Below are 288358 nucleotides of genomic sequence, written 5' to 3'. Positions count from 1 at the left end.
TAATTGCAATTTAAACCTATAGTAAATCCTTAACTAAAAAAAATGGAAGTCGTATTTAATTAGTCGAACTTGAAAACTCTTGAAAACTTAGTTATTAACCGCTTTCGCTTTCCGTTAAAATCGTTAATCGCAATCGGCTTTGGCAATTATGCAATTGCAGTTATTAGTGGTTAGCGGTTAATAACAGCCCAACTTATACTCTTTTAGCCCTTAGGAATTTAACTTAATGACGTAGGTCAAATATCGAACTACTTAATAAAAATTCGACCTTTTTGATTTATATTTAATTGTCAATTTAAATATGAATTTCTTCAAATTTAGAATGTATCAAATCATAAAAAAAATTCAAATCTAATCAAGATATGAAAAGCTTTCAATCAAATTTTAGTTTTAAAACCAAAGTTTCTCTTTATCGAAATTTATAAACCTTTTCCTTTGATTTTTATTTCATTAATCCTAATTAAATCATATAAACTAATAATCCAATGATCATGCATTTGTGTTTTTGAAAAAGGGCAAATTGCACCATTGGATCTTCTAACCGGCCTAAATAACAAATCGCTCAATATGGTATCAAAATGAATTTAGAGATCTCTATGGTTGGCCTAATTTACAAACTGCTCTATAGAGTCAAATTCCGTTAAAAAATTTCACAAATTCCGTTAAGTACTATATCAGCGCCACTTAAAAATTATTTAAAAATAAAAAATAAAAAAGGAAAGGGGTGGCCCACGAGCCACCTCCAGCTTGATCTAGTAGTGGCCTGCGAGCCACCCCCGGCCCATGGAATGGCAGCACGCTCCTAGAGGTCGCAGGGTGACTCGCAGCCACCCCCAAGTAAAATATTTACTAAACCCAAATAAACAATAAAAATAATTTATAAAAAAAAGCTATCTACCAATGAAATAACAATGCCAAATTCTATTTAATAACACCGTCCATTTAAATAAGTACTTACTATATATGCCTCTAGCCTGTGCAACGGATTGAAAAAAAAAAAAAATCGACTTTGAGCATATCCAGTAACAATACAAAATACCCAAAATTATTTTCAATTGTCACATCACAATCTAAAATCCATAAACAAATTGAGCCTCACGATCCTCAAATTTAAACACACATATATATAATTAATTTGAGGAGAAATCCTTAACTACGGATATGACATCAATTTTGCATTCAATGAACAAACCATCATTAATCAAGTAGCCCTTTGATGTATCTTGGAGATCTCTCTTTGACAAAAACTTGGGGAAACCGTAAGTCACGGAATCAGAGAACCAGTACTCAGCTGTAAGGTAAGAGTTGGTCATATTATTAGCTTTTCTTAGATTGGTTTTTCATTTAAATTTTTTGGCGATCGAATTAAGTCGACGAGAAGAGAAGGTTTATAGCATCCTTTTGTGAAAGTCAAGAGAACAGACCTGTCTTTTCGAGATGATTGTTATTGATTTGGTTCCTCATTCGTACCTTGTATTTTGCGTACAACTTTCTGTTGGGAGGACGACTTTCTAAATCATCTAAACAGTTAGAATAATGATTCAATGACATCTAAATATACAACTTTTTACCACCTTGCTACATAGGCAAGGTGGTCCCCCACTACTTTTTGAGTTTTTTTATTTTTTAAAAATAAATTAAAGTGGGGGACCATCTTGCCACATAGACAAGGTGGTGTAAAGTTGTATATTTAAGTGGTAGTGAATCATTACTCAAACAGATATAGATAGACAAGTATTTGTTGGCTCCTGCTCCACCTCCCTCCGGCTCGAGCCTCAACTGCCTATATTCAAAATATAATGATAAAGGTTGTAACCTATAGCAGAATAAGTAAAGCTGTAAGTGAGACTGATATAGAAGAGCAAAACGCCAATCCTGCATACCATCTTCGCCCTTCCACAATGAATTGCTCAGATAAATAAACTTCATCTTTCAAGGCCGAATAGTCGTCAATCCTCCAAGTGAAATAATTAGGCTGAGGTTGATTTACCATCGACAAAGTCTCCCCTCTACAAGTACCTTTAATGACAAAAACTTCCACCCCAAAGACACACGTGTCATCAACAAGATATCCATTTGATGATTCATTGAGAGTATTGTGAGAAAGTAACTGGGCGAATCCCCATTCAGTCATCAGTTTATGAAAGCATCTTAATCTCCCATTTGCATATGAGTTGTTGAGGTTAAAAAGCAAAGCTCGCATTAAACTTAAGCACAAGCCTAACATTCTCGCAGTAAAAACTATGTTTTTGGCGAATTAAGCTACGTACTTTGAATAGTGAGGTACTTGTCTCGGATTTGATCAAACACAAAGAATCTTATGTTCGCGTTAACCTCCCAGCCAAGTGGAAGATCATCCGTAGCTGCTATTGCCAAGTATAGAGAGATGTGACCGTTCCCATTGCTTTTCTTATTCCCATTTGGGTAGAGAACCAATCTCCTAGAGATGGAAACGAAAATTATCATATTTTATTATTAAAAAAAAAAAATGAAGAAAAAGAAACCAATAGCTGAAAGGAGAATTAGAGTCATGAAGATGCACCATTGATAACCCCCAACTTCAAACTGTCCTGAGTGACATTTTTCCTCCTTCATCCCTAACAGTAATGAGAAATTCTTGATTCGAAATGTATAATGATCATGAGCTGGTCGGACGTCTGTCTTGGAACGTACTATTCCTGAGATAAAAATGAATTAAAAGAAAAACATTATATTCAAGAGAAATGATACATTTACAAACTAAACTTACCATGGATCTCTTTTCCTATATATATATATATGGGATCAAGATATCCAATAATTATTTTTTTAAAAAAAGAAAGTTGTTGAAATTATATAGAAGCTGTACGTAAACCGATCATATCTCTATATTCAAGAGATATAACATAAAACAAGTCACCAAAAATCAGAAAGCGGGCAAAATAGAGAGAGAATACAACCAGCATCATTGTCAGCAGGGTGAGGATCTTCCATGTCTTTCTTTTGAACTCTTATTTCTCCAGTTCTCCTGGTTGTCCTATTTAACGTAAGGGAGAAGTACTGCTTCTGATATTTTGAGGAAGCTCAAAGGACTACATATGGCCCTGCATGCATTAAGTAAGGAGTTTCAATATATCTGAAATCCCTTGGATTCTCGCTACGACTAGCACTTGTAGAGGCCTTGCCACACTGACACCGCCTTTCACGCTGAACAGGACATGAACTCCCTCCTCAAATACACTTTAACAAGATTCGCAATTAATGGAGAGGAGAAATTAAACCGAGAATCTTTCTGATCGAGGTGGGTAGAGAATTAGGGAAAAATTTTGGATGATATGCCGAATTTCGTTCGAATTATTATTTTTTATTTATCGAATTTTTCGTTCTAATTTAACTTGTCCAAGAAATACAACAAGTTATATAACTTTTTCAAGACCTTTAACGCCCATGTTTTCTTAATGGTACATAAACTATTAAACACAACACGAAAAAAGCGAAAGAAGAAAATTACCTCAGCATTAACGGCGATGAAATTGGATGAAGTTAATCAGTACGGACGCGAAGCCTGGGGGTCCGATTCAGAGTCCCACCGCCGGTTAGATCTCCGATCCCAAAAATCTCAACCTCCACCTTCCTCAACTTTCATTCCTTTCCTGTAACGCCTCACAGAGTTGCTCGCTTCACTTCTGTTATGTTTGTAAAGGTATCAACTTCACCGGACTGATTGATACTTTTGCTTTTGAAGTGCGGTTGACTCAGTCCTAAAGAAAAAGTATCAGTCTATGGGGAGATCTGGTAATGGGCCTAATGGCTAATGATATTTGTAATTGTTGGGGGTGAATGCCAATAACAAAATGCACAGTAAAAATTATCTACCCCTCTTTGTGCAAATTAAATAGTCAATCTAGCTAGCATCATAATATCAACTCATCCAAAAACAATGCAGAAAAATAAATCCAGCAATCTCCACAAGCAAGACACCAAAATTTGTACGTGGAAAACCCTCTGGTGTGAAGGGAAAAACCACGGGACCTAGTCCAGTTTAAAACTTCCACTATCAACAATAATGGGCTTACAAATTGTCTTCTCTAGAACAATATCTAGAGGTTATCACCACATCAAGAATACACACATTTTTGGATTAAAACATAAATTCATCACTATAAAAGTGGATTCCAACAACAACAAAGAAAGGTCTCACCAAGTGGGGATGAACAACCGAGCAACTGGAGAGGAAGTCTAACGATCGACACCAGTCAATGCGTAGCCCTCGTCGTCAGGAACAACATATTGAAATTTCATCAAGATCGGACCATAAATGACCCTCTAATATCTGACGGAAATGAGTATGTGTAAAACACTATTTTTCTCTCCTCCCTCACACTGTTTGCTCGAGCTTCTGTTTCAAAAACTAAGTGCTTCCCTCTCTGTTTCAGGCTTGAAAAAAACTGCAAGCCTTTTTTTATTTTTTCTTCTTCTTTTTTTTTTCTTTGGTCGCAAGTCACGCATTGTGCGTGACTTGCTTGCTGTCAACTTGCTGCCAACAGAAACAGGGGCTGTCTCCCCTGTTTCTTTGGCCTGGGTTGGTCCCCCACGTAGGAGGGACCACCCAACAAATCTCCCCCTCCCGACTACGTGGGGGGCTCTACCAAGCCCGCTTTCCTTCTACAAGTTTCGAGCTTTTGCATAGGCAAAGTTTTTGTCATCATATCTGAACCATTATCATCAGTATGGATTTTCTCAATGTGCAACAATTTCTCATCCAACGCATCACGAATCCAATGATACCTAACATCAATATGTTTGGATCTTGAGTAAAAGGTTGAATTCTTACTGAGGTGTATGGCACTCTGACTGTCACAGTAAAGCAAATACTTCTCTTGCTGTAGACCCAATTCTTGTAAGAACTTCTTCATCCATAACAGTTCTTTAGCAGCTTCTGTGATAGCAATGTACTCAGCCTCTGTAGTAGACAAAGCAACACATTTCTGCAATCTGGATTGCCATGACACTGCTCCCCCTGAATAAGTAATCAGGTACCCTGAAGTAGACTTTCTGGAGTCAATATCACCGGCCATATCTGCATCTGTAAACCCATCAAGCACCTGTTTACCGTTACCGAAGCACAAGCATACCCTCGAAGTACCTTTGAGATACCTGAGAATCCATTTCACAGCTGCCCAATGTTCTTTGCCGGGATTAGAAAGGAACCGACTGACAATTCCAACAGCATGAGCGATATCAGGCCTCGTGCACACCATGGCATACATCAAGCTACCCACAGCTGAAGCATAAGGCACTTTCTTCATTTCTTCATTTTCTTTCTCACTTGTAGGACTTTGCTTTGAACTTAGCTTCAAATGACCTGCAAGTGGAGAGCTCACTGGTTTTGCCTTGCTCATGTTAAACCTGTCTAATACCTTCTCAATATAACTCTCTTGTGATAACCACAATCTTCCATTTTTCCTATCACGAGAGATCTTCATACCAAGAATCTGTCTTGCGGGTCCCAAGTCCTTCATAGCAAAGGACTTGCTCAACTCCTCCTTCAATCTGTCAATTTTGCTAGTGTCACGACCAACTATCAACATGTCGGCCACGTATAGCAAGAGAATAATAAATTCTCCATCTGAGAACTTCTTCACAAATACACAATGATCAGAAGTAGTTTTGTCATACCCGTGCTCAACCATGAAGGAGTCAAATTTCTTGTACCACTGCCTCGGTGCCTGCTTGAGTCCGTCCAAGCTCTTTTTCAACTGACACACTAGATGTTCCTTGCCTCTAGTTGTAAACCCCTCTGGTTGCTCCATATATATTTCCTCCTCCAAGTCACCATGAAGGAAAGCAGTCTTCACATCAAGCTGTTCAATCTCCAAATTCATATTGGCAGCCAGGCCTAGAACAACTCTGATAGAAGACATCTTCACCACGGGTGAAAAAATTTCTTCAAAATCAATACCCTTCTTCTGACTAAACCCCTTCACAACCAGCCGTGCCTTGTACCTTGGTTGTGATCTATTTGGTTCAATCTTGCATCTGAACACCCATTTATTCTTGAGTGCTCTCTTGCCCTTAGGCAGATCCACCAAATCATATGTGTGGTTCTCATGCAAGGATTTCATCTCTTCTTGCATGGCTTTTTGCCACTCATTTTTCTGGTCATGTAACATAGCTTCCTGATAACTTTCTGGCTCTCCCCCATCAGAAAATAACACATACTCATCAACTGAATATCTTTTGGAAGGTTGGCGCTCTCTGGTAGATCTCCTCAACTGAATCTCAGTGGATGGCTCTGAGGAAGCTGGCTCTGAGGAAGCTTGCTCTAGGTGCTCTTCTGACTCCACATTATCAACTGCGGATTCACCATCTCTACCAACTGTGTCAACATGTTCTTCTTGTACATCTCTCATGTGTTCATCATGTGTCACACAAGGAGGAACAACTGGACCCAAATCAACACGTTCTTCACAGAGAGACTCTGGCTTTTTACTTTGTTCCATGTCTTCAATGGTTTGATCTTCAAAGAAAACAACATCTCTGCTCCGTATGATTTTCTTAGAAACTGGATCCCAAAGTCTGTAACCAAACTCTTCATGTCCATAACCCAGGAAGATACACTGTTTAGCCTTGCTATCAAGCTTGGACCTCTCATCTCTAGGAACATGAACAAATGCCCTGCAACCAAACACTCTCAAGTGCTCAAAAGAAACATCTTTCCTTGTCCACACCCTTTGAGGAAAGTCACAATTCAAAGGAACTGATGGAGAAAGATTGATCAAGTCCACTGTGGTCTTCATTGCCTCACCCCAAAAGGATTTGGGCAATTTTGCATGAGAGAGCATACATCTGATTCTTTCACAGATAGTTCTGTTCATTCTCTCTGCTACGCCATTATGTTGCGGAGTCTTGGGCACAGTTTTCTCAAGCCTGATGCCATGGCTTCTGCAGTACTCTTCAAACAGACCTCTGTATTCACCACCATTATCTGCTCGAACACATTTCAGCTGCTTCCCAGTTTCTCTTTCAACCTTAATGTGAAAGGCTTTGAACACATCCAGCACCTGATCTTTAGTTTTCAAAGCAAAAACCCACACTTTTCTAGAGTGATCATCAATAAATGTCACATAATAAAGTGCACCACCAAGAGTTTTAGTGTTCATAGTGCAGACATCAATGTGAACTAAATCAAGAATATTAGTCTTTCTTGATTGTGGGAATTTATGAAATGAAACTCTTCTTTGTTTTCCAACAAGACAATGAGTACAGGGCATTAGTGACGTACCTTTGATATTAGGTAGGAGCTGCTTCTTGGCAAGAACTTGAAGTCCCTTCTCACTCATGTGACCAAGCCTCTTATGCCATAGCTCAGTGGAGGTTTCATTCTCAACAACATTCACATCTCCCTTGACTAATTTTGCTTCAGTCTTGTATAGAGTGTTAATCTTCTTCCCCCTGGCTAAAATAAGAGAACCCTTGCAAAGTTTCCATTGTCCACCTCCAAGGTAATTATGGTAGCCTTCCTCATCAAGCTTCCCAATGGAAATCAAGCTGAAGTGCATCTCAGGAACATATTTGACATTTTTTAGAAGCAATTTGCACCCGATGCTAGTTTCTAACTGTATATTTCCCATGCCTAAAATTTCACATTTTGCTTCGTTTCCCATCTTGACCCAACCAAAATTGCCATTGGTGTAAGAAGAGAAGAAATCTCTATGTGGCGTAATGTGAAAGGAGGCTACCGTATCAACTACCCACATAGACTCATGACATGCGAGATTAACATAAGCATCTTCACAAACAACTAAATCATCACCATCAGATGCAACTGCTGCAGTGTCTTTTTCTTCTTTCGGTTCTTCACCTTTTTCTTTCAACTGTTCCTTTTTAAATTTTCTGCACTGTCTCTTCATATGCCCAAGCTTGCCACAGTGAAAACATTTTATCTCTTTTCTTGTCTTGGACATTCCCCTTGACTTGTCACGACTGTCATCACCACGAGGTTTTCTGCTTTTACTTCTCCCCCGATTTTCTGTAACAAGTGCCTCTGTATGAGAAGAAATACCATGCTCTTTTCTTCTTGCCTCTTCATTGAACATGCTGTTTTTTACCATACCCATAGTCATCACACCGTTGGGAGCCGAATTGCTGAGTGACACTACCAAGGTTTTCCAACTGTCTGGCAAAGAACTCAACATAAGTAATGCTTGCACCTCATCATCTAGCACAAGTTTCATGGTAGACAACTCATTCAATAATCCTTGAAAATTACTCAGATGCTCCGTAACACTTTGCCCATCTTTGTACTTCAAATTCACAAGCCTTCTTATCATAAAGGCTTTGTTCTGAGCAGTCTTTCGCTCATAAAGACTCTCTAACTTCAACCAAAGTAAGTAAGCATCAACTTCTTTGGCTACATGATGGAAGGCACTTTGATCAACCCATTGCCTAATATGTCCGACGGCTTTCCTATTTAATTTCTTCCATTCATCATCGGTTTTGACATCCGGTTTAATCCCATTCAACTCAATAGGCTCAAACAATTCTTTACAATACAAAATATCTTCCATCCTGGTCTTCCAAATTGAATAATTAGAAACTGCGAGTTTAACCATGCTATTAGATGACTCCTCCATTTAATTTACACAGCAATTTCACAACCAAAGCTCTGATACCACTTTGTTGGGGTGATTGCCAATAACAAAATGCACAGCGGAAATTATCTACCCCTCTTTGTGCAAATTAAATAGTCAATCTAGCTAGCATCATAATATCAACTCATCCAAAAACAATGTAGAAAAATAAATCCAGCAATCTCCACAAGCAAGACACCAAAATTTGTACGTGGAAAACCCTCCGATGTGAAGGGAAAAACCACGGGACCTAGTCCAGTTTAAAACTTCCACTATCAACAATAATGGGCTTACAAATTGTCTTCTCTAGAACAATATCTAGAGGTTATCACCACATCAAGAATACACACATTCTTGGATTAAAACATAAATTCATCACTATAAAAGTGGATTCCAACAACAACAAAGAAAGGTCTCACCAAGTGGGGATGAACAACCGAGCAACTGGAGAGGAAGTCCAACGATTGACACCAGTCAATGCGTAGCCCTCGTCGTCAGGAACAACATATTGAAATTTCATCAAGATCGGACCATAAATGACCCTCTAATCTCTGACGGAAATGGGTATGTGTAAAACACTATTTTTCTCTCCTCCCTCACACTGTTTGCTCGAGCTTCTGTTTCAAAAACTAAGTGCTTCCCTCTCTGTTTCAAGCTTGAAAAAAACTGCAAGCCTTTTTTTTATTTTTTCTTCTTTTTTTATTTTTTTTCTTTGGTCGCAAGTCACGCATTGTGCGTGACTTGCTTGCTGTCAACTTGCTGCCAACAGAAACAGGGGCTGTCTCCCCTGTTTCTTTGGCCTGGGTTGGTCCCCCACGTAGGAGGGACCACCCAACAGTAATTACATTGTAGACACATTTACCATGGTGCGGGACTCACGTATCTTAGACTTATTTCAATTCAGGGGGTAATTGTAGTCTTCATCTTTAGAGTTTGCCTAAATTACGAATTATTTGTGATACAAAAAGTTTATGAAGAATTTTTGTGGTAAATTATAATTACAAATCTCTCTAAACCCGTTTTCCATCTACCAAGTTAACAGAGTCTGTAAGCTTATTACGTCATACTTAATAAGAAATTGACACATGTCTATTATAATAAAAAAATATAAATATATTAAATATATAAATAAATAAAGAGAAATATTAAATATGCTTAAACTTTTACAAATAGAGTTTTTCTAAGATAATGTAGAGCTTATTTATTGGTATTCGTAGCATTTCATGTTATTAATTGTTTTGATCATCTTCAATGAATAAGTTCTACATCAGTTAATAAGGCTCACTTTGTAAAAGTTTAAGTATATGTACTCATAGTAAAGGGGTGGCTGTTGGTTGGTCAGACACCCATTTGGCCCTTGGGGTTTTTTTTTTTAAAATTAAAAAATTAAAAATTAAGTCTTATTTATTTATTTGATATGGTATAAAAAGTGTAAAATGTTAGAATTTTTTGAAGTTGACTTTTTTTGAGGGGGAAAAAAAAAAAAAAAAAAAAAAAGAGAAAAAAAAGTAAATGATATTTGTACACGCTCACATTTGGTGTGAGACCCATGCATGTGGTACCCATCCCCACATGCATAGGTCTTACATTAAATGCGAGTGTGTACAAATAACACATCTAAAAAAAATGGGTTAAACACTTTTTTGTCTCATATGACTATGGTTTGCCTTATTTATTTTTTGTCCCTCATTCATTTTGTATCGCGGAATATATATGGCCCTGCATGCATTAAAGGAAGGACTTTCAATATATATTGATGTATATGTGTGTCGTGTATGATTTTAATTCAAGTCAGTGTTTGGGCCCCATTGCTGTTTTTGTGAAGCCACACATTTTTCTTTTCTTCTTGTTTACTTCTCGGTGAAGGCTTCTCACTTTACTTATTAGAGAGTCTTGCTTTGCTTCATGGTGAAGTATTGTGACTTGACCATTCGGTCATTTATAAAAGGAACAGTAGTGAGAGGCAGGAACGTGGGTGCAATCCAGCAATAGAGAGAAAAAGATAGTTAGCAGTAGCTTCAGTCGAGAGTCTCATACTTGTATTTTCTCTCACACTTTGTAGTGCTGTGCAAGGCTTAGAGAATTGGAGGAGGTTTTTTGTTTGACGAATTCTTATTATTATTATTATTTTTTTGTGTAAAAGTGAAATTTGAGTGTATTAAAGCTTTTGAGTTTGAGTTATTCTCTTTGTTCTGATCTCCATCATTTTATTAGTAAATTTTTCTTGTATTATCTCCACTAGTAAATGTAGACTTGTTAAATCGAACCACTTAAATTTTAATATTTTGTATGACTGTTTGTTATTTTCTATTCTATTAATTCTTTTGCTTCTTTAGTGATTCATAAAATTAATTTTGTCACAACAATATTGGCCGGGTCTACTCGATGGCTGGGAACTTGGTCTAATTTATTTCTCTCAATCGGATGAAATGAATCAACGATAACTTTTAAGCTTCCCAATACGTCGGGTGAAATGCCTTGGTTTCCATATTCTTTTTTTTTTTTTTGGTCAGATATGATTCATATGAACTGATCGAAGTTGAAAAAATATAAAATTACAACGTTAAAAAATTAAAAAAGTTCACATTAACCATTTTTATATAAAAAGGTAATTATTATAAAATGGAAACAAAACATTACATGTCCTTTATTATCATTTTTACAACTAACAGTAAGTATTGTTTTTTCAGTTTTGTTACCAATGACATTCAAAAAGCACTTAACACATGCAGTTCCCAAACAAGAAAACAGTTTTTTCCGTGATCGTGCTTTTGACAAAAGTTCATAGGCAAAAGTTTTATAAGCAAAAGCTGTATTTCTCAACAGATCCCAAACACTCTTTATATTCCTTTAAGAAAACCCATGCTTGGTTTGACTTGGATTGGTTTCTGTTGGATGGCCCTCCTACGTGAGGACTAACCCATAAGCCAACTCATCTAGCCATTTTCGTTAGAGATTGGAGTCATTTATGGTCCGATCTTGATAAAATTTTAGCATGTTGTTCTTGATGATGAAAGTTACGTATTGACTGATGTCGATCGTTGGATTTGCTCTCCAGTTACTTAGTTATTCATCCTCACTTGATGAAACCTTTATTTGTTCTTGTTGAAATTCACTTTTTGAAGTGATGAATTTATGTTTTAATTCAAGAATGTGTGTATTCTTGATGTGATGATAACCTTTAGATATTGTTCTAGAGAAGACATTTGTAAGCCCATTATTGTTGATAGTGGAAGTTTTAACTGGATTAGGTCACGTGGTTTTTCCCTTCACACCGGAGGGTTTTTCACATACAAATTTTGGTGTCATGCTTGTGGTGGTTGCTGAATTTATTTTTCTGCATTGTTTTTGGGTGGGTTAATATTTTTGCTGTTAGATTGATTATTTAATTTGCACAAAGAAGGGTAGATAATTTTTACTGTGTATTTTGTTATTGACATTCACCCCAACAATTTCATGCTTCATAATTTTACATTTATTTTTAACTCCAAGCAATCGGATCAAGTCAATAGGTCAATCTCTCAAATCAAGTCACTAAAGTTTGGTAGGATGATTATAAATTAGATGAGTATAACTTCAGTCAGGTCATGGCAAAAAATAAGGCTTTTCTGCCCACTAATAAAAAATTGACACATCATCTCAAAACAAAAAAAGTCAAATATTGCTTAAACACCGGATCATAGCAAATGTCCCAGCCATTTTTCGTGAAAACCTTGTTTTACCCCCATTTCCCTCTAAGACACGTTGAGATAAAATTGACCTCGCCCTTGCCCAAATCCGCACAGCCAAAGCTTAGAATTTGAATGCAAAATACCATCCGGTGATTTCTGTTTTGGAGAGCGACGAAGTGAGGGAAAGTGAAGGAAAATTAGAGAAAATTAGCAAACTGAACCGTAGGAGCAGCGTAAAATGAGTTTACAGAACTGAAATTTTCCAATATTCTTGATACCTCAAAAACTTCATTTTTTTCAATCGGCTGACCCTTTTTCTTTTTTTCTTTTTTCCAGCAAGACAAAAGCTACAGCCACGTAGAATGGGTCACAGAAATGAAATAATAATCCTCTGAACCCAAACCACCTACACCCACTTCAAACAAACAAAAAAAATAGCATGCCTTCTTTTGATAGGCAGAAAAGAAGAAGGAAAATGGGGGGATCGTTGCTAAATGTCTCTTGAAGCTACATAGAATCAGTCGTGATAGGCAGGGGAGAGAAAATTTGGTCATATACCATCCCGGCAATTTCTGTTTGGAGAGCGAGAAAGTGAGGGAAAATTTGAGAAAATTGGCAAAACAATTATGAGAGAGACTGAGACACTTATCGGTGGAGGAGCAACGGCTGAACTGTCGGAGCAGTGGCGTTGGGGTTAGGCCTGAGCGTTGAAGGCGTGGTCCGGCCCGGGCGGTGGCGGTAGTGTCCAGCCTGGGCGGTGGGGGAGTAGATTTGGGGCAGTGGGTTCCTAATTGGGGGGTTGGGTAACTTGGGTGGTCTCTTTTCTCTGAAAATATCTGATCGTGGGGAGAGGATCTAGTGTTTCAGCAATATTTGATGTTCTTGTTTTTAGCTGACGTGTTAACTTGTTATTGGTGGGCAGAAAAATCATGTTTTATGCCACGACCGGACAGAAGGTGCACTCAAATTAGATATAGTTCAAGGAGAGCCCCTTCTATCAGGCCAAGGCAGAAAACCCTTGTTTTCTGCCCACCAATTACATTTCGACCCGTCATCTCAACCAAAAAAACTCAGAAATTTCAATTGTTGTTGAAACATAGGATTCCGCCCCTGCTCCAGCCGACATTCCGCCACAGCCAGGCCGGACGCCGCCGCACCGCCCAGGCCAGACCACGCTGGCACCGCCCAGGCCAGACCACACCGCCAACGCCCGTAATGGACCCGCTGCCACCGACCGGGTCGGAAAACAAGCCAGGCCACCCCCAGGTTGCCGATCCGTTCGTTGCCGATCCGTTCGTTGCCGATCCGTTCGAGTTCCGACGCCGTGGAGTTGCCGATCCGGCCGTTGCCGCCGAGCTCGAGGTCGGAACACCGGGTCGGAACACCAGCCAGGCCACCCCCAGGTTGCCGATCCGTTCGAGTTCCGTTCGTTGCCGATCCGTTCGAGTTCCGACGCCATGGAGTTGCCGATCCAACCGTGGAGTTGCCGCCGAGCTCGAGGTCGGAACACCGGGTCGGAACACCAGCCAGGCCACCCCCAGGTTGCCGATCCATTCGTTGCCGATCCGTTCGAGTTCCGTTCGTTGCCGATCCGTTCGAGTTCCGACGCCGTGGAGTTGCCGATCCGGCCGTGGAGTTGCCGCCGAGCTCGAGGTCCAGCTTGGCCGTGTGGGGTAGTGGCTGGGAGGAGGATTTTTGGAAGGAAGGAGGATGATCCGGTGTTTTTGCCTACACTTACATTTTTGTGTTTTTTTTGTTTCATGCTGATTTGTCAGCTTGCTATTGGTGGGCAAAAAGGTGGTGGATTTTGCCACCACCGAATAGAAGTTATTTCCTAGTTCAAGGCGGTGGATGTAATTTTCTCTATTTTTTTATTTAAATATCTTGATGCTTTAAACTAAAGAAATGATTTGACCTTTCCTCAACAATGTCAAAGAATATGCAGAACAGATGGAATTAGATCTTCAATAATTCTAATTCTATCCATCATTTTTTTTTTTAAAAATAAGTATTGGCCCAAATATTCTCATACCATATCCTTGAGATTGATTTGGATCTTCAAACACTATAATTTATTTAGCTTAAGTTATCCCCAATAGGTTTCTATTTTCAGCCTCAATCAAAACACATCAAATCTGGAATTTGAAAAATTATAGTTATGTTTACTTGATTTTGGCCCGCTGTGATTTCTACATATTTCTGATCAACGAATTGTTAGCCCCATTGGAAAATAACTTGAAAATGAAGAATATAGAATTATATAGTGTTCTTGTCTTCATATTTAGTGCATATCGACTTTTTGATTCACATAGCCTTCTCATTAGGCCCAAAACCCGAAGGACACTTTCTATGGCCTTCTAGAAATTTTGAATTTCTTAACCTAAATCTAGCCCAACTAAGGGTTGGCCCAAAATTCTATATTCTTTTGCGATTTCGATTTCGTAAACAAAAAATGAGTTTTTAAACCAAATTGTAAAAAATGAATCATATGAAAATTGCGTTTTTAAGAAATTGCGATTTGAAAACATAAAAACTGCATTTTCAAATTGCAGGTAATAAGATGCTTTTTGAAAATTCAGAATTTTAAAGGTTAATCTGCGATTTTAAAGGCAAAACTGCGATTTTGCTAAATGCTTAACGGCGTTTTTACTAATCACTTTTTCAAATCGCTATTTTTAAATCGTACTTTTTGAAATCGCAAATCCAAATTGACCATTAATTCTTCCTACTTTTTAGATTAAATCTATATTAAGTTCATGTAAAGCTTATGTTTAAATTTAAATCTAGTTTATGAAAATCATTTTTATTTTGAAACAAAATCCTTCTTGGTCGAAAATTTCATGCATATATCCTATAAATATATATCCTTTTGAAGAAAAGAAAAAAGAGATGCCAGAATTTTGCAATCTTTGTTAATAAAATTCAAGGAGACATTTCTCCAATTTAAACATTTATAAAATTAACTTGAGCAGAAATCCTTAACTTCGGATATGACATAAATTTTGCATTCAATGAACAAATCATCACCCACCAAGTAGCCCTTTGATGCATAAACCGAAACCGCTGTTGAGATCACAGAATCAGTACTCAACTGTAAGGTAAGAATTTGTCATATTTTGATAAAAAAAAAAAAAAACATTGTCATATTATTAGATTTTTAGGAGAAATTGTCTTCTGTTCAGGTCAAGTGAACATGCCTGTCTTTTCAAGATGATTGCTATTGATTTGGTTCCTAATTCGCAGCTTGTATTTAGCGTACAATTTTGTGTTGGGAGGAAAACTTTCTGAATCATCATCTAATATGAAATGAAGAGACAAGTCGTGCTCCTGTTTCTCCTCTTCCCTTCGGATAGAGACTCAACATCCTATCTCCAAAATGTAAAGCTAATTAACAGAATAAGTAAACGTACTTGAGAGTGATATAGAAGAGCAAAACTCCATTAATCATACCATTTTCGCCCTTCAATAGTGACTTGTTCAGAGAAATAAATTTTTATTTTTATTTTTTTTAATGAATCAAAACTTTATAGAACAAGAACGACACTATTAGCCGACAGTAAGGACTGGACCACATCCAAAAAATAAAAAACAGGACACACAAAAACTGCAACTAAGCATAAGCCTAAAAACAAGAAACACCTGCTGCAACAAAAAAGCAACACCAAGACTACCTGCAGTAACTAGTAGCTACCAATACAACAGCACAGAACTAAAGAAAGCAACAAAGTTACAACAAGGAATGAAGATTCCACCTATACACAAGGTCTAAACAAGAAGACAAATTCTTTGAAGTGCCCTTTAGCTAAAATTCTGGTTTCTAACCTCCCACAAAATCTAAACCAAGATTGCTTCCTCTGATCTCGGTGTATTGCCATCAGGGCCGGCTCAATGTATTTTGGGGCCTTAGGCGAAACTTCAAAATGGAGCCTTAAAAAAAAATTTAAGTAAAAAAAAAATAAAAATTAATATTATTATTATATTAATTAAACACTAAGATTTCACGACTTTTAAGTTTAGCGCTAAGATTTTTCAAGTCATTAGTTCGTTCATTATCTAGTTGCATTCTATTAGGTTTTGAATTAAACAACTTGTAAACAAAAACAAAATATTCTATCTAAATCTTTTGAATAGACTAATCATTTTCTATTAAGTTTCTATTTGATAAGTTACCATGGGCTTATTATATTGGGGTCTTATTAAATTAAGTCCTTTTTTAAATTACTTATTTAGAGGTCTTAAGTTTTATGAATTTTTTTTTGGACCTTACTAAAAAAATTTTGGGCCTTAAATTAAAAAAAAAAAATTGGGCCTAGAATTTTTTTTTTGGGCCTTATCAAATCGGGGGCCCTAGGCGAGTGCCTAACTCGCCTAGGCTTTGAGCCGGCCCTGATTGCCATGCTGGAGATCATTGCGATGCTTCCATAGATGATAAACCACCGACCCAAAACAAAGACGGCCTAAACAAGCCTGTAGGCTCTTACCATGGAGTTTAGAAGTACCCCATTCCACAACATCATCCCAGCAAAAAGGCGGGTCAATAAAGCAGCAGGCCTCCATAGTAGCCCCCTAAATTCTACGGCTAAAATTGCATCTAAAGAAAATGTGCTCTTTGCACTCAATACAACCATAGCAGAAAAGGAAATATAATTTTCCACTAAAGCCCTAACAAGACATCTTCTCTTTTGTTGTAAGAGCATCTCGAAAAACAAGCCGGCCAGCTTAGAAATGGCCATAGAGAACCAGACTAGCTTCCACCAAGGGGCTTCCGGTTGCTTCTCTCTTAAGCTCTCCCAAGCTTCTGCAAAAGAGTAAGAACCCCTACAAGAATTCCAAACAGGCCTATCAGAGTCTCCAAGAGTAATCTTAGGAAGTTTACTTTGGATTTCCACCAAAGCATTTGACCTGGCACTCGGCCAGAACTAGTCCCCATTAAGGAGAATAGAAGAAAGCTTAGCTTTCTTTGAAAACCAGAATCATAGATCACATGGTTCCCATACTTCTCAAGTAAAAGTATACATATCCCCCTTAAAGTACCATTCAATTGTCATTGTCCATCCCAAACTACCAATTGTGTCAATGTCCCACCTTAAACTACCAAAAAATGTCAATGTTCATTTATTAATTTTCTTTTTCTTTTTCTTTCTTTCTTTTTTCTTTCTTTCTTTCTTTTTTTTTTTTTTTCTTTTTTTTTTTTTTTTTAGTTTTAGTTGTTTTTCAAATTTATATGGACGTTTTTGTTTTATTGAAAAAAAAAAAAATTATGGTCATTTTCGTCTTTTTGTTGGTCTTAAATGAGACATTGACATGTTTTGGTAGTTTGAGGGGGGATATTGACACAATTGGTAATTTGGGGGACATCGACACAATTGGTAGTTTGGATGAACATTGACAATTGAGTGGTAGTTTGAAGGGGATACATGGACTTTTTCCATAATTAAATGATGATGAGATGAGAAGTCTCCAACGTCCCACATCTTATTCAATTAAAACCCTCTCTTTATAACTCTTGATTTTTCTCTATTTCTCCCTTTTTAAACCTTATTTGAAAGATTGATCATATTATCAATAAAAATGAAATGTTAAAAGAATTTGAATATAAAAAATAATTAATAATTTTGATTCTAAAATGTGAGAAGAATATTTTTTTTTTTTTTAAAAAAAAAAATATATAACATGGAACTTAAAATAAATATTTAATTTTTAAATATAATTATAGACCTCACTTAAACCCATCGCCTCATGCCTCAAAATTTATTAAGCGGGAACTTTGAGATGTGTGTAATATATCACCCAAACAAATGTGGTTTTAACTATGAGTTCAATCGACAGCAACACTATAGGTTCCTCACTAGTAAACCAAAAAGTTTGGCTTATAGTGACGACACCAGTTTATGTCTAAAAGTCGTTGATAATATTACAGCTAGCCTGAAATATTCCCGTGTAATATAATAATATTACCCAATTAAATAATAAAAATAATTAAGAAAGTACACATAATCCCTTCAAACTACCATCTTATTGTCAATGTTCCCCCAAACTATCAATTGTGTCAATCTCTCCCTTAAACTATTGAAAAATGTCAATTCTCCCTAATGACAAAAATACCATTCGTAAAATTATTAATTTTTTTAAAAAAATATAAAATAATAAAAGTTATACAAAAAAAATAAAATAAAAAACCTGGTTTTTTTTTAATGTTTTTTTTTTATAATTTTCAGTTATTTTTTTTTTCAATTTTTCATTCTTTTTCTTTTTCCTTTTTTTTTTTGTTATTTCATTAATTTTTTAAATTTTATATTTCTAAATTTGTTTTTTTAAAAGTTATTTATTTTTAGTTTTAATTTTTTTTTCAAATTTTTCAGGACAATTTTGTCTTATTGAAAAAGAAATTAGGGTAATTTAATTGGTCGTAGGAGTGACATTGACATATTTTGGTACGTAGTTTGATGGGGTATATTGATACAATTGGTAATTTGAGAGGATAATGACAATTGAATAGTAATTTGAGGATAATATGTATACTTTTCCAAAAATAATTTATATATGTATATAAAGATATCTACAAAGAAAATAAGAATGCCACTTTCTTTCGAATAACACTGACCATTTAGAATAACATACATAAGATCTCCTATTTACCCTCCAACGGACCACTGGAGGGGAATCGAATCCAATGGCAAAATTCAATGGCAAATGATAAAAATATAAGAATGCCACATTGTATCGAATTCAGGATATGGGAAAAGTATTGATTTATTGTTGCATACTTAAGAGCTATAAAAATCCCAATACTCTCTCCAACGATGCAAAAAGATAAACAAAATCATATTCATATATAAGGAGGTCTACTAGAATAAGGGGCTCACATGCAATATTTATCGTAAAATCTATATATGCAGCAACTTAATTTCTTAATTTTACTTCTTTTTTTTTTTTTTTTTTTTTTTTTCTTTTTTTAAGCCTTGCATCACCAGTAGTACGTACTAAAATCAATGATCAAAGATCTCAGTGAAGAAAGATTGGTGCATGGCAGGTAAAATGTCAAATAAGAACGGAATATATATATATATAGATATAATTGAAGAAGCCAAAGGTACGTAACAAAGACGAGGAGACTGCTCGGATATTGTTAATGGTACTTAGTACGTACTTACTACTTTCTCAAAAGAAAAGTGGATAAACAATTGGAGCTCATAAGCACTTTTTGACCAATTTAAACATAATATTAATTTGAGGAGAAATCCTTAACTACGGATATGACATCAATTTTGCATTCAATGAACAAACCATCATCCACCAAGTAGCCCTTTGATGTATCTTGGAGATCACTCTTTGACAAAAACTTGGGGAAACCAAAACCGAGGCCGCGGGGTTTAAAGAACCAGTGCTCACCTGAAAGGTAAGAGTTGGTACGTAATATTATTAGTTTTTCTTAGGTTGGTTTTTCGTGTAAATTTTCAGGAGAATTTGCTCATGTTCAGGTACCGAAAAGAAATGAATTAGGTTAAGAGCATATTTTTGTGAAAGTCAAGAGAACACACCTGTCTTTTCAAGATGATTGCAATGGACTTGGTCCCTTATTCGTAGCTTGTATTTTGCGTACAATTTTCTGTTGGGAGGAAGACTTTTTAAATCATCATCTAATCTGAGAAAGATAGACAAGTATGTGTCCACTCCTGTTCTATTTCCCTCCGGATAGAGAGACAACTTCCTGTATCCAAAATATAAAGAAAAATGTTGTAAACTAACAGAACAAGTAAAGGTGTAAAGGAGAGTGATATAGAAGAGCAAAACACCAATCATCCATACCATCTTCGCCCTTCCACAGTGAATTGCTCAGAGTAATAAACATTATTTTTCCAGGTCGTATAGTAGTCAATCCTCCAAGTGAAATAATTAGGTTGAGGTTGATTTACCATCGACAAAATCTCCCCTCTACAAGTACCTTTAATGACAAAAACTTCCACCCCAAAGACACACGTGTCATCAACAAGATAACCATTTGATGAATCATTGAGAGTATCATGGGAAAGTAACCGGGCGAATCCACATTCAGTCATCAGCTTATGAAAGCGTCGTAATCTCCCATTTGCATCTGAGTTGTTGAGGTTCATAAGCAATTGTAAAAAGCAAAGCTCGCATTAAACTTAAGCACAATTAAGCCTAATATTCTCGCAGTAAAAACTAAGTTTTTGGCGAATTAAGCTGCGTACCTTGAATAGTGAGGTACTTGTCTCGGATTTGATCAAACACAAAGAATCTTATGTGCACGTTAACCACCCAGCCAAGTGGAAAAGCATCGGTAGCTGCTATTGCCAAGTACAGAGAGACGTGATCATTACCATTGCTATTCTTTTTCCCATTTGGGTAGAGTACCAATCTCCTAGACATGGAAACGAAAATGCTCGATCATATTTTTCTATTCTAAAAAATAAAAAAGAAAGCAACAAGTGAAAGGAGAAGCGGACTCCTAGTCCTGGAGATGCACCATTGATAGCCGCCAACTTCAAATTGGCCTGAGTGACATTTTTCCTCCTTTATCCGTAACAGTAATGAGAAATTCTTGATTTGAAATGTATAATGATCATGAGCTGGTGGGACATCTGTATTTGATCGTACGATTCCTGAGATAAAAATGAATAAAAAAAAATTAGATTAAAAAAGTATAAAGGTAATTAGTGTGAGACTTCTTTTTAATAGTTTTTAAGAAAAATTTACTTAAAACTCATAATTTTTTTTAATTTTTTAATTTATAATTATTCTAATCATAACTTTAAACTTTAAAAAATGTCAATTTAGGGTATCCATCTTTTAATTTTTTTTTTTTTAATTTCAACCCTTCGTTAGAATTTTTTTTTTTTAATCCTATCAAAATTTTCAAAAGGGATAATTGCACCACTGGTCCCTGAAGTTGGCCTAAATTACGAATCACTTCCTGTGGTTTAAAAAGTTTATGAGGGTTCTTGTGGTAAATTATAATTACAAATTACTCCGTAAACCCGTTTTTTGTCCACCAAATTAACAGAATCAGTTAGTTTGCCTCGTCATATAAATAGTGAGATAGCCTCTAAATATCATTTGTATTGTAATCCACTAACGGACTCGGTTAATTTGATGGACGGAAAACGGGTTCAATGAGTAATTTGTAATTATAGTTTACCACAAGGACTCTCCATGAACTTTTTAAATCACATGGAGTGATTTGTAATTATAGTTTACCACGAGGACTCTCCATGAACTTTTTAAACCACAGGAGTGATTTGTAATTTAGGCGAACCCCAGGGACCAATGGTGTAATTATCCCTTTTCAAAATACCCATTTTTTTTTTAGAATAGAAAAAAGAGAAAAAAAAATTGTAAGAATCTAGGTGTTGGTCAGAATTTAACAAAATTTGCAAAAATACCCATGCCTGAATCTTTGAAAATTGTTATAAATGTTTTTTTTTTTTTTAAAGTAGGGTATTTTAAAAGTTTTGACAGGATTTAATCAAAAAATTTTAACATATGGTCGAAATTTTAAAAATAAATTAAAGATAAATATCTTAAATTAACATTTTTTAAAATTTAAGATCATGATTGAAAAAATAGGAAAAGAAAAAAAATTGTACGCGAAGTTTTTTTAATTTTTATATTCAATAGGAGGCGGGAGGGTTGGGCAGTAGCGGAATTTCTCAAAGTTGGAAATGAGAGAGAGTATACCACTTTCATCATTGTCGACAGCAGGGTGAGGATGGTAACTTTCACCTTCCATGTCCTTCTTTTGAATTTTTCTTTCTCACGGTGGTCCTATATATATATGCTCTAAAGCAGAACGGCTACTTTTTTAGTGAGCCTTGAGGAAGATGAAATGACTCTATTTCTCTCAATCGATCGGATGAAACAATAACTTTTATGCTTCCTCGTAATTAACTTGGTCGAATTATTATTCTTATATATCGACGAAATATGAATATTTAATTATCTTTTCTCAAAGCACGCTTTGGATCAGTTATTGCGTGGCACACAAAAACAAGAATTAATTCCTTCTCATTAATGAACAAACTTCGGAAAAGAATGAAGTGATCATGCGATGGACGGAAAAGTTGAATGCCTTTTAAGTTTTAAGACTATATATTCCATGAAGGAAAGCAAAAGTTTTCATTTGATCATTTCAACGCTATAAATACCCAAATTGTACGTCTGTAAATATTTCAAGCCATCATATGACTATATATATTCGATTAGTTCCTCTGCAAAATTAAATGGAATTTAGGATGGCCATCTAATCAAAACTTATTATGATGTTAAAAGGGTTAAAAAAAAAAACAATTGAATCAAGCTAGAGCATTCTGATGTTACTTCAATTTCATTTGTTGGAAAAATTATAAAGATAATATATTAGAGAAAATATGAAGGCAAAAGGTATTTTACTCTCTTTCTAAATGTTAATATACCGTCTTTCCCCATACCACAAGTACCATCTATGTTAAAAAATTAAAACTCAGGTAGCAAAAAATAAAGTTTACAAACTACAGGGAGCAATTAGGTATTTAACTCGAAAACAACCACATGCACTGCTGCTAAGCCTCCACGCATCCCTTCCCCTACAAGAGGGGAACTATTTGAGGAAGCAACGTCATACAACTCCTTCGGAATCGTTGCTGTCAAAAGTGCCCCACTATCGCCATCCACCAAGGACGCAAGGATCACATCACTAGAATCCTGGGTCCCGGATGTGGCTCCCGATTGTACGATTTTGTCGCACTTAGGGTTTACATGGTTTCAGGACCTAGGTCATCACCCCAAGCCTACTGACCTAATTTTCCTCCCGCTCCATCGCTGCCCTCACCAGGGAAAGTGGTCGTCGTTGTCGCCTTATCGCCTGTCGGAGCATAGGACTTCAAGGCTAATAAAGGCGGCCCACCTGGCCTATAACATAGGTCATCTGCACACAGCCATATATTCCCCACTTTTTGTCGGCATCGTCTTCATTCAGGCAGTATTCGGATTTCCGGTCATAGGCATTCTTACCATGGTAAATCCTTCCAGACTGTACTGGGATTTCACCACACTGGAACAAAAAGGATTTTCACCAAGGACCGTGAAAGCATTCATCGCACATTGGTTTCCATTCCTGGATCTGGGTGGACTTCCAGGCAATTTTACACACAATATAAATTGCAACGAAAAAATAAACTCCAAAAACGAAAAACCACAACAAAGACAAAGACCTACTCCTCAATCCCAAAATAGGACGAGAAAACAACTACATTCTTCTCTAAGAGATGAAAAACACCCTAAGAGAGAGAGGAAAAAAAAAAAAAAAAAAAAAAAAAAAAAAAAAAAAAAAAACCACCCTACTAATTTTGAAATGTAAGTACCCAAAATACCATGGGAGGAGGGAAGCATTGTGTGCTTCCCTCCTTCTCAACACGAGGCTTTGATTCCTTCACTCTCTACTCTCGGGTTCGAGAGAGGTCCCTCACATCTTATTCAATTACAACCCACTCTTTATAACTCTCGATTTTTCTCTATTTCTCCCTTTTTAAGCCTTATTTGAAAGATTGGTCATATTATCAATTAAAAATAAAATGTTAAAAGAACCTGAATATAAAAAACTAATTAATTATTTTGCATCCTAAAAAGTGAGAAGAGTACTTTTAAAAAAAATATGTAGTATACAACTTTTTAAATAAATATTAAACTTTTAAATATAATTAAAAGCTTCACTTAAACTCGCCTCATGCCTCAAAATTTTTTAAGCGGACTGTGAGATCGATGCGTGAAATATATCACCAAAACAAAAATGTGGTTTTAACGATGAGTCCAATTGACGGCTAAAAAAACCCAAAAAGTCTGGCTTATAGTGACGACACTAGGTTCATGTCTAAAAGTCGTTGATAATATTACAGCCTGAAATATCCCCGCGTCATATAAAAATCTTTACTAATTAAACCCGATTAAACAATAAAAATAATATATATATATATATACAAAGAAAATAAGAATGCAACTTTCTTTCGAATAACACTGACCATTTAGAATAACGTACATAAGATCTCCTATTTACCCTCCAACGGACCACTGGAGGCGAGCCGAATCCGATGCCAAAATTCAATGTCAAACGATAAAATATAAGAATGCCACATTGTATCGAATTTGGGATCTGGGAAAAGTATTGATTTATTGTTTCATAATTATATAAGAGCTTTAAAAATCCCAATACTCTCTCCAACGATGCAAAAATATAAACAAAATCATATTCATATATAAGGAGGTCTACTAGAATAAGGGGCTCACATGCAATGTTTATCGTAAAATCTATGCAGAACTTAATTTCTTAGTTTTAGTTTTTTTTTTTTTTTTGAGCCTTGCATAAGAACGGAAACTTTATATATATATATATATATATAATTAAAGAAGCCAAAGGTACGTAAGAAAGACGAGGAGACTGCGGATGTTAATGGTACTTGGTACGTACTACTTTCTCAGCAGAAAAGTGGATAAACAATTGGGAGCTCATAAACACTTTCTGTTATTCATAAAATTCAAGGGGACATTATATTTTTGTCCAATTTAAACATAATATTACTTTTAGGAGAAATCCTTAACTACGGATATGACATCAATTTTGCATTCAATGAACAAACGATCACCCACTAAGTAGCCCTTTGATGCGTTCTGGAGATCTCTCTTTGACAAAAATTCGTGGACACCATAACCGACTTTGGGATCAGAGAACCAGTTCTCCTCTGTAAGGTAAGAATTTGTCATATTATTAGATTTTCTTAGATTGGTTTTTCATGTAAATTTTCAGGAGAATTTTCTTATGTTCTGCGTGGTCAAAAAGAAATGAAGGTTAAGAGCATATTTTTGTGAAAGTCAAGAGAACAGACCTGTCTTTTCAAGATGATTGCTATTGAGTTGGTCTCTTATTCGAATCTTGTATTTTGCGTACAATTTTCTGTTGGGAGGAAGAATTTCTGAATCACCTAACATGAGATAGAGAGACAAGTGTGTGCCCGCTCCTGTTCCGCTTCCCTCCGGATAGAGAAGCAACTTCCTATATTCAAAATATAATGATAAAGGTTGTTACCCATAGCAGAACAAGTAACGCTGTAAGTGAGACTGATATAGAAGAGCAAAACGCCAATCGTGCATACCATCTTCGCCCTTCCACAGTGAATTGCTCAGAGTAATAAACATTATTTTTCCAGGTCGTATAGTTGTCAATCCTCCAAGTGAAATAATTAGGTTGAGGTTGATTTACCATGGACAAAATCTCCCCTCTACAAGTACCTTTAATGACAAAAACTTCCACCCCAAAGATACACGTCTCATCAACAAGATAACCATTTGATGAATCATTGAGAGTATCATGGGAAAGTAACTGGGCGAATCCCCTTTCAGTCATCAGCTTATGAAAGCGACTTAATCTCCCATTTGCATCTGAGTTGTTGAGGTTCACAAGCAATTGTAAAAATCAAATTAAGCTCGCATTAAACTTAATTAAGCACAAGCTATCTAACATTCTCGCAGTAAAAACTAAGTTTTGAGCGAATTAAGCTACGTACCTTGAATAGTGAGGTACTTGTCTCGGATTTGATCAAACACAAAGAATCTTATGTGCACGTTAACCGCCCAGCCAAGTGGAAAAGCATCGGTAGCTGCTATTGCCAAGTATAGAGAGATGTGACCGTTCCCATTGTTATTCTTATTCCCATTTGGATAGAGTACCAATCTCCTAGACATGGAAACAAAAATGCTCGATCATATTTCTCTATTCTACAAAATAAAAAAGAAAGCAACAAGTGAAAGGAGAAGTGGAGTCCTGAAGATGCACGTACCATTGATAGCCGCCAACTGCAAACTGGCCAGAGTGACATTTTTCCTCCTTCATCCCTAACAGTAACGAGAAATTCTTGATTTGAAATGTATAATGATCAAGAGCTGGTGGAACATCTGTATTTGATCGTACGATTCCTGAGATAAAAATGTATAAAAGAAATTGGATTAAAGAAGTATAAAGTTAATCGGCGTGACATTTTTCTTAATAGTTTTTTGGAAAAACTTCACTTAAAACTAGCTTCATGGGAATGATTTTGTTACTGAATTTTTTTTTTCAAAGACTGAATTAAAGACCTAATTTCATGAAATTTCAAAAATGGAAACAAAAACAAAAAAAATAAGAGAGACACGTTGATGGAAGAGAACAGGAAAGATAACAAAACTTGAGTGTTTTCTTTTGAAATAATAACTTCAAACTTTAAAAAAGTGTCAATTTAGTGTATTTATCTTTCAATTTTTTTCAATTTCAACATTTGGTTAGAATTTTCCGTTAAATTTTGTCAAAATTCTCAAAATACCCCTCTATTTTTTTAGGAAAAAAATTGTAAGGATTTAGGTACTGGTCAAAATTTAACGGAATTTACAAAAATACACATGTCTGAATCTTTGAAAATTGGTATAAATATTTTTTTTTAAAAAAAAAAAAAAAAACATAGGTATTTTAGAAATTTTGATAGAATTTAACCGAAAATTCTAACGGATGGTTGAGATTTAAAAAAATTGAAAGATAGATATGACACTTTTTAAAGTTTGAAATTATGACTAAAAAACGTAATGGAAGATAAAAAATTGTAATTGAAGTTTTCCTAATTTGTATATTCAATCAAAGGCAAAGGGTTGGGCAGTAGATGAATTCTAAAAGTTGGAAATTAATGAGAGAGTATATACCACTTTCATCATTGTCGACAGCAGGGTGAGGATGGTAACTTTCACCTTCCATGTCCTTCTTTTGAATTCTTCTTTCTCACCGTAGTCCTATGCTCCTATGTAAAGCAGAACGGCTACTTTTTTTGTGAGCCTTGAGGAAGATGAATTAATGACTCTATTTCTCTCAATCGATCAGATGAAACAATAACTTTTAAGCTTCCTCCTCTAATTAACTTGGTCGAATTATTATTCTTATTTATCGACAAAATATGAATGTATTCAATTAGTTTCTTTACTTTGTAGGATATTTTTCTCAAAGCACGCTTTGGATCAGTTATTGCGTGGCACACAAAAACAAGAATTAATTCCTTCTCATTAATGAACAAACTTCGGAAAAGAATGAAGTGATCATGCGATGGACGGAAAAGTTGAATGCCTTTTAAGTTTTAAGACTATATATTCCATGAAGGAAAGCAAAAGTTTTCAGTTGATCATTTCAACGCTATAAATACCCAAATTGTACGTCTGTAAATATTTCAAGCCAACATATGACTATATATATTCAATTAGTTCCTCTGCAAAATTAAATGGAATTTAACGATGGCCATCTAATCAAAACTTATTATGATGTTAAAAGGGTTAAAAAAACAATTGAATCAAGCTAGAGCATTCTGATGTTACTTCAATTTCATTAATTTGTTGGAAAAATTATAAAGAAAGAAGCTATGAGATGTGTGTCTTTGCCTCTTACCAAAAGGTCATATTTATAGCGATTATAGACGCATCTAACCCCATTCAAGATTTGTTGATCCAATGGTCACGAATTGTAATCACCAAATCCAAAGTTTTTTTATCCAAATATTCTATTGTACGTATGTATTTGTATGTGTATCTGTATGTATGTGAATATACTATATACACACACAAATATACTACAAGAAGTGTGTGTATTTATATGGATGGATGGATGGATGTGTGTATTTATATGTATGGATGGATGGATGGATGTGATTTGGGGGGGGGAACAAATTAGGCGATTGCCCGAGGCCCATTCAATAACTATATAATAAATGTTCTTTACATAAAATAAAAATGTCTAAGACTCTAAATATGGTAAAAATATAGTAAATATTCTATAATTAAGCTCCAATTATAATAAAAATAATTATCAATTGAAAGATGGAAAAATGTTAATTTTCAAGATATAGATTTTGGAAAAGAAAGAAATATGAAAAATCAATTCAACCGTTATTCAATTCAATAGAGCATTATTTACCTTTTTTTTTTTTTATAAAAAAAATAAAAATAAAAATCCCAATATTCATATTCATGGAAAGTCTCCAATAACCATGAATTCTTCTCTAACATCATTTTGAAAGTTGCATTGTTCAAAAAAAGATATAAATAATTAAATGATGATGAGATGAAAAGTCTCCAACTTCTCACACCTTATTCAATTTTTTTCTTTTCTTTTCATTTTTTTTTTTTTTTAAGAAGATCAGATTTCTTTCATAATACCAAAAGAGCAAAAAACGCTATTCAAAAATAGAGTCTTAGACTTTGAAGATACAATTTCTCTGACACACGCCGGGAAACAAGCTAGCCATATACCTATAATCCCTCTGTAACATTCTTCATGCTAGAAGGTTACAATAACCGTTTTGGATAAAGTTAGCCCACTTCAACAGTTGGAGTCCGCTGAAAACAAGGGTTAAATACCTTATACACTCCTGTGGTTTGAAAACTTTATTTTTTGCCCCTTGAGTTTTAATTTTTATCATAGGTGGTACATATAGTATGAAAAAAGACGGAAATGGTACATCCGTCCATTTTTCAATCCAAAACTAACGTCCAGGCTCAAGCCATGTCATCTTACAGGTGTCGACGTACATGCATGACACATATTCCCGTGGCACACCTCAACGCTGACATGGCTAACTTATTTTTTTTATTTTAATGATTTCTTTTTAAAAAAAAAAAAAAAAAAAAAAAAATTATGGAGCCACCCCCATTTGGCTTGAGGGTGGCTCATTAGGCTTGGGGGTGGTTCGGCCACCCCCAAAGGCCAAAATGGGGGTGGCCGAACCACCCCCATGGCCCAAAAGAAATGGTTTCGGCCACACCCATGTACTATTTGTAGTTTTTTTTGATGCCTTAAAATTAAAAACCACAATTTTTTTTTTCAATATACACCCCTGTGGTTTTATACATTTCACGATGTGCCCCCTGTGGTTCTAATAAGTACCAGAAATGGTACTTTAGTTTTTTATTATACCACAAATGGTACTTTGTACACAAACAATATTTGGTATATTTAGTATGCCTGTTTTGAACCAAAAGTAACATGTATGCCTGTCGTGTATCAAAATAACATGTTGACAAGAATTGAACCCTTAATTAACAAAAAAAAAAAAAAAACAAAACAAAACACAATCGCTCATGTGTAACAATTGGAAACACAAAATAATATGCGTAGCCAATTGATATAACCCAAAAAATGACCAAATGTTTGTTACTTAAACGCACATTTTTTTTCCAATATATACCCCTGTGGTTTTATACATTTCACGATGTGCCTCATGTGATTCTCATAAGTACCAGAAATGGTACTTTAGTTTTGTAATTATATCACAAATGGTACACAATATTTGGTATATTTAGTATGCCAGTTTTGAATCAAAAGTAACATGTATGCATGTCGTGTATCAAAATAACATCCAAGAATTGAACCCTTCATAAAAATAAAATAAAAATAAATAAAAATAAAAAACGCAATCACTCCTTTGTAACAATTGGAAACACAAAATAATCTGCGTGGCCAATTGATATAACCCAAAAAATAACCAAATGTTTGTTACTTAAACACAGACTTTTTTCCAATATATACCCCTGTGGTTTTATACATTTCATGATGTGCCCCTTGTGGTTTGTATAAGTATCAGAAATGGTACCTTAGTTTTAATATATCACACATGGTACGTTGTAAACAATCAATATATTTTTGTGCCACCTCCAGACAGACCAGTCTGTGGGTGGTCGAACCACCCCCCTGGCCCATGGGGATGGTTCGGCCACCCCTAAGGGCTAAAACCTAAAAATAAAGTTTTCTCACTTTGGCCCTTGGGGGTGGCCAGCCACCCCTAGAATATATATATATATATATATATATATATATATATATATATATATATATATATATATAAAAGAAATCATTAAAATAAAAAAATATGGAAGCCACGTCAGCGCTGGGGTGTGCCATGGGTAGAGGTGAGCATGGGGCGGGGGGGGGGGGGGGGGGGGGGGGGGGTTTTCCCCCCCTCTTTGGCCCCACCCCGCACCCCTGCGGGTTCCTTAAAGTGGACTCGTAAACCGCACAGAAAATGGTTGTGAGGGGGAAGGGGGGGGGGTGCGGGTTTTCTCAGAAACAAACAAGCAACCAAACAAATCAACGATTTTCTCATGAACCAAACAAAACATAGAGAAATTTAAGCAACAGAGAAACACCAACATATGGTTCGGCGAGGAATGAAGGACTCAATCACAATCGACCAATTGGAATGGTGATGCCACGCCCGTCGTTCTCCATGGTCGCCATTCCACAAACTCTAGAAGAACTGAAGAACCAAAAGAAGAAGAAGAAGAATAAGTGGAGGAGCGAGTGAGAAAGATCAAGAGCTAGTGTCTGTAGAGAGATGGACGAAGAAGATGAGGAAAATGAAAGAAGATTCTAGAGAGAGACCAAGAGCTAGCCTAAACGCACCGTACGCGTGGCCCGTGGGAGTTGTTCTCAATTTGTTCTTTACTTATTTATTTCCACCATTTCCTAAACGGACCATATCAATATGCACCCTAATAATGTTCATGAAACTACCAAATGCACCGTTTGGAGTGGGTGAGTTGTTCACAGCTATAGCATGCCTGGAAAACACTTTGAAATGAATCTTAGCCTTCTTTTTTTTTTTTTTTTTTTTGAGAAAATGTATCTCAGCCTTTAGATTACCATGAGGCTTTGTCTCTTTCTTTTCCTTTCAAAGTTTCAGGTTTCAATGTGTTTCACTTTCATCATTTCAAACTTTCAGTTTTAGGTTTCATCTTCTTTTGATCTCTTTGCACATCTCAGCCATTGTCCAGGCTCGTCCTCCTCCAGTCATCGTTAGTCCTCAGAGCCAAAGAATCCAAAGCTAGTATTACCAATGAAGATGAAGAAAGGGTAACTCATGAGGGACAGCTAGAGTCGTTGGCAACACTAGATTCTTTTAAATATAATTAAAAGCCTCACTTAAACTCATCGCCTCACGCCTCAAAATTTATTAAGCGGACTCTGAGATCGATGTGTGAAATATATCACCAAAACAAAATGTGGTTTTAACGATGAGTCCAATCGACGGCAACACTAGATTCCTCACTAAAAAAAAATTACTATTTTGAACATGCAATGGTTTATATATATTAACGAGTAATGATAAACAAGGACGGTTAGCCGTCCCTGTCCGGCACTTTCCTTGTGGAAAGTGTATTTTATTAAAAATAAAAATAAAAATAAAAATGAAATAATACACTTGCACAGAACAGAATAGTGAGTTGTTAATTTTGAAATTAGAAAAAAGTGATGTGATATAAAGTAAAACTAATTTGTATAAAAAAGTGAAAAAGTTTTGTATTGTAGTGAATTTTTTTATTTGAATAATAATAAAAAATTATTGATGTGATATAAAAAATAGAAAAAGTTAGAATGTTTTTATGTTGATTGTTATTGAAAAATGTAAAAATAAAATAAAATAAATGTGAATAGTGACGGCCCACTATTATATTCCGGTCATGGCGTTTCTAAACAAGCACTACAAAAAAAACTTTGTTTTTAGTCACTTGTAGTTAGCCACATGTATGGGGTCATACACGTGGCTAACTGTTAGCCACGTGCAGTTAGCCACGTGGGTTACGCGTAGTAAATCCAGCTGTTGCTAAATGTACATTTAGCAACGTGTAATTTTATATATGTGGCTATTTAGCCACTTGACTTTTAGCCACGTGTCATTCTCAAGCGGCTAAATTTATTATTTTTTTTTAAATGGAAAATTATATATTTTTAGCCACCTATTCCTTACTCACGTTGCCAAAATCAGGATTTTTTTTTAAAAAAAAAAAAATACAAGAAAAGAACAGATATTGATTTGTTCTTTCATTCTTCATTTTTTTTTTCTTTCTAATATTGTATACGGTATACGGAGAAAGGGCCGGTGTACGTCGTCGAGATCCGGCGATCTGGCGAGATCTGGAGAAAGGGCCAGTGGGATCTGTCGAGATCCGGCGAGAATACCCACACCACCGATCGACGAAAATACCCACTTCAAAAATACTCATTTGGCCGAGAATGAGCAGAAAACACCAAAAGAAACCAACTACTCCGACGACTAACAAAAAGGACCAAAAAAATTAACAAAAAGACCAAAAATCACCATCAAAAGGACCCACAAACCACCGGCCTCTTCTCCATCACCGACGACGAAAACGAGCTTCCCCGGGAGTTGGCGATCGAGTCGTGCGTCCGGGTGGTCGTGAGTCGTCGTCTGCTGAGAAATAAATACAAAAAAAGTGAGCCATTTTTTTGATGAAAAATGGGGAGAGACGTATGTGGGAGCTGGGGAGAGACGAGAGAGAGTTGAAAAAAATAATAAGAAAATGAGGAAAGACGAGAGATAGAGAGATTTCTAAAAAAAAAGAAGAAAAAAAATTAAGAAGCCAGACAGATCTGGCTTTTAAAAAGAAATGAAAAAAAAAAAAAAAAAAAAAAAAAATTGAAATCAAAGACAAATTTAAAACCCTCCCCCCAAAACATGCAAATGGCAATGTGTTCATCAAGCACGTTGCTAAAATTTTAAATTTTAAATATATTTTATTTCTTGAAAAAAATTTTAAAAAAATATTTTAGCCACATGTATTATTTACACGTGGCCAACTCGCAACGTATATTAATTACACGTAGCCTGTTAGCCACGTGTAAATAATACACATGACCAATTGGCTACGTGTAATAAATACACATTGCGAGTTACACGTGGCTAACTGGCTTTTTCATATTTTCTGCTACATCTCGCCACGTGGTCATTATGACACGTACATGTCTTGTTTTTTTGTAGTGAAGGCCATTGAAATGGAAAATGCTTCTTGTACAACAACTATACACAATAATTACACAACTCTACTCACATGGAGTGGGACTCATGTGAATGAGACCTACTACATGAGTCACACCCCATGTGAATAGAGTTGTGTAATTGTTATGAATGGTTTGTGCAGGAGTTTTTTCTTTTTTCTTCTTCTTGTTTACTTTTCGGGGAAGGCTTCTCACTTTACTTCTTAGAGAAGTCTTGCTTTGCTTCATGGTGAAGAATCCATTCGGTCATTTATAAAAGGAACAATAGTGAGAGGCAGCTAGGAACGTGGATCCAGTCCAGCAATAGAGAGAAAAAGAGTTGCAGTAGCTTCATTCGAGAGTCTCACACTTGTATTTTCTCACACTTTGAAGTGCCGTTCAAGGCTTAGAGAATTAGAGGAGGTTTTTTTTTCTTCTTGTGTATTAATTCTTTTTTTCTTTTTTTTTTTTTTTTGTGAGAATGAGATTTGGGTGTATTGAAGCTTTTGAGTTTCAGTGATTCTTTTTGTTCTGCTCTTTGTACTTCATCATTTTGTTAGTAAAATTTTCTTGTATCTTCTCCGTCAGTGAATGTAGACTTGTCAAGCTGAACCACTTAAATCTTAATATCTTCTGTGAATGTTTATTACTTTTTATTCTGCTATTTTATGCTTATGTAGTGACCCATCAAGTTTTTTTTGTCAAAACAATATTAGGTGTACTCGATGGCCGTTTCTTTCTCTTGCCTGGGAAATTGGTCTTATTTATTTCTCTCAATCAGATGAAATGAATCAACGATAACTTTTAAGCATCCCAATACGTCGGATGAAATGCCTTGGTTTCCGTATTCTTTTTTTTTTTGGGGTCAGATATGATTCATATGAACCGAAGTTAAAAAAAAATATAAAATTAAACCGTTAAAAAATTAAAAAAGTTCACATTAACCATTTTTATATAAAAAGGTTTTATTATAAAATGGAAACAAAACATTACATGTCATTTATTGTCATTTTTACAACTAACAGCAAGTGTTTTTTTTTTTTTTTTTAGTTTTGTTACCAATGACATTCAAAAAGCACTTAACATATGCAATTACCAAACATGAAAACAGTTTTTCAGTGATCGCTTTTGACAAAAGTTCGTAGGCAAAAGTTTTATAAGCAAAAGCTTTATTTCTCAACTGATCCCAAACAGACTCTCTATATTCCTGCTTCATAATTTTACATTTATTTTTAACTCCAAGCAGTCGGGTCTAGTCATTTCGTCAATCCCTCAAATTAAGTCACTTGTCATTTTTTAAAGCTCGGTAGGATGATTGTAAATTAGATACTTGTTCGAAGGTAGTAAATGTAATTTTCTCTATTTTTTATTTAAATATCTTGATGCTTTAAACTAAAGAAATGGTTTGACCTTTCCTCAACAATGTCAAAGAATATGCAGAACAGATAGAATCTTTTAATAACTAATTCTAATTCTATCCACTTTTTTTTTTTTTATTTAATAAGTATTGGCCCAAATATTTTCATATCCTTGGGACTGATTTGGTTTTTCATATTCAAACATTATAATTTATTTAGCTTAAGCTATCCCCTATAGGTTTCGATTTTCAGCCTCAATCAAAATACATCAAATCTGGAATTTCAAAAATTATAGTTATGTTTCCTCGATTTTGGCCCGCTGTGATTTATACATAATTAGATCAACGAATGGTTGGCACCATTGGAAAATAACTTGAAAATGAAGAATATAGTGTTCTTGCCTTCCAATTTAGTGCATATGGACTTTTTGATTCAAATAGCCTTCTCATTACGGCCCAAAACACAATTACGGCCCAAAACCCGAAGGACACTTCCTATGGCCTTCTAGAGATTTTGAATTTCTTAACCCAAATTTAGCCCAACTAAGGGTTGGCCCAAAATTCTATATTCTTTTTTTATGTCTAAAGAAACATAAGTCTTCCTACTTTTTAGATTAAATCTATATTAAGTTCATGTAAAGCTTATGTTTAAATTTAAATCTAGTTTATGAAAATCATTTTTCTTTTGAAACAAAATCCTTCTTGGTCGAAAATTTAATGCATATTTAATGCATATATATCCTATCAAAACTTTACATATCCTTTTGAAGAAAAGAAAAAAGAGATGCCAGAATTTTGCAATCTTTATTCATAAAATTCAAGGGGACATTATATTTTGTCCAATTTAAACATATGCAATATTAATTTGAGGAGAAATCCTTAACTACGGATATGACATCAATTTTGCATTCAATGAACAAACAATCACCCACCAAGTAGCCCTTTGATGCGTCCTCGCTATCTCTGCTCGGCAAAAGCGTGCGACAAAAGCAACTGATGGGAGGGGGACGATAGAACCAGTTCTCAACTGTAAGGTAAAAGTGGGTTATTAGATTGGTCTTTCATGTAAATTTTTAGGAGGGAATTGTCTTCTGTTCAGGTGGAAAAGAAATTAATGAAGGTTTAGAGCATATTTTTGCGAAAGCCAAGAGAACAGACCTGTCTTTTCAAGATGATTGCTGTTGATTTGGTCTCTTATTCGCAGCTTGTATTTTGCGTACAACTTCCTGTTGGGAGGAAGACTTTCTGTATCAACTAATCTGAGATAGAGAGACCAGTATTTGTCGGCTTCTGTTCCTTCTCCCTCCGAAAAGAAAAGCAATTGCCTGTATCCAAATTATAAAGAAAAATGTTGGAAACTAACAGAATAAGTAAAGCTGCAACTGAGAGTGATATAGACCAGCGAAAAACCAGTCATCCTTACCATTCTAGCCCTTCCACAGTGAATTGCCCAGAGCGATTCCATCTATTTTTCAAGGTCGTATAGTTGTCAATCCTCCAAGTGAAATAATTAGGTTGAGGTTGATTTACCATGGACAAAATCTCCCCTCTACAAGTACCTTTAATGACAAAAACTTCCACCCCAAAGACACACGTGTCATCAACAAGATAACCATTTGATGAATCATTGAGAGTATCATGGGAAAGTAACCGGGCGAATCCACATTCAGTCATCAGCTTATGAAAGCGTCGTAATCTCCCATTTGCATCTGAGTTGTTGAGGTTCATAAGCAATTGTAAAAAGCAAAGCTCGCATTAAACTTAAGCACAATTAAGCTGCGTACCTTGAATAGTGAGGTACTTGTCTCGGATTTGATCAAACACAAAGAATCTTATGTGCACGTTAACCACCCAGCCAAGTGGAAAAGCATCGGTAGCTGCGATTGCCAAGTACAGAGAGACGTAATCGTTACCATTGCTATTCTTTTTCCCATTTGGGTAGAGTACCAATCTCCTAGACATGGAAACGAAAATGCTCGATCATATTTTTCTATTCTAAAAAATAAAAAAGAAAGCAACAAGTGAAAGGAGAAGCGGACTCCTGGAGATGCACCATTGATAGCCACCAACTTCAAATTGGCCTGAGTGACATTTTTCCTCCTTCATCCCTAACAGTAATGAGAAATTCTTGATTTGAAATGTATAATGATCATGAGCTGGTGGGACATCTGTATTTGATCGTACGATTCCTGAGATAAAAATGTATAAAAAAAATTAGATTAAAAAGTATAAAGGTAATTAGTGTGACACTTCTCGTTAATGGTTTTTAAGAAAAACTTAAATTAAAACTTATAATTTTTTTTTTTATTTATAACTATTGCAATCATAACTTCGAACTTTAAAAAATGTCAATTTATGGTATTCATTTTTTAATTTTTTTTCAATTTCAATTCTTCGTTAGAATTTTTCGTTAATTCTGTCAAAATTTCTAAAATACTCATATTTTTTTTTAGAAAAAAATTGTAAGGATTTAGGTGTTAGTTAGAATTTAACGAAATTTGCAAAAATACCCATGCCTGAATCTTTGAAAATTGTTATAAATGTTTTTTTAAAAAAAAAAACAAGGTATTTTGAAAATTTTGGCAGGATTTAACCAAAAAATTCTAACATATGGTTGAGATTTAAAAAAAAAAAAAAAAAATTAATGATAAATATCTTAAATTGACACTTTTTAAAATTTAAAGTCATGATTGAAAAAATTGAAGAAAAGATAAAAAAATTGATATGTGAAGTTTTCCTAATTTTTATATTCAATCAAAGGGAAGAGGGTTGGGCAGTAGAGGAAATTCTTAAAGTTGGAAAAGAGAGAGTATATACCACTTTCATCATTATCGGCAGCAGGGTGAGGATGGTAACTTTCACCTTCCATGTCCGTCTTTTGAATTCTTCTTTCTCACGGTGGTCCTATGCTCCTATGTAAAGCAGAACGGCTACTTTTTTTGTGAGCCTTGAGGAAGATGAATTAATGACTCTATTTCTCTCAATCGATCGGATGAAACAATAACTTTTAAGCTTCCTCCTCTAATTAACTTGGTCGAATTATTATTCTTATTTATCGACCAAATATGGATATATATATTCAATTCGTTTCTTTACTTTGTAGGATATTTTTCTCAAAGCACGCTTTGGATCAGTTATTGCGTGGCGCACAAAAACAAGAATTAATTCCTTCTCATTAATGAACAAACTTCGGAAAAGAATGAAGTGATCATGCGATGGACGGAAGAGTTGAATGCCTTTTAAGTTTTAAGACTATATATTCCATGAAGGAAAGCAAAAGTTTTCAGTTGATCATTTCAACGCTATAAATACCCAAATTGTACGTCTGTAAATATTTCAAGCCATCATATGACTATATATATTCAATTAGTTCCTCTGCAAAATTAAATGGAATTTAACGATGGCCATCTAATCAAAACTTATTATGATATTAAAAGGGTTAAAAAAACAATTGAATCAAGCTAGAGCATTCTGATGTTACTTCAATTTCATTAATTTGTTGGAAAAATTATAAAGATATATAATATAATAGAGAAAATATGAAGGCAAAAGGTATTTTATTCTCTTTCCAAATGTAAAGGTATTTGATAAAATAGAAATTTTTAGGAGAAAAGAAAGAAGCTATGAGATGTGTGTCTTTGCCTATGATCAAAAGGTCATATTTATAGTGATTATAGACTCATCTAACCATTCAAGATTTGTTGATCCAATGGTCACGAATTGTAATCACCAAATCCAAAGATTTTTTATACATATATTCTATTGTACGTGTGTATTTGTATGTGTATATACTATATACACACACAAATCTACTACAATAAGTGTGTGTATTTATATGTAGGTATGGATATTGTGATTGGAGGGGGGGGGGGAGTGCGGGGGGGCTCTTTTGTTAGACAAATTAGGCGATTGCCCAATGCCCATACAATAACTATATAATAAATGTTCTTTACATAAAATAAAAAATGTCTAAGACTCTAAATATGGTAAAAATATAGTAAATATTCTATAATTAAGCTCCAATTATAATAAAAATAATTATCAATTGAAAGATGGAAAAAAGTTAATTTTCAAGATATAGATTTTGGAAAAGAAAGAAATATGAAAAATCAATTCAACCGTTATTCAATTCAATAGAGCATTATTTACTTCTTCTTTTTTCTTTTCTTTTTTTTATAAAAAAAAAAATCCCAATGTTCATATTCATGGAAAGTCTCCAATATCCATGAATTCTTCTCTAACATCATTTTGAAAGTTGCATTGTTCAAAAAAAGATATAAATAATTAAATGACGATGAGATGAAAAGTCTCCAACTTCTCACACCTTATTCAATTTTTTTCTTTTCTTTTCTTTTTTTCTTTTTTTCTTTTTTTTAAGAAGATCAGATTTCTTTCATAATACCAAAAGAGCAAAAAACACTCTTCAAAAATAGAGTCCTAGACTTTGAGGATACAATTTCCCGGACACGCCAAGAAACAAGCTAGCCATATACCTATAATCCCTCCATAACATTCTTCATGCTGGAAGGTTACAATAACCGTTTTGGATAAAGCTAGCCCACTTCAACAGTTGGAGTCTGCTGAAAAACAAGGGTTAAATACCTTATACACTCCTGTGGTTTGAAAACTTTATTTTTTGCCCCCTTGAGTTTTAATTTTTATCATAGGTGGTACATATAGTATGGAAAAAGACGGAAATGGTACATCCGTCCATTTTTCAATCCAAAACTAACGTCCAGGCTCAAGCCATGTCATTTTACAGGTGTCGACGTACATGCATGACACATGTCCCCGTGGCACACCTCAACACTGACAGGGCTAACTTTTTTTTTTATTTTTTTTTTATTTTAATGATTTCCTTTTTAAAAAATAAAAATAAATAAATAAATTATGGAGCCACCCCCATTTGGCTTGGGGGTGGCTCATTAGGCTTGGGGGTGGTTCGGCCACCCCCAAAGGCCAAAATGGGGGTGGCCGAACCACCCCCATGGCCCAAAAGGAGTGGTTTCGGCCACACCCATGTACTATTTGTAGTTTTTTTTAATGCCTTAAAATTAAAAACCACAATTTTTTTTTCCAATATACACCCCTGTGGTTTTATACATTTCACGATGTGCCCCCTGTGGCTCTAATAAGTACCAAAAATGGTACTTTAGTTTTTTATTATAGCACAAATGGTACTTTGTACACAAACAATATTTGGTATATTTAATATGTCTGTTTTGAACCAAAAGTAACATGTATGCCTGTCGTGTATCAAAATAACATGTTGACAAGAATTGAACCCTTAATTAACAAAAAAACAAAAAAAAAACAAAAAACAAAACACAATCACTCCTGTGTAACAATTGGAAACACAAAATAATATGCGTAAGCAATTGATATAACCCAAAAAATGACCAAATGTTTGTTACTTAAACACAAATTTTTTTTTTCCAATATATACCCCTGTGGTTTTATACATTTCACGATGTGCCTCATGTGGTTCTAATAAGTACCAGAAATAGTACTTTAGTTTTGTAATTATATCACAAATGGTACACAATATTTGGTATATTTAGTATGCCAGTTTTGAATCAAAAGTAACCTGTATGCATGTCGTGTATCAAAATAACATACAAGAATTGAACACTTCATAAAAAAATAAAAAATAAAAAATAAAAAAAACGCAATCACTCATTTGTAACAATTGGAAACACAAAATAATCTGCGTGGCCAATTGATATAACCCAAAAAATGACCAAATGTTTGATACTTAAACACAATTTTTTTTTTCCAATATATACCCCTGTGGTTTTATACATTTCATGATGTGCCCCTTGTGGTTTGTATAAGTATCAGAAATGGTACCTTAGTTTTAATATATCACACATGGTACGTTGTAAACAATCAATATATTTTTGTGCCACCTCCAGACAGACCAGTCTGCAGGTGGTCGAACCACCCCTGTGGCCCATGGGGATGGTTCGGCCACCCCTAAGGGCCAAAACCTAAAAATAAAGTTTTCTCACTTTGGCCCTTGGGGGTGGCCAGCCACCCCTAGAATATATATATATATATATATATATATATATATAGAAGAAATCATTAAAATAAAAAAATATGGTAGCCACGTCAGCACTGGGGTGTACCATCGGTAGAGGTGAGCATGGGGCGGGGGGCGGTTTTCCCCCCCTTTTTGGCCCCACCCCGTACCCCTGCGGGTTCCTTAAAGTGGACTCGTAAACCGCACAGAAAATGAAGAATCTGTGCAGTGCGGTGCGGGGTGATGCGGGGGGAGGGGGGGGGGGATGTGCCGGTTGTGCGGGGGAAGGGGGGGATTGCGGGTTTTCTCAGAAACAAGCAAGCAACCAAACAAATCAACGATTTTCTCATGAACCAAACAAAACATAGAGAAATTTAAGCAACAGAGAAACACCAACCTATGGTTCGGCAAGGAACGAAGGACGCAATCACAATCGACCAATTGGAATGGTGATGCCACTCCCGTCGTTCTCCATGGTCGTCATTCCGTAAACCCTAGAAGAACTGAAGAACCAGAAGAAGAAGAAGAATAATAAGTGGAGAAGCGAGTGAGAAAGACCAAGAGCCAGTGTCTGTAGAGAGATGGACGAAGAAGATGAGGAAAATGAAAGAAGATTCTAGAGAGAGACCAAGACCCAGCCTAAACGCACCGTACGCGTGGCCCGTGGGAGTTGTTCTCAATTTGTTCTTTACTTATTTATTTCCACCATTTCCTAAACGCACCATATCAATATGCAGCCTAATAATGTAATTGAAACTACCAAATGCACCGTTTGGAGTGGGTGAATTGTTAACAGCTATAGCATGCCTGTAAAACACTTTGAAATGAATCTTAGCCTTCTTTTTTTTTTTTTTTTGAGAAAATGTATCTCAGTCTTTAGATTACCATGTGGCTTTGTTTCTTTCTTTTCCTTTCAAAGTTTTAGGTTTCAATGTGTTTCACTTTCATCATTTCAAACTTTTAGTTTTAGGTTTCATCTTCTTTTGATCTCTTTGCACATCTCAGCCACTGTCCAGGCTCGTCCTCCTCCAGTCCTCGTTAGTTCTCAGAGCCAAAGAATCCAAAGCTAGTATTACCAATGAAGATGAAGAAAGGGTGACTTGTGAGGGACAGCTAGAGTCGTTGGAGTTGCCGGACAGGTGAGTTAGGGTTTTTTATTTTTAGGTGTTTTAGGTTTATGCGGTGCGGTGCGGGGATCTGGTGATGAAATAATCCTAAACCTGAGCCCTGACCCTCCTCACACGGTTTGGCAAAAATCGAACCCGTGCCCGCAAATATCAACATAAAAACCGGTAGGGGTGGTGAGGGGCGGTGCGGTTCATGCGGGTCGGTGCGGTTTTTGCTCAGTCCTAGCCATAGGGACTGGTGTCGTACATGTATGCCGACACCTGTAGGATGGCATGGCTAGACGTTAATTTTGGATGGAAAAATGGACGGATGTACCATTTTCGTCTTTTCCCATACCACAGGTACCACCTATGATAAAAATGAAAACTCAGAGAGCAAAAAATAAAGTTTGCAAACCACATGGAGCAATTAGGTATTTTACCCGAAAAACAACCACATGCACTGTTGCTGAGCCTCCACGCGTCCTTTCCCTTACAAGAGGGGAACTATTTGAGGAAGCATCGTCATACAACTCCTTTGGAATCGTTGCCGTCAAAAGTTCCCCACTATCGCCATCCACCAAGGATGCAAGGATCACATCGCTAGAATCACGGGTCCCGAATGTAGTTCCCGATAGTGTCGTTTTGCTGCACTTAGGGTTTCCATGGTTTCAGGACCTAAGTCATCACCCCTAGCCTATTGACCTGATTTTCCTCCCGCTCAATCACTGCCCTCACAAGGGAAAGTGGTCGTCGCTACCGCCTTATCGCCTGCCGGAGCAGAGGACTTCAAGGCTAATAAAGGCGGCCCACCCAGCCTGTAACATAGGTCATCCGCACGCAGCCATATTCCCCACTTTTTGTCGGCATTGTCTTCATTTAGGCGGTATTCAAATTTCCGGTCACAGGCATTCTAACCATGATAAATCCTTCCAGGCTGTACTGGGATTTCACCACACTGGAACAAAAAGGATTTTCACCAAGGACCATGAAAGCATTCATCCCAGATTGATTTCCATTCTCAAATTTTGGTGGACTTTAAGGCAATCTTACACACAATACAAACTGCAACGAAAAAATAAACTCCAAAAACGAAAAACCACAATAAAGACAGAGGACTACTCCTCAATCCCAAAACAAGACAAGAAAGCAACTACATTCTCCTCTAAGAGATGAAAAACACCCTAAGAGAAAAAAAAAACACCCTACCGGTTTTGAAAAACAAGTACCCAAAACACCATGGGAGGAGGGAAGCATCGTGCTTCCCTTTTTCTCAACACGAGGCTCTGATTCCTTCGCTCTCTGCTCTCGGGTTCGAGAGAGGTCCCTCACATCTTATTCAATTACAACCCACTCTTTATAACTCTCGATTTTTCTCTTTTTCTCCCTTTTTAAGCCTTATTTGAAAGATTGGTCATATTATCAATTAAAAATAAAATGTTAAAAGAACCTAAATATAAAAAACTAATTAATTATTTTGCATCCTAAAAAGCGAGAAGAGTACTTTTTTAAAAAAATATGTAGTATACAACTTTAAATAAATATTTAACTTTTAAATATAATTAAAAGCCTCACTTAAACTCATCGCCTCATGCCTCAAAATTTATTAAACGGACTCTGAGATCGATGTGTGAAATATATCACCAAAACAAAATGTGGTTTTAACGATGAGTCCAATCAACGGCAACACTAGGTTCCTCACTAAAAGACAAGAAAGTCTGGCTTATAGTGACGACACTAGGTTCATGTCTAAAAGTTGTTGATAATATTACAGCCTGAAATATTCCCTCGTAATATAAAAATCTTTACTAATTAAACCCGATTAAACAATAAAAATAATTTATATATATATAAAGAAAATAAGAATGCAACTTTCTTTCGAATAACACTGACCACAAAAAATAACAGAAATTTATTTATTTAAAAAAAAAAATTAAAATAAAAAAAAAAACCAGTTTTTATTAAAATAAAAAAAAAAACGAAAAAGTACAATTTATTTTAAAAGAAAAAAAAAACTGAAAATTATTATTTTTCTTTTTTAAAAATATAAAAAATAGTTTTAAATTTTTTTTTTATTTTTTGGAATAAATTATTTTTTATTTTTTTAATAATTTTTTTTAGTTTTATTTTATTTTAATAATTTTATGAAGGACATTTTTGACATTAGGGGGAGATTGAAATTTTTTGATAATTTAGGGGGTACATTGACAATAAAGTGATAGTTTGAGTGGGTTATATATACTTTTCACACACACAGATATATATATATATATATATATATATATATATATATATAATGTATGATTAAAGAAGCCAAAGGTACGTAACAAAGACGAGGATACTGCTCGGATGTTAATGGTACTTAATTAGTACTTACTACTGTCTCAGCAGAAAAGTGGATAAACAATTGGGAGCTCATAAACACTATTTGTTATTCATAGAATTCAAGGGGACATTATATTTTGTCCAATTTAAACATAATATTAATTTCAGGAGAAATCCTTAACTATGGATATGACATCAATTTCGCATTCAATGAACAAAAACCATCACCCACCAAGTAGCCCTTTGATTCGTTCTGGAGATCTCTCTTTAACAAAAACTCGTGGAAACCACAACCGACATTTTGGGATCAGAGAACCAGTTCTCCTCTGTAAGGTAAGAATTTGTCATATTATTAGATTTTCTTAGATTGGTTTTTCATGTAAATTTTCAGGAGAATTTTCTTATGTTCTGCATGGTCGAAAAGAAATGAAGGTTAAGAGCATATTTTTGTGAAAGTCAAGATCGAGAACAGACCTGTCTTTTCAAGATGATTGCTATTGAGTTGGTCCCTTATTCGAACCTTGTATTTTGCGTACAATTTTCTGTTGGGAAGAAGAATTTCTGAACCATCTAACGTGAGATAGAGAGACAAGTATGTGCCCGCTCCTGTTTTATTTCCCTCCGGATAGAGAAACAAATTCCTGTATCCAAATTATAAAGAAAAATGTTGTAAACTAACAGAATAATTAAAGCTGTAATTGAGAGTGTTGTAGAAGAGCAAAACGCCAATCGTGCATACCATCCTCGCCCTTCCACAGTGAATTGATCAGAGAAATAAACTTCATCTTTCAAGGTCGTATAGTTGTCAATCCTCCAAGTGAAATAATTAGGTTGAGGTTGATTTACCATCGACAAAATCTCCCCTCTACAAGTACCTTTAATGACAAAAACTTCCACCCCAAAGATACACGTGTCATCAACAAGATAACCATTTGATGAATCATTGAGAGTATCATGGGAAAGTAACTGGGCGAATCCCCTTTCAGTCATCAGCTTATGAAAGCGTCTTGATCTCCCATTTGCATCTGAGTTGTTGAGGTTCACAAGCAATTTGTATATAAAAAGCCAAGCTCGCATTAAACTTAAGCACAAGCCTAGGTTTTGGGCGAATTAAGCTACGTACCTTGAATAGTGAGGTACTTGTCTCGGATTTGATCAAACACAAAGAATCTTATGTGCACGTTAACCACCCAGCCAAGTGGAAAAGCATCGGTAGCTGCTATTGCCAAGTATAGAGAGATGTGACCGTTCCCATTGTTATTCTTATTCCCATTTGGATAGAGTACCAATCTCCTAGACATGGAAACAAAAATGCTCGATCATATTTTTCTATTCTAAAAAATAAAAAAGAAAGCAACAAGTGAAAGGAGAAGCGGACTTCTAAAAAATACAAGTATGCAGACAACAGAGGACAAAACAAACTGATCCTCAAATCAAACGCCAACTACAAGCAAGATGTTTTTTCTAAATCTTTTGGAGTTTTATTCTTTTGGAGACTTGCTTGCAAAAGATTTAGAAAAAAAATCTTGCTTGCAGTTGGCGTTTGATTTGAGGATCAGTTTGTTTTGTCCTCTGTTGTCTGCAGACTTGTATTTTGTTTCTTTTGAGGCACAGCTTGTGCTGTCCTTTGTTGTCTGCAGACTTGATTTTTTGTTGCTTGTTTCTGTGTTGGTTCCTATTGCTGTTTGTAGTAGTGGGCTGGTGGCTGTTGTTTATTCTCTTGTTGAGAATTTTAGTTCCAGTTTTTTCATGAATGTTGTAAATTGATGAGTTTGGTTTTATGAAAGTTTTTATTCATCCAAAAAAAAAAAAAAAAAAGTTGAGAATTGTTTGCAGTACATGCAAGAAACAGTCATCTTTGATATGTGATAATAATAGCATCATCTGCTATTGGCCTCTCTGTTTTTTTTTTTTTTTCCTAAATCTTTTGGAGAGGGAGAGAGACTGACATGTAGCATGTTAGTTTATGGAAGATGAACATGAAGATAAACATGAAGATGAAGTAGGAAGATGAAAAGCATAGAGAGAGCTACGTGCGTTCGAGAAACCGAGAAAGAACAAATGCAGATAATTATTATTATTTTTTTAAAAAAAAAAAAAGAAAAAAAAAAGAGGAATGACCTGGGAGGTTTAAATGAGTTTTTCAATTAAAGAAATGTCACATCAGACTGCCACATCAGTTTGTAAGGTTCTCTTAGTAAAACTTTAAGTACCCCTAGCATTTCTCTTTTCTCGAAGCACGCTTTGGATCAGTTATTGTGTGGCACACAAAAACAAGAATTAATTCATTCTCATTGAACAAACTTCCAAGTGAGGAGGCTTCGGAAAAGAATGTAGTGATCATGCGATGGACAGAAAAGTTGAATGCCTTTTAAGACTATATATTCTTTTCCTATACCACAGGTACAACCTATTATAAAAATAAAAACTCAGAGAATAAAAAATAAATTTTACAAACCACATTGAGCAATTAGGTATTTAACCCGAAAAATAACCACATGCGCTGCTGAGCCTCCACGCATCCCTTCACCTATAAGAGGGGAACTATTTGAGGAAGCAACGTCATACAACTCCTTCGGAATTGTTGCCGTCAAAAGTACCCCACCATCGCCATCCACCAAGGACGCAAGGATCACATCGCTAGAATCCCAAGTCCCGGATGTGGATCCCAATTGTGAAGTTTTGCGGCACTTAGGTTTCCATGGTTTCAGGACCTAGGTCATCACCCCTAGCCTACTGACCTGATTTTCCTCCCACTCCATCGCTACGCTCACTAGGGAAAGTGGTCGTCGCTGTCGCCTTTTTGCCTGCCGGAGCAGAGGACTTCAAGGCTAATAAAGGCGGCCCACCCGGCCTGTAACATAGGTCATCTGCATGCAGCCATATTCTGGTCACAAGCATTCTGACTATGATAAATCCTTCCAGACTGTACTGGGATTTCACCACACTGGAACGAAAAGAATTTTCTCCAAGGACTGTGAAAGCATTCATCTCATATATATTTCCATTCCCATATTTGGGTGGACTTTAAAGCAATCTTACACACAAAACAAACTACAACGAAAAAATAAACTCCAAAAACGAAAAACCACAAGAAAGACAGAGAACTAGTCCTCAATCCCAAAACAGGACGAAAAAACAACTACATTCTCCTCTAAGAGATGAAAAACACCCTAAGAGAAAAGAAAAAAAACACCCTACCAATTTCGAAAAACAAGTACCCAAAACACCATGGGAGGAGGGAAGCAGTGCTTCCCTCCTTCTCAACACGAGGCTCTGATTCCTTCGCTCTCTGCTCTCGGGTTTGAGAGACGTCCCTCACATCTTATTCAATTACAACTCACTCTTTATAACTCTCAATTTTTTTCTATTTCTCCCTTTTAAGCCTTATTTGAAAGATTGGTAATATTATCAATTAAAAATAAAAAGTTAAAAGAACCTGAATATAAAAAACTAATTAATTATTTTCCATCCTAAAAAACGAGAAGAGTACTTTTTTAAAAAAATATGTAGTATACAACTTTAAATAAATATTTAACTTTTAAATATAATTAAAAGCCTCACTTAAACTCATCGCCTCACGCCTCACGCCTCAAAATTTATTAAGCGGACTCTGAGATCGATGTGTGAAATATATCACCAAAACAAAATGTGGTTTTAACGATGAGTCCAATCGACGGCAACACTAGATTCCTCACTAAAAAACCATGAAGTCTAGCTTATAGTGACGACACTAGGTTCATGTCTAAAAGTCGTTGATAATATTACAGTCTGAAATATTCCCGCGTAATATAAAAATATTTACTAATTAAACCCGATTAAACAATAAAAATAATATATATATACAAAGAAAATAAGAATGCCTCTTTCTTTCGAATAACACTGACAATTTAGAACAACGTACATAAAAGCGATCCTAGTGAAGTCGTCAAACAGACAAAATCACCAAAATCAGACGATTTTGCTCAAAATCTCGTCTCCAACGAGCTCGTCGCCTCTACAGTAAAATTGATGATTGTCAGAAACCCTCGTCTGATGAGACAAGGGCAAAGTCGATCGCATGTTGTTATTTTGCATTTGTTTATTCTATTTTCACGGGGAAGGTCATTGATGAGCAGATGATCAACACCAAAAATATCACAGGGGAGACACACAACCGGAAATCACAGGGGAGACACAGCCGAAATATCACAGCAAACACACAAGAAACACGATCGGCCGGAACAGGGACATCAATACCAAAAATACACACGGTTCATTAAAACCCATTAATCAATAATAATCCAAATAAAAAACACAAGAAATTACTTTAAGAATTTTCTGTTTAATCACAGAAAATTCACCAAAAAGTTATCTCTCAACTCACCGGAAAACACCCATCGGAAACCCACTGGAATTGCCATGATTTTCACCGGAAAATCACCTCACATCCACCGAAGATGGGTTTCTGGCCGACAACCCATGGACGTGGGTCTCTGGGTTCGTCGGATTGCTACGGGTCCTCCACGAATGGGCTGGGTCTCTCAAGTCCCAGGTCTCCTAGAAAATGGGCTTCGATTGGTCACAGGTTCCAAAGTGATTTCTCCGGAAATCACTCCACAGGCCACCGATCGTCGTACCTCCTGCTCCTCCAACGACAATCCATAGAACCCACCGGAAATCGGCGCCTCTGGACGGTCGGATCTTCTCCGGTTCTATCTCCCAATCTCTCGGGTCTGATCTCTCCCGGTGTGCTCTCTCCCTTGATCTCAATCTCTCTCTCTCTCTCTCTCACTATCTCACTGTCTCTCAGTGTGGAGAGCAAAGAAGGAAGAGGAATTAGATTAGAGAAAGAAGAAGAAAATAATAGAAGTGTGCGTGAGAGAAGGGAAGAGAAAAAAAAAAAAAAAAAATGGAAAGGGAGGTATGAATTCTAGAACAGCCCAGAAAAAGTGGTTAGTTGAAAAGTTAGTAAAAAACAGTATTTATTTTAAAGTAGAGAATATTTAGAAGTTTTGAAAATTAAATAGCTAAAATAACAAAAGTGATATTTTTAGTTAAAATTTGCTGAAATTTTGACAACTTCATTACAGCTGCTCTAAGATCTCCTATTTACCCATCAATGGACCACAAGAAGCAAGCCAAATCCGATGGCAAAATTCAATGTCAAATGATAAAATATAAGAATGCCACATTGTATCGAATTCAGGATCTGGAAAAATTAAGTATTGATTTATTGTTGCATAATTAAGAGCTATAAAAATCCCAATACTCTCTCCAACGATGCAAAAATATAAACAAAATCATATTCATATATAAGGAGGTCTACTAGAATAAAGGGCTCACATGCAATATTTATCGTAAAATCTATGCAGCAACTTAATTTCTTAATTTTACTTTTTTATTTTTTATTTTTATTTTTTGAGCCTTGCATCAAAAAATAAAAGTGATTCAAGACCCTTCTTGTCCTTGTTGCAGTTTAGCAGTTGAAACTGTTATTCACTCTTTGTGGTCTTGTCCGGCAGCAGAAGATGTTTGGGGAGATCATTTTTCTTGTTTTAAAAAATGCAGCTCTTTACAAATATGTTTTGTGCATCTATTGGATTATTGTTTTCGAAATTATGATAAGGAAAAGGTGGAGCTACTGCTTGTGGTTGCAAGGAATATTTGGTTAAGAAGAAATTCTCTTCTTTTTGAAGAGTGTTTTCTTCCTCCGAGAAGAATTTGGGAGGAGTTCATTTCTTTTTTGGAAGATTATAGATTGTGCATTCAGGGAGAGGAGAATGATGCTAGGGCTTCTAGTGATGTGGTTCCTTCTATTCCTGAGGTTTGGTGTCCCCCTCCTACTAACTATTTCAAAATAAATTGGGATGCATCCGTTGATTCAAGGAGAAATTATATTGGCCTTAGTTTAGTAGCGAGAGACAGTAGGGGAGAGTGCGTTGGTGCAAAATGTGCTTGCCTTTTTGTGAAACGTGATTCCAGAATTGCCTTTTTGCCGGCATCGTCTTCATTCCGGTGGTGTTCGGATTTTCGGTCATAGGCATTCTGACCATGATAAATCCTTCCAGACTGTATTGGGATTTCACCACACTGGAACAAAAAGGATTTTCACCAAGGACCGTGAAAGCATTCATCCCATATTAGTTTCCATTCCCAGATCTGGGTGGACTTTAAGGCATTCTTACACACAACAAACTGCAACGAAAAAATAAACTCCAAAAACGAAAAACCACAACAAAAACAGAGAACTACTCCTTAATCTCAAAACAGGACGAGAAAACAACTGCATTCTCCTCTAAGAGATGAAAAACACCCTAAGAGAAAAAAACACCCTACCAGTTTCGAAAAGTAAGTACCCAAAACACCATGGATTGTGCTTCCCTCCTTCTCAACATGAGGCTCTGATTCCTTCGCTCTCTGCTCTTGGGTTCGACAGGTCCCTCACATCTTATTCAATTACAACCCACTCTTTATAACTCTCGATTTTTCTCTATTTCTCCCTTTTTAAGCCTTATTTGAAAGATTGGTCATATTACCAATTAAAAATAAAATGTTAAAAGAACCCGAATATAAAAAACTAATTAATTATTTTGCATCCTAAAAAGCAAGAAGAGTACTTTTTTAAAAAAATATGTAGTATACAACTTTAAATAAATATTTAAATTTTAAATATAATTAAAAGCCTCACTTAAACTCATCGCCTCATGCCTCAAAATTTATTAAGTGGACTCTGAGATCGATGTGTGAAATATATCACCAAAACAAAATGTGGTTTTAACGATGAGTCCAATCGACAGCAACACTAAATTCCTCACTAAAAAACCATAAAGCCTAGCTTATAGTGACGACACTAGGTTCATGTCTAAAAGTCGTTGATAATATTACAGCTTGAAATATTCCGGCGTAATATAAAAATCTTTACTAATTAAACCCGATTAAACAATAAAAATAATTTATATATATATATATACAGACACAACAAAAAAATAAGAATGCCACTTTCTTTCGAATAACATTGACCATTTAGAATAACGTACATAAGATCTCCTATTTACCCTCCAACAAACCACTGGAGGGGAATCGAATCCGATGGCAAAATTCAATGTCAAATGATAAAAATATAAGAATGCCACATTGTATCGAATTCAGGATCTGGGAAAAGTATTGATTTATTGTTGCATACTTAAGAGCTATAAAAGTCCCAATACTCTCCCCAATGATGCAAAAATATAAACAAAATCATATTCATATATAAGAAGGTCTACTAGAATAAGGGGCTCACATGAAATATTTATCGTAAAATCTATGCAGTAACTTAATTTCTTAATTTTACTTTTTTAATTTTTTTTATTTTTTGACCCTTGCATCACCAGTAGTACTAAAATCAATGATCAAAGATCTCAGTGATCGAAGAAAGATTGGTGCATGGCAGGTAAAATGTCAAATAAGTACGGAAACTATGTATATATATAATGTATAATGTATAATTAAAGAAGCCAAAGGTACGTAAGAAAGACGAGGAGACTGCTCGGATGTTAATGGTACTTAGTACTTACTACTTTCTCAGCAGAAAAGTGAAACAATTGGGAGCCCATAAACACTTTTTGTTATTCATAAAATTCAAGGGGACATTATAGTTTGTCCAATTTAGACATAATATTACTTTCAGGAGAAATCCTTGACTACGGATATGACATCAATTTTGCATTCAATGAACAAACGATCACCCACCAAGTAGCCCTTTGATGCGTTCTGGAGATCTCTCTTTGACAAAAACTCGTGGAAACCATTACTGACTTTGGGATCAGAGAACCAGTGCTCCTCTGTAAGGTAAGAATTTGTCATATTATTAGATTTTCTTAGATTGGCTTTTCATGTAAATTTTCAGGAGGATTTTCTTATGTTCTGCATGGACGAAAAGAAATGAAGGTTAAGAGCATATTTTTGTGAAAGTCAAGAGAACAGACCTATCTTTTCAAGATCATTGCTATTGAGTTGGTCCCTCATTCGCAGCTTGTATTTTGCGTACAATTTTCTGTTGGGAGGAAGAATTTCTGAATCACCCAACATGAGATAGAGAGACAAGTATGTGCCCGCTCCTGTTTTATTTCCCTCCGGATAGAGAAGCAACTTCCTATATTCAAAATATAATGATAAAGGTTGTAACCTATAGCAGAACAAGTAAAGCTGTAAGTGAGAGTGATATAGATGAGCAAAACGCCAATCGTGCATACCATCTTCGCCCTTCCACAGTGAATTGCTCAGTGTAATAAACATTATTTTTCCAGGTCGTATAGTTGTCAATCCTCCAAGTGAAATAATTAGGTTGAGGTTGATTTACCATCGACAAAATCTCCCCTCTACAAGTACCTTTAATGACAAAAACTTCCACCCCAAAGATACACGTGTCATCAATAAGATAACCATTTGATGAATCATTGAGAGTATCATGGGAAAGTAACTGGGCGAATCCCCTTTCAGTCATCAGCTTATGAAAGCGTCTTGACCTCCCATTTGCATCTGAGTTGTTGAGGTTCACAAGCAATTGTATATAAAAAGCCAAGCTCGCATTAAACTTAAGCACAAGCCTAACATTCTCGCAGTAAAAACTAAGTTTTGGGTGAATTAAGCTACGTACCTTGAATAGTGAGGTACTTGTCTCGGATTTGATCAAACACAAAGAATCTCATGTGCACGTTAACCGCCCAGCCAAGTGGAAAAGCATCGGTAGCTGCTATTTCCAAGTATAGAGAGATGTGACCGGTCCCATTGTTATTCTTATTACCATTTGGGTAGAGTACCAATCTCCTAGACATGGAAACAAGAATGCTCATGATATTTGTCTATTCTAAAAAATACAAAAGAAAGCAACAAGTGAAAGGAAAAGCAGACTCCTGAAGATGCATGTACCATTGATAGCCGCCAACTGCAAACTGGCCTGAGTGACATTTTTCCTCCTTCATCCCTAACAGTAATGAGAAATTTTTGATTTGAAATGTATAATGATCATGAGCTGGTGGAACATCTGTATTTGATCGTACGATTCCTGAGATAAAAATGTATAAAAGAAATTGGATTAAAAAAGTATAAAGTTAATCAGTCTGACATTTTTCTTAATAGTTTTTAGGAAAAACTTCACTTAAAACTTCAACGGAATGATTTTGTTACTGATTTTTTTTTTTCAAAGACTGAATTAAAGACCTAATTTCATGATATTTCAAAAATGGAAACAAAAACAAAAAATAAATAAATAAATAAATAAGAGAGACACGTTGATGGAAGAGAACAGGAAAGATAACAAAACTTGAGTATTTTCTTTTAAAATAATAACTTCAAACTTTAAAAAGTGTCAATTTAGTGTATATATTTTTCAATTTTTTTTAATTTCAACCTTTCGTTAGAATTTTTTGTTAAATTTTGTCAAAATTCTTAAAGTGCTGGTCAAAATTTAACAGAATTTACAAAAATACACTTGCCTGAATCTTTGAAAATTGTTATAAATTTTTTTAAAAAAAAAAATACATAGGTATTTTAGAAATTTTGATAGAATTTAACAGATAATTTTAACGGATGATTGAGATTTAAAAAAAAATTAAAAGATATATGGATATGACACTTTTTAAAATTTGAAGTTATGATTGAAAAAAGTGATGAAAGATAAAAAATTGTAAGTGAAGTTTTCCTAATTTTTATGTTCAATCAAAGGCAAGAGGGTTGGGCAGTAGAGGAATTTCTCAAAGTTGGAAATGAGAGAGAGTATACCACTTTCATCATTGTCGACAGCAGGGTGAGGATGGTAACTTTCACCTTCCATGTCCTTCTTTTGAATTCTTCTTTCTCACGGTGGTCCTATGCTCCTATGTAAAGCAGAACGGCTACCTTTTTTGTGAGCCTTGAGGAAGATGAATTAATGACTCTATTTCTCTCAATCGATCGGATGAAACAATAACTTTTAAGCTTCCTCCTCTAATTAACTTGGTCGAATTATTATTCTTATATATCGACGAAATATGAATATATTCAATTAGTTTCTTTACTTTGTAGGATATTTTTCTCAAAGCACGCTTTGGATCAGTTATTGCGTGGCACACAAAAACAAGAATTAATTCTTTCTCATTAATGAACAAACTTCGAATTAAGTGAGGCTTCGGAAAAGAATGTAGTGATCATGCGATGGCCGGACGGAAAAGTTGAATGCCTTTTAAGACTATATATTCCATGAAGAAAAGCAAAAGTTTTCATTTGATCATTCCAACGCTATAAATACCCAAATTGTCTGTAAATATATTCAAGCCATCATATGACTATATATATTCAATTAGTTCTTCTGCAAAATTATATGGAATTTAACGATGGCCATCTAATCAAAACTTATTATGATGTTAAAGGGGTTAAAAAAAAATTGAATCAAGCTAGAGCATTCTGATGTTACTTCAATTTCATTTGTCGGAAAAATTATAAAGATAATATAGTAGAGAAAAAATGAAGGCAAAGGTATTTTATTCTCTTTCTAAATGTTAAGGTAGTTGATAAAATAGAAATTTGTAGGAGAAAATAAAGAAGCTATGGGATGTGTCTTTGCCTATGACCAAAATGTCGTATTTATAGTGATTATAGACGCATCTAACGGTTCAAGATTTGTTGATCCAATGGTCACGAATTGTAATCAACAAATCCAAAGTTTTTTTATTCACAATTCGACCATTATTCAATTCAATAGTATTATTTAAATTTTGAAAAGAAAAAAAAATCCCAATGTCCAGATTTTCCATGAATCTCTCTGATATCCACGAATTCTTCTCTCACATCATGTTGAAAGTTGCATTGTTAAAAAAAAAAATATTAATTGTTGGTACAGTTTCCGGTATGGCCGTGATAGTTCACTCCTTTCCAATGATCTTGTCCTCCTATTGTTGCAGAAACAAAGAAGATGAAGAGAACACGTCGAGGGTTGGCCGGCGTTTCTCCCTTCGATGCCTAAGTCAGTCCTTAAGTGTATAGCATGCGCAAGTGTAATAATAGCAGTTCCCTTCATACCTGAGGTTTTGGCCTATTTATAGGTTCAGTGACAAATACCTTCATCACCTTAAGGTTACGTCTCTTTCTTCTCCCTTAACCTAGGAGTGCTGCCAGAATCCAACCTCAACTAGGAGTCGTCCACCTTCCAAACCGGGATTCTTCCCTTAATAGTCTCAAGGCGAAATTCACGGAGGTAAATCCGAGATTAATGCCAATCTCGGATTTTTAGGGGCGGGGCACGATTCCAAAATATTCAGGATCGCATATAACGAACTCCCAATCAACTATATTAGTCCCGGGACAATACCTTCCCGGGATTCTTGGATACCTATCTTTGTTGGCTCATATCTAGTGGGCCTCAGGCCCATATTTCCACATGAGCTAATCTCGGCTAAAAGGCTTGTAGCTCCCGACGTGGGCTAGGTCAAGTGGGATTATTCCCAATAGTTACCCCCCAAATTCTCTTATCCGAGCTTGGGATTCGGATAATGGGAATTCTCGCAATTCTTATGATCTGGGTCTCGATTTTTCCTGGGGCTTCAAATAATTTGTACCAGGGCTGCAAGCAACTTGTCGCTTCTTCATACAACGTGACATGATGACACTCACATGTGAACACTTCAAATTCCAACCAGCTGCAACCCTTAGGACTCCACGTCTGTAACGTCAACAGGGACACACGTCCAATAGTTAGTGGTCCAGTCGTAGGTCATGATGAGCTGTCTCCATACTTCACGTGTTGCCCGACCCATCTGACATTCCAGTTGTTACGGTTCTCGTTGTACGACGTTCTGGGTTTTTACCCGACATATTCAATGATTACCCGCCGCCATCCATTGTATTGTTGCCACGTGTCCCGGGAGTTAAACGGACACCTCTCAATGAGCTGACCCTATACCTCAAATGTCGCCCGACTCTTGACATTCCGGCCATTGCGCCTATGAATGACGCCACGATCTGAGTCTCTGCCCTAGGTAATAAATTTCAACCATTGAGCCACTGCCACATGCCCCAGAGATTTCTAATATAAATACCCCTCTCCTACTTCTCGGAATCCTCTCCTTCATTTGCGCCTTTACTTTCAAAAAATTTCTCTCTCCTCCCTCAAGCTCCCCAACTCAACCTCAATTCATCAGCAACAATGTTTCCAAGTACTCAGTGGCAGACGAGGCCTTCCTCTGCTATAACTATGACATCCCGCTGTCCATGCTCCTCAACTTTCTCAGAAGTAACCAACACGTCTTCTCAGAGCCCGGCACTAGGGATATCTGTCTCCATAAGTGGATGCTCATGGCTGGCATCCACTTCCCCTTCTAGCCCATCGCCCAGGAGCTACTTTCCTATCTTCAATTGTCCCTGTTCCAGGTGTTGCCCAATGGGTGGAGGATATTCCTTGCCTCATACATGATATGGCCGAAGATCTACCCCGAGCATCTGATAAGGACTGAATGTTACACATTCAAGCCCCTTAATTCACATATGTTAATCTCTTAGTTTTGTTATAATTTAATGTTTTGTGTTTTTTTTTTTTTTTTTGTGTTTTATTGCATTTCATTGGTTTTGGAAGAAAAAGAACACAAAAATCCATCAAAAGTCAAAATCCAGCGCTTTGCAAATCATAGGCTCAAGCACACATCCATATGGACTCGAGCGCACACATTTTTAGCATAACAATGAAGTCGGCAGACCTGTTTTGGAAGGATTATAATCCTATTCAAACTCAATTTTGGTCTTATAGGCTGCACAAAATCATCTAGGGTTGTTCCTAAACTCTATAAATACGCCATTAAGTCTTTCAAAACAAACACACAAACTTTGAGAATGATCAAATGCTACTTCAAGAATGGTTTTCTCTAGTTTTTCTCTTTTTCCTTGATATTTTCTTATGAGGATAATTTTCATCCGAGTTATGTGTAGCTAATACTTTAGTTAGGGCTCAATTGAAGCCCTAATCATGTATATTTCAGGTTTTAATTTGCTCTGCTACAATTCATATATTGATGCTTAACTTGATTATTTTTGGTTTTATTGAATTCCTTATATGTATGTGCTTGAACATCATATGCATGTGATATGGATTTGTTATTTATGTCAATTTGGATGGCTAAGTCCTGGGCATAATAGAATAACGAAAGAACCCCACTACAGGTTCTTGGATTAATAAACATGAAAAACCGGATGTAGATGCCATGCTCTAGGCTTCATGTGTTTGTCAATCTTCATAGTTTTATGCTTTTTTTTTAAAGAATAACTTGGAAGATGCCATACTAAATCCTTTGAGAAAGAAAAGAATTAGAGTAGATGTCATGCCTAATTCGTTGCTTAGAGAGATCAATAGCCTAAGGATTAGATGCTACGCCCTTAGGTTGGCAAACATTAAGTATCATGTTATGATTGTAGCATTGTGTATATTATGATTCTTAATTGAGTTCGATTAGCGGTGAATATCGAAGCCCTACTTTCTTTTTATTATTTCAAATCAAAATTTTATCTCATCTCATTCAAGATATTTAATTAGAAAATTATCTTTAAGCATAATTTAAATCAATCCTCGTGGGAATGATCTCGTATTTACTTTTTATACTATTGTTTTAATCTTATGCACTTACGGGTAAAATGTACATTTATTTAACTATTTATTTATGTAGATATTTGCATAACAAGTTTTTGGCACCTTTGCTGGGGATGTCGTTTAATTATATTTAGAAGTTTTTCCTTTTATTTATCTATTTTTGCTTAATTTTTTTAAAAAAAATAATAATAATTAAAAAAAAATCTAATCTATTTTTCTAGAGTTTCTACAGAATTTTGATTCTGGTCTACAGTAGTGCGATCGAGTGCACATCTATATACGCTCATGCGGACCTCTTCCAGACAACAACACTAAAGCTGTTTTCCACAACTACAATATTTTTTGCCTATGAAAGGTTGTTGATCTCATAATTTCGACATCATTCCATACGATCCAGCGATTGAACACTTTATTCAACAACCTCGAAGACAAAGCGACAACTCCGAAACAAAAAAACATATTTGAAGTTGAGGAAAAGATGGCAGAAGCATGTGTAGAGAATCCGCCCGAGAGAAAGCCGATGAATAGTTCCTTCATACCCCAGAATCTAAACCAGCCATCGTGCATTGCTTTCCAACCAAATGTGCAAAGCAACTTTAATTTGTCTCCTCACCTTCTCAATATGGTTCCACACTATAGAGACACACCTACGGAGGATCCTTATCTACACATTTAGGACTTCTTTGACCTTTGCAAAACGCAAAACATTCATGGCTTAAACGCGGAAGGAGTCACGTTAATTCTCTTTCTTTTTTCCATGAAAGATAATCATAAGTTATAGTTAAATTCTTTAGCTGCAGAGTCTATTCACAATTAGGATGAGTTAGCCACAATGTTCTTGAAAAAGTTCTTCCCAGCCCAAAGAACTAGGCAATTGAGGAGAGAGATTAAAACCTTCCAACAAAAAGATGGAGACCTATTCTTTGAGGCGTGGGAGCACTTCAATGAGCTACTTCTAAAATGCTCACATCATAACCTATCTAAAGATGATCAGGTACAAGCATTTTATGAAGGTTTAAATGATTCTAACAAAAGTCTTATAGATTCAACTTGTGGAGGCATACTAAAGGAGAAGAATAGCTAGGAAGCCATAGAACTCTTTGAGACTTTAAGTAAGGACTCTCAACAATTCTCATCCCGAGTGAGGCAATGACTCAAAGGAAATGACATATATGAAGTGAATATAAATGGTGGAGTTCAAACTCAAATGGCTACTATGGAGAGAAAGCTGGATATGCTAGTAAAACACGACTACTCATAACATCGCTCCCATTCAACAGATTGCACAAATTGAGATATGTGTCATATGTTCTCATTTTGACCACACCACTGAGACTTGCCCCACGTCTTCATTTACAGATCAAGAGATTTGATGATCATTTCCTTAATTATATATATATATATATAATAAAAAAACCGGTTACCTGGTTATTAACCAGTTTTTTAAAATACTATAATCGATAACCGCAACCGAGTACCTGGTTATCTGGTTGTTCGGTTGCAGTTATTTTCGGTTTCCTAGTTTTCTCGGTTAGCGGTTATTGGTGTTTACCGGTTATTTATGGTTAATAACTGCCCCACTTGTACACCCCTAGTCGCACTATCGAAATCTGATAATTCAGTAGACGAAATTTGATTGTATAGAGTAAATTATTCTTTTGGCTTACTTCAGGAATCTCTGAATTCATTTTGATACTACACAGAGCAAATTGCAAATCAGATAAACCACTGAAACTAATTTTACATTTTCCCATCATTTAAAAGAACAATATTCCGGCGCTAATTAAATAGTTTTAAGAGACAACAACATGATTTGTTTGATATGAAGTATGAACTTATTAGGAAGGAGTTAGTGAATATAATAGTTTGTACTCTGCGTATTAATGAGGAGATTGTTTCGTCACTCATAGTCTCATACATACCAAATATATGTATATATATCAGCAACAAATCATGTTAATTATTGTTAAATCATCGCTAAAGTTTCTTAAGTTGCGCTTGAAGTTGCGATTTTGTAGAAAAAAAAAAAAAAAAAGTGTAATTTTAAACCAAATTACAGAAAATGAACCATTTGAAAATTGCGTTTTGGAAACGCAGGAAATTGATTTTTCAAATCCAATTGGGTGCTTTTTTGAAAACACAGAATTTTAAAAGACTAACCTGCGATTTTAAATGTCAAACTGCAATTTTGCCAAACACTTGACTGTATTTTTAAAAATCACTTTTTCAAATCGTACACTTTAAAATCGCTATTTTTAAATAGCACTTTTTGAAATCGTAAAACCAAACGGACCCTAATGATAATTTTCCAACACATTTTCGGATTTTTTTTTTTTGAATTGATGTTTGGGTACAATGGGCCAAGTTTTATTTTTTTGTTTTTTCCAACCCAACCAAACCCAACTCGTTACTCCATAATATCCAGATCCATTTGCAGTCCCGATTCCGGCCTACACCAAAACTGACGAAATTTGAGCCTTTTTTAACAAATATCAATTTATTGTGAAATCAAAAAAAAAAAAAAAATTACAAAACAAGATAAAGAAATTATGTGAAATTAGTTCTTCAAGAACTATGTATGATTATTGTATGTTATTGTGTGTTTTACATACTACTCAATACTCATTTTTATAGATATAGAATTATAATAAGAGGTTAAAGAATATGAAAAGGTAGGACATAAATCAAAATGTCACACATCAATATATTACATGAATTAATGTTACAGAAATTTTAAAAAAAAAATGACATTAGTGTGTAGAATTCTAAGAGATCGATGAAACTAAATGATCATTCCTTAAATGCATAAATGGATTCATACCACAATTGATATATTGCAAAAAGTAAGAAAATGAATCAAATTATTCATGTGAAAGGAACAAATATGAAAACTTAGTTCACACCAAAGTCAAACGATTGTGCATGTCTAACCAGAATGTTCCTTTTCTAAAAAGCGAGATTGACATTCGGAAAATATCTCAAAACATTGAAGTTAGTTTATTATAAAGACCGACTAATCGACCCCTTCATTAATTTATATTGTTCTTTATATATATATATATATATATATATAAAATCTATTAATTTAAATTGTTGAGGGTACTTAGGGGAACCCTAATAGAAGGAAAACAAATGTAGCACGTAAAATAGTTCCGAGCTTTTTATGGCATGTTTGGTTAACACAAATTTTTATTTTTATTTTTGAAATACATGTTTGGGTTGTTTTACTAAATTTGAATTCTACTAAAGTTTTATTCAACTTCTTTTAATTTTGTCTTTCTCTCAAAAAAAAAAAAAAAAAAAAAATCTTCATTGAAATCTAACTTACAAAATAATTAATGGCATATAATTGATATGTATGCTCGTAGCTTATGGCGCATGACCAAACTCTTGCCTAAAATAAAATGATGATAATAATCTATCCTATTGAATAATGACCCTAATTACCTTCCTTTTCCTTATCATATTTTTGACAAATATGAGATCCCAATGTCCAACGTTTTAGGCATGTGCACTCATGACTTACCTTTAGTATGAAAAGATATATAGATTCATCTAAATCTTGGTTGATTTGATAACTCAAAGATCCTCTAAATTATGAGTAATGCTATTCTCTTCATACTTATTTATTATAAATATTTTATATTGGTTGACGACTTGACGTCACGTATTTTTTTAAGTGGTTAAAATTAAAACGTCAAGTTAAATTGTTAATTAATATGAAATGAGCATGATTACTCACTCCTAAATTGCTATTGATTCCACATAATCATCTAAATCTTAATAGGAGTTTTTGGCATTTTAGTTCATATGTATCTAATTATCCAAAAAACAAATTCATGCAGTCAGGGCGAACCTAGCTTAACATGTGATCGAGAGGCCCTTGACAAGCCTACAAAATTTTAAATTCTTAATAAAAATACGATTTTCTATATTATGACCTCGGCAATAATGAGTACTTTTTCACACTCTTAGTTATAGCTTACTAAAGAAATTGCTAAAAATTTCATTACATATATGTTAATGAATGAATTGTATTATATGAAACACCGTCATTGAGCATAATTTGAAGGAGGTGCCAAATTTATTTATTTATTTCTTTTTTTAACATATCTATACCAAACTAGAAAACCAAATAATACCTTTTTGCTCTTGGATTATAGGTCTGCTATTAGGGGTTGGTGGGCACTTACCCACTTCCTTGTTCCTACTTCCCACCATCCACCAGTTTATGCCCAACCCTATGCACGACCGTATAAAGACAGATTAAGTTGGTCGTCGTAGTTGCAATTGTGTGGTTCTGGACCTAACAACATGCATCATCAAACACGTTTTTTTTTTTTTACTGCTTTTTGTTTAATTTTTTAATTAATTGTATAATTGTAATTTTATAATCACCGCATTTATTTATTGGATAAAAAATTAACGGAAGTCTCCACTTATAAATATTGATAACACAAGGTGTCAAATTCATCTAATCAATTTACAAAAAATAAAAAAAAAAAAAAAAAAAAAATATCTAATAAAAAAATTGAACTGTTAATACCAAAATAACACTGAAATACGGACACATTGTGACCCCTTTCTTTTTTCTTTTTTCTTTTTTCTTTTTTCTTTTTTCTTTTTTCTTTTTCTTTTTTTTTTTCTCTTTTTTTGAAAGACACGTTTCTCCAGCTGTGTCCCACCATTTGCCACGACTCCCAGCGCCAATTACCATGATTTTCCTCCTTTCACGTGTTTTTTTTTTTTTTTAGGTGCAATTAGCATGTCGGTTTGGATGTAGAAATTTTTGGAATCAGAATTTAATTTTAATTTATTGTGTGAATTTTGAAGTTTGATTTTGTAAAATAAAATTTGAAAAAATTGAATAAAATATTATTTATTTAAAAAAAAAGTAAAAAATAATCAATATTCTTTTTCATTGCCAAACGAAAATTATAAGAATCTTCGACAATTATTTGTTCGAAATTTAGAGAATTCGAACAGATGATTGTGAGATACTATTTATATAACTGACCTGATCAGATAAGTTGTTAGACAGCTCAATTTTTATTTGTTCAAGTAGATGAGGATCCCATAAGTGGTCTATCATAAACAACTGCCTGAATTTTTTTAAATTCGATCAAATAATTATAGAGGATCCAAGAATTCCGAATTTCACACTTTAAGGGTGCGTTTAAGATTGCGATTTCGTAGAGAAAAAGTGCAATTTTAAACCAAATCGCAAAAAATAAACTGTTTGGAAACTATTTTTAAAAAAAATTGCAATTTGAAAACGCAGAAAAGTGCTTATTCAAATCGCAGGTAATGGGGTGTTTTTTGAAAACGCAGTATTTTAAAAAGCTAACATGCGATTTTGTCAAACGCTTAACTGCGTTTTTAAAAATCACTTTTTTAAATTGAACATTTTAAAATCGCTATTTTTAAATCGCACTTGTTGAAATCGCAAATCCAAACGGACTCTAAATGCTTTAGGCGTGTATCCAATTCTAAAAACATCCAAAAACATAATAATCGAAGAATAAAAGAATGCCCAAAAATTAAAAATAAAACCCATGGCCCATATAATTTCCACAAGTAGCTTTCTAGTGAAGTAGCGACCTCACAAATTAAATTTCAAAATTTTTGGAGACATTAAGAAAATTACCACAAAAAAAAAAAAAAAAAAAAAAAAAAAAAAAAATGGGAAGGAGGGACATCAGACATGGGAGACTTGGAAACTAGTGAAGAAAAAACATCATATCATTTCATATTAAGACGTAAGAGGTTGCATTTACATTTTGAATCGCTTTCCTTCCTTCAATTCCTGTGTGGGAAAAAGAGAACATTATTTCACGCTTCAAAAGAAAATGCTCCGCAAAATACAACACAAAACATGTTGTTTAGAAAACAAACGTTGGACCCACAGGCGTAGGACCTACTTCTTTCGTTGCTTCTCTTGTTTTTCATTCAAAAGACGTGCTAAAATGCTACTACGGAAATGACGCCTCAATTATGCTCTTAATTAATAAGATGGAGAAAAAGTGGAAGGACATTCACATTGGGCTAAATAAATTTTATTTTTATTTTAGTTGAAATAATATTTTTTTATTATTATTATTTTAGTTATTCCCTTTTTCAAAGCAATTATAGTCGACTCTCTAGTTTTGTATTTTTCTTTATCTTATTTAAATATACTTTTTTAAGAATTTTTTTACTCTTTATTGAGAGCAGTGAAAATGTTAGAGATTCAAAAATACTTTATATATATTTGGTGAGCGAACAATTTTAACGACTCGCTAAATTTTTCTTCAAATAACTGAGCCGGATGCAATTCATTTTGTTCTTATTTTAACATTTCAACTAGCCAAAATAGCATTTGACTGAGCCGGATGCAATTCATTTTGTTCTTATTTTAACATTTCAACTAGCCAAAATAGCATTTGACTAACCGGATGAAAATGCTCTAAGAGGAGAGAGATACAAAAAGCAAATAATGATAAGTAGGGTGCAAAAAGAATCTATGGTTTCAAATACCATAGAAAATGATGTAAGAGCATCGATCTCCGGCAGAACTTTTAAATTGGTTATAATAGTTATATTTAACTATTATCGGATAATTTACCTCTCCAACAGAGCTTTCAAAATAAAAGTTTCTCAGTAGCAATTTAGACTAATATAATAATATTTAGAAAATGCGAAAGGTGAAAAATATAATTAAAAAAAACAATATTTAAATAAAGTAAATGGTGAAATAGATAGTATTGTTAGAATTTGTAATGAAAAATGAGTAACTAAAATAAAGAGAGGTTTTTTTAGCAGCTAAAATAACTCTTATTGATGAAGATGCTCTAAACAAAACGATTGATCAACTTTGATTAGTTGATAAAATATCATAAAACTGATTATAATTTAATTAAAATCAAAATATGATTGGGTTGAGTCATTTGTTGAAATGGTTACACTAGTATTTCAGCCTTAGATTCAAAATTGTAAATTGTATTTGAAGAAAAGACACTTTAAGAGCTCCTTATACACAATCCAAACGGCAAAATATTTATCTTCATTGATTTTGTTATGTTTTACAATTTTACATCATTGAAACAAAAGCTCTACGAATTGGGAATATTATAATTTTTTTTTTTTTAATTTGCTAATACTTAAACTCGGGTGTCATGAGTGCCTCACATGATCCTTTTTAATCCTTTCTTAGGGTAATTATTTTTTTTTAGGGTTAAATACATTTGACCTCCATGTAGTTTAACGTCTTTATTTTTTGTTTCATGTAGTTTATTTGGTATCACAGATAGTACATTGATTATGGCGAAAGGCGAAAATAGTACTTCCATTCAAAAATTGACGAAAGTCTATACCAACCCCTCTAAAAAAAAATTTATTTTATTTTTTTTGTGTTTATAGATATTTTCCAGGTTCATAGCCAGACTGCAGTGCAACGACGACACTTACTTTCACGGGCGCTTTCCCATAGACTTGTTTTAAACACCAAAAAGAGGCAGACAAAGAAAAGAAGAAAAGTAAGGGTACGTACAAAAGGATTTCTCATTTTTCACTTCATTATTGCCATAATTTTGGTACTTGGGGTTAATAACACTGCATTTTACATTTTATCTTACCAACTTAACTCTTTCACACACACAGCAGCAGCAACAACAAAAAAAAAAAAAAAAAAAAAATGGGATTTGCAAAACCTCACTTTGTACATAACCGACCAAACAAGTCCCTGATTTTTTATTTTATTTTATTTTTTTCCATGTAGGAGATTCCAATTCTTAAGTTAATTAACCAATAATTGCTCAGAAATTGGAAGGGGGCGGCCACCCATATGTTGTTCCAGCTGAAACAGATTCAAGTCTCTCGCCATTTCCAACTGGGCTTCCTTAGCCGCCAAGCCTTTCGGCCTCTTGGAGGAGCCGCCATCCCAGGCCGGCTCAGGCTCTCGGCGCTTGGCCGTGATCCTCACTGGATCGGGTTCGCCCGACCCAATCCGGTTTGGAAAATTAAGCAAAGCCTTGGAGCCGCGCATCCTATAAGCCGCTCGGTCATAAGCCACCGCAGCTTCCTCGCCTGTCTCGTACGTGCCAAGCCACACTCTCGCGCCGTTCTTAGCCGGGTCCCGTATCTCAGCCGCGAACTTTCCCCACGGCCTTCGCCTCACTCCTCTGTAATGCGTCGTGATCACTTTTTGGTCACCGTTCTGAAAGTGCTTCCTTGATTTCTCAGACACAGCATCTCGTTGAGCCAATCTCATCGGCTCGGCTCCCGTAATCGGAGCCAGCCCAAACAAGTCTCCTGGCTCCTCCTTAATGTTGGTCGCCGTTAAATCTAACGGAGACCAGCCGAAACTAACGGCATCACGTAGGTAATTGTAGACAATCATGTCCTCAGAGTCGTTAACTTGGAACGGCAAGTCTCCCCACTGCTCAGTTAAGCAAGGGAAGAGACCGCCCAAGCCTGAGCTTCGATGACTAAGATGAGGAAAACTAAACTCACCCAAGGTAGCTCCGTTCATGTTTGTGTGGTTTCAGGCCTAAAAAGGTTGAGTTTTGGTGTAATAAAAGAGGAAGAAACTATTTTGAAGCAAGAAGGTTTTGAAGGTTATTTAATATTTATAGCGGGTAAGATTTTTATTTTGTTTTTATTTTTTATTTTTTTTTATTTGAGTTTCTTTGTCATTTTCGTGGAGCAGAGCAAGTGGGCAAATGGGAGGAAGTGATGGTCAGTCACGTGACTGATTTCGTCGCAGGTGAGCAGCTGAAGTAATCTGCTTACGTCGGATATGCGCCACGTTCGTGCGAGACACGGTGCATAAAAAGTGAACTACTTGGAAATTGGAATTCAATCTGTGATGTACATTTGTCAACTAAACTTGGATATATATGGTTTGGGTTTTTTCAAATCATGATAATGTTTTGTTTTCATAGTCAGTAATTAAGAAAAGGAAAAATTTTGGCCAAATTTTTGGGATTTCATGCAATTTTAATTGGTTCCAATTCTATTTATTAAATTGATATCTATAAAAATAAATGCATATGATTCTTACTTCCTTTTTTTTTTTTCTTTTTTTTATTAGAGTATGTAATTCTTACATGCATTTTGAATAAATATTAGTCAACAATTTACAGTTTTATATATATATATATATATATTCTTTCGTTGAAAACAATGTGAAGCATTAACAGGATTATCGCATAATCAACTTGTCACATTATAGACATAATGTAAGTGTCACGTGTTAAAAAGTAAAAACTAAAAATAAGGTGGCCCGACCACCCAAAGTAAAGGTGGTTAGACCACTTTCAAAAATCCTTTTAAAAAGTGATTCAGCCACTTCTGAAATTTCAATTGATCGTGTGATATTAACCACATAATCATTTTTCAAGGAATAAGCCATTTGAAAAATGCGAATTACCCGCATCAAGTGGATTGCCAATTTTTGAAATATAAAAAGTAAATTGAAATCGCATGAAACCATAAATTAAATTTGAAATTTTCCGTAAAAGTTTATTGAAAATTATGAAATAATTTATTTGAGGTTTTCTCATTCATTAGGACGTTACTGAAAATGAATACTAACTGAATTTTTTCTTTTTCTTTTTCTTTTTTTCCAGAACTAAGATGTTTATTGATCAAGTTATGGCTCTAAAGTATTGAATTATCAAAGCATTGCAGGTGCAAAAAGAATATTTCTTACATAAAGAAAGAAAAAAAAAAAAAAAAGTGAGGACACTTGATAAATGGGCAGTTTACACACAAATATAATATTCTAGCAATAATAAATTGTAAATTAGATTTAGTATTTGTGACAAGTAGACCAAAATTGTTAAGGATAATAGTCCCAGTCGGGAGTAGTGACAGGGTACGTTATGTCCCCCCCACCACCTATTATTGAAGTTTTGAGGTCCGCCAGCAGGGAAGGAAGGAGACCCCAGAGGAACAATCCACTTGCATGCGCCTGTTTTATTGCTTGTCCAATCACGGTGGTAGTCCTCTTAACAACTTTTTTGGTTTTTTATTTATTTATTTATTTATAGATTCCTCGTAACAACTTTAAAATGCCAAGGTTTCTGATTGTTTATGGGTTAAATGCTATATACCACATCATTATTTTATCATTATCTTGTTAAGTTTGACATGTTATTGTCAATCTTTAAATCAATCAATTGTATATGGTGGTGTTCGATACGATAAGGTTTTTGCCCTTGGATGGGCAATCACTCTTCCATGCTGCACTGGTATGGTGTTTATGTCATAATAATATATGACTGATTGATAATGTTATATTAGCATAATGAGATAGTAGTGTAATATATAAATTTAGTTAATCTAATTTTGCAATTTTATTGGGATTATTTCCATAACGTGTGGGGTGGGAACTTTTTCTTCTTCACTCCTTTCTCTATTACTCATTGCCATGGAATCTACAATTTGAACACAAAAAATAAAATAAAAAGGTGAATGGAATCTACCCAGTGAAGGGAGAAAGTAGCTACAGTCTACAGAGAGATGATGTTTAAATAAAAGCCAGAATATTTCTTTTAAGATGGAGCTGGACAGCTCTACTATGCAAGATTGGTCAATATTATTTGTTAAATAATTAAATTTATTATTTCTTCTCAACTTAAATTTTTGAGATAAGTGCTGATTTAACATGGTATCAGAGTAAAAATTCTAAATTCGAACAAAGTCTTTATTATGAGAGAGTTTAAGCCCACACGTACGCGAGATGGGGCGTTAAAATATTAATTAAATGATTAAATTCATCAATCTCCCAAGCTTTTAGAATAAATAACGAATATTTAATACCATTGACACCAAAACTTTGGACTCATGAACTCTTATACACCTCATCGATCCTCTCCTTGAATTACTTAACAAAAAAAATAAGTAAATAAATAAAATTTATAATCTTCTACAATAATTTCTAAAACCTAATAACAATTGACACACTATATTTGACAATCGATCTAGCATGATCGATGATGACAAACTTTTAAAATGCTGAAAGTGTTGCTTTCTTCCTTATCTGCTTTGTCAAAATCTTGCTGTAATTTCCTGATTTCACCTCACTCTTCCATTGCCCTCCTGACTCACTGATGCAACAAAGACCGTCGCTCCTAGCTTGGGGCAGAGTGGAAAATTCAACTGCATGTGTCGGCAGAAGTGCTCAATATTTTAAAGACATGTAAAGCACAAATCACGACATACCTTGTGATTTGTACGATCAATTCATGTTTCCCTTTCGTTTGTACGCTCAATCCTATCTTGTTTTGAGAGCATCCATGAACCGTGTAAAAGACGGAAGGCATAGCAGGGACATCTTCCGATATGCAGAAGCACTGGCATGACTTCTTGTATCATTTTTTGTAATTTTAACAAACCAGGAGGGTCTACAATTCTCCTGTCGTATCGATATTGGGCAAAAGAAGGTGATCCGGGGTGGTCATGAGCAAGGCTTGCCACACGGCGAAAGCACCTTTCCAAGCACTATGCTCTGTTTTCTAACCCCTCCCAAAATCAATCATTGTACCCACCCCGTTAGGTAAACTTCACAGTCCGCATAAAGCATCCATTCTACACTGATTGAGAAAGACACCCTCTCTCAACTTTCTTGTATTTTTATCCCTTGTTTTGAAACCGAATAAAATTGAAATAAACATATCGGTGATAATCCCTTTAGGGTATTGATCACATGGGAGAAGCCGTTTAGGGTTCAAAAAGTGAAGGAAAACGTGCAAGCAACGCAACTCTTGAAAATTTTTGTCTTTTCTCCCTCCCTTATCCAGGGACACCTTCCATGAAAACGTATCACCCATAAAAGATAATTACATGGTTGAGGGTGCACATTATTAATTATGGTATGATCCACCCCAATGCAAGCTTTCATCTCTTACTTGAGCACACTATAATAGTGGTCGATAAGATTTTTAGTTGGACATGATTTCCCTTGGCACCAAAATTTTGCTTCATGCGAACTCTCATCTGTAACATCAACAGATCAGCGTTGGATCATGACATAGCCCTAAGTTGCCGCCCTTTTGTCACTTCCTTATCTGACCACACCATTTACCATATGCTCTCCCCGGCCGCGATAGTATATTAGGAGTACTAACTTTATTTCAAGTGAACGACATCAATTCTCTGAGGCTTAGAACATTAATTATGCTGCAATATTATAAGGTAATAGTAGTTGCATCACGTGGATAATGCTTAATAATGCATTTATTAATTCTAGGCGTTATAGGTGAGATACTTGTGGTTTCATTCGCTGGAGCTGGGCCATGATGATTAATTTGGTCCATGTTTTGAGTCATTTGTTGGAATAATTTCACAGTGGTGATGTGCAGGGGGTCTCTTCTACATTCCTTTTACTCCTCAACCTAGTAGGAGCCATGTGATATCGAGAAAGAAGAGGGGAACAAAGAGCACACAACTTTGATTCCCACAGACGTCGCTAGTTGATGATCGATGCCAAAATTTTCAGAGCTACTTCCTCAATTGAGTGTACCTGCAATAGCCAAAAAGAGAAGGTTTTAGAAGCTTGCCAAGGTCGGTCGGCAAGAGATACATCTGATGCCTAAGTCAACCATCCTTGAAAAGAGTTGTATTGGTTTTGTATAATCCAATTGAATAAGTGAGATGCTTTACCTTCCTCTCATAGACTCATACTCTTGCTCTTCCCCATTGAAGGTCATATCATCCTCGTACAGTTTTGCCACATGTCATCCTCTAATTGGGTGGCGTGTAACAATATCCCGTAGATATATAGCTCACTGAGTGTCTCTCCTGATCTCCTAGCTCCTGTGACATTTACTGTCCAACTATCCCTGCGATGAAGGAGATGAGTGAAGCATTTAATACTTAATTACCGCTCCTTGTGACGGAAGGTATGGTGCTACCATACCTTCCCGTCATGAGTTTTCTGAGAGCAGTCATAGCAGCTTATTTATAAGGGTTTTATACCTTAAATTTTAAGAAAAATTTCAAGAAAATCACAAAAAGCTACTCACAGTAACTTCCTTATATTTTTTTGTTCCCTGAGAATGCTATAGTGCTTTCCAATGCTTAGGGAAATAGTACTGTAGCATTCTCATTCATTTGTTTATTCACAAAATCTATTATCTCTTTCTTACTTTATCTTCTCTTTCCTACTTTTAATTAAAGGAAAGGTAAAAAAATATATTATCTCTCTCCTACTTTTATCTTCTCTTTCATACTTTTAACTAAAGTAAAAGTAAAATAAAACAATATTTTAATGATATAGAAAAAAATGAAAGGAAGTTGTTATGGAGTGTTTTTTTTTTTTGAAAAAAAAAATAAAATAAAAATGTAGTTTTGTTTCTTACGTATAGGAAAAATGGTTGGGAAGCCCACCTAGCTTGGGCTAGTCATCCTTTCAAATGGGCCTGCTGTCCAGACCAAATGGCCGAAACCCAGGTCCCTCAGATCTGGTAAAGAAATTCAACGCACGTGTCTAGAGAGGGCTTGAGATTATATATAGTATATCCTGTCCTTAAAATAAGAAAAGAAAAGCAGAAGTTTCAACCTGTTGAAACGGAACGTTTGACCCGAACAGCGGTGCCTTTTTTTTTTTCGATTATCTGCGGGCGGTCGCAGCATGCGTTTGCCCCCACCACGACTTTCAACTCTCAAGTCTCGAGGTCTTCTTCACCGGCAGAGTCAGCTGCTAAACGACACACAAGGTGGTGGAACCCACATGTTAAAGATTAAGCTGATCTGAGTTCACTTTTTTGCCCCCGCCTGACGTTGATCACTTTTCTGTTTTTTACTGAGTAATGTGATGTGGGTCAAACAAACAAACAAACAACCTTTTGGTAATTGCATAATGCATACGTAAAAATAACAAATATCATCCTTTCGATCACTTCACTATCCATTCAAATTCTCTCTTAAATATGTTCATACGATGTCGTGGACTATCCAGAATTTTCTACTTCTATAATCATCTTAAACTAAATTTTATGTGTCTACAACTTAGACTTGTAAAGAAAACTCCACTGGCATGCATATTGAAGCACGTACATTAAGAAATAATGAGATGAATAGTAAATAAATTTATTTGTTGGTCAGAATTTAATATAATTTACAAAAATACTTATGCATTAATAAAAAAAAAATTTAATTTTTTTTAGATAACTTCATAAAAGAGTATCGAATTATATGTCGTTTTGAGATAATGGTACGAAACTAGCAAACGTTTCAAACTGAGGTATCCAAGTTTCTAAACGTATCACTTAAGGGCATTCCATTAGGATTTACTGTTAAATCTTGCAAAAATTTCCAAAATACCCCTGCGTTTATTATTTTTAAAAAAAAATTATAAATTTTTTCAAAAATTCAGGCATGAGTATTTTTGTAAATTCCATTAAATTCTCACCAACACTTAAATTCAAGCATTTTTTTTCTTAAAAAAATAGGGGTATTTTGGGTACTCCGTTAGAATTTTACAGCAAATCCAAACGGAGTACCTTTAAGTGAGACATTTAAAAACTTGGATACCCCATTTTGAAACTTTAACTAATTCAATACTCTTATCTCAAAACGGCGTATAATTCGATACCCTTTTGTGAAATTATCTTTTAAAAAAAAAAGTATTTTAAAAATTTTGATAGGATTTAACGGAAAATTTTTAAGGAATGGTTGAAATTGAAAAATGGATACCCGAAATTATCACTTTTTAAAGTTTGAGTACTTAATTACAAAAGTGATAAAAGTTTTGGAGTTATTAGAAAACAATTTGTATGAAAAAGTGAAAATATTTTGTATTATAATGAATTTTTTTATTTGAATAGTTATAAAAAATTATTAATGTGATATAAAAAATAAAAAAGTTAAAATATTTTGAAGTTGATTATTGTTTAAAAAAATAAAAATAAACAAGAATGGTATGGTAGTTATCAAACACCCCCGTAAAATTAGATATTTAAAAATCTGAAATACAGATAAGAATTTCTTCCCGCCACCAAATCAGATCAGACGGCATCGTACAGCGTCGCTGGTTTAAATAAAAAATGAAAGTCGTTGTCGACACTTAAAAAAAAAAAAAAAAAAAAGAAAGTCGTTGTCGATAATTAAGAAGGGGATGGCGGTCCAAAGCAGCAAACGGCAACGACCCAAAATGTGGATGAATCGTTGCAAAGAGTGATTCCCAAGGGGTATGGTGCACGAAAAATGTGAATTACCGGAGGCCGACAGGTTCCAATGGGACAGTCCGGTTTAAAGCAAGTTGACAAATGCGGCTTGCGCAAGTGGGGATGAATCATGATGGTTGGCTCCGGTGTTCCACGCCACGCAACTTCGTCTCTGCATGGGGCAGAAAAGTCAAAATTCAACGTCACGTGGCTTTAGAATTCAACTTCTTCCTTGTTCTTCATTTCCTTCTTTTCTTTCCTTTTTTTTTTTTTTTTTTGGTGGGGGGAGCGAGTAGGACAGGATTCAACGGATTCATGCCCTATTCCAGTCCACCTCGCTTGCTAAAACCAAAATTAAAAATTAAAAATAAAAAATAAAAAATTAATTTCGACCTCCAAAAGTTATAATATTATTATATTACAGCCGCTCTAGTGAGCATGTGGTACATTTCACTGATAAAGCTTTGAAAAGAAATCATTATTATATTTGGAGAGGAGAGAAGGATGTGGATTGAACCAAACTTTTCGTTCAACCGACGGACCATACCAAGTTTAACAGCATGGGGATTTGCTTTGGAGTTACGTACGGATGTTAAAGTTACACGTGGCAAATTGACCTGTCAGCTCGGGGTTCAAATTTCAATCCCATCACCAATTAAGATCGTGCACGACTTTACCGTTCCAATAAATTTTGGACTGTTTCGGTCAATCGAGTTTTACATAAATTTCTTTTTGTCTAAATCACGACTAATTGTTATGAATTTTCATCTGACTTGAATATATATATATATTGTTAGTTTTTTATTGGCTAAATTCGATGATATCTGTTGGGAATAATTTCATTTAAAATTGGCTCAAGAAAAATTGGCGGTTGTAAAGCTAAGATAACAAGACTCTCGAATGGGATTTGATTCTTGTACAACACCAATACAACAACTGCACAACAACCCCTCACATGAGGCTGGGCCCCAGTATGTGGAACCCACCCTCATGTGAGGAATTGTTGTACAGTTGTTGTATTGGTGTTGTAAATCTAACATTTTCCCTCTTGAATAGTCCTATCCTGAAAAATAGGCACCAATTAGTCTCGTAAAAGCTATTCTCCAAAATACGCAACAGAAAATACATTCAGATTGAGTCCTGAGAATGTAGGCATCCCGAGATTGAGAGTCGACTCAACCAATCAAGGCCCGAGATAAACACGTCCCGAAAACTCAAACCCTAGGAAATTCGGATTAGAAATCACAATCCGTGTTCAATCAAGACTCTGCAAAGAATTCGGTCAACCGTCATACTCCAAGTTGAATTGAGATAAGACTCTCAATCCAATTCAAATTCCTGAAAATCCGGGATTAGAATCATATTAAAAAACAAATTATGAAAAAATCAAATTCTACGTTTGATAAGGAATTCAAGTTCAAATCAAACTCTGATAAGCTAGATCAAGTACGAGTATGAATCATAATTTGGGTTGAACTCTATCTCTTTGCCTATAAATAAGTTCATACCTTAAGTATAAACGACAGGCTGAATATTTTATGCATTGAGTATACTTTTTGTTTTGCAATATTTTTGGAAAACATTGAAGAACATGACATTCACACCGTACCAGAAATTGTCACAACAATCCCAATTATTTGTGCTTATAATTTGTCTTTGGAATTTGCTTCCAATATATTTGATGAATGTTTGTTTGGTTAATAAATTTTAAATTCTCCATTATGTTGTCATGTACCTATTCAATCCCCAATTTAGGCATAGTTTAAAGTTTGATATATGTGTACGTATTTTAAGTGACTTAAAATGTCAATTACTTTAAAAAACATATATATATAAGTCACTTAAAACACAAAATGCATGTCAACGAGTGTAACATAAATATAATAAATGAGTGTAATTATACTATTGCTTTTGCTTTCGTGTATTAATTATAGGAAGCTTTTGAAAAACAGTTAAAAAGAAAAAGAAACACAAACAAAAACTATGTTGGATTGTTGGTTCGTGATATTTAGCTCGGTAAAAACAAAACAAAAAAGTAATGACTAGTGAGCACGTGGTACATTTCCCACCTAAAACGTGCAGCTTTTGAAAAGAAAAATTCAAGAATATTTGGAGAGAAGAAGAGAAGGATCTGGATTGAACCAAACTTGGTTCAACATTTTCAACGGCATGAGATTACTTTGGAGCTCTACAGCCAATGACACAACAAATTACAAAAACGTGCGAATTCAAAAAATTTAATTAAATTTAATTAAATTTTGGATATTTTTATTTGTTTATTTCTTGAGCACAATTTTCTAGACACAGTTCGCATTTATCATTCATCGTCATGCGTAGTTATCTTATCTATATATAATATTAGTTTAAATTTAAAAATCAATAAAAATAACGAGAGATAGGCACAGCGAGTGTATAAACAATATTTTTCTTAAATTTAAATTACACCTTCCATTTTTTTTTTTTGTAGAAGAAAAGCTTCAAAATTTGGAGAAGAGAAAATACATTAGGACTCGTGGAGGGAAAATCAAACTTGTGAAGTTGAAATGTTTGAACGCTGGTACTTTTTATTATATAGAATCGAAGGATACCAAGTTACTTACATTACCGACTTCAATTTCTCTAGATTAATGAACAATTATTGAACAAAAATTAAAATAATAAATGATAGATACAAATTAGGTGTTCCCCAAGTAAAGAGAATAAGAAGATAGATACAAAGATATTAGGAATTAACGGTGGCAAATATCTTTGTCACAAATGTCATTTTGTCAAAAAAAAATAATAATAATAATTAATTAATTAAGAGGGCCATTGTGCTTCAAGGTTTGAGATAAACATTGATTCGATTCCTAATAGCGATGCTTGGACAAGTGTTGGCCAAATTCTGACGGTCGAGGTTCGGTAGACGGAATCCGATCATTGCCTCAAACCAACTACTCACTAGTCGGCGACGAATAAGTCCCATAAAAAAAAAAAAAAAAAATTGTTAAAAGTAAATACTTTTAGCGTAATAAAGTTATTATAATGCCCATTTCAAAAGAAATTCATCGCAATCTGGTCTTCTAGAATTAAATTCCTAGTTTCATCTTGATCCCTAGCTGGACAATTCGATAGGTCGACTGGAGTTTAAGGTTTTAGTTTTTAATTTAAAAGATATGATATTTTAGTTTGGGTTATTCCATTCTAAATTTGAGACTTTCACCAGCATTTTCATTAAATTAATAACAAAAATATTCGTGAAAGGAGAATGCTAGACATATCAAATTTTTTTCTCAAATATTGTCTTACAATTTCATGTGATCTATCATTTTGGAATGTCTAGCATTTCTCTTCGTGAAAAGATAATTATACTTCTCATGTATAAAAAAAATCAGAAATAAAAAATAAACAAAACTAATATCCTCTTTCCTTATCGCTTTAGTTGGAAGTATCCCGGAAACTGTTTGTTTGGGGGACGGGCATGGACCCTCCACAATACCGACAAAACACACATAGGTGAGAGCTCCCCTGTGGATATGCCATACGATGCTTCTTTCCTCTATCCGGGAACCCGTTGCGAAAGCCCACCCGTCTCCTTCCCCGCGCAACCAAACTCTTCCCCTTATATAATTCCCCCACACTCCATTCTTCCACTCAAATTCTTCTTCTTTCTCCTTCCAAACTTTGAATTCCTCTCACAAACCCGACCACTGCTACTCTCAAATGGCTTCTTTTGAGGAATCTTCAACCTTAGACCTCATCAGGCAACATCTCCTTAATGATTTTACCTCCATGGAGAGCTTCGTCTCCAATCTCAATCTCTGTTCCTCCGACATCCCCCAAAACCAGCCCACCCAGATTTCGGACCTCAAAAATGGTGAAATCTTTGATTACTTGCTACCAAAAGAAGAACCCATCACCAGTTCTTCCAATTCTTCCGAGCAAACCAAACCTACAACCACCCACTCAACGTCCCCGAGACCTTCCAACTTAAGCCACCGCCGACCGTCCATAAACGTTGCAATACCTTCAACAAAAACAACCTTTTGCACAAATTCACAGCCGGCGCCCATGTTGGCAGCAACTACAAATACTAGCCTTAACGTTTCGGACGATTCTGCCGAGAGTAAGCATTACAGGGGCGTCCGGAGAAGGCCGTGGGGGAAGTTCGCGGCGGAGATACGCGACCCCAACAAGAAAGGCACGCGGGTGTGGCTCGGAACCTTCGATACCGCCATAGAAGCAGCTAAAGCTTACGACCGAGCTGCGTTCAAGCTGCGTGGAAGCAAAGCCATACTGAATTTTCCTCTTGAGGCTGCTGGGAACTCTCTGGATTATGAAGCTCCTGCAGTGAGCACTGTTGGTAGGAAAAGAAGCAGAGAGATTGAGAATGAGAATGAAGAGAGGAAAACTGTGGAGCGTAAGGTGTTGAAGGAGGAGCCAGTGGAAGCAGATCAGATCCAGAAGGTTATGGCGTCGGAGACTGCTTTACCGCCGGCGGCGGCGGTTGTTCCGTTAACGCCGTCAAGTTGGAAAGGGGTATGGGATTGTGATGTTAATGGAATTTTCAGTGTGCCTCCCTTATCGCCGTTATCTCCGTTCGGGTATTCTCAGCTTATCGTTATATGAGAGACAGAGTATACCTCAGCAGCTCAGCCGTTAGGGGTATGACGGAGTTTACTAAATTCGGAAACCGAACCAGAAATCATTAAAAAAAAATATATATCTATATATAGTAGCGTGGTGTACTAAATGTAAATACTAGAGATCAAGGTTGCTTGGGATATTGTGATGTTGAATTTGTTTATTCATTAATCTCTTTTATTTATATAATGAAATGCTTAATTTTCCTCACCAAGCCGTATATTCTGTTGTGTGATTTCTCATCTCTCATTTTATTTCAAAAAATTTAAAAGATTTTCATTTTCTCTCAATCAAACCTTGTGCCCTTTATTGAGTGGATTACACGTCACGTTAATACAATAAACTCGAAAAAATTACATTTTTTTTCATCCTCTTTGGCCGCCGAGACAATTTTGAATCTCAAATTTCTCATTACACAGTCCTCCACTTAAACCACGAACATTCGTGAGGGGTACAAGATTCAAACTTTATTCTATTTTCCTGCGGCTTCTCAGCAGCCAAGCAAAGGGTGAGAATCAAGACACGCAAAATGACGAGAGAAACGGGTCAATCTGAGATGCGGCTTAGGTCACGACGATCGACAAGATCAAGGCCCCATTTGAAAACTCCATTGCCCTTTGGGTTTTTTTTCAATGATTAAAAATTAAAATTAATGTGATATAAAGTTGATATAATTTATATGAAAAAGTAAAGAAAAAAAATTGTATTGTAGTGAGTTTTTTATTTAAAAAGCAATAAGAAAGTGTTGATGTGATATAAAAAGTAAAAAAAGTTAAGAATGTTTTGAAGTTAATGTTTTTTGTGAGAAGTGAAAGGAAAGGAAGGGGAGGGGAGGGGAAAGTGGTTTTCAAACGGAGCCCAAGAAAGATTTGGAGTTTGGAAGAAACTTGGCGCTGCGCGCATCTTTGATCATGCAGAGGATCAAAAAAGATTTGGAGAGTTAGAGGAATAAAATATTTCGAAGAGTTGAATAAAAATCAAGTATTTTTAAGATTATTATATTTAGTGTTCCACGTTGATGTATTACTCTCTTATTAGAGGGCACAAAAAGCTTGATTTGTACAAATCTTTATAGGAAGTATTATATTTCCATTAACACAACATAATTTTTTATCCTAGTGACATAAACATCATTATGATTATTATTATTTTATTGATAACACGAGGAGGGGGCACTTGGTGCCATTAAGTATTAAACACTTGGTGCCATATTCACATGAGGCTAATGAGGTGGCAAAGACTGCCCTTCTTCAATCTTCGGAGCAAGTTTGAAAGGAAGAATGTCTTATTTTTATGAGAAGTGATTCATCTTGTTCGTTATCTTTTATTAAAAAGGTGACTACTGATATGACATGATCACCTTTTTATTAAAAAATATTATTTTAATAAAAAAATGACGGGTGGGGACGACAAACTGTCCCCCACCAATCATTTTCCTATTTTTATTAGCATTTTATTTGTTGCGCAAAATGTTTCGTCTTAATTTTATGAAAGAATGATATCCCACTTACAAAAAATAAAATAAATAAATAAAAAATAAAACAATATCATGTCAATAATTTTATTAGGCACGAACAATCAATTTTTTTTTTAATAAGAATTTATCTAATGGTTGATTGACACTACTACATCAATAAAATAGAATAAAATTGTGGCATATAACATTTAAATAAATAAAATAAAAATAAAAAACTCAACCATAATCAACAAATCCCCAAATTGTGAAAGAATTGAACCTTTTGTTTTTTTAGGACAAAGAATCAAACTTAATCCAATCAAATTAATTTGAAATCAAGGTCAAAACGAAACATTAGGCTTAATTTGGTAGCAGGCAATTTGATTGGGAGAATCAAGTGACTCAGCTCGGGTTTAGGGTTTAGCAGGGTAGATTTAATAGAAGAGAGCTTATTTGATAAGAATGGACTGTAAAACTCAATTTTTGCAGCCTTTAATGAGATATTGACACATCATCTTAACATTAGACATGAAAACACCAAATTTTAGACCAAAATACAAAATCAATGGACAAAAGAGTACTTTTTGAGTTTTCTTCTTTATAAGTTGCAAAGACCTCACCATTCCCACCAGATTTGCCCAAGAAAATTTAGGAAAAATAAGAGTTTACTATCTAGAAATCGTCGTCTTTTAATTTGTTTCAAAGAATTGTGTGTTTTCATGTTTATTGTATTTTTTGATTTTTAATGACTTGTTCACTTATAATTAATTACTGTAAAATTAAGGGTTTATGGCTCATCCTTATCGAAGGTATTCTCTTAGTTGAATTAAAGGCAATTTTTGCAAACTTTGAAATTAAACATATTTAAAACAAGGGAGTGATTAGACAGTAGACCCTCATTAAAAAACTAATATTTATTTGTTGATTTTTACTTAATAGTTTAAAGCTAGCTAGATGTTTCTTACATAAACCGATCTGTTCTAAATTAGAAATATTCAATATTGCATCAGGTTCACTGGCAGCCCTTGTATGAAATTGTGTGTCCAGGAAAGGTCCACGTCATTGTGCATATGACAAACTTTATTATTATTATTATATTTTTGGAAAATGCTAGTGTTTTCACCAGCATCCCACCCCCATCCCACCAATCCAAAGTGATTGGTTTTTTTTTTTATTTAATAAATTCATTTTCAAATTTTTACACTTAAAGTTGGTGGGATGAGGGTGGGATGCTGGTGGACACACTAGCATTTCCCTATATTTTTTTTTGCATGTGGCAAAAGCTTTCAGATGGCCCCATCATTTAATTTGCTTATATTCAACAGTAGATATGACAATCACTTGCCTACATTTTCTTGCACGCAAGAAGATTGAGTTTGTTATGATTGCCTACACTTACGGATCGATGAACTTCATTTAAGGGTATTAAATTATGGGAAACGTTAGATTTACTACATGGTCACGTTAGAGGCACAATACCCCTTTACATGAGAGTGGGCTCCACCCTCATGTGAACGGGTATTGTGCCCATGTAGTTCAACAATCAAATCTCTTAAATTATGGATCTATTTGATTTAAAAGTATTGGGTTTTAAAACGTTTTAAATTTGAGTATCTACTTTTTTAAACATCTCAATTACAAATACTCTTTTAAGATTTGCTGTTAAATTTTGTCAAAATTTTCAAAATTTCCTTATTTCTTTTTAAGAAAAAAATTTTTTTGATAGGATTTAGGTGTTGGTCAGAATTTAACGTAATTTACAAAAATACTAATACCTGAATCTTTGAAAAATTTTATAAATTTTTTTTAAAAAACTAAACACATGAGTATTTTGAGAATTTTGACAGGATTTAACGGCAAATTCTAACAGAATACCTGTTATTGCAATGTTTTTAAATTAAATACTCTTAAGTCAAATATGCCTATAATTCGATACCCTTAAGTGAAGTTATATATATATTGTAATTATTATGTTTAGTTAATTAATCTTAAAATACTTTGTATATTTATTGTTTGCATGTATGCTCCTATTTTATTTTCTTTCATTTTATATAAATTCATATGTATCCATTTCTACGTTTTATGCAATTTTTGTGATTTTGTTGTATTAAAACCTTACGGTGTGTTGATACCTTAGAGCATTTATAGCAATAATAGCTAAAGTAGTTATTGAAAAAGCATAATTCTCTATTTTAGTTATTGTTTTTTTATACTCTCTTCAACATATTATCTATTCTACTCTGATCTACTTACATTTAAATATTTTTTCTCATTCTTTTTTTATTATATTTTTGCCAACACTAAATGAAAGAAAAAATATTAAATTTTTACACATTCTTTGAGCTAAATCGTGTGTTACATAAGTTCAATATTCTAGCAAAATTCCACAATTTATGAAAGCAATGCAACTAAAAACAAAGTAATTAATCAATTTTTACTTTTTAAAAAACAAAACAAAAAAAGAAACGAAAAACAATAATGCAAAAAGGAAACAAAGCAACTACAAATAACAGTAAATAGTTACAATAATGCAATTTATAAAGCAACAAAAAAGCTCCAGAATGCAATAATGCAATTTAGTTACAATAATCCGATTTCTTTCGGAATGCAAAGAAGCACCAAAATGTGAATGGTAGTCGACTAACCGATTACGTGGATTTTAAATTTATAAGTTTATCACTCGCAATAGTACGTATCGATTGTACTATAGTAAGGGTGATCGAACCACAGAGATTATGGGTTATTTTGCGTAATAGGATATCTAAAGAGTGTATTTAACTTAACTTAAGAGTAAAAATAAAAGCAAAGGTTGTAGAATTGAAGCTACAACAAGTAAAGTAAAGAAAAGCGAAAATTGAAACCAAACTTAAAAGAAACTTAGGATATTGATCTCATCTATTCCTCAACCAATGAAATGCTTAAAATCTATATGGATCTTCCTAACATGCAATAGTACGTATCGATTGTACTATAGTAAGGGTGATCAAACCACATAGATTATGGGTTGTTTTGCGTAATAGGATATCTAACGAGTGTATTTAACTTAACTTAAGAGTAAAAATAAAAGTAAAGGTTGTAGAATTGAAGCTACAACAAGTAAAATAAAGAAAAGTGGAAATTAAAAACAAACTTAAAAGAAACTTAGGGTATTGATCTCATCTAATCCTCAACCAATGAAATGCTTAAAGTCTATATGGATCTTCCTAACATGCATGATATGAGCGCGTAATGGGCGTCAACCATTACGACGACCTCGACATGAAAATACTTTAGTTAAGACGTAATCATAAAGCACCTAGTTTTACATTAAACAACTCCACGTAAAGATTTAAACTACAATTGAAAAACGTTTACTCTACCAAAGGTGTGGAGTGATTAATGCTCTCTAGCTTATTACTCTATAACACATCCTAATAAGTATACATAATATATGAAAACCCTAATGGTTGGTTTGGATACAGAGAAGAAAACTTATTCTTCTCTGAATCCAATTCTACCTTCAATGATGACTGGGACCCACGTACAGTGCGTGGGACCCGCATTTACTTAATAAAATAATAACAACTTTTTTTTTTAAAAAAAATAATAATAAATTTTTTTTTTAATTTTTTTAAAAAAATAATAACTTTTTTTTTTTTTTTAAAAAAAAAAAAAAAAAAAAGGCAGGGTGGCTGCCGGTTGGCAGCCACCCCTCAAAGGGGGTGGCAGTGACACTTGGGGATGGCCGCGAAGCCATCCCCGACCACTGGGGGTGGCCGCGCAGCCTCCCTCGACAACTGGGGGTGGCCGCGCGGCCACCTTTGGGTGGCAGCGCGCCTTCCCCAACCACTTGGGGAAGGCCGCGTGGCCTCCCCGACCACTGGGGGTGGCTGCCGGTTTTTTTTTTTTTTAATTTTAATTTTAATTTTAATTTTGTTTTTTCTTTTAAAAAGAAAAATTATTTATTTTTTAATTAAATCATTATTATTTAAATCATTATTTCACATAACTTTTCACAATACCAATCATTATACACAACTTTTCAAATTTCCAATCATTTCTTACCATTAAAAATAATATTTTCTAATCTAAAAATTCAACACCTAAACACAACTTTTTGCCTCGAAATTCGCAATTAGAATAAGAATTCAATTCTAATTCTAAAAATTCAATACCCAAACGAACCATAATTAGGCCACAATGATAAGGTATCTAGTTTCACACCGATCACATCACGTAAAAGTTACACTATAATTGAAAAACGGTTTAAACTACCAAATGTGTGAAACGACCGGTATTCCTCAGTATACCCTATAAGGTGACTCTAATAGGTAAACATAAATCATGTCAAATTAGAACTATTGCAAAAGACATCGTTCTTATTTCCAAGAACGTTGGTTTTACTCAAGAAATCTAAGAAAACTCATAGACAAGTTCAACTATTTTTTATGAATAATTAGATTGGAATCTTGAAAACAAAACCTTTTAGCATGGGTTTTGAGATCCTCTAGCCCTTAACAATCATCAAACATCTCAAGAAAATCCTAAGAACCTCAAGAACACTTCATGGTTTTTGGATAGGATTTTGATCAAATCCTAAGAACTAAATTAGCTACGCATAATTGAATCTAATCTATGCATGAAATCTAAGAAAAACAGTAAAAGAACAAGAAGACAATGAACTAAAAACAACTAGATTAAAATCATAAAATTCGAATTACAAAAGAAAATAAAACCTAAGCTAGAACATGAAGAACAAGGAAGAAAAAGAAAGGAGACAAGCTCTTTGGAACTAAGGCCAGAAAACGTGCATTAAAGGAAATGAAAAACACTAAAAATTAAGTGATACACCTGAGCAAATCCGAAATTCCCAAAAGATGCATAAAAACTAACCTAAAACCCTAATCTCATATATATAGAGATTTAATTTACAAAAGAGGACATCAAAGAACAATTTTTGGCTGCACAAAATAGTGTCGACATCCTCTGTGAACCGCTCAAATTGGATTAATTTCATCCACACAAAGCATGTCAACATCCTAAGATTTTCTCGGAAAATATCCAGGTTCGATCAATCGACTTTGGATCGATCGATTTTCTTCGACCGATCGATTTCTTTACTGAAGAAATAATCGATCGATCGATTTGCCTTGGTCAATTTTTCATCTTTTCAGGACCAATCTCGAACTCTGGAAATGACAAAATTGCCATTGATGTATTTTCAGGTCTAATTCAAGTATTTTGAACTAGATTTCAACTAAGACCTGAAAATAAGACAAAACACATAACTACAACAAAACGTTATATATACAACACAAACTAGGTTTAACAAAATGCAAATTAGGGGGTCTTGAATAGAATATTTCAAGACTTATCACACCCCCAAACTTACATAATGCTAGTCTCTAGCATTACAACTAGAAATTAAAATACAAACAACTAATCTACATCCTCTTTCGTGGGAAACGCAATTGCATTTAGCACATGCAACAAGCCTTTTAAACCCCTAGGCTACCCTAGTGGACGAATGAATTCTCGTGAAGGTTTAGCAGAAATGCTACCTACAAACATTATTTTTATAAAATATACATGTTACCTAATAGAAAGAAGTATCATCAAAACAATGGTTCATAATTCTTGAACAACTTTAAACTAATAAATTTCATCTTCACACAATTTAAGAAAATCATAGTCTACTTGCTTACAAAAGGCCAGCTAAGATCTCACATGTTAAAATGATGCAGTTTGATATTAACATGCAGTTATGAGGCTTTCAAAAAATATAACTTACATACATGCTCCAGTGTCTCAAAATTCTTTATATCTCTCGCTAGATAGAATAACTAAGGCATATGCATACTTTAATATTATTTACATTATTATGGTTGTGCAATACTCAACTCTTTTAAGCTTCTAAATGACCTATGTACCAAATGTTAGGCCAGTGACTCCCAAACCAGATAGCTTTAGGGCACTAGATGTAGAACATCCCAAAGGGCTTAATAACTCAAGTAAAAAAGAACTACGAAGTCCAACTAACTATTTATTATTTACTTGCATATTTTGACGCGAACATTCAATGTTTAATGAGGCAAGAGGTCCGGTTACTCAATGAAGTTTTTTTTTTAAATGAACTATGCCCACGTCATCCATCTAACGAGTAATCTTGGTTTTCCGAGACACTAAAAACCTTATGCAAGGTATTATTTAAGCACATATCCCACAAATAATATGCCAATGTATGTTATGATTTTTCAAATTTCAACAAGTGAATCTCATAGCCAAAAGTAATTAAGCAGACTTAGACTCTCTAATTATGTGATCATGTGTCCAAAATTTTAAAATTGTCAATGAAAAATAAATCACAATTATAAATCAACTAATTTCTACAAAACAACATAGATATTCATAAAGAAATTTGAATTTTTTTTTTTTTACAAAACTCAGACTAAGTGTACTTCTATACTCCCAAACTTAAAACAACACATTGTCCCAAATGTGTACAAAACGAAAGCATAGTTAAGGGATAAAGAAAACCTGAATGGGGAGGTATGGCTCAAAGCATACTCCCAAACTTAGAGGTAGGAACACTTAACCTGAAAAAGAAAACTAAAAAGAAAGTGAAAGATTAAAAATAACAACAGAATGAAATATAAACGATGGAATAGAGTTACTTAGGGTGCCTCCCAAGAGCGCTAAGTTTAACGTCTTCAACCAGACCCATCAAAACTCACTGCTAATGAATGTATTTGTGTTTGGCAGTGGTTGAACAAAATTTATCGTTTCGTACCCATTCAGATCCTTGAGACTTAGGGGATATGGCACTTCGGGTTTATAATGGGTCTCAAGGAAGGGAGTGTTTGAATGTGGTGCATCAATTTGCACTCCCTTGCCCTTGGCAAGTTTTAACTTTTCTGATTGCCCTATTGGTTCAGTCTTTGTCTTTCCCACCTTTGGATCAATGACTACCCCTTCACTCATAGGACTTGCAACAGGTGGACTAAAACACTTCCTTATCTCTCTCTCATTAAAGGACTTAGCTAGTTGTCCAAGTTGGATTTATAGCTTTGCTATAGACTGAGAGTGAAAATTCAGAATTTGAATCTAAGACTCAAATTTACTGAGACTGGTCAACACATTTTCCTCAAATGTAGAATTTCTAGGAGGTGGAAGGGCTGATTGCTATTGTGGGTTGGGAGGACGACTATTAGGTGGCAGATGGTAAAATTGATTGTTGAACTACTGATATGCTTGGTTTTGCAGTCCATTGTACTGTGGAACATTAGGCCACCACATACTACTATTGTTTCTCAAGGCCGGGTTATAAGAATTATTAAACTGATCACTAACCGGTCTAGAGTAAACTGCGTTCATCTGCTCAAAAGGAGGTTCAGAAGATTGTCCAATAATAGGACAATTTCCGGCCTGATGTGATGGATCGGGACAAAATGAACATGCATCATGTGGTGTGTGTGTATACGAGATGCAGTCGCAGGAACAAAACCAGATGCTAACAATTGATCTAACTTTCTAGACAAAGCATCAACTTTGGCATTCAAGTCCAAAGGTTGGGATACCTCATAAAGAGTTTGACTCTGAGCGTTTGTCCTACGACCGGATGATGAATGGTGTAAAGAATTTTCAGACAGATTTTTAAAAAGTGTCCATGCATCATCCTCACTCTTCAACATAAAAGTACTCTCACATGAGGCATCTACCATCTGTCTATGAGGCTCAGTCAAGCCATCATAGTCGAATCGAGTTTCATGTTTATTATATTTTTTTTATTTTTAATGACTTGTTCACTTATAATTAGTTACTGTAAAATTAAAGGTTTATGGCTCATCCTTATTGAAGATATTCTCTTAGTTGAATTAAAGGCAATTTTTGCAAACTTTGAAATTAAACATATTTAAAACAAGGGAGTGATTAGACAGTAGACCCTCATTAAAAAACTAATATTTATTTGTTGATTTTTACTTAATAGTTTAAAGCTAGCTAGATGTTTCTTACATAAACCGATCTGTCCTAAATTAGAAATATTCAATATTGCATCAGGTTCACTGGCAGCCCTTGTATGAAATTGTGTGTCCAGGAAAGGTCCACGTCATTGTGTATATGACAAACTTTTTTATTATTTTTATTATAGTTTTTTGCATATGACATAAACTTTCAGATGTCCCCATCATTTAGTTTGCTTATATTCGACGGTAGATATGACAATCAATCTTTCATATTTCACGACCCACTCACATTGATGGGACCTACGTGGAGGGAGCCTTTCTCCTTGTCTACTTTTTCTTGCACGCAAGAAGATTGAGTTTGTTATGATTGCCTACACCTAGGGATCGATGAACTTCATTTAAGGTATTAAATTATGGACCTATTTAATTTAAAGGTGCTGAGTTTTAAAACGTTTTATATTTAAGTATTTAATTTTTTAAACGTCTTAATTACAAATGCTCTTTTAAGATTTGTTGTTAAATTTTGTCAAAATTTTGAAAATTTTCATCTTTTTTTTTTTTTAAGAAAAAAAAATTATTAAAATTTAAGTGTTGGTCAGAATTTGACATAATTTACAAAAATACCAATACTTGAATCTTTGAAAAATTTTATAAGATTTTTTTAAAAAACTAAACACATGAGTATTTTGAGAATTTTGGCAGGATTTAACGGCAAATTCTAACAAAATACCTGCTATTGATATGTTTTTAAATTCAGTACCGTTAAGTCAAATAGACCTATAATTCGGTACCGTTAAGTGAAGTTATATATATATATATATATATATATATATATTGTAATTATTATGTTTAGTTAATTAATCTTAAAATACTTTGTATATTTATTGTTTGCATGTATGCTGGTGTTTTATTTTCTTTCATTTTATATAAATTCATATGCATCCATTTCGACGTTTTATTCAATTTTTGTGATTTTGTTGTATTAAAACCTTACGTTGTGTTGATACATTAGAGCATTTCTAGCAATAATAGCTAAAGTAGTTATTGAAAAAGCACAACTCTCTATTTTAGTTATTGTTTTTTCTATACTCTCTCTAACATATTCTCTATTATACTCTGATCTACTTACATTTAAATATTATTTATCATTCTTTTTTTATTATATTTTTGCCAACATTCAATGAAAGATAAAATATTGAATTTCCACACATTCTTTGAGCTACATCATACGAGGGTTGCACAAATTCAATATTTTAGCAAAATTACAAAATTTATGAAAGCAATGCAACTAAAAACAAAGTACTTGATCAATTTTTTTTATTTTTTTTTAAAAATGTAACAAAAAACAATAATGTAAAAAGGAAAACAAAGCAACTAAAAATAACAGTAAATAGTTACAATAATGCAATTTATAAAGCAACAAAAAAGCTATAGAATGCAAAAATGCAATTTAGTTACAATAGTTAATAGGCTCTACAACGTATTTTGAGCATCTCCAGCAGAATAGGTAAAATAGAATTTTATTTTATTTTATTTTATTTTATTTATTTATTTTTTTTTCCTTCTAGTGTAAATAGTAAGAGCAACTCCAGCAATAATAACCAAAGTAACTATTGAAAAAATGCAACTCTCTGTTTTAACTAATACTTTTATTAAATTATCTCTAACAGATTTTTTATTTTATTTTCTACTTGCATTTAAATATTATTTTGTTTGAAAAAAAAAAAAGAAGAGAGAAAGAAAAAATAATAAAAATAATAAAATAATAAAAATTTCTTTGTGAAGTGAATAGTGTGAATAGTGAAAAACCTATTCACCATGTGAAGAGCCTATTCACCATGTGCGCACAAGTTGAACATTATATATCCTTTTCTTTGGGTAAACATTATGTGCGCACAAGTTGATGATGTCGGAGCTCCACAGTCAAGTGGGATGATGTCGGAGCTCCACAGTTGTAACGGACAGCTTTTCATAGCTCGCATCTGGTCTCTCTTCACTTCCCCGTAGCTTTACATAATCGTTTCATCAGTTTGTTACAACTTACATGGCCCCCCCTTACAACACAAGTTGCAGATTACTAGTACCCCAACAATCGCATCTGTTTGCCAGCTACATGCCCCAGACTTGGTCCAACAAAAGTTTCATGTCCCGATCTGCTCTAAATGCTGTCTTTTCTACTGTCGTATAGCCATAGCTTATGGTTGGTTTGGATGTTGAATTTTTTGAATAAGAATAATATCTTGTGTTTAAATGTTGAATAGAATTTAGAATTTTTTTTGAATTTGTGTTTGAGTGTTGAATTTTTGAGATTGGAAAAAAAAAAAAAAAAGTGTTTTTTAATGGTAGGAAGTGATTGAAAATAATTGGATTATATGAAAAGTTGTGTATAATGATTAGTGTTAAATTTTTTAGATTGAAAAAAAATGCTTTTTAATTGTAGTAAATGATTAGATTGTATGAAAAGTTGTGTATAATGATTGGTGTTATGAAAATTAATGTTGATAATGATTGAAATAATTATGGAATTTGAATATTGACATTTAAATATTTAAATTCGGGTTTTTGTTTGGGTTGGATGTGGGTTTTCGGGTTTTTGAATAAAACCCGATTAGAATATTGAAAAAGTTTCAAACCAACTTGAAAGCCGCTGCTTAGAAGCAAAATTAAAATGGGTCTCTTTTGTTTTGTTAATACTCAAAAAACTTCTATCATAGACCGCTACAATCAACTTCGCTAACGTCATTTTGGATTGTTGTTTCCTGCTTTTGAGGATCCCTTTAGAGAGAGGTGGCTGTGCTGCTTTCAATATTGAATTTTCTTTCTTACTTTGCATTTTGTACTTATTCTTACTCATTTATATCATAATAATAATACTAAGTAAGGCAGACAAATGACAAGTACCAACTTGTGATTACCTTTTTGTTGCAGTGTGGGGGTGCTTCGCTTTCATTTCAATTGTGAGAGAGAGAGAGAGAGAGAGAGACTGGAGTACATGTTTATTAATGGGAAAGGATAAGATTATGCCACACAACTTGTGAAAATCTCCTCCCAATTTGCTTGTACAGTGTTTGTGTGTAGGCTATGCTATTATACATAAATTATGGTGACCGGTGGAGTCCCACGTCAGAAAAGATGCGTTCCCTTTGACATATATATTTGATATTTCCAACTATTTGGATTTGTACAAGAAATCTAAAAAGGACCATATTAGCCCATTGCAATTTGCAAGCAGCAAAAAAGATTTATATAAACCCCAGTAGTATACCTTTTATCTTACAATATTCAAATATCTACCTTTTTGTTTTTCTCTACGATGGCAACGCCAGATGAATCCTCCGCCCTGGAGCTCATCCGAGAGCACCTTCTCGGAGACTTCACCTCCACGGATTCCTTTATCCACAACCTCTGTGTCGCTACCTCTAAACCCGTTAAACTTGAGCCTCGAAGTCCCCCGTCGGAATCTGAGTCCCACTCTCCCATTTCGGGCCCAAACCGGCATGACCCAGAATTCGAAGCCTCGAGTTTCGAAGAAACAGAACAGTTGCTGAAGAAAGCCAGCCGGTCCGAATCACCTGAGCCGGCTAAAGGGTCCGAGCAGAAGGTGTCGGATTATGGCGCTCAGGGCAGGCACTACAGGGGGGTTCGACGCCGGCCGTGGGGGAAGTTCGCGGCGGAGATCCGTGACCCGACCAGGAATGGAAGGCGGGTTTGGCTTGGAACCTTTGACACTGATGTTGATGCTGCCAAGGCCTATGACTGCGCTGCCTTCAAGATGAGGGGTCGTAAAGCCATACTGAACTTTCCTTTGGAGGCCGGCGAGCCTGCGCTGAACGGATTTGGGGGACGAAATAGGAGGAGAGAGAAGAGAGCAGTGGCGGTGCCGGAATCCGATGAAGTGACGGTGGAGAGTTGGATGGTTTGGGATCAAGCGGAAGAGGAAGGAGGAGGGTACTGTGCTTGATGATGCAGACCAACGGTCAGGGTTATCTCGAAAACCGGTGATCACCACGTGTTAATATGCTATTGGAGTATTTCGGTGTTTTTTTGTAAAACTTAGTTAAATATGTTAATTATGTTTAGGTTCATTTGAAGCTCCACGTGGTGGATTCCAACAACTGTATGTATTCATATTTCGACTAATAAAACAACAAATATAAGAGAGTTAATATAACGTCTATTTGCACAGACAAATAAATAAATAACTCAAAATTTTCTTAAGCAAATAAATTTTATATTAGTTTTTTTGAATTTATTGTCCGAACTATTAATAATTATGACAATAAAATTGTTGAAAATTTCTACCCCTAAAAAAGAGTTAGGTGACCCAAAGCTAGCTATGGCATATGAGCTATGGGTGCGAGGGTTCAAATATGGAACTCCATTCCCACTGGCTACGACTCTAGGGAATATAAGGGGTTGGTAATGGTCAAGCTAACTAGGATGGCTGGAAAAGTGATGGGAAGTAAAACTATGGCCCAGGGTTGTACTGTACTTGGTTAGAATTGTAGCACAATTCCTCCACTATCTGCAAATTATTTCAAATATTTCAGACTTTTTCACATAAGTGATTGAGAATGTTCATTATGATAATTTTGGGATGGCAATCAGATCAGATGTTATATATATATATATATATATATATATATATATTTTTTTTTTTTATTTTTTTCAATTTGGTGTATCAAGTTTTAAGATTAATTAGTAATATTACCCCTATCCTTACTTGCCGTCAAAGTTAATTACCGAACAAATCTTTCACTTGTATTATAAATTATTATAATTAATTGCAAGTCAAATTACTCGAATTCCTAGAACAATTTCATTGAAAACGCTCAACCATTTATACAGACATCATCAATAGCTTATGGACAAACAACGTCATACTTCAACACATGATTTAAGGACCACAATCAATCAAAAATTGTGGATGTCGGCTAAATATTTTGGTACGCGATTTTCTATGATTATTTGGTTGAAGATAATTCGAACAGATAATTATAAGAAATTACTTATAAAATTTATCTAATTAGATAAGTGGTCTCTCATAATTATTTGTTTAAATTCTCTCAAATTTAGACAAATAATCCTAATCCCAATAATTTCTCTTCTTTTACTCCTCCTTTTCGTTTCCAAGTCAATCTTTGATGATAAAATTATGTAGAAACAACAGTGACATAGACTTAAAAATCATTTTGTCCTACGTACCAAAAAACAGAAAAGATATCATTTTGTCCTACTGTTATTACACTATTGATTTGAAGAAGTTAACACGAATTTTTTAAGTTGCACTTTATTTCTAAGAATTTTGAAAAGAGAACCGTTATATATATATATATTTCATTTTTTTTTTGGGTTCAGAATAGAATTCTTTATTTTTCAATTGAAATAAATAATATCAATTTCATGATCAAGATTTAAAGTTGGTGCGTCTAATGATATATATAAAGTCAATATTAGCACGTCTTTTAAAAAAATTATATGTGAAAGCATGTACACCATTAGATGCACCAACTTTAAATCATATAGTAATGAAGATGATCCTATTATCTTTTGTCCATCTTTTTTACAAATCCACAATTGAATTTGTGGAACCACACGTTGGTCTCACATATTTAATGGTGAATTTGTTCATTTCTTGTACGGAGATGGACGAGAGATTGACAAAAAATGAAAATCAAACATTTCTCTTTCGAAAATAAATAAATAAAACGAAATAAAGGTGCTATCGGTAGGTATTAAAAAAAAGGCTAGGCCTAAATCTATAAATACGCTAAACTATTAAATAAAAATAATGGGCCAATAAGACAAAAAGAAAAAAAAAGAAAAAAGAAAAAAAAAAGAATAAAGAATTGTATGTATTCAGATTTCGACTAATTCCGATAGTACTCAAGCAATGAAAGGACGTCTCAAAATTTTCTTGGGCAATTGAATCTTATATCAATTCTTTTTGAATTTATTGCTCGAATTGTTAATAATTATGACAACAAAATTATTGAAAATATCTGTCGGTAGAGGCAAAGAGTTAGGTGACCTAGAGCTAGCTAAGGGTGGAGGGTACAAATATGGTACTCCATTCCCACTGGCTACGACTTTAGGGAATATAAGTGTTGGTGATGGACTGATGGTCGAGCTCATGAGGATGGCTGGAAAAGTGACAGCAAGTAAAACCTTGGCCCAGGGTTGTACTGTACATGGTTAGAATTGTAGCACAATTCCTCCACTATCTGCAAATTATTTTAAATATTTCAGACTTTTTCACAAAAGTGATTGAGAATGTTCATTATGATAATTTTGGGATGGCAATTAGATATATATATATATATATTTTCAATTTAGTCTATCAAGTTTTAAGATAATTAGTTCGATATTACCCTTATCCTTACTTGCCGTCTAAGTTAATTACCGAACAAATCTTTGACTTGTATTATAAATTATTAATAATTAATTACAAGTTAAATTACTCGAATTCCTATAACAGTGTCATTGAAAACACTCAACTATTTTTATATGGACATCATCAATATTTTATGGACAAATAACATTAGACTTCAACACATATTTTAAGGACCAAATCTTTGATTTAGGAAGTCCACAGAATATTTTGGTTAAAGAGTTTTTATAATTATTTATTTGAATTTTAAAAAAAAATTAGATAAATAATTGTAAGAGACTACTTATAAGACTCACATAACCGAATAAGTGGTTAGACAGCCCATTTTATATTTGGCCAAATAAATTTCATAAGTAGTCTTTCACAATTACCTATCCGAATTCTCTTTAAATTTGAACAAATAATTATATAAAATTCTAATCCCAATAATTTCTCTTCTTTTATTCCTCCTCTTCTTTCCCGAGCCAATCTTTGATGTTAAAATTGTGTTGAAACAACAGTGAAATAGATTTAAATATCATTTTGTCTTACTGTTATTACACTATTGATTTGAAGAAGTTAACACGAATTTTTTAATATGCACTTTATTTGTGAGAATTTTAACAAGAGAGTCGTTACACATCCATTCCTTCTCTATTTCTATTTCTTTTTCTTCTTTTTTTTTTTTTAATAAAATTCTTTCTATTTCATATGAAATAAATAATATCAATTTTATGATCAAGATTTAAAGTTGGTGCGTCTAACGATATATATAAAATCAATATTGGCATGTTTTTTTAAAAAAATTAAATAATGTGAAATTATATACACCACTAGATGCACAAACTTTAAATCCTATACTAATGGAGAGGATCTTATTATCTTTTGTCAATCTTTTTTACAAGTCCACCATTGAATCTGTAGAACCACACGTTGGTCTCACATATTCAATATTCAATGGTGAATTTGCTAATTTCTTATACGGAGATCGACAAAAAATGAAAACCAAACATTTCTCTTTAAAAAAAAAATAAATAAAGCCTAATAAAACAGAATAAAGGCTATAGGTAGGTATTAAAAAAAAGGCTAGGCCTAAATTTATAAATAGGCTGAACTATTAAATAAAAATAAGGGCCAATAAGACAAAAAAAGAAAAAAAAGAATAGTAAATAGATTATATTATATTTTCAAAATAATTGAGAGGAGCCATTATTCTCCAACAGATTCTGTTGGAGAACAGTTGAATACAATCATACATTGATATCCTTTTAATCTAAGAAATATTCCTATAAAATCATTTATAATCAAATTATCTTGGAATTCTTAACTTAAGATGTAGGCAATAATTGATATTTCATGACAACAGCTAAGTCACTATATCTCATACCTTGACTTTGAGCCACCTACATACTCTAGGACTTTCCATTAAGGAGAGCAACCAGAGAACCTCTCAGAATTGCAAGATCAGGAGCTCTCACCACAAATGCAAGAATCAAGAAATGGTGCCGACTGATTTCGTCATGAATTTATCCGTAATATCTAGATCGACGTAATCTTCGTGTTATTCATGACTTCAATAGTCTATTGATCAACTTTTTCTGGGATCACCTCATCACTGTTCAAGAAACTAGGTTGATTTGTTGAAGCCAGAAGTCTAGCCCACATTCTATCCGTCAGCTTCACTGTGTTTTGTGTCTCAGTCACACGCTGCAAAACCACGTTATTCCATTCATACCAAGATTTCTTACTTAACAATGTAGCAGAATGATTATCACAACAAAAATAGATTAAAAAAAAATTAAAAAAAAAAAAATTATGGAAGAACATACTGCATATACTATAGTGAAGTTGGAGGAGTATACAACAGGGGCGAAAATTTACTCAAATACACAGAAGAAAAGAAGCTACTAGCTCAAATTTATCGTTGTTGGTGCAGGCCTTCAAATCAGAACCATTACAATTAAAAGGTAAATAAAAATAAATAAAAAAAATTGGTCACCACTACGATTAAAAAAGAAGTATATTCAGATCTCAAGTCCTCGTACCATCAAGAATATCAGCTAATGACATTCTGGAGATGGATAGGAACAGTGAAGTACTCCACCATCTTCTAATTATATATTTATCATGGTCCAATATTTGAAAGTTCAATAACTGCCAACTTTGGCTCCTTACATAAATATAAAACCTAATGATTCAAACTGAACTGGTAGACAATTGACAGCAGAATGGCTGGTAACAATTCTCTTATGGCCACAGGCCATAACCAAAATATGACAAGAAGATACGGTTTCCAACTTGCAACAGAGTCTCAAACTAAGGAGGTAATGCGAAGAGTATTCCAAGGCGAGATTGTTTGAGCCAGCAGCAGCGAAAAAGTATTTTTTCCTGCAGTAGTTTCTTATACTTCATACTAAAATGAGATTGAATATTCTCTTAACCCATCTAGTCCAAATGTCCCTTCTCACACTCTTGTCCTCATATTCTCTCTTAAATCCCAATACCAGCAGGAAAGGAAAAAGGCCAGATTAACCAGCTGATTCTAGTACCACAAACTGGGAAGATAAAGATTTACGGATGCAATCCAAAAAGAGAAGGGAGAAGCACCTAATCAAACCCTACAATGAGAAATCAAGTGACACTTATACACAACTGCAGCAAAAATTCCAGTAAGCATTTAGCTAAAGGGTATGGGCAGATTGACACTGGCACCATCAAACAGATCTACTAGTCACCCGCAATACGGGTCAAGAGGCCTGAAAACACGATAGCCTTGATGCCACATTAAATACAAAATGTATTATAGTCAAACATGCATCCATCAAGCAGGCTGCACTGGGATTCTAGGAAAATCTCTATCGAAATCTTCCAAGCAAGAGACACATCACTGGGCTTAGTGATGTCCCAGCAGCCTCAAGAATAAAGGAACCAAACAAACACAGGGAATGTGCACAGTACATAAAGCCTAAGAACATATAGTGGATCATATTATCCACAAATGAAAATAAACAGATATAGAAGCTAAAAATAGATGTTACTCCTATCAGGGGGGTTACAAGGTTCAAGAGTGGAGGCCCCCTAGCCAAAAAAGAAAAAAAAAATTGAAAAATCTGTAAATCCCAAAGTTAAATAAAATTAAAATAAAACCTGCCCAAAAAGAAGAAAATTTAGATCTCTTAAATACAAATATACAAAGAGGTTCAGAGTTTTACGGAAGCAAAAATTATCTAAAAAATGTGAATACAGAACATATTACAAAGTCAATATAAATGTTCGATCAAATTCAACATTTTCACATAAAATTGGCTGAAATACACTTTTGGTCCTGAAATTTGACTGATGTTCGATTTTTGTCCCTAGAATTTATAGGTTTTTAATATCGTCCTTGAACGATTTAAAAGGTAGCAATGTCGTCCCTTCAGTCTATCGGTCCTGCATGCCACATTCGATAATAACTGTTTCACATTAACCTTCCTTCAGTTATGCGTGGAGTTCATTTCATGGCTACGAAGGAAGAAAGACTTTGCTACCTTTTAAATGAGTGAAGGACGAAAAATTGAACCTAGGCCATTCAAAGACCATAGGTGTATTTGTCCGGAATTTATAAATCTTTAAACTACTACAGCAATTATGGATTTAGTATTTATACAATCTTATATGAAAGGATGATATATAGTTAAAACTTACCATGTTAAAAGGTCCAAAAGAGAAATTGAATAGAAAGTCTGCCCCATGTTGGTAGTTTAGCCTTTTCACACACTTTTGAGTACAGTTTAGTTACATTTCTGAACTATAATACAGCCCACCATGCAAAATCTCCTGGTTCCACCCACGACTACATAATATTACCTATTAACTACACATAAGCATCCAAAGAAAGCTCAATATAACATAACTACCATGCATTTTATAGGATTGCAAAAGTTGGATGTTCTACAGCACTTAATTGAGCCCACATTACTTAATATGTGCCGAACAATCATGAAATCCCCCCAATATGGCTGATGATCCGAGTCAGGCGGGTTGGGTTGGGTCAAATCAAGATATCAAAACTATCCAACACCTGGTCCTTTTATAATGGCATTCAAATGCCAACACACACACATTCTAGCATCAGATATGAAAAAATGTTTATATTCATCGGTATTAACAAATATAAATCTGAAAAAATAGTTTAATTTTAGCAAATTCAAGAGATTAGCCTATCCAAGCTTGCTTGGAATCAAGCCAGACCTATGCTTACTTGAACGAAAACTCCAGATCTAGTAAAAAAATTTCCCATGTGCAGGCCTCCAAAGCTATTTACAGATTGTTTGTACTTGTAGCTAATACTGTGTTGTTAATAATTCCACCGCAAATCAAAATAATTGGACTGGATAATAATTTATTCAGCCTTAATCTCAAGAATTATTCCCATTGAAAACCCAAACACTTAAAAGAAAATATATTTATAGGCCAATGCATTCAGATACCATGCCAGAGAGGAAATATGAAAGCCACGAGCTCATTGATTTCAGCACCGTTGGAGCTAAGGTATGAGTATCTTATGGGTAAAAAGAAAAAGAAGCGAAAAAAAAAAAGAGCACAATGGCTGTGATGCAGTAGTCTACAGATTAATTTATGGGGAAAAATAAAATTAAAAATTAGAAAAGAATCAGATCCTGATGAAATATTTATAATTCCAGCGTCTCTTAATTGCAATAATCTCTCCCTCCCTCCCTCCCCTCCCCTCCCCTCCCCTCCCCAACCAATCGAAAAAATTCTCCCTCCCTCTGCAAGCCAAAAGCAAATCTTCCACTCTAATACAATGCAGCAAAGCAGGGGGGGATCTATTGATAACTGCTGGCACGAGTATATAGGACCATAACAAGGTTTGCCCAAAAAAATTGACATGCGATGCTATTTGGAAGCAAAATCAAAATCACAGAAACCTAATGGTCTAATCATAATGATAAAATACCAAATGATATTCATAACCTAATCTATCAGTGTCCTTAATGTAAATGATTGTATCAACACCCACCATTATATTAGTCCTAGTCCCACTGATCTTGTCTACACAATTTTACCATTACTGTTGAAACAATAGTGATTGTTGAGTCCAGACTTCTATAATATCGATTCAAAGAACATTACAAATAAAAATATGAAACTAGCCAGAATTTATGAGTCTCAAACTGATAATTCTAAAGTTCAATCACTGACTAGATTTATAAATACAAGGAGTAATATTTTCAAAGATAAACTCGAAGGCTGTGGGTTCGTTTTTAACTTACCCGAAAGAGAGGAGTAAAGAAAAGAAAAGGAAAACTCAGAATGAGGAGAGAAGTGCTTACAGAAATTGGAATATATGCATGTCTGCTGTTCACAGGTCCAACCGTGAAACCAGTGTATCCAGCCATGGCCCCATGAACAGCACTTTGAGCAAGAAGAGTACAGTAGATATTGTCTGATGCATTGCTTGGAATAGCTCGAATCATGTATGTTGGATCTGCAGAGAAAAGGCATACAAGTGAAAAATAAGACATATAGAACTTGAGAGTAATTACAATAACAGACTAGGACGGAGATATAAAACAGTTACTAAAGATATTTTGTAATAACCTTTTTCTAATTATTGAGAGAGGAAATATGTCTATAAATATAAGTGAAAAGATATAAACAGATGGAAACTCATATGGAAACTCATGCACGGCTAGTGAATGTTGTATATAAACCCAATGAAAAAAGAACAAAATAGATTAAGCCACATTTTGCCAAAAATAGATTATTATGAATTTAACAAGTCAAATTTCCAATATCTATTTTCAGACTGTGCTGAGTTTTCTTTAAATGATTTTTCCAGATGACCAGTTCGAATTTGTACAGCGCTATAGCTGTCCAAATTCTGAACTTTTCACAAAACTTAAACCCTTGCCTGGCAAGCATGTTTTTGTGACAGTCCAAAACCATTAATGTATAACCATAATGCAAATAGCACTAGGAGATGTGAAAGTCATTTAAGAGTCCAGTGCACTGCAGAGAGTAAGCAAAAAATCAAACACCACTTTGGAAGATACCTATATACTTCATATTTATCGCCATCTTCTTAACATTTGTAAAATGTTCCTGCAACATATGTATTAAATACACAGACAAAACAGAATTAATAGCATGAAAAAGATTGTTGGAAAAGAGAAATCATATTCATTAAAATAAAAAAGAGATGTTTGAAATCAAACAAAATAATGGATGAACTGACCACACTTACTCATCAGGTGAAAGAGACCATGCAATTTTGAGAGTCGGTGCATGAGGGGTCAACACAGTTCCATGACCATTTTTTTCCCAATATTTACATTTCATTCTTAGTAAAAAAAGAAAAAAAGAAAAGGTAACCACAGACCTTCCTTTAATAATTACCATGTTAGATGGGCTGAGATCACATTGGCTTGCAACAATCAGAAAAATAAGTAGAAATTGGTCACGACAGGCCTAGATCATCATTGGAAACCAGAAACTAGTGGTGTCAAAACATAAAAGAAAATGATCTTGGCCCTGACTCTGTATTAATATGATTATATTTTATATGGAAAACGGTACTGAATTTGAAATGCAATGATAAAAAAATTTAAGCTATGATGCCAAGTCATAATCAATTTCAAACATTGATGGAAGTGATCCCAACAAAATTGCTCTATAAACCTACAAAGTCTCCTCCCATTAAATCTGTTTTTGAAACTAAATGTACAAGTTCAAAAAAAGAACAAGAAAATATACAAGGTTGGGTGTCAAGAATAGATGTTCAAGAAAAGAATTCTGGACAATCGCTATCCACTGCAATGCCAACAATGTGGCCCAAAAGCCTCATGCATAAAGTCTCAAATGGAGATAAAAAAACATGACACAAACAATAACGTAACAATTTTACTGCACCTTGATCTTATGAGATAACCATAGACCAACATCTAGTAGAAGCCTGTTTCCTGATGCATCTTTCTCATCAACCGGATGCAAGTCCTGAGAAACATAATCCTGCCCTGCTCCTTCTGCTAACACAATAACCATATGTCCATTTTCTTTAAGTCTCTCTCCAACAAATTCATAAAGCCCACCTCGGCCTTCCAAATAGAATGGAGACTCTGGAATCAAACAACAATCCTGTTACATCCCAAAACTGATTATTCGATTTTGCAATAACATTTACACTTTGAAACCATCCAACCACCATTTCACTTGTTTACTTTCGAAGAAGCAGCAAAATTATAGTGGATAAACAGCAAAGCAATATTTATTAACAAGAGACAAAATGAAAGTAAACTATAACCAATGAAAAATACCAATACCTGGAATTTTGAAAAATGAGCACACAGCATCACTCACTGTACAATGAAAGGTTGTAGGAAAATGAGCTCACGACTATAGTTAATTATTTGTGAAAAGTACATTTATGGATTTACCCCCTCAAGCTACAAAGCAATTTGCAATGTTCCCCCGAACTTTCAATTGTTGCAATGTACCTCCCAAACTACCATTGAGGTTGCAATGTCCCCTTTTTGCGAAAAAAAAAATGATAAAAATACCCGATAACATTCCTTTTGTTTATTATTTCAAAGAAAATCATGATTTCCTCGACAACAAAAGATGATAAAATTTCAGCCTTAACAACTGTTATGGCAAAGAATTTTGAAGACTAAAATTGCTTTAGAACATAGGTTTTGACTGTATGATCTTACTTCCTATCAAGCAAAAGCTCGATTGTCTATCATAACTTACAAGTACTCCTGGTTCTCAGCAGGAAAAAAATTACAAAGAAAAACAAAAGTAAGAAAGCAATAAAAAAAATTAAAAGGTTATTCTATAAGATCCCATATGCCATAAGTGTCCACTATTTTTTTTTAATAAGTAATAAAGGTTTTATTAAAAAAGCGTAAGGCGCCCCAAAATATACAGGAATAACCGTCCACTAGTTCTAGTACAATTATTAGCTTCTAGGGATTTGTTAGGTTCAATGTCCACTAGTTCTAGTTCTTTTGATTGTGTTTCTTGTCAACTTAGGAAAAAACCCTTCATTGTCATTTAATAATAGAGAGTATGTTGCATCTGCTCATTTTGATTTAATTCATTCTAATATTTAGGGACCTTCCCCTGTTTCTAGTATGAGTGGCTCACATTATTTTATAATTTTTGTTGATGAATTTTCCCATTACACTTGGGTTTTCTTAATGAAATCACATTCTGAATTATTAGATATTTATCGCAATTTTGCCAAAGTGATTGAGATCCAATTTTTGAAAACCATCAAAGCTTTCGTTCTAATAATGCTTTAGAATAAACTCAACACATATTTCAGGACATGCTCAAACACTCTGGCATTGTTCCTAACTTGTCATGTTTGCGAATCTCACAGAAAAAAGGGGAGAGGTGAACGTAAACTTAGGCAGATTCTAAAGACCATTTGTGCTCTTCTCCTTTCACCCTTTTCCCCTACCCCATTTTGGGGTGAAGCCACTCTCACAATTGTCTACACTATCAACAAGTTGCCTACTCCTCTCCTTGATAATAACACTCCTTATGAGAGGTTGTTTGGCTCCATTCCCACTTATCACCACTTTCGTGTCTTTGGTTCTGCCTATTTTGTTTTACTCCAACCGTGTGAACGCACAAAAGTTAGCCTCGTTCTCAGTTGTTTTACATAATCCACTTGTTAGAATGCAGCTAACAACAAGTTCAAGCATTTTGAACTATGATAAAGAATTTCCAATAGAAGAAATTGAGATGATGAATAGAAAATAATTTGAAAAGGTTATTCCATAAGATCCCACATGCCATAAGTCATTTTGCTCAATAATTAAGTCAAAAACTCATTTCGTGATCAAATCAGAGCAATATCTAAAAATTTTGTTCTTAGCCAAGTTTATCATTAGTAGACGGTTATTATCTTCTCAATAATTTCTTCATATTTCTTCATCACATTGCAAGATGCATTTGAATAGCACTAAAATTTTATGGATCAACCCTTGAGATCAAAAGTAAATGGTTGTTTACTGTGAGATGGGACTGGGGTATTACCACGTCTCGACTTGCTAAAGTTGCAAATGTGGCAATGAAACCTGCAAAGAGAAATTTTATAAAGCTTTGTGGCAGCAACACAAAAGTAAGGAAATTTTTTTTTTTCTCTCTCTTTTAGGTCAGAAGATAGGAGGAAAAAAATCGATTGCTCAGAATCCTATAAAATGCCTTGTGCTATGTACAGTTCAACAACACTTACCACTGTATCTGCCCATGAGTTTAACAATTCCAACTCCATTTTCCACACTTTCAACCTCCACATGTGCAGCATTAATAGCCCTTTGAGCTTCTTCAACAGCAGTATCAAAGCCAAAAGATTTGTCTATGACCTAAAACAAATCATGCAAAATTGTGCCTCTAAGTTAAAATGAAGGAACCCATCTTTGTTTAATGTCATGTCCAAAATTGAACGGTAATTGTCGAAAAAGTAACATGAAAAGCAACATGAAAACATTGATTTGCCATATCAGCATAAAAAGGCAAAAGTATGTGATTTTAGATGGGATCAACATGATATCATCGGGATTGACTCAAGAAAAATATGAGATTCTGCGAAATAGAATACTTTCACAAAAGTAGAATGATAAATTATGAGCTACAATGATTACTACAAATGGTAAAAAAAATTGATAACAATGTCATTGTTAAACTCACAAAGAAATATGACAAACATAACCAGATTCGAAATGTTTCGTGCGTTTCAGATCCTGAAAATGTGTTTAGCTCCTAGTTCTAGAGACCCAAAAAAGGAATGCAGAAAAAGGGAGGACCAGAAACGGGGGGAAAAACATTTGGATTGGGAAAGAATGCTATTTTCCTAATAGAAAACTGCATGCAAATACCATTCAAATTCAAAAATAGTCGAGAGCGACTCATATGTGATTCACAGATGTAGTGGCTTGTGAACCACTTTCTTTCCAGGAAGATTTAGAGAATACCCAAGCTTGGATTCAAGTGAAGAAGATTTATCTAAATACGAGAAGGCTTTTTATTTAGAATGCAAAAGGAGGTTATCTAACGGCCATTGCAGGCTTCATTCTCTTCTTCCAATCCATCTTCTCATGAGTCAAAGGAACTCAATAATCAATTAACCATTAAGAGTAATAACCTTTAACAAACAATGACTATAAGACGAAGATAATTTAAACAAAATTCATATAACCCGTTCATTTAGTGGAACCATTAAAATTCGGTCACTAAATCTAATGCTTCAGCCACTCATTTGACATCATCATGAGTACATAGCAACATGCATAATTACCAAGATAAGGATTGGTTAATATAACTTACAGCAATATCATTATCAATTGTCTTGGGAATCCCAGCAACTGACACTTGAAGACCACGTTTCTCAACTTCCTTGACAAAAATATGCTCATGTTAGATCATATGCTGAACATATCTAGACTGACAAGCAGAAGAATAATAGAAGGAAATCGTGTTAGAGGAACCAATTACCTTGGAAATTAGAGCTGCTCCTTTTTGGGTACCATCACCTCCAATAATGTACACCTACAAACCCAAAAGAGTTCAAATTTTTCTTATCAAACTCATTTTTATTTTTTTTTTGGTTTCTCCAATCTATTTATAACTTAAAGCATCCCAGATAGTGAAAAAAAACAGATCATAGGTCCACCTGATTTATTCCCCGGTCCTGAATGTTATCAACTATCTTACTAGTATCATGGCCTCCTCGTGAAGTGCGAAGAAAGGTGCCACCACGTTTATGAATATCATTGACAACTTTAGGTGTCAATTGCATGGTATTCTTAGAGTAAAAGCCTCGATATCCTCCCTGTTTCAACAGTACCAAGGGATGCATATTGTTAAGTGCTAGTACAACAAATGCATAAGCACATAAAAACAATAATTAATTGTTTCAAAGCATACCAGAAAACTTTTATTGGAAAATTTGGATACCCTCAATGAAATCTTTGTTGGTAATTATCATAATTGAAATCCACAAACCAAATGCATCATTTTCTCCACTTTTAATTTCTCACTACCCATACGAATCAAACGATGTAAATTGCTTTCTTTCACAAAGTAGCATCCCTTACACCATCAAAATTACAAAGAGGAATACCCTTAAAGAGACGGTGTAATAAATGAAGAAACCGTGTGCAAGCACAGTCAATGATTGTTCTGGTCGAGAAGGTGCTCGAATAAGTGCCTCAGCAGTTGCCAAGGTAAATGAATATACAACATCTCATTCAGAGAATAAAGCTTTATTATTGTTCGAGCACTAATTGCACATTTCTAAGCAAGAGTTGCCAAGCAATAAAATTACAATGAGAAAACTACTTCTAATGGGATACTGAAATACGAAAACTACTAATATGAGACAACTACTTCTAACAAAAGATTGTGAAGCAAGGGTAAGTATAACCAGAGCAACATTATACTTAACATGCAAACTCTTGTTGAATTTTCAGATGAAAACAACTGTGGTTTTTCAAAACTCAATCCATAAGCCCTCAGAATTACCTTGAACATATACAAAAACAGTCCAACCAACAATAACACTGGTTGTCCAAATCTATAAGCCTATAAATGAACTCAACCATCAGAAGAGAATTACATCACTACATTGGTAAAATTCAATATTACAGCATCCCAAAAGAGAAATGAAGATTTTGAGAGCTCCTGTTCATCCAATAAGGATTGGATTGGATGATGAATTTGAGAGTTCCTGTGACAGTCCATAATTAGTGAAATAATTAAGCAAAAATCTAATGTATCAATTTCTCTTAATTATTTCACCAATTATGGATTGCCATATCAGTTTGTAAATGACTTTGTAGTAAAAATTATAGTACCCTGAGCATTTTTCAGCACACAAACCCACACAGGTACAAAACTGGCTAATCATCTAGAAATCTTACCTAAGCTACCAAAATTGGACTGAGCAAGGTCAACCCAAACTATCAGGGGAACCTTCTTGAAGCAATGAATGCTAAGAAAACATGGTATTATCATTTAAGAGTAACTGATCCCGACTCAACAGTCACTTTTTTTTTTCCTTGTTGAAAAATGTGTAACATTACCAAATAAATAAATACATTATCAAATTTCATTTCCCTGTTGACAAATGCTTAACATTACTCAAGTACATGATCCATCAAATGACCAGTTGATCAAGTAAAGCAACTAGCTTATTTCAAGGATTGGCTAGCCTATCCTAGGAAACCAAGGAGGCAATTCACTTGCTGCTCAGATCAAAAGCAGTAGCCACCAAGATTAGAAAAGGAATATCAACTGAAACCCAAATGAGTCAATTAGGTAGAGTTATGATGAACCAAACCAGGAGCAAAACAGATATTAAGAACATAAAAAGTTAAACCAAAGTTGATGACATTATATCATGGAAAGCGACTCTAGATCTAGAGCCTAGGTTTCAGTTTTGATAACAAAAATTGAAGCATCTACAAGAGGTATATAATATACAAAGGTAATTGGGTTACCCTGAATTTTGACATCAGCTATAGTCAATGGCGGAGAGAAGGGGGCTGGGGGGAATAGGTGTCACAGCCGCGACATGGCTGCATTGGCGGCAGCAAGTACAATGCCTTGCACCCTTGCTCACCACCAAGTCCAAGCATGAGGGAGGCATGCTTTGGGGCTAAAATCATATGCTTGGTAGAACTAGCTGGTGTTGGCCCAAGCACTGTCAAGGTGCTTGGCCTAGTGTGCATGGTTGCTGAATGGGCTGTGGCTTGGCCCAGACCCTTGGTTTCTTTGCCGATAGTTGATCCCTTTGGTTGCTGCAGGCAGTGGCCACAGGGTGGCACTACCCTGCCCTGCCCTTGTCTGAGCACAAATGATGAGCTTCATGCTGGTTGGGCGAGTTTAAAAAAAAAAAATGTTGTGGCTTGTGGCAGTAGCCCAAGTATAATGGTTAGGCGATTTCAAATATGTTGTGGCTTGTGGCAGTAGTCCAAGCATGTTGGCTTGGCGAAATTCAAAAGATGCCAGCTTGTGACAGAATCCTAAGCACATGGTTGGTCGATTTTAAATATGCTTGGGGGCTTGGCTCTCATGATGAACTGACTAGCTGATCATGAGGATGGCTGGGGGAAGCAAAGGAAGTTGTTGATGCATTTCAAATAGGCACAACTGCTGAGGACATGTGGCATGACTGCTGGGGCTGGTTGCTTGTAGGCTGACACTGTTGCTGCAATGGTAGGTTGCAGATGATTTGATGCTGCAACAGGGTGTGGGCGAATGTCAGGTGGCTGCCCATACTGCCAGAGCTGAAAATTGGTTGCTTGGCTATAAAAGGAGCTGCTGGGTGCTCCAGAATAGCAGAGAAGCAGTGTGAGTCTTGTATGAGCTGATGGTGAGGAAACACTGAGTGCTGAGAGTTGTATTTTGTGTGTTCCTTTGTAAGTCTTATTGGCTGACTTAGACTCGGGTGCCATTGTGCTGTAAGGGCCCTTGTTGTTCTTGTGTACATTCATAGTGTTGATAGTGTAAAGGGTTGGGAGGTGTTGCTCCCGTAAAAGATACTGTGTGCTGTGATTGCCTTGTTAGCTAACCTCGGTGAGGTGTTGTTTGGCTGCTTAGGCACTGCTTCGTGCTTTGTCTAAGGCCATCACATGGCTGGATTGAGCTTGTTCCAAAGCAAAAAATTTAGCAGGTGACAACTGGTATTAGAGCGGAGTTAAGATCATGGCTGGTGGCGGCTTACACTAGATTTACGAGAAAGGGTGGTGAAGTTGGAGGCATTGTTGGGCGTCTCGGTGGAGGGGTTGTCCTCTTCCTCTCTGTGCGAACAGATAGCCACGATGCAGGAGGCCATTGCATCCCTGCAAGCGACCCTTGACCAGCACACCGCTGAGTGCACATAGCGGCTGGTAGACAGAGCAAAAGACCATACTGCTCTTGCTGAAAGAATGGAAGGCATTTGTGAAGAAACGGAATCCCTGCGTGATGACGTGAAGGCATTCGCAAACCGCATGGATGCAGACCTAATGGCTCTGAAAAAGGCTATCAGTGGAATGTTGATGGGTGGGGAGGCACCCAGCAAGCTGAGGGTTCCTGAACCAAAATCTTTCACGGGTGCTAGGAGTGCCAAGGAGCTAGAGAACTTTCTTTGGGATATGAAGCAGTATTTTCGTGCTGCTCGTATTCCAAAGGAAAAAAGGGTTACTATCACCACCATGTACCTTACTGGTGATGCAAAGCTCTGGTGGCGGACCCACGATAAGGAAGATTCAGGAAGGCCAAAAGTGCTAACATAGGAAAATATGCGAAAGGAGTTGAAGGATCAATTCCTTCCATGCAACACTACATGGGTTGCTAGGGATTCTTTGAAGAAACTAAAGCACACCACTTCAATTCGTGAATATGTCAAACAATTTAGTTCCTTGATGTTGGATATCAAGGACATGTCCAAGGCAGACAAGCTATACAATTTTTTGTCTGGGCTGCAGGGATGGGCTCAGCTGGAACTTAGAAGGCAGGGAGTTCGTGATCTCCCTATTGCGATGGCTGCTGCGGATGCTTTGGTGGATTTCCGCCAAAGAAGAGAAGATGGGGAACTACGCACAGTGGCGGAGCCAAGATTTTAGGTTAGGGGGGTCAAGATTTTTTTTTTTAATGAATAAAAAAAATACTAAAGTTGAACAAAAAATAATTAAAAATGTTAACTAATAGTCTTTTTTTTGTAGATATGTTCTTTGAATGTTGTCTCTACCACTAGGATGGTAATTAATTTTTTTTTTCTTTAAGCAATGATCAGTTGGCAGGTTTGCTAAATTTACCTTAATACGAGCTCGTTTAGAATTTGATTGTAGCTTAATTGAATTATTGTTCTCCATAATCTCAGGCAACTACAATTATATATTTTATATAATTAAAATATGAAACAAAAACTATATATATTCATAAACACTTAAATATAAAAACAATTATAAAAAAAAAAAATCTAAATATAAAAGAATAATAAATTGAAAAGAACAATTCATATATAAAAGCTTAAATCTTAATCAATATAAAAGTTTATTACATACCTGAAACCGAAAGACTGAATTTTGTTTAGAAATTAATTTAAAGAGTTCAATTTTGAAAGCTTATTTGAATGGTTAAATTTTTTGAGTCGGAAGAAAATACCTAAGAACAAATCTAGATTCTTCTATTGTTCCACGTAGCTCTAAATAACAATAGAGCTGTACTTTGAATTTTGTTGGAGCTCTAAATAACAATACACCTATATACATTGTTGCCAAATGGTGGGGTTCTATAGGACAGTGACGTTTTCCTTTTCTTTTTCTACGGATTTAACCATTCACCACTTGCGATGCACACTGGTCATTGTGCTTCTCAAAGTCCAGCTGTCAGCGGCTCCTTCTCTTGCTTCTGCCAATGCCTTACACACGCAGGGACTCTTGACTTTTTATAAAATTTCTGAAGACTTCTACACGGTGCGTTTAGGAGATAAAAAAACAAAAAAAAGGTTGCCACTCAGCTTGTCTTCCACCTTCGGCTTCGTCCCTTCTTCAACCTCTCAAAACTCTGTATTTTTTTTTTTTTACCCATTTATAGGAATGACAAACGTTTATGAGAAAGAAAAAAAAAACCACCACAAAGGGTGGGCAAGTTTGCCCATTGATGAAATGCTGAGGGGGGCATTTCAGATTTTCAGGGGTATAAAAAAAAATTATACAGGAGTTATGAGATTTTTTAGGAGGTGAGGGGGGGGCATTTGACCCTCTCGACCCCCCCTCCCTCCACCCCTGACAACGCAAGCCTAAGTCCAAGGACAAAGGCAAAAGGAAGGAATGGGAAGGGAAGAAGTCTCAACCCAAGGGCAAACCAAACAACAAAGGTAAAAGCAATGTTGCGGAGAAGTAGCCTAACACGAGCAACAGTGGCTATTTTATTTGAAACGAACCTCACAAGGCGAAGGATTGCCCCAAGAAGGAGAAGTTGAATGTCATTTCCACTGTTAGGGTGGAACAGAAGAATGAGGATGGTGACACTCAAGTAAGGATGAACCCTCTCCAAGTTTGGTTGAATGCCCTTAAAAGCGAAGCGACGAGCGAGCTGTTGTATGTCCCCATAAAAGCAAACTCCCAGAGTGCTTCTGCCATGCTGGACACTGGGGCTACTCATAACTTTGTGGCTGCCCATATGGTGGAAATGTTGGGGTTAAAAGTGAGTAGTTGTCCCAATCAGTTGGAGGCAGTAAACTCAGAAGCAGAACCTGAGGTTGGGGTAGCTCATGCTGTCTCCTTGAGGGTCGAAGACTGGGCTGGAAAGGTAACATTTTTAGTTGTGCCTCTTGATGATTTTAATATCATACTTGGAAATGCGCTTTTTGTATTAGCAAAGGCAGTGCCTATGCCTTTTCTTGGTGGTTTGCTAATTATGGAAGAGGAGCAACCATGCTTTGTGAAAGCAATCAAGAAAGAAATTGGTGAATGTAGCAAGAAGAAGGGTATCATCTCAGCCATGCAGTTAAAAGAAAGCTTGAGAAGGGGGGAAGTCACATACTTGGCTGCCTTGAGGGAAGTTAAGGAGAAGGATGTTATGGATGTCCCAGTGAAGGTGGCAGAGTTGCTGGAAGAGTTTAAAGATGTTATGCCTGCGGAGTTGCCCAAAACTCTTCCGCCCAGGCGTGCTGTGGATCATAAGATTGAGCTACTGTCTGGTTCCACTCCCCCTGCCCGAGCTCCATGCCGTATGTCGCCAAAAGAGTTGGTGGAGCTGCAGCAGTAGCTCACAGAGTAACTGGAGGCAGGCTTCATTCAGCCTTCCAAAGCACCCTACGGTGCCCCTGTTTTGTTCCAAAGGAAGAATGATGAAGCTCTTCGCATGTGTGTAGACTACAGGGCCTTGAACAAGGTCACAGTGAAGAACAAGTATCATGTGCCCCTGATCCAAGACCTATTTGATCGACTCTGCAAGGCTGCCTACTTTTCCAAGCTGGACCTACGGTCGAGCTACAGGCAGGTGCGCATTGCGGAAGGGGATGAGCCTAAAACAACCTGCGTGACCCGGTATGGTTCCTTTGAATTTCTGGTAATGCCTTTTGGGCTCACCAATGCCCCTGCTACTTTATGCAATTTGATGAACGATGTCTTTCATGATTACATTGATAAATTTGTCGTAGTATACTTGGATGACATTATTGTTTATAGTGAGTCTTTTGATGACCACTCATGCCACCTGAGATTGGTATTGTCCCGGTTGAGAGAAAACTCCTTGTTTGTGAAAGAGGAGAAATGCGACTTTGCTCGCAAAGACATTTTGTTTCTTAGTCACAGGATCAGTTTGAGAAAAATTCTGATGGATGAAGGCAAGGTGAAGGCGATTCATGACTGGCCCGCGCCGAAGACTGTGTCGAAGTTGCAGTCTTTCCTTGGGCTGACCAACTACTACAGAAAGTTCATAGCCTCTTATGCCAAGAAGGCAGCTCCTCTTACTGACCTGCTGAAGAAAGAAGTGAATTGGTGCTGGAGCGACCAGTGCCAAGCAGCATTCGAGAAGCTCAAGCTGGCGGCCACAAGTGAGCCAGTTCTACACTTGCCCAACTTTGAGCTACCATTCGAAGTGCACACTGATGCATCAGACAAAGCCATTGGTGGAGTATTGGTGCAGGCAGGCCACCCTGTGGCTTATGAGAGCAGGAAACTGAAGGAGGCGGAGCAGAGGTATTCTGCCCATGAAAAAGAGATGCTGGTTGCGATCCATTGCCTACTGGTATGGAGAGTGTATTTGCTGGGGGCGCAGTTTACGGTCCGCACCGACAACGCTTCCAATACGTATTTTCATTCTCAGAAGAAACTATCTCCAAAGCAAGCTCGATGGCAAGAGTTTCTGCAAGAATATGATTTTGTGTGGGAGCACAAGCCAGGGAGGTATAATCAGGTGGCCGATGCACTTAGCCGCAAGCATGTTGATGCGGTAGTGGTTGCACTGTCTAGAGTGGAAACTGATTTCCTAGACAAAATCTGTGAATTGTCCAAGCATGATTCTGCTTACTTGAAGATGGCAGACCTTGTGAAGCAAGGTGTGGTGCGCTGATATTGGTTGGAAGATGGCGTGTTGTATGCTAAAGGTCATCGCTTGTATGTCCCTGCTGGTTCCATTCGGTGTGAATTATTGAGAGAGTCCCACGATTCTCAGTGGGTTGGGCATCCTGGTGGGGAAAGGATGCTTGCCCTTATGTCCCGATCTTATTACTGACCCCGTTTAAGGGATGATGTGGAGCTGTATGTGAAGACTTGCCTGGTGTGCCAGCAAGATAAAGTGAATCAAAGGAAGTAAGCAGGCTTGTTGCAACCCCTTCCTGTGCCCAATAGGCCATGGGCCTCAGTCTCCATGGATTTTCTTGGGGGATTCCCTCAAGTGAAGGGGATGGAAGCAGTGATGGTGGTGGTGGACCGCGAAATATGCTATATTCATGGCAGTGCCGAGCACTTGCTCAGCTGAACATGCTGCCAGAATGTTCTTTACTAATGTGGTGAAGATCTTTGGCCTACCCGAAGATATTGTGTGTGATCGAGATCCCAGATTTACTGGCCGGTTCTGGACAGCCTTGCTCAACACCATGGGGTCTAAATTGAAATTTTTCACAGGCTATCATCCACAAACAGATGGGCAAACGAAGAGGGTGAACGCATTATTGGAAGACTATTTGAAGCACTATGTCTCAACTAGCCAGAAGAATTGGCTAGATTTGCTTGATTTTGCCCAATTTGCATATAATATGCACAAGTCATCTGCAACAAGCATGAGTCCTCCATGAATTGGTGTTTGGACAGCAACCAATAGCCCCTCACGAGATTGCTGCCCAAAGGACTGGAGGGAAATGTCCTACTACCTACTGATTTGCAAGAGAAAGACAGGAGTTGTTGCAGCAAGCCAAGGACAGCTTGGCTAAGGCGCAACGACGGAAGAAGAAGTTTGCTGATGCAAAGAGGCGTCCCTTAGAATTTTCTGTGGGATGCAAAGTGATGCTAAAGTTGCCAACGAAAGTCCTCAAAAAATTTCGTAAAGGTGTTATTCACAAAGGGCTAATTCCCAAGTATGATGGGCCCTTTGAGATTGTAAAAAGAGTGGGCAAGGTAGCCTATCAATTGGAGCTGTCTGAGAGATTGAAGGTGCACCCTACCTTCCATGTGAGTTTCCTCAAACCTCACTATGAAGATGTTGAGAAGCCTGCCCGAAACAAACCCCAGAGAGCACCCCTAATGTTCAGAAGGAATTTGAGCTTAAGGTGGAAAAGATTCTGGACCACAAGAGGGAGGGCCAACACAAGAAGAATTGGAGAAATTACTTTCTGGTTCAGTGGAAAGGTCTCCCCGTCTCAGAGGCTACATGGGAAAGAGATACCACCCTGTGGCAATTTGAAGATGAAGTCCAGGGGTACTTGGCTACCCACTTGACGAGGACGTCGATTTCAAGCGGTGGGGGTGGTTTGTCATAGCCGTGACATGGCTGCATTGGTGGCAGCAAGTGGGATGCCTTGCACCCTTGCTGACCACCAAGTCCAAGCATGAGAGAGGCATGCTTTGGGGCTAAAATCGTATGCTTGACAGAACTGGCTGGTGTTGGCCCAAGCACTGTCAAGGTGCTTGGCCCAGTGTGCATGGTTGCTAAATGGGCTGTGGCTTGGCCCAGACCCTTGGTCCATTTGCTGATTGTTGATCCCTTTGGTTGCTACAGGCAGTTGCCACTGGTGGCACTGCCCTACCCATATCTGAACACAAATGATGAGCTTCATGCTGGTTGGGCAAGTTTAAAAAATAAAAAATAAATAAAATACTGTGGCTTGTGGCAGTAGCCCAAGCATGCTGGCCGAGCGAAATTCAAAAGGTGCCAGCTTGTGACAGAATCCTAAACACATGGTTGGTTGATTTTAAATATGCTTGGGGGCTTGGCTCTCATAATGGACTGACTGGCTAATCATGATGGATGGCTGGAGAAGCAAAGGAAGCTGTTTGTGCATTTCAAATAGGCACAACTGCTGAGGACATGTGGCATGATTGCTGGGGTTGGTTGCTTGTAGGCTGACACTGTTGCTGCAGTGGTAGGTTGCAGGTGATTTGATGCTGCAACAGGGTGTGGGCGAATGCCAGGTGGCTGCCCATACTGCCAGGACTGAAGACTGGTTGCTTGGCTATAAAAGGAGCTGATGGGTGCTCAAGAATAGTAGAGAAGTAGTGTGAGTCTTGTATGAGCTGCTGGTGAGAAAACACTGAGTGCTGAGAGTGTATTCTGTGTGTTCCTTTGGAAGCCTTGTTGGTTGACTCAGACTCAGGTGCCATTGTGCTGTAAGGGCCCTTGTCGTTCCTGTGTACATTTATAGTGTTGAGAGTGTAAAGGGTTGGGAGGTGTTGCTCCCGTAAAAGATACTGTGTGCTATGATTGCCTTGTTAGCTAACCTCGGTGAGGTGTTGTTTGGCTACTTAGGCATTGCTTCGTGCTTTGTCTAAGGCCATCACGTGGTTGGATTGAGCTTTTTCCAAAGCGAAAAATTTAGCCGGTGACAATAGGCCTAATGCCTTCCCCACAAGACAAGGAGGTACCTTCTTTCACCTATCATGTTGACACAATCAGACCTTCCTTCTTAGCTTTCCCTTTCTTTTCCATTCTCGTACCCCACTGATACAATGAGACTTTCAAAAGCTTTTTTCCTTCTCTTTTCCCAGCAAGCAGCAAAGCAATTAAGCAACAAAACTAAAAAAAAAAATCAGTCCCAAGCCCCCCCAACGTAAGGTCTATTGATCGGCCGCTCATCCTCCACAAAAACTAAAACAAGTCAACAACTTTCTTACCATTACTCAATACAACTATACAACATACATTATCACTTTTGGTTTATAAATTCGATATCTTTATTTATTAATTTAAATTTATACAGAGGCAACAACAAACGTGGTTGATCAAACTTTATTCTTTTTTATACATCATCGAGCCTCCCTGTGATAGAAAATTAGTGAATTCTTTTGTGTTCTTCTTTGCATATATGTATGTCGAAGTTGATCTATTGAGTTTGAAGGCAATATTAATATATCAAGATCTCATTTGAAACTTTTTCTTGAACTCTATTTCTAGTAATATTATTTAAAATAAAAAATAAAAAAATCATAACTCAGTTACTGGGCACAGTGAGAAAAATGAGTCACTAAATTAACTCACCTCGATTCCAAGTATGTCCTCGACGCCATACATGTAGTTCAAGCCGCATACAATCTCTCGAATCACCGTATTGATCCCCGGGCATAAACCCCCACATGTCACTATGCTGGCACGCACTTCATCCGACTTGAAATAAACCTGAACATTACAAAAACACCCATCTTACCAGCTTACTTTATGATCCCACAAGGACATGGCGGTTTCAGAGGAGAAAAACACACCTTTTCTCGAGGCCCTGCACGCCGAAAATGTATTCCTCTCGGACTCTCTTTTTGAACAACAATCTGGAGGCAGTTCAAGATAACTTAGTAATTTTTGTAGTTTTTGGTTGCAAGAGAAAAAGGGTCACTTACTTTTTCCGCAACCACGTCTTCAGGTCTCACAAAAGTTTCCCTACAAGAACAAGGAATTATAACACAAAACACCAAGCAACCATTAACAAATACAAATTAACGTAAATATATATACCTGACAATGGCATAGGCTTGGCTGCTTTGCAATGGATTCGGATACGACTGAAGAAAATGAAATAAACATAAGATGAATCAGAATTCAGAAACAACAACTTATGTCTTCGTTTTTGTTGAACCGTGAGAATTAGAGGGGAGGAGGGGTACCGGCAAGGCGGGGAGGAAATCTGTCAAGTGAGGGACGTCTTCGAGGACAAAACCATCATTGGGGGCGGTCCCGTTGGAGGTTTGAGCTCTGATTGGACGGTTTTGGCGCGAAGTCAGCGGCTTCCATAGGAAGTTTCTGGATTTGGAATTCAAGATGGGGAGATTCGGGTAGAGTGCGAAAGTGCGGGATTTGAAGGGGGTTGAGATTGGAATTGAAGACGGAGAGAGAGAGAGTTCCATCATCAACAGCCTCCTTAATTTTATATTTATATGAACAAAAAAAGAAAAGAGAGTAGGAGATCACTGGAAGGATGAGATCGGCCGGCGGTGGTGGGTTTCAGGAAGCGCTTTGGACCTTTGGTCAATTTGACTTCTTCTGTTTCTATATATGAATGATTATTGTTCGTTTTTAAAAAAACAAATTAATAGGGCTGTACATTTTGGGCACAGGCGTCGGTCCAATTGCCACGTAATCTTTTTTTTTTTTTTTTTTTCTTTTTCTTTTTTGGGTTCTTCCAAAGCTTTGGAGAGTCGTGAGATCAACGATGACATTGACAGGGATGAGTTTGATGTTAGTATTTCCACACGTGCGTTTGAAAAACACTAATTTATTCTAACGGTCAAAAGAAAAGGCAGAGAAAACTATACAACGTGATTTTTTAAAACAGCAATGGAGCCGAAATGGTTGTATTATCCTTTCCCTGTGCTCTCACTTTTAAAAAAATATCTAATTGTGCTTTTAAAAATTATATTTTTATTATTTGCATTTTAAAACCAATAAACCAAACGGACCTTATGCATTGCTGCAATTTCACTTGTAAATTATGTTAAATTGTTAATATTCTAATTGACATTCACTACTGTAGTTTCTAAATAGATTTTTATGAGCATGAATGAGTATTATCCAGTGGCCTTCCATGAATGAGTACACCCAGTCCTCTTGGTCTGGTTCTCTCTCTCAGCCTGACTGTGCGACGAAGATAGAGAATAGGGAGGTGAGTTCTGTGACTTCTGTCAAATGAAAGAGAATGTGACGTGTTTTCGGTAACAGGTTGACCTTGTTTCCTGTTTTCTTGTTTCTTTTTATTTTTGTTTTCCCTGATTTCGTTTTTAAAACAAGAAGCCAAACGCCTTGTTATAGTGGTAAAACATGTTTTGTTGTTTTGAAAACAGAATTAGCTTTCAAAACAGCAACCGAACAAGCAATCTCCATATTGATTTCGCTCGGTGATAATGCCTTAAAAATTTGGGAGTCGAGTTCTTTTGAATTTATTTATCAGGATGATAAGGCTTTAATCAACATCAAAACAACAACTAAATAGGCAATCTCCATTTTGATTTCGTTTGGTGAGACTTAAAAATTTGGGAGTCAAGTTCATTTTGAATTCATTTATCAGGACGATATGGCTTCAATCAACATCAAATTGCATCAGTCAATAGCCAACTCTTTTAGGTTGTTCATTTCCACACAAAACGCTTTGTTCTCTCTCTTCGTTTCTTCACCTGGTTTTCTTCTTCTTAATTCAACTGGATGAGGGAGGAGGGAAGGACCACATTTCTTTCCTCCTCTCCTCTCTTCTTTCCTTTATGTTTTTTATTGCTTTTGTTACTATTTAGACAGAGGTTTCTATAATCTTCTTCACATTTGACGAAATTTTATCTGTTGTCTTGTACGACTTATCCCACCTAGAATTTCACAACTTCATTGTTTTGGCTTCTCCACCGCGTCGTTCCTGTTTCCTGCCATCCTCCTTGTGTTGGTGGCCATTTTTGTCATAGTTCTTAGATTTAGTTTTTTAAAAGCTAAATCTACGTTCCTACGATGATTTTTGTCTCCCACGTGCCTCTCCACCGCACTCACTGGCGCCCTAGCTATTTGCCATCGTCGACCATTTCTTTATCCACCGTCCACCCGTTAGAGCTCTCCGCCCAGTCAATCTCTGTTGTTGTAGTTTTTTGGATTTTTTTGTTGCTTTTATGACTTTTTATCTTACTTAGGTTATTGTCTCTTTTTAGGAGAGACTCTTGTATATAAATTTATGTTGATGCTTTTCTTTTCAGTAGTTTCAGCTTCGAACTTTAACAATGTTTTTACCACTTCAGCCTCCTTCGGATGGTTGTTGTTGATCCCAAGTGTGGGTATAAATAGGCTTGTCTTATTATGTACTTTTTTATTTTAGAAAACCGCCTTATGCAGCCTCTTGAAAGGACTGTATCATTTATTTGTCCCATTTCCTACTATTTGTAAATATTTTAGCACTGTTTTGGTTTGCTCTGAGTCTATTGTTGAGGAGCCTAACCATTTTTCTTTTATAGAATCATCCACTTTTTCTTCCCTTTGGATAAGGGGCGGTAACGATCTCCATGTAACTTTTTTTCTTAAATCAATTAGAAAATAATAATAATAATAATAATAATAAATAAATAAATAAATAAAATCAATATTTACCGTGATAATTCGCATTGAAACCTTGCTCAAACTTGAATTGAGTTGCTTAACTCATTTTGATTTTTCTTTGATATAAAATCATACGCCAGTATTCATTCCCATAGTGTATGAAAACAAAAGTAAAATCAAAATATCATTTTAATAGAATTAATCGAGATATGAAATGCACAATTTATGTTTATTGATTGTGCCTCTACATATACATTACAAAAGGATAACAAATAAACAAAATTTCTTTAACTACTTGCATAGCACAATTTAAGTAGACTTTGCTGTGTAGTGAGAGAATTAATCGCCTTCAACCTACAACCAATAGAATTTCAGACACAAATCAAGGAGGCAAAAAATAGGGATTTTGGCAGCATATCTCTAACCGCTTACCTGAGAGAACCTCGAATCTCTGTCAGCCAAGCGTTTACTTCTAGGAGTCAGGCTTCTATAAGAGAAAATGATCAATCATATGCTGTATGACATCTGCACCTTCTATATGCATGCTTTGGTCTTTGACCTGTAAAATGCACAGAGAAGGAATTTACTACTTTATAATGATCAAAGTTTGTTTCAGTTTGAATTTTTAACGTGGTGTTAAGTGAAAGCTCAGTGCTTCAAAAACAGCTGATAAGCTGCTTAACCAGATACGAATAATTTTTAAAAAAAAATAAAAAGAGATACAAAAGACCAAAATTGTCAATTTGTCATCGCAAAATCATCCCTTCAGCAACATTACTAAAGAAATAGCAAGAAAATTTATTAGGAGCACAGAAAGAAAGAACGTAAAAGAGGGGGGAGCGAAAAAGAAATAAATACATATACCAAAAAACGTTAACTCAGGATTAAATTCAAAAAAGCTTCTAAAGAACTCACGTCACCGTTGCATTAGCAGCTAAGGAATTTTATAAATCCATCAAAATGGAAGATTAAAAAGGACAGTTTCCTTCTCATATAAAGTTATTTTATTATGTAGCTCAAAAAACAGATTGCATCTTAAGCAACTATATAGCCTCCTTTTCCATGTCATCATTTTCTGATAAAACAGATACAGCCTATGTGCGTGTGCGCGTGTGGTAGGTGGGTGGGGGTGTGTGTCAGAGAGAGACAGAGGACCTGAATGACACTATGAGCAGCAAACCTCTGCCTGCTGCTGTGAAAGCTAACATCTACTTTTTTCCATGACACGCGAGATAGGCCTGTCACAAGTTCCTCTGCACAATGTACCACCAATCACAAACTTGTAAGACAGAAAAAACTGAAAGAAATTATTAGAAACCAACATAGAAAAAAAAAAGCAAGCAAGCAAGCAAATGATTATATCATAGCTGGGAGCTGGTTCTGCAAGTATCTAAGTCAGTAACAGAAAATCACTTTATTGAAGCAACAATGATTGAGCTAGAAAAGAAGAAAGAAAACTTAGCCTTTAAAAAACCTAAAATGTTTTCAAGCATAAAATGATGTTGTCTCCTCCTCCTCCCCATTTCCTCCATTAAAGCAGGATCATAGTAGCAGCTTTTGTTAAATAAGAGGGTAATTCTAAATACTAACTTTCATCCCACTCCTATCCCACTAGGGCTTCAAACACATGCATTAAGATTTGGGTACTCCTGCCCATATATTGACAGAAGTACAAAATTTGATTTTTTAGTTCCTGAATGCATTTAATGAATACAAGGATATATGCACTGGAACATACTTAGAAAATCCATAAATTCTCTTAAGGAAATGAATCTCAAATATTTCAAGTACTGCAACAATTTTACAGCTTTGCCTTGCACAAAGTTGTAAAATGTAAGGATTTCTGGAATTCTCAGAATGGACAACAGAACAGATGTCAGTGTACACAGAGAAGGTGTACACTGTCTGATCCCTAGAGAGGATATAGTGTAAACATCCTTTGTAATTATTCCCTTTTATTCTAACAAAATTTCCAGTACTTCATTAAAAAAAACATATTTTCGGGTGAATCATAATTTATAGTGCCCTCATCAAAGATACCGTGCAATCCTTTCTTACCTTTCGTTTTTTTACTGACACTAACTCACATCCTTCAACATGACTAGTTGATTGTTTCTTTGAAGGTGTCCAAACTATCACAACAGGCACTCATTTATTGTTTCCTCGTCTGAGGACTATATAAGTGGTTCCAGGACTTTTTATGCTTCAATGGTGTCCCTCTTTCCTCTCCCTGTGGGTGTTGCAAACCATATTGAGAAGTATTGAAAAACAAAGACTTTCTCTTGTATACTAGGCGTCCCTTGTTCTTTTTCTCCTACTAGTTAAATATTTTCTCTTGTATACTTCATGCATACCAAGGGATGCCTTTATGGTTTTAATGATATTTTGATTACTTATATATATATATTGCAGTCACCCAATTCAACATTCCCAATCTTGGCGATGCCTCCATGAACATAGACCTTGGTTTTCCAACTATTAAATCAAATATGACCAACACCTATCACACCAATACTCCTATGAGAATTGTCACTGTTGCCACCACCACATTTTCTCATTAAAACACAAATGCAAAGTATACTAGACAAAGTAGTCTTATAGAATTTCAAAAATATAATTATCAAACCATTTAATTAGATTTAACACTCAGAGATCATCTCTACAATTTCAGCACTTGTTGTTCTAATACTAGCGATTCAGCATAAAATTTCATTGCTAAATTTTTTTTGGCTTTATGAAATAGACCTTAACTTCAAAGAAGCTATCTGCACTGCAAATAACTTGCTGAAAGTCTAAGATATAAGCAACTAAAAGTTGACATTCAACTAGATGGAAACAGATCAAAATAGTTATAAAGCCAATAGAGAATGGTTGATTGAAAAGCATGCTTATCGAGCATACTAGTGAACTAATTATTAAAAAAAGAAAAAAAAAAAAAAAAAAAAAAAAAAAGGAAAGAAAGAAACTAGCATAAACAACCAAAACAGAAATTTCTCTTACAGTGAAGTTACGAACCTTCTAGCTTGTCCGAGCCCTTGTTTTCAATTGAAGGAGGCTCACACTGCTCATCATCATTAGCCTTGCAGTGTTCTTCATATACAACATGCGGATATTTTTCATTAAGAGAATCTTCCCACTGATTAACCAAAAAGATGCTTTGTTTATTAAATTGCAATCAGAAGGTCCAGTACCTAACCACAAAAACAAAATTCAAGCAGATAACAATACCTTTGGCAGATCACTATTACGCCTAATACATGATGTTCTCCAGCCCACGATATCTTTATAATGTTTCATAATGGAAAACAATAAAGGTAAATTTAACAAAAATCTTCAAGTATAAATCAACAAGCGCCACATGTACTGTAAAAAGCAGGATACGGTCATAGCCCACATTTGAATATGCCACCCGACATTTGAATGTACGCAATGCAGACCTGCATAAATAACTTAGTTGTCATTCTATTAATTACATATTCAGATTGACTGATTAGGGCATCTCATGAAACTTGGTATCGTTCAAGATATCCACATAAGAAAAGGGGTGCAAGTGACATACATGAAATAACGGTCACCATCATCTTCTATCATACGTTTAAGCAATGGAGGCTTCCCTTCATCATCATCATTGAGAAAAAGATGCCGACCTGTTCTCCTAAATATCAAATGAATAACACAATTTGCAGCTTTCTCAAAAGCAGGTACACCAAAAAGAAATGGCACCTGCAAAAGACCAAGATTTTAAAGGAACATAAATCAGTCAACTCAAATTTAATAGAGAATAGCTGTTAATAAGGAATATCAACATAGAGCGGTACATACACCCAACAAAAAATGTTTCTCCTTATGACAAAAAAAAACTACTGGAAAATCTGGTAGGTATACCACCAAGTGGATCATAAATAGATTATGTTGACTGATGATGTAAATCCAGAATCAAATAAACAAGTATTTCATTTCTGCTTCATGTACCACACAAATGAACGTCATATGTAATGTTGATACAACCTAATATGCTTTCTTTTTCCTGCTAAGAACAAACCTAAAACCATTACTATCTCAAAAGGAAAAATATTCAGGGTAATGTCAAGGGTTGATTTATACCCAACCCCCCCCCCCCCCCCCCCCAACAATAAGTCCACAACTACAATGGTATTAACTGCATATTGCAATTGGGCCACCATTTAAACTTTTATCCAAAGACAGATGGGTTATCGACTTGCTTGCGTGTTGGTGGTCCTCTGGAAGGTCAAGGAGCGCTGCAGTTTGGAAAATGGCACCTATTTGCCTATGTTGGTGCTTATGGAGGAAAATAAACAATAGGAGCTTTGAGGACTTGGAAAGTACCTTGAAAGAGATTCTTTCCTCGTTTTACCATTCTTTGTATTTTTGGACTACGGCTTATGTCCACCCTTTGTCTTTTTCTTTTCCCGACTTTCTCACTCGCTTTTCTCTTTCTAACTATGTGTTTTCCTTGTATATTCCCAGTGTACTAAGGGGCGCCTTACGCTTTTTTTATAAGAATGGTTTCTTACTTATCAAAAAAACGAAAAACTATCATACTTCACTCCATGCCCAGCCAAAAAGGTAAGGACTTCTGAATTTCTAGACATTTCTCAGCATTTTCATTAATAAAATCAAGAGCCTGACCAAAAAAGATTCTCATCATCCAGTGATCCATCTTCTCTAAACTTTCCCGATGGAATCTAAGCCAAAACAAAACGAGCTATTCAACCTCAGCAAATGCTTTCTCAAGCAGATTAATGAAACTATAATTTCTCCATCCCACCCACAAGTCAAGGATTGCACTGCAATAACAACATTGTCTAGTTTACTCCTGATCAGATAAGCACAACGAAAACTTCAGAATTATTTTCAGCAAACATAAAGTTCATTTTAGCATTGGGTGTCGATACAATTTGAAACTCTCAGTTAACAAATTTCTGACATAAAAAGGATTTGTTACCTGCTTATTACCCCTTGAACCAAGATGAGGTGTAGCAACAGTGATGAAGTTCATAGCCTCCAAACCTCCTATTGTACCCCTTGAATCCTCTTCACATTTATTAGTAGAAGAATCCTCTATATTTTCTCTCTTAGGTGGTCTATACAATCTCCCAATTGCATATCTTGCGACTAGTCCTCCCACAGAATGTGAAACAAAGGAGATCTTTGATAGGTTTGGCTTTCTCTGAATCATTTCAAGGACCTAGAATTCAAAAGTTCTTTTAATTACAATATGATGTGCAGTCAAAGCTTCTTGTCAGCAAAGCAAACAGATTTAGTTAATTTCAAAATATCAGGTAGAACCGTAGCAAATCTGTGACTACCAACCTCCTTTTCTAATCGCTCTCCCATAACATCCACACCATCTAGAGTCAATTTAGACTCATTTCGTTCACTACCTGCAAAACAAATCCAACCAACTTAAATATAATTGGGCAAACATTTTTCAATGCTGCAAGACATCCCATGAACTTGATAACTTAAAATATCGATATTTTAAGTTATATGCAGTGCTAGGACACAAAACACCTAAAACCTCCAACTTTTGACCAGTCAAACAAAGCAAAGCACTATATTAACACTAGTTCCATATAGTAAGCAGTCAATAAAATTACAGCAACTAAAGTCAAATCTCAAGCTTCATCAAGGATAATCACAGGACAGGGAAATATCCACGTCTAAACACAACAATTTTTGGTATAAAATGGTCCATGTCATGAAGCTATAGCATTTAAGTGATATGCAGTGGCTAAAAAATTAAGATAGAAATTTAAACAAGATTAAAAAAAAAAAAAAAAATACTTTTCAGTAATTAGTAACAGAATACCAATGAAAGCATCACAATGAGAAAGAAGGGCTACTTACAATGAACAAACACTTTATCAGGGAGCACTCTGACAAACTGCTCCGCTGCAAACTTCCAATCCTTGGTGCTGCATAAGCAAATATAAAACCACCATCAGCAACAAACAAAACTTCGAGAGTTTCCAAATAAGAAGGGTTTTTTTTGGGGGGGTTGCTAATGAAAGATAAGAAGAAGAAGAAGAAGAAGAAGAAGAAAGTAAAAGAATTTCAATTCAAAGAAGTTACACTAAATGCAATAACAGATAACAGCAATATTAAGCATGATTGAGTAGACTAATGCAACCACATTAAGCATTATTGAGTAGAATTTTTTGTTACTCGGAAACAAAAACATTATGAAATAGGTTTCAAATTCTATCTTCATTTATTTCTTTCTTTGTTTTAAACATTTTCCTCTGATTTTTTACCAGCTACTAAACAAAGAGTAGAATAAATTCAGGGGTTTACCTTCTCTTAGTTTCCTCTTTCCATTTTCTGTTTTTGGCAAATGGACAAGTTTAAATTCGAAGTGCAACTCACTTTCTCCAGTATCACGTAGAAAAGTGGAGTGTACATTCAAACCATCAAGCCGACCGACCCAACCCAGACTCAAATTCAAGAGAGAAACAAAACGGAAAACCCAATAAGCCAAAAACTCAATTCCCCCACCATAACTTACCAAAATTTAGCAAAATTCTTTCAATTTTTAACGCATGTCCTGAATTCAAGTTAACTTCAAAAAATAAAAACATTTCGAGTTAATAATAGAAACGAGAATTCATCAATCGTAGAAGTCAAAATCGGCATCCCCTTCCAAAATGGATATAATCAAAGAATATATTTTCAAGTATGTAAAAATGACACGGTAAGTAACAGTCACTAAATATATATCTACAAAATCAAACACTGAATTTCAGAGTTATGATTCAGGAAAAAAAAAAAAAACAGACTTGTCGCAAATCTCTTAAAATTCAGAAATGACAGGTTTCAGAATAAACTTAAAAAATTTAAGGAAATATTTAACAAAAGTAACAAGGAAAAAAAATCAACTCATTAGGGGGGAAAAAAAAAACAGAAAAAACCCTTCAATTTCGAAAAATGAACACCTCAACCAAATGTCCAAACTAAAGAAAAATACAAAAACAACAGGAAAACATTAATCTATCATCGAGCAGAATAATAAAAATAAAATATAAAACTAGAATTCCATGAAATTCAAGATCCTAAAGCAATAAAAAAAAAAATGAGTCTGACCTGCCGAGGATTCCATGAACCATTACAACGAGATGATCAGCCGACGAAGAATCAGAGTCCTTACAGCTCCATATGTCGCGGCCTCCGTTAACCAATTCGGAGGAGCACACTCCATTCTCTACGTGGCCGTTTTCCATAGTTGAAATACACAGCTCAGCTAAGCTCAGGCAAAGTGCATTGATTGGGACGAATCGGGAATCGGAGGCGTGTCGGAGATCGAGTGAGGAGGAGAGGAGCAGCGTTTGGGGCGCGTCGAGATTCCCGGGAAAATTTGGGAGAGAAAGTGAGGGAACGCGAAAGATGGGTGTGAAAGGTGGGTGAGACTCTTGTGAGGAAATAAGAGAGATAGGAGCCTTTGAGCGAAGGAAAGAAACGGACCGAAAGCACCTATTTTTTGGAGTTCGGGGAAAGGCTCTGGTGCTTTGATTCTACACTACGGTGTGTTGTAATGGCTAATTACTTGTCACCACGTCACGAATTATGACTCCTTATATATATATATATATATATATATATATATATTGTAAGTTTATTTAAAATATATTAAAAGCGTTTGGGATATATTATTTAATTGTGGGTTTGTCAATGTGAATGTTATTACATCAAAAATGATTTTTATCAAATATAATTTAAATTAACCTCTATAAATAGAATTAAACGGATATAAATCATAAATCATAGAATTGCATGCTTTGAAATGAAGAATGGTTAGGTTTAAAGTTAGGCTAATGACTTTTGTACATCACCTAAGTATACATTAAATGTACCAAAACACATTTAATGTGGGATCATACATGTGGGTCCAATAGAGATGTGTTATTTGCACATCACTTTGGTGTACACACTTAAGGTAACGTACAGGAATTATTAGCCGGTCCGATATATTTGAGATCCACATGCATGAATCTCACATCCAATGTGTCTTGGTGTACATTTTTTATGTACACCAAGATAATGTGCAAATAACATATTTCTTAAAGTTAAGAGTTATAAATAAAAATACATTTCGTAGTTTTTAGGAAACCAATTACATATCTTCTATGACTTTTTTTCTAAGCATATATTTTTTTCAGAATGAGTACTTTTAGAAGGTATATGGGTGTAAAATTAATTTTTACTTTTTTTTTTTTTAGATGAATTAATGATAAAACCATATAATTTAAAGATATGTAATATTAGTTGTCAAAGTTTCACAAAATGTATGAAGGAATGAAGACCGCCTAACATCGGTTTATTATGCCAAAATTGGAAAGTACAATTTTATGTGCTGATTGGCAAGCAAGCCGGTCATTTTATAATAAGGAACAACATTGCACACAATCCTAACCCAAGGTAAAAGATCAGAAGCGCGTCGGGCATGAAAGACACGCGTCAAAAGGTCGGTACGCTGCTGATGGCAGTTTGGGTACTTTGAAAAGGACACCTCATTGCTCCAGATTTCCTGATAAAATGGGGTATGGTTCGCCTTATATATCTCGGGCAGCACATCTCCCTTTATTTTTAGGTCCGTTTAGATTTGCCATAGTATTAAGATGCGTGATTTAAAATTGTCTATTTCAAAATGTATGATTTTAAAAAATATAATTAAGTATTTGATAAAATTGTGATTTTACTTTTAACATCCTGTGTTTTTAAAAACACATATTTTTAAAATACATTTTCAATATATTTTTACGATTTTATTTAAATTTACATATTTTACTTGCAAAATCACAAAGCCAAACATAATCTTAATTTATGTACAAACAAGATTAAAAAGATTGTTGGGGGTGCCTTACGGGAATAGGGTTTGCCCTTTAGAGGTTGGTATACAAAGTAGTCATGCTTTGAGGAGTTTTCGTCAAAAAAAAAAAAAAAGGGGGGGGGGGGGGGGTTTTATGGTAGTTGTCATGATTTTTTTATTTATTGTTTTTTCGTTTGATCCAAACTTGCACCAAATTCAATTAAATATTTTCATAATTAAAATATAGTTAAAGGAAATAAGGTTTTCAAGTTGACCTACAGGTGTGCATCTATATATATATATATATAAGAAAAAAAAAAAAAAAAAAAAAAAAGACCTACAGGTGTGCTGATATACTTGATTGGTTCCCATCCATTTAATTTCCTCAACTCTCTTCGTTTCCCCTAGCCAAGCATGTTATCAAACAGCTAGCGATGCTGAGAGCTTCAACATCTCTCTCTCTCTCTCTCTCGCTTTTGGTGCCTAATTACGTGAATCTAAACCCTGTAATTAAACTCATCTTTGAAGCTACTTAACTTTGCCTTAATGACACATAAACACGTTTGAGTACTTGAAATGAATTCTTCCACGTTTTGTATGTAAGGTGATAATAAACATACATCACCTTTTTTTTCTTTTTTAATTTTTTTTTTATCAGGGGTTTTCCGGCCAATTTTATCTATATAGCCAAACAATAACTTGAACTATCCCACATGAAGTAGTAGTCACCAAGCGTAGAGGCTCAACCATGATCTATTAGACTAATCATCGACCCAATACCCCACGCTACTAAAGATATTAAGCCTTGAAACCCGGACTTCGCCAGGTAACGGACCCCAAAAATGAGGTAACACTTAAAAATTTTGAACTCGAGACTTCAAGAAATAATACCCCTAGCTAGAAGTCGCAAGCCTCAACCAGTAGGCTAACTATTACGTGTGTAGTCATTGTTAGGTAGTGGGTCTGTTAGAAAGTATTATCTGTTAGATTATTCAGTTCAGTAGTGTTTTATTCAACAGAGAAAATGATCAAATCTTGTATTTGTGAGTTGAGAGGACCTCCAATTACTTATAAGAAGTCTAAAATTTTTTAAAAAAATTTATCATATTTATCGTTATTTTTAAGTTCCCGTCATCCTATGTTACCTATGCACGTAACACCAAACCCTTAGAGTTAAAGATGATAGTTGACGGGGATGGATAAGATTGGTCGATATCCTCCAAAGAGTTATACGTTCACATGACACGTACGATATAATGGAGGCATAGTATGATGGTGAACCCACCCCCATTCTCGAATCTCGACCATATGGAATGTCGGCCAACATATTAGAGCAAAAAGTAATGGTTCCGTGAGGTCGATTTAAGATCTCTCACTTCAAAAGTTGTGTGAAAGGGCTATGAAAGAGTGTGCATATATCAATTTAGAAAATGAAAAATGCTAAAAAAAAAAAAAAAAAAACTTGTTTAATCTAAGATATGATCATATATAAGTTTAATGTTAAGGCTAATACTACTTTTCACACTCATTTTATTCAGGCTGACATGACATGTTTTAACTGGTTTTTTATGTCAGTTACTTTTTTTTTTAAAAAAAATAAATAAATAAATAAATTCCACTTAAAACACATCACTTAAGCCAGTATGAAATGAGTATGAAGAGTAGCATTACTTTATGTTATAATATTGTATGAGTAATGCTATATACTATATTTTTATCACATAACTATCCCACAATATTGAAATGGCAGTCCCAATTAATCCTTATTTTTTTATTTTTTAACAAAGACGGATCCAATGGTTAGTTGAGACTGTCACATCAATATTATAGAATAGTTGTGAAAAAAAAAAATGTAGTATGTAACATTACTCTTACTGTATTGAGTAATGCAAGAAATTAATCACATTTTTATCACATAATTATCTTACAATGTTTACGTCTCAGTCCCAACCAATCCTTATTTATTTTTATTTTTTTAACAATGCATGATTCAAGGGTTAGTTGTTACTGTCACATCAGCATTGTAGGGTAATTATAAGATAAAAATATAGTTTCTATCATTACTCTACTATACTTAATATGAAGAAGAAGCTAAAAAATTTCCAATGCATTAGACTAATAGAAAGATTGGATTTTGCTAGATTTGAAGTATAGCAATTGCTCTAATGGAAAACGATTTTTGGCTAACAAATATAGTAGAGTTGTTTAGAGGATGAAGTTCTAGTTGGTCCCTTCTTTCAATGGTAATGGATTAATGTTGAGTAATGGTTAGGTTGGGAAGGGGTGGAAAGTTTCTTGCGGTGGATTTCTCTCTTTTGTTTTTGGGTTTTTAGTGCTATTTTTCCATATCTAGTTTTTTTGTTTTTTTCTTAAATCTTAATCTTTTCGAGGCTGGCGACATATTGTATAAAATCCAAAATTTTCATTTAACCGTCTCATAAAGTTAAAGATGTTGGGCATGCATTCAATTGTAGGAAAATGACGTTCCAAGCATATTGAAAGAAAAATTAAAAAAAAAAAGAAAGAAAAGAAACTAAAAAACAAATATATATATATATATATCCATGTGCATCCAACTACTTCTGGGTTTCTTTCTGCAAGATATTTACTCATCATTCTATTAAACCATCTCTCGAAAAAAAAAAAAAATAGGGGAATTTACCAACAAGAAGTCTATGTGGCATAGGTAATTGGGAAATAAAATTAAAACAAACATTGTGATTGGAGTAACACGTACACTCATTTCACATTAGCTAACGTGACGAGTATGTTTTAAGATACGTACCGTCTACATCAACCACTTAAAAAAAAAAATAACCACTTAAATCATGACATGGATGTGAAGACCGAAGAGTAGCATTACTTTTCAGAAATCATTTTACGCCAAAACAAACTAACTTATTTTTTAATATGTTTTTTTTTTTTTTTTTTTTTTTAGAAGCAGTATAGGAACAACTTCCCTTTGATTTTTCTTAAATTTAAGGAACAAAATTACTTTTTACTTCCCTATCCTCTCATTATTTACAAAATTTCAACACAATTCTCAATGAAATGCAAAAAGATGAGAGAGGAGAGAGATATTTTATATTAAAATAATATATAAGGAAGCTAAAGTGCTACTCAATATATTGGGCAGAACTATAACATTCTCAATACTTAGGGAAACAACAAAGGAAAATTACATGCAATACTTAGGCTATTGCATGTAATTTTTTGTGACCAATTTTTAGATTTTTCTTGTATTTAAGGAAGAGTAATGCTACACATCATCCCCTTATCCTCCTTTTATCCCCCTAAAATTGATGTGGCTCCTAAAATCACCATTGAATTTTTAATATATCACTCTTGGATTTTGATCCAATGGTAATTTTAAGAGCCACATCAATTTTTGGGAGGAAAAAAAGAGGACAAGAGGATGATGTGTATCATTACTCTTTAAGGAAGGGAAGAGATTATAAGGAAGGTGTTGCTAGCAGGACCGATTTATGGGGGTGGATATAGGCCATCCCCCCCCCCCCCCCAATTCCTAAAAACAAAAAACTAATTAGGTAAAAAAATAAAATAAAATTGTGAGGTAAAAAAAAAAAAAAAATAGCCTACTCATGACCCCTACCAACAAAATTGTTTGACCCATGCCCCGGCTCTTGCTTATAAGAGTTTCTAACTCCGTTTCTAGTTGCCAGTGAGATCAATCTAAATAAAACTAAGTACAGGAAGGTGGGCAGCCTAGCAAGATGAAATATGACGATCACTCTTGCAAAAAAGTAGGAATTAATATATATATATATATATATACACAGAGACGAAACTGGGGGGTGGCAGGTAGGGGCCATGGCCCCCCAGTTTAGTTGAAAAAAAAAATGGTTCTTTGTTTTTGTATAACGTCCGTCCATAAATGGGCCAAACAAAAGATTATTTTTATATTCTTGAGTTTACTATGATGCTGGTATTATAGACGTATGGTGCAGTGAAAGAAAAGTTTATTTGGCCAATCATATCTCTTATTAAATTATATGTGGTTTTATTAAGAGAATTAAGGTTAATTTAATCTTTTGTGTCAAGTTAATTAGGGAGCAGATTTGGTATATGTTAGACCAGTGGTATATATAATCTTAATTTAACCTACCCGATAGAAATTTTGGCCAATTTTTGCTGGTAAAGTGTAGAGGAATAAATCTTTTAAAACTTATTTGTGTCAATTGGTTCTTTATGAAACGGTCTATAATTTGTGGAGAAATAGAAATCAATTAAAGTATGGGTGCAGACCTAAAACAGAGGAGCAAATTTCTTAGCATATTTTTTTGGAATTTCGTTCTTGAGTGCTGGGAACTTGAGAAGAGGAAAATTTTAAAAAAAAAAAAATCTTGAGAATATTGATCTTTGTAGGAGTTGGAACCTTGATGAATAAATTTTGGATTAATAGGTGATTCAGGCACGCAATGAAAATTACTACTCCACCATATTGTGACTTATATTACATGTTGAATTAAAGGAAATATTGGTTTATGTTGTAGATGATGTAGTGTAGAGTTGAAAAAGAGAGAGAGAGAGAGAGAGAGAGAAAAGAAAGGTACCGTAGAAAAAATGAGTTTTTTTTTTTCCAAACATAAAAGAGACTCAGAATGCGTTGAAAACTTGAAGATGAAGAGATACCAAATCCACCCAGTATATTTTGTATTTATACTTTGACTATATATTTAAATTATTTTTTATTTGGCCCCCTCTCAACCAAATGTCTGGCTCCGTCCCTATATATATATATATATATATAGAGATAGAGGGTGGCACATGAAATATGATGATCAAGTTTCCCTTTGACTGGAAATACAACTCCTTCATGAATCATGAAAGATTATATATTATTATTTATTGTAGATTTGGGATCAGAATTGAATATATGAATAATAATATTGCAGTTAAAAGACAACAAGTAGGAAAACGACAGCCGAGATTATGCACACAGATACAATCATGCATACAAATACAATATATTGGCCTCTCTTTCATAATTATTTACCTAATTTATTGTCGTTTATCTTTTGCAGTATATGACATATAGCATTATAGGAGGAGCTACGTACAACATATTATTATAAGATGGTGGCCGGGGGAGTACTTCTTCATGCATGTCCGCCTGTCGTTGCTGGCGGTCTCTGCTCGATCTTCTTAGTTGGAAAAGATTCCACCAATTCATTCAACCTCTACGTGACAAAATGTCTGCAAAAATATATTGCATCTTGTCTGTTGATAACAGATTCCGGTTATTGACGTGTTGATTGGGTAGTTGATAACAATACGAAAGTCCGAATGAAAATCTTCCGCCTTCTCTTCCAGCTGAGGACCTGAAAAACCAAGGAGCACTGGGGTGGTTCCAGCATGCCTCATTCGACGACTAAATTAGACAAATCTCCTTGAATAAAAAAAAAGAAAAGATCGTTCAGTATTTTCCAGAGAGAGAAGGTCTGTATTTTCCAGAAAGAGAGAGTAAACTCAGTTGAGATCCGTTTCGCCGGGGGGGAGGCTCCACGTCTCCTCCTCCTGGTGCTAGTGTTCCCCTGGCCGTTAGGGCATGGGGTTTTTGTCTCCTAGCCTTTAGGCTGTAGGAGTTTTTGTTCCTCCCGGTGTTTGTACCGGTGGAGGTTGTGGGTTTTTTCCTTTTTTCTGTTTCTGTTGTTCTCTTGTGGCAAACAGTGATTCTAGGTGCTGGCCCGTAAAGAACGGTGGGTGTTGGAGGATTTCCAGTGGAGTTTTGCTCAACGCCAGATCTATTAGCCTCGGCTGGTTCTTCTTCAGTAAAAGCTTTCCAAATGCGATGGCCGACTTCTTCTGGTCAGGATGGTCATTTTTCGAGGCTGTGCTGTTCGTCCATGGTCGGTCGTGACCCGCACGCGCCGACGTTTCAGTTCTTATGCTTTTGCGTGTGTGGGCTACAACTGTTCTTCCGGTCTCGGAAGATGCTGATCTCAGCTTGTGGAAGTCGTCTGTTGCCTGGAAGGATCCCGGCAAGGGGGCGTGTTTTACACGCGCCGTCTCTGGCAGTCGTTTCTGGCCGGTGTCTGCTGTCTGGGTTTCTGTTTGTGTTTGTTTCTGTTTGTGTTGATGTTTGTTTGTATATTCCAGCTTGTAATCATAGTCTACCGGGGGGTAGCTGCTTCAAACCAAGTTTTTCTGGTTTTGTGGGCAGAGATTCTTCATCTCTGCTCACTCCGACGGCCTTCCGGCCCTGTTTCTCGCCTTTGGGCATTTGATTTGTTATTGGTGCCTTCATTGTAATATGGTTTGTATCCCTTTCGGGGAATTGTTCTTTGGTTGAATAGAAGAAGAAGATGGCACTGTTAAAAAAAAAAAAAAAAAAGTGACCATCAGCTCCTTTATTACCTCATTAAATGTCTTCTTTTTATATCACACATCTTCCCGTACTTTTCATTTAGGACCTTTGGATCTTTAAAATCTTTTCTTTAAATAGTTCTTCGTACTAACCGCTCGGGAGGTGTCGATTCAATGTCATCTTAGTCTTCGGCTTCACCTTTTGGGGGCAGATTGAGGTTGCGAGTCATATCATATGCCTTCATTGTTCTTATTTTTGGAGGCGACGACAAATTGTAACAAATTGATTAGATCTTAATAAATGAAGTAATCTCTTGCAATTAATACACTCGTCCTTCTTTGTAACAATTGATGTCTCTCCTCGGACATCAGAGCTTCCGGCCAACCCCTGACTCGGATTAATCAAAGCCGATGTCTAATCTCATCTGATTTTATTTCTCTTTTTCTTCTTTTTCCCCCTTTCTTCTTCTTCTTCTTCTTCTTTTTAATGGGGGAAAGGGAATCTCCCCCACATTGTCAATTGCCAAACATGAGTTGTTATTAATGCAGAAACGCATCCTCGACTACATTATATATATATATATATATGATAAATTATCAAAGTAATATAATGGGACGGCAATTATTAAAGTGGGGGTCATAATTGGCTTCTTCTACATTACATTTTCATGCACGCGGTCGAGTTCAAATGAACTAGAGATGAATTGGTTTCTTAAAAATTGAATTGGTTCCACCCTTTTAAGTAACTGTGAAGTGGAAATATGATCACTCTTAATTTAACTAACGGCTCTTAATATTGCCAACTTGTTCGTTTAGTCCTTCCATCTTAAAGATTCTCTCTAAGATTGTAGAATGGATTGTTGCAATGGATTATGTTATTCTTTAGCCTTTATTTTGGTTATGTGCAATTCTCTTCCTTTGTTTGTTGGAAAAATGATAGGTAGTGGACAAACAACCGTCCCCCATCACCCTCTTTTGTTTTTTTTTTAATAAAAAAAAATATATAAATTTGTCCTTTGATGTCGACAAATTTTGATTTTTTTTTGCTTAAAAAATGAAAAAGGAGGTGATGAGGACGGTTGTTTGTCCCCCATGTATCACCTACTCATGTTTGTTGTTGTATTTTTATTTTCACTCCTCTATTAAAAAGAAATCTACCGGCTCTTAATATATGGGAAATGATTTGTGGGGAATAAACACCCCCTTTTGTATTTTTAAATTAAAAAAAAAATAAAAAAGTGTCATTTGATGTCACATTAGACGACACTTTTTAATTTTTTTTGATTTTATATTAAAAATGAGAGGTTGGTGGACGGTTTTTGGTCCCCCATGTATCAGCTCTCCTTAATATAATAGCAAGTTAATTCACTTAAAATACTCAACAAAACTCGTAAACAATTAAACTACTTTGGGAAAAGAGTTTCAAAAACTTTCGTATATGGTATTTGTGGACATCTTATATGTGAAATGAAATCTAATAGCATTCGTTCGACGACGAACAAGGTGGCTGGTAACCACCCATTTTTATTTGATGGTGGTTTTATTCATTTGATATTTTTTCCACACTGATCTGAAGTGCCACAGTAGCAAGGTCATAAGCCCCCGTAGTGGTCCTAAAGAAGTGCCTCCACTTATTTGGATCACCTACCCCATCACAGATAAGGGGTGCTCGTCCTCCAGAGGGGTTTGTTTCTGCAAGTCAAAATCAATGCATCGCCATTTCTTTCTTCTCCCAACTATGGTTGCGACAAATTGGGCAGAGCATGCGTGCCACTCAGGCCAGAAATCTAAGCCTGGGTTGGTCCCGTTTGAATATAAATATAATGGAAACAAGGTGGACCATTTTGACTATTGCCTAGACAGCTATGGACCCAATTCAAAAGACTTAAGGACAAAAAAATAAAAAATAAACAATGATAATGATAATGAGATTAAGATTTTTTTAACCAAAAAAAAAAAAAAAAGAAATCATTCATGAAAAGGAAAAGGGTTACAAGGAACAAATAGATAACGAGGGGTGGGTTCTTTAACAACAAATACAAACAAAAAAAACATTGTCAAATATGAAAAAGCAAACAGGAAATGGATGTGTTTTTTGAGAAATGATTGAAGGGGGACCTTTAATCATCCCCTCACCCCCTTTTTAATAAAAAATTCAATTTTATTTAAAAAGTGCATTTTTTTATTGTTTTGTTTTTTCTTTTTGAATAAAATTGAATTTTTTATTAAAAAGGAGGTGAGAGGGGACGGTTAAAGATTTCCTCTCAATCATTTCTTGTGTTTTTTACCCTAAAGATATCAAAAAAAAGTCTCAATGCTCTAAACCTTGGGCAAGAGCCAATGGGCCGTATAAGGCGGTATAGACACTAAAACAGAGGAAGACAGGGACATGACCATCACCAGACCCTTCAACCCTACCTGATCTCCTAGAAAGAGAATACGAGTAAGAACATGACCATCGAGAGACCCCTCAACCCTACACAAGCGGGCAGGGCAATAACTCTCACAAAACTCTTCAATGGTCCGAATTTGACTTCATACAAGACCCTATCAATAATATTGAATGCTTTTTTAAAAAAAATTAAAATATAATATAGATTTTATACTATCTGTGGATTATGTGGCGTGAAGGCATGTTCTAATTTCAATGTTGGGCATCTACAAGTTGGTTTGAACCGTATAAAGAACGATAGGAAACTCTAGTAACTAGTCTTTTAAGGCATCACACATACAGGTTTGAAGCAGAAGATTTAAGATAGAATATAGAGCAAGTGAGCGACAAAATCAAACTTGATAAATATCCAACAGAGAATGATATGATATAGAATAAAGGAAAGGTATCAATATTCAAATTAAAATCATAGCATATTCACTGTCACTGTGTTCCTAACTACAACAAATGGAAAACCTCTGAATTAGGGCATAACTACAATGTGTGAGAGAGAGAATTCAGAACAGCTCAATTGGATAGGTGGCTGGTTCATCTATTCTAGAGGAAGAAGTGAGCCTCAATCATCTGAACCATATTCGCTAGAATCTGGCGGTGCAGCCACAGCAGCACAGCAGAATGACTCCTTATCCTTGAGGAGAAGACAGCTACCATCTGAATTCCATTTCAGATCGGTTATGGTAAACTGCAGTAGCGGAATATTCACACAGTAAGCACCTGAAGGGGTCCACATATACAAGTGAGAGCTTCCGGTGCAAAGCACAAGACGCGTGCATAAAGGGTCCCAAGCTGCTGCTCTAATTGCCTCTTTCTGCACTAAGATTGCAGCAAGTTCGAGACGGCAAATGTCCCATATCCAGAGGGCAGTTGGCATGCTATCGTTACGAGTACAGATATACTGGCTATCATTGCTCCACGACATAAGACCTGCAACAAAAACTAGGGCTTGAGCCATATGGATCACACTATATGTCCCAACCAAATTAAAACTTCATATAGAGCCCAGAGGAATCATATTACTATTAAATGAAATCCAAGATTGAAATCCCTGGCAACCACTTTCATTTTGTGTTCTATATACAACTTATCGCTAAACAGAATGAATCCAATAATCAACAGAGAATACTGGTTATCAACATCCTTAATGGGCTATAATGGTAAGTATCACCTTGCCACCAGGAAAATAACATTCACTAATACCTTTACCTATTTGTATGTGTTCATAAAGAAATATAAATTTTTTTATGAACATCCATAAAGTTCCACCTTCAAAAAGTGCTTGTAATTAGGGGATCAACCCTAGATATGATGAGTCGAGTCTAAAATTAGCATTTAAACTAATGTAATTGAATAATGTAACTCTTTAAATCCTTCTTATACAGAAAGAAAGTATATCGTATGTGTACTTTGAGCACTTATGAGAATTTTTTTTTGAAATGAGTAAACTTTCTGTCAACATATTTGAAGTGAAATGCCGATATTAACTGATGGAGAAAGAGTTTGGACCTTTTGCCTTTGGTTGAGAGGAAAGGGAGCATCAAATTCTGGTTACCAAACAGTTATCACTGGAGACTATATAAAGGTAATATAACTCATTTAGTAAATAAAAAAATAAGGATCACAAATAAACTTTCAAAAAATCTGCAAATCAAATGGCTAATATGCAAGATCAAGAAGGGCAAGGAGGTCTTCATAGCAGTGTTCCAATTGTCAGATTATCCACAGCAAACAAATTTAACTTTAATTTTCATATCAAGCCTGGATATCTACAGTTAATCAGAACCCAATTATTCTTGTTATTGCCTTGCCAATGATGACCTCTATCAAGGTTTAGAAGAAGATCTTATATGATAGCTGAGCTAATGTATCATGAATAGTCCAGTCTACTGCATCTCTTCTAACTAATGCAAAGAAGCAAGTGCATGGCAAGCTTCTACCATAAATCAGATTCTCAGTTGCTTTCTCAGAAACCCTTGCATAGCAAGTGTACTGTGTGACAATTACACCTACACTTGCTATATATAAGGTTTGAAAACTTGGACTGGACTGGGCGGTCAGACTGGTTGAACCGCTGACAGACATAATTTTTCAAGAACCAGATTCGACTGTGGTCCAGCCAATGTCCCACTTAAATATCTGCTTACCCATCCGGTTCATTTTACTTCAGCTTTATAGAAAAATTTCGAAGTCGCATGTGGCGGGACTTCAACCCAACACATGGGAGTAGCATTTGAAGTCCTTTCCACCAGGCTATCAAGGTTGTTTCCCCCAAGTTTTGAACTAAAATAATATCCGTATGTCATGTAAAAACCTCATAATTGCATTCCAGCAACTGGAACTCCAAAACTCTTAAAAATTTATTGACACCTAAACCATCAGGCCAGAGATTATACCAATGTAAACTCTGATCCTAACATTTGATCCTAGATTTGATGCTACTGCTCTTTTCAGTAAGTAAGTACCAAACTTCATTAAATGGAAAACATGCATTTAATTTCATCATTGTAGTAAACGAAGAAGCAGGGGCTTACCAATTCCTTGTTTGGGGTTAGGTTTGTCCGTAGGAGGCTTCTGGAAAGGCAAACTGATAGGTAACTCCATAACCTCGTACCTGACTCTGAAGTGTCCTTCCGAAGCATCTTCTTTTAAACAAAAAAGAGGAAAAATAAAAAGGCCTGATCAAATCCATGAAAGACTCAATTTTTCGTATCAAGTAGTAACTAATGGATCTATCATGTCAAAGAAGGCTCATAATATACCAATGGCACTCAAAAAGTTGAATTTCTACTTAATTTGCAAAACAGGCAAGGGTGCATGACAAAGCTGTGTTGCACTGTTGGTTGCTTTACTTGCTTCACTAGCAGTTTAAAAGAGCTCAATAGAAAATTTCTATAACAACCATAGCCACAGAATGGTAGTGCACAAAATACGATAACTTTCTTTCTTTAAGATTCAGATACTTCGTAATTGTTAGGATATAATATAAATGATTAAGTTCACCATTTTATATTAGTTTAAGATTTTGGGATAACTAGTAATTTAAAATGATATCATAATAGTGGTCCTAACTTCGAACCCTAACTCAATATTATATTTCTCATTTCAATTAAATATTCCATGTGTTAAACCTCACTTACTGAGAAGTTTCAACCACATGTTAGAAGGAATGTTTGATAAAATTCACAATTTCCTAATTTAACTTCTGGGTAGTGATTTAATAACACTACAATCAACTTTAAGCAGCATTAGTAGCCCTCACAAGGAACATTTTATAATTATGAATTCAGAAACTAAGATAGCAAAATGATACTGCTAATGATATTTGAGCATTTTCAAGTCCTACAAACTCACCCATCAGGCAAAATACAAAGGACACTAGTGCAGCGTTATACTGCTGCTTTGCATGAAACACAAGAAATGCCATAGGACCTCTATGGAAACAGAATGAAGTACTGTTATCTAGTAGGTTGCTAAAAATGAACCGTAAGACTAGGATCTACTTCCATGAATATAGACTAAAACTAAGTTGCGACAACATTAAGGTTTTAGGATTGGTATAACTCCTATTCATACTACTTTGCAATTAAGAAATATGTTTAATTGAAATTGATTATCAACTATGTAACGGCAAGCGCATCCACTCAGTATAGGAAAGGCAAGTCTCACATGTTGTAGCGGGAAATGCTTCTTGAGGGCTCGGGTTTGAGGGTTTGTTGGGTTTTTCTTTTTCTTTTTTTTTTCCCTTTGTAGGCTGCTTTGGCTGTTCTTGTGTATACTTCCCGTGTATTTATGGGCGCCTTACACCTTTTTAATAAAACTTTATTGCTTATAAAAAATAAAAATAAAAAAAAGATTATCAACTATGTAACGAGGATAAATGGACATCACATGAGAAATGTATCAGTTTATAGTTGTAATAATTTTAAGAAATAACAATTTATTGTGTGAAATGGATATCTCAAGAATAAAGCAAAAAAAATAAAAAAAATAAAAAAAAAAAAAGGTTAAATGCTGATTTGGTACCAGTGGTAAAGCCCAAAATCAAACGGCTACCTTGGTTTCAAAAAATATCACAAGTGGTATATGTCTTCATCCTAAAAGCTAAGATGGTCCTTCCATCTACGTTCAATCCATTTTTTTAACCGCGATCCACGTCAAACCAATCAACAACTGACGCGAGTCTCATATGTCTTATTAATATTATTTAAAAATTAAATAAACAATTAAAACTTAAAAAAAATAAATAAATAAATAAATCTAGGGTGGCTCCCCCTATGGCTAGCCAGCCCCAGAGGTTGGTTCCATGTATCTCCTTTAACCCGTAATCTGCTCTAAGTTATGACTATCGTCAAGAGTTACCATTGGCAATGAAATTAGAAGCTCTTCTCTGGGCTGCCTCTGATAGAAAAAAATGGTTCTTGATGTTTTGTAGGAATGTCGAGGATAGTGAGCTAGTGTTGAAAGCACCCATGTTGGAAGCTGAAGCCAAGGGCGATTTCATGTATACAAAATGTTTGCTTTTTTATCCCATTAAAAACAACAAACTTTCTTAGAGTAGCAAACCAATCTCATCATCTGAAACTTTGTATAAGTAAGCTCCGAATCCAATCTATCTCGCCACTCACCATCTGAAATTCTCTCTAATATGCATTTCCTATTGAAATCACTCTCATTTTACCCAGAAAAGAAAAAGAAATCACTCTCCGCCCTCTCTCTCTCTCTTGTCAGAACCTGAGCACTTCACTCTTCTTTGCCTCTGTTTCTCTTTGCTCCTTTCCTCTGTTTACTCATGCGCGCACACACTCTCTAGCTTCAAATTACGGATACCCACTTTTCCAAATTGATAGTCACCAAATCGAAATCCAAGAACAAATATGAACAAAGCGTCCCCCCGAGGAGAGGCCAGATCAAAGGTAAAATATTCAAAGGCCCTGCGCTCACAATCAGGTCCTTGGTGCGTGGATGCGGACGAAAGTACACTGCAGGCTTGCTCTATTGCTCAGTTCAAATACCAAAACTGTTGCAACTCCAAGTGGGTATAGCTCAAATGCCCCATCGGCCATCTCATTCATGGTCACTTAGGTTGTTGCATACAAGAAGATGAACCTTTCGTAGCTGCTGAGGCCGTGATAACTGTGTCTAAAATGTTTTGACCCCATTGACATTCAGTAGCAAATTCAAAGACTGAATCGAAAACTGATTATTACTCTCTGAAATCTGATTCCCCATCAACCTGATACCCCCACCAGTCTGTTAAAACCAAATGCCCAAACCAGTATTGCCTAAGAACCCTCCAGTACTAGCACTACCACCACATCCCCAATTGGGTGTCCTCTCTCACAACCCAGCTCTGGGGGTAGCTCGCAGGCCGCCCCCAACCTTTGGTGTGGCTGGCCATAGGAGCAACCCCCTATTATTTATTTATAAGTTAATGTAAGGTTTTTGAAGTTTTTTTTTAAAAAAAACAAATAAATAATATTAATAAGATATATGAGATATGTGTCAGTTGTTGATTGGTTTGATGTAGATCACCATTAAAATATTGAACGGAAGGACCATCTTAGTTTTTAGGGTGAAGACAAGTACTACCTGTGATACTTTTTGAAATTGAGATAGTCATTTGATTTTGGATCTTACCACAGGTACCAGATCGACATTTAACCAAATAAAATAAAATAGAGGCAAAACCATTTATTGAACTTAGGAAGACCTTATTCTGAGTCAATCACTAAGAAAAGCATACTCGTCAGTTGTAGAAAAACTGAAAACTCTCTTCAATGCTACCGAACTAAAAGATACCACTCCGTTTCATATGGCATCCAAATGCTCCCACGACTCTCCCCAAAAACCATATGAAGGCCATAAAAAAATAATAATAAACTAAAATTTCATAGACAATCTTTACACAGACTTGATAAAATAAACAAGAAAGAGAAAACTTTCTGGTGAAGGCTGATCACAAAGTCCCTCAATCGACAAACCAAAACCATGCTGAAGATAATAGCTAATGTCCATGTATTAAATTTATTAATTGTTCTTATGACAGGTAAAAATTTAGTTTCACTTGATGCACATGCTAGGTGTTAGAATGATATGGCTAGAAGTTTCTAGGCTTGTAGGTGAAATGTCCCCACTAGCCATCAATTCAAAGTCGTTCTTGGTGATCAAAAAAAGTCTTCGGTGTGAGGAAAAAAAAAAAAGTCAAGTTTGTTGTTTTTGGTGGTGTCGTAGTGGTCGATTGATTTTGGTAGTGTAGTTTGGTGTTTTTGGTGCCTCTATGATGCTTCTTAGTGGTTTCTATGATTGGGGGTGTTCGCTGTGGTGCTCGGTTTTGGGGTATCAGAGGCTTTTGTGGTGGTCATTGTCATTGTCGTCACCAGAAACAGTGGTTGGCAGCATCTCCAAGAAGAAGATGACTCGTGTTTGGTTGCAAGTGTATCTTATCCCTATCCAAAATAGGGATAACCTCAGTTTGGATCAATTCCTTATCCGGAATAAGCTTATTCAAATTTTGTTCTTGGGTCAAGTCCAACCTAGTATACTTCCATTAAATCAAAACAAGCCCAATCCACTCGTTACAACGCAGCCTAACTCTCGTTCAGCCCGTATCATGCCCAATCTTCACCCGAGTCAAGCCCATGCCCACTTAGCCAATATATATCCGGACCGGATCAGAGTCGACCCGATCCAGTTTCATGACCCAACCCAGTCCATCCCAAGTGAAAAAAGGGTTCGATCAAGTTATCTCAGGCACAGCCCAATTCATTTAAAACAATCAATTAGCTCTGTTTATAACCTGGTCAACCCATATCCTGTCGACCCAGTGGTTTCCGGCACCGATTCAAAGGCTTCTGGCGTCGATATGTAATTTTCAGTGCAGGTGAAGTTATTCCCATCACCGGCAAGGCTTTCTGGCTACTTTTCAATGCTTTGTGCGGCTCATTCTCAGTGTTGTCCAACAATATTTTTTTATGAATAATAATAATTTTATTAAAAAACGAAAAATTCCTCGTACTCGAAGAGTATACAAGAGAACCAAATTTCTAGCTACTACTACAATCTATAAAACAAATCAGATCTATCAAATTCCCTAATAGAAAGTTAGGAATATGAATAATAGCCTGATCCAGAAGAGATCTCAGGAATGAGGATTTAAGAAAAAGCACATTGATCTCACTATCCTAAAAAAGCCGTCGATTCCTTTCTCACCAAATGCTCCACATTAAGAGGGCAAGATTCGACCGGCCTTGGTGTTTTGCGGCAAGATCCGATTGACCCTTTGTGTTTTCCGGTGAAATCCGACTGCCTTTGGTGTTTTGCAGTGAGATTCGACCATCCATTTGTGTTTTCTAGCAAGATCCAACTGGACTTGGTGTTTTGTGGTGAGATCCGACCGCTCGTTGAAGTTTTCCAGTGAGGTTTCGACCGGGATTGAAGTTATCAGTGAATTTTCAATCGGTGTTGGTGTTTTTGCAGAATTTTAACTTGTTTATGTTCAGTTTAATGCATATTCTTGTTAACCTTTTGTTATAAAGTCTGTCTTTGTGTTTGTGTGTTCCAAGTTGTTCCAGCTTAAGGGAGAATTTAGATTTTTTTTTTTTTTTTTTTTTTTTGGTTTATTCCAAGCTGAGCACATATTAGATATATGCTCCAGTTTGAAGGGGAGTGTTAATGATAGGACTAGAAGTTTCTAGGCTTGTAGGTGAGGTATCCCCATCAGTTGTCCTTTGATATGTCCCCACTAGCTGTTAATTCATGAGCTGTATTATGTAACCACATTCCCTATATATTTGGAAGAATGGAATGAATGCAGTAGGAGATTCACCCAATTTCTCTTACATTTGCATATTCTCATTTGCAGTATGAATGTGGTGTGGCCTTGCTGCCGATTAAGTATTTGGGCCTTCCGTTGGGTGCAAAATATAAAGATCCTAATATGTGGAACAATGTTATTGAGAAGATGGAAGCTAGACTAGCGGGGTGGAAGAAGGTGTGTTTATCTAAAGGGGGGAGGTTAACCTTGATTAATAGTACTCTTTCAAGCTTACCTACGTACTTTCTTTCTCTTTTCCCTATTCCTGTGGGAGTGGCTAATCGATTGGAGAAGCTTCAGAGAGATTTCCTTTGGGGTGGTGTTGGTGATGAATTTAAATTTCATTTGGTTAATTGGCGTACGATTTGCTCCTCTAAAGCGTCGGGGGGGCTTGGAGTGAGAAATCTGGTTATGTTCAACAAAGCCTTGATGGGTAAATGGTTATGGAGATATGCTATGGAGAGAAATGCTTTTTGGAGAAAGGTGGTGGATGTCAAATATGGTAGTTTGAGGGGTGGTTGGTGTTCTAAGGAGGTGGGGGGTTCTTATGGGTTTGGCGTGTGGAAATGTATTAGGAGGGGATGGGATACTTTTGCTGCGCATGTGAGATATGAGATCGGGAATGGTTCGAAAGTTCTGTTTTGGCATGATGTTTGGTGTGGGGAAACTCCCTTGAAGATCCTCTTTCCAGATTTGTTCCTGATTGCTCGAAATAAGGATGCTTGGGTGGAGGATATCATGCAGAGACAAAATGGCACCATCTTATGGAATATGGTCTTTTCTCGATCAGTTCATGATTGGGAGGTCGAAGTGGTTAGTAGGTTCTTTGGGATGTTGTATTCCCTCAAAGTTAGCAGCGAGGGCGAGGATAAGTTGTGTTGGGTGCCAGCGAGAAAGAAATCTTTTGAGGTTAAGTCATTCTATAAGTTGTTGTCTAGTCCTACTCAGTCTTCTTTTCCGTGGAAAAGTATTTGGAAAGTTAATGTTCCCTCGAGAGTGGCTTTCTTTGTTTGGACGGCTACTTTAGGGAAATCTTTAACTTTGGATAACCTTCGTAAGAGAAACATTATCGTCATGGATTGGTGTTCTATGTGTAAGACAGCTGGAGAATCTATTGATCATTTGTTTCTGCATTGTATGGTGGCTACAGATTTGTGGAGGGCTCTGCTGCAATTGTTTGGGGTGGAGTGGGTTATGCCGGGGTCGGTGATAGACATGTTGGGGAGTTGGAGGGGCCAGAAGGGTAATCAGACTGCGATTCAAATTTGGCGCATGGCTCCGTTGTGTTTGATGTGGTGCGTTTGGAGGGAACGGAATGCTCGCTGTTTTGAAGATAGTGAGACTTCTTTGGTGAATCTGAAGAGAAAGATGCTTCAAATGCTGTTTTTGTGGAAAGATAGATTTAAGTTATTGTATGATTGCTCCTATTTAGATTTCTTAGATAGATGTTCTCTATGTTCGTTTCATTAGGGGTTCCTTGTATACTTCCTGTGTACTTTGGGTTGCGCCCCTTTGCGCCTTTTTTATATATTTTACTTATCAAAAAAAGTTAACACCAGGAATGAGTGACAAACAGGAATATCCTCAATTATCAACCTTTTCTCTTTCCTTCATAACTATATCATTCATGTCATTAATATACATTATCTTCTTTGGGTGAGTAGACTATTTACAATCTGCTGCAAAGCATGTTGAAGAGGACTTTCAGTGAACAAACTTGAACATCCAAAGGAAGCCTAGTATTGGGTAAATCAGCTTGTGCGGATTAATACTAGTTTCTTTTCAGTTGTTGAGTTTAGATTTTTGCCAAAAAGAAATTGCTGATTTACTTGCAAAGAATATTATCCGAAAGAGCAAGTCCCCTTGGTCTTGTGCTGCCTTTTATGTTATGAAAAATGCTGAACTTGAAAGAGGTTCTCCTAGGTTGGTAATTAATTACAAACCTTTGAATGATGTACTAGAATGGATTAGGTACCCTATTCCTAATAGGAAAGACCTAGTCAACCGCATTAGTGAAGCCCTTGTCTTCTCTAAGTTTGATATGAAATCTGGATTTTGGCAAATTCAGATTGATGATAGGGATAGGTATAAGACTGCCTTTACCACACTCTTTGGACATTACGAATGGAATGTTATGCCCTTTAAGACTTGATGTGAATTCTGTTTCATTAGATAAATTTTTAATTAATAAGCCATATGACTACTCTAGACAGATTGAGACTTAAGGTTGTCAGCATGTCAGCTAGGGCAACACTCTTATCTAATAAATGAATTTCAGCTTTGTTTGTGGCTTTTTGTCTCCCTTTCTCTAAGGGATTTGAGTGTGCATATTCTTGTTACTGGGTTAACTTGATCCAGTTCTCTGACTTCCCTTCTTAAGTTCTTTTATCTCTTGAATCATATCTTAATTGCATCACAACCTCAAAAACATCTTCTTCTTCTTTTTGATAAGTAACAACCTCAAAACATATTAAAAGAGGAAAGGTTGTCAAGCCTACAAAAATGGTAGACAAAAGCATAAAAGAGGGATGTCACATGCAGAGAAATGATAAAACTTCAAATTGTTTTCAAAGTTTAAGCCAGGTACATGTTCAGAAATGAATAGGTATGTCACTTCTCAGAAACTTAACAAATATCATGCTTACCATTGTTGTTTTCTGTAAAATCATCACTTAAACACAATTCGGACATATCAAGTTGCAATGGTTCATCTACCTCCTGGAATTTAATGAGACAAGAGGTGAGATATTTACAACAAGTAGACCATGACTGTTTTCGGCAGCATAGAAAAGAATGAAAAAAAAAATACCTTGAATAGAGCAGCACAACAAGGACCACGAACAGAAGATAGGTGCATAAATTCAGCAAAAGTTTTCCAAGTCAGGTGATTTAAAACCCGCAACATCTGGTCATAACTACCGACAGCTAGAAACTGACCACAAGGAGACCATGAAACACTCTTTACACCCAGTCCACTTTCATATGCCTGATACTTAAATAGGCATCTTCCATCTGGAGAGTAAATTAGAACCTGTATCAAACCACACCGACTATAAGCTTAACTTTTCAGCCAGAATAGCTGCTAAATAAACCATAGAACAAGCAAATTAACAAAGATCCTAATTCATTAATTAGCAATAAATTAGGAGATAATCTCGTGGTGGTTAGCACAGCTAAAAGCAGTTTCAAATCTATTGATGCGTCCACAGGAATACAAGCAACAAACTTTCTTTGCTGAGTTATAATTACCAAACAGATATTCAAAGTATAATAATTTAGTAGCCTGACATTTGTATTTACATGGAACAACTAGTCCAAGCAGTATAAATTTGTAGATTCAAACATTAGTTACAGGAATCATACTATATAAAGTGGGAATAAAGTGGTTTTCATATATTTAAAAAAAAAAAAAAAAAAAAAAAAAAAAAAAAAAAAAGAAATTAAAAGAACAAACTTCATACCTTATATTCAAGAGGCGAATCCCAGATTACTATGGCACTATCATCTGGTGACCATTCAATATCAGCCAAGTCCAATGTGTCAACAGCAAAAACACCCATTATCTCCCATGAATTACAAGACAGCAGATGAATATAGTCCTTGCAATCACGACGTGTGCATATTGCAGCAAATTTACCATCTTGGGTGAAAGCAACCCCCTTGGATGGATGTTTTGGCCATTGCACATGCACGCATGCTGTATTCACTAGTGACCAAACAGTTAACCGCAATTGGAAATCTGATGTTGTAAGTATGTGACGGCTATCTGGGCTCCACCTAGCATAAGCGATACCGGCAGGACCTTCATCTATCTTGCATGTCCATTCAGGTTGGGTCAATGACCATGCCTGTATCATTGGTCTTTTGTAGAGACCACAAAGAATATATTCAGAATCAAGAGCCCATTCAATATAGCTTATCTTGTCCAAGCATGAATACAACTGCACAACCTGCAATAGAAATTTTTTTTTTTTTGGGTAAGTAATTAGTCAATCTCCTAGATAGAATGCAAATTTTGTTAGTTGCTCAATCAACAAGTATAGGGGAATTGCTGATGGCAATGACCAAAAAGTTTATAGCAAGCAAAAGATTCAGAAGTGTCGTGAGTGATGGTTTTGAGCGTTTACTATTAGTAGTCATGATCACTGTTGGAGGGCATATTTACTACCTCTACAAATTTGTTACACAAGGAATTAATTTGTTGCTTAAAGTGCTTAAGCCTTTTTTTCTTCTTCTTAGTTCTCACCATTCTCTATTATGCCCACAATAAAACCCAATACGTAATGTCTATTATATGTGTTCTAACAGTAAATACATCACTAGGGAAATACGGTATGGACTCCAAAAACACATATGAAGATTGATAATCCAATTAGAAAGCTCCAAAGAGAACCTTTTGTTCATGTGTGCAAAAGAAGAGACAGAAACTAGACTGTATTTGTTAGTATGTAACAACGGTATAGTAAATCAAAGTATTATGCTCTCGTCAAGTCTAGTATGTACTTTGTAAATGTCTGAGCTTTGAAAAAGATCAGTGATGCAATTCCGAATATGAATGAGAGAAAAGGGAGAGTTTAAGAAGGGAAATTAGAGAGCTAGTTCAAGCTATCAAATTAGCAAGAATACCCAAACTCAATCCCTAAGCGAAAGGGAGAGAAAGCCATAAACGTTGGCTAAAAGTTCATTCGATTCTCTGGAAAAAGCTGCTGCTACAGCTTCAAAAAATTCTTAAATAAGACAATAAGTTGCTGCCCTAGCTAAAACTTGATCACACCCACTAATTCAAATATAATCTAACAGTTCTAAATCTGTCTTGCAGTGGTCACATGGCTAATTAAAAAGTCACATGACTTATTAGTGGTCACATGAATTATTACATAAAAATTAAAAGACTTAACATAAGAAAATACTAAGTTCAAGATACAAAAGAACAACTACAATCAACCAAGATTGATCACATAATCAAACTTATAGACGTCTAGGATTCCTTTTAGTGTTCCTCTTCAGATGATCAAGTATTTGTAAAAAAGCCCTCTTCCATATGCTTTGCATCAGTCCCTCCAGGTGAGGGCGAACTCGCCCTAGAGTTAGCATCATCCTTTCTTGTAGAATCTCCATGGTATGGAATCAAGTGGCGTACATCGAAAACGTCGGAGGTTTTATTATGACTAGGAAGTTTCAACCTGTAGGCATTATCATTAATTCTAACACTTCACAAGGATCAATTTCGCACTCAGCTAATTGTATTCACTTGTTGGATACTTGTCTCGAGTTAAAACAGCCAACACATAGTCACTAGCTTCAAAAACTACGTGCCTCCGGCCCTTGTCCCCTAGTTCCTTGTACTTCTGGTTGTTGTCTTCTATACGTTTTCGGACGGTTTCATGAATGTGCTTAATGTGTTCCACCATTTCTTCAGCTTTACAGCTTACACGATCATTCAATGGCAAAGGAACCAGATTTAAAATGCTGTTAGGATTCTGCCCATTGACAATCTCAAATGGACTCATCTTCATTGACATGTTCCTTGATCGGTTATAAGCAAATTTGCATGAGAGAGAACCTGTTCCCATTGCTTATGATTATTGCCTACAGAGCTTCGAATCAGATTTCCAAGGCTTCTATAAGTAACTTCAATCTGCCAATAAGATTGCGGATGGAAGGTAGTACTAAAAGTCAATTCAAAGCCCAATAACTTTGATAAAGTCCTCCAAAAATGGCTTATAAACTTTTTGTCCCAATCAGAAGTAATTGATTTTGGTACACCATGCAAGCGAACAATCTCTTTGAAGTAAAATTTGGCAATGTGACTTTTTGATTAAAAAACTTATCAAAAAATAATAATTTGGCAATGTGAAAAGCATCCATAATCGTTTGACTTGGTATAAAATGTGTCATTTTATAAAATCTATCCACAACAACGAGAATAGAATCTGTAACACCTCAGTCCCACATTGGGGAGATGAATAACCCACATAAAATGGGTAGATTATAAAGGAACTCATAATGTTAAGTCTCACATTGATTCCTTACTAGGTGAGACTAGACTTTATAAGTGATTATAGAGAGTTCCAATTGCAACTTGACTAGTGATTTTAAAGTGATAGCACAAATATGGCTAGCGTTCTCTCTAAGTCATTACAGAATCCATACCCCTTTGTGTTCAAGTCAAACCGAGAATGAAATCCATGCTAACATCAGTCCACAAACTAGATGGAGTCGACAATGGTGCGTACATGAACATTGGTGGCTCCCACTTTGGACACTAGGCAGATGTGACAACGATTAGTAAGTCAATGAACATCCCTTGTTAACTTAGGCCAAAAATAATTTGCCAAAACCAATGCATAAGTCATATCCCTACCAAAGTGCCCTTCATTATGTAGCTGAAAAAGGATCTCTCTAAGAGAACAATTCGGAACATACAACCTTGTTCCCTTGAAAAAGAGGAAACCAGAGTGCAAACAAAAATCTTTAAGCCTACCTTTGCCATTGGAAACCTCCTCGTAAATCTCTTTGAAGTAGGGATCAGTTGAATACAGATCTTTGAAGCTATCAAACCCAACAACCTGAACCTACATAGTTGATTACAAAAGAGACCTTTTACTTAAAGCATCAGCCACCTTGTTTTGTGCTCCTGGTTTATGCTTTAATGTTAAAGAGTGCAAACAAAAATCTTTAAGCCTACCCTTGCCAATGGAAACCTCCTCATAAATCTGTCTGATGTAGGGATCAGTTGAATACAGATCTTTGAAGCTATCAAACCCAACAACCTGAACCTGCATAATTGATTACAAAAGAGACCTTCTACTTAAAGCATCAGCCACCTTGTTTAGTGCGCCTGGTTTATACTTTAATGTAAAAGAGAACTGATAAGTTGCCCATTTCCCATGCCTATGATTCAAATGTTGTTGCCATTAAAATACTTTAAAGCCTCATAATCTTATATTAAACGAAATCCTGTTGATATAAATACTATCTCCAATGGTAGATAGCAAGCACAACTGCATAGAGCTCCACGTCATAAGTTGAAAATCATAGCCTAGAACCACTTGGCTTCTCACTAAAAAATGCCACAGGCTTTCCTTCTTGACCTAGTACAGCTCTAATGCCATGCTTTGAAACATCGCAATGCAATTCAAAAACTGTAGCAAAATCTGGTAGAGAAAGAACCGATGCTTCTGTCAACCTCTCAATAGTGGACAACCAATCAATAAACCCTTCACCATTCAAATCACCGCAGAACTCAGGAATCTCCGCCTTCAATCCACCATACCAACCCCTATCATCAAAGGAAATAGGTGCTACTCTCCTTGGACTGTTCACATGAAAAGGATTTTCAAATCCCTCTTCATGTTGATAGTCCTCCCCCTCAGTTGCATTTCCATCTTGAGAAGGATTCTCTCTTTGCACAATGCGCTGGGGTAAAGCTTCAATCTACCTTCTTAAATCTTCAATCACACTGCCAACGAGCTGTTGATCAAATGCAACATTCTGATTTGGTGGAAGACCTGATCCGCGAGGCTGATTCCTTCTCCTTCGCGGCATCTTGCAAATGCTTAGAAAAAATACCCAAAATCTCGACTCAAATCCTCCGGACCAGAACTTGCTTTGGTACCTACTGAAGTATTTCCAAATATGAATGAGAGAAAAAGAATAGTTTAAGAAGGGAAATTGGAGAGCTAATTCAAACTATCAAATTAGCAAGAACACCCAAACTCAATCCCTAAGCGAAAGGGAGAGAGAGAAGCCACAAACGTTGGCTGAAAGTTAATTCAATTCTCTTGAAAAAGCTGTTGTTACATCTTCAGAAAACTCTTAAATTAAGACAACAAGTTGCTACCCCAGCTAAGACGCGATCACACCCAATAATTCAAATTCAATCTAACGGTTCTAAATCTGTCTTGCAGTGATCACATGCCTAATTAAATAGACACATGACTTAATACATAAAAATTAAAAGACTTAACATAAGAAAATATTTAAGTTCAAGACACTAAACAACAACTAAAATCAACCAAGATCGATCACATGAAACTTATGGATGTCTAGGCTTCCTTTTAGTGTTCCTCTTCGGATGATCAAGTGTTTGTAAAAAATCCTCTTTCATATGCTTTGCATCAATCAATAAAAAGAAACCATCAATTTGAATTAAAGGTGTCGGTCCTTAACACCACTTCAACCGCCATTCTCATAAAATAAAAAGGCTCTCTTGTTCAAGGCATCCTTAGCACCACTTGTTCATATTCTGAAGATCATCATGGTGTACTCTTGAATTTAAATTTTGATAATACCCAGCTAATCATTTCAAAAAACCTACTTAGTGTTCGTTTGGTTTAGCGGTTTCAAAAGAAATTTTAAATAATAACAATTTCAAAACATAGTTAATGAAAACGTGATTTTTTTTTTTTTAATCAATTAAGCGTTTGGATAACATTGGTATAAAAGTGCAGTTTCAAGTCGTAAGGTGCCCCTTAATATACGGGGAGTATACAAAGGAAACACCTAAATAGAAAGAGAAAAACGATCAAGAAAGACATCAAAGCTAAAAGACAAATGGTACACATAGGCCGTAGTCCAAAGGTACAACGTATGGTAGAAAGAGAATAAAATATCCTCTAAGGACCTTTCCAAATCATTAAAGCTTCTATTGTTCCTTTCTCTCCAAAGGCACCAAAAGAGGCAAATAGGCGTCATTTTCCACACCGCAGCACTCATCGGCCTTCCAGAGGACCACCAACAATCAAGCAAATTGATAACCCGTCTGGGCATAACTCAGGACAACCCGAAACGACTGAATAGATAACTCCACAAATCAGAAGCCACGTCGTAGTGGAGAAGAAGATGATCTGTCACCAGCCTTCTTACATATGTAGCATTTGTTTGTCACAATAACATGCCGCTTCCTAAGATTATCCAGGGTAAGAATCTTGCCAAGAGCCGCTGACCATGCAAAAAAAACGGCCCTTGAAGGGACTTGAGTGCGCCACACACTTTTCCAATGGAAGCAGCTACCTCCAGAACAGGCCAAGGAGCAAAAGAAAGATTTGACCTTGAACAAACTTTTTTGGATGGGACCCACCACAACTTGTCTTCTCCGTCTCTTCCCACTTTAACTGAATGCAACGCTTGAAGAAAATAAGCAAAAGCATCCACCTCCCAATCATGTGCCTCTCTAGAAAAGCCCGCGTTCCACTGGTTGGCACCGCCCAAAAATTCTAATTTGTCCGCAACAGAGGCGTCCTGCACTCGAGCAATACCAAAAAAGGTTGGGAAAGCTACCTTAAGGGCCATGTCTCCACACCACAAATCATGCCAAAAGTTGATCTTGAAGTCGTCCCCCACAACAAATCTAGTAAAGCTAGAGAAAGAATCCCAACCTTTTCTAATGAACTTCCACACCCCCACCCCAAAGGTTCCTACCAGCTTAGATTTGTTGTGGGGGACGAATAATAATATTGTTACGAACAAAAGGGACAAACTTGTTCGAAAAACTCTATTTGCCGTTTTCAATTCTGACATGCAAATGAAATATTAATTAATGATCATCCGACATCCAAACCACTTCCAATTAATTTAACATTTTGGATTCACAATCAATGATCATTAAAATATTAATCAAGGAAACAACCATAAAATAGATAAAGTCACATTGCAAGACAATGAGCTACAACAGACAATCCAATTACCATATCTAAATGCATATAATAATTAAATAAATTATGCAACTAGTAAAAAAGGTCTCCTGAAATCCATATGTATGTTTGTTCTTTGATAAGTAAATGAACTTTATTAAAAATGCAAAGGTCCATATGTATGTCATAGAACATAGATGGTAAAATGGTAAAATCAGTGTGAGGCCTCTCTACGACCATGTGTACCTTCTCTCTCAAAATCAATGTAAGCATGTAAGGCCTCTCTAATCTACTCTTCTTTTCTCTCCTTGATCCACGTAACAAAGTTCTACACATTCTCAATTACACAACCTTCTTCACATGACTTCCTATTTGCAAATCACATAACTCCTTGGATGTGAACTCTCCCCTCTTCTTTATTAATTCTTTACTTCCCCTTCTTCTCGTGCCTTCCTCCCTTCAAAATTTATATGAGTTGCTCTTGGATCACCTATTCTCTCCCAATTAATTGTTTTCTTCTCTCTCTCCCTCCCAGTAGTACTCCACCCAACATCCTAGTCACGAACCGGTTTGAGAGAACTTTAGTCCATGCATGCCATCCGGCTCTAGAAAAACTAATGTGAAGCCTCTTTTCAAAGAACAGATGATGGACCAACAACCAGCGCAGTCAATGTCTCCATTCTCCACCAATTCTTCCACCCCACTACACTCAAGCTACACCAACTAATTGCACAAACAAGGCTTAATGCTCCTTCTCAACGGCGAGACAATCACCCAGCTGTTCATCCATGATACCTTCTGGATGAATGGAAAGCATAGAGGCAGAGAGAGAGAAGAGACAATGAGGGTTTGGTCGTGTTTTGTTTAAAAACACGCATTTAGCCTGCAGAATTGCAGGGCCAAATGCACAACTCTTAAACCAAAGCATCCTGTTCATGTGATTAATGCGATTCATAGAATATCACACATGTTCAGAGTTCATGTGATCAACAAGTTCATCACTACATACGCACCAACTCACAAACTCCATTCACCAAGTAAATTGAGGAAAAATAATTTATTTTTCTTTTTGGAGATTTATAGGAGGTGAAAATAACATCTGGACAGATCCAAACAGTACTCTTAGCTTCAACTAAGCTGTTGAGTACCATATTATCCAAAACCCCAGATGAAAAAGATAACACTAAATCTCATCTATTTTCGCCTATATTTTCTCAGCAGCCAAACAACCATTATACGAATATATCGAAGTTCAGGAAATTTAAAAATAAAAAATAGAAAGAGAGAGAGAGAGAGAGAGAGAAATTCATACCTTAAAGGAGAGAGTGTCCCGAATGACGAGGCGATAATCGACGGCGACGGCGACGTAGCGCGCATTGGGCGAGAAACAACAGGGCCCGGTCTGCTTGTAAGCTTCGGTGAACTCCATCGCTTTTTTCAAAGTCGGAGGATCTTCAACTTCATGGATCTAATGCGTAGGACAGCTAAAACTACTGAATGTGTGCAATTTACATACGGTCGCTCATGATGGGTTGCTTCAGTGACGCACTGCGACACGAGCAGAGTTATTTTAGAGATTATCAGTAAGATCTGGTCCTTCAGGCCACCGCAACTGCCAAGGCAAGTGACTGCTTTTTGCTCGAGGTTTGAATTTGGTTGCTCGTACGGGGACGAGGGATGGTTAAATGGTATTATTATTATTTTTTTAGTTGTTTCTTTCTCTCTTTTTCTTTTTTTCTTTTTAGTGTTTTTAATTTATTTATTTTTTAGTGTTTTGTGTTTAAAGTTTTTTTTTTTTTTTTTAATGATTTGACTTACTTTAATAGAAATGAAGTAGGAAAGAAAAAGTGAGATTACCAAATATATCCAAAATGCTTGGGCATTTTTTAAAAAAAATTTAAAAAACAAAAATTCTCTTATAACCTTGATCTTCTATCACTTTTGTAATTAAATACTTAAATTTTAAAAAATGTCAATTTAAGGTATTTATATTTCAAATTTTTTTCAATTTCAACATTCCGTTAGAATTTGTTATTAAATTTTATCGAAATTCTCAAAATACCCTTGATTTTTTAAAAAAAATAAAAATTAAAGATTCAGGTATGAGTATTGTTATAAATTCTGTCAAATTCTGACCAACACCTAAATTCTTGTAATTTTTTTATTTTGTTTTTCCTAAAAAAAAATGATGAATATTTTGATAATTTTGACATAATTTAATAAAAAAATTTAACTGCTCATTTGATAAATCAGCCTAATTTTTTGTTCAAACTCTGTTGTTTTATAAATAAACTGATCCCGAACCAAGTTAACCCAATAAGAGCCCGAGCTTCTTCGTTACAGCCCTAGAATTAGGGCTGAGCATGGGGGGATGGGCTTTTTTTGGCCCCACACCTCGCCAAAAACCCCCTGCAACCGTGCGGGGTGGTTGGGGATGGGATGGGGATGAATGGGGCGGGGATCCGCGGGTATGGTTCTATAGCAAAAACAGGCCAAAAAAGCAAAAATAGCACCCACCCAGTGAGATTAAATTAAAGACCAAAACGAATAACAATAAACAAAATCACGAATTTAGGCAAAGAAGATGAAGGGACAAAAACAAAAAACAAAATCACGAATTTATTCAACATAGAATCAAAGACCAAGAACGATAAACAAAATCACAAATTTATTAAACACAAAATCAAAGACCAAGAACGAGATAATAGCATATATATTTGTTTACAGGAATCAAAAATATTGCCAATAAAAGATTACACAGGCGTACCTTAAGAATTGGGCAGATGAAATGGTTAGGATGTGAGGTTTGAAGTACTCTGGAAGCTGAATCTTGAGCCGAATAACCATGGTTGCCACTTGCCAGTCTTCCTTATAAATGAAAAAAGAAGAGAGGGACTTCCAGTCTTCCTCAAAAATGGAAGGAAGAAGACGAAGGGTGGAAGGGGGTGAAGGAGAACAGGAATAAGATGAAGGGTAGATGGTGGAAAGGTTTCGCATCTGTAAAAAAGAATGAAGAAGACAAAGGGCGACGACTAAGAAAATAGAAATGAAGAAGGGGTAGCCGGGTAGGGTTTTTAGGATTTTAGTTATTTAAAAGGGTCATCGGGGCAAGGCGGGTCCCCGGAGTTTTTTTAAACCCCAACCCGTAACTCACCCCGCACAGATTTAATAAAATCCAACTCGTAACCGCATAAAAACAAAAATAAAAAACGAGGCGGGTCTTGTGGGTAGGGGCAGGTTTTCGGGTTTTTGTTCAGCCCTACATAGAATAACAAGCTCAAATTGTTTGTTTAAATTATATTCATTTGATTAATAAACTAATTCCTAACTAAGCTAATAAGAGCTGAGTAACTTATTGGTTACGTCCACTAGGGGCAAAAATGCAAATGTGGATGTGATTATTATGTTAATAACTACATTTGCATAATGTGGTTATCATTTTTAAGTTTTCGCATCAACATCATACGATTATTATCTGCATCCGCGTGGTTTACTGTGGTTACTATCCGCATATGAGATAATGGGCGTTTTGGATTACTATTTAAATTTATATGCAAAATTAAATAATGTAATTATTACTATATGCAAGCATAAATGAATTAATATTTCACTTATTACACAATTTACGATTATCAAACATATATGATCATTGTCTCATAGAGTAATCGGGATTTAGATTACCTAAATAAAAGAAAAGAAAAAATAAATGTAGTGAGGTATGACTTTGAAATGATAGTGAAAAACGTCATTTTAGTAAATTTAATTAAATATATAATATACATTATATATAAAGGGAATGCAAATACAGTTAATTCACATACTTAAAATTGCTATCTACAAGTGCAAATGCGAATAATAATTTTTGTCATCCATATCTGTATTTATAAATGATGATTAAATATGAATAACGGATGTGAACGGTTAAATATAAAAATTAGACAGCCGACTTGGAATGATAAACATTCGCCGCATTTTCACTCCTATTCCGTGATGAGATTTGATTCTTATACAACACTATCACAATAATTGCACAACAACCCTTCACATGAGGGTAGGCCCCAGTGTATAGGACCTACATTCATGTGAGGAGTTATTGTGCAGTTGTTGTATTAGTGTTGTAAATATATCATTTTCCTTCCGTGATAAATGATTCTCAGCGCTCCTTACACGCCTATGCCTTCGTGGCTTTTTTTAAAAACAAAAAAGACAAGAACAAAACGTGAAACCTGTGTAGTCTCTCTCTCTCTCCGGCACCGTCTCCACCGATGTTCGTCTCCGCCGTTCTCTTTCTCTCTCTTTCTCTTTCTCTCACTTATGAAGCTTAGATTTTGGTACGTGGGTTCGGCCCCAGAGAAGAAGACCCAGATCTTTGTTGTTCAGGCTTGACAGAAAACCCAGAAGCAGAAGAAGATGTTATTATAGGTACTTGCATTTTAAAATTTTTGCTTGAATAAATGTGTTCATATTTTCGGGGTTTTTTCTTCGGTTTCAGTGAGAAAGATGTTGTTATTTGGTCATTATCGTGATGTTGTGTTTCTCATACTCAAAAGATTGTCACATTTAGAAGCTAGAAAACCCAGATCTTGTCTATGTTGGATCCAACTATCATAATGCCAAACGGATAGACTCTTTCAATTAGCAGCCCAGTGTTATGAGCACGAGAAGACTCTATCAATTCCGTCTTTGTCATGCTGTTTTGTGCTTTCTTTCTTGCTTTATTGGAATTGCTACAGTTTCGCCGCTTAACGAGAAAGAGATTTTGCTTCAATTCAAGGGAAACATTTCCAATGGTCCGTGCAATAGCTTAAGTTCGTGGGTTTCGGGTGGGGATCCTTGCCAATATTACAGGGGTGTGTTCTGTAACTCAGCTGGATTCGTTGGAAGGATTGTGTTGTGGAACACTAGTCTTGCTGGGTATTATCCCCAGCCTTATCGGGTTTGAAGTACTTGAGGGTTTTAAAATTGTTTGGAAATCAATTTTCTGGTAATATCCCACAAGAATATGCTGACATTCAGCATTGTGGAAGATCAGAATCATTTGGGAGTGATTGGTTTCAGAGGAGACGGCGCCGGTGACAGATAGGGGCTACTACGCGTCTACGCAGGTTTCACGTTTTGTTTGTTTTTTTTTGAAAAAAAAAAAAAAAAAAGCCACATAGGCGTGAAAGAAGTAATTATAGACGTTATATTCCTGTCCCCTATCCAAAATTGATGTAATATATATAAGTAATTGGTCTTATTAAAAGCGTAAAGCGTCCGTAAGTACTCCGAAAATATACAAGAGAAAGCTCATAGCTAGAAAGTGAAAAAGAAACTGCCAAAATAAAGAAAGAAACCCAAAAAACCCTCAAAACCATAAGCTTTCAAACCCGAACCCTCAAAAAGCACACCCTACCAGAGGACGCACTTGTATCACCAAATTCAAAATCTCCCTCCGAAGAAAGTCTTATTCAATGGCATCCATAATCACCAAGGACAAATCCTCGTTCACCGTGGAATCATCACCCTTTTCAACAAAAGGAGTGGCCGGAGTCAATGAAGACATAGCCGTCTCTAAAAGCGAGGTATGAGTAGTTGAAGCTTTCCCAGTCGGACTCGGGTTAAGAAACCCCCATCGAAGGAAGCCCTTCATCAAAGAAGATGGCTTAACAAAACCCTTCACGGAATCTGCCATTCTCGCAGGTTCCATCACTAGAAGCATTGCATCTGCTTCCTTGGCTGAAGGGGCAAAGATGGGCGGTGTCGGAGAAGGCCCCTCAAACCTGTGAGAAGCATCTAGCGATAATGAAGACAGAACCATCGATGTCTGCAGGGGGAAAACTCAAACCGGGAGACTTCCAGAATCTTGAGCTTGCGAGAAAACTGAACCACGACCTCCAACACAACCAACTTGACAAAAGGAGAATCGACTACTGGATTGGGAACACACCCACCGGCGAAGGGCCTCATCGAGGCAGAGGTAATTTTAAAAATCAAATTATTTTTTTTTAAAAATAAATAAATATGACGTTCAAAATTACTCGTGCGTGCAAGGGGCGTTGTAGAAGAGAAATGCTTGGCTATTCACTGGGATCCCACTGCAATCCCACCATTGCTTACGTGGACAAAAAAAAAATTCTAAAAAAATTGAGATCCCACTACTCTCTCTCTCACAAAATAAGCCAAAAAACTATTTCGAGAATCTTCTGCATAAACCAATCCTCTCTCTCTCTCTCTGTGGAAAAAGTCTCTATTTTTGCCTGAAAAAGTCTCCATTTTCGTCAGAAAATATATCCTTCACCGGAAACGCTCCTCTCTCGCCGGAAAATCTCTCCCTTGCCGAAAAAGCTCTCTCTCTCTCTCTCCGAAAAAGCTTCTCTCTCGCCAGTCAGGTGCCCATTCTCTTTCTTTATATGAATATTTATATTGATTTCTTTTCCAAATATAGTCTTAAAAATTGCCAACATGTTGACATTTGTTTTTAACAAATATCTCTATGTGTGTGTCTACGCATGTTTTTGTGTTTGCTGGAATTGAAAGTAAAATGAGAATATAAAGGGAGAGTTTGTTTTGCGTTTTGTCTTAGTGGAGTTGAAAGTAGAGAGCATTTGTTCTTCAAGTGTAGCTACAATGGGAGGATTTGGAAAGAAGGCATGAGTAGATGTAATATGCTTAATCTCTTTGTTGATTGGGATGAGATGGTGAAGCTTGGAATGTGAGAGTGGAATAAGAAGTCCCTGTATGCTAATAGTTTATAATTTCTGGCTGAATCGAAATGAGATTAAGCATGATAATCATCCCAAAACATAGGAGCAGATTTTGTAAAAAATCTTTTGGAAGGTCAAAACAATTTAAAAAGATTCTTGAGAATATAGTAATATCTCATAATTGGAGTATAAAAGCATAAGTGTTGGTTTAAGCTTCTAGTTGGTGATGCGTGTGTTTTTTGAGTAATGCAGTTTAGTTGATTTATGCAGAATTGTGCAGTTGATAACCGATTTCTGTTGATAATTGTTAGTTTTTGTTTGTTTATCAGTTTGTGTTGTTATTTTGTAATTTTGTTTGGGTGGTGTTCACAATTTTGGAGTTGTCTTGTTTTCAGTTTGCTTAGGAGCTTCTTTTATAAACATTAAATGTTTATGGTGAGGTTAGTTATTGGCTAAGGTCCTGATCCGTGTGAAGGGGATGCTTTACATGGCTCTGAGATTTACCTGACAGGGGAGAGTAGACGAAATGACCCTGCTTTTGAGGGGTTCCTCGTCATTAAAAAAAAAAAAAAGTTTTTGGCTAAGGTCTTGTAATCAAGACCAAATTCTGGTTTGTAGCCTCTTTGTCCCCTAATCAAGTGGCATTTGTCTAGTTTTCTGATGTTATATATATTATTTTCTCTTAACAAATTCTATTGTGTTTCTGAAACTTTGTTAATTGCAATGTTCTTCCTTTAATGGAATTATAGGCATATATGCATTATATTATCTTATTATTATTATTGCATTGGTAATTCTAGGCCACCTTCTGTTCTCTTAAATGGAATTTTCAAGCTCACGGTTGGAGAAAGAGGGCGAAGTTGAATCTCTGTGTACACAAATTCCAAATGACGACGATTCAACCGACGAAGTTGGACCTGAATTTGGTTAGGCTTTTAACTTTTGTATCATTTATCTGAATTCTGTATTATTGATTTGATTTTTTTTATTTTTTATATGTGACTTAGAATTGGCCGATAAGGAGGATAATGAGCCACAATACAAGATGGTAGATGCGAATGATAAAGTTGAAGAACCTAAGGAATTAATGTTGTTTGATTCGTTGGAAGAAGTGGAAGAGTATTATAAGAAGTATGGTCAGCAAGTTGGTTTTGGTGTGGTAAAAAGAACCGGAAAAAATGGGAAAGATGGAAGTCGCAGGTACATAACCCTTACATGTATTCACCAAGGCAAACCAAATAAAGGCAAAGGTGATTGTACAAAGGCAATTCCAAAAATAATTAGAACGCAGTGTAAAGCCAGGATTTGTGCGACATTGTGTGCTGATGGAAAGTGGTTTTTGAGTAATGTTGTAGTGGAGCATAATCATTGTTTAAGCCCAGGAAAAACAAGGTTTTTTAGATGCTATAAGAATAAAGATGCTGCGATGAAAAGTAGGCTTGAACTAAATGATAGAGCTGGAATACCTATGAATAAGAATTTTAATTCTTTAGTTGTTGAAAAAGGGGGGTATGAGCAGCTTACTTTTGGAGATAAAGATTGTAGGAATTATATTGAAAAGGCAAGAGAGCTTCATCTTGGCAAAGGAGGTGCTCAAGCACTTCGTGATTATTTCAGTAGAATGCAAAAGCAGAATGATGGGTTCTATTATGTGATGGATGTCGATGATGATTGTAGGCTGCGAAATGTGTTTTGGGCTGATGCGCGAAGTAGGGCAGCGTATGAATTCTTTGGGGATGTCATCACATTTGATACGACCTATTTGACCAATAGCTATGACATGCCATTTACTCCTTTCGTAGGTATGAATCATCATGGTCAGTCAATACTTTTGGGGGCAGGACTAATATCAAATGAGAATACTGAAACATATGTTTGGTTGTTTAGTACTTTGTTAGAATGCATGAATGGCAAAGCACCAAGTACAATTATAACAGATCAAGATAGGGCAATGAAAAATGCAATTGCTATAGTTTTCGCAGAGAGAACTCGACATAGATATTGTTTGTGGCACATTATGAGAAAACTGCCAGAAAAGTTTGCAGCACATGCTCAATTCAATGGTATTAAGAGTGCCCTCAATGTTTGTTTGTATGATTCTCAAAGTTGTGATGAATTCGAAGAAAGTTGGAAAAGTTTGCTTGAGACTTATAAACTTCAGGACAATGCATGGCTGAATGAATTATATAATGAGCGTACTTTTTGGGTGCCGGCATATATGAAAGATACATTTTGGGCTGGAATGAATATTATGCAACAGAGTGAAAGTATGAATGCTTTTTTTGATGGTTATGTGTACTCACAGACCACACTGAAGGAATTTGTTGATCATTTTGATAATGCTTTGAGGAGAATGGTTGAGAAAGAGAAAAAAGCTGATTTCGATTCTTTTAATCACATAATTCCATGTTTAACCCCCTATCCTTTAGAGGAGAAATTTCAAGATGTGTATACCAATGCGAAGTTCAAAGAAGTTCAGGGGGAGTTTATGAAAGTTGTGGGTTGTAATAACTCTCGTCTTACAGATGAAGGTGCAATTTCTACTTATCAGGTGATTGAAATTGGTGTCATTAATAGAAACATGAAAGACATATCACATTGTGTTTACTACAATGAAGAAGAGGTAGAAGTGAAGTGCACTTGTGCATTGTTTGAAACAAGGGGTATCTTGTGCAGGCATGCAATTTCTGTGCTATTGTCAAAAAAAGTTTCAACGTTGCCACCAAGATTCTTTCTTACGAGATGGAGGAAGGATTTGAAGCGAACATACACATTGTTGAAGAGTAGTTACGACAATTTTGGTGGTAACTCTGATGACGAAAGATATGACAGCTTGTCCAAGAATTTAAATGAATTATTGTCGCTCGGATCAAATGGCAAACACATTTACACTACGGTGATGAAAAGAGTTGATGTTTTAAAAGAGGAATGTCGTAAATTAAGTTGCATTTCAGTCGCATCTTCTAGCTGTAATGAAGTCATTCAAAGTAATGAAGCTTCGACATTGCAAAGTAATAATTTGCTTAGTCCTGTTAAGGTTAAACGTAAAGAGAGACCACCGATTGGAAGAATGGTGCCAATAGTTGAACAAGCAGCGAAAAAGAAGTCACAAGTGACAAATAAGCCATCAACTGACAACAATACCAAAACAAGTAGAAGCAAAAAACAGGTTCATTCATTTTTTTCCCTCATAATTTTAAAACACATACATGCCCTACCTAGGTTTATGTTGTGTTTTGTTTGAAACACATGAACCTAACCATTTTTTAGTTGTAGACCTCAAAAGCAAAGCAAGATCAAGCGAACAAAAGTCAAACTCCATTGCCTTCAATAATTGATGATCAACACGATCATTTAATTCGTACTCAGGTATTTTCATAAATATGTAGACAAATACGACGATTTACTTGATGCCATTTTTAAAATCTTTTAAAATCTTGGGTTGTCTCGTTTGTGTATTAGGTTGGGGTGCCCGTTGATCCAACAGGGGAGTTATCAAGATTGGTATATGAGCACAATTTTGAACGGGCTTTTCACATAGCCATTTCAAGATGTGATTTGTCCATTGTGTCCTGGCTATGTTCACAGGTGAATTTGTCTCATCTAACAATGCGTACAAACTCAACAATATGTTTATAATTTTTTTTTAAAAAAAATAAAAATAATTGATGTTTTTTTGTGAAAGAATAATAACAACTCTTTTTTTGACATTTGAAGTGTTCATTTAAGATACGCATGTGACTGATGTAATGAAAGCTTTATTTTTTAGGTTGATCTACGACGGATATTGTCTGTAGTTCCTCTCCCTCTGAGCCAAGGAGTTCTGCTTCAACTTCTGTGGCGATTAGCTTGTGATTTCAGTAACAACCCATCCCAAAAACTTGCTTGGATGACAGTCATGGTCAATGCAATAATTCCAACCGACCCAGCGATTGCAGTGCATGTACAACCCATCTTATTTCAAGTCTATAACATTCTCAACCATCAAAGTACCTTGCCCACACAAGCTGGTGTTGAGCGTTCAAATATTCATTTTTTGATCAATGTCATCAATTCCATGATCATGACCTCTAAATAGTTCCTTAGGTTATTATATTTGTATTTCTATCATGGTCAGGTTATGTAATTTTGTGATTGTGAAATATTCTTACTATCATGGTCATGTAATTTTTTGATTGTAAGATAGTTCTTAAGTTATTATCTAGATGACCGAATGTTTTGTCAGATTGTCTATAACTGAGCTGAGGTTATGCAAGTGTAAGTTGAAGTCATTTTACTGGGATATTAACTTACCCTCTTTGAAAAAGTTGGTTTTGAATATTAATGATGTGGAGAACCAAGTTGTCCAAACTTTAATTGATGGTTGTCGTGATATGGAAGAGATGGCATTAGAATGTTGTTATGGCCCTTATGGGTTGAAAAGTATACAGGTGTCAGGTCTTCATAAACTCATGTTCATTGAGCTGCTACGAAATCCTCAACTTGAGAGTGTTGAGATCAAACCATCAAATCTTGAATTTTTAGTTTTAAAGGGCTGTGTGAAAATCTAACAAGTTAGTATTATATTCTTACAACATTACTGACAAATGGTTGCATGATGTTCTTTCATTGTCATTTCACTCTGAAGCACGTTGTGGACTGTTGCCTTCACCAGATCAACACTGAAATGCTGTAGACATCTTGGCCCTGCAAGAAAGGGAAACTTGAAAATCTAAGAACATATTTTAACCCATTTCCAAATGCTCATTTTTCACATTAAATTAACCATTCAGTTGTAAGAACAAAAGGATCCAAACCAATGCAGTTTAGGGACTCGGTGTTGTCTACAAACTCTTTGACAAGAAAGACATCTCTTGAAGTCAAAAGTGATAACAACTGAGTATAAATGAATAAGATTTGTTCCACAAAGCCAGCAAAATAACCAGACCACTGACACACCAATAGTAAACAACCCCAAGAGAAATCTGGAAAATCCATCCAACTAACAGAATTCTTATTGAAAAACAGAAAATTTCAGGCAATCATGAGCGGGTTTCAATTCAAAATCCTCATTCTTGCATCACATGAAGACAAGGATGGGCTACTGAATCAGCAAGCATTACTCATATATACTTTAAATTGAGAACTTAACATTTTCCTCAAAAATATAGAGGACACACACGTCAAGCTTAACAATGGAACAAGCTCAAAATTTAGGTTCATGAATGTAGCGAACTTTGGGTTTATCATATTTTTTATTTTAGAAATGTAGTGTATATATATATGTACATTTTTTTTATTTTTTATTTTAATAAAAAAAGAAAAAGAAAATGCTGAAGAGGTGGCTGGAAGTGCCGCGCAATGAGGTGGCTACCCAATCGGCAGTCACCTCTTCAGTAATTTTTTTAAATATATATATATATATATATATATTATTGTGATGAACACGTGTCGGCTTCTTATTGGGTGTGACGTGGCTGACTAACGGGATCTGTTAACTTGATAAATATAAAACGTATTCAGAGACTGATTTGTAATTATAATTTACCACAAAGACCATCAATGAATTTTTTAAACAACATGGAGCCATTTGTAATTTAGGCTAACCCTAAGGATCAATGTTACAATTATCCATAGAAAAAAAAAAAAATCTTGTCATGAGAAGAAATGGGTCCCTTCCTGCGCAGGAAGGGATCTTGCGCTTGCACAAGCGCAAGAGGGGGATCCTTCATGCGCTCAAGTGTAGGAGCACAGATCCTCTTCATTTTAGACATATTTGTTTTTGTTCATTATTCTGCGTTTTCCTTGCAAGCAACTTCACTAACACCATCCAACAATTGGAACAAAAAAAAAAAATACCAACACCAACCAACAAAAAACCGATTTTTCTCCTCAAACCGAATAACAACCAAGCAAAATCACCTACCGCAGTATACCCATAAAAATTCTAGAGAGAGAGTACCATGCATTTGAATAAAGTTCGAGACACGAACACGTTGCCGGAGAAGGACACACTGTCGGGAACACGAACACGCTGCCAGAGAAGGACGGACGAGAGATACAGGCCGGTGGAGACGGCGCCAGTGAAGAAGGACGAACGACCGACTGGAGAAGAAAGAGAGATGTTGGGAGGGAAAATGAAAAAAAAAAAAAAAAAAAAAAAAATAAAACTATCTCCCAACATGTTTTATGGCCTGTTTGGATGCAAGAATTGAATTCTAATTTTATTTAACTTTTTGCTATAGTATTTGATTTTTTTCAAAAATAAATCATATTTTATTCTATCAAAGTTAAATCTCAAAATTCAACACCGAATAAAAATTGAATTCTGATTTAAAAATTCGTACACAAAAACAGACCATTGGGATTAAAAAAAAAATGCCATATAGGCTGGGTGGGATGGGAGGATGGGAGCGCATAGCCCATCATTTGTCGTTGACTCGTTGGAGAATCACCCCTAGGCCCTAACGGCCACTACCGAACGAGGAACTCCTGAACTCCACATAGTGGCTTAAATTTTAAAATGGTGCATACCGTTTAAAGTAGTCGTCAAAAATATTTTCGACTATGAGTGCGCACCGTTTCAGAGCCCTAACGAGGAACCCAACCCGGTTCTCTCTGCAACGGCTGGCCTCGTCGGCGGCGAGCCCTGGACGGTCACCGAAATTCTTCACCGACGATGTTGAGGTCGGCAGCGCAGTGTACCGGCACGCGCTGAAACTCCAGCGTCCCACCACCATAAAGTGGACGACGCAGTTGGTGAACTCCGTTAGCTTAATCGGGTTGGTGGACTATCCATTGAGGATCATCAAGTCGAAAACCGGTAGATTGGGTGCTTACACTCTTCTATCCGTCGAAGCCTCCCGTGATTCCAATGCCACATTTAGGTTTGGGCACTAATTCAATTTTTGTTTTTGGGTTATTTGTTGATTCTAGGGTTTGGTACTGTGCAAACTTACATTGTACAATTTGTGAACAGGATACTAATGGAGATGTGGGACGAGATGGCAGAAATGTGTCTAAAGCATTTAGAACCGAATGATTTTGTCTATGTTTCAGGTCGTTTATGGTCTTACAAAAAGGATCTCAAAACATGTTACAAGGTTCAGAAGCTAATTATTTTTTTGACCGCTTTTTTTGGTTGCTTACTGATATCGCTAAAATAATTATGTTTTGGTGCAGAATGGGTGATTACAATTGTTTATCACTTCGGTTGAACTGAATCTTTAGCCTTGTTTAGCGGTGACAAATAGATAGTGGTGTATCAATTTTATTTCAGGATTCAAGTTACACCTTATATCTAATAGCATTCAAGCTCTCAATTTATGGTTATGTGTTGCATTATTTTTCTTTTACTGATCATGTTACGTATTATTTTGACAATATGGAGGTGGTGAAAGAATTGATAGATTTCTCATTTCTCCCAAGTGGGAGGCTCAGTTTTCGTACGTTGTTGAGGGCATGTTCCCAAGATTCTTTCAGATCACTTTCCTGTTCTACTTGATTGTGTGAATTTTAGAGGGGGCAAAAGGTATTTTAAATTTGAAACACGTGGCTGAAAACAGATGGTTTTGTAAGGTGAGGCACTGGTAGAGTTCTTATTGATTCTAGGGTTTTCCTAGTTTTGTTTTGGCTCATAAACTAAAAGCTTTAGAAGCTGATTCAAAGATGTGAAATGAAATGAATTTTGGTAGTGTGGAGATGAAAAAAAAATGTCTCTTTTTGATGATATAAAAGGGCTGGATGTGCTTGAAGAACAAAGATCTCTTTCTAGTGAGGAGAAATTGAGGAAGGATGTGGCTATAGTTGAGTTGGAGAAGACTATTCTTTTGAAGGAGGTGGGTTGGAGGCAAAAGTCGAGGGTGCTGTGATAATAGAGGGTGATAAAAATACCAAGTCCTTCCATTAGGTTGCTAACTCCAATAGAAGATGTAATACGATAGGGAATTTGGTTATCAATGGTGATATTTCTTCTAATCCTACTGAAATTCAGGATCCTATAGTTCAATTTTACAAAACTTTCTCCTGAGAATGAAAATTGGAAACCATATTTGACAGTCTTCCTTTTCAATCAATTAGTGAGAAGGAGGCAGATTGGGTGGAGCAAGTTTTCGAGGAAAGGGAGGTTTTTTTTTTGTTTAGTAAGAGAAATATCATTAAAAAACGCAAAGCGCAGTCAAGTACACAAGGAGTATACAAGAGAAGCGTCTAAGACGGAGAAAAAAAAAGAATAAGAAAATCATGAAAGCTAATCACTAAGGAAGTTAGGAACGTAGCAGTCCAAGGGAACAAAGAATAAAAAAAGAAAGTTCTGAGTTTCTCAATTGTCATTTCTTTGTCCTCGAAGTTTCTATCATTTCGTTTCCTCCACAAGCACCACAAAAGGCAAGAAGGAACAATCTTCCACATGATAGCATTTTGAGAGCAACTACTCGTCCATCAGCAAGCGAATAAATCAACCACCCGAAGAGGCATAACTCAAGACAAACTGAAGCGGTTGAAGATGGCAATCCATAAGGCACGAGCAACCTCATAATGGAGAAGAAGGTGGTTCACAGACTCCCCATTCATTTTGCACATATAACACCTATCAATCACAATAACATGCCTCTTTTTAAGATTATCCAAGGTAAGGATCTTCCCTAATGCCGCCGACGAAGCAAAAAATGCCACTTCAAGGGAACCTTGGTCCGCTTAATAATTCTCCAGGGGAAAGGATCTTTCTCTTTGCAAGCAAGGACCTTATAGAAAGAACTAACATCAAACTTCCCTTTGTGTGAAGGAGTCCACCAAAGCTTGTTGTCCCCTCGATTTCTCACTCTAATGGAATACAACAAGGTGAAGAAGGAAGCTAAGACTTCCTCCTCCCAGTCGTGGGCCGCTTGAATAAAGTTGATGTCCCACTGAAGGGAACCACTCTTCGGAACCAAGTGAGCTACAACAAGTGCATCCTTGTCACGAGTAATGTCATATAAAACTGGGAATGCTTCCTTGAGAGTCATCTCTCCACACTACACATCATGCTAAAATCGATTTTATCATGGACCCATGTCCGAAAATAAATCCGGTATGACTTCAAAACAAACTCAACCCCTTCCTTATATTCTTCCAAAGCTCTACTCCATGAGACCCAAGGGGATCGAAGGAGCACCACCCATCCCACGCACCACCATAGTTAGCATCCACAATAAATTTTCACCAAGCCTCTCTCTCATGCACATAACGCCACGATCACTTCCCTAACAGAACCCTGTTGAAGATCCTCAAATTCCGAATGCCCAAGCCTTCTAAAGAAATAAGGGAACAAACCTTGGACCAACTAAATAGAGGAAAGGAAGGTTTTTGAGGTAGGGAAAGATATGAATGGGGTTAAGGCTTCAGGTCCAGATGTTTTTTCTATGAATTTTTTCCAAACTTGCTCGGATGTTATCAAAATCAATGTTATGAAAGTATTTCTGGATTTCCATTAGCATGGTAAGTTTGAAAGAAGTTTTAACGCTACTTTTATTACTCTTATTCCTAAGAAAGTAGGGATTGTTAAGGTTAAAGGCTTTCATCCTATTAGTCTAGTGTGTGGTGTCTATAAAATTTTTGCGAAAGTCTTGGCAAATAGTTTGAAAATTGTTCTGGATAATATCATTTCCAAGACTCATAATGCTTTATAATAGGTTGTCATATCCTAGATTATGTTCTTATCGCCAATGAATGTCTAGATAGTCGTCTGAAATCTAGTGAGTCAGGCGTGTTATGCAAATTGGACTTGGAGAAGGCTTACGACAACGTTGGTTGGAATTTTTGGTTATATATGTTAAGGAGATATGGCTTTGGGGAGAAATGACATAATTGGATTGCTCCACTACATATCCACGGTTCGATTCTATATTCTAATTAATGGTACTCCTAGCGGTTTTTTCTGTAGTTTGCTTTTCTCCTCTCTATGAAATGTGAGATGGTAGGGCGTAAGACAGGGTGATCCTTTTTCTATAGTTTGCTTTTACGAAGTTCTCCTTCCCAACGTTGACTCCTCCTTCCCATTGGAAAAGCATTTGGAGGACTAAGGCTTATCTAAGGATGGCTTTCTTCACTTAGACAACATCTTTAGGAAAAATTATCATTCTGGATAATCTTCGCAAACATCAAATCATAGTGATGGATTGGTGTTGTATATGTAAAAAGTGTGGGAAAATGAAGGGTTATGTTTTTCAGGTGTTTGGAGTAGTGTGGGTTATGGCTTGACAAGTGGTGTAGATCTATTGACTTGTTGGAAATGAAGGGTTAGTCAAAATGATGTTAAAATTGTTTGGAATGTAATCCCCTAATGTTCAATGTGGTGCATTTGGAGAGAAAAGAATTCTCCAAGTTTCGATGATTGTGAGAAGACGAATTCAGATCTACATCTATGTTTTCTTAAATCTCTGTTTGAGTGGATCTCGCCTCTCTTCCTTTCTCTCCACTCTAGCGGTGGCGCGTTTTGGCGTGTCACGCTAGGGCTTTGTTTCTTTCAGAGGTGCTTTCATCGAAGTTTTCATCAGTGCTTTTCTGGGGTCAGTTTTTGTTTTTGTTTTCATAATCGGGCTAGAGCTTTCATCGGATCTCTTTCGTCTTCTTCGACAGCAGTCTTGCGAGTATCTCGCCATGTTGTTTCTTTTTTAGGCTTCTCAGTTAAAGAAGAGATGGAGCGTCAATTCTCTGTGGAAGCCAAAGGGTTCTATTTTTCAGTGAAGGCTAATGTGTTTGAGATTCGCTTGGAGGAAAGGAGGAAGGGGTTTTCTAGTTTTATTTTTTTGGATCTCTAGTGTTCTGCATGGTGGTCGTTACCTTGAGGTGGCTACCTTCGCTGAGGATGGTCGTAAAGGGGTTATTTGGCTCTCTGAAGGCCGTGAAGGATGGGGCTGGTCTCGGGTTGTGGGCGAGTTGCGGAAGATGCTTACTTTTCTCGGGTCAGAGGCTCGGTCACTGGTTTCTAAGGCGTCTACATCGGAGGGGATACAGAAGGGGGGTGTTTCGTCTAGTCGTCTGGGTGGGGTTTCTCCATCTTTTGTGGAAGTGGTTTGGGGAGAAGCTGTTTTTCATGTCAAACATCTTGGGTAGCGGGTTTCGGAGTTAGAGCTGCGTGGGTTGGATATGCTTCCGGAGGCGTGGTGTAGGGTGGTCGAAGACGAGAGAATGGCGGTGAATTGCTATGCTTTGGAGGAGCAACTGCACGGGTCAACGGAGAAGAATGCGAATCCAGTCTACTTCCATGGTGGCGGCGAGGCTAGGAAGAAGAAGAAGCTAGGGCTTTCTCATTCGTTGAAGAAGCTTCTAGAGTGGCTTTGGGCTGCTTTGGACTAGGTTTGTACTTCCGGGTTCAAGTGTGTTGGGTTGGGTCTAAAGCCCAAATGTGGCAACCGGGCTAGGACTAAGGCCATGGTGAAGAAAATTTCTGCTGGCCTTGGGTCTTCTTCAGTGGACTCTAATCCTAGTTTTCTAGGTTTCTCTGCCGGTTCAGAACCCGGTTCCGTTCCTGCTCAGCCTGAGACGTCTTTGGTGGCTTTCCTGGCTGTCTCCAGGTACACTGCAATTCGACAATTGGGGTCTTCTCAGAAGTTCGTGAGTCTTATTGATTCTAGGTTCTCTCCCCCGCCCTCGCCCCCGCCCCCGCCCCCATGGTCACCAGAGGCGCCGTCTTTGATGCCTTTTGTAGCTTCTACCCGGTCTGAGGGGACCGCTCTGGCACCAGCAAGTAATGTTGTTGGGTCTTTTTCTTTGGGTGGCTCTTTTTCGGTTGTTGCTTGTTCAGTTCTTCAATCCTTCTCTGACATGCTGCCTTTGCAAGTATCCTCTTCTTCTCAGTCTTGCATCACCTCCTCTCAATCTTTTTCAGGGGTGGCTGGGTTGGGAAAGAGGTTGTGTTCCTCTTCTCCTGCGTTGTCGAACTTTAAGCCGTTCCAGAAGTATTATCGGAAGGCTAGGGAAGTCAGAGAAGTGCATATGGACAAGAATTTTTTTGCCGATTCTATGGAAGCTTTGAGGCCAGTTGCTCAAGTGCCGGGGTTTCTTTCTCTACTTCCGCCTATCAGTGATCCAGCCGAGAAAGTAGCTGTTGTGCTTCCAGTGCAGGATTCTGCTAGTGTGGTAGTTTTCGTGAAAGATATGGGTAAGTCTCCCTCTCCGGTGAGGGGTTTCTCAATCCGAGCTCTAGTTGTGCAAGTTAATCTCTCACATAAAGTGTTGGTCGTGTCTGCGTCGATTTCGGTTGTTAAGGAAGGTGTGTCAACTCCGAGTTCTCCTACCGGCATTAAGGGAGAGGATCTCAGGGTGAATGGTTTGACCAAATCTCAAAAGTGGCCAGTAGGTTTTGGTCCGTCCGAGGAGGTGGTTGTGTGGGAGCAGGGCGACGAGGTATGGGATGGGGAGGATGGCGACTCCCCTTACCCTTTGGGTGTTTTACCCTTTGCGTGGGAGCAGGGCAATGAGGTATGGGATGGGGAGGATGGCGACTCCCCTTACCCTTTGGATTTGGAGTTGGATAGTGATGAGGATATGGATCCGTCCTTGGCGATTTTGGAAGCCATTGAAGAGGACTTCCATCGGGGAGTTAAGGCAGCGCGTCCAAAGGTAGGATGGAAGTTTTGAATCTAGTAAGCTTCATCAACTACGGTGATTCTAGCGCGTCCTCCTGGCTTAGGAAAAGCAAGGCACACATGGTGTAGGGTTGGGGTCTTCCGAAGGTTTTGGGTTTGAGGGCTTGAGTTTTTTAGGGTTGTTGGGTTTTTTTTCTTGTTGTAGGCTGTTTTGGTAGTTTCTTTGTATACTTCGTGTACTTAAGGGCGCCTTACGCTTTTTTTATAAAATTTTTATTACTTATAAAAAAAAAAAAAAAAAAAAAATTGTAGAAGTTGTGCTCGCTTTTCTCTTTATTGACTTGCCGGGTGATTTCTCTTGTATATTCTCTATGTATTTGGGTTGCCTCCTTGTGCTTTTTAATGAATTTGTTTTACTTATAAAAATGAATAAAAAAATAATTAGTCATTTATTATTGCCAATAGAGTAAGATCATTCACTAATGTTGATACAATACCTTAGACCTTTACCCTCTTCCGATGATTTTGGGCTACTGATAAATATGCATAACCTCTATCTGTATAATCATTTTGTTTGTCGTTTGTAGGTCATCGCAAACGAGTTGAATTATATTGACCAAGGTTTCCAAGGCCCAAATCGCCACAAAGTTGAGGGGTCACAAGCAGGAGCAGGTACAACTTCTAATTCTATGGTTTTGTTGGATATGTTATGCTATTTCTGGGTTAGCGAAACCTTTTTCTGGAGTTCATTGGAAATTACTAGAAAACTAAAAAGGAAGTCACAAAAAACGAGGTATATTTTTAAATGGAGCGAGTTGTCCACACAGGATTTGTATAGCTGACCTAGAAACTGTTTGAACAATGCACTTGGGATGATGGTGATTATAGTAATGTAATTTGTGTGCTTATGTGCATATAATTAAATTAATGCTTAGCACAAGTGATGGTCGAAAGGTTTTTACATTTCAGTTTTGAAGTTTGAGAGTTGAATCTTTGAGGCTTTTGACTGATCCAACTTTTAGTTAGGTTGTCTTAAGCAGCACAACCTGTTGCATGGGTCCATGTGCTCATTTTGAGTCATTTGGAGTTTTGTTCTAGGGACAAAATAATAGCTTAGTTGAGCAGGGGATCAGCTTTTTGTTTAATTGGCCCCGGACCATTCAATTGCATGATTATTGATAGGGTTTTCTCTTCGCCATAATCTATACTATGTTTATTATGACACTCCTTAAAAGCTGTTCATTTTAGGTATTTTCCTTTTTTTCACATGCTTATCTATTTCTTTATCCCTTATCTTGTCACATTATAGGAGGAGCCGGCTTGGAAGTGGATAAAAACCGCCTCTACTTGTGGCAGGTGTTTTTCACCAATCCATATGAATGGTGGGATAACAGGAAACATAAGGTAAATTCTTGGCAGCCAGATTTCAGGCACAGGCATACTGGTGAGACTCTCTGGTTGAGTCCGAATGATCCTCCGTGGATTAAAAGACAACTGCAGTTACTTGATACACAGATGGCAACACAAAGCCAAGGAGATTGTGTAGGTTCCCGTTCCCGTTCCCGTGTCTCTATGTGGGTGTATGATGACTAGGGATGAGTCTGCAGGCTTGAAAGAACTATTTGCTGTTGCATACCAGTTATATTCAAGGTTTTACGATGTTACTCATGGCGTCTAACTTGATGGATGGACAATGAATAACATAAAGTAATACTGATACTAGACAGGAATTTAAGCGTGAACCTGGTTTTACTACCCCAAGCACACATATTAATCTCAGAGGTTGAAGCATATCAAGCACTGAAGATTACTCTGTATCCGGTTCTTTGTACAGCAGGCTACAGACTTACAGGTACCAGATACATGACAAAAATGAATACAAGGTTTTCTTGGCTTTGTTTTTCCTTGTACAGGCTAGCCACTTCAGGGGACGCTTCATTATAGCGTAACTGCAATGTCTTGAGCACATAATGCATCTATACAAAGTTGTTGCTTTCTTCAAAGTAAGTTTCAAGAAGCAAACTGTTCTCTGAAACTGTATGTGTAGATTTAATGAGAATTTCTGAAACTTTCTGTTTATTTACTGAGGATTTCTCTCCAAAGGATGTTGGTTGACTTTCTTAGGTTTTTGGGCTTTTTAGCTGGTTTGCATATGCCTTTGGATTAAGTTTCCCCACCTGTCTATATACTTGCAGCATCAACATACTCCCAGATTTTCAATTGAAATGAGAGAAAAAAAAAAATCAGAAGAATATATAGATTTTCTGTTTATTTATGGCACGGTTTTACAAGTGCTACAGTAGTTCCATAGAAACCGATTGAACTGTTTATTATTCTCGGTATACTTCTTTGTGTCGTTTTCTCTTTGTATGGTATAACACCCCATTGATTTTCTCTGTTCACTTCTCCGGTCTTTCCTCCAAGAGAAAAAGTGAGATATGAATGTATCTATGGAAACTGGCCTGCCACAGATATTTCATGGAAAGTTCATTATTTACGAACGTAAATTGTATACATAAAATAAGAAATGGAATGACTCCATGTCTAAAATCAATAAATTCTAAAAAATTTCATATTTATAGATTTTTAAGGCCCCAATATTATATAATTATTTATTTACCAGAATTGAGGGCCTTAATTAGAGATAATTTATTAATTTTTTACCATATTAGATTTTTAAAACTTTTTTTTAGAAATAACTTTTATGGTAAAATTAATAATTGAAAGTCTTAATTAGAGATTATTTATAAAAATAATTTATCATATTGGAACTTTAAATTTTTTATTGTAAAATTATTGAAGGCCACCTCTAGATCAAGTTAGGCCACCCCAGCCCATAGGGGTGGCCGGGAGCCATCCCCGATAACCTATGAGGGTGGATGCCCACTCCTTTCATTATTATTTTTTTTGTAAAAAATATACATATTCTTTTCAAACTACCATTTAATTGTCAATGTTCCCCTCAAATTACTAAAACATGCTAATGTCTCTTTTAAGACCAACAAAAAGATAAAAATGACTTTAATTTTTTTTAATAAGACAAAAATGTCTTTATAAATTCGAAAAAAAAATAATAACTAAAAAAACAACTTTTTTTTAAAGAGAATAAAATAAAAAATTAGAGAAAAAGTGAAAAAATAATAATAATAACAAAAATTAAAAAAAAATAACGAAAAACTAAAAAAATAACGAAAAAAAGAAAAGAAAAGGAAAACAAGAAACCGTTTTTATTTTTTATTTTGTTTTTTTTTTATAAGTTTTTTTTAAAGTATTTAATAATTTTATGAAGGGCATTTTTGTCATTAGGGGGGACATTGACATTTTTAGGTAGTTTAGAAAGGGAGATTGACACAATTGATAATTTGAGGGCACATTAACAATGAGATAGTAGTTTGAGGGAGTTATGTGTACTTTTCTCTATTTTTTTAAATAATTTTCATAGTTTTATAGATTTATATTTTTATTATTAAGAGCGACACGTACTGTTTAATTATTGGTATTGACATAGCACCTAATTGAATATGTTAAATTTTTCAATGAAATTTGACTTTAGGAATTAAATTATTTTTTTATCATACCCTAAATGAAACAATTTATAAATTAGACGAACCGCCTATACTGATTTTACAATTTTTTTCCTTTTTATATTTACTGGCAGTCATATTGGAAAGAATAATGATTCAATGCCACCCAAATATACAACTTTTCACCACCTTGCCTATGTAGTAAGGTGGTCCCCCACTATTTTTTGAATTTTTTTATTTTTTAAAAATAAATTAAGGTGGGGGACCACCTTACCACATAGACAAGATAGTAAAAAATTGTATATTTAGGTGGTAATGAATCATTACTCTATTGAAAAATGCATATACCACTCCATGGTCTACCCCCAAGGCCCCGACCCATTTCAAGTCTAGAAAATCCTCGATATCCCCACCAGGGCAGCCACCAGAAAGAAGAAAATCAAGAAATCCGATTCAATCCAACGGCCAAGATTCCCTCATCCCGAACGCAAGCACTAGATCATTCTGGAACCCTCCACGTGGCATCACACCTAACCCTCACTCATAAACCCTCTTTATCTCCAACTCCAACTCCAACCCCACATTTTCCATTTCTCCTTTAGGCTTTAGGGTTTATCTTCTCCATTTCTCTCTCTCTCAAAATTCCCCAATTTACAGCCGGCAATTTACCCAAATGGCGTCCTCCACCGCCCAAATCCATGGCCTCGGCACTAGTGCATCGTTCCGGAGCAATCCCTTTCACCGGAATCTCTCGTCGTCCTCGAGAGCGTTCTTCTTTGGGGAGAGATTCGGGAAAGCGGCGTCATATCCGAGGCTGAGAGCGAAGGCTAGGGTTGGGCCGGTGAGGGTAGTGAACGAGAAGGTGGTGGGGATCGATCTGGGGACGACAAACTCGGCGGTGGCGGCGATGGAGGGAGGGAAGCCGACGATCGTGACTAACGCGGAGGGGCAGCGAACGACGCCGTCGGTGGTGGCGTACACTAAGAACGGGGACAGGCTGGTGGGGCAAATCGCGAAGCGCCAGGCGGTGGTGAATCCGGAGAACACGTTCTTCTCCGTGAAGAGGTTCATAGGGAGGAAGATGTCAGAGGTGGACGAGGAGAGCAAGCAGGTATCGTACAGGGTCGTCAGGGACGAGAATGGGAATGTTAAGCTCGAATGCCCCGCTATTGGGAAACAATTTGCTGCCGAAGAAATCTCCGCTCAGGTAACGCGAAAATAGGAAGTTAATTTTTTTGTGCCATGACTTGCAAAAGGCATGTTTTCCACTTTTCCTGGAATCGGTGTGATGTGGGTGTACATGATAATATTTATGCTTTCATCTCTTGTATGGTGATTATTACTGGTTAAATATTTTTCAAGTTAGATTTTTTTTTTTTTTTTTTTTTTTTTGGGAAATACAATCAACAAGTTTGTGCAAGGTTTTCTTGTTACTCCAGTACTATATAAATAGTGGTGGTAGATGGTTGGAATGGTTTCTGAAGTTCATTCATTTATGTGTTTGTATTTAATTTAGGTTTTGAGAAAGCTTGTGGATGATGCTTCAAAGTTTTTGAATGATAAAGTTACTAAAGCTGTGGTAACGGTGCCTGCTTACTTCAATGACTCCCAAAGGACAGCGACAAAGGATGCTGGTCGGATTGCTGGTTTAGAAGTTCTTCGAATCATTAATGAACCTACTGCTGCTTCGTTAGCATATGGGTTTGAAAGGAAAAACAATGAGACCATCTTGGTATTTGACCTTGGTGGTGGTACTTTTGATGTCTCAGGTACTACCGTACGGCCGATTCTAAAACTTGTTTAAATCATTTTCCACGTATGTTAGTACATTGTCATTATTTTTTTTTTTTTCTTTTTGTCGGTATTTATATAAGACATTTTGTATCCTAGAAAGATGCTTTCTGGTGACAAACGCATTTCTGAAAATTAGTTATTCTCTCTTAATTGCAGTGCTTGAGGTTGGTGATGGAGTTTTTGAAGTTCTTTCTACCTCTGGAGATACGCACTTGGGCGGTGATGATTTCGACAAGGTCAGGGATCTTTTGGCTTCTTTCCCCATATCCTGGCCTGTTTAATTTTCTGCTCTTTTGTTTTCCTTTTCTTTTCTTTTTGTCCCAGTTATATAGAAGTACTAAATGTCACTCAATAAATGCAGAGAGTTGTTGATTGGCTTGCTGCAAGCTTCAAGAGAGATGAAGGAATAGATCTATTGAAGGACAAACAAGCTCTTCAGCGGCTAACAGAGACGGCTGAGAAAGCTAAGATGGAGTTGTCATCTTTAACGCAGACAAACATTAGGTATTTTATTTGTTCCTGTGAATTTTGTTGATTGCCTCTGTCTCTCTCTGTCAGTGATTGGGTTTGTTAATGAGAGGTTCTACTGACATTTAATTGGTTAAAATATTGTCTTTTTCCAGTTTGCCATTCATTACTGCCACTGCAGATGGTCCCAAACACATTGAAACTACCATCACTAGGGCCAAATTTGAGGAATTGTGTTCTGACCTTCTTGACAGGTTCGTACTATTCTTTCGAAAATCTAAATATGTTTTATCATTCTCATCATTACATGCTGTACTTCCCTGCACTCTAATTTTTGTATTGTCTTTAATTTTGTAGTATGTGGTTGGGATTGGATATTGGAAATGGTTTCTTAGCAGACTTCTTGTTGCTGTTTCTCTTCTGGCTCTTTAAAACAACTGATCATGTCTGTGATTATATTCCAGGCTTAAAACACCAGTTGAAAATTCCTTGAGGGATGCCAAACTCTCCTTTAAAGATCTTGATGAGGTGATCCTTGTTGGAGGATCAACACGTATCCCGGCTGTTCAGGAGCTTGTGAAGAAGTTGACTGGGAAGGATCCCAATGTGACAGTTAATCCTGATGAAGTTGTTGCCCTAGGGGCTGCAGTTCAGGTAAGTTTTACTGTATGCTTTCACCTCTAAGTGATATTTTTGGTCCATTGTCATATGATGATTTCACCGATAATTGTTGGGATTGTAGTATATTCTCACTCTACTTGATGTTGTGCAACCATCTTTATAAGTGTTGTGCTTGCAGTGACTGTCTTAACTTGTTGTTTGTTCGGTTCACTTGTGACAATTTGTTTCTAGGCTGGTGTTTTGGCTGGGGATGTCAGTGATATCGTGCTCTTGGATGTTTCACCGTTGTCACTAGGTCTAGAAACTCTAGGTGGTGTAATGACAAAGATCATCCCAAGAAATACTACTTTGCCGACCTCCAAGTCAGAGGTTTTCTCCACAGCTGCAGATGGGCAGACTAGTGTTGAGATTAATGTTCTTCAAGGCGAGCGGGAGTTTGTTAGGGACAATAAATCTCTTGGCAGTTTCCGTCTGGATGGTATCCCACCTGCACCTCGTGGGGTTCCTCAAATTGAAGTAAAATTTGACATTGATGCCAATGGTATCCTCTCGGTCACTGCTATTGACAAGGGCACAGGAAAGAAGCAAGACATTACCATTACTGGTGCTAGCACCTTGCCCAGTGATGAGGTATGTTTTTATATAATATGTAGGTAGAGAATTAAAAGTTAGGGTGAGCTTTATTTTAATTAGTACTGATGTAAAATGCTTCGAAATATGCAGGTGGAGAGGATGGTTAAGGAAGCAGATAAGTTTTCAAAGGAGGATAAGGAGAGGAGAGATGCCATTGACACAAAGAACCAAGCTGATTCTGTTGTCTACCAGACGGAGAAGCAACTCAAGGAGCTGGGAGACAAGGTTCCCGGGCCAGTGAAAGAAAAGGTGGAGGCAAAACTTGGAGAGCTCAAGGATGCAATTTCAGGGGGTTCAACCCAAACCATTAAGGATGCCATGGCAGCCCTTAACCAGGAAGTCATGCAGCTTGGTCAGTCCCTTTACAACCAACCGGGTGCTCCTGGTGCCGGTGCCGGTGCCGGTCCTGGTCCTGGTGCTGGTGCTGGGCCTGCACCTGGGAGTGAATCTGGGCCTTCAGAATCATCGGGCAAGGGGCCTGAAGGGGATGTTATTGATGCAGATTTCACCGATAGCAAGTGAGATAGCCAAAAATGCGATATTTTTTGCCGCACTTATGTTCTTCCCTGGCAATGTGTATAAGAATTGAATTTTGCAGGGATCGGATTTGGTTGGTACTGGGGTTACAGTTCCAGTCTTCATTTTGTTTTTCTAGTTTTATGGAGAAAGAAATGCTATTGGAAATATAGAGGTTAAGACTATTTTATTTGTTTCCCCTGATGCAAATCTTTGGGTGAGTAAAGCAGATGTACTTTGTTTAAAAACTATTACTTTCTTTCTTTTCTTTTTCTTTTTTTTTCTTTTTTTTTTTTTTTTAAATTCTTGTTTAAAACTGTTACTTGAATGCAATATGACGGATTTTAGAGAAATTGTCATGCATTTTGCCATTGAAAATCCTGTAGATAGACTAAAATGAGTTAAAGTTATACCAAGTGACCCGCTCTGCCCTCTGTGTGGCCGTGAAGTGGAAACAACAGAACACGTCCTGTGGACTTGTGATGCTGCTCGAGCAGTTTGGGCTGAAAGCTCACGTGCTATCCAAAAATGTGCTACTGAAGCCAAGGACTTTCTTTCCATCCTCAACGATCTAAGTGATAGCCTAGCTCAGGAGGAGCTGGAATTTGTAGCTTTGATAGCTCAAAAATTATGGACCCGAAGGAATCAATGGGTCTTTGAAGGCACCTTTGTGAACCCAAAGTGTCTGATTTCCAGTGTTAGTGACTCCTTGGATTTGTTCAGGAAGGTGCATGCCCCCGTGATGCCGACTGTTCCCAGGGAAGGCCCCTCCCAAACCATTTGGATCCCCCCCGCCTGTTAATAGTTTCAAGGTGAACTGGGATGCCTCTATTGACAGAAGTAATAATATAATGGGCGTGGGGATTGTCGTGCGTAACCATGCAGGTTGTGTTCTAGCGGCTCAATGCTTAGTGCAGAAGTTTATTGTAGACCCTTCCATGGCAGAAGCGATCGGCGCAAGGATGGGGGCTGAGCTCGACAGAAAATTAGGACTCCATTCAATTCTGTTAGAAGGTGATGCCAGCGTAGTGGTTGAGGCTCTGAGGCGGGAGGAAGAGGACCTTAGCAGATTTGGTAATGTCATTCTAGAGACCAAGGAGATGCTGAAGGATTTCCACTCTTGGAAAGTGAACCTTGTTAGGAGAGAGGGGAACAATGCAGCCCACCTTCTTGCTAGGTTTGCCACTAACCAGGAACTTAACCAAGTCTGGGTGGATTCTTTTCTATCGTGTATCTCAGGAACTATTTGTAATGAACTCCATTTGTCTAATATCTAATGAAATTACAAGTTCCTTTCAAAAAAGTGATACTCTTCAATTAATACCAATCCAAACATGTGTAAAAGCCAACACGCTTGAACGGGAATTTTGTGTGGGGATCCAAATCTATGTAAATAAAATAAGTACAAATACGTATAGTGTGGCGGAAAAAAAAAGTTGTTTGTGGCGGCGGAACTAGGATCTTGACCGTCACTATTTCATTTTTAAGTAATGAACAAATTAACACAAATAAAATACAACCAATGAAAAACAATTGTGTTTGGCATCATAAATACAACTAAACCAATGAACCAATCATACAACACAGATAAAATAATAGAAGAAACTAGAAGAACCTTTAAACATGTAGTATCCCAAAATATTCGATACAATTAAGTGAGTTTTAATTAGAAATTAAGACTTGTGTGACTTTTGACCTTTTGCTTTCTTCGAACGTTCGCCACGAACAACCGAACAATCAATCACCAATGATTGTTCTTCGTATCTCAAACGTTCGAATAACGCGGTGTACTGGGTGTCAAATGGTACATTCCACACCTTTGGTGTGTACGTCAGATTGTACGTCAAACAATCGAATTGTACACCTAACATTCGCGTAACCTTAAATAATACACGAACATTAGACCTTGAAGACCGAACATTCGACAAGTGGTAGTACTGCAGAATTTGCTCATCTTTATACTTTACGATTTCCTCCCCTATAAATACCCCACCCCATTCGTCCATTAGACCATTTCCTCCCTTTTGAGCCATCTTTGTTCTATAGTCAATGTGTGATAGTGCTTTGGTGGAGGGAAGATGTTTTTTTTCTCTAAGAAGGTAACCCTCATAGCTTAACTTGTTTCCTTTATAGTTGTTATGTTGTTGGTTTGTTTTTATGGCTTTAACTCATATGATTAGTTCTCTAGTTGTTATAATGGCCTTAATGTTAGTTTAGTATTAGGTTAACATTTTGATGTTATTAGACGTAGTTTTTCTTTCATGATGTGTTCTTGTGGTTTAGAACCGTATTAGAGGCCTTGATTAAGACCATATGATTTGCTTAGTTTGGTTTGATTATGGTTTGGAACTAAGTTTCTGCCATTAGCGAAGATTCGATTCTCCTTGATCAAACATTTGATTCTTGTGTTTTGAACGATCGTTCCTCATGCTTTGAACGATCGATCATCGTGTACTGAACGCTAGTGGGTTAGACATAATACATACTTTGAACTTATAACAAGACAATGAAAATGATAAGTTTATAAAAGCATGCATGTAAATGACGGTGAATATTAAATTGTATCATATGACATGGTACGCCGGTATATGTGAGATAACTAACACGAGCTTACTATTATAGAAGTTAACCTTATGGTTAAATCGAATTATGATTATGTTATAATGGACTTTAGATCTAATGGTTGCTTTTGTGACCGGCGCACTATGCTTGAATGTGGGTCACAGTTACAGCTTTGCTGGTAGCGTGGACCACCCGAGGTCGGACTCGGTCGGGCTATTAATATATGACGGTGTGCGTACATATCTAAGGTACTAGTGTTGTATTACAGGTCCATCGGAACAGCACTAACCATGCCAGGAATGGGTTAATATATTGGGTAAACCATATGATGTTGAATTATGACATGAGCGTTTGTTATATATGTGTATATATTGCATTTATTACTATCTTATAACATGATAAATTATAACTGTACACTGCTACATGTAATTAACATCTTGACATCTTAGTTCACCACATAATAATACGAACATCATGCATATTATCACTCACTAAATTGCAGACTTACGCTTGTTACTTTTTCACTTATGAAACATGTGTTGTTTTGTAGATAGTTTCATTGACGACGACCCCTGAGAGACATTTGGTTATTTTGGAGGGAGTGCTCAAGATAATATTTGAGGAGCTAGATCCCGTATAGTTAGCTGGGATGTGGATTGGTGATTGTGATATCCGTCGGGTTATGATCAAGATCATCTTTCTATTTTATCTTCTTAGATGTACGTAGGTCTTGATTTTGATGTTATGTCATGACTTTTAGATTTGATTCCAGAATTTTGTATTATATTTAATGACCGGTCTTTTGACCATACTTTTGGGAGATTTGGCTATTTTATGTTATGATGCTTTGGTTATTCTTATTGTAATTGTGGATTTTAAATTACTATATTTATATTATCAGTGAAAGTCTTTTGCTCCAAATTCTCTTCGGAGATGATGAGATTCCTATAGTTTTATTCGTCAAAAAATAAAACAGTTAAAACTAGTAGACGAACCATATAGTTAACTACAAATTCATTTCGTTTCGTCAATCACTTTGACTGAAGTCAAAATTTTGTTAGAGCACTAGCAGCAGATTCCTAACAATTTTCTCTAATTTAAAGAAAATTTAGGGAATCAAACAATTTTTATTTTTATTTTTTTCTATATAAAATACCACACAACAACTTCCCTTTATCTTTCTCTATAAATTAAAATATTATTTTTTTTTCTTTTTATTTATTTATTTTTGCTTTATCCCAGAACAATCTCAATCTCTCTCTCTCTCTCTCTCTCTCTCTCTCTCTCTCTCTCTCCATGTGTCTCTTTCCCCGACACTCATTACTAGGGCTGAGCATGGGGGCGGGGGATTGGGTTTTTTTGCCCCCGCACCCCGCAGATTACCCCCTGCACCCGCACGGGGCGGGTGGGGATGGGGCGGGGTTGCGGGGCGGGAATCCCCGCAGGTTATGATGGGTTATGGAATATAAAAAATTGGGAAAAAAAGATAGAACCAAATGTGCACCGGAACTAATAGAATCATTGAATTTTATAAAGTGTTAAAAGAGTTAAAAGGATTCATATTCTCTTAGTCTATATCAACTAATACAATGAATCCATAAAAATCTTTTAACAATTCACCATATCAACTAATATCAACTAATAGTAATATCCATAAAAAACTTAAAAAGAATAAAGAAAATATTTTTGCTTGCAATGTTTTCAATCACTTAGTGCATAAAAAATTAAAAAAAAAAAAAAACAAATTACAAATTACAAAGCAGGGTTTAACTGCTAATTACGAATATAAATTCAATCTCATAAATGAACAAATTACTGACAACGCAAAGAACATATTACAAGATGAAAAAAATCGAAATGTTAAATGTTCCAAAACATCAAGCACATCCCAAGTCCTAATCGGTCACCACAAGCATCAAGCACCTCCCAGTCAATCACCACAAGCATGAAGCATCAAACACCCAAGTTTCAACCAAAATTTTAAGTCTTCACTTCACTAATCCTCCTCAAGCAAAATATTGATGTTCTTCAAATTTATTTCTACAAAGACTGGAACCGATAATTAGAAATTTAGAATATTTAAATAGAAAAATAAATTAAGAAGTGAATAATAGAAAGCTAAAAGCTTACCTGACTCGAGCTTATAACTTTCAGGATCTTCAACCATCTCTGTGTTATAACCATTGATGGGTTTTGATCTTAACCAGTTTTGTGTACACACCAATGCTTCAACCGTTATTGGGGCCAATGAACATCGAAAAGGATCCAACACACGCCCTCCAGTGTTAAATGCCGACTCTGAAGCAACTGTAGTAATGGGAATGGCCAACACAATACGTGCTATGTGGGCTAGTACTGGGAATTTGGTTGAATTCACCTTCCACCAATTTAAAATATCGAAGTTCTCATTCGGTTTTTCAATCTCCTCCATCAAATACCAATCTAACTCCGATTTGTGTTGAACATCACTATTAGAAGTCATGAGCTTTGAGTACCTATTCATCAATTTATATGGATGTTTCCCAGTTTTTCCGAGGAACCTTGAGGAAGTGCACCACTATGTTCACCTTGAGAGTTTTCTCCAGTGTTGAAGTGATCAAACAATTGTTGAAGGCAGTTTTTCAATTTTAATATCATATCATTGCATTGCTCAACACCAATAATATCATTGAACCAACATTCCAATGTTCCCAACTTGATCTGTGGATCGAGTATAATAGCAACAAACAACAACACATTAACCTTACCAAGATCCCCCCAATACTTTTTATACTTTAACATCATTTTCTCCGCCATAGAACTCAATATATAATCATCACTGTCACAATATTCTTGTAAATGCAGTTGAATGGCATAAACTTCTTCAATGTACATATTACATGTCACATACAAAGACTCCGAAAGTCGCATTGTGGCTTCATAAAAAATTTCGAGGAACTTGAGAAAAACCCTAATACGAGCCCAATCATCACAAGTAGGAGGTCTAAACCATTTTTACTATCCCACAACGTAGGACCATAATATCCATCCAACTCTTCCATAAGTTCAAAAGCACTTTGACATTTTTCTGCACCTTCCAACATCTTAAATGTAGAGTTCCATCTAGTTGGAACATCCAAACACAACAACCCATTGAAATTAATGTTCTCTTTTCAGACAAGCCTTAAAACTCTCAAATCTTGCAGGAGAAGACTTTACATATTTAACCGCACTTCTAACCCTCATAATGGATTCATCAACTTCTTTCAACCCCTCAGTCACAATAAGATTTAAGATGTGTGCACAACACCTCACATGCATAAACCGATTTTCTAATATGGCATTAGGCTTATGAGCACTTCTCTTCCTCAAGTACTCCAAAGCAGCATCATTGGAAGAAGCATTATCAACCGTGATAGCGAAAATGCTACCAATGCCCCATTCATGCATACACGACTCAATCTTTCCCCCAATGGTCTCACCTTTGTGATTAGGAATTAAACAAAAGTTTAAAATTCTTTTGTGTAAGTTCCATTCATTATCAATAAAATGACCAATAATACACGTGTAATTAAGGTTCTGTATTGAAGTCCAACAATCAGTGGTAAGACAAACCCGAACACCAGATGTCAAGAACATTCCCCTCAACTTTTCTTTCTCAGACATAAATAACTTAAAACAACCTAGGTTCAACTGTTTTCTTAAAGTCCTTAAACCCTTTACCTTCCACAAACCTAAATGGCAACTCATCCACTATGATCATCCTAGAAAGTGCTGCCCTTATTTTTGAAGCATTAAACTTCGCAATACAAGGTTACCACTAGATCCTTCACCCATTGCCGCTTGCCCTTCCCTCTTAGCCTAAAGCTCAACTTTGATTGTGTCTCATCAAACCTACCAGGATATTTTTTACAGATTTTCCTGATATGTTATAGCATAGATGAAGTACCATGGCTTCTAGGGTGACAATTAAACTCCCTCTTACAATAATTGCATTGTGATTTATGATCATCGGGGTCACTCGATACTAACTTGGTAAAATGTTCCCAAACCGTTGATGTTTGCTCACTTTTTTTAGGTTTTGGTGGGAGAGATGCACTAGGATTTTGAGGGCCCATAGTTGAAGAACTATAACCCATATTAGTATCCAAAAGACTAGGCCTAGATGAAGCAGAACTAGAACCAATAGGTCCAATGGTAGTACTAGTTGAATCGTCCATGACTTGATTCTACAATTTAAGTGGAAAAAAAAAAAAACATAATCAACAGCAGATAGAGACCTAACATAATCATACATTGATAATCCTAACATATTCTATTAAGACCTCACATGCCCCTTGATTCCTTGAACCACAAATTCAAATTTAAATTAGATCTCACAGCAATGCATACTAAGTCAAACCCAGAAAATTTCCGATCCAACAGAAATAAATCCAAACAATTAACACTAATAACCAAGATTTCCCCAAAACTAGCAATGCAATTGAAAACTCTGATGGGCATATAGGAATGGTGTAGGCAAATTCAGTAGACAGTTATCAACATCTCAAAAATCTACTTCGCTCGAAGGTCATGTATGAAAATTAATGACAATGTTCCAACCTATAAAAGACATTAAACTGAAACAATCCCTCCACAATAATCTGAGAACAACTAACCGAAGAGATAGATTCTAATAAATTCTAAGAACAAAAAATAACGACAATCATGTAAATACATAGAGAAACTGAACACTGCCGCTGCAAACATCCTCAGCATGCAGTAATCAAGCACTTCATTGCTTTGTGGCCCGAAAGCTCACCGCTACTAACTAACCGAAGAGATGCATATGCATATCCAGGCTCGAGTAAATGTGCATATCCAGGACCACAGACATGCATTTAATCTAATTTATGCATTTGATAATTAATTTACAGAAATTATCAAGCAAAAATAAACTGTAATAACCAAGATTTCCCCAAAACCAGCAAAAACCCATGAAACAACAAAGGATTTAACAACAAAAACCCTAGAAAAATACCTGCCGAGTGCCGAATTAATTTGGGGAGGGCCGGTGACTGGCGACTGGTAAGGATCGTGAGGGCCATGCAGGGCTGCGGCGCTTAGGGCAGGGCTGGACCGGCTGGTGATGTGGGCTAGGGTGTCTGTGGCTGTGGCTGGGTGCCTGGGTCAGTGAGGGACTGAGGTCTGAGGGTGCATAGCCTGCGGCGCTCACTGAGTGTAGAACTTTAGAAGATAAGTGTAGCCGTGTTACGTGTAGGGTTTTGTTTTTCGCCTTTTTTTTTTTTCTTTTTTTTTTTTCAAAACCTGCGGGGCGGGGACCTGCGAAAATTTAAGGGTCCCCCCTGCACCGCGCGAGGGGGGGGGGGCAAAAAAAGCCCCGTGGCCTGCACCATGGGTGCGGGTTTTGGGCTCTGCGGGGAGGGTTGGGGCGGTTTATGCGAGGACTTGCTCACTGCTACTCATTACATCGACGCCGTCCAAATCTCTCGGACCTAGACCCACTAGCCCCTCATCGCAACCGGCACCGTCTCCGGCTTGCTCCACCTCCTATTTGCCAACGCCGTCGACGCCTTTATGGAGTTGGAGCTCTCATTGCTGGAGAAGGAGCTCCATGTCGGGCTAGTTTTGGGCGTGGATGTGAGGGATGATGCTCCATGCCGGACCAGTGGGTATGGTTTTAACCTTTAATGGTGGGAGGATTTGATGAAGGAGAGAGTCAGAGAAAGTGCGTAGTGCGTGAAGGAGAGAGTCGGAGAAAGATTTTTTTTTTTTTTTAATTATTAAAACAATATATTGGGTAGCATACATTGGGTAGCACTGTAGCTACCCAAGGAAGTTCATTAATAATAGGGCAACTGATGTGGTGTCATTTTTTGTAATTTTTGTAATTTTTCCTATTTTAGGAAAGGGAACCACTTATAGGGCATCTGCTACTAGTGCTCTTACAGGAGATGGAAGATGGAAGTCGGAAGCCGGATTCTAATTTAAAAGGGCCGGTAGTTTAGGGGTTGAATTATAAATCTTTAAAGTTTGGGAGGAAAATGTAATTTAGCCGATAGTTTAGGTGGGAGTGCAGTTAAAAAAAAACAAAAGAGAGAAAAGAAAAGAAAAATAAAAACCCTAGGGAAGTCGGCTGGGCAATTAGGGTTTAAGCCACGGACAGTCGGACACAACCGAGCGTGCTTCTTCTTCTCTCTTCTTGGTCCATAGTCTTGGAAAGCTCTTCTTCTACTGAAAATCAATGGCTACCTCCATAGCCGCACAGTTAGAAACAATCAAGTCGCTGGTACAGGGAGAGTCGCAGCCGCTCAAGAGGCCATTCACTCGCCCGTCCATTCTCTTCGATCCCAAGGAAGCCGCCGACATCGATGTCGATACCATACTGGCCATTGCGCTGCAAGGTCAGCTCATTTCACTCTATTTTTGTCAGTCTCGGAGAGAAGCTATTTTGGAAAAATTTCTTTGGGAAAGATTAAAGTTTTGGAAGCACTTCGTGTGGGGAAGTTTTTCCTTCGAGGAAGAAAATGAAAGTGAAGTTTTTCAATAGAGTTGGTTGAGGAATTGGGACGCATTTATCCCAAGACGCATTGTTTGTTTGCCTAGAAAACTGATGGGAAGAAATATGGAAAGTTTTATTGTTTGTTATGCTCGGCTGAATTATCTGAGCTACAAAATAAAATTATGTTTTTAAATATATCGGGTCTCAGATGATTATAAATCAGAGGATTTTTTTTAATCGTCGTGGTTTCAGATAAAGAATCTCATGATTGAACTTGGTTATTTATTATTTGGTTTTTCAGGTCTGGAGGTTCTTATAAGCACAGATGAGCGTTTTAGAAACTACAAGAATGATTTGTTTAGCCATAAAAGCAGAGAATTGGATAGAGAGTTGATGGGCATAGAGGAAAACAATAGTATTAACGCTTCAATCAGTTCGTACTTACGGTTATTATCAGGTCATTTTCAACTTACTTCGTCGCTAAAGACGCTTGAATATTTGATACGCAGATACAAGTAAGCACTTCTTGAATTATTACTGCTGCATCATGATTCTAGTTTTTCTTCTTACTTATATATTTAATTACTTCTTGGGTAGTAATGAGCCATATGTTGGAATTGCAGGGTTCATGTTTACAATTTTGAGGAATTGATTTTATGTGCTTTGCCGTACCATGACACACATACATTTGTCCGAATAGTGCAGTTAATTGACGCGAGGTTAGGAAGTTACAGTTGTTGCATGTTGTATGCTTCAGAATGATGGTTTAGTTAAGTTAATGGAATCTGATATTTTCACCTCATTGTGTTGTAGAAATAGCAAATGGAAGTTTCTCGATGGTGTGAAAACCTCAGGTGCACCACCACCTAGAAAGGTTTTGGTGCAGCAATGTATTCGGGATAAGGGGGTTTTGGAGGCTTTATGCAACTATGTGAGTCTTTACTTCAGATGTAATTGATTGTTTAATTATGGAGACATATTTTTGAACTGTTCTGCCACAGGCATCTCCAACTAAGAAGTATCTGCCTTCAAGGTTCGCGATCTGCTTTTGCACAGCAGTTGTTGTTGAGGCTTTGGGTTCTGTTACAACTCTTGATGATGATATTGTAAAGAGAATCCTTCCATTTGTAATTTCTGGACTTCAGCCTGGCTCAAAAGGAGGGTCGGATCACAAGGTGAGTTTCAAAGGCACTATCCTTAAATGGGAGTAGCACTTTCATATTAACTATCTTTCTGCTTAAAGTTTCTAAGGCAATGATTTGGAGCGTTGACATTCTGATTTATTATTCGTCCTCATCTTTGGTTTTTTAGCTGTATTACCATTATGGATGGGGGGTAATTTGCCACCAAAATATATGATCAGTCCTTTAAGGATTCACCGTACATTTAATTGTGTTATGCTTTCTGCTTTTGACCACATTCCCAAAATTTTGTGCTGGTTCCACTAAATGAAACACTTTTGATATTATTTCTATTTCCGGACTGGCTAAATGACAGAAAAATGAAAATTAAGTCATTGTCATGTATTCATTGATGAAAGTAATGTGGAGTTCTATCATTCTCATAGGGATATGTTCTTATTTTGTCAATATTATTGTTATTTCTTTGCTTTGTTCTGTATGTTGCAAACATATTCCTCTTCTTCAAGTCAACTGTCACATTTGACTGCATAATTATCGAAGGCAATAACAACAAGCGATCACTTTTGATTACTTTTTAATGTTTAGACTGAAAAATATTCTTTTATATGTAGGCCGGTGCTTTAATGATTGTTGGTTTGCTGGCAAATAAAGTTGCTTTGTCCCCTAAACTAGTCAAGAGTTTGATTCGTTCAATTGCTGAGATCGCTCGGGAGGATGCTAAAGATTTGACTGATTTGCATTGGCTTCGGTTGTCACTTATGGCTTTAATCAACCTTGTTCAGGTATCATTGTTTTTAGGAAAATGCTTGGGTAATACAGATTTTGCTATAAACCCTTTACAAACTTACATGCCAATTCACATTTTATGGAAATGAGAGTTACGTAGACTGCCATGTGACAATCCACATTTTAGTGGCTGACGTGGTAAATACTATGTGAACTGTCACGTCAGTTTGTAAGAGGCTTGTATTAAATGTTTTAAAGGGTATGTTTATTAATGTGTTTTGGGGGTTTTTTTTGTTAATGGTTTAATAAGTGTTTTGATGTGACATAAAATTGATTTTTTTTAATATATATATGTTTTTTTTAAAAAAAAATTGTTAGGAGTGTTTTGGGTTGTTTGTTAATTCTTTTCTTTTGAGAACAAAAAACAAAAGACAGTAAACAATTTTTTTAACAAACATAGCCATAGGTTTAACAAACAAATTATTATACATTTGCAACTGTTTTGTTATAAGTGATGTATAATTTGATAATTGCTCAAAATATCCTCCCTTGTATGCCCTATTTCTATATATGAATTAGCTAGCAATTTGATGCCTCACACATAATCATCAAGATGACTTTTGCTGACTTTCTCCCTCGCTTTTCTCTTTCTAATTAGGTGTTTCTTTTGTATACTCCAGTGTATTAAGGGGTGCCTTATGCTTTTTTAATGAGATTGGTTTCTTACTTGTAAAAAAAAAAAGTTTCTAAGGTTAATTGGGCTCGGGAGTGTGGTCGGCCAAGAGAGGGGATTAAGGCTCGGTTTTTTTGACCGAAAGTGAGGGAAACACTTATATGGGTCACTGAGTCTATGGGCTAATGGTTAATTAATGCTAAGGCCAGGTTAATAGAAGAGGAGGGCTCGAGTAATGTTAAATCAGGAGGACATAAGAGAGGCCTAGTGATGAAGGGGGAGTTCCAAATGATAGATCTACTCTTTAAATGTAGAGGCCAAACAATCTAAGATAAGAGTGGAGGCCCATTCTTCTAAGGTGAGCGTTCATGCGTCAGGCCTGAGCAATGTCGCTGTATATCATTCTCGGGTTCAACCCAAATCAGCTATCCAGTGGAGAGTTAAAGGAGCGGCGGGCACCATGGTGAGGTCATGTAATCAACAATTTTGCAGCCATTTCCTATGAGAGCTTGTCTCGAAGAGGTTTCTATATACCCGCTAGACAATGTTGTTAGAGATGCTTCATGGGAGTCCCTTTCGACTTCAAACTCGTAGACGACAAATGTTGTTGTCACTTCTAGGTATTATATAGACAGTGCCAAAGGGAAGAATGTGAATAGAATATAGGTTGTTAGTTAGCGAGAAGACTAGCGATTGGGACTGATTATGTCCTTGGGTTCGCGAGAGTCCCTTAGTTTCAAATCCAAAGACATTAGTCGTTGCCAGAATTTTAGGGTGTTATGCAGAAAATGCCAAAGGGAACACAAAGATTGTAATGGAGGGTATTAGATAATAGGAAGTTAAGTTTTCTAGATTGGATATTTATTTGGGCTTGTCTGCTAATATCGGTATGGGAGTGGGGGCGAGTATTGTTGTAGAGAAGGCCATCCATCGCCCCAAGGTGATAGATAAGGAGGGTAATCCGAAGGTTCTGAAATGGGCTTTTGGAAATTGGAGAAGAGGCTAGGTTGAATTCTCTAGGGTGTTCCTTTGGGTCCTCTGATGTTTGGGATAATAGTGTGGGGTAGCAAGCAAAGAAGTTCAAGAGATTTAGGGGATACGGTTAACATCGTTGGAAGGAGCTGAGGTTGGTACAAGGGTGGTTTCTTCTGGTGGGAGTGGGAAAGTTACTTCTCTGGCAGTGGTGTCTTACTTGGGAGAAATAAGTGTAGGAGATTGAGCCTTCGTCCATCCCCTTGCTGTATTTGAATATCATGGGTTGCCTGAATCAGTATCTTCAAATTGGGTGGTTCAGAGAGTAAAGAATTTCTGTAAGGTGGTGGGGTTGTCTTGTGAAGGGTTTGAGGATTAGTTGATGGCCCTATTTTCTGCGATTGAAGCAAGTCGTAACCATAATGGTTTGACTAGCTCTTCAAAATTTTGTTCTAAGTTAGCTAACAAAGGAAACCGGGAGCTCAAGAGATTGGTTGTTCCATTAATTATGATCTAAAGGGAGGTCAATTTAATAAGGGTAAAGGAAAGGGGAGGGGTCCCATTGGTTCTAAATGAAGCCAAAGATTCTATCCCGGAATGTAAGAGGGCTGAATGAGAGGGATAAAAGATTGAGGATTTGGGGTTTTTAAGGGATTGGAAGGTGGATATAGTGTTTCTACAAGAGGCTAAGATGGAGTTTACTTCTAGGGATGTCTTTTGCAGTTTGTGGGGTTGTCAACATGTGGACTTGTGTTATTTAGGGTTGAGAGGGGCTTCAAGAGGGATATTGTTAATGTGGGATAGGAGGATGGTGGAAAAGATTGAGGACTGTGTGGGGACCTTTTTGGTTGCGTGCTCCTTTAGAAATGTTAGTGAACACTTTGAGTGGGCTTTTGCAGAAGCTTATGGTCCAAATGACAATGATAGGAAAATGCTTTGGGAAGAATTGGTTGGGCTTATGAGCTGGTGAGTGTTGCCACGGTGTATTGGGGTGATTTTAATGTTATTTGATATCTGAGTGAGAAATGGGTGACACCCGACAATCTACAACTATGATGGAATTTTCAGAATTCATTTTTGATTAGGGTCTTATGGACACCCCTCATGTAGGGGGGAACTTCACATGGTCCAATAATTGTAAGTCTCAGTGTTCCTACTTTCTCCTAATGGGAAGAATAATTTCCGAATATCTCTCAAAGGAGATTCCCTAGAATTTTGTCGGGTCACTTTCCTTTGATGCTTGGTTGTGGTGTTTTGGGAAGTAGTAAGTTTTTTAAGTTTGAGAACATGTGGTTAAAGTCAGAGGGCTTTATGTATCAGGTGAGGACATGGTGGGTGTCCTATAGAGTTCAGGGATCCCTCAGTTTTGTGCTGGTTTGCAAGTTGAAAGCATTGAAAATAGATTTGAAAAAATGGAACGAAGAGGTTTTTTACAATGTTTACAATGTTTGCAAACAGGAAAGGGATCATGTGGATGGCATCCGTGAGTTAGATGTTATTGCAGAAGGTAGACCCTTATTTGAGGAGGAAAGGTTGTGAAAGGGAGAAATTTTAAGGGACTTGGAGAGGCTTATTCTTCTCAAATAAATGAGTTGGAGGCAGAAATCAAAGGCTCTTTAGTTGAGAGAGGGAGATAAGAACACTAAAATTTTCCGTTGGGTGGTAAATTCGAATAGAAGAAACAACACATGGATTCTTTTATTAATTGGTCTTTATCTTCAGATCATATGGAAATAAGGCAGGATATTGTGCAGTTTTACAATAAGCTTTATTCAGAACAATTCAGTTGGAGGCCAAAATCGGATGGCTTTTCTTTCAATTCCATCGGGGCAGATGAAAGTGCTTAGTTGGGAAAAGATTTTGAGGATGGAGGTGTATGAGATGGTATGAGCCCTGTATGGTATAAGGCCCCAAGTCCTGATGGTTTCTCGATGGCATTTTTTCATAATTGTTGAGAGGTCCTTAAAGCAGATATCATGGTCGTTTTCAAGTTGTTTCATTCCAGAGGGAAGTTTGAAAAGAGCATCAATGCAACTTTTATCTCTCTCATCCCCAAGAAGGCCAGACTAGTGGATATCAAGGGCTTTCGTCCTATTAGTTTAGTGGGTGGTGTGTATAATATCATCACTAAGGCACTAGCGAATAGGTTGAAGATGGTGTTGGAGAAGATTATTTCTAGTTCTCAGAATGCATTCATTAGGGGGAGACATATTTTGGATTCGGTTTTGGTAGCTGATGAAGGTCTTGATAATAGGATGTGGAAAATATTAATTAGTAGGAGCCTCAGTGTTTCAGTAATGTACACTTGAATGATTGCTGGATGATTGAATAAGACAGTTTTTATAAGACTTGGATTAATAGACAATTGGCCAAAACTTGATTTAAACTTTCTAGTTTCCATTTTGTCCTTAGAACTTCTAATTAAGCGATGTTGAGCCTGGTCGCATGGCTTCTCAGGAATATCTGGACTTTTAATTATAAGCTTAATAGGCTTAACAATAGAAACTACCTGGAAGTTGGAGGAAGAAAACATGTAGTTTTGTCTATGCTTTGCTTTGTAATTTACCCTTCTCTTCTAATTTTAAATGGGTGTTCTCATCAAATATAAAAAAGGTACGTTTATCCTTTTCTTAAACTTTTCTATAGATGGGTTAATATCATTTGAGTATTTGTTCACTTTGAGAGCAGTACATTAGTCAAAGTTATTGGACTTTTGTTCATCTTTTTCTCTCTATTAGGGGTCTCTCTTGTATACTTCATTATCTACCCGGGTTGTGCCCCTTTGAGCTATTAATGAGATTGAACAATTAAATTAAAAAAAAAGTTATTGCACTGCATATCTTCACGTTGATAACTGGTTGCTTTTTGCCATAGGGGGTCAATGTGCCTTTTATGGAGGAATCTGCCAATTTTGATGTCTCTATTCCAGTCCTTTTCTTTTATTACTCAAAAATCTGTTGAAGCAGTCTTTTTTGTTGTTGTTGTTGTTGTTGTTGTTTTTTTTTTTTTTTTTTTTGGTTTTTGCCTCACTTTAATTTGCATAAAATTTGTCAGATGCAAACTGTCCATATGTTCCCAAAGAAGGCTTTGGAGGCTTTGAAGGATATTAGGTAGTCCTTACTGCCTTGAAAATGTTTGAGGATATGAAATTACTTTATGTATTTACTGTTTTTTGTTTTGTTTATATTTTCTAAGAATCCTTCGTGTTCTCATTTTTGTAGGGATTTGGCTTTGATGCTTATGGAACTGTCTAAGGAGTTCAATATTGATAGATTCCTTTCCATGCTTTTGGAAGCCCTGGTTGACTGCAGGTGGAAAGTTGATCATCATTTCATGTAGTCCTTGTAGACAGCACTTCTCTTACTCAGCATTTATAACTGATGATCATTTCATTTGCAGTTCCTCTGATGAATTGTGCCATCTTGCTTTGGTTTCAATAATAGAGACAGTTCCTGTGAAGGATTTTGTTTTCCATGTGGTTAGTAAGGTGCTAAAATCCTGCATGAAATTGTCGCAAATAATTGGTGATTCAGCGGCATCTGAATCTGGTATAATATTAACATATGACCTCATTTGTTGTTTTGCTTTTACATCACAAGTTTAATATTGTTCTTTTTGTTTTTGTTTGCTCTCATATTTTCTACAATAAATATAATAGAATGTCCTTTTGGTGAGTACATCCTCAGATGTGTAGCTTCAATTTTTTTTTTCAAGTGAGATTAGAGCCAGTTCTCTGAATATTTTTCATTTTCTTCAATTATCTTTTGGCAGTTAGCTCCTGTTTCTGAGCATGATTTTTTTTCTTCTTTCTAATTAGGAAGGTGGGCAAAGAAAATTTTGGTGGTTGTTAATAAGCATTATCCATCTGAACTACCTGGAGCGGTTCGCAAGTTCCTTGAGGTTTTTTGGCCAACTCTCTCTCTCTCTCTCTCTCTCTCTCTCTCTCTGATTGTAGTTCCAACTCTTTGATCTTTGACCTTTTTTAATAGGATAATAAAGCGCCATCTAAGGGGAAATCGACATTTGAGATACTGGGAAAGGTGCTGGATACAAATTTGGATATGTCACTTGGTATATCAGATTCAAGCATTTGGTTTGCATTACATCATCCAAAGGTATCATTTAATTTGCAGTCTATTTTGCTATTGGTTATTTTTCCTACTTGCTTATGCTTATGCTTTATTTTTGTTGGAACTTTCCTTTATACTGACAATATTTGTTCAAGCCTTATATTCCCTTTGTAATGTCGTATAGGCTGTTGTCCGATGTGCTACACTTTCGGGTTTAAACTCTGGCATTTTGAAAGCCAAGGCTGTTGATTCACAGGTAGTATTCAGTGTAATAGCATGTATATACATGTTCCTCTGTGTGTGTAGTGTCCATTGTTATAGAGTGAAGGACATGCAGCAAATGAGATGGTTTTTCTAATGTATTATACACACACACATGAGAAATCATGTCCATATTTCAAAGTATTATTTCTTCTAGATAACTAGAGCCCAGATTCAAGATCTTCTGATTCTGACTCATAATTTTCTTTTCTCCTGTGGACTAGAGTCTTGTAACTATTCAGGATGCCATATTACGGCAGCTTCACGATGATGATCTAACTGTGGTTCGGGCAGTTCTATCTGTAGATGGATTGTCTGATATGATAAGTTGTTCTGATCTTCTTAAAGAATTGCATCATGTGCTTAAGAGATGCATTGGCATTCTAATTTCAAGTGAGTATGATATATAGTAAATGCTTTGGCTTGAATTCTTTTGTTCGATATATTTCACTATCTCAGCCGATGCACTAATGTGCTTCTCTTATTCTGTTAGAATGGAGGCCACGTGGTTCATTTAACAATGTTTTGCATTATAATTTAAGGTTTCAGTGCCATGGTAGTTAATTGGCACCCACTTACATTTATCTAAACTGATGTTTCAAAAAGGGGTAAAGCATATTCTCATGCTAGTTTAGTTGGATTTCCTGGATGGCTTATTATATTCTGGACTCAAGTTGGTTTAAATGGGTGGCTCTGATTTCTTTTCTTATTTGTGTCAGGGTTTAGTGTTATCCCTAGTATGCCCTGTTACACGTGGTTCAAAATTTGAATTAAAGGCGGCCTTATATTCTTCTTTAGAAGGCTGTCTAATATCAAGACTGTAATTTTCCATTAGTGTTGCTTCATCGCGTATTAGGGAGCCGGCAAATCATTTGTTGTTTCACAATGGGATATTGTTGGTTGTTATGACCAAAGTTGTTTTTCCTTTAGACTTTCATATTGGAGGAAGAAGAAAAGTGATTAAGGAACCATAGAAGAATAGAGGGATAAAGGAACAACAATGTGTAGGACTGTGGATAAAAAATGTATTGGGAGTCAACTCATGTTGTAGTTGTGCCATGTGAAGAAAGAAATTAGTGGATTTTTGGGCCAGAAAGTTTGTCCTAATGAGACATGTTTTGGGCCTAATGAATCTATTATGCTTTAATTTTTTTCCTTTATATATATATATATATTTATCAAATTATATAATTTAATTCTGTGGCATCCGCACTACTAAGCACAAATTTCTGTGAGCAATGGGGCTATACAGTAAGGATATGCAGCATTGACATTAGGAGATTCTCAAATTAGAAGTCCTTTAGTCAGAGAAGTTTCGCATTGATAGTCTTTAAGGAGTTTACAATCTTGATTTGTATTGGATTCACTTATTAGTGAAATTCCTTAAGGATGTGTCTAGTAGACTGTGGAACTTAAAAGAAAATAATAGAAACCAAATTAAATTTCTTAGTCTTTGCCTAGCTCCTCATAAAGCTACATATTCATTTCTCATTCCATTTCCACTTGTAGGTTCATCAGATAAAACTAGTCTAGCTGCTGATGTTGCGATCGCATGCCTAAAGAATGCCAACTCAAACTTACATGATGATGATGATGATTATCTGAGGACATTTTCTGCCATGCTGTTTCCTTTGCTCTTAATTCTACCAAAGGTTTCTTGTTCTTTTGTCTTGACCTATGTTTGATTTTCCAATGTTTCCATTGATGGCTTCAATCAAGCATCTCATAATTGATTGGTATTTGCTTTTTTGATCTTATATTGCTACCTTCAGACACAGAGGTTAAATTTGAAGGCTTTGCAATTAGCCAAGGAAGTAAAGTGGCCACTTTACCAGAATCTTGTTGGTACCTCCTGCACAGAAACGGTAAATTATCTCCTTGTGATATTCTGTTCGCTCCGTTATATTAATTTGGTTCTTATTTTTGCCGAAACTCCAGTGCGAAGCTGTTGATAGGTAATCTTGATCTCCTGATTACTCTTGGATTTCCATAAATAAGGGAAAATATGACTTAACTTTCTTTGTGTGCGAGTGTTTACAACAGTCAAAGGGTGATGGGTAAAAGACAAGAGGGGGTTTCTGTACATGCGTGTGCCTGTGTGTCTCTATCATATATTATTTGTGTTATTCTGTGTCTGCATGAAAGAATATAAGCGTGAAATAACGAGCCAATTTGAGTGTATGTTGATGTTGAATTTATAAAGTGTGTGTGAATGAACGACATAGAGTAATATACCAAGCTGCTGTTTTACAATTTCCACAAGGATACATAACAAATTTGGCTTTGTTTAGAAGTTCTATATAAATAAAGATTGACACCATTTTCAGAAGCGTAACAGGTATTGGATTCAATGGTTATGTCTAAAGTGTTTGACTTGCCAATTTCCAATCAGGAGAAGAGTCCGGCATAACCTTCTACTAATTCTTTTGTCACCTGCTTCATTACCTTTCCAATACTAAATTGTCGGCGATGCTATTTAATTTCTGTAGATGATTATAACTATGATATCGCAATGTTTCATTGACCTATTGAACAAAGAACTCTTGCCTTCCAATCTTGTTTCCTTATAGGTTTTTAAACACAGGCTTGGTGTTTCTAATTCTTGAATGGTGACTAACACTACCAGATATCGCATTCAGACTAAATGTTTTTGCTGGAAATGGACTAAATTATTATGGATAGAGCTACAGAAAAGCTACTAGCAAGGAGCAGCAATATATTGTGACAATGTTCAACTTTGTTGGAGGATGTTGATTAGTAATCAATCTAATGAAAAATTAAATGTTTTCAGGAAGTCTATGTAAGACGTTGGCCTTTATATCGTTGGGGGAGATTAAAAATTGCCAATGCCTTTATGAATTAATGTCAGTTAGTTTAATTTCAGTGTTTTTTACGGTGAACCTTGATGAGATGGCTAGTTTGACCCATAAAATATGATTATATGGCAGCGTCAGATGATTTAGCAGTCATTTGTTATAATAATGTTACTTTAAATTCTGACAAGGAATGCATAACAACATTCCTTATCTACATGCATTCAATTTGAATTTTTTATTTCTTCACTTTGCTTGGACCACATCTCCAATAAACTTTCCTAGCCCTGGTTAGGCAGATATCAAGGAACACGTATTGGTCACTATTTTACTTTGACATATTTGCTATCTCTGCTTTTCAATTATGTTTGCTCTCCTAATGATAATTTCTTATTTGTGGACCAAAGGCTGGGACTTATTCAGGGCTAATATAATTTTGGATCCCTGAGACATCCTCATGGAATCTATTTGACTTCCCAGATATATAATTTTTCTGATCCATGTCGATCTGACATTTTTATGTTGGTTTACTACTTTCTTGTCTTGCCTTCTAATTTATTTCTTCTCCCATAGTTAGGAAAGTGTAATAGTTAGCTCTTACGAATTTGCTTTTGAAGTGCAGACATTCCAACCTGGAAATCTTTCTTCAATTAACATGAAGACAGTTACTAGTTTGGTAGACACTTTTTTGATGCACCCAGAAGAATATATGGCTTGGCTCCTCGAGGGTTGTGATGATTTTGAGTTGTCGAAGACACACTTCTTTTTTATGCTGTTGCAGTCATTTATGATGCAAAATAGTATGTTCTGCCTACGCTTTTAATTAAGATTTTAGTAATGTATATTTTTCTGTCTGAATGCCTATTGCCATATTTCCTTTTGAACATTTAGTGGATGTTCTGAACGTGCTGTATTTAGAAGGTTTTTTTGTTAGTCAGCATGATATGTCAGCTCTTTTATACTCCTTCTGTCTTTCTATGACTCTCATTTCTCCTTTTAACTCCTACAACCTCAGGTTTAGAATTTGGGTCTCCGCTTGCATATTTGCATTAGAGCCAGTTAAATTGCAAAATTATGCACCATATTACTAAAGCCATCCCTAGAGTCATTTATATATGCCTGTATTTTTGACATTCCTATTTTTTCCCTCTTGCAAAGATTAGTTTGGGTCTAGCATATAAAATTTTAAGGGAGATAATCTTCTTCAAGGTGGTGGGTTGATGTGTTTCTTCTCTAGTTTAAATAAATTTGGTGAATGATGATTTTCTCTTATTTTTTTATTTTTTTTTTCAAAATTGTAATTGTTTCATTTTTTACGAAGTTTTGAATATTATTTATAAAAGCACAAGAATGCACTATCCTAGTTGGAAGAAACTGTATATGCCTAAAGGTAGTAGCATTGCTGGATTAAGAGTATATTGTCTAGCTTACCTACTTATTTCATTTTTCTGTTTACCATTCCTGTTCCGGAGGCTATTTTTTTTTTAATAAGTAGAGAATTTTATAAAAAGCGTAAAGGCACCCTAAGCATACATGAAGTATACAAAAGGACACCAAAACAGGAAAGAGAGGGGAAGGGGAAAAACACCCGAAAAACCCAAACAGAAGGAAACCCAAAAAACACCTACAAAACCAGCCCACAAAACCCAAAGACTAATACGGAGGCTATTTATTGGGATAATTGTGAAGGGATTCTGTGGGAGGGTTGGGATATGAATTTAAATACCGTTGTTTGATTGGCATATGTTGTGCCCCTGTTCAGTCTAGAGATGTAGGTGTTTGAAAACTGGCCACTTCTAGTCAAGTTTTCTAGGGAAAGTTGATGTGGTGTTTTGGTGACGAACAAATCACTTGCGGAGGTGTGCTATTGCTATGAAATATGGTGAGGACTGGGGCCCTTGAAAATCTTGTCTGTTGAGAGGGGTCCATGGATTGAGGTTGTGGAAGAGCATTAAGTTAAGGTTCTTATAAAAAAAGAGAGTATTAAGTTGACTTTAGGATCCATGCTCAAGGTTTGTTAATTTTGTGGTTGGGAATGGTAAGAAAATTTCAATTTTGGCGTGATGATAAGAAGGCAATGACGCTAGTGAATCAGGGCCTTTTTAGGAAGGGGTTTCTTAATCTTCCCCCGATTTCAGTCCCTACCGTGGCGCTTCAGGAGGTCAACAATGGCGGGGTGGTAGGTCCTTCTTCCCCTTCGAGTGGTTGCTTGAATGGTTTCTCCCAAACTCGGAATTGACCAGTTGGCTTTGATCATAACGGGGAGATTGTGGTGTGGGAGGAGGATGAAGATGATTATTGGGATGGTTTGCCATTAGATTGGGCGATGGATGGGGATTTTGGAGAGGAGGCTTTGGCTATTCGGGATGCCATGGAGGAGGAGTTCCAGTTTTTTGCGCGCCAAAAATCTAAAGGGAAAAGGGAGCTTCTAAATTTGCATAGTTCCATTAACTATGGTGACGCGAATTACCCCTCTGGCGTAGGAAAGGCAAGGCACATATGTTGTAGGTCTGTTGTGCCTTGACGGGTAGTGGGTTTTATTGTTCTTAGTTGGGTTCTTTTGTATCTTGTTTGGTTCTTTTGTGTTCTGGGCCCTTGGTGTTGTGGGTTTTTTTGGGTTAGCTTTGGTTGTTTCTGTGTATACATCCTGTGTACCTAAGGGCGCCTTACGCTTTTTTATAAAAGTTTTTCTTACTTATCAAAAAAAAAATTTTGGCATGATTTTTGGTGCTGTGACACAGCTCTGAAGGACCAGTTCCCTAACTTATTTCTCCAGCTGAGAGGTGATGCAGCTTCTTTGATGGGTGTGTTGGAGAGGGAATATGACATTTGAGTGTCAGCTATGCACATGTACTTCAAGATTGGAAAGTAGAGTCAGTTTGTTCTGTTTGATTTATGATGCTTAGGGGCGCCTTACTCTTTTTTTTCTTAATCAATTTTAATTACCTATCAAAAAAAAAAAATGATGCTTTAGTTTCCATTAGTGTAGGGAAGGGGGATTTGATCTAGTTCATAATGACGAAGAATGGCAGATTTTATGTTTGGTCTTATTATGAGCCAAGGTGAGGGATGTTCTTGGAAGAGCATTTGGAGTGTATAGGTTCCTCAGAACATATCCGTTGTGGAATGTCTAAATGTGGATGTTATAGCAAGAACATAATAATAGGATGTTTAATGGTTTGGCTCCAACCCACCTCCTCCATGAGAGTAGATCTCTAACTCACTCACAATATCTGCCTTCTTCATTATCTCCTCAACGCCTAAGGCCTTGTCTTCTTTAAGGATATAAAGAACATGTAGCTCTTTTAGCAAGAGCTTCCATTTCTCCTATAGTGATTAGTTATCATTATTTTCTTGTTCATTTTGCTCCTACAACTTAGGTGGCTTCTCTTGTATACTTCCTTTGTATATGGGGGCGCCTTACACTTTTAATGATATCTCGATTAATTATCACAAAAATAAAAAAAAGGTTTGGAGCTTAACTTATACTTGTGCTTGTTTTTTAGATATAAACTTCTAGGAGGAGTTGTATATACTTTCAGTTCCAGTATGCTTGACTTATTCTTGTGCTTTTTTTTTTTTTTTAAAAAAAAAAATATAAGTAATGCATGTCATTAATAAGGTAGAAGGGTGCAACCCTAGTACACATAATATGTAAAAGAGATGACCCCCATTAATGATTAAAAGAAGATAAAAAAATCCACAAATTCAAAAAAGTTAGAAAAATGTGAGATATTATATGCCCTTGTCCATATATAAAGTGAATTGACCTAGATGTCTTGAGCTTATCCATCGACCTCTCACGATCTTCAAAATTTTTCCATTTCGCTCTCTCCGTATGCTCCACATTAAACACAAATCGGACATCCGCCAAGCGCTTAAAACTGAACGACTTTTCAGTTGACCTTGCTAACAATCTAACAACTCTATCACCCTTTTTTACACGACACATTCTACCCCGAAAAGGCTAAAACTCACATTCCATACTTCTCTTGCCACTTTACAATGGAGAAGAAGATGATCTATGGATTTCTGCTCCTTTTGCACATGCAATACTAGTCCACCACTATTATATTTCTCTTCCTCAGGTTATCCAAAGTCAGAATCTTTCCAAAGCCGCCGTCCACATAAAGAAACTAACTCTCAAAGGAACATTGACTCTTGAAATACTCTTCCAAGGAAAAGATGAACCCCTGAAGTAGATAACTTGTGAAAAAACGACTTTACCTCAAACTTCCTCCTCTTTGAAGGGATTCACCAAATACGAGCTTCACCACTTGTATCAATCTGAGGGAATACAACAAATCTTGTGCTTGTTATAAATCTTTGTTACTTATTAAAGGAAGAAAAAGTACTATCCTAGACATGGGCACAATACGGTCATGCACTGTCCAAAAACATTCAAAAAAGAGAGATTACAAGAAGTTTCAACGTAGACATTTGAAGTTCAATGCCATCACTGATTGACATTTTCTTGCTTTAAAAATGCACTCCCTGAGGCATAAGGACTACATTTTTCAAGTCATATCACTCTTAATGCCTACAAAATTTCCCTTCCCAACAAGCCAGAAGATGCAACATCATGGCTTACCTTGATCTAATGATTAAAAAGAATAATAATTGCAATGGCTACCTCTTTTTTGTTAAGTACTCAACTGTTACTTGTTTCCATGTTGCTATGGTGTTTCACATCATTATATCTGGTTTTTTTGGTTGCTAAACTATCAAGCAACGGATGCATGACTGTCTCATTCAGCTTTTTCTATGGCCATGATCCTTATCTTCTTTTTTACCTGTACTGCTATTGGTCTTTTTACTTATGGTACTGGATGCTGAGTGTTATTTTTCTTGCTTATTAGAAAGTGGTCAATTTCCAGTACTCTTTGAAGTTGGGTATCCAGTTCTGAGAAAAGAGTGGGAAGCACTGGAGTCTGCTGGAGATGTTTCTGTGGAAGAGGTATGGAGGAAAAATTAATTGTAGATGGAACACTGTTATTAGATTTCTTTTTTCACCTTGATCATTCGGAGTCCTTTTTTCCTCAAATTCGTGATGTATGCCTTTGCTATTTGGTTGACAGTTCAATTCTGAAATGCTAAATTGGGATTGCAAAAGATTCTTAGAACAGCTGTTTGATGCGAATCATAGAGCATTAAATACAAATATCCTGATTTGCATATTTTGGAGGTTACTGGAGGCATTGATATCAGCAGTGCCTGGAGATGTCAAGTTGGTTAGTGATACTTCTTTCTTTGGTTACTTATTTATCTTGTTGTCTAAGAACTGCTCTGGTGCCTTTTCATTGATATTGTAGCTGGATTTTCATGTTGTCGCTACTAAATATGAGGAACTTTGATAATTGCAGGATGGTAATGACAAATGGGTTAGCAGGCTTCAAGATTTGTTCATTTTTTTCGCCACTTCTCAGTTTAAGCATGTTTTCAAACAACACATTCATCACCTCGTCACAAGGTGCAAGGCACTTCCTGTCCGTTTTCTGTCCAGATTTTTTACAGAAGAAGGTGCTTACCTGGCTTCCCCTTTCTCTACTCGCTTTCTTATTCTTCTATTTACCTTGCAACATATTCTTTGTCATTGTTGCTTTTTCTATAATTCCTTACCATGGCTTCCTCCTTTGCTACTGCCTTTTCATTCTTCCATTTAGCTTTCAACATGTGCTGATTCATGTTTTTTTTTTTTTTTACTTCAATAAATAGTAGAATTTAAAAAAGTGTAGTCCAACCTAGCACGAGGGAAGTACAAAAGATGACCACTAAAGAAGACAAAAAAATAGTCTGATGTCTAAAACTTTCAAAGATACAAAAATCCAAAAGGTAAAGAATGGAATCTTTTGATGTTGTAGTCCAATCAATGGACATCAAACAATGACTTTAACATGTTGATTCATGAGTTGAGCCCTTGAGTTGGCCTAAACTGGGTTACTTTTGCAATCTTCTTGGGCATATGAATAAAACATGTTTCATTTTCTTTTTTATTTTTGGTTGAGTTCATCAAGTTTCTCTCCTTTTAATTCCTCTTGCTGTTACTGCTAGAAAAAAAATAAAGAGGTGAAAAGCATGCGCTATCCCAAATGTAGCACCTTTGTAATCATAATTTATAGTAGGAAACAAATTGAAAAACCAGTGGGGCTTACATAGAGCACTTGGATTGTTATTGATAACAGGGAGATATGCAGGAGATGCTAATAATTAATGGCGATTCCTTATTGGTTTGGACTGAAATAAGAGGAAAAAATGTATTTGTGCAATGGTGGTAGGGTTACCCATATTAAGAGCACCCTTGCCAATTTACCTAGGTTTTTCATGTCCCTTTTTCCTCTCCCGGCGAGTGTTGCTAACCGTATTGAGAAGCTCCAACGTGATTTTTTATTTGGTGGGCTAGGTGAAGAGTTCAAATATCATTTGGTTAGCTTGTCCAAGGTTTGTTCACCACTCTCCGATGGAGGGTTGGGAGTTCAGAACTTGCTGGTGTTCAATTGTGCCCTCTTAGGTAAATGGTTGTGACACTATGGGCTTGAAAGAGAGGCTTAGTGGATAGTTGCGGTAGACTCTAAATTTGGCGGTTCATGGGGCTGGTTGTGTTCTTTGGAGCCTTCTGGAGTGTTTGGAGTAGGGTTATGGAAGAATATTAGGAAAGGATGAGAGAAATTTTTGTGTCATACCAAATTTGAGGTGGGAGATGGCTCCAAAATTTGATTTTGGCATGATCAGTAGTGTGGGGATGGGTTGTAGTGAAGGCTCCTTTGAGGACGATTTTTTTTCGCGTGGTCGGCGGCTCTAGGTAAGATAATTTTTCGTGTGGTTTTTTTTGCGTGCCTTTTATGGTGTTTATGGAGGAAAAATAATATATATATTTTTTTTGATAAGTAAGGTTGCAATTTATTAAAAAAGCGTAAGGCTCCCCTATGTACACATGCAGTATATAATAGAACTCTTACAAACCCAGAGCCCTAAAAACAACAAAATAACCTGTCAAGCCCTCCCAGCTAGAAAGCACCCATAACACCCAAAACCCACATGAAGCTCAAATCCCAAAAAACAGTTGAAGCCCCCCCGTCAAAACCCTCCCCGAAAACACCCAAATCTACCCCTAAAGCACCCCAACCCAACAAACCCCCGAAACGCAATACAAACCCCGAAAAACCTTCCCTAAAAACACTCGCAACACCCAAAACCCACATGAGACACCAAAAACCCGAGTTGACAGAAGCCAAAATACAAAGCAAACCCAAAATACAAAGGAAAAGCCAGAGCTACAGGGAAAAAAAGAAAAAAGAAAAAAAGAAAAACTGCAACGGCAGTTGCGCATGGAGGAAAAGGAATAACAGAAGTTTTGAGGTCTAATAGAGGTCTTTGGAGGAGATTAAATCCTTATTCTTCAAAACTTTGTATCTGTGTACATTTGCTTATGCGTCTCTTTTGACAATTAGTTATAATGATTTCCTTGTTCTTTTTGCTACTTCTAGTTAGGTGTTTCCTTTTTTATACTTCCTATATACTTAGGAGCTCCTTACGCTTTTAATGATATGTTGATTATTTATAAATTTTTTTTGGCACAAAATAAAATTTGATTTCAGGAAATTTTTTCATTGAAATCAAAGTCCACATTGAGGGATATTTTGGTCCTTTTGTTGCTGTTTTGGAATGAATAATAATAAGGGAAGGAATTGTTGATTGATGAACGTATTTTGTTTTTTAGGAGTTTGAACTTGGTGAGGCATATTTTAGATTTCTAGAACATATTAATCTGATTTGTCATAGTTATTTAGAATCAGTTTGCATACACATGATCTTATGTTGGTCATTACTTCTTGTAGGTGTTCCTGTTGGAGTCACTATTGAGAGTCTCCAGTGTTTTGCGTTTCTTTGTTTCCATTCAGAAGATAGATTGTCAATTCAACTTCTAGCTGAATTTTCTTCAGTTCTCATCCCATTGACTAGTGGTAACCAGGTATGGATGTATTCATTATTATATTTGGTGTTGCCATCAATGCTCTTTGTGGCCTCTTCGAATCACCGGATTCTAGGAAAGGGGTTGCTTAATATTTTATTATTATTATTATTATGATTTCTTAGGATCTATCGTCTTTCCTTTCAGGATATTAAGATTGCTGCGATGAACTGCATTGAAGGACTATATGCACTGTGGGCTCATGTTGACTTTTCCAGCAAGAAAAATGGTACTATCACTTTCATAATTGTCATGTCCCCACTATGGTCATGTCTAATTCTCATGCCAGTATGGGTGTATTCTGAAACTGTTAAACAACAGGGAACACTGCAATTTGGAGCCATTTTCTTGGTGAACTGTTGGGCTTGATCGTTCAACAAAAGAGGCTTATATTATCAGACAAACAATTTTTGCCTTCATTGTTGGAATCCTTGCTCAGCTCATCTTGCAGTAGCCTTCTAGTGCCACAAAATATTCAACAGAGGTATTGTTGTAATGTTGTTATTATGAAGTCTTTGTACCACCATCTTCATCTTCCCAAGTCATCCTTCTCATTCACTTGGATGATTTATGCTATATATACATTAATCCTTCCCTCTCTCTCTCTCTCTCTCTCTCTCTCTGAGGAAAAGTCTTTTCATTGTTCATGTTTTATGATTTTTCAAACCTAGAAAAGCTCCATGTTCCTCTTGAAGTTGTTATTTTGATAAATGATCATTATCATCTTCTTAAGTGGGTCATTCATGTTCCTATCAAAAAAAAAAAAGTGGGTCATTTGTGAAAATTTTCCGAGTTGGATTTTTCTTATGTTCATTATCAAGCATAGTAGTATTGCTTTTTTATTCACCTACATACTTTTCCAGGTTTGATCAATCTACAAAGGAAAAGATTCTTGCCTTTATTTTGGGTTTTGCTCTAAAGCTTTCTGATTATGGGAAGGTATGCTCTCTATCTGTTATCTTATATTTTTTTTTTTGATAAGTAAAAATTCATTAAAAAGCGCAGAGGGGCGCAACCCTAGTACACAAGAAGTATACAAAGGAGCCCCTAATTAGAGGACCGAAACGAACAAGAAAGTAAAAAATCAGCGTACGGCATACTACCCAAGCTATGCGCCGACACCCAAAGATATAACATATTAAGCGCATTTCTACAAAGAGCCCTAACCTGAACCTCCACATCCTCAAAAAACCTAGAATTTTTCTCACGCCACAAGCCCCACAAAACATAAAGAGGAACCTGCTTCCAAATACGGTGAACAGGACCACGACCCAGCAAAGTGCCCAAGCACTCAATAAATCCAAGACACTACTAGGCATAACCCACTCCACCCCAAACAAACTATAAAAGAAACTCCAAACAACCCGAGCCACGTCACAATGGAGAAGAAGATGATCAACGGATTCTCCATGCGTTTTACACATAACACACCACTCAACCACCACAATACCACGCCTTCGTAGGTTGTCATGAGTTAAAATCTTTCCTAAAGCTGCTGTCCATACAAAGAACGCAACTCGCTTCGGAGCTTTAACACGCCATATACCCTTCTAAGGAAAAGAAGCCGCCTCGTGACAAACTAAAGCTTTATAGAAAGTCTTCACTTCAAAATTCCTCCTCTTGGAAAGAATCCACACCGCCCTATCAACCTCCCCATGCTGAACCCGAGTAGAGTATAACTGTTCGAAGAAGGACATCACCATCTCCAACTCCCAATCTTGAGCATTGCGCGTAAAGAGAACATTCCAATGAGCCACACCTCCTACTATGGACAAATTATCCACCACCCAAGCATTAGGAGAACGCGCAATAGTATACAAAGTTGGAAAACAGAGCTTGAGAGGCCTGTCCCCACACCATAAATCATGCCAGAAGCGAATATGGGACCCATCACCCACCTCAAAACGCAAAAACTTGGCAACATTGTCCCACCCCCTTTGAATAAACTTCCAAACACTGACACCATAAGGCCCCGTCACCGGTAAAGAACACCAACCTCCCCTCACACTCCCATACTTCACCTCAATCACTGATCTCCACAAAGCATCGCGCTCCTGAGAAAACCTCCAGATGCACTTCCCCAATAAGGCTTGATTAAAATTAATAACATTACAAACTCCCAGTCCACCAGCCTTGATTGGAGAACAAATACGATGCCAATTGACTAAATGAAATTTAGTCTCATCACCCATACCGTTCCAGAGAAAATTCCTTTGAAGCCGCTCCAGTTTTTTAGCTACACACAGGAATAGGGAACAGAGATAAATAATAAGAAGGAATGCTGGAAAGAGTACTGTGAATCAATGTCGCCCTACCACCCTTGGATAAATAAAATTTCTTCCAACTAGCCAACCTTCGTTTCACCTTATCAATAACCCCAAATAGAAATAGATTTGAAAGACGCCCCCAACGACATACCCAAATAAGTCATCAGCAGAGACCTAATTCTACACCCCAGAATATGTGCCAAAGACTCCACATCTTCCACCTCGCCAATAGGGACCAATTCGGATTTGCCTAAATTGATCCTCAACCCTGACACCGCTTCAAAACATAAGAAGGTACACCTCAAATTTCGAACGTGTTCGGCCTGTGCTCCACAAAAAATTAAGGTATCATCCGCAAACAATAAGTGATTCACCACTAAAGCTTCATTACCCCTAATGCCCACTGAGAAGCCTGACAGCAAGCCTTGACGCATAGACTCATACAACATCCTGCTAAGCGCTTCCATAACTACCACAAACAACAAAGGAGAAAGAGGATCACCTTGCCTAATCCCCCGTGAGCTCTGAAAGAAACCAGAAGGGGTACCATTAACCAAAATGGAAAATTTCACTGTGGAAATGCAACGTTTAATCCATTCCCTCCACCTCTCCCCAAACCCACATCTCTGAAGCATGTAAAGAAGGAAATCCCAATTCACGTGATCATAAGCTTTCTCCAAATCCATTTTGCACAATAACCCGGCCTCCCCTGACCGCATTTGGCTATCCAAACATTCATTGGCTATAAGAACTGAATCCAAGATTTGCCTTCCACCAATAGAAGCATTCTGAGAGCTCGAGATAATTTTCCCCAACACTGATTTGAGCCTGTTAGCAAGGACCTTAGAAATAATTTTATAGACCCCTCCCACCAAACTAATAGGCCTAAAATCCTTAACCTCCAATGCATCTGCCTTCTTGGGAATTAAGGAAATAAAAGTTGCATTCAAGCTCCTCTCAAACTGGCGACTATTATGAAATTCCGAAAAAACCGCCATAATATCTTTTTTGAGAACCCCCCAACATTGCTGAAAGAACGCCATTGAAAAACCATTTAGACCCGGAGCCTTATCCCCGTTCATCTCCCTCACCACCTCTCACACCTCTTGCTCCTCAAAACCTCGTTCGAACTAGAGACACTCATCCGCATCAATGGAGGAGAAAGAAATCCCATCCACCCTAGGCCGCCACGAAGTCTGCTCGGTGTATAGAGAGTCATAATAATTCACAATATGATCCTTAATTTCCACCGGATCAGAAGACAGAGCCCCATTGATCCTCAAGACTCCCACATGATTGTGCCTCCGATGGGAATTAGCCACCTTGTGAAAGAATTTAGTATTATTATCCCCTTCTTTTAGCCACAAAGCCTGAGATTTTTGCCTCCAATTAACCTCCTCACACAGGAGTGTTTTTTCCAGCTCCCTGATCATGTCTGACTTCTGAACCCGCTCCTCCTCCACTAGCCCCCGAGCTTCTTCAAAACACTCCAGCTCTTTAATACCTTCCAAATTCCTTCTTTTTCTTCCCCACATCTCCAAAAACCTTTGCATTCCATTTCTTCAAGTCCATCTTTAAAGCTTTCAACTTTTTAGTCAGCACATAACTTGGCCGTCCTTGAAAATCATAAGACTCCCACCAACGTTGCAAAAGTTCTACAAAGCCATCGGATTTGAGCCACATGTTTTCAAATTTTTGAAGTATCCTTTCCTTTCTCTTTGCACTCCACAATCCAACATCAAAGGAAAATGGTTCGATAAAAGTCTAGGCAAACGACTTTGTGACACATCAGGGAAATGTTCTTCCTACTCCGGAGATAACAGAAACCTATCAATTTTAGACCATACCTGATTATTGGACCAAGTGAACTGCCCTCCTTGGAGAGGAATATCCACCAAACTCTGCCCATGAATGAACTCCAAGAACTCTTCCATAGCAGCAGAAAAAGCACCAACTCCGGAATGCTCACTTGGAAACCGCACCACATTGAAATCTCCCCCAAAACATCACGGCCTATCCCACCAACTCCTCAATCCAGCCATCTCATTCCACAACACCCTCCTCTCCCCATCATCATTAGGCCCATACACACCCCCAAACGCCCACAAAAAATTGTCATCAACGTTACGCAATGAAACAGCTAAAGTATACCGTCCCATGCAATCATCCACCTTCTCCACAGCCCTCCTATCCCACATAATTAGAATCCCACCTGACGCCCCACTAACCCCTATAAAACACCAATCCACATGTTGGCAACCTCATAAGCTTCGAACCACCTTTCTAGTAATGACTTCTATTTTTGTCTCCATCAAACATACCAAATCAACCTTCCAATCTCTAATGAGCCCTTTAATACGCAATCTCTTGTCTAACTCATTAATTCCCCTAACATTTCACGATAGAATTTTAAGCTTCATTAACACAAAACAAGCCCCTACCTTTTCCTCTCCTTCTATAAGATTGAATCCCCTTCTTGTCATAGTTAATGGAGCAATCCAGCCGCTTAATCTCCCTCTGACCTTTCACTCCTGACACAGAAGGAACCATAGCCAAAGATTGGACCCGCCTGGCTTCAATTAGTTCAAACAAAGCCAACAATTTATCTTCAAATTGGTCACATGTTATCTTATATTTCATGCATGAAGAACTTCTCTGAAGAAGTTTTGTGGGGAAAGAAGTAAATGGGTGTTAATATCTTTTGCAGCTAATGATTCTATCTTTGCTCAAAGGAATGGGTAGAGCCATTTTGCATGTTAAGGATGTTGAGTCGTTTTTATCTTTACTTTTGGAAAGACGCTCTCAATATTACTTTGAACTGGACAAGTCATGCCAGAAATTGTCGAAAATCGAAATTGAGATTCTATGCCTTCTGCTGGAGGTATGTTAATAGATGGTTCTGAACGTTTGTGACTTTCTATCTTTCTTCATATTGTATTTGTGTTTAATTTGAACTTGATCTGCTGTATTAGAGCTGTGCTACACCCTCTTTATTTGATGGACATGCTTTCGGAGGTCATTTATTGAAGGCTTTACAAGTAAGAAGTTATTTGCAACTTGTCTGGATTTTATTTCAATTTTCTGGTATTTGCTGTTACCTTGTATTGACATCTTGTTTTTGAACACTTCAGATGGACAGTATGGCTTCAGAAGACCCAGCTGTTATACAGCCCTGTATCACTGTTTTAAAAATGCTCAGTGGACATCTTTATAGTGAGTTGAAGAATGATTTACAGGTGACCTTTATTCATTAACCGGGAATTCATTCATGATGTTTTACTTCGAAATCATGTGTTTCAGCCTTTTGTAGATTGTTTGATCATGGAACAAAAACAAATTTGTTCTTTTGCTCTTACTAGTTATGTGGCTTCTTTTGGATACTCCTTGTGTAAATGGGGGCACCTCAATTGATTTCATTATGTTTATTTATTTATTTATTTTTGTTCTGAGCTGGAGCTTCTATTTTATCGACTTGTGTTTTTTTTTTTTGTTATGAAACACAATAAATATAATTATTCCTGTTGTGGTTAAGATTTCATTATTATTATTTTTTAACTTTTTTGTTCTGAGCAGGAGCTTCTATTTTATCAACTTGTGTTCTTATTTCGAAATGCTAATGGTGATGTACAACATGCAACCAGAGAGGCCTTGCTGCGCTTAAATGTTTGTCCCTTACTCTCCCAAGTTCAGTTTCTTTTTGTTGTTGGAGTACCTTCAGCATTTTTTTTTTAATTTTTTTTTTATTTTGCTTGGGAGTATTTGAAATCTGTTGGTTGATCATTTTTGCTTTGTTGGTGAGCTCTTACTCTCATTTTGGATATGTTATTTGATGCTCTGAGGGAGAGAAAGTGAATCATGTTTATATGACCATGATGGTAATTTTTTATTATGAGAACTGTGTGCCTGAATGAGCTGAATCAGGCTTCTTATTTGATGAGAAAAAGAGACAAGACAATCTGGACACTTTTGGTTTCCCTTGTACTGCCATTTCATTGGTGAAAATGTCCTCAAAAATTGGAAGCATAACCAACTAAGCTATATTCACTTTTATTAGATGAATCAATTCTGATATCAGTTTCTGGTGAGTTGATTCATCCTTAAGAGCTGGACAAAGCAAAGGGGTAATAAGGAGCCTTCTGTCACTGGATCTTCAGGCCGGTGGGTTATGCTGGCTGAACTGTGTAGCCCAGTAGAATTCTAGATTAATTTAGCTTGTACAAGGTTTGTTTCTTATGCTTTTAAAATGAAAATAGAGGCCCTCGCATGAGGAATTTTTCAGATAAAAGGATTGTCTGAGGGGCATCTTTATGCAAATCCATTAATATCTATTTTTATTTTCTGACAAGAATAGAATGTATTGAGATTGCTGAACCGCCCAGTTTCTTCTATGTCCATAGTTCTTATCCCCGTACAGTTGTTTGTGTTATTGCATTTCACTTTTTTTCCTTTAAAAACGAACAAAATAATGAAGATATGAAGCTTCGTATTAGTCACTCTATTGGCATTTTGCTGAATATTGATCGGTGTTACAATCTTAAGTTAGTGTTGGTTTCTTCATGGTTTTTGGAGCTCGAAGAATGACATCTTGTATGAACACATGCACATTCCAAAAAGAAATAATGTTGTTTGTGTTTCAAAATAATTTCATATGGCTTGCTGATCTAACCTTTCAGTGTCATAAAATTTTCTAAAATAGCAACCTAATCTTCTTGAATGCTATATACAGTGTGAATTATGCCAGATGTAGCTTTGTTTCTTTTACTCTTTTTTTTGTTTATTACTTTTTATCTTATATCATGCTGAATGTCTATGCCATAAAGAAATAAAAAAAAAATCTAATTAATGTCACAAGCACAGTTGATTTACTTCAAGTTTTTTTAAGCAATATGAAGATAAACTATGCGTTTTGGATGTTGCAGATATCTTGCTCCACCGTTGGCTGGATGCTTGATATTATACTCGACCAGGAAAGTCTTATAATTAGTTCGGCGTATGGCAAGAAGAAAAAGAAACTAAACGTGCATTGTAGATCAAACCTGCCTCATAATGTGATATGTAAAGGAGAAGATGCACTCTCTTTGCTTAGCTCTGTCTTTGATATTTTGCTACTGAAGAAAGACATAGCAAACAGGTCTGCTTTTTTGATCTGGATTTCGTATAATTATGCTGGTTGAGTCGGCAGAGCACTTGCCACTTCTAATGCCAATGCTTTGTACTTTCTCAGGCTAACCAGATTTAGTTTGTTGGTTGCAGGGATTCTCTTTTAGCACCCTTATTTAATCTTCTTGGCAAAGTTTTCTCAGATGAGTGGATACATGGCATTCTTGCACAGGATCAAAAGTTGATCCAAGTATCACCAAGCATTTCTCAGACCATGTCTAGCACCATATGTTATATTCAGCAGACACTTTTAATAATCCTGGAAGATATTTGTACTTCACTCGTTAATACTGTTCTTAAGGTATGCCGCCCATTTTTCTGGGTTGGGAAACATCAATTATGCTAATAGTTACTGTTTGTCTGGTTTCAGTATTTGTTCCTGTTTTTGTAATTACATGGTACTCATCTTCATGGCAGGATGACATAATAAATGAAATCAACATCAAATTGTTGGTCGAGTGTGCCCATTCTGTAAAGGATGCAGCCACCCGTAACCATGTATTTTCATTAATTTCCTCTATTGCGAAGGTCATCCCTGAAAAGGTGTTGGACCATATACTAGATATTCTTACTATCATTGGAGAATCAGCGGTCTCACAGGTTTGTCAGTTTATTCGTTTTCCTTGCATTGGTTACATTGGAGCATATTTTATTTTATTTTTTGTACAGAATAATGGTATTTCTGTTGAATCAATGTTCTGAAACCCAATCCAAGGTGAAAAAAAAAATTTAATTTTTTTTGAAAGCCTAGAGTCCATTGACAAGTTCTTAAATATTATGCACAAATTTTGAACTTCAACCTTGGGTTAGAGTTTCAGTTGGCTGATGTTTAATCTAGAATAAAAATTAGGTTCTTAAAATTCAGTTGCATTCTTGTTTTGGATTGATTGGTATACATAACTTACATACCCGTATGGGATTGAGCCCATGACCTGACCTCCACCCCTTGTTTTCAGCAAAGGATGCCATTTAGTCCAACGGCAATCGGCAACAATTCAATTCTATGTCTTATTTCTGTGCTAATAGCTTTAATCTTTCTAATCTGTCTACAGACTGACAGTCATTCGCAGCATGTATTTGAGGATCTTATATCTGTAGTTGTTCCCTTTTGGCTGTCTAAGACACACAATGTGGACAAATTACTTCAAGTAAACTGTCTATCTTTGTCTTATCAGTCACCATCTCTTCTGCTCCATTAGTCGTGTTGTTTGTAATCTAGTATTTTAACTTGGTTGAGTTTGTCCTATAGGTTTTTATGAACGTGTTGCCTGAAATTGCTGAGCACAGAAGGCTGTCAATTGTTGTATACTTATTAAGGTACTATCAAGTTATCTTTTATTTCTTTTCTTGTCTTGTTGATTCTTCAGCTCCAGTCTAAGTTGAAATGCTTCTCTACAGGTCTCTGGGAGAACATTGTAGCTTGGCACCATTGATTGTCCTTCTATTCCGTTCTTTGGTTTCAAGGAAAGGATTATCTTGCCTTCAAATTTTGTGCGATTCAGATAGTTTCGTATCATCGATGCATAGAGAGTGGGAGTATGTATTTGCGGTGCAAATTTGTGAGCAATATTCATGCCTGATTTGGCTTCCTGCTCTTGTTATGCTGCTTCAACGAATAAGGAAAGGTAATTTGTGCCAAGAGCTATTTATGGAATTGCTGTTGGCATTGCAGTTCACTTTACACAAAATGCAAGATCCAGAATTTGCATTCAAGCTTCAATCAGGGGAAGATTCAGATGACATTCAGGTTCAAATCTTTGTACTTTTTTTTTTCCCTCTAACTTTGTATATTAATAATTATTTGTTTTTTCAAGAACCAGTTGGCTACAATATGTCCTGTCATCTGCTACCCTGTTGACCTTAGATTATTGTATTCTGCTACCCAGTTGAATGATACCACCGTAGCATGCCTTAAGGCTCAGAGAGTAATTGAAATCCTGACTTGCCTAAAGGGTGGAGATGGTAATTCCTCTCAAATCTATTCTAGCAACAGAGGCTTTATTGCCAGTCTGATATGAATATGGTATAAAGGGGATCATCTAGTGGATTGGATTGTGATTTGTTCTTGACAGAAGGGGTTGATGACTATAAGGCATCAAGATACGTAGTTAAATTGGATGTGGCTGGTCTTTTGCCATTATATTCTTAGTCCGTACTTATTCATGTCACTATAAGTGAGTTGAAAAGAATGCATATTTGAGATACAATTCATGTTTCAATTTATAAGGAATTAAAAGAAATTGTCCATATCTATCTCTATCTAATGACACCAACTTTTTAGAGTTGCAGGATCTTAGGAAATTCATAGCTAGATTAGATTTCTTAATAAGTTCTTGAAGGCTTCTAGGATTGCTATTGATTTTTAAGGACTTAGTTGGTTAGTTTATGAAAAGGAAAGAATCTTTAAGGAATTTGATGGTAATCCATACCACTCAAATTTCCTCTCCAGATAAGCAAGCCACTCTAAAAACACTTAGGGATCAATCTTTCCAGCAAAGTCTGGTACTTCTGAATTGGTCGTTATATGTTCAACCACCTTATGATAATCATGTCTCTCATAGTGATTTGTTCAAAAGAGTAGCTTGTGGTATTTCAAAAGTATATGTTGCTCTAGAATTAACCTGACAGGATCTTCCTCTAGAACAACATCTTTATCCTTGGAGCCACTGCTTAAATGGTTAGGATTGTTGACTGAAGATTCATTCTTGTGAAGAAAACCAGTCTGTTACTCTTCAAATTTGGCTTCAAAGGCATCAAGTTTTTCTGCATTTGTACAGATATAGTCTTGCCTTTGCTGGTTCGTCATTTTTCCTATAAGGCCAACTTATTCTAGTTGTCAAAGTGTTAATTAGGCTCTGATACCAATTTGATGCAGGATATTTAGAAAATGGGGTACTACATTAGGCTCTTCATAAGTTTTGAAGGCTTCTAGGACGAGGTTTGTTCTTAAAGGACTTAGGGATGGCTAGGTTAACTAAAAAAAAATCTTGAGGGAATTTAATGTCAATTTAGTAATAAAGCAGTGAATTCAAAAAGAATTGAAAATAAAAAACCCTAGGCAATCAACACTTAGATTTCATAAGAAATCACATGTAGGAAGGAGAAGACAATAACACCTTCAAAATTTTAAGACAAATGCTGGAATTTTGTTAGACTCAAATTTCTGAATTACATAAAAGCCTTCCTAATCTTTTCCTACAAGTACTAGGATTCCTAAACGAAAAAGAAACGAAAAGAAAAACTACTAAACCAAGTACGGAATGACTAAATCAAAACCGAAAAGGAGTCCAAGACATAAACTACGACTCGTGGGCCTCTCATACAATCCATTTCAATAAATCTAGTAATAACCAGAGTGGCATTAGAAAATTTAAGAAAACTGAATCAAAACTAAACCAATAGGATCCTCAAGCCTGCCTTATGATGCTGCTTCTGTGGCAAGTATAATTTGGAATGCTATCCACTTTGTCCCATGTTAATTATTTGGAGGTAGAAGAATCGATGGCTGGGGGTCATCAGTAATTAGATTGAACTCTACTTTAATGAGGTCTCCCTACATTTGGATGAAATCACATGGTGGATTCCATTCATTCTCCTTTTTAGATCTTTGTAATTGTTGACTTTGATCTTGGAAATATTTTGTATACTTTCGGAGTGTTTAAACTGTGTATTTTTTTTTTTTTTTTTTTTATTTGTTAAGTAAATTGATTTCATTAAAAACCAATGGGCGCACCCAAGTACACAAGAAGTATACAAGAGAAACACCTAAACAAAAAAAGAAAAGAGAAAAAAAAAGTCATGAAAAGTAGGAATGTGAAAACAATCATAAGTAACTATCCACTGAAATGTAGTTTTAATAAGAAGCTCTGATTATTTATGAAAAAATATATTTCACACCAATTAAATTTTTCATATCCTAGGTATCCATGTTTGAGCTAAAATGAGAGTAACCTGCTGAGATTAGAGTTAGTCGAGGCTTGGGAATTGTGGCTCGTGTGATTTTGACTGCTGGTGTTGTTTCCTAAACTTGGCTTCCTTTTTCCATGTGAATTGCGATTATCTTGTTTTGGTCTTAAGCAGCTAATCTAACCTAAAGAAACTCAGTACTAAGATTCAATAGTGATAAATTTGTGTGTGAAGGGTACCTTTTTGAGCCCCCCCCCCCCCCCCCCCCCCCCCCCCCCCCCCGCATTGATGTTGGACCATAATTTTGAATATTTGATCTTGCATTCCCAAGCGCTTTTGCTGGCTGCATCATTTAGTAAGACATATATATTAATTTTACATTCATTATACTATCAAGATCTTAATATATATATTTTTTGATAACTAATAAACCAATCTCAATGCAAGCGTAAGGCGCCCCCTAAGTGCACAAGAAGTATACAAAAGAAACCGCCTAACTAGAAAGAGCGAAACGAACAAGGAAGTCACTATAATTAATCGACAAAGGAGACACATACATCGTCGTCCATAAATACAATGTTTCGTAGAACAAAGATAAAATTTCCCCCAACATCCTTTCCCTGTTCTCAAAGTTTCTATCATTCATTTTCCTCCACAAACATCAAAAGAGGCACATAGACACCATTTTCCACACTGCAACACTCCTTGGCCTGCCAGAGGACCACCAACAGTCATACAGATCAACAACACGTCTAGGTATAACCCAGGAAATCCCAAAACTACTGAAAAAGCACTCCAAATGGCGGAAGCCATATCGCAATGAAGACAGGTGGTCTACAGACTCCCAATTCCTCTTGCATATGCAACATTTGTCCATCACTATAACGTGCTGCCTCCTGAGATTATCCAAGGTGAGGATCTTGCCTAGAGCCGCCGACCACACAGAAAAGACCGCCCTCGAAGGAGCTCGAGTCTGATCTTAAATTTTTTTAATCTTCATAAACTTAATATCATCCTAGAATGGAGTGGAACTTTTTTAATTTATGGCTCCCTATGTACTGGGGTTGCGCCCCTGTGCGCTTTATTTAGATTGAATTACTGATTAAAAAAATTATGGCGGTTATGGAATGTTAAGATAGACATACCTAGTGTAGGCTATGATATTTAAAGTTTTTCATTTTTGAAGAGTAATAATTAGTTGAAAGTCTTATCAAAAAAATAATTAGTTGAAAGTCACATGTGAGTGCCCATGTAGTAATAATGCTTTCATGGCTTCTAGAATTCAAAAAGGACCTTTGTGGGATGGTGGATGAGTTCTTATCTAGTGAAGTAGAATGTGGTTTGTCTCTTGAGTGTGGAAATCTGTCTTTAAGAAGGATGAGCATTTTTTATCAAGCTTTCTCAGAGAAGTGGTTGTAGCGCTAGGCAGAGAGCAGAACCAAACTTTGAGCAGGTGTTTTTTTGTATGAAATATGCGAAATTTGGGTTGAGCATACATTTTTAGATGGTGAGGCTTTGAGGTGCAAAGGCATAAAGGGTGTTCAGATGATGTTTCTAGGGTTTATTGAACTTGTCCTTGGGGACAGTATGAGGTTTTGCTTTTTGTTTGATTTGTTGTTGGAAAAGGTAGTTTTGATGGATTTGTTGTTTGATTTGGTCAGCCATGACCGATAAGAAGTCAGACTATTAAAAAGAGCAGTACGCACCCACATTATAATACCTTCCAGCAGAAAAGCCCAACTAACTACAACAATACATTGAGAGAATACCATACCAACAGACTAAACGAAGACCCCCCTCCACAAGGAAAGGAGTCCTCTTTCTATACGCAATACCCAATTTCGTAATAGGATAGCCTAGTGGCCAAGACTGGAATTCTTAAACCTTTCTTTGCCTTCCTGCTGTCTTACAGCTTATTAGAGTCCTCAAGGTAGCTTGCTTTCTAGTGAGTTCTTTCTTTCTTTTTAGTTCTTCCAAGGGTTCATAAGGGAGAGTAAAGCGAAGGACTTGACCTTGAAGAATTGAAGAGAGTGCTACTTATCAAAAAAAAAGAATTGAAGAGAGTGCTAGTAGATTGAGCTGTAGGTGCATGGACTTGGCTAGTGAAGCACAACCACTCTTCTTTTGTTTTAGCTACTTATAAGGAATCTTCTAGCGTTCATGGACGTCGCTCCGGCTCCGATTAGGTCTAAAGTGGATTCTGTTCACGCCCCTCTACCAAACTCTTCAGTCGGGCTGGTGCTGGGTTGGCCGCTTTTCCTTCTCCATCAGGGGCGGCTGTGTTGGGAGAGAAGATCCGTTGTTCTCTTCCTGTGTTGCAGTCTTCTAAGCCCTTCCAGAGATACTACAGAATGGCTAGAGAACTCAGGGTAGGCCATTCTGTGAAATGGAACGAGGTGTTGTTAGCTGATTCACTGGTAGCTTCGAAGACGCCTGTCTGTAATGGTTCAGTTATAGCGCCTCCAGTGAAGAAGTCTGCGGGTTCGACGAAGAAAAGCTTCCTTCAGAAGGGGTTCCTCAACCCTCCGCCTCGGGAGGTTAAGGATGTTGGAGTGGAAAGTCTTCCCTCCCCCCCAAGTTGTCCTCCACCCGTAGAGGGCAATGGCTCTTCCCAATCTCGGAATTGGCCTGTTGGGTTTGATCAAAATGGGGAGATTGTTGTTTGGGAGAAGGACAATGATTTTTGGGAGGGGTTGCCCTTGGACTGAGAGATGGATGGTTTCCAAGATGAGGAGTCTTTGGCTATCTTGGATGCCTTGGAAGAAGATATCCATCGGGACAAGATGATTGCTCGCCAGAAGACAAAAGGCAAGAGGGAGCTATTGAATTTGAAGAGCTCCATCAATTATGGCGATGCTAGCACTTCCTCTAAGCGTTGGAAAGGAAAAGCTCTTATGTTGTATGGGGTTTTAGTTTGGGGGCTTTCGGGGCAGGTTTGAGTGCTTGGTAGGGGTTGTGTTTGTATTTGGGGAGCTTCCTTTGTTTCTTGGGTGTCTGTTGGGGGCTTACCTTTTTTGTGAGTTCTTTTGGGTTTCTTGTAGTTTTGGGGTGCTTCTTTTGCTTCTTGGGTGTTTGTTGGGGGCTTACCTTTGTTTTTTGGGTTTTTGGGGCTTTTCTTTGTCTTTTGGCTTTTCTTTGTTTTTGTGGGCTAGCTGGGTAATTCTTCTGTATACTTCCTATGTACTTAGGGTGCTTTACGCTTTTTTTAATAAAATCTTCTTACTTATCAAAAAAAAAAAAGGAATCTTCTAGGCTTTGTCCTTTGCTATGTACGGAGGCAGTGCTTAACACTTGAGCCTCGTTTTTTGCGAGCAATTCTAAAGTTGTAATTAGATTCAGCTAATTCTTTCTTGGAGTAATTCTACTCGTATTGCTCTTTTGGTGATGAAAGGATAGAGCACATTGGGGGCTAACAAGGAGTAGAGATTCTTTTTATGAGGCTCTGAGACAGTCTACTGGTATAGGGTTCCCTTGGAAGAGTGTGTGGTATACAAGTTTCCATAAAAATTGCATTATATTTTCTTTTTTGGGACAGCTACTTCGGGTAAGATATTGACGGTTGAAAACCTCAGAAAGCGGTGCAAAATACTTACAGATTAGTGCTGCATATGTAGAACCAGTGGTGAGACAGCCGAGTACCTTTTGCTATACCGCATTGTGGCATGAGATTGTGGTTGCTAGTGTTTCTCTTCTTTAGAGTCATTAGGTGGTGTGCAAGAGGCTATAAAGGTGCTTGCGTGTTGGAAAGAAAAGTTTGGTCATGGTGATAGTTATAAAATTTGGTGGGCTTTTCTAATGTTTACACTTAACATGAAAGTAATAGTCAGACTCGAAATGGATCGAGTTCAGTTGGACTATGCATAGGTCTATGTTTTCCAAATCCTTGTACAATTCAGTGACTGTTTTAGGCAGTATCGACCTTCTCCTCTTTTTTTTTTGATGATAAATAATCGAAATTCATTGAAACCAAAGGGCGCATCAAAGTACACAAGAAATATGCAAGAGAAATACCTAACCAAAAAAAGAAAAAAGAGCAAAAAAGTCATGAAAACTAGAACAATCATGAGCAGCCATCCAATGGATAAGGGCATTAAAGAAAAAGGCCTTTAACTCTGCTACCGTCCTCACTATCATTGAAGCTTTCATCATTTATTTCTCTCTAAATACATCACATCAAGCAAAACTTTCATCCTCCAATCGCTTCGCTTTGAGGACTACCAAATTGCCCTCTCGAACGAGTGAAGAGATCTCTCACTCGATGAGGCATGGCCCATGCTAAACCAACAAGCTGAGGATGGAGTTGCATAAGGCACTTGCTATTTCACAATGGAGTAACAGATAGTCCATAGATTCCCCACTCTTCTTATACAAGCAACACCAATTTACCATAATCATATGCTGCTTCCTCAAGTTATCCGAAGTAAGGATCTACCTAAAGCAGCCGACCAAACAAAGAAAGCCACTTCCAAAGAGCTCGTACACTGCCAAATACTCCTCCAACGTAAAGGAGAGCTGTCATGGGGATTAAGACATTATAGAACGATCTTACATCAAATATCCCTTTCTTGGAGGGGTTCCGACAAATGTAACCTTTATGCGGATATTTTGTACACCCCCTTTGTATCTGTTTGAATTCCTTGTTCTTTAATAAATTTGTTACTTATTGAGGAAAAGGAAATTATGCTTCTGGAATAATAGAATGTTTGACGCAAAACTAAAATTTGAATTTGGAAAACTTTACTTTACCAATGAGCTGTAGCTAAAGCAAATTCATTGATCAACCGTGATTGTTTACTGTTTAGTTGCCTCTGGAACTCCATGAACACAGCAAAATGATTTCTTCACATGCAACTTGGTGCATCTACATGCAGAGTCTTGTTCTACAAAATGTGTATGACAACATTTCTTAAATAGTTATCTTTATTATTCTAGATGCCATATCAATTGCTGTAAATGTACTGGATGTTGAAGGTGATCATGTAAGAGATTTTGAGTCATTTGTTGGATTCTCATTGCATTGTTCTCGCTGCATTGGCTTCATTGCTATGAGAGTTTTTGTAAAATATAGATAATATAATTTTTCACAATGCATCTGTTGTATAGTTTCCTTCTTTCTTTTTGAATGACCATCATTTTGGATTTTGGGTGATCAAAACAATAAGCATTTTTTTTTTGTCTGAATATGTTTGAATGACAAGGGAAGACACTGACATCTGACTCAACCATATCTGCTGCTATATATAGTTTTTTCTTTCTTTCTTTTTGTGGGTGCCTATGGTAGCGAGCAATTTTTAGTTAAAATGATGGTGATGGATTCTTTAATTTCACAGAGAACACTTGAAGAACTCATGGAACAGGTTGTTTCTGTCTTACAACTAGTGGATGCAAGTAGGAAGCAAAAAAGTATTCCTGTTGTTGTCAGGAAAGAATTGAAGGAGTGTATGCATGCTGTCTTGAGGCATATTACCATGCATATGATTCCTTCAGCATACTTCAAAGGCATCATCAAATTACTTGGCCAGGCAGATGGAAATGTGAAAAAGAAGGTACTTATGATGGAATCTTTGTTCATAAGATGAGTAGGTTCTGCGTTTGTTCATAAGTAGAGTTGACATATAAGTTGAAATAGAATACCCATGGGTAAACAATTTAAGTTGGTTGTAATTTGAAGTAATTTTTGTGAAGATGATATGGGAAAAGGAACATGGGTGACAGTATAAGATGTTCTTACTTTTTCTCATGAAATGAATGCTTCCAAACATATATTAAAACAAAATGCAAATGTCCCTGGTAGCATACAGGCTATTGTGTTTCACACCTATACTGCTATTTCATTTGGATAGAAGCATTATGGACTAGAAGTCGTCGCACTATCCTTTATGTTTGTCTATTAGTACATTTGACTTTGATCATTCAAATGCACAAAATTGTCATGTCACTTCATATAATTAGTTATACTTTCATGCAGGCTCTTGGGCTTCTATGTGAAACAATTAGGGATCATGACACAGTTAAATCTAAGCGTAAGAGTAGAAGGGGTTTCAATCCAGACTTGCGTAGTAATTGGCTTCATATGGATGAAACTGCTCTTGGATTGTTTGAGAAGATGTCTTTGGAAATTATTTCTTTGGTGGATGAATCAGTTGATGATTCAAATACTTCCTTGAAACTGGCAGCAGTTTCGGCACTAGAAGTTTTGGCCAGCAGGTTTCCTTCTAACTATTCCATCTTTTGCAAGTCCCTTGCATCTGTCTCCGAAGGTATTACTTCGCACAACTTCGCCATATCTTCTGGTTGCCTTCGTACAACTGGTAGTTTGATCAATGTGCTTGGGCCAAGGTCACTAGCTGAGCTTCCTCGCATAATGGACAATGTGATAAAGATTTCTGTCAAAGTCTCTTCATGTTCAGATCTAAAGACAAAATATGGTGATGAGAAACCTCCTGCTGCAGTAACGACTTCCAAGGAATCTCTTTTTATGTCTATTCTTGTCACATTGGAGGCAGTTGTACACATGCTGGGTGGCTTTTTAAACCCATATCTTGGAGATATTATAGAAATTTTGGTGCTTCATCCTGAATATGTATCAGGTACAGATCTAAAGTTGAAATTGAAAGCTGATGTAGTTCGAAAACTCCTTACCGAGAAAATCCCCGTAAGCCTTCCTGTTAGAAATCTGATATTTGTCTTTTTTCTGAAACCCATTATGTTGAGGTAATTTTGTTTATTTATCTGTATTGTTTCACTTTCAGGTGCGACTTTCTCTTCCGCCTTTGCTCGAAATATACTCTAGTGCTGTTCAGTGTGGAGATTCAAGCTTGGCAATTGCTTTTGAAATGCTTGCAAACGTAGTTGGTTCAATGGATAGATCATCTGTTTATGGTTACCATACAAACATTTTTGACCTTTGCTTGCGTGCTCTTGATCTCCGCTTTCAACACCCGGTTTCGGTTCAAAATATTGATGTTGTAGAAGAAAGTGTCATCAGTGCAATGATTGCTCTGACTATGAAACTCACTGAGACCATGTTCAAGCCTCTTTTTATTAGGAGTATCGAGTGGGCAGACTCAGATCTGGAAGAATCTGGAAGCACAAAAAGCTCCAATATAGATAGGGCTATATCTTTTTATAGCCTGGTGAACAAACTTTTAGAAAACCATCGGTGAGTGTACATCTTATATATTGTCTTTGTATTACTCTATTTATGGTTTTCTAGTTTTCTTTAAGTGATCTAATTTTTTTGTTGAGAAATGCGAGAGGTACTAAATTTTTTACCAAGAGATGGGGGTACTAAGATGATGTGGATCTTATTCATTGGTACCTGTAACATTTCTTTTTATTAATTGTTTTGATCATCTCTAATGAATAAGCTCCACATCATTTTAGTACCCATCTCTTAGTAAAAAGTTTGGTACTCCTAGCATTTCTCTTTTTTTGTTTGGCATTTACGCTCTCTCTATTTATAGTTGGTAATGTGTAGTTTGCTTATGTCAGCGTCATTTCTTTTTTCATTTTCTCAGTCTGAGAGGCATGGAGTTGTTATTTTGAATTACTTAATATGTATGTGGCTTTATTACTTTAATATATTCAGTGACCTCATTCCAATTTTTCTATGCTGCAGGTCCTTATTTGTTCCTTACTTTAAATATTTGCTCGAGGGTTGTGTACATCATCTTACTGATGCTGGAGATGCAAAAACTTCTGGTTTGACGCAAAAGAAAAAGAAGGCCAAGATTCAGGAGGCAAACAACATGAAAGAGGATTACAGTGTTTTATCACTACGAAGTTGGCATCTCCGGGCATTAGTTATATCATCGTTACATAAATGCTTTCTCTATGATACTGGGAGCCTGAAGTTTCTTGATTCCTCAAATTTTCAGGCTAGTCAATCTCTATCGTTTCTCCCTCAATTTTCTAGAACATTGTATATATTTTTAACAAATAAATTGCAGCTCTTTACATTATTTCTCCCAATATAGATCTTAGTTTGGGAATTTTGTGTTACATCTTGAGTGCACTTACAGCAGCTGCTGCAGCATTGCATTTAATTGCCTGTACATTAGGATTTTGACATTAAATATGGCTTGTGTAGTTTATGATCGACTTATTGGATTGTCTCATCACTTGTTTTTTTTTTTAGGAAAAGTACACATACCCCCCTCAACCTCATTGTCAATATTTAATAGGAAAAGTTAATTCTTATTTTCTTCTTGATTGTTGTTGTACCTTAAGCAAGCGTAGTAGTCATGATTTGAGACATGACTTATCCTGACTCCCATCTTTTGAAATTTTGAACCAAAAATGGAAACTACCAAAATTATTGGAATTTTCATTCTTAAGCTATTGTAATTACTGTTTTGATTTTTTGTTTTTTCCTTCCACTGATTTAAGCTTGGCATGCCTTTCACAGGTTCTGTTGAAACCCATTGTTTCACAGCTTGTCATACAGCCACCAACTTCTCTCGAAGAGAATCCAAACATACCATCCATGAAGGAGGTTGATGACTTGCTGGTTGTTTGCATTGGCCAGATGGCTGTTACTGCAGGAACTGACCTTTTGTGGAAACCCTTGAACCATGAGGTGAGTTTAAAAGCTATTACACAATCTATCAATGCAAGAAGGCCTTTTAAACTAAACTTCTTGGGCTTCAAATGATAAATGTTCTTTAAACACTAAATGCAAGACGTCTTGGGCCTTAATTTCAGAATTGGGTAATGACGTGCTCAAATATGCATGTGATCTTATATTTTCAGTGACTAGTAAGATATAATTGCTATGCTTTTCCATTAGTTGTCATGATTGTTCTCGCATATGTTATTCTTTTGTCCGGAGAAAGACCAATTGCTGCTGATTTTTCTGAAATTTTGCCAAAAGTTGTTTGAATAGAAAAAAAGAAAGAAAGAAAGAAAAGAAAGTATTCAAATGATCTTAATCTCATCTTCATCCATTTTCCAATATTGTCTGGAACAATAGTTTGCAAACTCTCATTTGTGTGCTTTCTTTGAATTGATGTTGCAGGTTTTGATGCAAACTCGTTCTGACAAGGTGCGGGCTCGAATTTTGGGCCTGAGAATTGTTAAATATCTTGTGGAGAATTTGAAAGAAGAGTATCTAGTATTCTTGGCTGAAACCATTCCCTTCCTTGGTGAATTGCTGGAGGATGTGGAGATATCTGTTAAATCTCTTGCACAAGATATTCTAAAGGAAATGGAGTCCATGAGTGGTGAAAGCCTTCGGCAATATCTTTGATGTTGTGAACTAGCCGACCATGATGCCCTTTATCCTTTTCCAGGGGCGACATCTGGTGCAGCAGATTTGGGCTTTCGCCGGCTTTGTTTTTGGTATATCTTTTCTAGGGAAGCTGTAAATTATAGGGTTTTCAATTTATGGGCGGCTGTGGACAACCAACAAGCTTGCTTTGAGCAAGGTGAGATTTTTTTTCCGGAGAGAGAGGTCATGGCTTTAAGGCCCTGTAATGGAATTAGTGTGTAAGCAATTATCTCATGTTCTATAAATGCAGTTTGTTCTTGCGCTAAAGAATCCCTCTATTGTTACTTCAGCAACACATTTTACGTTAATTTATAGGGAGAAATATAATTTATTATATTGAGTTTTTCCTTGTTTTTTTTTTTTTTAAAAAAAAAAAAAAAAAAAACTCCTTCAGTTTCTAATTTTTTTTTCAATAATCTCTCGTCAGCCAGCAAAACTTCCCGATTGCAGAAACAAAGTACTCCAAACAATTGAAGTGATGTGAAATGATAATTGTTAACTATACCTTTAAAATATTAGCATTTTTTTTTTAAAGATTTTAATTAGTATCTCAAATTTAAAATATTATTATGGGGAAAATACACATAACCTCCTCAAACTACCACCTCATTGTCAATGTACCCCCCAAACTACCAATTGTATTAATGTCCCCCCCTAAACTACCAAAAAATGTCAATGTCCCCCTAATGACAAAAATGCCCTTCATAAAATTATTAAAACAAAATAAAACTTTAAAAAAAAATTATTAAAAAAATATAAAATAACAAAAATTTATTCCAAAAAATAAAAAAAAATTAGAACTGTTATTTATTTATTTTTTTTTAAAAAAATAATTTTCAGTTTTTTTTTTCGTTTTTTTTTTTTTTAAAAATGTTCTTTTTCGTTTTTTTTTTTTTTAATAAAAACTAGTTTTTTTTTTTTTAATTTGTTTTATTCTTTTAAACAAATAAATTTCAGTTATTTTTTCTTTTTCTTTAAAAAAAATTGTTCTTTTTCGTTTTTTAATTTAATAAAAACTGGTTTTTTTTTGTTTTTTTTTTTAAAAATAAAATAAAATAAATTTCAGTTATTTTTTGTTTACTTTTTTTTAAGAAAAAAAAATTGTTCTTTTTTTGTTTCTTTTTTTAATTTTTTTAAAATAATTTTTTTTTAAGTTTTTTTTTTAATTTTTAATTTTTTAGTTTTAGTTTTAATTTTTTGAATTTATGAGGACATTTTTGTCTTATTCAAAAAAAATTAAGGTCATTTTTGTCGTTTTGTTGGTCTTAGAGGGGACATTGACATTTTTTAGTAGTTTAAGGGGGGACATTGACACAATTGGTAGTTTGAGGGGTGCATTGACAATTGAGTGGTAGTTTGAGGGGGTTATGTGCACTTTTTCCTATTATTATTTAAGGTGATTTGGCGAAAATCCAGTGGATGGAAAACTTATGGAGGGATTTATTTTGAATTTGTGAACTTAAGCAGCAAAAATTAAAAATTAAAAAGTGAGAGATTTTAAATTGCAAGTTTAGTAGGAGATTTATTATATATTTACCCATATTTTTATGTAGTTTTTGTTAAGAATTTCTTGAAAGCTTTTACGAAAGAATTGTTGAAAAATGATTAAAATTAGAGTTTTTTTTTTTTTTTTTTTTTTTTTTTTTTTTTTTTATAAAAAGAAAAAAGAAAAAAGAAAGTAATGCGGCATTTTGAAATTGGAAGGATAGGCGGTTGTTGTGGGTGTTTTTAATTAGAAACTATTTGGTATACTGTTAGGAGTCTAGTAGACTAGTAGTAGAGGTATTTTAAGATTAGAATAGTAAATATTGTTGATATCAGGATTAAGATTAGAATTTAAATATTAGAGATAATTATTATCATTAGAATAGTTTTCTCTAATTAGTCTTTTATTTCCATTATGCATTGTAAGTGTCTATTTAAAGACACCATTAAGTTTATGAACAACAAGAGAAAATAAATATTATTCAGCTTTAATAGTTGATTTGATAGATTTTAAGGTTTCTCGAATTACCTTAATCTATTATTTACGTGCTTAAGAAATTAAGCCCGTAACATATACATTCTTAAGTTATTTCGCTACTTATTAAGGAACTTGACAACTTTTAATATATCGTCAATTCTGCTTAATTTTTTTCTTTTTTGATAAGTTCTGCTTAATTTTTTTTTTTGCATTATATTGTACAATAAATGCATTATGTCATACAATAATTGTATGTATGTATTTTTAAAAAGCCCTGTTGAACATAAAACACCCAAATATTTTCAAGAAATTATATTTTGTCACCTAAAGGCACAATTATTGACATTTTATTTTATTTTATTTAAAAAAAAAATAAAAAACACAAAATCAGACTCCAACCTATTTATATGATTTTGTGATTTTTTGTTTAATAAAAAAAAAAGTATGGCAAAAAAATGATTCATATAAAAAAAAAAAAATGAAATTAGTTAGTATTAATTATTTAAAATTAATGAAGTATGGCGTCAAATATGAGCCTCATGGTAATCACAAAATGGATTTTGGTGAGACGGCGTGGAGCCTCATCCATCGCTCGGCAATTAGATTCGGTAGGGTTTAAGAATTAAGAGTAGGAAAAAAAGGGTGTCTCCAACACAAAAAAACACTTTGGAAAATCAATTATTAAGAAGAAGAACAGTCCAAGCATAAGCAGAGAAGTTGGGTCCCTCTTATTTCTGATTCCAGGTGAAGTAATATTTCATTTCTTCCCCTGTTTTCTCTTACAATATTTTTGTTTTCAGAAACGAAAGTAGCTGCTTCCGAAACCACTTTTAACTGTTTCTTCTTTATACAAAGGGATAAATTTGTTTATCTTCTGTTTCATTTTCATCAAGTTTTTGTTATGTTCCTGGGAATATGAACAAAATAGTTTTTTACCCCCCCACTTTTTTTTTTTTTTCCGCACATTTTGACAGATGGTATAAACCAGCTTTTTTTTTTTTTTTTTTCCTTTTTTCTTGGGGGGGATGTGTTTGAGGCAATTATCTTTTGTAAGCGAAAAATTGATTCTATTTTGCTGTGTTGACAACTTGACATGTATGTGTTTGAAGCAATGTTTGTTTGAATCTTTGTAGGGAAACACATAATGTTGCCAAAATGGGGCAGAACTATCACCAATCTCTCGAGAGTTGGGTTGCAAAGCAACTTGAAATTGGGCAATGTGGTTTCACGCCGAAGCTATGCCAAGGTTGCTGCAGCTGCCACTGATTCTGTGGAAAAAGGTCTCCCGAGTGCACCCGCGGTATGAATTAAGAATTGCCCATTTTGAAGTTTTGTGAATATATCCACTGGGTATTGGGTTTAGGTAGCAGCAGTAATCATTAATTGTAATTTGGAATGGGTTTAAGGAATTTTTTCCTGGGCTTAAGGAATATACTTTTTAAATAGATTATTTCAAATTGGATTTTACTGTAAATCTGTCTCTTATGTTTTTTTTTTGTGACTGCATGTAAAGGTGCATCGTTCTGGTTTTCTTTTTACGTGTTATTAGTTTTTAGTTTAGTTTTACTTGTCCTGGGTTTGGAAGATGAGCTCCTAATGATCATGGTTTTTGGGCGATCTATGTCGGCTATGGAACTCATGGATGTTTGAGACCTATTTGGTGTTGTACGTAGTTTACTACTTTTGGCGGCTGTATAATTTTCTGATTTTGTGAGGAGCTTTGCATGGCCTTCATTTTTCTAGCCTCTAGTTTGTTCTTTCATGAGGTGTACAGTGATCACAAAAGCAACCTTGACGCAAAGCCAACTTTGGCTTTATGCTTTGGCTGTTTGAAACATCAGTGCTGAAGTGTGCCTTGATCCTTGAATAACACTGGAACTGATGTAATCACTATAAACTTTTTTATTATTTATTTATTTATTTATTTTTATAATTATTAAATCATATGTTTGTTTTCTATTCATTTGATGAACCAACAGTGATGCAATAAGTACTATCGTTGCCTTTTGTTTGTCGTAACTCATTTATCTTTTCCTACTTTTTTTTTTTTATTTATTTTTTATTTTTTTATTATTATTATTGAAAATCATACGATTTGATAAACCTATGCAGACAGGTTCCTTCCATAAAGATGTCATTTTGTATCAAGTATCATGTACTAACACGTACTGCTGCTAGCCATATCTATTCATATTTGTAATGTCATTGTACCTGCTTAGCTTGATACTGAAAGTCAAATTATCTCTATTAAACAGATTAACTTGAATAAAATGTTTTGGTCTAAGCCCTCCTCATTGGCTTTGGCCTCGGATTCTCCTCTGAGAGTTGAAGAACCAAACTATGAGGGCATTAAGCGTATTATCCTCAAGCTGATGCTGTTTTATAGTAAACAAAGCAAGTCTATTCGAGGGGCGAATGTGGTATACCGGCGAATCATTTCACAAGTTGATAAACCTCTCATTTATGAAGGTGATTCCTTCCTCAGTTTATTGTTCATGATAAGAATGATGTCAGATTTTATTTTTATTTCATTCTTTTTTTCTTTCCCTGTTATTTTTTTGGTTGCAACACAGGGAGAGGGGGGGGGGGGGGGGGGGGGGGGGGGGTGGTTGTTCAATGTTAAGTCCTCTCATTATTTGTGAAGTTGTTCAAGGTGGTTTGAATATTGGGATCTGCCAGTATCGTTCAATTTACTTCATTCGGCTTAATTACTGAAGTCCTATTGAAAAACATTAAAGTCGTAAGGTCATCGAGGAAATGAAAACAAATTAAGCTCTTGCACAAAGTGGTTTGGTGGTTTGTCTCTTCTACAGTCATTTAAGACAAATGTTGGCCAGATTACACTAGATCTGCCAATACTCATCTACTGATAGTTTAGTTCCCATTGTCATTTCTAGGAAAATGTTACCTAAATGTATGTGTATATGCATGTGTGATTTGCCTCCCTCACAAATGCTATCAAAATGTTCACAAATATATTGGACAATCTACTCTCACTATACTTTTGTCAAGGTGATTACCCTTTAAAGAACACATTAATCTTCTTTTTCCTTTTTTTTTTCTTCGGGAAAATTACATTTAGCCCCCTCTAACTTACCGCGATTTGTAAAGATGCCACCAAAAGCGACACTTGACCCTCCCAAACTATTAACACCTTATACATATTGAAGTCACTTGAGCCTTACTCATTCCCAAAAGGCACCTCAAGGGAAGAGGTTTGCTCAAGGCTTATAAAGCCCATAACCCAGGTATACTTTGGCAATGTGGGACTCTTAACACGCTCCCTCACGTGTGGCATCTTCTTGGCCAAACACGTGTTCAATATCGGGAGGGAAGGCCCAACATTGTCCAAGGGCTTGTGGCTCTGATACCATATTGAAGTCACTTGAGCCTTACTCATTCCCAAAAGGCACCTCAAGGGAAGAGGTTTGCTCAAGGCTTATAAAGCCCATAACCCAGGTATACCTTGGCAATGTGGGACTCTTAACAATACATGGCTCCCTTCGTTAAATTTCAGGATTAAAATAGACAAAAATAAACACGTAATGTGCAAGAGTTTTTACGCCTCAAACTGCCGAAAATACTCCTGTATCTGACATTATCACCTCACAGTCCCCCACACACAGACAGAGTGAGAGAGAGAGAAAGACACACACACACACACATACACGGAGTTGTGAAGCTTGTTTGGTCCCCAAAAACTGCGTCAGACGCTTACGTAGACACTGTTAAATCTGTGAGTAAACACTAAAACTGGCAATGCACAACCTCATTTTTTCCATTTCCCCAAAAAATATTTTTCAGCTCTCAATGGGAAAGATGGTAGGAAAATCCTCACCTTAGTAGTCTTTGGCAGTGGTATTAAGGAATTTCCCAAAGCACAGACCAAGTAACACTACTAAGAAACTAAATGTTATATAGTAAAGAAAGAAGGAAATAAGTTATTCAAACACATTCTTTCAATTTAGAGCAAGAAGTTCTTGGTGGTGTTTGTTTTTGCCGGCAAATTGAGAATTTTGGAGTGGCTTCTGTCTTTTTGTTCATTTTCTTTGTTCTCTCACTTCTCTTGCTGCTTCACTCGGCTGAAGAAGAAATTAGATACACCCAAAAATGTCCACCCTCTCCCTGTGAACATCTGCACACGTTTGGCTTTCCATTCGCCAAGATGGCAACCCCAAAATACAAGGTTGTCACAGTAGATTGTCAGGATCAGTATTCGCCAAAATATAACAGGGGGATGGAACCACCCCCAAAATACAAAAGGGGGTGGCTGCAGCCTCCCCTTGGTTTTTTATTTTTTATTTACTTTTTTTTAAAAAAAATAATAATTTTAAGAGCATTTTGGGAAGTTAAAATGGAAAAAAGTCACTTGTGGCGCAGCCGCGCATGTGAGGGCTTTTCCATTCATTTTAACGCCAAATGCTAATGGAGAGTATTTTTTGTAATGGGGTATGAGGGAGTTATTAGACTTTATCTTTGATCAGGGACTCATAGATATTCCTCTTGTGGGTGGTAAGTACACTTGGTCCAACAGTAATCAATGTTGGTCAATAATTGATGGATTTTTATTCTCTCCTGATTGAGAGGAACATTTTCTTGATGTAGTTCAAAGGAGACTCCCTCGTGTTTTGTCAGATCATTTTCCTTATTATTGGATTGTGGGGTATCGAGTAGAAGTGGAGGATATTTCAAATTCGAAAACATGTGGCTGAAATATGAGGGATTTGTAGATCAAGTGAAATTATGGTGGCAGAATTATCGGTTTGAGGGATGTCCTAGTTATGTGTTGGCATGCAAACTGAAAGCTTTGAAAGGTGATTTGAGAAAATGGAATGATGAAATCTTTGGTGATGTAGGGAAGCGGAAAAGGCTTTATTGGAGGGTATTCGAGAACTAGATGTCTATGGGGAAGGGAGAGTGTTGGTTGAGGAGGAGAAGGTGAGGAAGGAGTTTGCTAGGGAGTTGGAGAGGTTGCTTCTCTGTGAAGAAGTAAGCTGGAGACAGAAATCTCGAGCTCTTTGGTTGAGAGAGGGAGATAAGAACACATTTTTTTCATTGGGTGGCTAACTCAAATATAAGAAATAATATTGTCGATACTTGTTAATGTGTCCTTATCGTTAGATTCTACAGAGATAAGGGAGCATGTAGTACAACTTTATATGCAACTGTATTCAGAACAGTATAGTTAGAGACAAAAGATGAATGGACTCTCTTTTCAAGCCATTGGTGAAGAGGAGGGTTCTTGGTTGGAAAGAGACTTTGAGGAGAGAGGTTTTTGAGGTGGTTAAAAATCTGAACAGAGACAAAGCCCCGGGACCTGATATAGGTTTTCTGTGGGTTTTTTTTCAAAAATGCTGGGAGATTTTGAAAGATGATAGAATGGCAGTTTTTAGAAAATTTCATAGTCAAGGGTGGTTTGAGAAAAGTATTAACGCTACTTTTATATCTCTCATTCCAAAGAAAGTTGGTACGGTGGATATTAAGAACTTTTGTCCTATCAACCTAGTGGGTACTGTATACAAAATAATCTCTAAGGTGCTAGCGAACTGATTGAAACTTGTTGGAGAAGATCATATAAAATTCACAAAATACATTTCTTAAGGGGAGACAAATTCTGGATTCGGTTATGATTGTAGATGAGTGTATTGACAGTCAATTCAGATCAGGTGTACCAGGTTTATTATGCAAATCAAATCTCGGAAAGACATATGATCATGTGAATTGGGAGTGGTCCTTGTTTTGGTCTTCGATAGGGTCCGGGGACAAGGGAGAAGAGGATAAAACTGTGGTTTTCCTATCTGCCCTTGATGAGGAACATAGGAGGTGGGATAAGATTGAGGGGTGTGTGCTTTAGGAGCTTAGGGTTGAGTTGTTTTGTGGGCTGTTTTTGTAGGGTCGGTGGTGAGGCTATTGCTTCATGTATACTCCGTGTGTACTAGGGGCGCCTTACGCAGTTTTTTTAATAAATTTGCTCTTATCAAAAAAATAAAATAAAATTGGGAGTTCTTGTTATACTTGTTGGAAAGGTGCGGGTTTGGGGAGAAATGGGGAGAATGGATAGATTTTTGTATTTCTGCGGTTCGCTATTCAGTTGATGGTCTCATTATGGAATTATTCACTATTGCTTGTGGTAAGGATGCGTGGGTGGCGGATAATATGCAGCTCTTGGGAAGATTTTGACGTTGGATAATTTGAGAAAGAGAAGAGTAATAGGGTTGGAATGGTGTTGCATGTGTATGGAGTGCGATCTTTACCCTATTCGGAGTTCGTTGGGTTATGTCTGCAAGGGTGATATAGTTGTTAGCTTGTTGGCGAGGTTAGGTGGGTAGTCGCTCAATTCTAGATGTGTGGAGGATAGCCCCGTTGTGCTTAATGTGGAGTATACGGAGAGGGAGAAATGTTAGATGTTTTGAAGATCGTGAGAAGACGAAGGAAGAGCTCAAGAACATCCTAGTAAAATCGCTTTTTATCTATGTATTTGTATATATTAACATCCGTCTATAGATTTCTCAGTTTTGTAGTAGTCATTAATGTTGATTTGGTGGTATGACTGTCAGACTATGCCAACTTCTTATGGTTGAGGTAACTTTTTAGCACCTCGATACGGGTTATTTTCAGCATTTTTGAGGCGTAAAAACTCATGCATGTCATGTGTTGGTCTTTCTGTCTATTTAAACCTGAAATCAGGGGTGAAACTAGATTTTTTTTTTTTTTTGGGGGGGGGGGGGGGGGTGGTTAAAAGTTAATTTTGAAAAAATTTATATAGATTTTTTTAAAAAAATTATGGGACCAATTGGAGCTTGGGGGGGTTATTGCCCACCACACTCCAACGTGGTTCTCTGCCCCTGCCCGAAATCTAATGGAGGGGCCCATGTATAAGGCGATAGTTTGATAGGGTCAAGTATCACTTTTTAAAGTCTGGTGGTGTCTTTGCAAATTGTGTGTAAGTTTGAGGGGGTTAAGTGTAATTTTGCCTTCTTTTTTTTTTTCTTTTTTCTTTTTTTTCACCTTCATTGTAGGACTGGAACCTAAGGCCTAGTATATCCCTCTCACCTGTTCACCATGCGTTCCAAGGCCCCAGTATGTACAATCATTGTCTTCCTTCAATAGAATCCCACAAGTTATATGGGTAGGTTTTGCAGTGTTTGGCCATCCTAGATTCACAATTTTGGAAAGCAACACCGTGTCTGCTTGTTAATGGTCCAACAGATGGGATTTAGCCATTTAAACTTTTTGTGTTTAGAAAATATCTTCTTTTCCCCAAGTAATTAAGGCGGTGAAGAAGGTTTTTGTTTCTAATGTCTTTTTTTTTTTAAAAAAAAAAAAAAAAAATTATTTATTATATTATATTTTATTTTATTTTTATGATTGTTACACATGCATGTACACGTGCACTTAACATACTTAACCCTCCCATGCTCACACCGCCACATAAGCATACATCTACTACAGACTTACATACGCAAACACAAATATACACATACACATTTGTGAACAGCCAATCTATTTTTTAAAGTTGATTTATGGCTATATATACTGTCAATCTGCTGCAGTAAAATTGCGATTTAGGAAATTATACTTATTATTACTTTTGCTTATAGGTCTGTATGGGAAAGAAAGTCAGTTATACAAGGACAAAAACGTCAAGGGATTAGAACTGTGAAACTAAGATATTTGGTCAGAGATGGCATTATGATTCGACTTAACCATGAAACTTGTTATATTATATTCAAATGAGATTTCTGTCTATGCATGCTTTGCTGTGGAAATCTGACAAAACAAAAACAGAAACAGAAGAAAAGCAATGCCATTGCAAACCCAGATTTTAATGTATGGAGAGCTTTGTTGCCATATTTGATTGAGAATAATCCACACTTACAATTTGTTAATTTTTTTTAGCGCCTGCTAACTATGTTGACATTTCTGTCGTAGTCTAATTTAAACTATGCTCTTTTATGTGCAGTATTTAACTTGGAGAAAACATTCAAAACGACATTTTCTTTACTTGTACTACATATGTGGCTTTGCTTACGTCGCTTGAAAGAAGAGGGAAAGGAAGGTGTTGAATTTGGGCAGTACTTGTACGAGATTTACAATCATGATGTGGAGCTGAGAGTTTCAAAGGCTGGGGTATGTGATAGTACTTTAATGTTCATCTTTGATCTTCTTTTGAAATTTAATATTGTTTGCACTTTATTGCTTCTGTGGATTTTATTATCTTAATTGTTAAAATACTCTTTTCATAACGAATGTCTTTTGAAAATTGGAAGGTAATTTATTATTTTCAAACGGCGACAAAAAATTACTTAAAATTCTGTGTTCAACCTGTGTATGCTTCAAAAACCCTAAGGAATTGTTTAGAAAGAATCTGTTCCGTAGGTTATAAGCTTTGCGGTTTTTGGCATGTAAGGTTTGACAGATGAAAACAATGCATGATATCAGCATATATTTTCCTTCGTGAGAGTGCTGTTGAGTTCAATTTTTTAGTCTTGAGGCTAATGGTGTTTGAACCTGCATGGGTAGAAAGCTTTGGACCAGGGGCGGCTTTTATATCCATATATATACACACATACACATATATATGTATATATAATCAAGCCTTTTATTACGTTGTGTATAACAATATAAATGCACTTTCTTGTTAAACGGGCTTTACATTTGTGATTTGGCATATTGATTATTTATCTTTTAAATGGCAGGTTAACTTATTGTTGATTAGATGGATGAAGGATTTGGAGAAAATTTTCTACGGAAATGTGGTTGCCTATGATTCTGCAATGCTTCCGGAGGCTAGATCGGATGAGCTGTCAAATGTGATATGGAGGTTACACTTAAATTATGACTTGGTTCTGACATAGCTTATAAATCGTTATTTTATAACAGTGTTTATTGGAATCTTCTACACTTGTTTTGGAGTTGAATTGACTCTGATGACATGTGTCCCTTAGCATGTGAGGAACACATGTTTTTTAATAGCAAGCGCTTCTCACATGCTTTTTAATAGCTTAAAGGACATATGCTGCTTTTATAGACTGATTTGTAGGAGGGCTAATGATTTTTTTACATCACTTTGATGTACACCAAGACACATTGGGTATGGGACCCATGCATACACTTGATGTACACCAAGGTGATGTACATATAACACACCTCTTGTGGGTGTTTTCTACAAAGCAGTTTGTAGGAAATTTGTGTCCGCTTGTTTGTATATTTCTTTTCTTGTTAATATATTATCATTCATAAAAAAAAAAAAAAGAAACGAAGAAATGATTCTGATGGTATCTTTATTGTTTGATTAACATTTGTAATTCAGTTCTCAAAAACCTTTTGAAACATATATTGGAGCGCTAATACTTTTCTTCGAGTCCTAATTGAGTTTTAATTTACCCTAGTTTCTTTCCTTAACTTTTAATGCAATTTTTTTATTTTTTATTTTTTAAAATTATAGAGTATTTCTAATTTTTTTATGCACCTCCTGCCCTAGGGTGATTCATCTTCTTATGACTCTTCTTTGCGGCTGTCGAAAAAAAATCCAGATTATACCATAGCTAAAAATAGATTTGATTTCTGCTCTTCGATCCTTTCCTGAGCTCGCCTCAATGTCTCCCTCTTATGCGTTTTCTGCCCTTGGGAAGAGGGTTAATCTATTTTTTTTAGCATAAAACCTCCTTCTAATACCATGTAATCCCGTTCTTCTTACAAACCATATTGGTTCCTGTCAAAAAAATAGAAAACATTTCCAGCTATACCATGTAATTCTTCCTTTTAAAGCTAGTTTTTGTGATAGTAAAAGCTCGCATGAATATCTTAGATATACATGAATTGTAACTTGGAGTTGGATATGAGATTCTTAAACACATGATAATTTATTTAATAACATATACATACAGCAACCTCATTTTGCAATGTGGCACAGAGAAATGTTTGTTTGTTTCATTGCTTGGTGTGTGGAAAAGTTTTTTCTTTTTTAACGAGTAGTCTCAGATTCATTAAAAAGTGCAAAGGCGCAACCCAAGTACATAATAAGTATACAAGAGAAAAGCCTAGCAAGTAGTAAAGAAGTGATCTAAAAAAGCATGAAGATTCGAAAAACAACAATCTGAGGCAGCAGCCCAAAGAAAGAGAGCCTTAAAGAATAAATCATTTAGTTCCGCTAAGGTTCTCTTGTGGTCCTCAAAGCTATGGCCGTTTCTTTCCCTCCATAGACTCCACATTAGGGTAGGTGGAATCGTCTTCCAAACTACATCAAGCTGAACCTATCCCTTGTCACTCTCCAACAAATAGAGATCTACCACCCTTCCAGGCATAACTCGAATCAGCCCTACATTGCTGAGGATAGAATTCTAAAGAGAACTTGCGATCTCACAATGGAGTAGAAGATGGTCTACTAACTCCCAATCCTTCTTACACATGCAATACCACTCAACCACAATAATATGTCATTTTCTTAGGCTGTCCATGGTGAGAATTTTCCCCAAGGCAGTTGACAATGCAAAGAAAGCCACTCTCAAAGGAATCTTATTTGCCAAATACTCTTCCAAGGGTAAGGGTTGATATCATGGGGAACAAGAACCTTGTAGTAAGATCTAACATCCAGCAACCTTTTCTTGGAAGGAATTCAACAGAGTTTGTCCTCATTGCCCCGTCTCACTCTAACGGAATACAACAAATTGAAGAGTGAGGTAAAGTTACCCATCTCCCAATCATGAGCTGCTCTGAGAAAGTTAATATTCCACTGATGGAGGGCGCGCACTAGAAAGCTCCAAATAGTCTACCACATTAGCTTCCTTAAAACGGGAAATGCTAAACAAGTCCGGAAAAGATGCCTTGAGAGTTTGAGCCCCCCAACAAACATTATGCCAGAAACGAATTTTGGATCCATCCTCCATCTCAAATCTAATGTGGAAAAGTCTTATGGATTTGTGTTCAATTTTCTTGATCAAAGAGATTGATGAAGACGATTGAGAGTTCGTTAGGGAATATCATTATGGGAATTTAATATACTTCCATTTATGGACATTTCCATTTATATATAATTAAAATATTTGTTACTTGTCATAAAAAGTGTACCAATTCTTTTTGACAAGTATTAGCTAGAAATTGTTTTCATTAATATACTGCTGAATATTGGAATAACAAAAACTGTTTTATCAGAGATTTGTTGTAGGATATACAATTTTAATAACTAAGCTGTGCAGTAGCTATTGAAAGCTAATGCTGTTGAAGTGACACCGTTTCTCATGTTGGATGCTTTATTTGCTATTCCTAACAGTTGGAACTGGTGTTGTTTTTTGTTGCAGGAATATATTTTCTGTTGACGGTTCATCACAGCACAGTGATGCTGCATCACAAGCAGTCCAGGCATGTTTTCATTTTTACTTTCATTACTGTGGTTGACAGTCAATGCAAGAGGGGTAATCTTGGTCCATTGTACTTATTGGGAGATACACCAAAGAAAATGTGTGGCTCTCCAAGTTTAAGTTGGTTAGAAGTGTCCCCTATTGAAGGCATAACACCACTAAATCTTTGAACACATCTGCAGGCAATGGCAAGGTATGCTCGCCGAGAAGTTAGCTGCCTCTCCTCAACAGGTTGGTTACCCTATCTTTTATTTTTTTATTTTTTCTAACGTCTTCCTTATGTGTACCATTTTAATCTCTTGGGGATAAATAGTTGATTGTATATAGAATCAGAAGTACAGGAATATGTTGAGCCGGCTAAATTAATAGATACACAGGGTAGGAAGTTTCTTTTTAATCCCTTTCTTATAAACGGAAAAGAAAAAAGTGGTGGGGGATGGTTTGGATGCCAGAAGTAGATTGCAGCTTACTCAATTATCTTGTGTTGCTTAATCATTTACTAAGATGAGATAGCTAAACTAGTTCAGCAACCAACTTGGCCTGATAGCAGTATCCTTTCTTAAGCTTGTTTGGTGACAAGACAGAGCGCACACAGACAAACACACTTACCTGTTGAAGTATACATCGTATCACTCGTCAGTCACCGCAGGAAATGGTCATATGCGACAGCATTAATTTATTTTGTTTTAATTTATTATTAGTTTTGTTTTAAAAAATGGACTAATGCTCTTGGTTAACTTGTGATAAATTTGTTTCCTATTAGCTAGGTACTTGGTATTTCAGAAATTTGAGTATATTTTATTTAAAGATTGCACAAACATTTTGGATCTTTACATCAGTTTCCTAGTATTTTAGCTAGCTTGACAAAACCATGGAATTTGAATATGCAGACAAAGAAGCTATTCTTTCTGGGAACTTCATGTTTACCTCGTTAGAGACCGAGACGTTGCATTCAAAGGGGCATAGGTGAGAATCAATTGAAATCATAATGAAAATTTTCGATTGTAAAAGTTTATTTCTTCTGGAAAATCCTATATTTTTGTATTAAATTAACAGTTGTAAAGCCCTTGTCAAAAGGGATTATTGTTCTTTCATTGTTTCATCTATCTTTTCACCAAGTGATTGATTAAATAGATGGCGTCGATGGATTCATTTGTCGGTGCGGAATGTTAACTCTGTAATGATGGGATTATCAATGATGATTAAGTGTTTGAAAATGTTTGTTTAAATTCCACAGGAAAAATCGTCTGTTTGTTGTTCATCTTCTAAGGCTCTGTTTGTTTTGCCGTAAAATAATTCCTGAAAATATTTTTTGATGTTTGGTGCGATGAAAAATAATAGTCAAACAGAAAACATTTTTGGTTTGATCTGAAAAACTTTTTTAATGTTTGTAAAATACTTTTTTCTTTTTTAAAACCGTACACCATTTTCTGAGTTTGAACTTTTTCTTTTCAAATTGTCAGACCACTGCTGTTTTCGTCCTCGTTCATTTTTTGTAGGCAAACCCTGAAAATTCAAGGGATCATTTTATTTGATAGAAAATATTTTACATCGAAACAAACAGGGGTCCAAATTTTATTAATTTTAATAGCCTCTCTTCTCATCTACATTTTGCAGTGGCGTGTTCATGAGATATTTTCAATTTGTATGGATCCTGACCGTGTCAGATAGTTTCCGCCCAACTACCGCTAATATATTGGGTGGTTTGGGATTTCGATTTCGTAAACAAAAAGTGCGATTTTAAACCAAATCGCAAAAAATGAATCGTTTGGGAATTGTGTTTTTAAAAAATTGCGATTTGAAAACATAGAAAATTGATTTTTCAAATTGCAACTAACATGGTGCTTTTTTGAAAACGTAAAATTTTAAAGACTAATATGTGATTTTATAGGCCAAACTGCGATTTTGTCAAACGATTAATTGCGTTTCTAAAAATCGTTTTTTTAAATCGCACATTTTTAAAATTGTTATTTTAAATCGCAAATTCAAACGGACTCATTATCTCTCACCAACATTTGGCTTCTTTATTGAAAGGAAAATGCTACGAATAATTCTGTTGTCCATCCGTTGTATATAGACTTAGTAGTGAAGAGAAATTAATAAAATGTAGAAAACAGAAAAGCCAAAATTTTATCTATAAAAAAAATAAATAAATAAAAGAAGGGAAAAAGAAAAGCCAAATTCCCCCCGCCCCCACACGCACGCACGCACGCACACACAAAGTAAATCAAGAAGAATTACAACCAAGAATGGCCAAAAAAGGTTGGGCAAGCCAACAATACTCCCAAAAAATAACCAGAGTAAACATAAATAAAATGGGAATGTATCGAATGAATGACGCAATTCTATGAATTTTTGGCACAAACACAATAAAAGTGGCAAGCATTAAAGGCGATTAGACAAATCGTGGGCAAGGGCATGACCGTCGTAAGACCCTTCAATCCTACCCCGAACTCTTAGTGTAAGGGATGCAGATAGAAGCATGACTCTTGAAAGACTATTCAACCCTACCCTAACATCTGTTAGGTAACAAGAAAAACATTGAAAAAAGCATAAATAAATCACTAAACCCAAAAATTAGTAGCATTAACAACAGAGATGGCGAGGATGCACATGATGGTAAGGTGGAGGCATGTGAGGCGGCAACGGGAGCGAGGAAGGCAACAACTGATCATTAGAGATGAAGGAGATGAGGAAAAGCAGGAGGAATTAACCAAATAGATTCTTCCCTTCTCCACATAAAAGTTGCATGCGAAGGAATGAGTTTTTCTTTCAAGAAAAAAATTGTTTTTCTGAGTTAAAAAGAAAATCGCTTTTTCGCAGTCATCTCCTCCCCCAAATGCACTTCGCCATCGTCATCAATGGGCTCTCCGCTACCCGTCGTTGCCTCCCACGCTTCCGTGGCCACCTCACGTGCCTCCACCTTGCCATCACACGCATCCTCGACATCTCTGCTGCTAGTGTTGCTGATTTTTGGGTTTGATAATTTATTTATGTTTTTTTCTATGTTTTTCTGTTTTTGTTGTTGTTACCCAACATGTGTTAATGTATGATTGAAGGGTATTTTGAGGGTCATGTGTAACGTTTCAGTGAAATTAACTAATTGGTAGTTAATTTTATGGTTCGTCTCTCAGTCTCATTCTAAGAAGAATAAGACCACACGAATCTCATCATATTCGAAGAAAGTCTGCAGTGGAAGGCTTTCACTTATAACATAAAGATAGCAATTAAAAATTACAATGACATTGTGAACAACAAGAGCAGTACTGAAGTATCATCACATTGATACGTCACTACATGTCAGGGTCAAAAGACCAATTTCTAACATTACTAAAATTTTACATTCCAACACTAATAATCATGAATAATATCAAAAGAGTTGATGCCTAGTCTTAATAAGATAAGAGCATGTGGAATATATATATCAAAACCCCCCATAAAACTACTTTTCAACTAATTTGTTATCCAAAAAAAAAAAAAAAAAGATTCTCGCTACAATTAAAAAATTTGAATGAACATGATTTCACAAATCGTAAAGGTTAGTTTAAATAGAAATCAAAAGGAAAACAAATGAGAATAACTTTCAGGGTGTGGATTTGGGTCGGAATGCTGGACATTTCTTTAGAATGAGTAAAAGAAAATTTTGGGTGTACTTTTTTCGGAAAGTAAAAATTTTATTTACTAGACTCTGGAGTCTGGTATAGCCGGATAACAAATGAGATTGCAACAATTGCTTAGTTGGGGCTTTTCAAAATGAGAAATGATATTTTCACAATTTTTACACAACACACTTACATGAGGCGAGACCCATGTGAGTGGGACCCACCACATGGGTCCCATCCCATATGAGTGTGCTGTGTAAAAGTTGTGTAAATCTTATTGTGTAAAATCTTTCAAAATATTCTACTTTGTTGTGATGGTAAGGTACGTACGCGTGGGAGAGCCACTAGACCCAGCTATATATAATACTAGGTTTTGGATACGCCAGTCCTATATTGACCCTACAACTGCTGTGTCATCCAAAAGATCAACCCATATTACAGATCAAAAAATAAATAAAAAAAAGCCACGTGGCTTATTTTTGGGCTTAGATCTCTTTAAAGAGATCTAAGCCGTGAATTGGCTCCTCTCCAATTCTAATGAACTAGAGAGGATTCGGATCCCACAAAAACAAGCCTTCACGCGGAATGCTTTCACAAAGGCCATTAAATGACACGTGCTACACGAGGCATCAAACTGACGCAAATACACGCCTACTTTCAAGAAATGTTGACGTCTTTTTTTATTTAAACAGCGTTGAAAAATGAAGACTCCTAAGTTAATGTGTGTGTGTGATAAATTGTGTAATAAAATATCTAAATGTGAAATTAAAAGAAGACATATATTTTGTTAACGAAGTGGAAACTCAATTAAGAAAAAAACCACTCCGGAGCAGCCAAACTCGGGAAATCCACTATTCAGAAAACAAAGCTAGTTACAAAGCACTCGTACTCACATACCTCATATGCAGTAGTCATTCTTTTAATTATGACACGTACCTATACGTGAACGCTTTCTAATCAGGTCTTTTACTTGAAGGGGTCTTCAATAGACTCCTTTAGCTTAGGACTCCTCCCCAAGCTAGACTTCAATGGGCTGATCAAATCACACAATAAACACCCTAAGAGAGTTAGCAAATATCTATGTTTCTACCTAAACACCTATTCTTAGTACAATGGAATTCAGCACCGAATTCTCTAAATAATACATGCCTAGAGACCTGATTCGGAGTTCTCTGGGTGGTGTTCGGACGGCAAGCTGCAACCGACTTCTTTTCACGTGGTTTCATGCGTTTCTTCAATAATCTTCAGTCATCGAGTCCGGACGGCATAGCCTTAATGTCCGGACGGTTACATGCTGTCTTCACTGTTCACAGCCTTCAGTTTGCTGTTTGAACACCTGTGCAAACAGATACTCTCGATAGTTGATGTTCGCTGGGCTATCCGGACATCTATGCGAACATGAGTTCCCTGTGGTTGGTGTCTGCTGAGGTGTTCAGACACTTCTTCGAACACAGATGGGCGTCTGGACGCTTCCTCTGGGCTATCCGAATGGTAACAAGAGAACCACCTTTGCTGAGCTGTACCATGAGCATAATCTTCTGACAACTGGAAAGTTTCCTTTCTGAAGCTGATGACACTGATAATGCCATAATAAGGACCTTGAATAATTACGGCCATTCCTGTTATATCAGCATACTAATATGGTAGTGATTTTATCAACAGAATGTAACCAATAAACTAGCGGGCACGTGTTTTAATGATAATGAGTTATTGTCATTTCCTTATATAACGACGTGCTTGACTTTTTTTGGTGTCCATTTGTCTAAACGAAAAGTCATTAATCCATGCCGTTTGTCTAAACGACGTGGATTAATGACTTTTAAAATTTTCATTCTCCTCGTTTAGACAAATGGACAAAAAAAAGTCAGGCTCGTCATAATATAAGGAAAGAGCTGTGATTCACGGGGGATGTTTTGCCGTCCCCCAACTATCGTTTTTTAATAAAAAAATAATTTTTAATAAAAAATAATCTTTGATGTCACATCAGAGATTACTTTTTTATTAAAGATCAATTTTTTTTATTAAAAAGTGACTTTAACGTCCCCCAACCCATCATTTTCCGGATCCGGATCCCTTCAGATTTTAAGCCTTTGAATGTAATGAACGGCCACGATTTTAAAATACGAGGAATTCAGATTTTTTAAAATATGAGGGGATCCGGATTCGTATATTATGGTTATTACCCCCTTGACCGCATGCACCGACAAAAAAAGGCGTACTACTGATCAATCGCCGTGGCACACGTACTGGCACGTGGTCCATTTACTTTTTACGCGTGACAAACGCGCATTTCTATACTTTACATTCGCCAATCGCGCCATGGATAAAAAGATTAACGTACGTACTCTTCATTCAAGGCTTAAACCTTATAAACGCTGGCATTTTAATTACGGAACACAAGGCAATGGTTTCCTCAACATTAGTTTTCTTCCTATCTGCCATTTTCATTCTCACTGCCCAAGCCGTTGCACGGCCAGACTTTCTCTATCGTTTTTGTACACTCGAAAGGGGTAACTACACCGCTAGTAGTACCTATGGGGCAAACTTGAATGACCTCCTCGTCTCCCTCTCCTCCACCACCAAAATTGACCATGGGTTCTACCATTCCGCTTTCCGCCAAAACTCTGACCAAGTATATGGAATTGAACTTTGTAGAGGAGATGTTAACGCGGATGTTTTCCGTGGTTGTCTCAATAACGCTGCTTCTCTTCTCACTCAGCGCTGTCACCAGCAAAAGAAGGCAATTGGGTGGTACGACAAATGCATGTTACGCTACTCAAATCGCTCCCTTCTTGGCGTCATGGAAACTCTTCCTGGTATGATCACAATGGGGAACCCGAACAACGTATCGGCCAAGTACGTGGATCAATTCATCGGTGATCTTAGCACCTTGTTGGAAAGCCTAAGAAGTCGAGCTGCCGCAGGTGGTCCTGATCTTAAGTTTGCAGCAGGAAACGCAATCGCACTAAACTTCCAAGCATTACATGCACTTGTACAGTGTACACGTTATTTGTCTGAGCTATTCTGCAACAATTGCTTAGTTGGGGCTTTTAAAAATATTTCACTCTGTTGTGATGGTAAGGTATTTATGTACTCGTCGGGGGACGCAATATCAGGAACGAAGTTAGAAGATTTTATGGATTTGGGCCAATGGTCAAAAAACCCTTTTAGGTAGGGACCAAATAACTTAAATTTTTATTTTTACCTTATATTTTTTAATTTTTTTCTTTTGAGGAGATTGTGGGTGGTCATGGCCTCTGCCAGCCCTCTCATCCCTACGTCGCTAGGTAGTACATTCAGTACATTCAACGGTGATGGTAAGGTACATACACGTCGGAGAGCCATTGGATTCAGCTATATTAACCCTACAACTGCCCCTACAACTGCTGCGTCATTAAGAAGATCAACCCATATTACAGATCATGAGAGAGAAGGTACCAGTTCATAATAACACAACAAATTATGTGGCCCTAAGAATCTGATCGACGATCTGATGTATGTATGTGGTGCAATATTAGTCTTTGTTGTGCTAATTAAACGTTATAAGTTATCTATGCTTTTAAGGTTATTTATTCATAACAGATGCAATAATACTGATTCCAAAACTCAACCCTCAGATTGTTATAACGAGACAAGATTAATATAGTTGATTTTTGCAGCGGACGATAGGAAGAGATCTTCAATATTCGTCATCAATATTATATTTGTGCTAATAGCTTCCATGGTACTAAGCATCTCCTTGGGCGTCTATTTCAGTGTGAAGAGGCTAATAAGGAATAATGACGGACGTAAGTTAATTTATTACATTTCTAGACATATGTGTCATTAAAAAGTCAATTTATTTCAGTCTCTAGGATTAATTGTAGAGTCCAGTAGCACTGCTGTTGTATGCATATATTTTAAAATATATAACTCTTCTTATATTTAGTTAAATTGGTTAATTAATTCATTAATTAGAGTTAACTTGTTTCTCATGTGAAGCTACGAATGAAAGTACAAGAATAGAATTGGAATCCTTGCACGTAGACCCTGGTTCTGAAGCAAATAAGCTTGGGCAAGGTGGATATAGTTGGGTTTATGAGGTAATTGAATATAATTTTTATCTAGAATGGTACTAATTTGCTTCAACAGACATGGCACTTAGTGACGATTTTTAAACAATTTCAAGCTTAAACGGAATAATTTCTGAATTATAAAATATAAAAGATCAATTATTCTCTTCGAATCAGGATAATTTATTTCGGTTTTGGTCTGAGAATTTATGAGAGAATTGATGATGACGAGGGCTTGAAATTGCTCATTTTTCTTCAATGTTTTGAGTAGAATTAACGTTCTAATTTGTTGGGTTACAATGATGATGATACATTAGGGTTCTAATTTTGTTAGTTGGTGGCGGTGATGATGATAATGGTTTGGCCGGGCCTATGGCTGGTCCTGCCAAGCCAGGCCTAAAATTATAGCTTTTCAATAGCATTAATAGAGTTGAAAAAAATTCTATTAAAAAAGTATGTGCTAAAGAATACGTGACAATTTTTTATAGACTGACCGGTTTGGAAAAAGTTATTACAACTAAGTTTGGAGGAAAAAAGTTCTATCAATTTATCAATAAAAATTTATATCAAATACTTATAATAATTATAAAATAAATATACATTCACTATAATCATTTCAATAAATATTCAATATTACAATAATAAACAATAGATTAACAAAATCATGTTATTTTTGCATTGTTTTCCTTGGTGAAGTAGTAACAGTGTAATATTCTTGATTAACCGAAATTCTGCAAATAAGGACAAGGGGAACTAAATTTATCTCCCTAGCTCTAACCACCAACAAATTTGTAATATCTCCTAATGTTTTAATTTTTGTATTGTTCTTCTTAATCTACCATTGAGGTTTCAGTGTTCCTCTTTTGGAACCCAAAATAACAAAAATACCCCTGATAAACATTTTTTTTTTTTTAAAAAAAAATATATAGAAAAAAAACCAAAAAAAAAAAAAATGAAAAAGATAAAAAAGATAAAAATTCAGAAAGACCTAGAAGACAAAAATAATTAGTAAGAAATGATTTTTTTTTTTTTTCATTTTTTTTAGACTTTTTTATCAGCGTTATTTTATTTTATTTTTCTTGTATTTTTGACGTGGATGTGGGATATTGGCATATTGCAACCTCAATGATATATTGGAGGAGACATAGCAAAAATTAAAAATTTGGAGAGGACATTACAAATTTGTTGGTACATGTATAGTTAGAGGGGAATAAATGTGCTTTCCAACAAAATAATATGTAGTGATGTATATAAGTTCCTATTTTCTTAACTATTTCATTATATATAGCATGTGATGTTTTTTAATTGCGTTTAAAATGATATAGAGGTACACTCAGACTAGGAAGAAGCTAAGTAGCATGCGGAAGAAGAAAGATGGATCTAATTTTGTCACTCCCAATATTAAAGAAGAAAATGAGGTAGGCAATTTATTCAATTTCTACACAATAATAACTTGTTAAATCTTTATTTACTTTTTGAATTTAACTAAACAAATTAGGCAACAAATTTTCACTTTGTTTGTGCAATATTTGAAGATCCAAGAGCTTACATCTGATCTCCCTATGCCCGATGGATTCTCGGAAAGCAATGATAATTCTGTCAGTCAACTCTTGAGAAAGAGGTTAAGGTCCTTGAGAGGGTTGCGGCACTCTATGATGTCTTCTTTGTCCTCTTCATCACGCTCATTCCAGCACATGAGTCAGCTCATTAGCGAGTTGGATGAGTATAAGCGGAGGTGTGAAAAGGCAGAGAGAAAAGTCAACCAACAACGAGAGAAAATAAGCTCTGTGCGTAAAGAGATGCAAGAGGAAGTGAACTCCATGAAAAGACAACAAGCACAGCAGCTGCAAGAAATGGAAGCCAAGCAGAGAGAGATGGAGCAGAAAATTGAGTTCCTCCTATCACGTACAACTCCAACTCCCTAGAGACCCTCCTACATGGATTATATACTTCATCGTCAATATATAATCCAACTCTCTCAGCGAGAAAATAGCAACTCCTCCTAGCTATTAGTGTAGTGTTAACAATCTGAACAAGTTGTTGCTAATAATGTACTCTTAGTGACCAACTACATGAGACTTCAATTTCGTGCCAAGAATCAAGAAGATCTTTTGACACTTGCATTATTTCACACGGAAAACTTTAAACTTGAAAGGAGGTGCCTTTTACTGAAGTCTTTGGTATATATGTATCATGCACCGGCCTACACATAGACCTTGCTAGCTAGTCAAACGGAAGAAAGTAAGAGGTTAAAAAATTAGAAGAATTACCATAATTTAATCCTATTCTCTTTTCCCATCACCTTGAGTAATTCTAGGGCCTAGGAACCAGTGTTTATCCTCACAAATTTGATGTAATTTTTAAAATTATTTTGTCTTGCAAGTTGCGGGGTCGGGAGAGCGTCTTTAGGAAAAATATGTCATCAAACCGAAAACTGTACCAACACCCATTAAATAAATTTAATGATAATTTTTTCAAGAAAAAAGAAAAAAAAAGATGAACGAGTAAGGAAGGAGTATATAGCAAGTCTCTGTTTCTACTCATACACCATCTCCAAAACTAAAACACTGAAAATAATGGCATTGGACTTCAATAAGAAGAGTACTGTCCAACTATCCATGAATCGTATACTCTAGAGTCTAGAGCCATTTATTGTTTCGTTTCTTATTTTATAATAGAGCTTTTGACAATTAATTATTTTGCAAATTCTCTTAATTTCATCTCAACAATGAAAAAAAAAAAAAAAAAAAAAAACTCTCAGGGGTCTTTCAGCAATCTGAATATTGATTAGCAAGAAAAAAAAAAATGAAAGAAGAATATTAATTAGTGTTTCCAAACCAAAACCAGAGTGCAGACTGTACGCATGTACGTTCTAGCATTTGGAAGATACTAAAAATCGCCGAAGTGCTGCATGTTAGTTGTGATTTGGGAGTGTTATATTAGTATTGTTGAATGAATGTTGAATAGAATTATGATATATAGTATTTTTTTTAAAAAAAAATAATTAACTATAAAGCTTTATCAATATATTTATTTGTTTTGTTTTTTTTTTTTTGTTTGTAAATTTCAATTTTCAATCCTAAAATATAACACAGTTGCAATGTGACAATGTCCCTATAAAATTTAATTATAAATAATCAACCATTAATAATATTACGTCGTTGTAATATTCTCTATAATTAAATTTTCTCAATATATATGTTATGCTTTAGTTTTTCTAAGATCACATGATAAGTATGTGCAATTAAAATTAAAAATGACGAAAATTAGAAAAATATTAAAGGTGGGGGTTAGCGCAATTAATTCCTCAAATATGGACTTGATTATTCAAATTTAAATTATTAATGATCCTATAATTTAATTAAGGTGCCAAGGTACGTATAATTTACTTCTTTTTTGTGTTTTTGTGTTTTTTTTTTTTTTTTTTTGTGTTTTTTTTTTTTTTTTTTTAACTCTTTAACTTCAACGAAGATGCAATTTATAATTCTACATTAATTGTGAGAGTATCTCCAATTGCTTATTTATATTTCTATGCAAAATGCAACTAAAACTCAAGTTTTCTAGTTTAGCTAAACACTTTACAAAATGTTTGTCCAATAGTTTATCTATATTTCCTCTCTATTCATTAAAATCATCGTTTCTAAAAAAATTTATTCAGATAAAAATTAAACTATTTTCACCATCACCAACGTAACATTACAGGAAAATCAGACAATTTCCTGAATGAGATGAGTCACCGAAAATTTGAACAATTTAATCATAAGAAAATCCCATCGCAAGTCGAGAGTGAATTGAGCATGTTATGTCAGCCGGATATGAGGCAATAAAAATGCCGAGAAATACAAAATGATTATTCCTCAACTAACTGAGTATGTTGCAAAAATATTAAAAGAATGCAAAATAACATTTACCTATTCTTATATTTTTATTTTTCGTTCAGGTTTTTATTTTTCGTCTTTCAGGAATCAGGAAATTACCTTTTGAGACATCGATCACCGGCTATCGCCTTGATGGCGGGCAGTTTAGCAAGGACGCTAGCTACGTACCTTCATATATTCTTATTAAGGGTTTGATTCATACACAACACCATCACAACAACCTCTCACATGAGGGTGGGCTCCAGTGTGTGGGGCCCACCCTCATGTGAGGGGTTGTTGTGTGGTTGTTGTGTTGGTGTTGTAAATTTAACATTTTTCTTCTTATTATGTTCAATAATGACAGTTGGCTGGTTTGACCCTCTAGAACCACTCAAATATTCAAAACTATTTGTTCTTTTTTTTTCAAACTAAAATAAAACACATCCATCATACAACAACAAAACTTACTTTCCCATTCAAAAAAAAAAAAAAAAAACTTACTTTCCTTGTATAAGAAAGTGAAATACCATTGAATTTGAGTATTAGCCACGGCTTTCTTAAATTTCATTTTATTTTTTAAATGTTGGAAATTTTTTTTTTTTTTTTAAAAAAAACCTATATGCAATTGACTCTCTTGTTATTTCTTAAATTAAGATAACCAAAAGTGCTACTTACCCTAAATCTAAGCACTTTTGCTTCTCTTAAACATTACTTTAGTGAAAAAAAATGGCTTTCTCTCTTATCTTTTTCCTCTCTTCACTTTAGTTTTTATTTGAAATAATATTTAAATGACTTTCTCTTTCTTAATTTACTTGGAATAATATTTAAATGGTATAGATAAAACATATGAGAAGCTATTGTTAAGTTTATTTAAGTAGGCAAACCAAAAATAGTTTGATTCCCCTAAATTTAAGAAAAATTTAGGAGAAGCTTGGCAGCGATTGATAACCCTCTCTTTCATCTCATTCAATTATTTCAAAATAAACACCATAAACTGTAGCTTCTCCAAAGCACTGGCACGAGCAGAGCTCAATAATTGAAACTTCATTTGTTGAGGCTCGGACAAAGTTGCCTTTAGATCTCTCAGCTTACTCTTTAACCCGTGTGCTTTGCTATCATCGGGATGGTCTCTCGGAGTCAATGTTGTTTTGCATAAAAAATGCAGGCTATGAGGGTATTGGAAGAGTGATGGAGTAACTATTAATTAAGCATGAGAACCTCTGAAGCCATGGTTGGTCTGTCAGCTACATTTTCTTGAACACATTGTAACCCCAACGTACGTGGATGCACGCATCTTATAATTTCAGTTGCCAAGCTTGGCCTTATTGTTGCATCTACAATATAAAGCAGTCCCCGCTCTCCAGTTTATCCACGCCTACAATATATGATTTAGATGGGTAAACACAATATAAGACATAAATTTCTTTTATTATGATAATGTACCCAAGTATGATTGTACTTACATAGCATAAAAGATCCTCCTCATTCTCTCTATTTTGGAAGCAATTGTTCTTACCACTCACTATTTTCAATATTAATACACCAAAACAAAATACATCAGACTTTACAGAGAATTTTCTATGCATTGCATGTTCTGGAGTAATATATTTGCTGCATGTCAACATCAATAATATTAGTTTAATTTGGATATGATAATAGAGCTTTCCATACTTATCTTCAAATTTGATAGTTTCCATTGATTTTCGAAACAAGTTTACTCTTAATTAGAACTTTGATGTTGTTTCCACTACACAAAATCAAGAACCCGAAAAACCAAAACGAACCTGGAGCAGAATCGAGCCCCTTGGAGTCCACCTTTCTCCCCCTTTCCTGTCAAACATCGTAGACCACAAAAACCACACAAGTACTGAAGACCCATAAATTGAAAAATTCTTGAGACCCAGGACGTGGGTCTTGAGACCCATGGCTGGGTCTCTTGAGCACCAAAGATCGGGCGGTGTTTGAGAGAGAGAGAGAGAGAGAGAGAGTAAAGAAAGAGAGAGAGATCGGATCGATTTTATGGGTAAGAATTTGAGTTGCTTATCAAAAACAACTCAAATTAGAGTCGTTTTAACAAAACGGTTCGAAATGGAGTTGTTTTGATCAAAATGGCTCTAATTGCAGCCGTTTAAAAAAAAAAAAAAAAAAGGTCTCACATTGATCGTACCACGATCAACCTTTTCATTTAAGGAAATAAAGAGCTTAATTTCCATTTGAAAAATTAAAGCACATATGCTTCCGACAACTACAAGTTACATAAAATGTTCCCATTTGGTTTTTTATTTATGTAACTTCCTTCACCTCCTTCCCAACACCACCCGCAAAATGCCCGTGAATTCGGCTTAAGAGCAGTATTTTTTCAACGGCTCAAATTTAATTTTAAATTTTTTTTATAAAAAAAATTAAATCTAAGCCGTTGAAAGAATACACAATAAGCCAACATAATGCGAAATACAAGCAAGGGGGCAAGCTATATCCCTCCTCTTTCCTTCCTTGTATTTGCCTTCACTGGCAGTATCCGAATTCTCTTTGACACGCACAAAATCCTTGTTCATACGTACAAATGGTACAATACACAAACATAGAGAAAATAAAAATATATTTTTTAAAATAACAAAAAGTTATAGAAAAAAAGTAAATAAATAAAAACTGGTTTTAATTTTTTTTTTTTTGAATCAGTGTTAAGTAGTTAGTATATATGTTAACTAATTATACACACTTATAAATATTAAGTAATATATGTAGCATATATTAATAAATTGAGGGTTTGGTTTATGGGTTTCAATTGTTTTGTGAAATAAGGTTTTTATTTGATGTGGCCGGGGCTGTTGAATTTGGCTTTTGTTTTGATCAGGGACGCCATCGAATGATCCGTCTGGGGTTCCATTGCCTGATAAGAAGACGCTGGAGTTGATCTTCTTTGAGTTTGGTTTGTGACCTTTGTTGATGGCTGCTCTGATTTGGGATTATTTTTGATCGGATGTATATGGTGTACTGAAAAGGTCAAAAGGGGTTTTGATATATATATATATATATATTTTTTAATTTCCTTTTATTTAAAGTCGTTTTAGAGTTCCTAAAACGACTCTAAAAAAATATATATATATTTTTTTTGTAAAATTTTTTATTTAGAGTCGTTTTAGAGATCCTAAAACGGCTCTAAAAAAATTAATGGTTTTTTTTAAAAAAAAAAAAAAAAAATTAGAACCGTTTTATGGTCCTTAAAACGGCTCTAATTAGTTAGAGTCTTTTTGGTAAAAAACGGCTCAAACCGGTTTGAGCCCTTTTTGCCAAAACGACTCTAACCTATTTGAGGCGTTTTAAAAAGCGGTTGAAATCGGCTTGAGTCGTTTTTATCAAAACGGCTCAATTTAGAGCCGTTTTAGGTAAAAACGGCTCAATTTGAGTCTTTAATACTTGATGTGTTGACCCGTTCTAAAAAAGGTTAAAAAAAAAAAAGACACAAATTATTTAGAGGCATTTTAATTATTCAATGGCTGGTTTTAACCGTCATCCAGTTATATAACATTACTCATTTCTCCTAATGCATGTGCTTCTAGAAATATCACAAGAAACTCAAGAAAAAACTAATCAGCCAACTAAAAGAATCAAAAGTAAATGTCGATCACCTCATGTAAGTTATATATATATATATATGAATCTCGTCACAACTTTGAAGCAACAACAAAAACAGAAAATTAAAGTTTAATTTTGAAAATCGTGTTTTGCATATATATATATATATATCAATCTTATTTCCACTATGGATATAGGCTCCAATCTCAGTATCCCCAAAAAATGCCGTTTTTGGGATGTACAGAAGCAGCTGTTGCCGCTGATTTGGTTGTTGGACTGGAGAAATTGAATGCCGATGGGAGGACGGTGTAAACGACAAGTGGGGTTCTCACCGCATGAACACCATCATTCCAAGTAATAGAACCTGATATAATTGGCACCTGACTTACTTCTGCTCCACTAACCTCCACAACGAACCTTTTCTTTTCTCCTACAGCTGAGAATGGAAGAACGGATGGTTTCACCGTCACGTTGAGGGACTCCGGTACATCGACGGTGGCGTAGTAGGTTGAGTTTGGGGAGCCAACGTTTGTTACTGTTCTTCTGAAAATGCCGTTGATCTTGTTCCCGTCTTCAATGGGTAGGGAGAAGGAAGGATAGTTGAGATCCCATCCCCTGCCGGGTTTGGTTCTGCGACAAGCACTCCGGTCACCGCTGATAAGTCTTAGTGTTGTCGTGTTGTAGCCTTGCTTGCAGAGGAAATCCATGTAATCCCAGGCGGATGCATTGAAGACCAGCCCAGGATCCACAGCCTTCGCCGGGTTGAGGAGACCAGATCCGTAAGCAAATTCTCTCTCGTTTTCGTACTTGTTTGGGTCAATGACGTACGCTGCATGCATGTATATATATATATACATATATATTGAAAATACATCAGGGTCGTTAAAAGATTGTCAAAACAATTTTCAAAAATAATTATTTTAATTTGTGGTTAATTTCAGAATGTTTTAAACACAAGGTTTTAAAAAGTATTGGAAGAAAGTATAGGTTGGCATTTAATTCGAGCAATGTTTAGTTGTATACACTTGTGTGTATGCTCTAACGGTCTACAGAGCACCAAATGCGCGCTTGTGCATGTTAATGGGCTATATGGCACATTTATATTTAGCTCGAAGCGATCAGATCATGGCTATAAGGTTTGATCAATCATGTCTATTAGTGAGTAGTAGACTTAAAACTACTAATCGATCTAACACTATAAAGAGTCGATTGCTCACCACTTTTAGTACATAGAAAATTTTCTCTTCGAGCTTCTGTCTCTCTTAAAACTTTCTATGCTTTTCAATTTCAACTCTCTCTTGTTAAAATAGAAACTTCAAGAGTATTCTGACAACCAAATCCAAACCATATAAGATTTTTGGGCTCCAATGTATCATGTACAAATATTTGTTGTAATTCAATGCATATCAAATTTGTCAAAATTAATAGAGACAAATAATTTCCGAAAGAAAAAAGGAAAAAAAAAGAGGATGAATCTGCAACGCACCTTAAGTAGAGCATTTAATTTTTGTGTTCTTCCAGTTTGATCTCAAAGTAAAAAAGAAAGGTTACAAAAGAGTGTTTAATTAATAACCTGTGGTCATGATTGCGGATTTGATTGCAGCAGGAGACCAAGTTGGGTGAGTAGCCTTCACGTAAGCTGCAGCTCCACTTGCATGAGGGCAAGACATTGATGTTCCAGAGTTTACATAGTACTCGGTACTCCTCGTGTCGTCTCTGTAAACTGAAGCGGGTGCAGTGGGAGACCAAGCAGCAAGGATATTAACACCCGGTGCAGTCAGATCAGGCTGATCATTTTTAATCCAGCAGCTCAATTTCAGATATCTATATATATCTTCAAAGCAGTTCATTCATATGGCAAAAAAATAAACAAACAAGAATATATACCTACTCTTTTATTTTGTTGTACACTATTTCTATTTTTAAGAATAGCTATTTTCATGGGATAATTAGTCCCCTTCTAAGAGGAATATCTATTCCACTAAAAAAAATGAAAAAAAAAAAAAAATAGCTATTTTTTGAAGAATAGAACGAGTACTTTTTCAAAAGAATCCATTAATTTTAATTTTTTTCATCAAACTTAAAATTTGCTTTCTTTGACAAATAAATAATAATAATAAAAAATCATAAAAATACAAAACCTTCGCCAGGTGGCCAACCACATCATGAGGATGGTGTGACCACTCCTGGTGCTATTTGGAGTGGCCGGCGCCGTAATATATCGAATGATCGATGCTCATTAATATTAGAGGTAGCTAGTCACACCACCCGGCCCCAAAACTTGATCATCAGGGGTCAACCATGAGGGTTCTGGAGGTGGTCTGACTGGCCACCCCTGTGGTTTTGCTAGGGTGGCCAGTCACCTCAATCTGGTTTTTCCAGTTTTTTTATTTTTTTGAAAAATATTATTATTATTTTAATAAATTTTAGGTATTTTAACAGTTTTAATTCAATTTTAGTGAGAAAATATATGTTTAATACCCAACTAAAGAATTGGAATGGTAATTCTATTCCAACTCCTTATATTTTCAAATTTTCTTAAATAATCATTCTTATTTCTAATAAAATGACAATTCCGTGTACCGAACGTGACCCTAATAAATTTTGTTTACCTTGAGAATGTCAGGAGCAATCGGACTGGGACCTCTAGATGAAAAAGAGGCAGCATAGGGAGCTGAGTCATCCTTTACTGCCTCACTTACCAAGATAGTAGCTTCTGGATATCTGAGAAGGTGATCATCAATTCATCATCATTATCAGTTATGATTTGTCGAATGTGAAAATACAAGACTAATATTGTGTTAATTGAGAAACAGATTTAATGACAGATTACTTGGAAGATCTTATGTACTCCATCACTCTAGAAATGTCTTCTCTGCTGATGAGTGTGGTTGGCAGAGAGAAAGGAGCAGCTATATTGTCCTTAGGTTGACTAGGCATTATGATACCCACTCCATTTCCCATGATAACACCATAACCATCCGACGGATCTTCACACAAAACAATTTTACCCATGACTTTGTAGGAGTCCAGTGTTCCAGGATAGCAGTAACTTGAAGTTTGAGGGATGAAGTTGGCAGAATAGTTTGCAGCATCTCCACCCCATATCAAAGGAAACAAGGTTCCCTTGTGCTCAAAGCTATTTATTGAATATCCCTTCAATGTATTGATCATTCAGAATAAGTCAAATTAAAAAGGAACAACTTGTCAGCTAAAGGTTGCCACCATTTAAAAAGAAAAACACTTGACCCCAGTTAGTTAATTTGTTTAGACATAACATATTATTTGAAAAAAGATTTCTATTTCTCATACATTTTCTTCTTCCGCATGCAGCTTCTCTTCGTTGCATGTCTTTCTCTTTCTCGCAGCTCCTCAAATTATATATATGAAAATATAAAAAATCTTTAATGATTTTTTGTATGTGCCAAATAGTGCCGAAAAATGTTTTTCAAATCATTTCCACCTTTTAAAGAAAGTTTTCAACTGAAAATATTTGATTTTTGCTGAAACAAACTGTGCCTAAGTTTTATTATATATCGAACTATCCCTTACCGTAAATATCTGTCCATTTCCAAGGACCAAGTAGGACACAAATTTCCTGTCAATGGTGCTGGCTCCCACAGTCAGTAGCCATGGTGCGTAATTTTGGACAGCTGCTCGATCTGGTCCAAAATTTCCAGCAGAAGCTGAAGTGAATATCCCACGTTTCATTGCATGGAAAGATCCGATCGCTGCTGGGTCTTCCCAATAATGGACTACAAATGATTGTCCAATAGAAATTGATATGATGTCCACCCCATCAGCAATCGCATCATCAAAAGCAGCAAGAACGTCTGCAGCATAGCATCCAATAGACCAGCAAACTTTGTACACTGCGATTCTTGCGTCAGGGGCTCCACCCCTTGCAACCCCCTTGGCCAAGCCATAGTAACTTGCTCCTTCTACCTCTCTACCACCTGCAATCGAAGCAGTATGACTGCCATGCCCCAACGAATCCCTTGGAGATTCTATGTCATCCTCAAAATATGCCTTTTGCCCGTTGTAGTATCGGGCTCCGATGATTTTGCTGCAAATATATATTTTAGCCATTTCATGAGCTTTTCTACCCGCATTAAGAGTGCGCTCTTGACGTTACTACTTCGCATACTAAAAGTGCGATTTTAAACTAAATTACAGAAAATGTATTGTTTGAGTACGCTTTTGAAAAATATAAAAAAATATGCGTTTTCGAAACGTAAGTAAGGAGATTCATTTTTCAAAAGGAAAAACTTTAACTAACCCCACCCCCTGAATTTTCACCACTTTTGCAATCTCCTCCACCAAAATTAAAAAAACTTTAAATTCAGTGTATTGAACTTTCAATTTTTTGCAATTTTACCTGTCCTGCTGGTTTTGAGTTAAATCAAACGATCAAATAATGAAATGACCCTTATACCCATGTAAATTTATAAAATTACAAAAATATTCTTAAATTGCATTTTTTTTCATTTTTTTTTTATTTCTAAAAAAAAGGTATTTTGAGAATTTCTCACCCCTCCGCGTGGATTTAACGGAAAATCCTAATGCATGGGTTAGATTGCAAATTTTTTTAAATTTAATCCACTAAATTGAGAGTTTTAGAACTTTGAGAGGAGATTGCAAAAGTGATGAAAGTTCAGAGGGGGTTAAACGAAAGTTTAGAGAGATGTGCAAAAGTGATGAAATTTTATTTTAAAGGCTAAAATGCAATTTTAAACCCCAAATTGCGACTTTACTGTACACTTTATTAAGTACTAGTGCATTTCTAAGTAGCATGTTTTGAAATCGCAAATCCAAAACGGACTCAAAGAAAGGTGAAATTAATCAAGAGATTTGCTCACTTGTTACAGGTGAAGTTGTTATTAGTTTGGCAAGTCCCATTCCATTTTGCAGGTGGAGGGCCAAATCCTTCATCATTAAAGCTAGCTGATTCTGGCCAGATTCCTGAAGAGTAACATTAATCAGACCAAATTACTTTTACTTGAAGATCGTTTGAAATTGATGAGCCTAAAAATATTAATTCCGTGCATTAATTAATATTAATGGATCGAGTTTCACATTTCTTAATTAATTACCTGTATCTATGATTCCAATAATTACATCTCCTCCTTTAGAATCTCCAACATGGTGGGATTGATGATCAGTAAATCCCAAGAAGTCCCATGATCTTGTTGTATGAAGTTGAAACATGGTGTTAGGAAGAACTGAGACCACTCCTTCCATCCCTGCAGTGGAAAATCAATTTAATTCATGCAGATCGATTAACAAAAGAAATTAAACATTCATGCATGACATATATTAATTAATAATCTCGATCGATCGATCACCTGAAAATCTTGCAACTTCTTGATCCGATAGTTTAGCTGCAAATCCATTAAAACTCCGTCCATAACTGTAAATTAGGGACTCCTTTGCAGCTTCGGTACTGCAAGTCAAAATGTTTAAATATATACCAAAAAGTAAGCCAATTTCTGTTATTAAATTTAATTTATATTGTAACACTCTCGTTTACACGTGGGTTTAAGTCATTTAATTTTGATATCATGTTAAATCACCACTTATTCTAAAAGGATAACTTGATAGGAAGTGAAGAATTTTAATTAATTAGAACTTATCTCAAAAGCTTAAGCCGATAGAAATGAATGAATTTAATCATTTAATTTAGGAAGAACTTCACTTATAACCCTTGAACTTTCACTCATTTTGAAATAAGTTACCAAAACTTTAAAACGTCTCAATTTAAAGTATTAATTTTTTAGAAAGTTTCAATTTCAGTCCTCCGTTAGAATTTTTCGTTAAATCCGGTCAAAAATTTCAAAATACCCCTCCTTTTTTTAAGGAAAAAAAAATGGTAGGATTTAGGTATTGGTTAGAATTTAACGGAATTTGCAAAAATATCAATGTCAGAATCTTTGAAAAAAAATTTTAATTTTTTTATTTAAAAAATAAACACATGTATTTTGAAAATTTTGATAGGATTTTACAGAAAAATCTAACGGAAAACTGAGGTTGAAACTTTCTAAAAAATAGATATGTACCTTATATTGAGACGTTTTAAAATTTAGATACGTACCTTCTTTCCAAATGCATGGGTAAGTTCAGGAGTTATAATTAATTAGTGAAGTTCATCCTAATTTAAATGATTAAATTATGAACACTTTTGGTAAACTAAATATGCATGTATATATATATCATAATAATTCTGTGATATGTGCAGTCCTACCTTCCAAGAACTCTTTCCAAGCATTGCATGTAGTAAGGCGTCGGTTCCATGACATTGTCGCCCGTTGGTTTTTCTCCCATGTATACAACATGGACCTGCATTTGAAATAAAACACTCAAAAGTTAATTCCAAGACTACAATTCTTAATTTGTATCCAAATCCATTTTTATTCTTTGTGCCATGCATAATTAATGAATAAAACAACTGAAAACTTCATGACTTATCCCCGGAAGCATCACGGATTATTTTACAATCATAATCTCGAATTATCAATTTTTTCAATATAATGTCAATATCCCATGTTTCCTTTTTAATTTTATCCATACCATTAGGGTTTAGAATTAAATCAAACGACATATAAACAGGTGAATTATCTCTTAAAAAAAAAAAAAAAAAACCCGATTAACCCACATGACCCAATGCCGGTCAACTAGGGAATTTTTTAGGCTTCTTTTGGGCATTTCCGCATCCTTCGTTAGAATTTAGCAAAAAATTCTAACTAAACATGAGATACGGTCGAGATTATGATTGCAAAATCGTTGATAGTTCAAAGAGAGAGGGTAAGTGAAGTTTTTCCATAAAACAACTAAACGGCCAGAAATTAATCATCAAATCATTATATATGCATCCCTTTTAAAAGCATATGAATTAGTAGTGGTATATATTTATGGAAAATGTAATGTAATAAAATCCTAATTAATTGTATTACTCAATGTTGCAAGCATATATATATGTATCGAACGATCGCACTTAAATTAAAGAAAAGGTTCAAGTTTACCTTCCGCTCTTGGGAAGAATGGCAGTGCATCACAAAAGCTATAAGAAAGTATAGAAGAGTGATCAGTTGTCGTGGCTTCGCCATTTCGGAATGGTGAAGATGATCAACTGGTGTCTCATGGAGATCAGACTGCTGCTTATTTATAGGGAATTAATTAAGCATGATTATATTCCATGAGAGATGTTGCCTTTTGGTAATTGCTTTTTAGTTTTTCACGTAAAAAAATTGTTCTATTCTGGCCTTTAAGAGAGATAAGCAATTCATTTCCAATAGAGAAGTGTAGTAGCTAGATCGTAGCTCTGATTTATATATATATATATATATGAATAGGCTTTTACAATAATAAATAAATAAAGTAAAAGGAAAACAATATATATAGGGAGAACTTCACTTATAACTCTTGATCTATCATCACTTTTGAAAAAAAAAAAAAATACTCAAAATTTAAAAAGTGTCAATTTAGGATATTCATTTTGCAGTTTTTTTCAATTTCAACCCTCCGCTAGAATTTTTCGTTAAATTCTATCAAAATTTCTAAAATACCCTTCTTTTTTCAGGGGAAAAAAAAAAGAAATTTTTTTGAGAGGATTTAGGTATTGGTCAGAATTTAATGTAATTTGCAAAAATATCCATGCCTGAATCTTTGAAATTTTTTATAATTTTTTTTTTCAAAAAAAAAAAAAAACACACAAGAGTATTTTAGAAATTTTGATAGGATTTAACAGAAAATTTTAGCGGAGGGTTAAAATTAATAAAAAAATTGAAATATGAATATCCTAAATTAACACTTTTTAAAATTTGTATACATTTTTTTTCAAAAGTAATAAAAAATAAAAAATTATATTTGAAGTTTTTTCTTTATAAGTTTGGTTCTCTGTGAACGTACGTACAGCAGCTTCCGTGCACTACGTACATACAATAAAAAAAAATAAATAAATTATAATAATAATAATAATAAAAGAAGGTAAAATGAAATTTACCACAAGAATTAAGTGAGATCTAACTCTAGACAATATGATCATCATAAACATGAAATATAAAATAAATCAGCAAGGTTTAAGTGATAAAAATACAAATTCGGCCTACTAATCGAACGGTCAGCTCTTAATTAATTTACCCTTTCAAATATTTCAAGAGTACTTTCAAAATTCTTTGTGTAATTCTAAGTACTTTGATACTTTCCCTCGCATAATAAGGCATTTCAAATTTTAATAATTCAAGATTTTCGATTACAAAACCTTTGACAATTTGGAGGGGTGAGTATAGTTTTCTTAAAATTAATTAAAGTAATGGTTAAATTCTTTAATCTCTTCATCTGCTAGCTATCATGTTCAAGCTAGATTAGTGGTTGGGTAACTTAATTTTTATTCGGTCATGTAAATTTTATAAGTGGTATTTCACAATTACCTGTCCAAATTTGAGAAAATTCGGACAAAAATTTTAAGAGGATCCTAATCTATTTATTAAATACTTCATTATTCTTCTAAGCCTACTTTAAGCAATCAAATGGGCCACTCAATTCTTCTAAGCCGGCCGATAAATTGACATCAGTCGCCAGTTTAACAATAAGCAATATCAACACTGTATAAATAACAACATTTATGCTCTATTTGTTTTGGCGTAAAATAGTTTATGAAAAATTATTTTAGCATTTTTCGGTGTTTGGTGGGAGGGAAAATAATAGTCAATGGGAAAATGATTTCCGTTTGACAAAAAATGCTTAGTAAATTTCGGAAAATGATTTAAACTTTTTAAAAGCGTAAATCATTTTTCCCAGGCAGTAGACACATTTGACCCTTTTTTAAACGACGCAATCAACCTTCACGTTCAAGCAGTCGACCACCACCGAAATCTGACAACATCCGGTCACTGTTGTCGGATTCCTGCCACCTTTATCGAAATCCGGTCAGCCCAGATTCTGGCTACCAGAATGGTTGGATTCCAATACAAATGGAATCCGGCCAACCCAGATTCTAATGAAACTATTCGGATTTCGACCTTTATTCTGGAATCCTGCCGGTGAGTGACGAAATCTCATCATCGGATTTTTATATTATTTTACATTAATATTTTTTATGTTGTGAATAAAAATTGATTTTTAAAAGTTAATATGATTGAATAAAAATATAAAAAATATTTGTGATTTTCTGTAAGCATCAAACACCGAAAAATGTTTTCGGCGAAAACCTTTTCTTGAAAAATGACTTTTCTGAAACCATTTTACAACGAAAATTATTTTCATCGAAACAAACGGAGTATTAATTAAAACAGTGCATTTTTAATAGTGGTTGTACTTAGAGTAAAAAGAATAAGGAAAAAGAAAAGCTCCCCATTAAACCAATGCCTGTTATGTTGCCACCAATAGTCTCATTATAGCCCTAGCTAGCAGCAGATTTTATTAAACTTTTTTTTCAATTTAGGAACTGAATCGCTTTTTGATTCTCTATTTAAATGTATTATACAATAACTTATTTTATCATTTTCAAAGAGAGAAGAAAGAGAAATTATTTAAATATTGTTTCAAATAAATAATAGAGGAATGAGAGAAGGAAGATATTTCAAAAAAAAAAAGGAGGAAGATAAATTTTTGTATATAGTAAAATAATGTTAAAGAACTACTTAAATTTCTTTCGATTTGAGGTACAACTTTTGGATCTTTTCGTGTTTCTTTAGTTTATGAAACAACAAAAAAAAATCTTTTAATTTCAAGAGATTTTTTTAGAATTTTTTTAAAATTTAATTAGGAAAGAAAATAAAATTTAAGAAAGCTTTTGCTAATAATCTTAGTAGTTAATAAGCCAAATACCGTTCAAAATGAGTGATATTTTCCTATATTTGTCCACGAAAGAACCCTAAATAATGAGAACTAAAGAGTCACGAAATAATTAATCCCTCCACAGTCTTGTATTTTAGACCAACCGTCTCATGAAATAAGCACTTGATGAGACACAAATTAATTAATGTCAACTCTTTCTTTACTCACTCACTACACCTTTTTTAGAATCGAATGAGTGTGTTTGGTTATGAATATGGAATTATGGGCGGTTCGATCTTTAGACGATTAAAGTGATCGTTTAAGGCTTTCAATTGAATAAGGCTATCAACTAATAATTATATAATAAATATATGTTAAAAATACATTGTAAGGCTTTAATATGGTAAAAAATTAATAAAATACTCTTTAATTAAGGCCACCACTTAATAATTGTACAATAAAGATTATTTTCAAAATAAATTTTAAGACTCTAATATGGTAAAAATTTAATAAATAGTTTATAATTTAGGCCCTCAATTATGCAAAAGTAATTACAAATTGAAAGTCTAAAAAAATCTATAAATTCTTTGAAAGTCCCACTTATTTGTTCTTTTTAAAGGCCCCTTTTTTACATTTATGATATTAGTCCAACATCCATAAATTCTCATTATTTGTGTAGTGTATAATAAATAGAATTAAATGATCCGTGTATAACAAAAAAAAAAAAAAAAAAACATCCGTGAGTCTTTAATGTCCAACAATTCTTCTCGCACTATATTCTATTACAAATCAATCGTCATATAACTTATTTTTATTTAACTCTTATTATTTTATGTCTTTGAATAAAATAATAAGTCATTCTATATCTAATAAGTTATTAAAAAAAGTTTTAAAATACATTTTATGAATAAAAAAAAGTACTCAAATTGACATATTAAACAAAAAATATAATATAAATATTCAAAATAAATTTAATTTAATTAATATTTAAATATAAGAAAATGACTTCACTTAAACTTGTCGTCTTCATCCTCGAAATTTATCGAGAATGGGTCTTATATGAAACTAAGAACTAAGATCATTTTCACTGTTTTTTGGTTTCTTCGTGTAATTGCATTGTGATTGGTTGATTTGCTGTCAGAGAATTGAATGTATTTGTTGGGAATGTAATTTATCTTGAATCAAGTGTCTTTTTCTTTTATGCAGGCCAGTTTTTGAGCAAGCCTGTCATAATAATTAGAATGTCATATCTTGATATTTAATATCAGATTAAGACAATTTTAGCAGCGTTGAAAAGCTGATTCAATGGGCTATAAAGTTATATTTTATGAAGATTTTCTAACTCTAATGTTTATCGGGTCAAAATAGACCGTCAAGAGAAATAAAAAAAAAAAAAGTAACTTGAGAGCCTCAATCGAAAATTGGTCGATATCCATTTGATCGAGGGGATGTATCTTACAACAACCCGAGACACAGTCATAAATCGGAGTGACTAATGAATCACCAAAGCATGAATTCACTGCAATATATCTACAGTAACATAATCATTTAGGTATCCTTATGACAAATCTTAGTACATGTCGCGGGGTCATCCAAAGTCAACCTCTTAGGCGGGTTCGACTTCACCATCATCTAGAAATTAACCGGCCATAAAATAAGGATTTTTTATAGGTGAGAAGATAAAGCGTAAGTTCACGAATTAATAAATTAAGTACATGTAAAATGTTTAAATATGCAGTGAACTCAATCTTTACATAAATATGACAAATTTAGATAGTTTTTTTTTGGGTTTTTGTGGCAAAAAAACAGGTTCAATGACTATTATTTCGTTGCAACTTGCACCTTTCATTCAATTTTGGGGTTGAAATGAACGAAAATTTGCATATGTGATGCACACGTGCTAAATTTTTACTCGAGATATCCAAGTTATGCTTCTATCAATTTTTTTTACTGATTTTGTTCGATTCTTTTTTTTTTTTTTCTTAAAGCTGCCACGTACATGGACATCTCTTAAGATGACACATCTATTAAGTTCTTCACAACCCCTAAAGAATTATTAAAAACATAAAACATAAAACATAAAATTTCTTTTAAAAAAAATACAGTTTAAAATTAAAAGAATAAGAGGAGTTGAGGGGTGACTGAACAACCCCCTTAAGATTAAGATTAAAGGAATGGCTCAGTCACAGCTAAAAACCATTGCAGGATGGTCAGCTACTAGCTCCCTCTAAAAGATAGTTGAACAATCCCTTAATGATTTTGAGCTGGCCGAACCACTTTTTAACTTTGAGATGGTGATTTCACCAGACAAAAATTAACTACAAACTAGTTTGTAACTAATTTTTACAAACCAGTCTAATAAAGTGACATGTGGTCTGTAATGCCCCCAAACTGCTAGGTTAGGTTCGTCCATTTTCTTACACCAGGCTGCAAAGATTCATAAGATCTGTCAGATAACTTAACTAATATGCTGAATTAAATAAATTACCAGAAAAATAATTTTAAACTTAGAACTTTAATAAATGCGGAAACGAATATTTCGAAAATAATAATTATGTTTGATACAATAAATGAAATCCAAAGTAAAACTAAATTTATTGTGCCGGTGCACTTGTTAAGGTAAATGAAATGAAATATCCTAACGCTAGCTTAGATCCCATTCCTGCCGCCTAGGTCAATTTGCTCATAACTTGAAAATAAAACAAAATAAGGGTGAGCGAGAAATGCTCAGTAAGGTAACTCTCAACCATAAAACGGTTGAGTTAAATTCATTTTCTTCAAAACGATTATTAAAACACACTTGAGATCTAAAATTTACATAATACAAAATATAAGTTCGGCATTTTGCGTAAAGCATAGAATTACTGGTTGACAAATAAAACTTCTCATATTTAGGGCCCATGTACACTATTACGTCATGTGTATTAGGTTTGCGCGGTCAATGCGACCCAAGTAGATAAACTGTGGTCATATGCCTGCCCCATTAGCTAATTAATCAAAGTGTACTTAGCACGACCTATGGATGAATTACCGCATTCTCAAAGTCCTTCAGCGGTTACGCTTCCATCCAAGCAACAGTACAGAGCTTAAGCCTCTGTGAATCTCTGTGAATGTCTCTGGGGCCAAATAATAGTCTCCTCTACAAACGCTCCTCATTTATAAAAATCTTTCTTCTTCTCATAAATTATTCTTATTCCTTTCACTATGCTTGGTAACTCTTGAAGCAACATGTGAGAGGGTTTTTACACTCCTCTTTTCATTAATTTCAAAAAGTAGTAACTTTCCATCTCGGGAACCAAATAAGCAATTTACTATAATTGGAAAGTCCTTTATAACTAAAGCTTTTCTTAAAACCATTGATTTCAAGAATATCATTTATACCAACAACTTTCATCTCAAAAATATTTTAAAACAATCTTTCATGCATCAATGTAAATTTGAAATACATAATGAGAACAACTATTCGTAAATATGCTAGAATCAATGGATAAAATAATATGACATAAAATAATTTTAGAAGGAGTAGAGGTTCCCTTACCTCTCCGAATGCAGCTAAGGCAAATTTCCTTAACATCTAGCTAGTATAGTAGCATCTTGCTAGCTTATTGAGAATGGATTTCTGAGGTATGTTTAATGACATTGACCGTATAATAATTAAACTATTAAATAGGAAATAACATATTTTTGTTATTAGAAATAGGATTCAATAAAGACAAATATCATAAGAAATATTTTTTATTGGAGTCGTATAATTTGATAAAGTTTCATGTTGTTAATATAATAAGGAAGAAGGCGACATGTGCTAAGAAGACAGACCTTATTATATATATATACATAACTTACTGAAATATTACTAGTTGTTAAAGTAACTTCATAAAATGTATAATATGGCTGATCAATACCTGCCCTTTTACACTTTGTAACAACTGTAATTTTGATAAACTTAGATATCACAAAATTATACATATACTCAAAATAAAGTATTAGAAGCATACTGAAATATTATTAGTAGTTAAATTAGTTCCATAAAAGACAATACGAAATTATCAATTACCCATGAAAGAACAAAAAGGAAGAAAAGCGGAATAGGATAGAAAAGGAAAGAGCACAAAATTTCATCACATGACCTACTGCATTAAGTACAAGGAAAAATAATGGAAGCCAATTAATCGCATATATTTGTTACGGATGGTTTTGGGTTTAGAAGGGAAAAAGGGAAAGAGCAGCAAAATAAGAGAGAAAATTATGAACAGATAATCAACAAAAGAAAGCAATAACCACAAGGCCTGTAGTAAATCTGTAAAATGAAAGGCAAAAAGATGAAGAAAACAACAAAAGTACAACATTTAATAAAATAATAATAAGCAAGTTCTCAATTTTTTGGAAGGAAGAGAAAATGACAAAAGATCTAGACATGTCTTGCTCTCAAAAAGAAGGAACAAAAGAAAGGGGAGAAGAAACAAATGCAGGACGTGGACGTGGGACCATGCTATCCACAAGAAAAGAAGAAGAAAAATGAGGGCTACTCCTCCTATCCTCACGGCTAGGGGAGAAGAAGAAAATGATAAGGTTGTGGGGCTGCTACATATGTGAAATGATTGAGGGAGGACTTTTAACCGCTCCCTCACCTCCTTTTCGATAAAAAATTTATTTTTATTAATAAAAATTTAAAAAAAAAAAATTTTTAAAAAAAACAAGAAAAAAAAATACACTTCATTGAATAGAAATGATTTTTTTTTTTTTTTTTGAACTGGACCATTAATCAATTATTCATAAAAATCCTCCCAAACAAAGTTAGGATCTAAGGATTGATTCCTTAGTTACAATATGAGCAATACTCCTTGGAGTATCCTCTATCCATGTCTCATTTACATTACTAAAAGCTGCCTCACATGCTAGAACATGGGCAGCTCCATTGTTACTTCTATGGACATAAACGAAACTGAAATTTTTGCACTGTTGCCTTACAAAAGCAATACTTTCTATAAAATGCCCAATTCTGGATAGGTGTGGAGGTTGTGAGTCAATTTCCTTGATTATCGTCTGTGCATCACCCTAAAAAACCACATCAAAGAAACCCACTTCGAGGCTAAATTGCACTACAAACAACGCTGCCATTGCCTCAGCAGTAAGTGGATCAGTACGTAAATATCTAGATACACAACGGGCCCCCAACACTGTCCCAAAAGCATCCCGAACTACCAAACCCACCCCAATACGACCATCTCTCTCATTGATGGATGCATCCTAGTTGATTTTCATAGTACCTGTCAAAGGAGGTTGCCAAGTTGGAGCAACAGAAACTTGGACACCACTAGTTCCACTAACTTCCAGATCAGCCGTTACAAGTGGATTATTATTACAATTCCGAAAGCCCTCCAAAAGACACCACTGTCGATTTAAATACTTCATTTGGGCGAATAAAGGTAGCCTCAAACAGCCATTTGTTCCTGCGAAACCACATTCCCCGAGCAACCATAGCAAAAAGCTCCACCTTATTCTTCTCAAATTTTGATAGGACATGCCTTAGCAAATTTTGGAAGCTGTTTCCATCCCAATCACATTTCTGAAAAGTTGAAGCATCTCCCCCCCAAACGTCTTGAATAGAAATGAATTTTTTTATTAAAAAGGGAGTAAGGGGGGACGGTTAAAAGTCCCCTCTCAATCATTTCTCGCTACAGATTAGATCCAACATGAAAAGAAAAGGAGAAATAAAAACAGTACACTCTAGTATTTTTTTTTTTTTTGTAAGTACGAATTCTCATTCAACCGGAAAGGACACAAACATTAAAGCAGAGAGGTGGGTTCTCCAACAATAAACCTAAATCTGAAAAAAATTAGTATCAAAGCAAAGAGTAACATGGTAACCAAGGATGGAATGGTGAGTTTTCAATTCCCAGAGGAACTGAAAATGTTTCGGCCCTATTTACCTTGAACAAAGCCAAGGCTTGGTCCGCACAAGGCGGATTAAAGACCAAATCAATGGTGAATAGTACACTCTAGTTAACAAAAAAGGAAACAAACAAAAGAAAGCAATGAAAATGGACAACACATATGTTCTACGGCTAAATCAAGAAAATGGAAGAAAGAAGAACAAAGGGATAAGAGAGTATATCTGCAGACTGCAGTGGTTCACGAAATGGAAGAGGCGACCATGAAAGTTTTGAGGGAAGAAGAGAGGCTGGCAGCTAAGGGGTATATTTCTAGGGTTAGGGTTTTCTCGGTTAGGGTTTTTACAAGTAAGATTAAAATTGTGTATAAAATATTAAGTGTAAGGAGACATTCAATATTAATATAAAATTATTAAATGTCAAAGCATATATTTAATAAAATTTGAAAGCGAGTATTTAATATAAAAGCAGGTATTCAATAAAATATAGAAGCAGATACTTAATATAAAGACGGGTATTCAATAAAATAATAAGATTTAAATATAATCATTTTTAAAAAAAAAATCCACTCTCATAAATAGCAATTGATCATTCTACCCTCAAAAGAGGATCAACGTCATTATATGGTCTTAAACTTAAAGTATATAAGAAGAACATGTTTTCTTATTAATGCTATTAGAAAAATGTAAGAAGCATGTGGTTAATGGACATTTTTTATGTCCGATTCGACCATTCCAAAATATATGTAACTTATGGTGGGTTGGCCGCCGGAAAACCTATGTGGGGGTGGTCAGACCACCCCATCAACCTATGGGGTTAGAATTGCCCCCCCTCCCCCCATCTTCTTAATTTTTATTTATTTACGTTTTTTGTTTTTTTTTTTCATTATTGCGAATTGCTTTTTAAGGGTTGTAAAAAAACCCAGTTGATTATTTGTGGTTAATAAACGTGTCGTCTGAAGGGATGCCATATGGTAGCAATATTTTATTTAATTTTTTAATTTCTTTTTTGACATGTCCACACAAGAGGAGAGGAGAGATATTCGAACTAGTGACCTCCGCTTCATGAGGCGTGGTCTCCAACCGATTGAACTACCCCTTGGGGACACAAAAAAGGTAATTAATTGGTAAAAGGGTTATAGAAGGGGAATTTGAAAATTCGAAGTTAAACATTTGCACATGTGGACCATGTGTGTAATATTTTGTCCATTTTAATGCTAAAATCTAGCAGAGAATAAAGATTGTAATAAAATAATAGTCTGAAGGGATTATTAAATTTCTAAAATTAAAATTTGGAGGTGTCTTTACAAAATGTGTATCAATTTGGTAGGTTAATTGTAATTTCCTAATAAAATATAGATCAGATCATGGGTTGGAAAACTGGTTTTTTGATCTTTCAATGCTTATTGGATCAATTTTGTTCAATAAAAGTGGAGCAAAATAGCCCGACTACCGGTTGTAGGCAGATAATTAGGATGAATTTCGTAAAGTAAAAGTCATTTATCATTTTATGTCTTTTCACGTATGGTCCACTTATCAGAAGATAAAGCATATTCATTTTTCAACAAATATAGTGATAATATATACAGTGATTACGCACATTCAGCCCACGACGTAAGAATCGTTCAAGTTAACGAAGGATTAGAGTGGCGCGTTGTTAGCGCGACGCCACCACCTCCGATGCTATAGTTGGAAATAAAACGAGGAGAAAATGAAATTAAGAGAGTCATAGAAATATTTTTCTTAGTGTACCTATGTCTTGTTCTCTACCGGCCTTGTATAGGTTGTGTCTAATCATATGTTACGAGGTTACATAGTCATAGATACAAACAAAATTCTTATAATAAAATACTATCTATTACTTTCATTTTCCGCTAATCCATGTACAAAAATAGTTAAAGAGCATATCTGCTCCAAGCAGACTAGATTTAAGATAAGGGTAGCCAAATATCTTAACAAATTTATTTAAACCGGTCGTGAGAGATAACCCGGCTATCACACCTGATTGACTTTCATCTCATAAATCGCTCATAAGGACAGATCTAAAGAGAAGAAAACTCTTATTCAAAATAAAATTCAACTAGCAAACAGTAGCAACGATAGCTAAGGAGGAGATGAATGGCATAACACCGAGATAGATGAACGCAGGGACGGAGCTGGGGGGTGGCCAGTAGGGGCCATGGCCCCCCCCCACCAGCTCATTTGAAAAAAAAAAAAAACGATGTTTATATGGTGATTATGAAGGATACAATATTAGGAATAACAGGTACTTAGGCGATGATACTTCAGAAGAATATGGAACTAGAGGGAATTAATTAGCTGCAGCCTATATCTTGCGTGAAGCCACTAGATTACTCTTTGCTGCCGTTGAATTTTAATCCGGTAAAGGTGAATGATGATCAGGATTATTGTGCTAACTTTGGAGTCATGTATAGTAGTGATATGGTACAGAAATTTTGGCCTATTTTTGTTGTTAAAGTGTGAAGGAATAAATCTTTTAGAACTTCTTTTTGTCTATTGGTTCTTTGTGAAACGGTTTATAATTTATGGAGAAATAGAAATGAATTAAAGTATGGGTGCAGGCCGAAAACAGAGGAGCAAATTTCTCAACATATTTTTTTGGAGGTTCGTTCTTGACTGCTGAGAATTAACTTGGGAAGATGAAGATTAAAAAAAAAAAAAAACTTGAGAATATTAATCTTTGCAAGAGTTGGAATCTTATGAAGAAATTTTGAAATAATAGGCGGTTCGGCCACGCCATGAAAAGCATCACTCCACCATATTGTGACTGATATTACCTGTTGAATGAACAGAAATATTGTTTTGTGTCGTAGATGATGTAGTGTATAGTTGAGACCAAAAAAAAAAAAAAAAGGAAATATGTTGAAGATTTTTTTTTTCAAGCACATAAGAGACTCAATAAGGCGTTGAAAAAACTTGAAGATGAAGAGATACCAAACCTACCCAGAATATTTTATATTTATACTTTAACTACATATTTTAATTTATTTTTTGTTTGGCCCCCTCCCAACTAAATGTCTAGCTCCGTCCCTGGATGAACGGATGCATAGCGAAAATATCAAAATTATTGATCTGGTCAGAAAACATCTAAAAACAAAAGAAAAAATTAGAATGAGAGGGGGAAGAGTAGGAGTGGCTCCCTCCTCTTCTCATATCTATTTTATAAGAAGTGAAGTCTAGAGTCGGATTCTCCCCTGAGAAATAAAAGTTTGGTAGCTGTTGATTTAGTCTTTGCCAGTATAGGGGATTTTTTCTTTATATAATATAAAATTCTATAAAAATTTAAATCTAATCTAAAATTTATATTTCGAAAATTCTTAATTGAAATATTTTGTGGAAGCCGTACAATTCCGGGTCAAGTCAACACGCAGAGTGTCCTTGCTGAATTAATACAGAAGTTTGAATATTCTACGATAACTCATGTCACGAGATGTATTTTACAATACCGCGTGCATAAAATGAGAAGAAAAAAAAAATGGATGAGAAAAATTTAAAATGTGGTTGCTCTTGTAATGAATAATAATAACCATTGCTAGAATTATTAATTAACATTTTTGTAAAACTTTCATACATAATAGTTTTTTTTTTTTTTTTTTTTTTTTTTTTTTTTTTTTTTTTCAAATAAAAAAAAGGAAATCTGCAAACCTGTAGTAAATGGGAACATTCTTTGCTATTAGTGGCGGTGGTTTTAGAAATTTTCAAAGTAGTTGAACATGTGTTAAGGTGAGAGTTCGACTATCGAAATAAAAATTTTCAATTCTATTAGTATTAACTGCTTGAGTCCCACTGATGCTCTGATAGAATGGATCAGGTTATGGCTCAATTAGATTTGAGAAAGCGTTGGCGATTTTCACTGTCTAGAGCCTTCTTTTGCGGCTCTTAGCAGGTAGAATAGTTGCAATTGCCCACTCCAGTTACTTTTTTTTAGGGAAAAGTACACATAACCCCCTCAAACTACCACTCAATTGTCAATGTACCCCCTAAACTACCAATTGTGTCAATCTCCCCCCTTAAACTACCAAAAAATGTCAATGTCCCTCCTAAGACCAACAAAAAGACAAAAATGACCCTAATTTTTTTTGAATAAGACAAAAATGTCCTCATAAATTCAAAAAAATTAAAATTAAAACTAAAACTAAAAAACTTAAAAAAATTAAAAATTACAAATTAAATTAAATTAAATAAAAAACGAAAAAAAAAATATTTTAAAAAAAAAAGAACAATTTTTTTAATTTTTTTTTTAAAAAAAGTAAACAAAAAATAACTGATTTTTTTTTTTTTTAAAAAAAAAACAAATGAAAAAAATAAAAAAGAAAAACCAGTTTTTATTAAATTAAAAAACGAAAAATAACAAATTATTTTAAACAAAAAAAACAAAAAATAACTGAAATTTATTTATTTTTAAAAAAAAAATAAAACAAATGAAAAAAAAAACCAATTTTTATTAAATTAAAAAACGAAAAAGAACAATTTTTTTTAATGAAAAAAAAAAATGAAAAAACAAAAAATAACTGAAATCTATTTATTTATTTTAAAAAAATAAAACAAATGAAAAAAAAAACCAGTTTTTATTTAATTAAAAAAACGAAAAAGAACAATTTTTTTAAAAAAAGAAAAAAAAGAAAAAAAAACTGAAAATTATTATTTAAAAAAAAATAATAAAAAACAGTTTTAATTTTTAATTTCTTTGTTGGAATAATTTTTTTTTTTTAATATTTTTTTAATAATTTTTTTTAGTTTTTATTTTATTTTAATAATTTTATGAAGGGCATTTTTGTCATTAGGGGGACATTGATATTTTCTGGTAGTTTAAGGGGAGAGATTGACACAATTGGTAGTTTGGGGGGTACATTGACAATGATGTGGTAGTTTGAGGGGGTTATGTGTACTTTTTCCTTTTTTTTAAAAAAGAAAAAGAAAAAGAAAAAAGAAACAGAGAACTTCATTTATAACCCTTGATCTTTCATCACTTTTGAAAAAAGATACCTAAACTTTAAAAAATGTCAATTTAGAGTATTCATTTTTTAATTTCAACAATTCGTTAGAATTTTGCGTTAAATCATATTAAAATTTTCAAAATAATTCTATTTTTTTTTTTGAAAAAATAAAGAAAGAAAAATTGTTAGGATTTAGGTGTTAGTTAGAATTTAAAGAAATTTGAAAAAAAAAAATATCATGCCTAAATCTTTGAAATTTTTTATAATTTTTTTTTTTTTAAAAAAATAAACATATGTATATTTTGGTTATTTTGATAGGATTTAACGAAAAATTCTAACGAAGTGTTAAAATTGAAAAATAAATATCTAAATTGACATTTTTTAAAATTTAGGTATTTTTTTTTTAAAATAAAATAATGAAACATCATAAGTTATAAATTAAGAAAAAGAAAAGAAAAGAAACTTTCTTTTCTTATTGGGATACCCCATTTTTTATGGGACCTGACAAATCCTACTGAAAAAGCTTCAACTATGTCCTATTTTTGTAATGGCGAAACATATGCGCGAAAAAATGTCAACAGGCCAAAACCTTGTCGTCTCAATCATCACTCTACAGCACAAATCCTCTTAACATTCTATCAATCCAAGCAGATTACCCTTCGTTTCTTTCCCTTCGCTAAGAATGCCGCTATATCCCTAATAACCAGTTGGAATTCTTTGTAAAGATCTTTCTGACGGGTGCTGTCGAGAGTGCATAATACATGTTTGTTAAAACCTGCAAGTGACCAAGCTATCAAAACGAGATGAATTCCAAAGGACTTGGAACTTGGTTCTAAAGCTCTTTGATCTCCTACTCATCACTGTCGGGAAGGAGTTTGAATTTCATTTTGACCGGCTACAAGACTGAATCAGCTGAAGCAAGAGCAAAAGAAAGGCAAGAAGGAGCAGCAAAGAAAAAAGCTGGACAGCATGCTGCGTAGTGGGTGTTTCTGAAAGCAAGCGACAGGTTTTGTCAAATTGGGCTCTCTCTTATATCGATCAATTCTTTATCTTCAACTTAAAATGATGTGATTGTTAAAGAAGATGCCAATTTTACCCAATAAAAAACTTAAAAATGAAAACTTTCACTTCTAAAAATTCAATGTTAATATATTTTAAGACATTACGGAAAGTAAAATAAGATATAAGATTGTAAAAATATCATTCACTCATAATAATTTTCTTCTGAAGAGGGGGAGAAAGCAGAGGGAGATATGGAGATCGAACATTTCAGTCATGAGCACCCGTTGACCCTCATACAAAGTGAGAAAAAAATCAGAAGAAAGTACAGAAACAACATTAGATGCAAAGGGTGCGAGAAATCGTGCAACTTTCCACTCTATGCTTGCACCGAATGCTCTTTCTATCTTCACAAGTCATGCGCAGAGTTGCCGGAAGAGTTCCGAAATCCCTTTCACCCACATCCTCTCACGCTAGTCTTTGATGCGGATATATCATATGCCTGCCAGGCTTGTTTCAAAGGCTGCAATGGGATCCATTTCCGCTGTGAGGAATGCGATATTGATCTGGATGTCGATTGTGCTCTTCTAAGGCCCGCTGTAGAAGAAGGGTCTAAGCAACTACAACACTTCACCCACTTGCATCCGCTGGCACTCATTGAGAAGAAGGATATCGAAGTTACTCGTCGTGTCAAGTGCCTTGTATGTGGGGAACATTGCTCGGGTCCTTGCTATGGCTGTGACCCTTGCGGCGTCTTTCTTCACCAGCCATGTGCTGAATTCGAGTACCCACCAAAGATCCAGCACTATATTCATCCATGCCCTCTCGCCCTGCACACTCGAGTACATTCCTTTCGCTGCCGAGCCTGTGACACTTGTATGCTGGGCATTTGTTACCGTTGTGAGTTGTGTACATTCTACATTGATGTTGAATGTGCTCTATTGAGCAGCATAGAGTCTGAAGACCAAACGCAGATTAAACATTTTACCCATCGGCATCCCCTTTTCTCTGAGGAATTAGATGACGGTGAGCAAGTTAAATGCTTTGCATGTGGAACAGACTGCTCAGGACCAACCTATGTTTGCAGCCGGGAATTTTCACTCCATAAATCCTGTGCTTCGGTTAGTCCGAAGATCTATGACCTCCTTCACCCACAACACCCTCTAACCCTGGTGGTTAGAACAGCTGAGGAACATACAACCCAAGAAGCATTTCAATGCAATGTGTGCTGTAACGACTGCAATGACTTAACCTACCGATGTGGCCTGTGTAATTTTAACTTGCATGAACAATGCGCTGGAAAACTTCCCACAATAAAATATGAAGGTCACAGACACCTTCTCTTATATGTGGAGAAGATAGGCCTTGAAGCTAAGTGCAATGCCTGCGATGACCACTGTGATTCTACGCTACTCCGTTGCCCTCAGTGCAATTTCAATCTCCATCTTCGTTGTTCTCCATTACCACATCGTATCAAAAACAATTGTCATATAGATTGTCTCAACCTCAAAGACTCCCCCGCTGAAGATGAATTAGATGAGGAATTCTACTGCAATGCTTGTGAGGAGGAAAGAGAGCCACGATATCCCATTTATTGTTGCGCAGTTTGTCCATTTGTAGCTGAGGTCAAATGTGTGATCCCTGAGGTATGCTCATCTTTAGCCCCTTTACTGAAGCATTCAAAAACTATAAGCATCTTGCATCCTTATGTCATTCCACAGATACTATTGTAAATTTGTAATGATTAGATATGCATACATATGCAACATCAAGTACATTAAAAAAAAAAAAAAGTCAATATAACTTAATGCACCAATGTTTCTTAACAAATTTTGGACATGAGCTAATTTTGAGTTTTTATTTTTTATTTTTAAATAATTGATTTTTCTAATTCATATATAATTAGCTAATTATAATTCATGTACTTACCATATAATACTAAAATAGTAGTAAATCTGGTATAAGACAATTAACTGAATGTAGGTTTGATCTTGTTTGGGAAAAAAAATGTTAAAAGTAGGTCTTAGTAGTCTTGTAAGAATATTGGAGACCTGATTTGTCCTTATTTTCCAGAAAAAGTATCCTTGCTTTTTCCAAGTGTATGCAGTAGAGCCAATATCATTAACTAGATTCTGATCATGTGGTGAGGGACGTACCAAGTGTGGTTACTGCATTTAAGGGAGGGGACTTGATCATCTAGCTGCCTATAGTTCACTGTTCCCAATAACTTGTTTTGCTGTTTATTTATCGCAAATTTTAAAGATAAGAACCTGCTGATTTAATGGTAAAACTTAAAGACAGCCAATGTTGCCAACACTCTATCAGATGACATTCTGTTTTGTCCACCAGAAAGGACACACTGGGTATCGGACCGTTCACTTATTTAAAAATTTGATGGAATAAAACCGGTTACAAAACGAAATTTCATCATGCCATAACCATCAATTAGAGTTCTGAGTTTGAAATTTTCAAATAAGGAAAATATACCCTACACCTCCTCTGCCTAGGATTGATTCTATCAATACTTCCTCAGTTTTCAGTTCTACCTTCAATACTTCCTATGGTAGACCTAATTCTGAATAAACCCCTTCTGTCCTACTTTCATTTATTTCACTAATAGTTTCTTTTTCTATTCCAGTTATGCCCACGCCCAATTTAACCCAATATTTCCTCTCTTCATTTGTAGGAATTCTCCCTTCCTTTCAACTCCACCCATCTTTCCTCCCTCATCAATCCCAAAAACCTCCATTCCATCACCACCCAAAATATGGACCAACCAAAATTTGTCGTAGGCTCAAAATTCAGATTCCATGTCCTAAGAATCCAAGCTTACGATCCTCTTGCTCATACCATCCCTCATCAAATCCTCCCAACGCCTAATCCCCCCCCTCCCCTCTTACTACCACGTTGGTGTTGTTCGGCTCAACTCCTTCAGCTACGTCTTCCTCAACATCAACCTTGAGTTCCCCAATCTCCCCTCCACCACTCCTAGCTATTCCTCTAAACCAATGTCTCCCTCAATGCCAAACATATTAACCTTCCAATCACCTCCTCACCGAACTGAATCCAACAAATTGACACCATTATCCAACTCCTATCCCACTCATTCACTACATGAGTGTATCATAAATATGAGTAATTAAGCTGAATTGGCGATGAGGTTTAGTTGATTTTGTGGATTTGTGGTCTTGAATATCCCAAGGGTTTTCTTCATGGCATCAACACTGATTAAAGGTGGGTACACATTTGGCAGTGATGAGTGTTTTGATGTTGGGGGTGTTTTTTTGGTAGAGGTTTGGTTTTCTGACCATGTGGGTCAGAGCTCTTATGTAATGATTTAAGGAAAGTATTAGCTATATTTATGCTATCACTAAAAAATGATTAGTCAAATTGCAATTGGAGCTCCCTAGAATTACTTATAAAACTCACTGTCACCTAATAAAGAACCAATGTGGGACTTAGCACCATGAGCTTCTTTATAATTCACCCACTCCTTGTGAGCTTCCCAATGTGGGACTAATTTTCTAGGGTGTCATAATTATCCCGTCTCAAATTCCCAACGTCCTTTTTATGGCCCACTTCATCCAGTGCTTTTAGCGCTATATGGTGTTACTAGGTTGCTTTGATACTATTTGTAACGACCAAAGAAAATTGCTAACCACATCTACGCTATCACTCCAAAAGGACTAGTCAAGTTGCAATAGTAGATCTTTAGAATTACTTATAAAGTTCAATTTCATATAGTAAGGAAACAATGTGGGACTTAACACTAATGAGCTCCTTTATAATTCACCTACTCGATATGGACAATTCATCTTCCCAATGTGGGACTAACTTTCTAGGGTGACACATCTTATTCCCTCCAAGTACTACTCTCCACCTAAGAAACACAGTATTTTCTTATCTACGAACCCAATATTTCCTCTCGTTATTTCTAGGAATTTTCCGTTGCTTTTAACTCCACTCCACTTTCCTCCCTCCCTCTTCCTTAACAATTCCCAAAGCCTCCATTTCCTTTTCTCCCTGTCATCGCCCAAAAAATGGTCCAACCAAGATTTGTTTTTAGCCTCAAAATTCAAATTCCATGGGCTAAGAATCCAAGCTTACCATCCTCTAGTCCGTCCCTTCCCTCATAAAATCTGCGCAATGCCTAACACCCCCCCCCCCCCCCCCCCCCCCCCCCCCCCTCCTCCCTACCACCACGCCGGCATTCTTCTGCTTAACTCCTTCAACTATGTCATTCTTGGCATCAACCTTGAGTTTTGCAACCTCCTTGATGACAATCAACAAAAGTCTAGAAGAGATGAGAAAGGGAAGAGGAAGAGGGGAAAGAGGGAGAAGAAGAAGAAACAGAAGCGGGAAGAGACGAAAAAACTTAAGACGAGGAAGAAGACAAGGGAGTAAAACATAGGTTCATTATTTTATTCATCAAAAGCTCCTAATACAATAGAAAATTAGGTTTAAATAGGCTAGGGATTAAATCCTAACCTTAACCCTAATCGTACTTGGGCTAATGCCTTGCTAAAATAACATAAAGTCCAAAATAAAAATCATACAACCAGTCTGAAAACTAAACAATAAAACAAATAAAATGCAAACTAGTAAACTAATAAAAAGCCCAATAATAATCCTGCTCTCAATCACCCAACCACAAGGTCATGGGCTGGGCCATCCTCTAATGTTGACGTCCATACACACGTGGTCTGTGGTTCGTGTCTGGTGTCCCCATCACTCTCCCTCCACTCCGAGCTATTTCTCTTCACCAATCTCCCCCACAATGTGAAAGATATCAACCTCCTGATCACCTCCTCACCGAACTGGAATCCAATCAATTGACACCATTATCCAACTTCCTATCCCACTCATTCAATTCACGAGTGTACTATAAATACAAAAAACTTTCAAGGAAACAATATTGCAGGATGGGTAATTAGCTGAATTGCTGATGAGGTTTTGTTGATTTTGTGGATTTGTGGTCTTGAATATCCTGATGGTTTTCTTCATGGCATCAACACCAATTATAGGCGTTTATACATTTGGCTGTGACGGGTGCTTTGGTGTTGGGGTGTTCTTTTGATAGAAGTTTAGTTTTCTGACCATGTGGGCCATGGCTATGGTGGGTTGAGGCTGCGGAGGCCAAGGGACTGCGTTCGGGTCTTTCGATTTGTGAAGGGGGTGGGGTTTTGAGGGTCTTGGTGGTTGATGGCATGGGCATTTGGTTTTCGATGTTTCAATTGCCGTGGGAGTTTGGTGTGGCCTTGTGGTGGTTTGACATGAGTTTTGACAGCCGACCATGGGGCAGGTCGTGTGCGTGGGGTAGATGATTTTTGGTCATGGACAAAAGTTGTTGGACTTTTGGTGTGTTGGTGCTTTTTGGCTGTGGAAAGAAGAGTTGGTTTTGGTGGTGTTACCCACAACTCTAGGCTATGATGGTGGTGAAGGCAACAATTTATGGGTTTTAATAGTAAAGGAGAGGACTGGAGTGGCTGGGGCAGCAGACAATGGCAGTTTTCAGGCTGGGATGTTCTTGGGGCTGTGGGTAACAGCAAATGAGGGGCACAGTGAGTTTTGGGGTTGGGGGGTCGTGGGTGTGAACAGCAGAAATATTAGGTTTGGGTGTAGGCATAAATGATTTAGAAAAAAAAAATTCCATTAGTAAAATAAATGGGAGTAGGAGAGGAGTTCATTGAGAATTAAGTTCACTAAGGAAATGCTTTGTTAAAGGGATGTGTAACAGTTACCTCCTAGCTTGTCTTATATATCCTTCCTTTGTTACATCTGAACAATTTGTTGGACTAAAAATGAAACTAGCAGTTATGCAAGTTACATTTTCCATGGTCATGTGTGTGTGTGTGTGTGTATAATTGTTGGTTGAAAAGATGTGCATCAAACCATTCTTCATATATAGTTTTGGTAATTTTTGATCCAACGTAAAATGATAATGTAGCGGAGTACTCGTCAGGTTATACCTGGGAATATGTTGGCAGCAAATAACATATTTAATCATAAAAAGTTCAACCAAAATCACATTCCCTGGGCATTGTGGCATCTTCAGAATCTACCTTTTACCCTTGCTTCATGTTCTTTGCTTGATATGGAAAATATTGTGGCTGTGATCAGGTTATACGGTTGCTAAAGGGAGAAGATGGCGATGTGGAGTTGAGGACGCCTGAAGGAAAAATTGCTGGAAAAGTTATTAGCAAAAGGCCGGAGGTGGAGAAGATATGTAAAACAGAAGCAGCACAAGCAATCCCAATATGGAGGGAGTCAGAAGTAGAAAAAGTGAAGGCTAAGCATCAATATTTACCATTCTTAGATCATCTACTAAATTTTTTCAGTAAAATATGCGAAGAGGAAGAGGCACAAGCAATCAGAGTACGCGGTGACCTGGGTGTAGAGGAAGCAGTGGTAATGCCTGCCGTAACCTCGGGTCATAGATCAAAGTTTTTCAGTAAAGATGAGGAAATGGAATTGAGGCATATTTTATTGGATAAAGAAATGGAAATGAGTAGCGCTGGAGAGAGGTCGAATGATGAGCAGGATAGCTCAGATATTTCCTATTGGGACAAGGAATATAAAGAGCTTAAGCAAAAGCTTGATTCCATCGCGGCTGTGGATTCCATCCCAGCTGAGGATTATCTGGAATTTTGGGAAGAAAAGGAGCAGTTTGATAGTGTTGGGGATTACTTGGTTCCTAAGAGCTTGGCCCCTATCCTAAAAAGCTTAGTTGACAAAAATGTGGATGTCAGTGTCGATACCATATCTCTCAGGGTAAAGATGTTTCTCTTCGTCATATTATGTCGGACTATAGACAGCATGTGCGAAACCAGGGTTTTGGACATCAAAGAAGGCCGGTTAATCAGTTGGTGGAGGTACTTGAAAGCCTTGCAATCTAAGGGGTTCGAAATTAAGTTTGCTTTGGATCATTTGGAGAGAGTCGTGCGTGCTTACCTTGGACTCCAGCTTACAGAACGAGTACAAAAAAGCCTTTTCAATATTGAAGAAGAATTTAGGAAGAAATCTGAAGAAGTCAAGAAACTTGGGAAAGAGTTGGAGGATCTTACGGTCATACAAAATAACATATCCGATGAACCTTGGAGAAAGTCGGGCTTAATTGCGGAGTGCTTGAAAGAGGCCACCGAATTGAGGTGGATGAAAGCTGGTAAGGGCCTGCAGCTAAATATCTACAGCAAGAAAAATCTGTAGAATATTTTCTTCTTCTTCTTCTTCTTTTTCTCTTTTCTTTTTAAGATGTTAAGCTTTAAGCTTTCGCAGGGGTCACATTCTATGGAAGTAATTGTGTTGGTGTTCAGTGAACCACGACTTTGACAATGCCCAAGATTGCTTCTCAATGACCACTAAAATCTGTATCTTGTAAAAGTGAACACTTTTTGTAAGAAGCTGCTGCTTTTTCCATTGTACATCCCTAGAACATGTTCATTATTAGGCAAAGGAAATGGCTTAGTTATAGCTTAGAGCACTCACAATGGTTTATGTAAATTTTTATGGAAAATGGCAAACCAAAACTTACTTTTGTTAGACCTTACTCCAACAGCTTATCTAAACTCTTTCTCTATTTTATTAAAATAATAAATTTTAGAATATTTTATTCATTTTTATTAAAAACTCATCTTTACCAAAAAAACTACTAAATAAAACTCTTAATTCTAGCAACATAATCACCACCCCTATTCCCCATCATCATCAACACAGTATTATCGAAAAACCATCATAAGAAACCAAATAACGATCATGAATCACAGAATTTAAGAAACATGAGTATTTTTAAGATTAAATCATTAAAGTTCACTACTATTCCGTACCTTGCTATAGAAAGAATTGCAATCCTTGAACTATTTATATTGTAGTGACCAAGTTCGATTAAAACTAATGTCATCAATGAAATTGAAAAAAGTTGTAAATGTCGATACGAGTTTTTTTTTTTTTTTTTTTTTTGCGAAGAAGTAAAAAATAACTACTAATTAATTATAATTACAAGCAACCGTGAAAAAAAGAAGGAAAAGAAAAGAAAAATATATATTAAAAAAAAGAGATGAGTTTCTGAATAGTGTAAGTTACACTATTGGCAAATCCAAGACAAATCTATTTTGCATTTTTAGTAGATAATGGGATGGAATGCCTTTTTATGATTTTGCTTAGTTATTATAACTAAAAGTGAGAGATAGATAATCCATTAGGAATGTTCTTACTAGTTTATTGAATTTGCATACAAAAGACTAAAGTAGGGTTTGAATAATAATAAGAAATGATTGATGTGATATAAAATAAAAAGAATTTATATGAAAAAGTGAAAATTTTTATTTTGTAGTGGATATTTTGTTTGAATAATAATAAAAAATTATTAATGTGATATAAAAAGTGAAAAAAGTTTGAATGTTTTGAAGTTGACTTATTTAAGGAAAAGTAAAGTTGGGGGTAAAACATTTGCCAAACAAGCCCAATTTGTCTTGAGAAATGAGAATATCTTGGCCTCCTTGGATCAAATTGCCAACTGCATCAAGGATTGAGAGTGTAAGATATAGAGGACTCTACCTCTAATTTTATAGCCATATGCCCCCCATAAGCTTCCAATTAATAGATGAAAAGGAACATATAAAAATAGGAATGAATTCCCTGCCGTCGCTACCATGGCAAGCATGCATTAAACGTGGATGCGAATCCATGTGTAATGGATAATTGTGATGGCATTGGTCATTTTCAGTCAATTGAGAGACCTCAAACCCAAAAGGAAAATGTGATGACTTTTCTTCTCAATATAATTGCCAGAATTTTGGGATTTAGGGCTTATTTTGTTTCATATACGAAGAATTTATTTCTTTGATTGCTAGCAATCAGGATTAGGGGTGGGCAAATTAACCATTGATCACTTACCGCCAAATCGTAATAAATTTCCGACAGCCGGTAGGAGGAATAATACTACTATTTTGACATAGGTTCGGTTTGGTAGGCGATAGAAATTTTTTATAAGCAATTAACTTAACTGAACCGTATTTTTTTAACAGATTCAACCGAATCATATTTTATTTATTTTGAAATCAAAATGACGTCGTTTCATTTGAAATGGGGTAGCCTAATCTATTGTCAAATCCAATGTAAAAAATTATGTCCAATTCTAGCCAAAAAAGAAAAAGAAAAAAAAGCATTTTGTCCCATAAAAAACAACTTTGGCCCAATATAAAAAGCTCACAAATAACCAATTAACCGACCGACATGTAATTGACTTAACCGAAATAGTCAAAAATTCTTACCGTCAACATGAAGTCGGTTAATTAATCGACTTAACCGATTGTAACGGTTCGGTAGGACAAAACACCTCTATCATCACCGATTTAACCGATACTCAACTCTAACTGAAAGAATAAATTTGTGAGAGTTAATATGAGATTCACTTATCCAAACAAACATTACTGACAAATAGGTTTCAATAATATTCTTATATTTGTTATCAAAATTGGTAGCAATCCCAACAATAAAGTCAATAATCCAGCAATTTCTTCTCTATATCAAGGGTGCCAACAAATAAATGTGCTTAGAATTCTTCGTCTCCTTCGTTCCTGTTTTTTATTTTTATTTTTATTTTAATCTTTTCATATTTTTTCGTTGGTTGATTACACACGGCTGTTATTACGTCCAGGCACCAGAACCCAAATTTCTCGTCCCGTCGTCTGCAGACCTAAAACCAAACCCTCACACCTTCCTCTTTCCTTCGCTCTCAAGTCACCCTCTCTTCCTCTCTTCTCTTCCTCTCTTCCCACAGATTGGAGAGAAGAGATTGCTGCTTAAACAGGTTTCCTTTCCTCTCTTCTCTCCGCCTTCGAAACCCGTAGTATTTTCTTATCTATAAACATTGAATTCCCACTTTTTGTTTTCACAACTCGCATTCGTCGATTTCTCCAATACCCAGATTTTTTTTTTTTTTGTTGGAAATTGTAATAATCACGTAGTTTCCTTCATCCCCAGCAATCAGCATGGCTTTCTTGAGAATTTTCCTTCTTTTTTCTCTACTTTCCCTCGCTTTTTCTCACGAAACTTTCAACTCCCACGCTCTTCCGAGGCCTTTGATCCTTGAATACCCCGAGAACGTCGAGATCCAGTTCAAGGAATTCGCTGACGAGCTCAGATTACAGTGTACCAGTTGGAGATTCGCGGCTGAGACCAACAATCTCAGCCCCTGGAAAACAGTTCCGCAGGAATGTGTGGACTATGTGAAGGATTACATGATGGGCCGGGGGTATAGTATCGATGTTGAGATGGTGTCGAAGGAGGCCGGATTTTTCGCCAAGAGTGTGGAATTGAGTGGCGATGGAAAGGATATTTGGGTTTTCGATGTAGACGAAACCTTGCTTTCGAATCTTCCGTATTACGCTGAACATGGTTATGGGTATCATTCTGATTCTTCAAGCTTTTTCTTTTTTGTTATTCAATTGCATATCCTATGGCGCTGTTTGTTTGCTTTGAAAATGTAGGAAATAAAAGAATGTAGAATATTGAGGGAACTAGATTTTTTTTCTTACCCTTATTTGCGACCTGGGAGAAAATGGGTGTTACCTGTCTTTTGGATGTTGCGTAATGAATATTTTTTTTTGATAAGTAATGTTGCGTAATGAATATTGTTAAATGTTGTTTGATTGGAGAGAACGTATTGGGAAAGAAAAACGTAAATAGAATATCGGAACTTTGTTTTGTTATTCTTTGTGGATTTGGCTTAGGTGCTTTAAAAAAACTACAGTAGTGTTTTGTCCAGATTTAATTTCACTTTCTTTCTTTCTCATGGAAAACTTGTAATTAAATTTGAACCGTTGAAAAATTGAAAAGATTTGAGTTTATTTGACCGATGGGTGTTAATTGAATTTGATTATGATTGTTGTTGATGGGTTTTTGTGAGATATAATTGAATTTGCAGCTTGCAGATTTTTGATCCTGTGGAGTTCGATAAGTGGGT

The 288358-nt window shown here is 35.9% G+C and overlaps 19 protein-coding genes, 1 long non-coding RNA gene and 1 other non-coding gene across 30 annotated transcripts in view; 10 read left to right on the top strand and 11 right to left on the bottom strand.

Annotated features, from left to right (window-relative positions):
* Window positions 1–3717, bottom strand: part of LOC133871623 (uncharacterized) — a 9468-nt gene extending 5751 nt beyond the window's left edge. The window contains exons 1-8 of the mRNA XM_062309049.1: window positions 3491–3717; window positions 2940–3083; window positions 2543–2678; window positions 2271–2440; window positions 1884–2169; window positions 1713–1783; window positions 1425–1520; window positions 1158–1291 (exon numbers count right to left, since the gene is read on the bottom strand). Coding sequence (XP_062165033.1) covers window positions 1158–1291; window positions 1425–1520; window positions 1713–1783; window positions 1884–2169; window positions 2271–2440; window positions 2543–2678; window positions 2940–2973 — 927 coding nt within the window. The 5' untranslated portion in view covers window positions 2974–3083; window positions 3491–3717. The remainder of the gene's footprint in view (window positions 1–1157; window positions 1292–1424; window positions 1521–1712; window positions 1784–1883; window positions 2170–2270; window positions 2441–2542; window positions 2679–2939; window positions 3084–3490) is intronic.
* A 31577-nt stretch (window positions 3718–35294) lies between these two features.
* LOC133870128 (uncharacterized) lies at window positions 35295–37473 on the bottom strand. Its single transcript, XM_062307184.1, has 6 exons — window positions 37285–37473; window positions 36521–36656; window positions 36252–36421; window positions 35891–36176; window positions 35626–35792; window positions 35295–35494 (listed from the first exon to the last, which is right to left on the bottom strand). The coding sequence occupies exons 1-6, from the start codon at window positions 37334–37336 to the stop codon at window positions 35328–35330; spliced, it is 978 nt and encodes a 325-aa protein (XP_062163168.1). The 5' UTR covers window positions 37337–37473; the 3' UTR covers window positions 35295–35327.
* Window positions 37474–44190: 6717 nt separating this feature from the next.
* On the bottom strand, window positions 44191–45224 carry LOC133871622 (uncharacterized). The gene is made up of 4 exons (XM_062309047.1): window positions 45047–45224; window positions 44663–44948; window positions 44398–44564; window positions 44191–44249 (listed from the first exon to the last, which is right to left on the bottom strand). Exons 1-4 carry the CDS (start codon window positions 45222–45224, stop codon window positions 44191–44193), a joined length of 690 nt encoding a protein of 229 aa, XP_062165031.1.
* A 6269-nt stretch (window positions 45225–51493) lies between these two features.
* On the bottom strand, window positions 51494–53874 carry LOC133871941 (uncharacterized). Its single transcript, XM_062309415.1, has 6 exons — window positions 53668–53874; window positions 52816–52951; window positions 52544–52713; window positions 52140–52425; window positions 51873–52039; window positions 51494–51728 (listed from the first exon to the last, which is right to left on the bottom strand). The coding sequence occupies exons 1-6, from the start codon at window positions 53717–53719 to the stop codon at window positions 51571–51573; spliced, it is 969 nt and encodes a 322-aa protein (XP_062165399.1). The 5' UTR covers window positions 53720–53874; the 3' UTR covers window positions 51494–51570.
* Window positions 53875–58367: 4493 nt separating this feature from the next.
* On the bottom strand, window positions 58368–58474 carry LOC133872097 (small nucleolar RNA R71). Its single transcript, XR_009900946.1, has one exon. It is a non-coding gene; the product is annotated as a small nucleolar RNA R71 (small nucleolar RNA).
* Window positions 58475–65189: 6715 nt separating this feature from the next.
* LOC133871035 (ethylene-responsive transcription factor 2-like) lies at window positions 65190–66061 on the bottom strand. Its single transcript, XM_062308377.1, has one exon. It carries the CDS (start codon window positions 66003–66005, stop codon window positions 65271–65273), a length of 735 nt encoding a protein of 244 aa, XP_062164361.1. The 5' UTR covers window positions 66006–66061; the 3' UTR covers window positions 65190–65270.
* Window positions 66062–76228: 10167 nt separating this feature from the next.
* Window positions 76229–77478, top strand: LOC133870713 (ethylene-responsive transcription factor 5-like). The gene has a single exon (XM_062307911.1). The coding sequence runs from the start codon at window positions 76348–76350 to the stop codon at window positions 77251–77253; it is 906 nt and encodes a 301-aa protein (XP_062163895.1). The 5' UTR covers window positions 76229–76347; the 3' UTR covers window positions 77254–77478.
* A 12447-nt stretch (window positions 77479–89925) lies between these two features.
* Window positions 89926–90731, top strand: LOC133872007 (ethylene-responsive transcription factor ERF107-like). Its single transcript, XM_062309511.1, has one exon. It carries the CDS (start codon window positions 89981–89983, stop codon window positions 90626–90628), a length of 648 nt encoding a protein of 215 aa, XP_062165495.1. The 5' UTR covers window positions 89926–89980; the 3' UTR covers window positions 90629–90731.
* Window positions 90732–94294: 3563 nt separating this feature from the next.
* LOC133870787 (ATP-dependent 6-phosphofructokinase 4, chloroplastic) lies at window positions 94295–115230 on the bottom strand. The gene is made up of 14 exons (XM_062308007.1): window positions 114856–115230; window positions 114707–114753; window positions 114592–114631; window positions 114460–114522; window positions 114239–114376; window positions 103725–103883; window positions 103547–103600; window positions 103379–103447; window positions 102288–102417; window positions 102089–102129; window positions 99953–100177; window positions 99097–99145; window positions 98374–98528; window positions 94295–94744 (listed from the first exon to the last, which is right to left on the bottom strand). The coding sequence occupies exons 1-14, from the start codon at window positions 115096–115098 to the stop codon at window positions 94619–94621; spliced, it is 1539 nt and encodes a 512-aa protein (XP_062163991.1). The 5' UTR covers window positions 115099–115230; the 3' UTR covers window positions 94295–94618.
* A 2180-nt stretch (window positions 115231–117410) lies between these two features.
* LOC133870060 (lipid droplet phospholipase 1) lies at window positions 117411–124737 on the bottom strand. The gene is made up of 11 exons (XM_062307100.1): window positions 124358–124737; window positions 123125–123192; window positions 122588–122658; window positions 122220–122462; window positions 120813–120976; window positions 120635–120690; window positions 120482–120534; window positions 120269–120389; window positions 118409–118506; window positions 117686–117812; window positions 117411–117607 (listed from the first exon to the last, which is right to left on the bottom strand). Exons 1-10 carry the CDS (start codon window positions 124492–124494, stop codon window positions 117741–117743), a joined length of 1083 nt encoding a protein of 360 aa, XP_062163084.1. The 5' UTR covers window positions 124495–124737; the 3' UTR covers window positions 117411–117607; window positions 117686–117740.
* A 10442-nt stretch (window positions 124738–135179) lies between these two features.
* Window positions 135180–153968, bottom strand: LOC133870408 (uncharacterized). Of its 2 annotated transcripts, none has more exons than XM_062307523.1 (6): window positions 153617–153968; window positions 146131–146619; window positions 145479–145700; window positions 145315–145387; window positions 137388–137498; window positions 135180–135783 (listed from the first exon to the last, which is right to left on the bottom strand). In XM_062307523.1, exons 1-6 carry the CDS (start codon window positions 153731–153733, stop codon window positions 135416–135418), a joined length of 1380 nt encoding a protein of 459 aa, XP_062163507.1. In that variant the 5' UTR covers window positions 153734–153968; the 3' UTR covers window positions 135180–135415. The 2 variants fall into 2 exon arrangements, with proteins under 2 accessions (XP_062163507.1, XP_062163508.1); XM_062307524.1 differs by having other exon boundaries at window positions 137388–137495.
* A 2533-nt stretch (window positions 153969–156501) lies between these two features.
* Window positions 156502–163346, top strand: LOC133870406 (protein FAR1-RELATED SEQUENCE 5-like). Of its 4 annotated transcripts, none has more exons than XM_062307522.1 (7): window positions 156502–156726; window positions 158569–158675; window positions 159791–159916; window positions 159998–162159; window positions 162267–162359; window positions 162453–162578; window positions 162760–163346. In XM_062307522.1, the coding sequence occupies exons 3-7, from the start codon at window positions 159811–159813 to the stop codon at window positions 163066–163068; spliced, it is 2796 nt and encodes a 931-aa protein (XP_062163506.1). In that variant the 5' UTR covers window positions 156502–156726; window positions 158569–158675; window positions 159791–159810; the 3' UTR covers window positions 163069–163346. The 4 variants fall into 4 exon arrangements, 3 of the variants coding, with proteins under 3 accessions (XP_062163506.1, XP_062163503.1, XP_062163504.1); XM_062307520.1 differs by lacking the exon at window positions 156502–156726 and adding an exon at window positions 157485–158263; XM_062307519.1 differs by lacking the exon at window positions 158569–158675.
* A 2067-nt stretch (window positions 163347–165413) lies between these two features.
* LOC133871226 (protein OSB1, mitochondrial-like) lies at window positions 165414–173614 on the top strand. Its single transcript, XM_062308625.1, has 4 exons — window positions 165414–165856; window positions 165949–166072; window positions 172123–172207; window positions 172845–173614. The coding sequence occupies exons 1-4, from the start codon at window positions 165537–165539 to the stop codon at window positions 173126–173128; spliced, it is 813 nt and encodes a 270-aa protein (XP_062164609.1). The 5' UTR covers window positions 165414–165536; the 3' UTR covers window positions 173129–173614.
* A 1998-nt stretch (window positions 173615–175612) lies between these two features.
* LOC133870416 (stromal 70 kDa heat shock-related protein, chloroplastic) lies at window positions 175613–179359 on the top strand. The gene is made up of 8 exons (XM_062307539.1): window positions 175613–176266; window positions 176576–176828; window positions 177010–177089; window positions 177215–177357; window positions 177477–177575; window positions 177786–177975; window positions 178174–178572; window positions 178666–179359. The coding sequence occupies exons 1-8, from the start codon at window positions 175733–175735 to the stop codon at window positions 179095–179097; spliced, it is 2130 nt and encodes a 709-aa protein (XP_062163523.1). The 5' UTR covers window positions 175613–175732; the 3' UTR covers window positions 179098–179359.
* Window positions 179360–187742: 8383 nt separating this feature from the next.
* Window positions 187743–227634, top strand: LOC133870364 (uncharacterized protein At3g06530). 2 transcript variants are annotated; one of them, XM_062307468.1, is made up of 39 exons: window positions 187743–188036; window positions 188436–188649; window positions 188758–188853; window positions 188948–189065; window positions 189136–189309; window positions 189888–190058; window positions 194702–194757; window positions 194869–194958; window positions 195047–195195; window positions 195465–195547; window positions 195637–195762; window positions 195902–195973; window positions 196203–196371; window positions 197488–197630; window positions 197751–197843; window positions 199414–199591; window positions 203669–203748; window positions 203870–204022; window positions 204155–204311; window positions 206627–206760; window positions 206908–206989; window positions 207082–207244; window positions 207624–207699; window positions 211735–211908; window positions 212000–212065; window positions 212159–212263; window positions 212601–212690; window positions 213947–214158; window positions 214281–214488; window positions 214605–214787; window positions 215240–215335; window positions 215437–215504; window positions 215586–215934; window positions 223424–223639; window positions 224062–224748; window positions 224846–225255; window positions 225715–225973; window positions 226504–226674; window positions 227113–227634. In XM_062307468.1, the coding sequence occupies exons 1-39, from the start codon at window positions 187877–187879 to the stop codon at window positions 227341–227343; spliced, it is 6462 nt and encodes a 2153-aa protein (XP_062163452.1). In that variant the 5' UTR covers window positions 187743–187876; the 3' UTR covers window positions 227344–227634. The 2 variants fall into 2 exon arrangements, with proteins under 2 accessions (XP_062163452.1, XP_062163451.1); XM_062307467.1 differs by having other exon boundaries at window positions 187744–188036; window positions 203651–203748.
* A 2239-nt stretch (window positions 227635–229873) lies between these two features.
* Window positions 229874–241904, top strand: LOC133870982 (uncharacterized). The gene is made up of 8 exons (XM_062308302.1): window positions 229874–230071; window positions 230461–230627; window positions 231583–231796; window positions 237291–237457; window positions 238027–238151; window positions 240628–240688; window positions 240870–240918; window positions 241578–241904. The coding sequence occupies exons 2-8, from the start codon at window positions 230472–230474 to the stop codon at window positions 241655–241657; spliced, it is 852 nt and encodes a 283-aa protein (XP_062164286.1). The 5' UTR covers window positions 229874–230071; window positions 230461–230471; the 3' UTR covers window positions 241658–241904.
* A 3192-nt stretch (window positions 241905–245096) lies between these two features.
* On the bottom strand, window positions 245097–245961 carry LOC133870155 (uncharacterized). Its single transcript, XR_009900647.1, has 2 exons — window positions 245447–245961; window positions 245097–245322 (listed from the first exon to the last, which is right to left on the bottom strand). It is a non-coding gene; the product is annotated as an uncharacterized LOC133870155 (long non-coding RNA).
* A 679-nt stretch (window positions 245962–246640) lies between these two features.
* On the top strand, window positions 246641–250458 carry LOC133870119 (cysteine-rich receptor-like protein kinase 29). 4 transcript variants are annotated; one of them, XM_062307174.1, is made up of 7 exons: window positions 246641–247281; window positions 247372–247460; window positions 247554–247723; window positions 247949–248077; window positions 248271–248371; window positions 249667–249759; window positions 249877–250458. In XM_062307174.1, exons 1-7 carry the CDS (start codon window positions 246694–246696, stop codon window positions 250264–250266), a joined length of 1560 nt encoding a protein of 519 aa, XP_062163158.1. In that variant the 5' UTR covers window positions 246641–246693; the 3' UTR covers window positions 250267–250458. The 4 variants fall into 4 exon arrangements, with proteins under 4 accessions (XP_062163158.1, XP_062163157.1, XP_062163156.1 ...); XM_062307173.1 differs by having other exon boundaries at window positions 247527–247723; XM_062307172.1 differs by having other exon boundaries at window positions 246641–247460.
* Window positions 250459–255808: 5350 nt separating this feature from the next.
* LOC133871389 (subtilisin-like protease SBT4.3) lies at window positions 255809–262944 on the bottom strand. Its single transcript, XM_062308837.1, has 10 exons — window positions 262794–262944; window positions 262016–262110; window positions 261120–261217; window positions 260868–261017; window positions 260634–260736; window positions 259327–259840; window positions 258608–258930; window positions 258387–258498; window positions 257348–257561; window positions 255809–256603 (listed from the first exon to the last, which is right to left on the bottom strand). The coding sequence occupies exons 1-10, from the start codon at window positions 262875–262877 to the stop codon at window positions 255981–255983; spliced, it is 2316 nt and encodes a 771-aa protein (XP_062164821.1). The 5' UTR covers window positions 262878–262944; the 3' UTR covers window positions 255809–255980.
* Window positions 262945–276927: 13983 nt separating this feature from the next.
* On the top strand, window positions 276928–284816 carry LOC133871484 (uncharacterized). 2 transcript variants are annotated; one of them, XM_062308927.1, is made up of 4 exons: window positions 276928–277402; window positions 277627–279041; window positions 283516–284557; window positions 284671–284816. In XM_062308927.1, the coding sequence occupies exons 2-4, from the start codon at window positions 277650–277652 to the stop codon at window positions 284709–284711; spliced, it is 2475 nt and encodes an 824-aa protein (XP_062164911.1). In that variant the 5' UTR covers window positions 276928–277402; window positions 277627–277649; the 3' UTR covers window positions 284712–284816. The 2 variants fall into 2 exon arrangements, with proteins under 2 accessions (XP_062164911.1, XP_062164910.1); XM_062308926.1 differs by having other exon boundaries at window positions 283516–284816.
* Window positions 284817–287026: 2210 nt separating this feature from the next.
* Window positions 287027–288358, top strand: part of LOC133871291 (acid phosphatase 1) — a 5050-nt gene continuing 3718 nt past the window's right edge. The window contains exons 1-2 of the mRNA XM_062308701.1: window positions 287027–287797; window positions 288320–288358. The exon at window positions 288320–288358 is cut by the window's right edge and continues 171 nt beyond it. Of these exons, the coding sequence (XP_062164685.1) occupies window positions 287385–287797; window positions 288320–288358 (452 nt within the window). The 5' untranslated portion in view covers window positions 287027–287384. The remainder of the gene's footprint in view (window positions 287798–288319) is intronic.

This window comes from Alnus glutinosa, chromosome 6, assembly GCF_958979055.1.
Source record: "Alnus glutinosa chromosome 6, dhAlnGlut1.1, whole genome shotgun sequence".
Lineage (NCBI taxonomy): Eukaryota > Viridiplantae > Streptophyta > Magnoliopsida > Fagales > Betulaceae > Alnus > Alnus glutinosa.
Note: the sequence above shows the minus strand (reverse complement) of the source record. Positions and strands in the feature narration are given on the sequence as shown.

Coding starts and splice junctions, on each gene's coding strand:
- LOC133870128 (XM_062307184.1), bottom strand. CDS start 37,336: ATGGAAGGTGAAAGTTACCATCCTCACCCTGCTGCCGATAATGATGAA. Junction 35,793..35,890: donor ACTGTGGAAGGGCTAGAATG/GTAAGGATGACT, acceptor ATTTGGATACAG/GCAATTGCTTTTCTTTTCGG. Junction 35,495..35,625: donor CAATCATCTTGAAAAGACAG/GTCTGTTCTCTT, acceptor TTTACCTTACAG/TTGAGAACTGGTTCTATCGT.
- LOC133871622 (XM_062309047.1), bottom strand. CDS start 45,224: ATGTCTAGGAGATTGGTACTCTATCCAAATGGGAATAAGAATAACAAT. Junction 44,949..45,046: donor CAAGTACCTCACTATTCAAG/GTACGTAGCTTA, acceptor TCAACAACTCAG/ATGCAAATGGGAGATCAAGA. Junction 44,565..44,662: donor ACTGTGGAAGGGCGAGGATG/GTATGCACGATT, acceptor ATTTGGATACAG/GAATTTGTTTCTCTATCCGG.
- LOC133871941 (XM_062309415.1), bottom strand. CDS start 53,719: ATGGAAGGTGAAAGTTACCATCCTCACCCTGCTGTCGACAATGATGAA. Junction 52,426..52,543: donor CAAGTACCTCACTATTCAAG/GTACGTAGCTTA, acceptor TCAACAACTCAG/ATGCAAATGGGAGGTCAAGA. Junction 52,040..52,139: donor ACTGTGGAAGGGCGAAGATG/GTATGCACGATT, acceptor TTTTGAATATAG/GAAGTTGCTTCTCTATCCGG.
- LOC133871035 (XM_062308377.1), bottom strand. CDS start 66,005: ATGAACGGAGCTACCTTGGGTGAGTTTAGTTTTCCTCATCTTAGTCAT.
- LOC133870713 (XM_062307911.1), top strand. CDS start 76,348: ATGGCTTCTTTTGAGGAATCTTCAACCTTAGACCTCATCAGGCAACAT.
- LOC133872007 (XM_062309511.1), top strand. CDS start 89,981: ATGGCAACGCCAGATGAATCCTCCGCCCTGGAGCTCATCCGAGAGCAC.
- LOC133870787 (XM_062308007.1), bottom strand. CDS start 115,098: ATGATGGAACTCTCTCTCTCTCCGTCTTCAATTCCAATCTCAACCCCC. Junction 114,523..114,591: donor AAGACGTGGTTGCGGAAAAA/GTAAGTGACCCT, acceptor AACTGCCTCCAG/ATTGTTGTTCAAAAAGAGAG. Junction 102,130..102,287: donor ACTCATGGGCAGATACAGTG/GTAAGTGTTGTT, acceptor TTCTCTTTGCAG/GTTTCATTGCCACATTTGCA.
- LOC133870060 (XM_062307100.1), bottom strand. CDS start 124,494: ATGGAAAACGGCCACGTAGAGAATGGAGTGTGCTCCTCCGAATTGGTT. Junction 120,977..122,219: donor GTTCAAGGGGTAATAAGCAG/GTAACAAATCCT, acceptor GGTCTTTTGCAG/GTGCCATTTCTTTTTGGTGT. Junction 118,507..120,268: donor GGGCTCGGACAAGCTAGAAG/GTTCGTAACTTC, acceptor TACATTGTGCAG/AGGAACTTGTGACAGGCCTA.
- LOC133870408 (XM_062307523.1), bottom strand. CDS start 153,733: ATGGAGTTCACCGAAGCTTACAAGCAGACCGGGCCCTGTTGTTTCTCG. Junction 145,701..146,130: donor ATTCGCCTCTTGAATATAAG/GTATGAAGTTTG, acceptor GGTTTGATACAG/GTTCTAATTTACTCTCCAGA. Junction 135,784..137,387: donor TAACCCCAAACAAGGAATTG/GTAAGCCCCTGC, acceptor TTTTTGTTGCAG/GTCTTATGTCGTGGAGCAAT.
- LOC133870406 (XM_062307519.1), top strand. CDS start 159,811: ATGGAATTTTCAAGCTCACGGTTGGAGAAAGAGGGCGAAGTTGAATCT. Junction 159,917..159,997: donor CGAAGTTGGACCTGAATTTG/GTTAGGCTTTTA, acceptor TATGTGACTTAG/AATTGGCCGATAAGGAGGAT. Junction 162,360..162,452: donor ATCATTTAATTCGTACTCAG/GTATTTTCATAA, acceptor TTTGTGTATTAG/GTTGGGGTGCCCGTTGATCC.
- LOC133871226 (XM_062308625.1), top strand. CDS start 165,537: ATGAGTGCGCACCGTTTCAGAGCCCTAACGAGGAACCCAACCCGGTTC. Junction 166,073..172,122: donor ATCTCAAAACATGTTACAAG/GTTCAGAAGCTA, acceptor TGTCGTTTGTAG/GTCATCGCAAACGAGTTGAA. Junction 172,208..172,844: donor GGGGTCACAAGCAGGAGCAG/GTACAACTTCTA, acceptor GTCACATTATAG/GAGGAGCCGGCTTGGAAGTG.
- LOC133870416 (XM_062307539.1), top strand. CDS start 175,733: ATGGCGTCCTCCACCGCCCAAATCCATGGCCTCGGCACTAGTGCATCG. Junction 176,267..176,575: donor CCGAAGAAATCTCCGCTCAG/GTAACGCGAAAA, acceptor TATTTAATTTAG/GTTTTGAGAAAGCTTGTGGA. Junction 176,829..177,009: donor TGGTACTTTTGATGTCTCAG/GTACTACCGTAC, acceptor TCTTAATTGCAG/TGCTTGAGGTTGGTGATGGA.
- LOC133870364 (XM_062307467.1), top strand. CDS start 187,877: ATGGCTACCTCCATAGCCGCACAGTTAGAAACAATCAAGTCGCTGGTA. Junction 195,548..195,636: donor CGGTTCGCAAGTTCCTTGAG/GTTTTTTGGCCA, acceptor CTTTTTTAATAG/GATAATAAAGCGCCATCTAA. Junction 196,372..197,487: donor CATTGGCATTCTAATTTCAA/GTGAGTATGATA, acceptor TTCCACTTGTAG/GTTCATCAGATAAAACTAGT.
- LOC133870982 (XM_062308302.1), top strand. CDS start 230,472: ATGTTGCCAAAATGGGGCAGAACTATCACCAATCTCTCGAGAGTTGGG. Junction 231,797..237,290: donor TAAACCTCTCATTTATGAAG/GTGATTCCTTCC, acceptor TTTTATGTGCAG/TATTTAACTTGGAGAAAACA. Junction 238,152..240,627: donor CTGTCAAATGTGATATGGAG/GTTACACTTAAA, acceptor TTTTTGTTGCAG/GAATATATTTTCTGTTGACG.
- LOC133870119 (XM_062307171.1), top strand. CDS start 246,694: ATGGTTTCCTCAACATTAGTTTTCTTCCTATCTGCCATTTTCATTCTC. Junction 248,078..248,270: donor AATAAGGAATAATGACGGAC/GTAAGTTAATTT, acceptor TCTCATGTGAAG/CTACGAATGAAAGTACAAGA. Junction 248,372..249,666: donor GATATAGTTGGGTTTATGAG/GTAATTGAATAT, acceptor AAAATGATATAG/AGGTACACTCAGACTAGGAA.
- LOC133871389 (XM_062308837.1), bottom strand. CDS start 262,877: ATGGCGAAGCCACGACAACTGATCACTCTTCTATACTTTCTTATAGCT. Junction 259,841..260,633: donor AACAACTTCACCTGTAACAA/GTGAGCAAATCT, acceptor ATATATTTGCAG/CAAAATCATCGGAGCCCGAT. Junction 258,499..258,607: donor GAGTACATAAGATCTTCCAA/GTAATCTGTCAT, acceptor TCACCTTCTCAG/ATATCCAGAAGCTACTATCT.
- LOC133871484 (XM_062308926.1), top strand. CDS start 277,650: ATGGAGATCGAACATTTCAGTCATGAGCACCCGTTGACCCTCATACAA. Junction 279,042..283,515: donor TCAAATGTGTGATCCCTGAG/GTATGCTCATCT, acceptor GGCTGTGATCAG/GTTATACGGTTGCTAAAGGG.